The sequence below is a fragment of the Haliotis cracherodii genome, unplaced genomic scaffold (assembly GCF_022045235.1).
Source record: "Haliotis cracherodii isolate W230 unplaced genomic scaffold, xgHalCrac1.p SCAF_15, whole genome shotgun sequence".
NCBI classification, from domain to species: domain Eukaryota; kingdom Metazoa; phylum Mollusca; class Gastropoda; order Lepetellida; family Haliotidae; genus Haliotis; species Haliotis cracherodii.
The window spans coordinates 18,014,131-18,298,806 of record NW_027266270.1 but is presented as its reverse complement, the minus strand read 5'-3'; the positions used below and the strand labels follow the sequence as shown (position 1 = coordinate 18,298,806).

At 41.4% G+C, this 284,676-nt stretch overlaps 10 protein-coding genes, 1 long non-coding RNA gene and 1 pseudogene across 19 annotated transcripts; 4 read left to right on the top strand and 8 right to left on the bottom strand.

Annotated features, from left to right (window-relative positions):
• Positions 1–3,814: 3,814 nt before the first annotated feature.
• LOC139462344 (uncharacterized) lies at positions 3,815–28,818 on the bottom strand. 2 transcript variants are annotated; one of them, XM_071243999.1, is made up of 14 exons: positions 28,706–28,818; positions 25,356–25,446; positions 22,146–22,360; positions 17,590–17,791; positions 16,814–16,963; positions 15,919–16,061; positions 15,150–15,387; positions 13,918–14,064; positions 12,931–13,077; positions 11,787–11,893; positions 11,335–11,533; positions 10,223–10,345; positions 8,089–8,259; positions 3,815–6,439 (listed from the first exon to the last, which is right to left on the bottom strand). In XM_071243999.1, the coding sequence occupies exons 1-14, from the start codon at positions 28,760–28,762 to the stop codon at positions 6,180–6,182; spliced, it is 2,250 nt and encodes a 749-aa protein (XP_071100100.1). In that variant the 5' UTR covers positions 28,763–28,818; the 3' UTR covers positions 3,815–6,179. The 2 variants fall into 2 exon arrangements, with proteins under 2 accessions (XP_071100100.1, XP_071100101.1); XM_071244000.1 differs by lacking the exons at positions 22,146–22,360; positions 25,356–25,446; positions 28,706–28,818 and adding an exon at positions 18,899–18,951.
• Positions 28,819–34,514: 5,696 nt separating this feature from the next.
• LOC139461564 (uncharacterized) lies at positions 34,515–42,738 on the top strand. The gene is made up of 5 exons (XM_071243044.1): positions 34,515–34,554; positions 40,424–40,544; positions 40,903–41,027; positions 41,671–41,895; positions 42,481–42,738. The coding sequence occupies exons 1-5, from the start codon at positions 34,515–34,517 to the stop codon at positions 42,555–42,557; spliced, it is 588 nt and encodes a 195-aa protein (XP_071099145.1). The 3' UTR covers positions 42,558–42,738.
• Positions 42,739–63,991: 21,253 nt separating this feature from the next.
• Positions 63,992–133,803, bottom strand: LOC139462343 (secreted frizzled-related protein 1-like). Of its 4 annotated transcripts, none has more exons than XM_071243997.1 (5): positions 133,532–133,803; positions 84,959–86,161; positions 73,058–73,111; positions 68,859–68,936; positions 63,992–65,921 (listed from the first exon to the last, which is right to left on the bottom strand). In XM_071243997.1, the coding sequence occupies exons 2-5, from the start codon at positions 85,485–85,487 to the stop codon at positions 65,353–65,355; spliced, it is 1,230 nt and encodes a 409-aa protein (XP_071100098.1). In that variant the 5' UTR covers positions 85,488–86,161; positions 133,532–133,803; the 3' UTR covers positions 63,992–65,352. The 4 variants fall into 4 exon arrangements, with proteins under 4 accessions (XP_071100098.1, XP_071100097.1, XP_071100096.1 ...); XM_071243996.1 differs by lacking the exon at positions 133,532–133,803 and adding an exon at positions 99,101–99,186; XM_071243995.1 differs by lacking the exon at positions 133,532–133,803 and adding an exon at positions 86,253–86,377.
• Positions 133,804–154,242: 20,439 nt separating this feature from the next.
• On the bottom strand, positions 154,243–191,857 carry LOC139462342 (peroxisomal membrane protein 4-like). The gene is made up of 4 exons (XM_071243993.1): positions 191,763–191,857; positions 187,584–187,646; positions 186,168–186,366; positions 154,243–156,140 (listed from the first exon to the last, which is right to left on the bottom strand). The coding sequence occupies exons 1-4, from the start codon at positions 191,855–191,857 to the stop codon at positions 155,880–155,882; spliced, it is 618 nt and encodes a 205-aa protein (XP_071100094.1). The 3' UTR covers positions 154,243–155,879.
• Positions 191,858–192,190: 333 nt separating this feature from the next.
• LOC139462341 (trans-1,2-dihydrobenzene-1,2-diol dehydrogenase-like) lies at positions 192,191–204,776 on the top strand. 2 transcript variants are annotated; one of them, XM_071243991.1, is made up of 8 exons: positions 192,191–192,270; positions 194,494–194,604; positions 195,505–195,616; positions 197,851–198,014; positions 199,936–200,185; positions 201,266–201,393; positions 202,678–202,828; positions 203,550–204,776. In XM_071243991.1, the coding sequence occupies exons 2-8, from the start codon at positions 194,515–194,517 to the stop codon at positions 203,669–203,671; spliced, it is 1,017 nt and encodes a 338-aa protein (XP_071100092.1). In that variant the 5' UTR covers positions 192,191–192,270; positions 194,494–194,514; the 3' UTR covers positions 203,672–204,776. The 2 variants fall into 2 exon arrangements, with proteins under 2 accessions (XP_071100092.1, XP_071100093.1); XM_071243992.1 differs by lacking the exon at positions 192,191–192,270 and adding an exon at positions 193,157–193,177.
• Positions 204,777–206,490: 1,714 nt separating this feature from the next.
• On the bottom strand, positions 206,491–207,282 carry LOC139461563 (BTB and MATH domain-containing protein 38-like). The gene has a single exon (XM_071243042.1). It carries the CDS (start codon positions 207,280–207,282, stop codon positions 206,491–206,493), a length of 792 nt encoding a protein of 263 aa, XP_071099143.1.
• A 3,508-nt stretch (positions 207,283–210,790) lies between these two features.
• Positions 210,791–221,852, bottom strand: LOC139461885 (uncharacterized). Of its 4 annotated transcripts, XM_071243366.1 has the most exons (7): positions 221,777–221,826; positions 220,483–220,535; positions 216,838–216,948; positions 215,912–216,214; positions 213,613–213,690; positions 213,195–213,272; positions 210,791–211,687 (listed from the first exon to the last, which is right to left on the bottom strand). In XM_071243366.1, the coding sequence occupies exons 2-7, from the start codon at positions 220,532–220,534 to the stop codon at positions 211,608–211,610; spliced, it is 702 nt and encodes a 233-aa protein (XP_071099467.1). In that variant the 5' UTR covers position 220,535; positions 221,777–221,826; the 3' UTR covers positions 210,791–211,607. The 4 variants fall into 4 exon arrangements, with proteins under 4 accessions (XP_071099467.1, XP_071099469.1, XP_071099468.1 ...); XM_071243368.1 differs by lacking the exon at positions 220,483–220,535 and having other exon boundaries at positions 221,777–221,852; XM_071243367.1 differs by lacking the exon at positions 213,613–213,690.
• A 1,356-nt stretch (positions 221,853–223,208) lies between these two features.
• LOC139461884 (uncharacterized) lies at positions 223,209–229,438 on the bottom strand. Its single transcript, XM_071243365.1, has 4 exons — positions 229,275–229,438; positions 227,789–228,106; positions 225,809–225,868; positions 223,209–223,565 (listed from the first exon to the last, which is right to left on the bottom strand). The coding sequence occupies exons 1-4, from the start codon at positions 229,342–229,344 to the stop codon at positions 223,480–223,482; spliced, it is 534 nt and encodes a 177-aa protein (XP_071099466.1). The 5' UTR covers positions 229,345–229,438; the 3' UTR covers positions 223,209–223,479.
• Positions 229,439–247,936: 18,498 nt separating this feature from the next.
• On the bottom strand, positions 247,937–252,273 carry LOC139461562 (uncharacterized). Its single transcript, XM_071243041.1, has 4 exons — positions 252,258–252,273; positions 251,097–251,417; positions 249,863–250,183; positions 247,937–248,446 (listed from the first exon to the last, which is right to left on the bottom strand). Exons 1-4 carry the CDS (start codon positions 252,271–252,273, stop codon positions 248,358–248,360), a joined length of 747 nt encoding a protein of 248 aa, XP_071099142.1. The 3' UTR covers positions 247,937–248,357.
• A 518-nt stretch (positions 252,274–252,791) lies between these two features.
• On the bottom strand, positions 252,792–255,100 carry LOC139461883 (uncharacterized). The gene is made up of 3 exons (XR_011653004.1): positions 254,925–255,100; positions 253,923–254,048; positions 252,792–252,892 (listed from the first exon to the last, which is right to left on the bottom strand). It is a non-coding gene; the product is annotated as an uncharacterized lncRNA (long non-coding RNA).
• A 2,534-nt stretch (positions 255,101–257,634) lies between these two features.
• On the top strand, positions 257,635–269,794 carry LOC139461882 (trans-1,2-dihydrobenzene-1,2-diol dehydrogenase-like; annotated as a pseudogene).
• A 2,764-nt stretch (positions 269,795–272,558) lies between these two features.
• On the top strand, positions 272,559–283,321 carry LOC139461881 (trans-1,2-dihydrobenzene-1,2-diol dehydrogenase-like). The gene is made up of 8 exons (XM_071243363.1): positions 272,559–272,633; positions 272,938–273,046; positions 274,846–274,957; positions 276,922–277,085; positions 280,441–280,690; positions 281,132–281,259; positions 281,958–282,111; positions 282,999–283,321. Exons 2-8 carry the CDS (start codon positions 272,957–272,959, stop codon positions 283,109–283,111), a joined length of 1,011 nt encoding a protein of 336 aa, XP_071099464.1. The 5' UTR covers positions 272,559–272,633; positions 272,938–272,956; the 3' UTR covers positions 283,112–283,321.
• The last annotated feature ends 1,355 nt before the right edge of the window (positions 283,322–284,676 follow it).

Here is a 284,676-nt window from a genome sequence, read left to right as displayed (position 1 = left end):
CTAGGATAACCAAACTAAATGAGACAGACAGATTGCTACAGGAATAACATCATCATTGCCTCCTTGGACACAAGACTTGTATGTAAAGGCCAATTATGTCTAGGCTTGTGATTATAATTTTGCCGATACAAGTATTAAAATATTTTTTAGTTTAAATTTTGGCCTTGTGTACTGTTTGCATGTGTTTTGGAGATTTTCCTGAAACTGTTTTGCAGCAGGGATCCTGTTTTATATCCTGATTTCTGGAAGCAAGTGTTCCATTCATTAATAATTACAGCCCTCTGGAGATTTCTGGGCCAAATCGGTTCTCAGTACTTAATGCTTGTCATCGCAGCCTAAAGGAATGAAGGTATACATGTGTGGCTGGTTTTGTGAGGATGGTTATGGATGGTTATCAAAAACTGATTGGCCTGACCCACACCCAGAATATCAACCATGATGTGACGGGGAATATTGCTGACTGCTGCATAAATAATATTCACTCACATGACTCATTTTGTGTGAATGGAACTCAGGTAACCAATAACTTCAAGTGGACGGGGAAGGCCTGCCAAGTCTGTGGGAGACAGACAGCTGTTGGGACATCACTGAGTATTACAGCTGTTGGGACATCACTGAGTATTACAGCTGTTAGGACATCACTGAGTATTACAGCTGTTAGGATATCTTTAGATGTCGGTATCATTGCCACTCACTGTAAATATGACCATTGACAAGTCGACCTGTACATAATGTTAGAAATCAAGTATGCCTGTTATAACTTCATTGTATCATCACACGATTGCTGTACAAAAACATGTCTCTGTCCACAGGGCAGAATATTTCAATATGAAATAAATTATTTCAAGATGTATTGATTTGTGTCATAATTGATATATATCTTGAGGAGCCAGGCTTTTTTAAAACTCGGTTTACAAATCTGCCAAAGCCAAAAAATTGAAAATTTTATCAAAATGAAAAGCAGTGCTTTTCTTATTCTGGCGATCAGATGTTAGTACAATGTTAAAAAACCTGTCTCATTTACTGTCGCTCTAACCAAATTATTTAGAATACTGCATTTGAAAGCTTTTGAACATGTATCTTAAAAACTACTTATGAGGCAATTAACAAATGTATTTGAAATTGAATTTCATTACCATTTTTCTTCTTTTTTTTACGCCAAAGATCTGTAAACTCCCCAAAACATGTCTGTCCTATGCTAAAAAAAATAATTGTCTTGGTTCTCGGGCACCGCCCACATCAGTTTCAAGTCTGCTGCACATTTCGTTTTTTATTTCAATTTAAAAAACAACTACCGGTAATATTTAAAAACAATGTGATCCAAAATAGCACACAGTTATTGTGTTATTGTCATGGCAACAATAGGAGTTTATATGCTTGTTTATGTAGGGAGGCCCTTTCCCAGGTTGATGGTACACAACTGTTTATTTGGTTACATACTAGTTTGAAGAAGCAAAAAACAAAACCACTGCCCACACTACATAGTCAAAGGTCATTGCCTGAGAACCTATTTATTTTTTTGAGCCCTAACCATCCTGCATGGTTACCCAAGAAGATGATGATTGAGGCAGCCTGTGCACTCTCCATTCACTTGAAATTATCTGGGGAGGAGCGGTCGGGTAGCCTAGTGGTTAAAGCGTTTGATTGTCACGCCGAAGACCCGGGTTCTATTCCCGACATGGGTACAATGTGTGAAGCCCATTTCTGGTGTCCTGGTGTCCTGTATATATCTTCTGAAACATCTGTTTCTTATGCACAGTGACATTCTTGTTTCGAAATACTGACAGCAAAACTGATCACCTAAAGACATGTTTTAGGTCTGTTCCAAAGCATTTTTTGGATGCATTTTGTTTAAGACATTAGTCTGTATCCTGTACCGATACTAGCGCCAGGCCAAGACTTACCACGAATCAGAGAAACCAGGCTTCAGGACGACTGCATCGGGAAAAATGGGAAACTTTTATGAAGTGATGTTTCATTTGCAGTTCAGTATCTTCGGAGATGCTTTAATAAGTATGTAAATTCTAACAAGTATAGTAAGCAAATAGTCATTTTTTTTATATTTTTCATAATCGAATCCTTACTTCATTGTTATAGGAACTTCTTTTGGACACACTCTGAAAATGTTCAAACAAAATGTTCAATGGCTTCTGAGGAAAGACGAGAAAGGTGTGGAGGAAGTTTTTATTCCACTAAACTGAGCCTCTGCAGCAGCTATTTTGAAGTTTACAAAATGAAAAGTTTACTTTGTAGCTTGGAACATACAGAACAAGTTATGTGAAAATGATATTGATATGTTCCGTGGATTTTTGTGTAGAGATTGTAAGTTTCAGAGATAAGGGATGGATGACGACCTGTAATATAAATAGCTCACATTGACAATGTCAAGCCAGGTGAACAAAAAAACAAATACAGACATTTAGTCTTAGGCAGTCTATCATTAACAGTATGGCTTAAATTACTTTATGTCTTCAATTTTTAAATATAACACTGATGACAGGAAAATAGTTCATAATGTCCATTTTCTGCCTCACAAATTTTATGTTCGTTTTTGTCTTAACCTCTGTATGTATGAAAATATCAGTATTTTTACATGACAATGTGTATTTTTCCATCAGGTACTAATGTGCAAAATATTAGGTCAAAAGTTGTTGTTTAATGAAGCACTGACCGTATGAAATTGCAAACTCTCTTAACAGCGCCTTATGCTAAAAACTAATCCAGCAGGCAGGGCTAAGGAAGCGCGAAAACAGTTCAGCAGGCTAAAGGTTAAATCCAAAGGAAATGGTTATTTCAGAATCAGCTGAAGAAGACAAACACAATTCGCATCCAAATGTTTAATAACTGTACAGAACCTGTGGAGGATACAGCATAAAATTATGAAGTTTGGGACTTTTGGGACAATCGAAAGTCATCTTCACACAACAAAATCACAAGATGGCTGCTGATCATTGATCTCACCAGATCATTGTAGGAACATTGTAAAAGGCAAGTCAAAGGTCGTACAACATAATGGGTGCAATGTGCATGATGTAATATTGTAATATTGTAATATGACGGACCAAACAGAAGAAGACAAGTCTCTAGACTGCCTGATGTACAAATCGGTTGTATTACAGACAACCATCCTGGGTTACATAAAATTAGTAAATATTGTGAAACAAAAAGATAAGCACTTTCCTGGAATGTCACATAAAAATATTTAAAAATACGATCTATTAAAATGTATGTATAGTATACAAAAATATCACAATAAACTTAAGTGAAATTTAAAAAAAAAATCAGTGCATCCCTGTAGCGCCTCATAACCTATCAGTGCTCTCAACATTATCAAGATAGCTGTTTACATAATTCATAATTGCAACTTGCCGCTCTACATACATACACAACGTATATATACATCACTAGTCCTTTAGGCATCAAACCCATAAAATACTGAAATGTGCCTCAAACTGTGAACTGGTGCTGTTTGTACCAGGTGACATTTGTACCAGGTGACATTGTATATCAGTTGACATTTGTCCCAGGTGACATTGTATACCAGGTGACATTGTATACCAGGTGACATTTGTACCAGGTGACATTGTATACAGGTGACATTTGTATACCAGGTGACATTTGTACCAGGTGACATTGTATACCAGGTGACATTGTATACCAGGTGACATTTGTATATCAGGTGACATTTGTCCCAGGTGACGTTGTATACCAGGTGACATTTGTCCCAGGTGACATTGTATACCAGGTGACATTTGTCCCAGGTGACATTGTATACCAGGTGACATTGTATATACCAGGTGACATTGTATACCAGGTGACATTGTATATCAGGTGGTCACACTTGGTGACTTAATTGATTACGTATCATTGTATAGCTAAGGAAGCTGTTCGTATTATCAACCACTGATTTGTCTTGTCAACACTTGATGACTTACAGGCTGCTGTTGAATAGCTGGAATTTGCTTCGTCCGGTGTCAAACAACCACAATTAAATGCCTTCAATGTGTGATTGTCAATTTTTTAAGGAAGGAATGAACTTGGTTGCCTAACAACCAGGAATGTATGCAGCAGTTACTGGTGATGGTTTTTCAGCCTAGATGGCAGAGATGTACATGTCAGTTGAAATTTACCAATAAAAATCTTTAAAACATTCAACAACTGATAGCAATCACATGGTAAATCCATCAAACAGAGCCAATAGCTACATAAAGTAAACATTAACTATTTTCAAGGGATAACACAGAGCAAATACAGATACGAGACAAAAACCCACATATGACCTTGCACTGACCTTTGGATCAGGTGAGCTACAATATATTCTCATCTATCAGTACATACAAAATAACAAATACAAATCACAAACTGCTGTCCAAACAACAGCTACACACTAGTCTCATAAATTTCCAAACATAAACATGTGTTATAAAAATACCCAATATGAATCCGGATATATGTCCCTTTGTCGTATGATGGGTTAAGTGTTAGTCTGGATAACTGGGGTTTCATTGTACATGGTTTCATTTGAGATTCCCTATTTATCATATAAGGGTAGGTTTCTCGGCAGGATTAAGCCAACGGATAAAAACGATATTCGTTGGGGTCATATGCGGATAGAGATGCAAATATTTTGCCACGGCTCGCTGAATACAATGTTTATTCCTAATGCAGGATATTTACCATCCCCAAACACACTCGCGTGATAACCTCTATATATCCATCCACCCGACTTGACCGAAGCTGGGCAACAGTGCTGAATGAAGGACACTCCTAGAACCAAACTGTTACCATGGTTACATTGTCTGAACATAGGATAGAAAACACCTCTCTAAAATGTACATAGTGCATAGTGTCTAATCAGTTCTTTGCCAAATTATTTTGAAATTATCTTGAAAGCAACTACATCTATACTACTCAATTCTGATAGGGATTATTTTAATAATATTATGATACACAAAGCTGATTCTCTTATATAATATGTCAGGTGTTTATTAAATAGAATAACATACCTGAGTTTTGTTTTTATCCCTACAGTCAAGTAGTATATTTGGCAAGATAGATGTCCAGGAATCCTAACTGTCACAAGTGTCAGTGCCCTGTTCCACAAAGCAATCTTACAGTTACGATTGTCGTAAGTCTATGTCAAAGTATGGGCCTTAGCACTAAGATGTTAGAAGAAGTAGATGTATTGTTGCAGGAATATATACCATCAGTAAATAGGATCCAATGTAAGGTGCTTCAACGTACAGTAAACAAGTGTTACAATGTATCTTATATATTTGCCTCAGACAGAAACATTAAACCTTTTACTTGAAATGCAGATGTGAAGCCCATTTCTGGTGTCCCCCGCCGTGATATTGCTGGAATATTGCTAAAAGCGGCGTAAAACCATACTCACTCACTCACTCACTTGAAATGCAGACATGGGAGAAATACAACTTAGTCCTGTTATCTGTGATCTATACTTTGATTTTTTCCAAGATTTTGATTTGTTTATTACTTTTACAGATCCTATGAGTTCACAACAATTTCTCACTTCTGTTTTAAGGAATAAAAGAAAGACTGATTTGGGAAGTGACTTCACCGTTTCACCCCAACTAGCATGTAGCATTCATATCTTTTTGCAGTTAAATCTTTTTCAGCCTACCCCCTTTCAATAATTATTATCCTGCTGGAGAATGTTCTCGTTTCAAGTTTGATCATTGGGGATTTGAAAAATGTTGTAAAGATGTCTGGACAGAATTGCATCGTCATGGTGATGAGGTATCTGAAAAACACTGCCAACTAGTTTCTATCCAGGTGCATTTATGATTGTTCATATCAGAGATGTGGAGGATATTTCTGGTGTCCCACATCATGATATGGATTGTTGCTATCAAGTGGTATAAAACCCCACTTCATCAATCAATCAATCAATCAATCAATCAATTAATCAATAAATCAATGTCATCAACAGGTTATCAGTGGAAACATCTGCTTATGGTTGTGCATTTAGTAAAAAGAGAGAGACATATTTGTCAAAGTTTAACAATCACCAGAATATGCAAAAAACAAAAACAGAAACTATATTTTGAAGACATCCTGGTGTTCTCACAAAACGTTTGCATCATCATGAAAATATAGAAAAAGATTCATGGCCACAAGAAATGACCACATTTTAGTAAACTGAGAAATCCCTTAATCTACAAAAATGTCATAAAGAACCTTGATCTATAGTTCATATCGTCAAGGAGATAAGGATACCAAAATATATAATTCACGTTCCACACATTGTTGAAAATATTGAAAGAAACACCATTTACGTCCTTAAGTGGAGATAACTGGTTGGGGATGGCAGACAGAGGTGTCGTCGATGTCAACATGGTTGCTATAGCAACATCTGGCGAGAGGATCTCTAATCCCTTAGAGGCAGAGTCGACGTAGTATACACCTTTATCAATTCCTGGAAAAAGAAATATGTTGTGTTACGTTAATGATCAATAGTTACATATGATATACGATATATTTCTCCATCACCCATGACTACACACAGCTGATATGTTGTGTAGTGAGTGAGTGAGTGAGTTGGGTTTAATGCCGCTTTTGACAGTATTCCAGTTATATCACGGCGTGTCAGCTTAATGTGGGAGGAAAGCCTGAAGTGATGCAGGTCTCAGACGTTTACCACTTCGGTGAAACCTAGGAACATAATCGGGGCGAACCGGGATTCAAACCCATAATAGACCCATAGATTTCTGGCGTGCCCAAGGGACGCAACTCTGCACAGCGAATCACAGCGCCTAGGCGACTGGGCCACCTGGGCCACCTGTGCCCCCTTGTTGTGTAGTGGTGACATGGGTCTAATCTAAGTCATGTAATGACAGTAGGCTGTTTAACTCTAGGAAGTAAAATGAGCCTGAGAAGTCTATTTGTTAAAATGTAAAGAGAAATTCTAGGGGGCAATGAGCCTGAAATTAACACTGCAATCAATGTAATTTTTTGTTTAATTTGCCTCCTACATGTTGGTATTTTTAGGACAAAAATTCATTACAGGAAAAATACTTGGTCTGGCCAATCTAAAGAAATGTCAATGTTCTATTGTATCTCCAGCTGCACATATTCTTCTGTTTGTTTGTTTGTTGTTAAACTCCACACTCAGCAATATTCCAGCTATATGACGGCGGTCTATAAATAATCAAGTCTGGACAAGTCCAGACAATCCAGTGATTGACATCATGAGCATCGAACTATGCAATTGGGATACGATGATATGCATCAACCAAGTCAGCGAGCGTAACCACCCATTCCCATTAGTCGCCTCTTACGATAAGCATCGTCACCTTTTACGGCAAGCATGGGTTGCTGAAGACCTATTCTACCCCAGATCTACATGGGTAACATATACTTCTACCACTGAAGACTTCTAAAACTTGCAACTTTCACAAATGGGACCACACACTAACCCATTAAGAGGAGCTTTTCAGTTTGAATTGTTTTTCAAATCATGTTAGCAGTATTAAGCAAGTGTTCCATTAAGCACCCCCTGACCAACAACCAATGTAAGTAATCTATAGGAGCGCCACTACAAGGACCGCCAAATTACATGACAGTCATTATTTTCTTGTGTATACTACAGATGTATTAAAAGAAAACATGATTATTATGAAAAATGTTTTAGTTTAATCAAGTAAGTTTGTTCCATACTGCTCACTCCATCTCTGAAAACAAATTTGACTTGTGTATGGTTTCAAAAAGCGACCGTTTTTCAATTTTGTTAGTGCCCGTGGTACATATTAGGGCTAATACGGTATATTATTTATTTGTTTGTTTGTTTGTTTGTTGTTTAACGTCGCACTCAGCAATATTCCAGCTATATGACGGCGGTCTGTAAATAATCGAGTCTGGACCAGGCAATCCAGTGATTGACAGCATGAGCATCGATCCGTGCAATTGGGATCGATGACATGCATCAACCAAGTCAGCGAGCCTGACCACCCGATCCCGTTAGTCGCCTTTTACGACAAGCATAGTCGCCTTTTGCTTGCTTGCGTATGTAATTTGAATTGCTGGTTTGTGTGTAGTTCACAGAGAGTGAGACCCCTTCTCCCTTACCATGTTGTGTCTGACTTCCGTTCTGCACCACGTTGAGGGGGTCGATGAGCTGACCCAGTTTGTGGACCAGCCAGCGATGGCCTTCTTGTTCCACAGGCTTAAACGTCAGGAAGATGGCTTCCGGCATACGTGTTGGCGGCTTGGCGTAGAACTGGAAGTCTACCGCCACCCCTGTTGACAGTAAATTGTTGTCTTCCATGTTAATGATATTAAGTATTAAAGTATTAAATATTTATTGTCATACATTCATTGAGAGAGTCAAGATTAGCCGTACCTATGTATCCCAATACCTGGGATTTGCTACATGATCTTATGAGTTATGCTACTCAAAAGAAGTGAAGGACCACCCGATTCTGTCATATTACTATAATTAATCTGTCATATTACTATAATTAATCTGTCATATTACTGTAATTAATCTGTCATATTACTATAATTAATCTGTCATATTACTGTAATTAATCTGTCATATTACTGTAATTAATCTGTCGTATAACTATAATTAATCTGTCGTATTACTATAATTAATCTGTCATATTACTGTAATTAATCTGTCATATTACTATAATTAATCTGTCATATTACTATAATTAATCTGTCATATTACTGTAATTAATCTGTCATATTACTGTAATTAATCTGTCATGTTACTATAATTAATCTGTCATATTACTGTAATTAATCTGTCATATTACTATAATTAATCTGTCGTATTACTATAATTAATCTGTCGTATTACTATAATTAATCTGTCATGTTCTTATAATTAATCTGTCATGTTACTATAATTAATCTGTCATGTTACTATAATTAATCTGTCATATTACTATAATTAATCTGTCGTATTACTATAATTAATCTGTCGTATTACTATAATTAATCTGTCATGTTATTTTAATTAATCTGTCATATTACTATAATTAATCTGTCATGTTACGATAATTAATCTGTCATATTACTATAATTAATCTGTCATATTACTATAATTAATCTGTCGTATTACTATAATTAATCTGTCATGTTACTATAATTAATCTGTCGTATTACTATAATTAATCTGTCATATTACTATAATTAATCTGTCATGTTACGATAATTAATCTGTCATATTACTATAATTAATCTGTCATGTTACTATAATTAATCTGTCATGGCATGACATATCCAGTGTTCAACATATCTGACTCAACCTTGTAATCAGACGACAGAAAGCAAACATACAACATTGTGCATCTTGTTATGGTTATGTAAATAACATAATAATAAACACAAAAAAAACACAAGCATTTGTCATACATTTATGCATCTTTGTTTGTTTTTCATTTGCTGTTTAACGCCGCACTCAGCAATATTCCAGCTACATGATGGCAGTCTGTAAATAATCGAGTCTCGACCAGACAATCCAGTGATTTGATATCATGAGCATCTATCTACGCAATGGGGATACATCAACCAAATCAGCGAGCCTGACCACCTGATTGCGTTAGTCGCCTCTTACAACAAGCATAGTCACCTTTTATGGCAAGCGTTGGTTGCTGAAGACCTATTCTACCCCAGAATTTTCACAGGTAACATTTATGCATCCATATGCATATTATTCATACTACTGAACTATCATACAGAGATAATTACACTAGATTGTCGTTATGATTTTACGAGCAAGAGTAATACATGAATTCTTACACGAGCTTCGTAAAATCAGTATGACACACATGCTAGTGTAATAATTTTCTTTATTCCCCATTATTTCTTAATCCTTTTGAGCTCCCCTTTAGAAAAATGCACTGATCACGTCTGCTGTCTTAGAAAAGCACACTTGTCGATTGACGTCAACAATCTTTAGTAATGATGTCGTCTCTAGTGTGAAGTCATTCTGACCTTATGTTACATTCAGATTTGAATGAACAATGCCGCAAGGATGCCGCAAGGATGTGACCAACACACTCTTGGGACTACAAACTGAGATCAAAACAACCAGGAATTCATCACATCCAGTTTGATACATCCAGATCAAAATAGGGTTTTAGAAGTCTCTGGCTTCATCAGTGGACTAGTATCAGCCTCATAATTACTACTACTGTCATCATCATCATCATCATCATCATCATCATCATCATCATCACTGTTTCCCCACCTGGTCTGCCCTGTGAGTCGGTCTCAACGCTGTATCGGATGCACACTTTAGGTGGTGCACCATAGTAGAAGGTCGCTTCAGTTTCAACAGGAATCAGATTGACTCCAAACTTGCAGCTGCCATCTGAAGAATTAATACTTCCATCACATCACATCAATGTCAACATATCAACATTATTATCTGTCACAGAGATAAGGCAATTGCTTATACATGTTGCGCAAATAACGTACATGCCATGCATGACCAATCTGTAGTGTGCGTGCGTGCGTGTGTGTTGGCTGCTTGTACTAGTCAGTCTGTTTTAAAGGGGGACTTTCGCCAACACAAACTCCTGTTCCTCACCTCTACCTTGGTGACAAGCAGACTGATACCATAACCCAGTTTAACATGGAATACCCCATTCAGACACATTACATTGACTCCAAGCCGACCAGTTCTGATTTTTATCCCCTTAATGCCGAGAACCAGGCAGGGTAATAACAAGTACCATCTTTCACGGTGTCTTAGTAAGATGTGGCTGGGGAAATGAACCACCGACCGATGCTGTATCCACTAGATCAATCAAGCAAAGAATCAATCAATCAATAAATCAATCAATTGCTACTATAGGTTCAGTTTGAGCCCAATTCAAATGACATGACTAAAAATAGCTGTCCAATGAAATTACTCTCATAAATAAAAGATATTCTGTGCTGCTTTCGAAAAAGGACTGATGGAGGAGGTGGCATCATTTCTGAGACGAAGCTATGGTTTCAAATGGGTCCAGCATATAATTATATCAGAATGGAGACCTTACTCACATGATAATTGAGGATGAGCCCTAACCAGTGTCTACTTTGGCTTCAGAACAACATTATATAGAACAACACTGAAAAACAGCATCTTACCCTCGGGCAGTTTGATATCAAACATATCAACACTCGTCAATGAAGTCCGAGGAGTATTCAATTGTTATCGACAAGTGTTAATATATTTAATATCAAAAGACACAAAGTTAGATTCTATTTGTCATCTGAAATAATCCTTCCAACTTTTTCAGTTTGTAAACTGTGATAACCAGTGTCTTGAATGTCCTATAGAAGCCATTTTTGGATAATAAATACTTTGATTACCATTCGCCTGATAAAGGTCAGTAACTGTGTGTGCCCAGGGTTTGCTCTGTGCCCGGCAGTTCTTGGTCATATTAGGTTTGTAGATTCCCACTTGGAATTTGCCAGTGTCGTAGATGCTGCCGAAGCGGTCAAAGTCTGTCTGGTTGTAGGTCTGGTACACATACTGCCCCAGTGGATTTGTCGGCGACGCCCAGTTCACCTGGAAACATTACAACCATTGGGTTAAAGGGTGAGTGAGTGGGTGGGTGGGCAAGTGTTTGAATGAGAGAGTGGGTGTGTTTATAGATGGGGGAGAGTTAATGCATGAGTGGGATGGCTGGGTGGGATGGCTGGGTGGGATAGCTGGGGAGAGAGTTAGCGTTGGGTACTACAAACACTGGCTATCCCCACAACATTGTTTTAAAGGGGACTTCTCACACACAAGCACCTGTGTAGACGCCACACCAACTTACTCCATTCTTGTCCACCAGTGCAATGATTGAACCATCCGCGGCAAACTGGAACTTGTAACCTTGGTTACATGACATCATAGCAGTGCGATCGGTGACCACATGGTAATCTGCAACAAAGAGAATCATTAATTCATAATGGTGAAACAGCTGCAAACTAAGATTTAATTGTGCATCTATTTCTAAAAACAAATGAAGTACAAAACCGTGTTTGTAACAAATTAATAATATACCGCAATATTTGATTGGAAAATCGTGAAAACAAAAACAAAATAAAAAGAATAAAAATCCCAATTCATCAAAAGGCACCAGTTCCCAACTAGACTTATCGAAATGGAAAGTTTAAACAAGAAATATTGAACGGTTTTGGACTTCTGCTCCGGAGACAGACAGATGGACATGCTGATAGCTACGTGGATGTGGGATGGGTCCCTCCACAATATATGAAAGGAGGTTAGGGGGCTTACAAAAATTCAACAAATACTGATACACCTGGTACAAACAATTTTTGTACCTTTCTTGCATGCAATTATGTACAGTGTTGTCACGAAATCTTCAAATTCAATAAAATACCAAGAATAGTTGGATTATTACAGAGCATCACCCAATAGAACCCAGTGTGATGCAGTACATCTTTTGGGGGGCAATGGGTAAAATAACTACAGGAAATCTGTGTTATACAGAGACCCACACCTGAGTGTCTTTTAATATCAAGTGAGGTGAAATGGGGTGCGTCCAAGATTGCACTTACATAGCAGTGTGTGTGTGCGTGTGTGTGTCTGTGTGCGCACGTACAGTCCGGACTAATGTCCGTAATAGTGCTAACCCACTGAGATAACATGTCGCAGTTTTAACTCCTTCCTAACATCAGCTTTCCCCCCTCCCTGATGCATACCAGTAATACCTGTGAAGATCCGGGGTAGAATAGGTCTTCAGCAACCCATTCTTGCCGTAAAAGGCTACTATGCTTGCCGTAAGAGGCAACTAACGGGATTGGGTGGTCAGGCTCACCGACATGGTTGATGTGTGTCATAATATCCCCACTGCGCGGATCGATGCTCATAATGTCAATCACTGGATTGTCTGGCCAAGACTCAATTATTTATAGACTGCTGTCATATAGCTGAAACGAATAAACAAAACATACCAGTGAAGTCAGGGATGGAAGCTCTCAGCTGCTTCCACTCTGAGCTGACCTGCTCTGCCAGTGGATGATCTCCCAGTGCATCAAGGGCAAGGTCATTGAATTGTCGCTGCTCCATCCAAGACAATGGGCCTTGCATGTACCCAGAAGCTGTGGGATACAAGAAATTGATAAACAATATTTACAGATATCATTGTCGCATATAAACATGAATTATCAAAATAATTCAAATAACATTGCTGGTTCACATAGGCTGAAATTGTTTGTTGCATTTTGTTATTGTATATTCTTACTTTTTTACCTCATCAAAACTAGATGTGGATTGGGAAAATGGCTGGTTCCAGTTGGCAGGGCCATTAACCAACCATTGACGTTGCCTTGGAGCAGGTGAATGTTACATCAATGTCCATCATAGGCAAATAATTCTAACTCACCTGCATGTAACTGCTCAACCATTAATATGATCATGATGATGAAAAATATATAAACGAAATCGTGACATTTTTCTTCATGACTTTCCTTTCTGCACACGTCTCATACAATAGCCAAGTACACTTTAGGCTAAAAAAATTAATAGTCTTGGTTCTCAGGCACCGCCCGCATCATAATGTTTGCTCCACGTTTCGTTTTTATTTCCATTTAAAAAAAACAAAACCCAAATCCTTAAATATTCCAGGTCCAACGGTAGTCAAATACTGTATTCCAGTATTTTACTCATCAAGGAATACATTTATGTAGGGAGCCCTTTCCCAGGTTGATTGTACACAATTGTTTATTTGGTTACAAACTAGTTTGAAAAAAAAAGAGAAGAAAAAAAAGAAAGACACCCCCACCTGCACTATATTTTCAAAACCCATTGCCTGATAGCCAATTCTTTTATTTTTTTAAACCTTGGGCAATGATATATATATATATAACAGGTGACTGTGTTCCTCTACTCCCTCATATCCCCATTTACACAAAATACTATAAACACCTGGTGACACATACTCTGGTTTTCTAGAAACTTGTAGAATATATCATTCTCCCAGTTGATCAAGTCCCCAGCTTGGGCGATGCCCCAGGTGTGTTCCCCCAGCTTGGTCAGGAAGCGGGAGGCGTTGTACATCCGTTCGTCATTGGGACAGGTGCTTGCATCTGTACACAACACAGGAGAGATACACTTCTGACAGCTGATCAACATATTTACTGCATATACACTCTATACAGCTGATCAACATATTTACTGCATATACACTTCCTAAAACTGATCAACATATTTACTGCATATACACTTCCTACAGCTGATCAACATATTTACTGCATATACACTTCCTACAGCTGATCAACATATTTACTGCATTTACACTTCCTACAGCTGATCAACATATTTTCTGCATATTACAGTAGACTCCTCAATTTCCAATGTCATACCTGTTTCACTTAGTCATGCATCACCATTGTGAACTAACGTGATATGTGACACTTGGGGCATCAATGGAGAAATGCAAATTAGCAGTCAGATGAAATAGCATTTTGAAAAAGGTTCATTCTTTGGAATAAAAATACTCAATAGTCAAGTCAAGTAAAAATATATTAAATACCCAAGGAAACCTCTGAATACTCAAAGTGAATGATTCTGGTTTCCCATGCCTTGATATTGTTGGAATACTGCTAATAGCGGCGCAAAACCATACTCACTCTATCTCTCACTCACTCTATCTTTCACTCACTCAATCTCTCACTCCCTCACTCACTCAAAGTGAACAGTAGCATGTGAGTAAGTCCTAGGGCTGGGACGAGTCCAAGTTTACTACCTGGGTAGCCGACCCCCAATTACCCGACCCTACCCGGGTACCTGCTGTAGGTCATAAGTTGGGCATAAAATGTTCAATAGGGAATTGCTTCACTGGAGCCCTGGCAAAAAGTGTTCAGGCATAGTATAAAACGATCTGAATGTGCATACACTGAAGCTGACTGAAGCTTTGTCTTCAGTCAAACAGTTAAAAATCAGAAGGAATGTGTGCATCGTTGGAAAGAAATGCGAACATTAGCGACTTGTACTAGTGTAACCATGGAATTTTAGTGTTATTGTCATTTAGCCATATGGCACATGACAAACTCCAATAATAATCCATGGTGTGTGAACATCCTACCAGCACCGGAACATTATTCAACATGGCCGGTCAACTTCAAAAGTAAGACCTTAACTCAGGGGAGATAACTCTAACACTAATACATACTGCCTGTGGAAGCTTTCAACAAGCAGTTTGTTCTTGTTCTGAAGAAGGCTCGCATCATGGCAACTTTCATAGGATCTGATGCGGAGCCTTGGATCCAGGTATCACCAATCTCCTGCGTCACCAGAGGGAGCTCTGCTTTAACTACTTGGGCTGCGGCAACAAACTCCTCGAAGGTCGAGGCTTGGACATGAGCGTTAGGGAACTGTCCCCTAGCTAGTTCATAGAATATGAGGACTTCCTAAAAAAAATGGAAACAGTACCGGGCATATCATAAGTGTTAATTCAAAACATACAATCAGACAGTGGCACTTAAATCTTGTTTAGATTTGAGTGTTAGCAAACATGGATACTATATGCTCATTCCTTACATCCTTATCATTGATTTATTATGACCATCTGACAGAAGATCAAGAGACCAAAGTAATGGTTGGTTCATGTTGTTAGATCCTCTACAATTTGGTTGGTTTGTTGTTTTACGCCGCACTCAGCAATATTCCAGCTATATGACTGCGGTCTGTAAATAATCAAGTCTGGACCAGACAATTCAGTGATTGATATCATGAGCATCGATCCACGCAATTGACATGCATCAAACAAGTCAGCAGGCCTGACCACCTGATCCCGTTAGTCGCCTCTTACGACAAGCATAGTCGACTTTTACGGCATGCATGGGTTGCTGAAGACCCTTCATTGGTCTGTTATATTAAGCGTGGACTTGTCATCTGTTTGTTATTTTGCTAAAAAATAAAGCCTAATATGTCAATGTTACCGCCATAGATGCTGGAGGTCCCTGGTTGTCACTCTTGAAAGCGTAACACATTGCTTCATCCAGACCTTCGAATGTCACACACTCCTTTGCAGACAGGCCTAGGGCACGGGCAGGGTATTTCCCTGGTGGGTCGGGGTAGCCGCCTGGAAGCAGGGGAGACAACTCAGCCAAAATATGTGCAAGAAGGTTGTTTTTATGCCATATCGTCAATATTCAAGCAATTACATTAACTTCTATGTAATTTAATAAGGGCAGGCAAAGCAATGGCTGAATACATGAGAAAGACTCCATATGACTTGATGAATATTAAAATGCATATCCCTGTGTGTTATTGCACCTATTCAGCATAATATTAACAGACCTAAAATAATGCCATACCGATAAGTGCTTCATTGGCCAAACAATCTACAAGATTAAAATAAACCAAATACTATACTAAATGAGTGACACGCTTATGTTAAGAACATCTTAAATATGATTGTTTCACTTATTAATTCAACATTGAGAGATTAATCTAGGATTTCTTGAAAAGTGCCACTGGCAGGCAAATTGAGAAAAAAAATGGTTCATAATTGCAGTTTGAAAAAAGTTCTTATATTCCTAAGTTCAGAAGTATTTTAACATTGAATTTAAACATTGCATTCCATGCAGTCATGTTAAACAAAGCTTTAAAGCCTCTTCTTGTATATTAGTCCTATTATCAGTGAAATACAAGTCATCTTAATCCATAACTTTTAGTCAAAATATAGCAGCATGAAATGCTTAATTACAATTTGGGAACTTTTAATGACATTTGCTGTCAAATGTCGGCCTCTGAGCAGGTGTAGACAAACCCCTGATATAATTATTTATTTAGCAGATGTAAAAAAATGAACCCCAAAATTGTTTTTCTTACGTGGATGCCACATTCCGATGAGACTGGCATTCTGGTACTCCCAGCGGAAGATCTTGGGGACGGCCGGTGGTGCAGACCCTCCATTAACACCAACACTGATACCCTCGATGCCATGCTTAGCATACAGAGGCAGCAGAGCGATCGACATGCCTGAAATTGTTCATCAACTTGTTCACGGACACATGGCGTGAGCAGTTTAAAAAGTCGTATCAACTCATCGATGAAGCCAAATATGTTTTCGAAAATAATATAGCTAAGGATGGATCGACAGAAAATATGTTCAAGACTACATTATATAATAATGAACATCAGGTTCATTTAAAACATGTTACAAAGGTGAGGTGAAATGGGATTTAACGTCGCGTCCAAGATTATTGCACTTATATAGCGATGTGCATGCACCTGTGTGTGTGGCTGCTTGTACTAGTCCGGACTGATGCTGATTTATAGTGCTAGCTCACTGAGATACCATGCCGCAGTTTAACATGAGTACCCTACTCAGACACAGTATACTGACTCCGAGCCGACCAGTCCTTGTTTTAGCTCCTTAATGCCGAGCGCCAGACAGGGTAACAACAAGTTCCATCTTTTAACGTCTTTTGGTATGACATGGAGGGGGATCGAACCCCGGGCCTTCCGCTCTCCGGGCGGACGATCTACCACTAGACCACGGAGGTGGTGAAACATGTTACAAAACTACCAAGATTTATATACTTGAACTGATATCATTCACAGCAATGACTTCATATCTACTTGTTTCAATGTTCTGTTCCTACCTGGGACGTCCCTCTGACTGACGACACGAGTTGGGCGCTTTATCCCGAATCTCTTATCGAGGTCTTCACTGATCTGCAGGGTGTAGTCAACCATGGAGGTGTCGAACATTTCATTGTTCATATTCATTGGCCCAGCATGCCATGTGATAATCCCCATCTTGATAGCTGCCTCGAAGTTGCTCAATTCCGTCTTGTTAGGGCACTGCATCAAAGCAAGAGTGAGTGAGTATGGTTTTACGTCGCTTTTAGCAATATTCCAGCAATATCACGGCAGGTGACACCAAAAATGGGCTTCACACATTGTACCCATGTCGGGAATCGAACCTGGGTCTTCGGCGTGACGAGCGAAGCATAAAAGCAAGAACATCATAAGGTTGAAGGGCATCCATACCAACTCCAAAACTTGAACATAAGTATGTTTTCTTAAAGATGTTGGCACAATCCATGTATCACCCTGGTTGAAGGATTAGTGTACACTTGATTTTCATTCTCAGCTCCCTAGGGGACATACAACCCAAGCTGCCTTATGAGTCGTTTGAAGGTTAACAGCCACATTATTATTTCATTCTACAGTGTTCTACTGGGTACCCATTCACTGCTGGGTGAACGGAGGAATATTAAAAACAAGTCTCTTGCTTAAGGTGAGGTGAAATTGGGTTTAATATCGCGTCTAAGATTATTGCATTTATATAGCGATGTACATGCACGTGTATGTGTTTGTGTGGCTGCTTGTACTAGTCCGGACTGATGCCGATTTATAGTGCTAGCTCACTGAGATACCATGCTGCAGTTTAACATGAATACCCCACTCAGACACAGTATACTGACTCCGAGCCGACCAGTCCTTGTTTTATCCCCTTAATGCCGAGCGCCAGCCAGGGTAACAACAAGTAAAATCTTTTAACGTCTTTTGGTATGACGCGGCTGGGGATCAAACCCAGGACCTTCCGCTTTCTGTGCGGACGCTCTACCACTAGACCACGGGGCGGTCTCTTGCTTAAGGAGAAACACGTGTTTCAGTGTGGGGTAGGACTGAAGCCCTAGAAACTCTAAAGAGTCAAGCTTGCCAATCACAGCCACCCATCCATCTACCCTTTGTGACCAACGTTGATAAACTTCACCCTATCTGGTTACAATGAATTACAAATAGCACATTGCTGTTATTGTATTCCAGCCAGCACCAGGTTTGGGGAACAGTCCAGGTACATGCTGACCACCTTCTCCCCATACACCTACCTGTAATTGTATTCCAGCCAGGTGAGGGGGACAGTCCAGGTACATGCCGACCACCTTCTCCCCATACACCTACCTGTAATTGTATTCCAGCCAGCACCAGGTTTGGGGGACAGTCCAGGTACATGCTGACCACCTTCTCCCCATACACCTACCTGTAATTGTATTCCAGCCAGGTGCGGAAAACAGTCCAGGTACATGCCGACCACCTTCTCCCCCATACACCTACCTGTAATTGTATTCCAGCCAGGTGAGGGGGACAGTCCAGGTACATGCCGACTACCTTCTCCCCATACACCTACCTGTAATTGTATTCCAGCCAGCACCAGGTTTGGGGGACAGTCCAGGTACATGCCGACTACCTTCTCCCCATACACCTACCGTATATGACCGCGTATAAGCCGAATTTTGAGGACCAGAAAAAAGATGCTGTAGAAAGGGGTCGGCTTATCCACGGGATACACTTTCATGATAGTATTTTTCAGATCGTGAACTGTCAGAAACATCGCCTGAATGACGGTCTGATAGATCACAACTTCCCGAAAGTTTGGAAGTTGCCATGACTAGAGCCATTATTGTTATAAATTATCAATAAAGTTATTATTATACACCAATGTTGTCATTATTAAAAAAATGTTATGCATGTGACTACTTCCGATAATAAGTTTTCAATTGAATGTTCAACGTTTATCGTTCTTCGTAAACTTCACAATCTTTACATGTAACAATATATGTAATTCACAGCTAAAATATATAATCCCCAGATGAAATCGCCAATAGCTATTACGTACGTTTTGCAAAGTTCATAAATTGATAGTGAACAAGTGTCTACCTTTATTGAAAGAGGCAAATAAACAACTGTATCGGCGAGTTATTCCGTTCGCCATTTGCAAAAACATGTGATCAGCTGTTTCCTGTGACGTCACAAACGGTGACCACTGTGATTGCTTCCTGTTGTTTAAAAAGCAACACGGTACACAAGGAAATGAGCATTGATAATAACGGGCCGATTGGTCTTGTCATGTTGTTTACACAAACATTTTCAAGTTGTGGGTGCTTAGCGATCGTGTTGGGAGTAGGGACATAATTCCTTTGTTTTCGAGAGATTAGTTTAATAAACTGGAGAAGCCTGTGAGTAAGTGATGGTCATTCAATGTGTTCATAGTATGATAGTTTATTTAATTCAATTGGATTAACATACAATAGTGGTGTAAAGGGGGTTATAAAAGTTGGTATATTTTTACTGACTGACATTTTCATCATGAGTTGGAAACGAAAACGCCATGATTACGATGCTGCATTCAAACTGCGAGTCTTCGCTCTAGCTGATATATTTTCTCACGGGTTCGTAATTCTATATACACCGATTCACAAAATGGCGCTTGTTGTTGATGGCAACATATAACTATCATTATGAGATTAAAAAAACCCACGAGAAACAGCTTCCCACATTATGAAAGTGGATGACTGGTTTGTTAAATCTTTATTAGAAATAATAATGACTTTTTCAATATAATTAAAACGTTTTTCATCTTATATTTTTGAATATCTGCGAGTACCGGCACATGTCTTGCAGTCCGACTTTGCAGTGTTATTTGCCTTTCAATTCCTGGTTCGGCTTATCTGCGGGTCATATCATTTTCTCTCGTATTTCAATGGTCAAGTTAGCACCTCGGCTTATCTACGGGGTCGGCTTATCTGCGGTCATATACGGTACCTGTAATTGTATTCCAGCCAGCACCAGTTTTGGGGGACAGTCCAGGTACATGCTGACTACCTTCTCCCCATACACCTACCTGTAATTGTATTCCAGCCAGCACTAGTTTTGGGGGACAGTCCAGGTACATGCTGACTACCTTCTCCCCATACACCTACCTGTAATTGTATTCCAGCCAGGTGCGGGGAACAGTCCAGGTACATGCCGACCACCTTCTCCCCATACACCTACCTGTAACTGTATTCCAGCCAGCACCAGGTTTGGGGAACAGTCCAGGTACATGCTGACCACCTTCTGCCCATACACCTACCTGTAATTGTATTCCAGCCAGGTGAGGGGGACAGTCCAGGTACATGCCGACCACCTTCTCCCCATACACCTACCTGTAATTGTATTCCAGCCAGCACCAGTTTTGGGGGACAGTCCAGGTACATGCTGACTACCTTCTCCCCATACACCTACCTGTAATTGTATTCCAGCCAGGTGCGGGGAACAGTCCAGGTACATGCCGACCACCTTCTCCCCATACACCTACCTGTAATTGTATTCCAGCCAGGTGAGGGGGACAGTCCAGGTACATGCCGACCACCTTCTCCCCCATAAACCTACCTGTAATTGTATTCCAGCCAGGTGAGGGGGACAGTCCAGGTACATGCCGACCACCTTCTCCCCATACACCTACCCGTAATTGTATTCCAGCCAGGTGAGGGGAACAGTCCAGGTACATGCCGACCACCTTCTCCCCATAAACCTACCTGTTATTGTATTCCAGCCAGGTGAGGGGAACAGTCCAGGTACATGCCGACCACCTTCTCCCCATACACCTACCTGTAATTGTATTCCAGCCAGGTGAGGGGGACAGTCCAGGTACATGCTGACCACCTTCTCCCCATACACCTACCTGTAATTGTATTCCAGCCAGCACCAGTTTTGGGGGACAGTCCAGGTACATGCTGACTACCTTCTTCCCATACACCTACCTGTAACTGTATTCCAGCCAGCACCAGGTTTGGGGGACAGTCCAGGTACATGCTGACTACCTTCTCCCCATACACCTACCTGTAATTGTATTCTAACCAGCACCAGGTTTGGGGGACAGTCCAGGTACATGCTGACCACCTTCTCCCCATACACCTACCTGTAATTGTATTCCAGCCAGCACCAGGTTTGGGGGACAGTCCAGGTACATGCTGACCACCTTCTCCCCATACACCTACCTGTAATTGTATTCCAGCCAGCACCAGGTTTGGGGGATAGTCCAGGTACATGCCGACCACCTTCTCCCCATACACCTACCTGTAATTGTATTCCAGCCAGCACCAGGTTTGGGGGACAGTCCAGGTACATGCCGACCACCTTCTCCCCATAAACCTACCTGTAATTGTATTCCAGCCAGCACCAGGTTTGGGGGACAGTCCAGGTACATGCTGACCACCTTCTCCCCATACACCTACCTGTAATTGTATTCCAGCCAGGTGCGGGGGACAGTCCAGGTACATGCCGACCACCTTCTCCCCATACACCTACCTGTAATTGTATTCCAGCCAGCACCAGGTTTGGGGGACAGTCCAGGTACATGCTGACCACCTTCTCCCCATACACCTACCTGTAATTGTATTCCAGCCAGCACCAGGTTTGGGGGACAGTCCAGGTACATGCTGACCAGCCAGGGGTGGGACATATACATCAGCTTCTCCTCATACCCCAGCATATACAACTGCAAGCCCACTTTGACAGCTTGGGGGAAGTACACGGTGAAGTACTTGTTGAGAACATTGTTGATGAAGCCAAGCTTAGGGCTGATGCCATTGAAACCAACATCTGTGTATAGAAAATAATCATAAACTAGTTGACATTATCACTTCACAATGATAAGATCCTCCTTTTAATAAGACTACACCATTAGAAAACAGTGTTTACTTATTGTTTTATTTGTTTGTTTGTTGTTTAATGCCACACTCAGCAATATTCCAGCTGTATGGCGGAGGTCTGTAAATAATCGAGTCTGGACCAGACAATCCAATGATTGACATCATGAGCATTGATCAATGAAATTGGGAGTGGGATACGATGACATGAATCAACCAAGTCGCCTCTTACAACAAGCATTGTCGCAATTTATGGCAAGCACGGGTTACTGAAGACCTATTCTACCCCGCAACTTCACGGGCCCAGTGCTTACTAACATCACTTGCGGATGGGACTCATTTTAGCATGCTCCAAATTACTGGGTCTTACCGGACGCATAATATTGTATCTTGCAAATTGAGAGTGAATCCAAATAATTTCCATTGCAAGTCCTTAGGGAAGCAAATATTTATGGTTGTTTGAATCACAAAATTTATATGTGCAAAGATTGTGTATTGCATGTTACTGACATTTCTATTCTGACAAGGAATGGAATCAAAGTAAGTCAACATGGTCAATGCAGAGCTTAAATTAGACATAAATCAGGTGTGCTGAACATGTTTAATTGCTCTTGACCTGTTTTTCAGGAGTGCCATTTTAAGTTTAGGTGTGCCTTGTATTTATTACCCAATAATAATAACAAATAGCGATCGTCTGCTAGGTTTTTCACAACAATCAACACAAATAACCACTCCCATTTGAAACACAAGACCTTGTACATAATATTTGTGATACTCCGTCAAAATATGGAAACATATGATTATGTTCAAACGTATTTGGTGCAGTCTTGAACATCTTGTGAAACATCTGTAAGATACAGTCAACTGAATTGACACAGGAAGTTAATTAGCGATAGAGCAATCTCATTAAAATCAGATCTTAGTTTTCACTACCGCTAAACAAAGATCTGAGGACATCCCATTACGGGTCACGTCAGAACGACCTTTCGCAAATTTTGACTGACCAATGAAATGACTGACAAGAAATCAACATTAGCCAATCAGAAGGCAGCCTTCTCGAGCTTTACGACACTAATTTCAAACTGGCGACTACGCTTCGAAACATGTTTTGACGTACTCTCGATTAAAAAAATTAAAACTGTTAAGAAGAACACTCTGGAATGGCTTACAGATGGCCTAGATTGTATGGGTATAATAATAAAACCTGTAACTGTCGTTCAGAATACCCTCTGTTAAATATTTTGTGGTTGCATGATTAGAAAACACATTCCTACTGTCACTTTCATGATCTGGTAAGCAACACTCTGATTGGTTGGATGAAAGGTCATTCTGGCGTGACCCTTAATGGGATGTCCTCAGATCTTTGTTTAGCGATAGCGAGAACAAAAATCTGATTTTAATGAGATTGGCGATAGTGGAACATGCAACTTATTTGGAAAACTCTTTTCAAGCGTGACAATCCCTATTTTATGTGTATGGTGAGCATGGCGGCACTAGTAATTTTAAGCCCTGCAATGGTTGATTTTCTTCAATCTAACATTGAAACCATCTATGATCATGATAATCGGCTAGGCCATCAGAGGTGAGGTGAGATGAAATGGGGTTTAACGTCGCGTCCAAGATTATTGCACTTATATAGCGACGTACATGTATGTGTGTGTGTTTGTGTGGCTGCTTGTACTAGTCTGGACTGATGCCGATTTATAGTGCTAGCTCACTAAGATACCATGCCGCAGTTTAACATGAATACCCCACTTAGACACAGTATACTGACTCCAAGCCGACCAGTCCTTGTTTTAGCCCCTTTATGCCAAGCACCAGACAGGATAACAACAAGTTCCATCTTTTAACGTCTTTTGGTATGACGCGCCCGGGGATCGAACCCCGGACCTTCAGTTCCACTCTCCGGGCGGACGTTCTACCACAGAGGCGGTCCTAGGCCATCAGAACTGTATAGATATTAACCGAGTCATCTTAAAGTGACACATCTCTTATCACAGAATCTAGTTCAGTCGTTGATATCGATAACCAAGTCATCACATACAGATCAAACTAAGTCAAGGTTGTTTCCAGTGGGAAAAGTATTGATAAAGGAACTTTACCTTTGACCACTGATATGTTACAAGGGATGTTATTGTATATTGTGATATTAATTTATCAATATTTCTTTAATGTAAATCCCATTTTGATACAAATTTACAAACATTGATAAAAATTAATAATTCACTGCCACAGAAACATTTACATTTTATTAGTGAGAGAGTTGGATTTAACAACGCTAACAGTATTCCAGTTATATCACAGCGTGTCAGCTTCATGTGGGAGGAAAGCACGAAGTGATGCAGGTGCCCAAGGGACGCAACTCTGCACAGCGAATCGCGGCGCCTTAGACGACTGGGCCACCCGTGCCTCCTACATTTTATTAGATTACCATGGTTAAGATGGATCATGATAAGGCAGCAAATTCAATTCTATACATTTAACATGTATTTAATGAACCAGCCTTTACACAGACTTATTTAAGCTTTTCCACACAAGGGCGGTCGAAATAAAAAATAGCTTTGCCTATCATTTATTTATCTTTTTATATGAAAGTCATTCTGCCGTTGAGTTAAAACTGCAGCTGGCTTCTTGAATCACTGATAGTCATGTCAACATGGAACTTATATCCACCTTTTCTTTTTATAACAGTGTCTATAAAAAAAAAATTGGTAGTGGGAGACATAAAAAAATAAATATTTTTATGTGAAATTTCTTGGACCAGCTGCTTTTCAGAAGAGGCAGAGAGCCTGTGATATGTAAAATAAAAAATGTGTGGCTAACATATTTGTTATTAACATGGTTAATCAAAATATCAATACATCGATATATCAATACTAAACTTTCCAATCAATGCATAACCCTCACATGTTACTGTTAATGTTCAAGATTTGCAGGCTAGTACTCACCTAAATGGTTCATGAATATCAGATGTACTTTCTTGACATCCTTCGGATCAGCATCTCTGGATTGTACAGGAGCTTCGCCACTCACATATACCTGTGAATAATTAATACTCTTGCTGACATGTCACAAGACAGTGATTGACAATTCAAAGATATTCAAGCATCCTACAGGGGGCATGGGTGGCCCAGTCGTCTAAGGCGCCCAGATTTGCTGTGCAGAGTTGCGTCCCTTGGGCACGCCAGAAACCTATGATTGTGGGTTCGAATCCTGGTTCGCCCCGATTATGTTTCTAGGTTTGTCAGCACCATACCCGTGCTCGTGGGTTTCACCGAAGTGGCAAACGTCTGAGACCTGCATCACATCAGGCTTTCCTCCCACATTAAGCTGACACGCCGCGATATAACTGGAATACTGTTAAAAGCGGCGTTAAACCCAACTTACTCACTCACTCTAGCATCCTGCTGCTGGGTCTAAGGTCCAGCAAACACATGCCCTACCAGCCTTCTTCATAAATTCTACATTGACCTTGGATAATACACATTTCTGTCAGGCCAATCATCATAATCAGGATTCAGCTCACTTGCCTTTGATTAAAGACAGTCGAAAGACCTGCAATATCACTGATAATGAAGGTTTACACATCCACTAGATTTTTATGTCATTTCACCTGAAATTAAAATTGTTTGTTTGTTGTTTAACGCTGCACTCAGCCACATTCATAAACATGAAATACTGAGGTTTTCAAATCATCTGTGAATGTCATCATGTACCGTATTGAAATGATATATTGAGCTCGTTCTGTTTATTTTATTTTTTGCATTTGAAATTAGCTGAATAGCAATACCTAGAACATCACTGACATTGCTTTGAGAACATTTTACAGATTTTCATTGTATGTTCTGTTTAATAACTACAATAGACGGATATGCTTCTGATACAGACTTTTCATTTGACAGGACTTCATTACAGAAAAGACAGTTGTAGGTTGGCCTAACACATGTAAATTTCATGTACGAATGCAGGGCTGTTCCTTTTTCAATGCAGACCCCCTTTTAACAACAGGCATTAAAACACAAGTTTATTGAACAACCTTTTCTACCCTACACGACAATGTCTGAAATTATGGGGATGAGTTAGTGTGGATAAATAAATAACTTTAATGCCATTTAAGGCAAATTGTTGTTCTCAGATTTATATCAATTTTGCATTTCATCAGCTCAATTATGCAGCAAACAGAGCATAGTCCACATCTCATTTAGGTCCAGTGGCTTACATAAGTTCAGACATAGACACTGTGACTATCCCGTTAATCTGAGACGAGTGAAAACCTAAACTTGAAGTTCTCTCCATCTGTGGACTACCGGTACTTAGATTTGACTAATGATGTCTTCCCCGAAACATAACTAGATTGTAGGAGATAGTGTTAAGTCTTGCCAGACCCTTACTGGCGTCAGACTAACAGACAAGTGGTCATGACCAATCCTTAATAAATAAACTGAAAGGGATTCTATGCATTTGATTGGCTAACAAAGCAATGTTTTTATTTATGCTTCCATAAACCTAAAAAAATAATCGACTATGCCCAGAAACGAAGTCCTGTTCTCTGATTGGCTATTCATAGAATGGGTGGGTTTTGTGCGGCATTAGTGCGCTGATTCATGTCACTTACTTCATATAGTTGTCTCAGTCTTTATGTTTACAGTTGAATAAGCAGTCTGTGAAGTTATTATTGTTAACTTTTTTTTATTTAAATATGAATCAATTTCATTTTTTTTTGCGTTTATAATAAAACATAAAAAACCAGTCTGGTGCAGGCATTTACTCAATGTGCACACAGGGTTTTACGTTAATAATTCATGCACACAAAAATAATACTGAAGTCAATAAATCAGATTTGTCATTTTAGATGTGGCCTTTTGAACATGTTGACTACAATCAATGAGAGCGAGTTAATTACATCTTTCAACAGCTTTCAACAGTATTATAGTATTATAGTATTATCACAGTATGTGTGGAAGACCGCAAACTATTGCAGGTTCAAGCTGTTGTCCGCTTTGGTGAAACCCAACAAGCATGGATATGAATTGCCCACTTAATAGTCAAATCCTTTGACAAGTAAGGGATGCAACTCTACACACCAAATATTGGGAAACTTCCTTGTATACAAGAGGAAAAGAGTGTAGTCAGCTGATGACTAAACTCATGACATCACATGTACAGTAATACTCATATGACAGGAAACTGTAGTGGAGAGTGCTTTTCACTAGTTTCACTTTTGTTTTTTCAATGTTTTATGGTTTCAAAAGTATGATTAAGTTGTTTGAGAGTGAAAGGAATTTAATCTTAGTACAGAGCCAAAGACTTGATTGGTGGCATTGCATAACTTAATTGAACCAAAGACGTACATACATGTATGTATGTCTTTGCTTGAACTCAATTAAAGCCTCACTTTAATAAATATAGGTTTATATACTTCAAGACAAAATAGATATAATATGAAGAACAACTTCTTTAACAACATTTCTGTATAGATCCTTTAACAAGAGCATAAGTATCTATATGGAAAATATATCTATAATCGTACATGTATATATCTATGTTAAAGAAAGTTTCCATTAAGCTGTCATCTGTGACTAACTTCTGAGGAATGCCTTTTAAACAATGCAAGTATATACTACAAGCCAGGGCTGGGACGAGTCCAAATTTGCTATCCAGGTACCCACCCCCTATTACCCGACCCTACCCGGTACCCGCTGTTGGCGTCAAGAAATAGGTATAAAATGTCCAATATGGAATAGATTCACAGGAGCCTTGGCAAAATGTATTTAGAGACACGTATACAATGATGTGGTCATGCATACACTGAAGTTGACTGAGGTTCTAGCTTTGTTCAAACATACATAGATAAGAAGAAAGCGTTCATAGTCAGGAAGAAATGTGACCATTAGAGACTTAAAATTGTTGTGTAGTTATATAGTGAATTAAAAAATATATCACATGACTAACCACGGGTCCGGGTAGTCCTGTGGGTACCCGGGTCCTACTCAGTACCGACCCGAGTTACCCGTCCCACTGGGACTCCCAGCCCTACATCAAGCCATAATGAATCATTAACACATATATAATTCAATAGTTATTATGGTTTTCAATTTCAAGCATCATATATATCATGTTCAGCTGAAATGTCAGAGTCCAGTTACAATTTCTAAGTGGTGTCGCTGTTCTATTTATATCTCTCAGTGCAGTGTGCACCTATAACTTGTTTGTTTGATGACATAAGACGCTGAGTGGTCTAATTACTTACGGAGTGACAGTATATAACCCGAACATAAATGTAACAAAAATTCCATACCAAGCACAATCCTAGGCAGAAACATATCTTCAGTAGAAACGACATTTTATATAACATCTCCAACGAACCGCACCATCAACAAGGCAATCAGGTGCTAGGTCATGTGCTCGTTGTTTCTGTAGTTTCACTTCCGGATCGTAGAACAGCCAATCAGTCCACTCGTTACTAGTCGTCTTATTCCGGGACAAGCCGAGATTACGGAAAGGGACGAGAGAAGACGAATAGCTCACGACCAGCACATTGATCGAGACCATAAACGCGATAACCAGCTGATCACACTACATGCCGCCATGAACTGTGGGAATTCATTTCTAGTCAGAAAGACCGTTGAGGAAAGTGTATGAATGACAATTTAATATTTATTAATGATGAACTATATATTTATTGATTGTTGATTTATTGTTTTTCACATACAAAAAATCACAGTGGCAAAAATGAAGTACGTACGTGCTAAACAGAATATCTAAGTTTAAATTTTGGAGATGTTTGAACATTGCAATAAATATAAGATTGAACCTTTGTTTAATGGTTCAGAGGTATTTTCGAAAACACAATTATAGCATCACGATAAATTCGACATTTTTAATATTCACCAAACTTTGTGAAAAAGCGTTCAGATGTTTAAGAAATCTTAAGATTGTGTTTCTTTTTACAATATGCGTGAGTGAGTGAGTTGGGTTTAACGCCGCTTTTAACAGTATTCAAATTATATCGCGGCTTGTCAGCTTAATGTGGGAGGAAAGCCCGAAGTGGTGCAGGTCTCAGACGTTTACCACTTCGGTGAAACCCACGAGCACAGGTATGGTGCTGACAAACCTAGAAACATAATCGGGGCGAACCGGGATCAACGGGATCAATTTACAATAAGCGCGATAGACGCGTATAACCTGAATAATTCTGAAAATTTTAATTGAAACTTGTATGAAAATATTATGAAATCTTTTGTGATATGTGTTTTTATAACAGCCACCCACCCCCCTGATGATAAGGGAGAGGGCGGTGGGATAGCCAAGTGGTTAAAACGTTCGCACGTCACACCGACGGCCCGGGTTCCACTCCCAACATGGGTACAATGTGTGATGCCCATTTCTGGTGTCCCCTGCCGTGATACTGCTTGAATATTGCTAAAAGCGGCGTGAAACCAAACTCACTGACTCTTGATAAGGGACAAATGACAAAATGTAGTTGCAAAAATGTCACCCACAGTGCAAAATATCCCCCTTCAACAGTCCATACACGGTGCGTGTTTTGTTAAGTAGAGTTGTTAGTCGTTGTTGAAACATGCATACTACAACAGCGCGAGCAGGTGCTTTCAGGATTTTTCTGATTTGAAATACAAGACATAATTCAGACATAGTTCAATATCATCTGTCATCTGTATATTTTTCAACCAAAACTTCGACGAAGGATTTATTGGGATTTGTATGAGTTCATATCTAAATATTCCGGTTAATATGCCAAGTCTTGTCTGCTGTATCAGTAAACTCGGGCATGCGTTGTCCATCCACATCAGCAGATCTGTGTTTAGTACATACATCACAATCGACAAGAGTCATCTGAATTTCAAATACCAGCTGTCAGATTATAAATTACATGACTTGGTTACCACTCGTTTCAACATGTTACTGCTTTGTTCACGACAGGCAGGTTCGCTTTTATCTGCTATAGGCTGTTTATCAGTCGCCTGTGAGGCTCTTCCCAAAAGAGTTAAATAATTATGAGGACACATTTTAATGCTTTTATGATTAGGTGTAGTCTTAGATATAAAGGAGGAACGGGTGGTCAAATCTTTGTGTAGAGTTGCGTGCCATAGACGCACCAGGATCCGCTGATCGTTGGTTCGAATCCCAGATTCACACTGGTTCTGATCTTTGGTCTGTCAGTACTATACTTGTGAGGGCACGGATGGCCCAGTTATAAGGCGTCGCAATCTGCTTTGAATTGTTGCCTCCCTTAGATGTGCCAGTAACCTATGATCCGAATCATAGTCCTGAGGCTCCTGATTAAGTTTCTAGATTTGGCAGCACCATACCCCTGTTCGATCGATCGGTTGCTCGCTCCTCACTCACTCACTCACTCATTCACTCACTCACTCACTCACTCACTCACTCACTTACTCACTCACTCGAAAAAATCTGCGAGAAAGCATGCTTTCGGCAGAGACTTTTTTTTATAAATATGGAAATGGGTTTTCGCTTTTATTTACTTATACGCGTGGTTACGGAAAAGTTCCGAGCCCAGTTATGATGGACAGCATTGATGTAGTTAAACATGACCCCTCCGAGGTCCACACACGTCTGTCAAAGATGCCGGGGTGTCCCACTTGTATGGAAAGTGAGCGAGTTAAAATTGGACGTCACAGCGGCAATATTACTGCCATCCTCATTGTGGTGTAAAACGTTCCCCATAGCAGAAAAGACGTCATCATCATTCGCATAATGCTCGCCTAAGGGTTCTTTCTTCAAGTTTGGGAAGTTGTTGAAGTCTGACGGGTCCAAATCTTGTAAATGCGGAGGATGCTCAATGGGTTTATAGCCACAGTCATCATTGCAGCCATGGCGACAACAGACATGTGCACAGGTGCATTTTCCCGTTGGAACAACACGCATTTAGTAGTTTTTCTTGATGTTTAGGACCGCCTCCGTGGCCTAGTGGTAGAGCGTCCGCCCGGAGAGCGGAAGGTCCGGGGTTCGATCCCCGGGCGCGTCATACCAAAAGACGTTAAAAGATGGTACTTGTTGTTACATGGACTGGTCGTCTCGAAGTCAGTATAGTAGTGGCAGTTGAAGGTCTCCCTGATCTAGGCTCATCTTCGGGACTCTCCCTCTTTCCCTCTTAAATCCACTGTTAACAGGGGCAAAGGAAGGAGCATCATCACCTAACACCATGTCCGCATGGATGCTGTAGCTGGTGACCATTTCAGCTGGAGCCATTGTTGACAGCGCGGTAGCCAAGTTTGTCCTTCATCATCAACAGAGAATACCTAGCCACTTTGTTGCCTGCAAAAATATGATGTCTGGTTCAAATGCAGTCTGTAAGAATGGGAAGTATTGTACTCAATACATCAGTACAAACTGTTAAGTTTGTTTGTTGTTTGACGCCGCACACAGCAATATTCCAGCAATATAATAGTCGAGTCTGGACCAGGCAATCCAGGGACTGTCTCCATGAGCATCCATCTACGCAAGTGGGATAAGATGACATACACACGACACCATTTTACACCGTTAATGGAGGCCCGTGAAGGTTCGGGTAGAATAGGTCTTCGGCAAACCATGCTTGCCGTAAAAGGCGACTAGCTTGTCGCAAGAGGCGACTACCTGGTCGGGTGGTCAGGCTTGCTGACTTGGTCGATGCATGTCATCGTATCCCACTTGCGAAGATCGATGCTCATGATGTCAATCACTCGATTGTCTGGACCAGAATCGATTATTTACAGACCGTCGTCATATAGCTGGAATATTGCTGAGTGCGGCGTTAAACAACAAACAAACACTTTGTGACAAGGATGTCGTAATCGCGATGTGTCAGTTTAAAGGGGGACTAGGCTCCGGAAAATTGGCAGCCCCAGCCAGTCATTAATAACTTCTGTGTATTTGTGAACTTATTCAGTGTATATCATGTAGATCAATATTTAGCAGTTATTTCACATTCACATATATATATATTATACACAAACAACAACGCCTAGACCAAGACTGAATTTGGCACATTGTCAAGACTGTAAAGAATTGTTTAATAGGCATTACTTAGAAGTTGACGGATGACAAAGTAGAGATAATTTATGGATAACAACTTCTTTATTTACTGTCCTTTTTACATCGGGGAAAAGCCCTTAGTCACCCACCATTTGTCCTTTCCTGCTTTACCCCCTGCACCTGGCCATGAAGTGGCCATGAAACTTTTTGAATGTAAAAAATTAAAAGGTTGTTCTCCACAATCATACTCCTTGTCGTGTTGACGCCATATCACGGGTCGTATTAAGGGAAATCTGGAATTCGATGTGACGATCAGTAGATCCTGCTACGCAAAGGGGAAACACCTCGGCATCGAGTATTCCGGTCTCACTTGGCCACTTGTGCCTCATAGAATATAGATAAGCAGATATACGATAGATAGGAATGCATTTAGGTTAAAATAAATTCTCATACGAAGCTATGGTAGTGTGGCTTTTAAGTTTCAAATTAGTATGACAGCCATGTATAAATCACCTATGAATATTAATAATCATATTGCAAACCCATCCCTTTACTGCCGGCATGCTGTATGAAACGGACCTGTAGCCGTGTTGATACCTAGGTGGTTTTGACGTCCGATGTCACTTTGAAGGGGATGATACATGCAATGAAGAATCTACTGACCATCGTCATCGCCACAGGTATCGTGCCATATGATAATTTCATTACTGAAATTCGGCATTTGTTTTAGAAATCATTTTATCGGAAAGAGGTTATTATTAAATTCAAAACAACGTTTGTGTTTCCCTGTGTAAATTGCTTTTCACATATGTTCACACATCAATGTTTCTTTTCTAAGTTGTGTTGTTTCCTTTTGTATCAAACTTAATGTTTAAATTGTGTAACACTAAATAAAGTTAAGGACTACCCGATTCTTTCATATTGGTGTATAGTTAACCTGTATCATGGCATGACAGATTAACTATAGTAATGAGAAAGAATCGGGTGGTATTTAACTTTATGTAATAGTGTAATTGATTAATGTCTCCCATTCTTTATGAAATAACACCGACGTGACATGCTTGTCATAACCAGTTCCCTATAATTATGCATAATTTGACATGTTGTATATTTGAATCATGTCGATGTGACTTGTTACATTATATTCACAGCCATATAATCATATACAGGGCAAATTTTAACCTTTGAGTGCACCCGATGTACTCAAAACGTGATATTCTTGAGAGTTTTATTTGATTTTCATATAGTGTTCAAAACAAGAGATGCCCCTCCAAACATACACTAAACAATGTCCTTGCCTACTCCCAAACCAGGAACAGACCCATCCTTATTGAGTTGTGCATGGTTCATATATGCCATGCAAATAAACCGGTTTCTGATACACGGGGAGAGAACTGTTGGCTACCCTCTCCACACACAGAGAGAGAGAGAGAGAGAGAGAGAGAGAGAGAGAGAGAGAGAGAGAGAGAGAGAGAGAGAGAGAGAGAGAGAGAGAGAGAGCGAATAAAATTGAGAAAGAGAGTGAAAGAGAGGAGAGAAAGGGAGAGTGCGAGAAAGAGAGAGAGATAGAGAAAGATAGAGAGAAAGAGGGAGAGGAGAGGGTGCGAGAGGGGAGAGAGAAAATGAGAGAGAAAGAGTGAGGAGAAAGAATGAGATAGAGAGTTGGGTAGGAGAGAAAGAAAGAGAGAGAGTGAGAGAGAGGAGTGAGAGTGAACGATAGTGAGAGAAAGAGAACGAGAGTGAGAGAAAGAGAACGATAGTGAGAGAAAGAGAACGAGAGCGAGAGAAAAAGAACGAGAGTGAGAGAAAGGGAGAGTGAGAGAAAGAGAACGAGAGTGAGAGAACGAGAGTGAGAGAAAGAGAACGGGAGTGAGAGAAAGAGAACGAGAGTGAGAGAAAGAGAACGAGAGAAAGAGAACGAGAGTGAGAGAAAGAGAACGAGAGTGAGAGAAAGAGAACGAGAGTGAGAGAAAGAGAACGAGAGAAAGAGAACGAGAGTGAGAGAAAGAGAACGAGAGTGAGAGAAAGAGAACGGGAGTGAGAGAAAGAGAACGAGAGTGAGAGAAAGAGAACGAGAGTGAGAGAAAGAGAACGAGAGTGAGAGAAAGAGAATGAGAGTGAGAGAAAGAGAACGAGAGAAAGAGAACGAGAGTGAGAGAACGAGAGTGAGAGAAAGAGAACGAGAGTGAGAGAAAGAGAACGAGAGTGAGAGAAAGAGAACGAGAGTGAGAGAAAGAGAACGAGAGAAAGAGAAAGAGAACCAGAGTGAGAGAAAGAGAACGAGAGAAAGAGAACGAGAGTGAGAGAAAGAGAACGAGAGTGAGAGAAAGAGAACGAGAGTGAGAGAAAGAGAACGAGAGAAAGAGAACTAGAGTGAGAGAAAGAGAACGAGAGTGAGAGAAAGAGAACGAGAGTGAGAGAAAGAGAACGAGAGAAAGAGAACGGGAGTGAGAGAAAGAGAACGAGAGTGAGAGAAAGAGAACGAGAGTGAGAGAAAGAGAACTAGAGTGAGAGAAAGAGAATGAGAGTGAGAGAAAGAGAACGAGAGTGAGAGAAAGAGAACGAGAGAAAGAGAACGAGAGTGAGAGAAAGAGAACGAGAGTGAGAGAAAGAGAACGAGAGTGAGAGAAAGAGAACGAGAGAAAGAGAACGGGAGTGAGAGAAAGAGAACGAGAGTGAGAGAAAGAGAACGAGAGTGAGAGAAAGAGAACGAGAGTGAGAGAAAGAGAATGAGAGTGAGAGAAAGAGAACGAGAGTGAGAGAAAGAGAACGAGAGAAAGAGAACGAGAGTGAGAGAAAGAGAACGAGAGTGAGAGAAAGAGAACAAGAATGACAGAAAGAGAACGAGAGTGAGAGAAAGAGAACGAGAGTGAGAGAAAGAGAACGAGAATGAGAGAAAGAGAACAAGAGTGAGAGAAAGAGAACGAGAGTGAGAGAAAGAGAACGGGAGTGAGAGAAAGAGAACGAGAGTGAGAGAAAGAGAACGAGAGTGAGAGAAAGAGAACGGGAGTGAGAGAAAGAGAACGAGAGTGAGAGAAAGAGAACGAGAGTGAGAGAAAGAGAACGAGAGTGAGAGAAAGAGAATGAGAGTGAGAGAAAGAGAACGAGAGTGAGAGAAAGAGAACGAGAGAAAGAGAACGAGAGTGAGAGAAAGAGAACGAGAGTGAGACAGAGGAGTGAGGGAGAAAAAGAGAGTGAGAGTAGCTGCTTAATATTCCCAATGACAATATCCCCATTCACGTCAAAACCTTGCGTATTAAGAAACTCTAAACCCTGTCTGTGCATATTCCCTAAACCAGGAATATTCCCAAGCTATATTGTTTCTACTTGCTATATGCACAGGCGCTTCTGTAATCAATCAAACTCGTGTATTCTGCATAGCTTCCTCGTTACGCCACGTTTTAAATAAAATCAACGACATTCATGAGGTAAATACTGTAATGAAATATGTGTATTCCGGTCAACCACATATACACAAAATGCGTTCTTCAAGGAAACAACGTAGCTGAGCTCTAATTAACCTGACCTAAACTTAACTCTACTAAACTTAAACTGACCTGAACTGTACTTACCTTGACCTGAAGAGAACTCTACTTTACTTAACCTGAACTGAACTCAACTTAGCTTGACCTGAAATGAACTCAACTTAGCTTGACCTGAACTGAACTCTACTTAACCTGAACTGAACTCTTCTGAACTTGACCTGAACTGAACTGTACTTAACCTGACCTGAACTGAACTCTGCTTAACTTAACCTGAACTGAACTCAACTTAGCTTGACCTGAACTGAACTGTACTTAACTTGACCTGAACTGAACTCTACTTAACCTGAACTGAACTCTAGTCCAATTAAAATCGCGTAATGAAATCGACATCGGGTTTGTAAACTATCGTGCACATTTCGGTCGATTGCAGGATTTGCAATGCATGTGTACCGAAACTCGGCGTCAACAGATATTTTTCAAATATTTTCATGTTTTTAATCAAGGTGCTCACGTGATTTGATGCACTTCGCAAAGTAAGACCCGTTTTATTACAATATAGATTATACGATCATCTTGACTTCGCGCCGCCATTTTGTTTGAAGCTAATGCAAGTGACAAGAGAGGTGGAATCTGGTTGGTCAATAGGAGGGACATAGAAGAGACATAACTCGTAATTAGCCATTGGTGGCGATCGAGCCCAGAAAATCCAGCCCAGTTGAGCAAGGGTGGAAACTTGACTTTCACAGTCACTGAACGCCCTTGTCTCGGGAAGATGGCCACCTCATATTGTGCGATAGAGTCACATACCAAAACACTATTTTGGGAACTGATTAACACCGATGGTAACGAACGTGCTGTGATCAGGTAGTAGTGCCACACCCCACAACCACGCCCTGCCTCGCCCCTTTCCATCATATATTCAGATCACATTATGTAGATTCAATCAACAAAATCACACAATGTGAATGTTAAATAGTCATAAATACATATTCATTAAGAACTCCTCTTATCTCTCTTCCGTCAGCAATCAATCAGAATACATATAAAGCTGATCGGCTATTTGAAAGTGATGCAAATCTAATCCTGTATTATTAAGATACATTTCTTACCTTTTATGACGGCGGTCTGTAAATAATCGGACAATCCAGTGATTGACATCATGAACATCGATCAATGCAATTGGGATCGATGACATGCATCAACCAAGTCAGCGAGTCTGACCACCCGATCACGTAAGTCGCCTCTTACGACAAGCATAGTCGCCTTTTACAGCAAGAATGGGTCGCTGAAGGCCTATTCTACCCCGGATCTTCACGGGTCTCATACTCATGAACAGAAGCTATTTGAGAATACTCATAATGATCATCATTATCTTTTATCGGAAGACTTTAATGTTAAAATGCGCAATTTTCTTGACTATCCTGAGGGGGGCACGGGTGGCCCAGTCGTCTAAGGCGCCGCGATTCACTGTGCAGAGTTGCGTCCCTTGGGCACACCAGAAACCTTTGATTGTGGGTTCGATTCACGGTTCGCCCCGACTATGTTTCTATGTTTGTCAGCACCATACCCGTGCTCGTGGGTTTCAACGAAATGGTAAACGTCTGAGACCTGCATCACTTTGGGCTTTCCTCCCACATGAAGCTGACATGCCGCGATATAACTGGAATACTGTTAAAAGCGGCGTTAAACCCAACTCTCTCACTCACTTCACTATTCGGAACAAAGCGTTAGGGATCTTGAATATTTTGGGAAATATTTTTTTTAATGAAGACGGAGAACACACTTTAATAAATATATCCACAAAATATTCATAATATCTGACTTGTTTTTTGTTCAGTATATATCCCGTCTGGACATCGGTGCATGCAATAAAGAGTCAAAAGACTATCCTACAGACAACCTGCACATGCCTAGGTATACTGAGGACAATGTTATGAGAATTATGAAATAAAAACTGGTTACTTAACATGCATAGCACACAACAGAACAAGTGTTGACTTCACCTTGAATGACGGAAACAATGTCATAAATTATTTCCAGACACTTGGGATTATGTTATGACAGTTATTGATGGTAATATTCAGAAAGACTCCAGTGAAATCGTCAATCTATCTCTAACAGCAGGGGAGGAGAGTGTTAAAGTCAACAAGACATATGAGTGTAGCACGAAAACCCAACAAACACCATGGTAGGGCATCTTCCCGAGGCAAGAGAGTTAACTGACTTTAAAAGTCCAGTTTCCACCCTTGCCGAACTAGGCTGGAATTACTGGGCTCGATCGTAGCGCCACCAATGGCTATTACCAGTTATTTCCCTTCTACGCCTCTCCTGTGGACCAATCAGATTCCACCTCTCGTATCACTTGTGTTTGCTTCACACAAAATGGTGGCGCCCACTCAGGACGATCTGATCGATAATCAAGATCTATATTGTGATAAAACGGGTCTTACATCGCGAAATACATCAAATCACGTGAGCATTTTGATTAGAAACATGAACAGATTTGGAAAATATCTGCTGACAACGGGTTGGCTGTGCATAAGCTTGCAATCGACCGAAATCTGCATGACAGTTTACGAAGCGGTTTTCGATTTCGGTGCGTGATTTTGATTGGACTATGCATAGACTCGTTAGCCCAGCCAAAATGTAACTCCATAATACCAGCCTAGTTCGGCAAGGGTGGAAACTGGACTTAAAGTCAGTTAACTCACTTGCCTCGGGAAGATGTGGTGGGGTGGAGAGGTTGACTACTGGACACTAAGTAAATACAGAGCATAAGACATCGAATCACGGATGGGATTCCAACCAAAACTGTTCTAGAATTTGTAAACCTTGAGTGACCGTGAATAACATCTGTCTGTCTGAACTGAAAGGTCGATATTGCAGACCAGAAACTCCAGACATGTGACGGATCTGCCTTTCATTTGACCATACGTGAATTTTCTATCATAGTCTGTCATATCGGCCGTCACAAATGCACCCTTATTCGAAAACTATTGTAGAATTTAGAACTAATTTCACCGCAAACGTGATTTCTATTCCTAAAGGAACTTTTTTAGTTCAGTGTTATGAAAACCGATTTCATGAAGATATAAATTGTTTTACTCATCTTGCAAACGTCCGACTGCGGATTCTTAAATCAATAAACTGACGAAATGAAATAATAAATTAAACCAAATAACTTTTTGATAATTACGACAAAATAGATTGTTATTTCAACACTATTCACCACGTCACACGTTAGTATAAGATATATAGGTGTATTTCCGGGGAAAAGTAGCGCATTTCTGGTGTTTGTGAACCAAACGTTCCGAGCAGTTTCGTTCGATACGTGATAGTCTTACAAAACAGGTATATCCATATTCAACTGAATATTATGTCAAACTGTTGAGGCCAGTTCAACTGAAATAGAAATGTCCGTATATTCTACACAGTCGGTATGTTGTATATGTAGGCTGCCTTCCCTGTATGGTAGTGTTGTATCTGTAGGCTATGTGGTAGTGTTGTATATGTAGGCTGCCTCCCCTATATGGTAGTATTGTATCTTTAGGCTATGTGGTAGTGTTGTATCTGTAGGCTATGTGGTGTTGTTATATATATAGGCTGCCTCCCCTGTATGGTAGTGTTGTGTCTGTAGGCTATGTGGTAGTGTTGTAAATGTAGGCTGCCTCCCCTATATGGTAGTGTTGTATATGTAGGCTGCCTCCCCTATATGGTAGTGTTGTATATGTAGGCTATGTGGTAGTGTTGTATATGTAGGCTGCATCCCCTTTATGGTAGTGTTGTATGTGTAGGCTATGTGGTAGTGTTGTATGTGTAGGCTATGTGGTAGTGTTGTATCTGTAGGCTATGCGGTAGTGTTGTATATGTAGGCAGCATCCCCTATATGGTAGCGTTGTATCTGTAGGCTATGTGATAGCGTTGTATCTGTAGGCTATGTGGTAGTGTTGTATCTGTAGGCTATGCGGTAGTGTTGTATATGTAGGCAGCATCCCCTATATGGTAGCGTTGTATCTGTAGGCTGTGTGATAACGTTGTATGTGTAGGCTATGTGGTAGTGTTGTATCTGTAGGCTATGCGGTAGTGTTGTATCTGTAGGCTATGTGGTGGTGTTGTATCTGTAGGCTATGCGGTAGTGTTGTATCTGTAGGCTATGTGGTAGTGTTGTATCTGTAGGCTATGCGGTAGTGTTGTATCTGTAGGCTATGTGGTAGTGTTGTATCTGTAGGCTATGCGGTAGTGTTGTATCTGTAGGCTATGTGGTAGTGTTGTATCTGTAGGCTATGTGGTAGTGTTGTATCTGTAGGCTATGCGGTAGTGTTGTATCTGTAGGCTATGTGGTAGTGTTGTATCTGTAGGCTATGCGGTAGTGTTGTATCTGTAGGCTATGTGGTAGTGTTGTATCTGTAGGCTATGCGGTAGTGTTGTATCTGTAGGCTATGCGGTAGTGTTGTATCTGTAGGCTATTTGGTGTTGTTGTATGTGTAGGCTGCCTCCCCTGTACATGTATGTTAATTGTTAAGTTGCATCCACAGGGCTGGCCGCTGTAGTGAGAGGCAACCCCGCCGCTGACCTGTGCCCCGGACATGTGGAGTGTGGTACCATCACTCAGGAGAGATACACGGCCGCGGCGGGAGACGTCACGAAGCAGTGCAAGTGAGTGTGCCTTTAACATTGCCATATATACTCACCCTAAGAAGAAACCCATCGGGTGGTTTTCTTTCACTCATTTTGTTGATTAACGTCGCACTCAGCACTATTCCAGCTATATGACGGCGGTCTGTAAATAATTTTGTCTTGACCAGACATTCCAATGATTGATATCATGAGCATCGATCTACGCAATTGGGATACGATGACATGTTTCAACCAAGTCAGCGAAACAACTTTTTTGTGATGCGCTGCAAACCATCTCCGTGGTCTGGTGGTAGAGTGCCCGCACAGAGAGCGGAATGTCCGGGGTTTGATCCTGGTCTTAATTTGAATCCGACACTGTCCTTGACCTTTGTTGCAGGGCGCTGTATTTCGGGTTGGACTGTTTGGATCGCGTGAGGATGAACTGCTCCGCTTCCAAGACGTTCGGGTTGTCCGAGGCCATCAAATTTGCCAGAGAGCAGCTCAACAAGCTCAACTGCACATGTGAGTCTGTGTTGTCTTTAATTGACCTTCTTTTCTTTATAGTGAGCGAGTTGGGTTAAACGCCGCTTTGATCAATATGTCAGTTTTATCATGGAGCGTCAAATCAAGGTAATGAAGTTGGTGGTTGGTTTGTTGTTTTACGCCGCACTCAGCAATATTCCATCTATGTGACGGCGGTCTGTAAATATTCTGAACCAGACAATCACGTGATTGACATCATGAGCATCGATCCACGCAATTGGGATCGATGAAATGCATTAACCAAGTCAGCAAGCCTGACCACCTGATCCCGTTAGTCTTAATGTGGGAGGATAGCCCGAAGTTTGAAGGGATGCAGGTCTCAGACGTTTACCACTTCTGTAAAAACCACGAGCACGGTTATGGTGCTGGCAAACCTATGAACATAATCGGGGTGAAACCCACGAGCACGGGTATGGGGCTGACAAACCTAGGAACATAATCGGGGTGAACCGGGATTTGGAACCCACAATCATAGCTTTCTGGCGTGCCCAAGGGACGCAACTCTGCACAGCGAATCGCGGCGCCTTAGACGACTGGGCCACCCGTGCCCCCAAGTTCATCAGATAACATTAACCATTATATGTATTTCATTGGCCATCACTGACATGTTGTATTTTTGAAGATGCTATTCAGGAGGCAGCTATGACAAACGGGAGTATGGGGACAACAGGGGTCGGGTCTGTCGCCCCTGGCTATACAGGAGGGGTTCCGGGTACTGGGGGCACCCTGCCGGGTACTGGAGCTGGGGGGACGTGGTGGCAGCCTGCAGGCTCGGTGTCTACCCCACCGACAATTCCAACCGTGACAGCGGGAACACAAATGACAATATCGACCCCTCCGAGTGGAGGTATGTATACTCCCTACCAGAATATAAGCACTAGAACACTATGAACAATAGAATTAGGACCTAAAAAATCGAGTCTAATATTTTATATTCACGCTTCACAATAACTTAATTATAAATTTCATCTGGTGTTTTTTGTTCAGTCTTATTATTCAAGAATATTGCTAACATCGAGTTTTACTAAGAAACATTAACGTTGTCTTACTTGAAGCGTTTTTTATAGTTAATTGTTTTATCCCTCTTTGGTTTGTGCGAGCTTAATGTATAATGATTTCTCGTGTTTGATGCGACCCTATATTAACAGTTTGCCCCCCCCCCTAATATTTTATATTCACGCTTTACAATAACTTAATTATAAATTTCATCTGTTTTTTTTGTTCAGTCTTATTATTCCAGAATATTGCTAACATCGTGTTTTACTAAGAAACATTAACGTTGTCTTATTTGAAGCGTTTTTTAAAGTTAATTGCTTTATCCCTCTTTGGTTTGTCCGATCTGAATGTATATTAATCATTTCTCCCGATTCATATCTTAGCAAAACGTCACGTGTAACAATCTAAACTGCTATATACATGTTTCGGGTTTCAGATGCCGGTCGCTCTTGTCAGTCGCTGTCACTCGTCTTCACGATCGTGCTCATTTCAGGACTGTTATCATTTTTCTGAACTAAGGCAACGAATCAATGGGGTCATTTATCGGCAAAATATAACTGAAAATAGATTGATTTAGGGAAACCTTTTATTAATGTACCACAGCTGTTTAAATAAACAAAATTTGCCTTGAAATATACGTTATAGTTTCGAGATGGTTCTGAGGATGATGAAGACACTGTGACCCAATATGTGCCCTTCATGACTTCTCCGTATTTGCCTCCTAACTAGAACCGCTTGTGTAAATGTCTTATGTTGGAAGACACTGAAAGAGAGAAATGGAACGTGTAAGCTGTCCAGCCAAAGAACGCTTTCAATGAGTTTGAGGACGTACTTGTCAACTTTTCTTTTTCAAATTCTAGTGAGCCAAATGGACCCTTATCATACCTTGTTCTTTGAAATAAGAAGGAATCTTCAACTTTGGAAATATCAACTGAAAATATCAGCTTCAAGAAACATCAAGACCATTTATCCCAAAGCGGTGCCCAAAAGTATCATTACATATGAAATCAATGAATTGTATCATGTTAAATATTAGCACAAACTAGTTTTAGAAGTTATAAAAATTCAACTGAAAGTAAAAAAAAGTAAATAAGTGTCATTTACACAATTTTCCAATTCAATTGCGTTAAATAAAGCATTTATTGACATTGTTTTTGTATTTTGTTCATATATATTCAAAGAACAATTTAACCCATACGAATGTCACCTGGTTCTCCGAATATTCCTGGCTCCCAGTAACCCGTTGCCTAGAATATACCCACATACAGACATATGAAACTAATTCCTGAAAATATGTTCCCTTTATGTCACGCTTTTGGATACAACAGGACTATCGATGCTAACCCCTTGACCAGTTGAACTACATCGTCTTAAGCGACATATCGAGTTCGTTATAACGAGGTTTCCCTGTATGTCAAACCATCTCTCTATTGCTCAACATAAATTTTTTGTCAATTAATTTTTCGTATCTTCATTGAATCATTATCACGTGGAGTTGTAAGACTGTCCACAACAACATATGTTTTTCGTAAGAGGCGACTGATTCGAGATCTGCTTGACCTTTCCCTGGCTGTACGTTGCACATAATATCAATCAGTGGTTTTACTGGTCTACACTCGCTCATTTACAGCGCGCTGTGATATAGCTGGACTATTGCCGACAGACGTTAAACAACAAACAAACAAATAATTTAAACATCAATTAACACTCCGCCAAGTCATTTCCACCGTGTTTGTTTGTTTGTCTGTTTGTTGTTTAACGCCTCACTCAGCAATATTCCATCTATATGACGGCGGTCTGTAAATAATCGAGTCAACCAGACAATCCAGTGACTGACATCACGAGCATCGGTCCACACAATTGGGATACGATGCATTTCCACCGTGTAGACGTACAAGAAAGCATCTTGTTTAGTCAGCGAGCCAGACCCCCGATCCCGTTAGTCGTCTCTTACGACAAGCATGGGTTGCTGAAGACCTATTCTACTCCAGATTCTCACGGGTTATACATGTAGTAGTGGATTTTGCCTCTTGTTAAGTAACGAGTACCTGGGAACTTATCTTCAGGTATTACAACGCGAATGACAACATTATTGCAATGTTGTATGCCTTTAGGTCTCACTGCCACACACCAATTTCTTTGTTTCCTTAGTATATATTTATTACGGCGGTCGTCATCAATTGCATAAATAACGAAGCGCTCGTAATAGGACTTTAAGTGGTTCGGCCGGGTGAGGGCATTAGATTGTTCTTTTGTTTGCTTGTTGTTTAACGCCGCACTCAGCAATATTCCAGCTATATGATGGCGGTCTGTAAATAATCAAGTCTGGAACAGAACATCCAGTGATTGACATCATGAGCATCGATCCACGCAATTAGGATATGATGACATGCATCAACCAAGTCAGCAAGCCTGATCACCCGATCCCGTTAGTCGCCTCTAAAGACAAGCATAGTCGCCTGTTATGGCAAGCGTGGGTTGCTGAAGACCTATTCTACCCCGGATCTTCAAGGGTCGTGGGGGCATTAAGTAGGTTTTACTCTATGCGCTTGGTTTTCTCCTGATGAAGGGCAAGAAGTTGCTCTTCAATGTCGTTACAGACAATAAAAGAAATTGTTATCCATAAAACAGTGTCATGTACATAGGTTTTACTACCCTTTAAACAGTAATTCAGTTATATCACGGAAAGTCAGCTTAATGTAGGACAGTCTCAATGTGACCGGTACACGTTTACCATTTGGTGAAATCCACAAGGACGGTCGGTCCCGATTATGTTTCTAGGTTTGCCAGCACCAGCTTGTGGTTTTCGCCAAAGTGGTGAACGTCTGAGACCTGCATCACTTCAGACTTTCCTCCCACATTAAGCTTACGCGCCGTGATAAAACTGGAATACTGTTCAAAAGCGGTCACCCACACGCTCTTCCCCTGATGGTGTCCCCAATGTGTGAAGCCCATTTTTGGTGTACCCCGCTGTGACATTGCTGGAATATGGCTAAAAGCGGCGTAAACCCATACTCGTTCACTTACAGTGCCTGATTGATTGACTGTCTGTCATCGTACCCTGGCGCAGAACCTACGCACTCCCAGATTGACGGCGATATACTTTCACTGCTATGCTCAAGGGCGGCTTATATAAACGCTGCCTTCCTCAATACTTGTTGACAACCCACGTGGTTGAGATTACGTTTCCGAATCTGAATGCTTTACTGATGTGCTTTCAGGAACAAATAAGTTCATTATCCCTGACGCTGGCTGTGGTGATGAACAGAATACAGTAATGTGTGACTGGAACTGTGGGGCTGTGACATTATACAGTAATGTGTGACTGGAACTGTGGGGCTGTGACATAATACAGTAATGTGTGACTGGAACTGTAACATAATACAGTAATGTGTGACTGGAACTGTGGGGCTGTGACATTATACAGTAATGTGTGACTGGAACTGTGGGGCTGTGACATTATACAGTAATGTGTGACTGGAACTGTAACATAATACAGTAATGTGTGACTGGTGCTGTAACGTTATGCAGTAATGTGTGACTGGGACTGTAACATAATACAGTAATGTGTGACTGGGGCTGTGGGGCTGTGACATAATACAGTAATGTGTGACTGGAACTCTTTGGCTGTGACATTATACAGTAATGTGTGACTGGGACTGTAACATAATACAGTAATGTGTGACTGGTGCTGTAACGTTATGCAGTAATGTGTGACTGGGACTGTAACATAATACAGTAATGTGTGACTGGTGCTGTAACGTTATGCAGTAATGTGTGACTGGGGCTGTAACATAATACAGTAATGTGTGACTGGGGCTGTGGGGCTGTGACATAATACAGTAATGTGTGACTGGAACTCTTTGGCTGTGACATTATACAGTAATGTGTGACTGGGACTGTAACATAATACAGTAATGTGTGACTGGTGCTGTAACGTTATGCAGTAATGTGTGACTGGGACTGTAACATAATACAGTAATGTGTGACTGGGGCTGTGGGGCTGTGACATAATACAGTAATGTGTGACTGGAACTGTTGGGCTGTGACATAATTCAGTAATGTGTGACTGGGACTGTAACATAATACAGTAATGTGTGACTGGTGCTGCAACGTTATGCAGTAATGTGTGACGGGAGCTGTGGGGCTGTGATATAATACAGTAATGTGTGACTGGATCGGTTGGGCTGTAACATAATGCAGTAATGTGTGACAGGCGGATGGGCTGTAACATAGTGTAGTAATGTGTGACTGGAACGGTTGGGCTATAACATAATACAGCAATGTGTGACTGGGGCTGTAACATAATACAGTAATGTGTGACTGGTGCTGTAACATAATACAGTTATTTGTGACTGGAGATGTACCATTATGTAGTAGTGTGTGACTGGACCTATGGGGCTGTAACAAAATACAGTAATGTGTGACTGGAGCTGTGGGGCTGTAACATAATACAGTAATGTGTGACTTGCGCTGTAACATAATACAGTAATGTGTGACTGGGGGTGTAACATTATGCAGTAATGTGTGACTTGCGCTGTAACATAATACAGTAATGTGTGACTGGGGCTGTAACATTATGCAGTAATGTGTGACTTGCGCTGTAACATAATACAGTAATGTGTGACTGGTGCTGTAACATTATGCAGTAATGTGTGACTGGGGCTATTGGGCTGTGACATGATGCAGTAATGTGTGACTGGGGCTGTGGGGTTGTAACATAATACAGTTATGTGTGACTGGAACTATTGGGCTGTGACATGATACAGTAATGTGTGACTGGAATTGTGGGGCTGTGACATAATACAGTAATGTGTGGCTGGATCTGTAAGATAATACAGTATTGTGTGACTGGAATTGTGGGGCTGTAACATAATACAGTAATGTGTGACTGGATCTGTGGCGCTGTAACATAATACAGTAATGTGTGACTGGGGCTGTAAGAAAATACAGTAATGTGTGACTGGATTTGTAACATAATACAGTAATGTGTGAATGGATCTGTGGGGCCGTGACATAATACAGTAATGTGTGACTGGATTTGTAACATAATACAGTTATGCGTGACTAGAGATGTAACATTATGCAGTAAAGTGTGACTGGAACTGTGGGGCTGTAACATTATACAGTAATGTGTGACTGGAATTGTAACATAATACAGTTATGTGTGACTGGAGATGTAACATTATGCATTAATGTGTGACTGGAATTGTGGGGCTGTGACATAATACAGTAATGTGTGACTGGAGATGTAACATTATGCATTAAAGTGTGACTGGAATTGTGGAGCTGTGATATAATACAGTAATGTGTGACTGGAGATGTAACATTAAACAGTAATGTGTGACTGGAATTGTGGGGCTGTAACATAATACAGTAATGTGTGACTGGATCTGTGGCGCTGTAACATAATACAGTAATGTGTGACTGGGGCTGTAAGAAAATACAGTAATGTGTGACTGGATTTGTAACATAATACAGTAATGTGTGAATGGATCTGTGGGGCCGTGACATAATACAGTAATGTGTGACTGGAATTGTAACATAATACAGTTATGTGTGACTGGAGATGTAACATTATGCATTAATGTGTGACTGGAGCTGTGGGGCTGTGACATATTACAGTAATATGTGACTGGATCTGTAAGATAATACAGTATTGTGTGACTGGAATTGTGGGGCTGTAACATAATACAGTAATGTGTGACTGGATCTGTAACATAATACAGTAATGTGTGACTGGATCTGTAACATAATACAGTATTGTGTGACTGGAATTGTGGTGCTGTAACATAATACAGTAATGTGTGACTGGATCTGTGGGGCTGTGACATAATACAGTAATGTGTGACTGGGGCTGTAAGAAAATACAGTAATTTTTAACTGGATTTGTAACATAATACAGCAATGTGTGAATGGATCTGTAAGGATGTAACATAATACAGTAATGTGTGAATGGATTTGTAACATAAAACAGTTATGTGTGACTAGAGATGTAACATTATGCAGTAAAGCGTGACTGGAACTGTGGGGCTGTAACATTATACAGTAATGTGTGACTGGAATTGTAACATAATACAGTTATGTGTGACTGGAGATGTAACATTGTGCATTAATGTGTGACTGGAATTGTGGGGCTGTGACATAATACAGTAATGTGTGACTGGAGATGTTACATTATGCAGCAATGTGTGACTGGAGATGTAACATTATGCAGTAATGTGTGACTGGAGATGTAACATAATACAGTAATGTGTGACTGGAACTGTGGGGCTGTAACATAATACAGTTATGTGTTACTGGAGATGTAACATTGTGCAGTAATGTGTGACTGGAATTGTGGGGCTGTAACATAATACAGTTATGTGTGACTGGAGATGTAACATTATGCAGTAATGTGTGACTGGAGATGTAACATAATACAGCAATGTGTGACTGGAACTGTGGGGCTGTGACATTATACAGTAATGTGTGGATGGAACTGTTGGGCTGTTCCTTAATACAGTAATGTGTGACTGGAACTGTTTGACTGTAGAAGCACGAATTACGCCTTGCTGGTCGGGTAACAGAACCGTGTTGTACTACCGTATTTGGGATTGTGTCGGCTTGTAATGTCGCTGCGTGACGACGGTGTCAACTCGGTGAAGGGTTTGCTCTGACACTCGACGTCTGGTAAGGAAACCCCCCTTGACCAAACACCTGCCCCGACACCTCGCTTCATATTACACCTGTCAGAGGCGACATTGGGTAATCGTGGTGGGGAAAAGGGGGGTGGGGAGGATAGGAGGAGAAGGAGGAGTGGGGGGTGGTGGTGGTGGTGGGGGGGTGGGGGGGGGGGTGGTGTGTGTGTGTGTGTGGGGGGGGGGGGGGGGGGGGGGTAAAGAGTGAGAGCAATTGTGGTGGTAGGTGAGTACGTAGGTCGGTGGTTCGTGCACAACGATGTAATGGGAAGTAAAGGCTTACGTGCAGTTGTTGGGGTATGAAGGCGAACGAGGATGGGTGGTGAGGGATAGCACGGAGACGTGAAGGAACAGGGGTAAATGAAGTGTATGAGGGGTGGGGAGAGAAGGGTAACAGGGGTGGGGAGGGAAGAGTAACAGGGGTGGGGAGGGAAGAGTAACAGAGGTGGGGAGAGAAGGGTAACAGGGGTGGGGAGGGAAGTTTAACAGGGGTGGGGAGGGAAGGGTAACGGGGGGGGGGAGGGTAACAGGGGTGGGGAGAGAAGGGTAACAGGGGTGGAGAGGGAAGGGTAACAGGGGTGGGGAGAGAAGGGTAACAGGGGTGGGGAGAGAAGGGTAACGGGGGTGGGGAGGGAAGGGTAACAGGGGTGGGGAGGGAAGGGTAACAGGGGTGGGGAGAGAAGGGTAACAGGGGTGGGGAGAGAAGAGTAACAGGGGTGGGGAGAGAAGGGTAACGGGGGGGGGGTAACAGGGGTGGGGAGAGAAGGGTAACAGGGGTGGGGAGGGAAGGGTAACAGGGGTGGGGAGGGAAGAGTAACAGAGGTGGGGAGAGAAGGGTAACAGGGGTGGGGAGGGAAGAGTAACAGGGGTGGGGAGAGAAGGGTAACGGGGGGGGGAGGGTAACAGGGGTGGGGAGAGAAGGGTAACAGGGGTGGAGAGGGAAGGGTAACAGGGGTGGGGAGAGAAGGGTAACAGGGGTGGGGAGAGAAGGGTAACGGGGGTGGGGAGGGAAGGGTAACAGGGGTGGGGAGGGAAGGGTAAGAGGGGTTTGGGAGAGAAGGGTAACAGGGGTGGGGAGGGAAGGGTAACAGGGGTGGGGAGGGAAGAGTAACAGGGGTGGGGAGGAAAGGTTGTCAAGGTGGGGAGAGAAGTGTAACGTTGTCAATTTTGGGAGAGAAGTGTGACGTTGTCAAGGTGGGGAGAGAGGTGTGACGTTGTCAAGGTGGGGAGAGAAGTGTAACGTTGTCAATGTGGGGAGGAGAAGTGTGACGTTGTCAAGGTGGGGAGAGACGTGTGACGTTGTGAAGGTGGGGAGAGAAGTGTAACGTTGTCAATGTGGGGAGAGAGGTGTGACGTTGTGAAGGTGGGGAGAGAAGTGTAACGTTGTCAATGTGGGGAGAGAAGTATAACGTTGTCAAGGTGGGGAGAGACGTTTGACGTTGTCAATGTGGGGAGAGAAGTGTAACGTTGTCAATGTGGGGAGAGAGGTGTGACGTTGTCAAGGTGGGGAGAGAAGTGTAACGTTGTCAAGGTAGGGAGAGACGTGTGACGTTGTGAAGGTGGCGAGAGAAGTGTAACGTTGTCAATGTGGGGAGAGAGGTGTGACGTTGTGAAGGTGGGGAGAGAAGTGTAACGTTGTCAATGTGGGGAGAGAGGTGTGACGTTGTGAAGGTGGGGAAAGAAGTGTAACGTTGTCAATGTGGGGAGAGAGGTGTGACGTTGTCAAGGTGGGGAGAGAGGTGTGACGTTGTGAAGGTGGGGAGAGAAGTGTAACGTTGTCAATGTGGGGAGAGAGGTGTGACGTTGTCAAGGTGGCGAGAGAAGTGTAACGTTGTCAATGTGGGGAGAGAGGTGTGACGTTGTGAAGGTGGGGAGAGAAGTGTAACGTTGTCAATGTGGGGAGAGAGGTGTGACGTTGTCAAGGTGGCGAGAGAAGTGTAACGTTGTCAATGTGGGGAGAGAAGTATAACGTTGTCAAGGTGGGGAGAGACGTGTGACGTTGTGAAGGTAGGGAGAGAAGAGTAACGTTGTCAAGGTGGGGAGAGAGGTGTGACGTTGTGAAGGTGGGGAGAGAAGTGTAACGTTGTCAATGTGGGGAGAGACGTGTGACGTTGTGAAGGTAGGGAGAGAAGAGTAACGTTGTCAAGGTGGGGAGAGACGTGTGACGTTGTGAAGGTAGGGAGAGAAGAGTAACGTTGTCAAGGTGGGGAGAGACGTGTGACGTTGTGAAGGTGGGGAGAGAAGTGTAACGTTGTCAATGTGGGGAGAGAAGTATAACGTTGTCAAGGTGGGGAGAGAAGTGTGACGTCGTCAAGGTGGAGTATAAATTACGAGAAGGGCTGAATTTCCTGGACAATTGCAATTAAAGCTTTCTTTGCGCGTGTCAGCGTCAACCGGAGTGATCACTATTGTCTGATAAACCAACAGTGTAGCGGAGCTCAGACAACACAGCTGATCGCCTGACAGGTGCCCCCTGTGACAGGCAGCAAACAGTGGTAAGTCTGTGTGTATTGTGGGGAGGTATCAACACTCCACAACGCGTGGCATCAAGGCTTGGCGTTCACGTCGCGTTATAGCAGTTATACCCACTCATTACTCGGCCCTGTATCTATAACAACTGTTTTTTAGACGTCCACGACATATGATAGTTACTTATATCATTATGAATATGGACACGATTATGAATATGAATATTAGTCGCTGTTGTAGTAGTAGTAGTAGTCGTAGTAGTAGTAGTAGTAGTAGTGGTAGTAGTAGTAGTAGTAGTAGTAGTAGTAGTAGTAGTAGTAGTAGTAGTAGTAGTAGTAGTAGTGGTAGTAGTAGTAGTGGTGGTGGTAGTAGTAGTAGCTGTAGTGGTAGTGGTTGTAGTAGTAGTAGTAGTAGTAGTAGTAGTGGTAGTAGTAGTAGTAGTAGTAGTAGTAGTAGTGGTAGTAGTAGTAGTGGGGGTAATAGTAGTAGTTGCTGTAGTGGTAGTGGTTGTAGTAGTAGTAGTAGTAGTAGTAGTAGTAGAAGTAGTAGTAGTAGTGGTAGTAGTGGTAGTAGTAGTAGTGGTGGTGGTAGTGGGGGTAATAGTAGTAGTTGCTGTAGTGGTAGTGGTTGTAGTAGTAGTAGTAGTAGTAGTAGTAGTAGTAGTAGTAGTAGTAGTGGTAGTAGTAGTAGTGGTGGTGGTAGTGGTGGTAATAGTAGTAGTTGCTGTAGTGGTAGTGGTTGTAGTAGTAGTAGTAGTAGTAGTAGTAATAGTAGGAGTAATAGTAGTAATGACGGTTGTGGTATGGCGGCGACGGTGGAAAAAGTAGTAGTAGTAGTAATGGTGGTGGTGGTAGTTCTCGTGGTAGTAGTAGTTGTAGTAGTACTAGTAGTTGTAGAAGTGGTGGTGGCGGCGGCGGCGGTAGTAGTAGTAGTAGTAGTAGTAGTAGTTGTAGAAGTGGTGGTGTTGGCAGCGGTAGTAGTAGTAGTAGTAGTGGTAGTAGTAGTAGTAGTAGTAGTAGTAGTAGTAGTAGTAGTAGTAGTAGTGGTGGTAGTAGCAGTGGTAGTAGTAGCAAATCCAATTCGCACATTTACATTAAAGCTGTCAGTCGTTTAAATTGGCTTTGATCCAAATTTCGAAATACCTGAAAGTATGTTAAAAACGTATTCAGAGTCTTATAACGCGTGTTTCCGTTATCACAAAGTACACGCAGTATTTTAATTTAAGAGTTCATATCGCGCGTTACTATTTCAGTAGAACGTAGCCCCGCCAGGTGAATCTGATGACGCCACCTGTGCTTGCGAAAGTTTAGTTTGTGTGTATCTTTAGAAACTAGTCTGTAAAACGGTAAATTTTGTTAAAAGCAGAATGTGTCCAATTAACGTTTGAATATCTCAACCTATCGTATCGTATAGAACCGCGCGGCAGTGAGTAGCAGTGAGTTCCACAAAATCTCTCCCGATAAGAAAAGTGGCAAAAATCGAAGATCCATTGCCGGTGCTTTATCTGCAATGATTAAGGCGCTGAAAATAAGCCTCGAGTAATGCTAGGAATTGTGCAGGCCACGCCGAAAGCACGACAGCCAGGGGGTGGGGCGAGCGTAGGGGGGCGAACCTCACACCCTTTTTGTCATAAATACAGACTATCAGAAGATGGTGTTTAACTTTGACAGTACGAATTGCTTTTCTTATCTCGCGGCCAGACATTTGCAATTAATTGTAGCTGATAGACTGGCATACAGGCTGTATTAGCCTAGATCCAGTGCTGAAACGGGTAGAGTGTTTGAGAAATAAACCTCCGTGATATATGTGGGTAAAGATTTAATGGCAACAAATTATTAACCGATGTTGGTGTATTGGGTCCCACCACATTTACAGTCCCTGAAAGTCCGCCTTGTCTGCCACCTCCAGTTCCATAATTTGTATCAACCTGACACAGAATTTCGAACACGAACAACAACAGACCAGGTACACAAGCATTATACCTGACACCTGTCCGCCATGTTTGTTTAAAGCGACAACCTCATCAGTGACATCCGTCGGAGCCACATTTCAGCGAACACGTTGTATTTTGTATCTACTATTGCAACGTAACAATACATTTACTTACGACAGCCTCTAATTCAAGTCGTTGTGTGGGGGGCAAGGCCCCCAAACCCCCTGGTGTTTTAGCGAGGTTAGAAAAATGGCGTCTGAAAAACTTAGAAACCCTTACAAAGAAATGAGCTCGTGCACATGCCTTACCAAAATGGCGGAATGTGTCTGGTATACTGTAATCTTGCAACAGACCAAGTCTGGCAATTGACATCAGAACATAGAGCACAACGCTTCTTTAAAGAGGATCTTAGATTGGGTCGATTAGCAGTCCTAGCAAGTTAAAGTCAAGTCTTTCAAACACAGTTCAGCTGATTTAACACATTTTATGATGTTTATCAATCTAGGAGTCAAGGATTATGCTCATTCTCCAGTGGCAATATCTCAGCTTCACATATAGCGCTAGCCACGTCTAGAGTGTCTGAACGGTCAGTGGTTCCATCATCCACTGGCCCTGTCACATCAAAAGACGTTCAAAGTTAGTTCTTGTTGAGGTGACTAACGGGACCGAGTGATGAAGCTCGCTGACTTGGTTGATGCATGTCATCGTATCCAGGTTGCGTAGATCAAAGCTCATTATGCTAACCACTGGATTGTCTGGTCCGGACTCGATTAATTACAGACCGCCGTCATATAGCTGGAATATAGCTGAGTGTGGCGTTAAACAACAAACAGGTGAGCCGTGACCTTGACCATGACCTTGCAACACAGACCACAGACACATTTGGTAAAGAACCACTAGGTATACATGTACGTTCTCTGTTAATTAAAACTTTAAATGTTGGATAAAAATTGTAATAAAAGTGAAGAAATATGATAATCATCCATATCCTTAACAGTAACAGTTCAAGGTTCCAAATACGAGAGAGTGTCCCTTTAAGAGCACGACATATTGCGGACAAAATCACGTGAAGTCGAGATGGCTTAAGGATGTCTGAGAGGCAAGACAGTTGATTATTGGTATCAAAGGATAGACGTACATCTATATCTCCCGCATCGTCCATTCATCAGATTGTGTAGCAGGAGACGAACCAGCAGCTCGGTGGTCTGACCGACTTTGAAGGAGCCTCATACCTCTTTGTGGAAATATCGAACCGTCGTAGACATGTCTGAGAGATGGTTCTCGGGCTTTGCGTCTGACGCTTGGGATCTTAGCTCCTGAAAATGATTGGAAACATGACAGCTCCATCACAGAATCTGAATTGATTTTCATCAGTCTGGTAGCGAGAGCTATCTTGAAAGGCGGAAAGTCTATTTTGAAGATAATGAAGTCTTTTAACTGATAGAGATAATGCAGTTGGGTGTTAGGTCTTGTCATGGTATGTGAACTATATATTATGTATTTTTGTTCTCTTTTTTGTTGTTGAAATAATGAGATTTCAGCAGACAGTTCATCGTCGATGTTGGTTACTGATGATGTTTGGGAAGGGTTTTTTCTACACCTGTAATCAACTCAGATATTATTATAGTCAGGTGAAGGGTTTATTCAGTACTGCTTTACACAGATTGTTTCAATTTTAGCGATGTAAGTGATGTTGCTCCAAATGTTTCGTTGTTGTTGTTTAACGCTACACTCAGCAATATTCCAGCTATATGACGGCGGTCTGTAAATAAACGAGTATAGACAGTCCAGTGATTAACATCATGAGCATCGATCTACGAAATTGGGATACAATGGCATGCATGAACCAAGTCAGCGAGCCTGACCACCTGATCCCGTTAGTCGCCTCTTACAGCAAGTATGGGTTGTGGAATATCAATCCACACCCGGATTTTCGCCGGTGTGTTAATTATGTAAGCCGCATGAGCTATTAGAACAAGGGTAATGTAGTTGTTCTACAGTCACCTCTCAAAACAAGACAAATACTTGTGAGTGAATGTTGTTACGCCAGTATGCAGCTTTCGTTATTGCACGATCTGTAAATAACCGAGCCTTAACAGAAGAATCAGTGGTTAATAGCATGAACAACTATTCTAACACTCGGTGGGTGAGAAGCCCATTTGCGATAACTGGTATCAAACATATGTGTGTGATCGAATTCCAGGTCTGTGATTGGCTACTCCATGGTGATGACCTGAGGTCAGATTACGACGGACTAATTTCCTGATTGTAATTCATTAATAAGATACTCGCGCCTCGCGAATTCACCTACGTCTGTGACGACAGTTTAAGATTTTGGTATTCATAAAAGTTTTTTTTGTAATCTTATCTGGTTCTCGTTACCATCATCGCCTTAATAATCCTTTTGGTGGAGGATCACACACGGTATGAGTAGTGAGCAGTAAGCGGGATGATGTCACTCATGAACATTGCGCTATGTATTAATGCGCCATTGCGATCATGAGAATAAACAAAAAATGCATCGGTTCGATGCTAAAATAGTGCGATTTTAGAATGTGTAAGAAACAGATTACTGCACTCGTGCCGGTCACATACCGCCTATCCTACGTTCTTTAGATACGTTTTTGAACAGCTCGTTGTAAGATAAATGGTATATGACAGTAACTCGTGAAGTTATCTCTATTTAATCAGCCAGGACAAGCAATATTGGGCACTATAATCTAAGTCTGACAGGTATTCCCCATGTGGGAAATAAGTACTGTATTTCCCCTCACCATAATATGAAAAATAATCTCACCCTGTGTCTAAAACTTTGCAACGAACATTTTTGCCGTTAAAGTCAGTATCAGGTTCTGACGCACGGCAGTGTTAAAATCATCACAATATCAAAGTGTATATGCAAGGACAATTGGTAAATTGAGAGATGTAATTATCGCAGCTGGGGTTAGCTTAACCGTCGCTGAAGATGTAACTAATATTGCAACATGTACTTGAATACTACTCCTGTGTGTGGTTATTGGTGTGTCAGAGTGTATTACCCAGAACTGTTAGCCCACTATATTCTCTTAGACTGTATAAGCGGTGGTGTCACACCAACAATCACACGGAGCCGTGTTGTGACACGTGCGTTTGACGAACATGTTATGAGACGTTTCAAGGGGTATTTCTGTCATGATGTTAGTCCAACGGTCTCTATCAAGGGTCAAGTGGGGTTTTAGTGGACAGATTTGGTCGGCGGTCTGGCAGCGTCTGGGTAGCAATTTCTGTCGTCCATCGACCATGTTTTGATTTAGTTCGTATATTGATATCTTGTGCTAAGATATTATGGTCCAAACTTAAGGGTCACTATGCCCATGCGTTCAGGATGGTCTTGTCTTTCGTTTGAGTGTTTCGCGAACACCTGGTATCATCACTATTTGGTCGTGATTCATAAACACATGCTCGTGATGCTGTCGGAATCATACAATCGACTCTGCTTAAGGCAGATATTTTATTTTTATGGGTTTTGTCGCTTTTGGATGTTGGTTACATTTCCCTGACTGGTTTTTCGTGTTGAGCAGTGCGCATCCGATTGTTACATACCAATTTCAGCATGACCTCCAAGATGACGGTTGGTTGGTTGGTTTGTTGTTTAACGCCGCACTCAGCGATATTCCAGCTATATGGCGGCGTTCTGTAAATAATAACTGGACCAGACAATCCAGTGGTTGATATCATGAGCATCGATCCATGCAATTGGGACCGATGCGTGCATCAACCAAGTCAGGGATCTTGACCACCTGATCCCGTTAGTAGCCTTTTTACGACAAGCATAGTCACCTTTTACAGAAAGCATGGGTTGCTGAAGATCTGTTCTACCCCGGAATCTTCACGGGTTCCGAGATGACGGAGTTGGCGAAGTAATTTGAGTACATTGATGGACAGAAATGTTATAAAGTTTGTCTTGGTATTTAGTACGAAATGTAGGTAAGTTTGCGGGGTGGCATCGGTGATGTTGATGATGTTTTCAATATTTTCACTTGCACTACAAATAATGACTCCACTTCGGCATCGTCTATGATATAGTCTATAAACGGAACAAGACAGAATTGTTTGTCTCCCATGGAAGAAATTCACCGCTTAAAGGAACTGGAACGATTCTGTTCAATGCTACGACAAATGAAAGTTAACAAAAAGAGAATATCGTAATTACAGGTTATATGTACCCTATGAGGCATTTACCATGGTCCAGACCCGTGAAGATCCGGGGTAGAATAGGTCTTCAGCAACCCATGCTTGCCGTAAGAGGAGACTAACGGGATCGAGTGGTCAGGTTCGATGGCTTGGTTGATGCATGTCATTGTATCCCAAATATCATGGATTGATGCTCATGATGTCAATCACATGATTGTCTTGTCAATACTAGACTAATTTACAGACCGCCGTCATATAGCTGGAATATTGCTGAGTGCAGCGTTAAACAACAAACAAACTTAGTTTGTCCCAGGAATGTATCCTTGTATAGTTACAGAAATGAACAGTATCCTACAAGGCTGCAGCTATAAAAGGAAACATGTTCGATGCCACATTTCTTTGTAGCATTCTTATTTAAAAAAAAGGCTTTTAAAGCGTTTAATTCGGAATATAAAAACTTGTGTTCGTTAAACCTGTGTTAACGATCCCTAATGTTTCCAATGCAAAAACTTATACTCGTTGTATGTTCTTATAAGCTTTAATTTTATATGTACCTTTTTATGATATGTATCTATATCTACACAGCTAGCTTGTAAAGTTTTCGATGACAATTTCAGCAATATGTAATTATGCATAATATTTTTTTTTTATATTAAGTCAAATATAATATGCGTACTGCAACAATAACGTAACATTTGATGCTTTCCTGTTCCTGAAAATATAGGAAACAAAATCGTGCTCTTTTCTCAAATGATCAGGGGCGGTCGGGTAGCCTAGTGGTTAAAGCGTTCGCTCGTCACGCCGAAGACCCAGGTTCGATTCCCGACATAGGTACATTGTGTGAAGCCCATTTCTGGTGTTCCCCGCCGTGATATTGCTGGAATATTGCTAAAAGCGGCGTAAAACCATACTCACTCACTCACTCTAATGATCGCGTTAGTAGTCTGATTCCGCTGTTTCAGATAGGTGTCTGACTTAACACTCACAGCACACGTGACAACTATTTCCATGATGTCCGAGTTTGTTAAACAAATCCATTGAGTTAGATAACAATAATCAATCAATCACCGTATTATCGGCTAATCCTTGGAACACTATTTACACAACACGCAAAGGCACTTCACGCTCCGATATGGCTGTATCCCGTCTGCACTAGAAAAACTGCATTTACACATGCGTTTGATAAATACACTCAGTAAGATAACAGTGATTAATCAATCAACGTATTATCGGTTAATCCTTTGATCACTGTTTTTTGCAGCTCCGCTAATCATTCCTCTGTTGCTGCGCTGCCACGTGCACATTCAAAGAGATAAACCTCCCGCATTTCGAAATTTGAGGTCGTCTCACTGCAGATTCGGTAACACTTATTTTCATTTGAAACTGAGAACTGAACCTCCCAGGTCCTAGTTAAATGAGGTGTCGAATCTACAGTAAGACGGCCTCAAATTTCAAAACAAAGTAGGTTTATCACCATCTTATCATGACGACAAGAACAGTTTGAAAAGTCTGCTCTCATGCATGGGTACATTGGTCAGTGCTCTTAGAACGTTCCGAAAAGGATGCCGAAGTTGTTTTCCTTGACAGCCCTATGTACAAATTTCACGAACCCAGGGTGAGTGAGTGAGTACGGTTTCACGCCGCTTTTAGCAATATCCCAGCAGTACCTCGGCGGGGGAACCGGAAATGGGTTTCACACATTGTGCGCATGTGGGGAATTGAACCCGGGCCTTCGGCGTGACGAGCGAACGCTTTAACCACTAGGCTACCCCACCACCCCTTAATGGACACAGAGGATCTGTAATTATGTTCACTAATGTGATGATATATTGGTGCGAATGAGCCAGCTGGCGTAACGTCAGCGACAACGGAACCCTCCCAAGCATGGCTTAATACCGCCATTTTTAGCTGCTGACGCCACCAGAGAGACTGCTCATATTTGTGACCAATGACTGAGTGACTCGGTGGATAGTGTGAGTCGGTTGCGCCCGATGGAAGAGGACATACACTGGAAACATGTGGTTTCATTGTTCGGCTTCACAGCTCTCAAATGTTTATAATTCATCTCATCTGTAAGTGAGTACGATTTTAAGCCGCTTTTATTAATATTCCAACAATATCAAGGCCGGACACCACAAACAGGCATGACACGACCTACCCATGTGGGAAATAGAACCCGTATCTTAGGCGTGACGAGCGAACGCTTTAACCACTATACTACCCTATCGCCCCTCATTGGATCATTAACATGACAGAATCATACCAAGCTGAAATACATAAATAGGATCCCAAATCAATCTCAGTCACCTCATCATCTATACAATAAGAAATCAGAAACCACGATTTCATTGCGGGGATACGTTTGTTGAAAGTTGAAACAATACCCTCCAGGGGTATTAACAAATATAAGCATCCGATAGGCTTCCACCGTTCTCTATATCCGTTCGTCTATGCTGAAGATTCTGATTAACATGCGTCATTGCCTCAAAGTCTATTTCTGCTGTGAGGGGCGGTCGGGTAGCCTAGCCCCGGGTTCGATTCCCGAAGCCCATTTGTGGTGTCCACCCGCCGTGATATTGCTGGAATATTGCTAAAAGCGGCGTAAAACCATACTCACTCACTCACTATTTCTGCTGTCCTTACAGACCAGTAGCCCAGTCTTTCGTCACGCTCAGTTGGCGCAGCCAGCAAATCGACTCCGGCAGCTGATGAGCCCAAACGGGCAGCGTCAGACAGTAGGGAAGGCGTCAGAGCATAATGCTCCTTTAAAGGCCAATACCCGAATGAGTGTAAGAGTGAGTGAGTGAAATTGGTTTAACGCCGCTTTGAATATTATCTCAGTCCACGGCGTGTCAGCTAAATGTTGGAGGAAAGCCCGAAGTGAAGCAGGTCTCCGATGTTTACCACTTGGTGAAACCCACGGGGTATGGCGTTGGCAAGTCTAGAATAATTATCAGGACGAAAGATTCGAATCTTCTTAACTTTCTTGTACGTCTAAGGGACGCAACTCTGAAGAGCGATTTGCGGTGCTTTAGACGACTGAAATAGGCATTTCCTTTTGGGGTAGACGGTGATCTATTTTAACCTCAAGTACGTACACTATATTTAATGAAATGAGAACAGTGCTGGCGGAAGCCCCTTTAATTGGTCTACAGTACGTAGTATTTAACGCCGAGTTGACAGTTGCATATTCCGCCCATATCCTTTCTTAACAAAGATGGATTCACATGTGCGAGCGTAGTGACAGCGTAACTGCCGTTAACACCAACGCGTACGATCTAATTAGCAATGCCATATGACTTGTCCATGGATGGGTACGTGGCTCAACAAGCACACGGTGGCGCCCAGGAGAATCCCCCTAACTGATATAAGGGGCACAATGCAGTGGCAGGCAGCCCATAATACCTAGACAGATGGGCGGGGTCACGATGCCACGCTTCGAGAGCCTCCACTGAGACAGCGTACCTTCAACACCATGGTCGGCCCTATTCTCTGCATGTGTGAACATACATTCAGGGCCATGTCTGGGTTCATTCATCGTTAATTTCAATTACCTAGGGCCAGGAATGTCCAAGGGATCCTGAGTTACCTTCCTTGCTGATGAATAATTTTGTTGGACGAGGGTTGGGTTTTCGATTTGGCCCGATTCCCGCACTTTTGGATTTCACCAATGGTCAATGCTAATGTCGTGGGTAGGGTTTGGCTTCATTCGTATATTGAAGATAAGAATTGATGGGGATGTTTGTGCATCAATTTGGGGATTAGTTTAGCAATATAACGACCTATCACCATTGTGCCTGTTTTGGGAATTCGACCCGGGTGACAAACGAACGCCTCTACCGCTGGTCTACCCTACCGTTTAACTGTACAATGTTGAAGGCGGCGTTACATACCACTCACTCAGTCATCACCCAAACTTTGACGTCTTTAGAAGTTATTTCGTTGATTGTGGTTAAATACTTTTAGAATATAAGCACGTCTTCGGGAGAATTGTCGTTTGTCAACTGCCGATGAAAATAGACATGTTTTACTTTATCAACGGGACAATTTTACTTATTGAATGAGTATGGATTTCGGCGTTCTTAGCAATATTCCAGGACTATCACGTCAGGAGATACCATAAATGGGCTTCATCCCCATTATTGACTAATTGATCAACAATATACGTTGGACAGATGAGTGATATCACGGCGGGGGACACCAGAAATGGGCTTCAAACATTGTACCCATGTCGGGAATCTAACCCGGGTCTTCGGCGTGACGATCGAACGCTTTAACCACTAGGCTAGCCGACCGCCCCTCTGTGTGTACGATGAACGTGGACACTGTGATGATACCCCTATTTATATGACTGCCTACCCCACTTACCCCTGTTGCTGCTGCCAGTACCTTCATCTGTCCAAGGGGCGGTCGGGTAGCCTGGTGAGTAAAGTGTTCGCTCGTCACGCCGTGATATTGCTGGAATATTGCTAAAAGCGGCGTAAAACCATACTCACTCACTCGTACACACAGCAGTCTTCTGGTTTTGCTTGTCAAAATGAAACGTGCGTGTGCGTTTCTTGTGCGTACGGGAGGTGTATGTGTATAGTACTCCGGTGGGATGCTGAGCGTGGGATTGCGCTGTGTGATTTCCAAAAACGAGACCTGGCATTGTGAGAGAGTGAGTGAGTGAGTTGGGTTTAACGCCGCTTTTCACAGTATTCCAGTCGTATCGCGGCGTGTCAGCTTAATGTGGGAGGAAAGCCCGAAGTGATGCAGGTCTCAGACGTTTACCACTTTGGTGAAACCCATGAGCACAGTTATACTGCTGACAAACCTAGAAACATAATCGGGGCGAACCGGGATTCAAACCCACATTGGCTTCAGGCGTGCCCAACTCGCGGCGCCTTCGACGACTGGGCCACCCGTGCCTCCTGGTATTGTGAGTGATGGCCGCATCCCGAACCATCTCATTCGAGTAGGATGGACTACACGCTTCTTGCTTCATATTTAGATCCGGGGCACGGGTGGCCCAGTCGTCTAAGGCGCTGCGATTCGCTGTGCAGAGTTGCGTCCCTTTCACACGCCAGGAACCTGATTGTGGATTCGAATCGCGATTCGCCCCGATTATGTTTCTAGGTTTGTCAGCACCACACCCGTGTTCGTGGGTTTCACCAAAGTGGTAAACGTCTGAGACCTGCATCACTTCGAGCTTTCCTCCCGCATTAAGCTGACACGCCGCGATAAAACTGGAATACTGTTAAAAGCGGCGTAAAATCCAACTCACTCACTCACTCATATTTAGATCCATGCATGGAGATTTAGAGTTATGAAAACTATCCACAAGACTGTATGACAAGAGGAATGATTCAATGTCAACAGTCAACATTTCCTCTTTGTTGAGCAACGTCCCAGTAGGTCCAGACTTTGGTGTCTACATTTCAAAACATTGGAGATACAATCGAGCATGCTCTTTCAACGAAGAGCAATACACGACTATTGATCAAGAGTTGTTTGAACCGGCTCACAACATTCAAGACCTTAGTAGTGAGTGAGTATGGTTTTACGCCGCTTTTAGCAATATTCCAGCAATATCACGGCGGGGGACACCAGAAGTGGGCTTCACACATTGTACCCATGTCGGGAATCTAACCCGGGTCTTCGGCGTGACGAGCGAACGCTTTAACCACTAGGCTACCCGACCACCCCTCTGTCAGTACGATGAACGTGGACACTGTGATGATACCCCTATTTATATGACTGCCTACCCCACTTACCCCTGTTGCTGCTGCCAATACCCTCATCTGTCCAAGGGGCGGTCGGGTAGCCTGGCGAACGCTTTAACCACTAGGCTACCCGACCGCCCCCAAGACCTTAGTAAAGCTTTTTAAGTGGAAAACATTTCCAAATTTGCCGCATCAGTGACCAAAATGATGTCCGATGAAATTCCTTATTTTGACTTATACCGTATGTTCCCTGTGTTTTTTTTCACGTGAACACTTAACATGCCTTTGCATGTGTTTGTGACGGGTGTCACCGATGGGGCAGGATACGCGCACCTTTTCGCAAAAAGCTGGTATCACACTATATGAGAGTGATCCATAAACACATGTTAATGATATAGCTGGAAAGGTACAATGGCTTCTGCTAATAACAGATATTTCTTATGATAGATATTAAGATATTGTAACTTTCACATCTTTCAATAGCGCATCGGTATATTGAACCACTCGGATCGATTCAGTCCTAGAACCTCAGCCAGCAGGAATCCTTCTTTATTTGAACTACGTGTACGTGTCTACCCCCTGCACAGCCTGGTGGTCGGAGCGAGCCTTGTACAACGTTTCGTTCGTCTTCATCTTCAACTCAACATATTTCTGTTATGCACAGAATAACGTATGTTCATTATGGCTATCATGTAATACGAATTATACTGAACAGAAAAAGTTAGGAATCTTGAATATATTGGGGGATTTTGTTTAAATGAAGACTAAGCACATAACTTCACAAGAATATCAAAAAAATATATTCATGTTCCTAACTTCTTTTGTTCAGTATTTATGCTTTGTTTACAGAGAGATTTTATGCAATATCATTACTCCATTGCTGTCAGAGATATCATAGGTAGCAAAAAGCCGAGAGAACCCGAGTGAATCCGAGTGAATCCGAGTGATAAAAACCCGCCAGTGTGAAAAAAAGTACAAGAATCAATATTAGGGTTGAGAGTTTTATATGTTAATCTTTGACCAGTTATTTCACATGGGTTAATGGATTCCAAAATAACATTTGATGTGACAATTGAATAGCTAGGGACAGACAGTCAAAGAGTCCATGTTTTTTTTTTACAAAAGCGCTATCAACAAATTTAGAGTAGCATAACACGTAACAGGTACATACCGAAACTCAATCTCCGGGTCACATGTAAACATGTCCAAACATGGCTCACTATCAGAATCCAATTTTACCTTGTCATTACAATATCATGAGCACACACGAACCGTCCATCAGGAAAACTTCCGATGAATTTCCAAGAATTGTGCATCTTTGGACTACACCTGGTTTACAGTTTGCCAGAGTATTCTCTGGGCTAGCACTGTCATCGATATTTGTTATGTACATCTGGTTTTACAACATGGCCACCATGGGTGGAAGAACGCCATATGAAATGTCCGTTCAGGGTCCACACTACACGTCCCCTGTACTACACACCAAGAGGACTACCATAGCTTTGTACAATAAATGCATGCAAACGACGTTTACTGCAACATATTTACAACTTGGTATACGTTCTCAGCAACGAAGGACACTAGATAGAGCCAATACCAGAATCAGGGCATTCAAGAGCTCCCTATACTACAAGCACAACAAAGCATCTTTGGTTTAATTGATCGATGTCGTGAACGTAAATATTTATAACATAGAGATACGAGTAAATACAGGGGAAATACGGTAAATACACGCTTGATAATGGCACCCGTCTTATAACGCGGTATGTTGGACACGAACATAATATTCTACAGATATACACAAAACCGTGGGAGTCTCTGATTGGTGGGTTAGAATACGTATATGTAGATATACATGCACCTTATATATATCATCCATTAGTCTTCCTGACCTTTTGATAATAGGAGTTATAAATAGTTACTGAAGCTGTCAGTTTGACAGCTGCGTTTAACAGGCGAAGATGGACAGTGTTGACAAATCCGAAATTTGCTGAAAAATTGAGAGAAACCGAGACCCACACTTCATGACTATTGCGCTTGGCGCTTGCGTACAAATGTGTCTAGATCTATTGAAAGTAATACAAGGATTGTATCCAATGAGTTTAGCACGAGACGAAGTCCAAGTTGAAACAGGCGCCTGATTGTATCTACCAGTACATATGTCTAACCTATGGAGGCCAGCAGATGATGACGAACCTTTTATCAGTAAGATTTGTCCTGGCAACACCGTCCGCTGGTCACAGCATGCATTGTCAGATGCCCTTCGCAGGATGCGAGAATGTAAATATGGTACACCTCATGGAGTATTTGAAATGAAAGTCCCTGCCAAGATGTCCTCAATCAGGCTTCTACGGGGCTGGTGTGGTTACTGAACCCGATTTCCTCTTGCGATCCTTCTTTGGCCGTCGCTTCTTACCTTTTGATTTTTTCCCTTTTTTCTTATCCTTCTTTCCTCTTCCCTTTCCCTTTCCCTTCCTTCCCTTCTTTCCTCTTCCCTTCTTGCCTCGCTTACCTCCCTTCTTTCTGCCTTTCGTTTTTGGTTTACCCCCCTGGGCGGGATCAGTCGGGAGCATAGTTGTCACACCTATGACCTCGCTGTTGAATAGGTCCTTACACTCGTGTCCCTTCTTAATCTTCTTCAGAGCCTTCTTGAAATCCTTATTTTTCTTCTCCCATGGGACAACGAAGGACATGACGAACGTATCATCCCTCTTGTTTCCCATTATCAGAAATTTGCTTCTGGTGTCATTGAGAAGGTCACACTGGCAGTTGGCTCCCCCTTCTATGATGAAGGCCATATTCTTCTTATCCTTCTTCGATATGGCTTCCTCTTTCTTGTAAAACTTTTTCTTCTTCTTCAAGACAACGAGAGCGTCGTTATCCCTCTTCTGGAGTTCGGCGACACCTGTCCGTATAACTGAAACAGGAAAATTAGACTGTGAACCCAGGAGTTAATATAGATAATTTCTTCTCTAATAAAGGATACGGTTGGTCCAGTCGTCTAAGGCGCCCCAACTTGCTGTATAGAGTTGCTTCCTTTGGGCACGCCAGAAAACTGTGACCATGGGTTCGAATCCCGGTTCGCCCTGATTATGTTTCTAGGCTTGTCAGCACCATACCCCTGCTCGTGGGTTTCACCAAAGTGGTGAACGTATAAGACCAGCTTCACATCGGCTTTCTTCCAACATCGAGCTGACACGCCGTGAAATAACTGAAATACTGTTCAAAGCGGCATTAAACTCAACTCACCCACTCTAATAGGACGGGTTTCAGGAAGTTAACAATGTGCTACGAGTTTCATACATTTTAACGGGGCTGACGATCGTCGTGAAACCTATCCCTGGAGAGTACTTGTATTTTAAGTATAACACTTAATCTGGTGTTGTTTATGTCGTTTGAAAGGATTACATGATAGTACATTAAATGCATTTAATGATGACGAAAGGGGCATCATATAGATCCATGTTAAATATAACAAACAGTCTTCAGGATGATCGAGATACCGTCACAAACCGTAACCTACTCTCCAAATACAAATCTACAAAATACATAATTTGGCAAATACGCAACACGTACTTGCATTAAGTAATTCGATATAAAAGTCTCGAAACACAAAACCGTTATATTCGCAAATCGTGATGGAAACAAACTTGAGACGTTCTTAAATGACGGTGCAAAAAAACTAACCCTTTCGAAACCATTCTCTCTTTATTATCGACACATCATTGTTGGTTGTCAAGAGTTTTATAAAATGAGGTCTGATACGGAATTATCTCGATCTAAATAATAGCCTCGCGCGGTAGTAACAGTAATTCATGCTCCAGGAGAATAAAAGCGTTCCGAGGCTGGGAATTCTAGCTAAGCCAGGTCGCCATTACTTGACACACAGCCTGAAATAAACATTCACGTTGGTTTACATTCGTCACCAATATTATGGCTCAGGTTTCACAAAATATTGTCGGGAGATCGGGGAATGTAGTAGACTACCCTGCCATTGTTAAGCCCCATCATTGGAAACTTAAGCTACCCTTTGAAATGAGTTATGCAACGCGTTGCGAACAAAGACGTTTGAATGAAATCTACGGCAAACAGGTGTGTGTCAACATTGTTGTCAACACCCCAACGGAAGCTCTTGCTGTACCCTCGCCAGATATCTGCATAACATTAATCTTCAGATAGTAATACTCTTTCATTATGCAACCTTATGCGGGTTTGGTCCATGTAGTTTTCGATATAGATTTCCGATCCATTGTTAGAAGACGATAGCTAACAATTGTATGATGTCAAAGATTTGTGTTCAAATAATTCTAAGTGAACCAACATATTTACAATTATCCGTGTTTCCACGTGACCAAATGTGTAGATAAAAACTATTACAGATAAGTACACCCGTTGTGAGAGCTGGCTAGAACGACAATTTAAAGAGTGAGTTTTAATTATCGCTGATGACGATATCCCATCAATAATACGGCGGTGGACAGGAGAAATAGGCTTCACACATTGTTCCAATCGCCGGGACTTCGGCGTGATGAGGGAACACTTTAACCACTAACACACACATCCCCCCCTCCCCTCCACACACACACACTCACACACTCCACCCCTACCAACCCCCCACGATCCACCACAGATACACAGTACAATCTGAAATGATGGTGTGAAAGGAATATATGTCAGCAGCGTCTTAACAAGTTATTTCTGTAACGGTATTTATGTCGGTATGTCGGAACACAAGACAATAATACATCCTTGACAATACTAATGTGCAGGTTGTGCACTAATCAGCGGTTGAACATTAGTATCGATTTCTGATCGCAGAGGCTAACGACATCGTAAAGAAATAGCCGAATGGGGATATCATTTGCTATAACTATTATTCAACCGACGGCATCGCAGCGTAAAAAGTACCGACGTTGAACTTTTTCGGCGTAATTCCATCATCGTTCTTGCTTTGTAATCAGACAAGATTGTTGTGAGATCCGTGACTAGACCCCAAAAAATGGAGGATGTCAACCCTTACTTTAGCCAAATAAATGCTCTTATTTCCTCTTACAGAAAATGAACGAGAGTTTAAGATAAATTTATAGGCTGAGGCGTTGACTGGTGGAATGGAAACGCTATCAAGGTAGTCTCCGTTGGTCTTTCTTCTGTTACTCTCGCATAAATCATGGCCAGAATTCTAACACCGCGTCTACAACGCCATGACAGAAACACGAAGGGAAAAGGATTACTCTCCCTTCACGATGCAACAGTGGCATATACAGTGAGTGACGCCATGCTCTCCTCTCCTAAATAAACACCCAGTTCACTGACGTCTCTCCCTTTTTCAGTTTTTTCACCCTTGTTAAATTCCGTTTGGACTTCATACTGCAATATCCATTCTTACAACTATTTATATAACTAACGTAACATGAGGTGAAACGATGCTGTAATCACATTACTGTTTTCCCCAAATATATCGATAATCAATGATGATGCCAAGACATAAGAAAGGTATTATCGTTTAAGGTGGCTGTCAGCGCGCTTTCTATTTCTGCCTCTTTACAAAACCAGCGTTAAAGCAGAGAGGTACATAACCGATCGGTTAACAAAGTCAGACCAGTGCAAATATTTTTTTTATGTTTGCAAGGGTACAATAGACGTCGTTACATTGTTAAATCCTTCACATTTACTGGGCAAGAGTGTAAGTTCTCGGAGTCCGAAACCGAAGTCGTTAGTGGCTACAGTAAACCAGGAGATTAAAATCCTATAGCTTTGGGTGCTTACACACTATTCTACCTTTTCATTGCTCGGGGAAAATCTGATACCACGCACATCCTATTCTATTGACAAAAAAGGTGAAAAACGACCTTACCAAATTGGGACCGACAGTTGTTGTCGACGATGGCTTCGAATGTCATAGGATGTTTGCAGGCCGTACAGTTATTATCAGCTGAAAGACCAACAACAAAAGGTTTAATCAGCATATATGACAGATAGCATTGCTGTCAACACCACGGTGAAAGAGTCTCGCTTCATGGCGCATGTGTCAAAGACGATAGAGTCTGTAAACCAGTCAGAAAGTCAACTCGCGGCTATGTCGGGTATTGTGGCGTTGATCAAAGCCTGTAAAGCAATGGTACTTGTGAAAGTCTTCCATATTCGTTTTTTAATTATTTTATTCCCTCAGCCAGAGTTCAAAGTCATTTCTCAAACTAGGTCTCAGTCAAAACGTCACGTAAGGTTGAGCAATAATGCAACTTTCATAATAGGCTAATAACATTATAACAGTAACGTTCACTTCAGAAAGGTCGCTGGAACCTGGACAATAACAATCGAAGTATGTATTTATAACTGTTGTTTTACGCCGCAATCAGCAATATTCCAGCCACTTGGGAGCGGCCTGTAAACATAAAGTCTGGATAGAGCCACACAACCCGTATTAATATTCGTATGTATTAATATGAATTGATTTCATTACGTTTTTGCGTTTCTGGAGGTATATAGGTAAACACATTAACGGATTAATGCTAAGTATGCATACCATTGTTTACATTTCTACCTCCAGAAACGCTAAAATGTATTGAGGTCAATTCTCATAAATAAATACGTTGATAATAATAATTACACAGACTCATTTATTCATAAACACACAAAAAAAACACCGAAATCAGTTACATCGTTTAGCGCATTAACACAACAGAAGCCTGGCCCAATCAAGAAACAGTAGTCCATTAGTGGGCGTGGCCAAATTTGTTTTGGGTGGCAAGAAATATTTGCTTGTTCAGCCAATCAAATAATACTGAATTACCCTCAATTTATTTATCAAACAAATATACTACTCGAAATAAGGTAAAGAACACCTGTTTTTTCATATGACTATAGTTAATATGTCATGGCAGATTAACTATACTCATATGAAAAAATCGGGTGTTCTTTAACTTATTTTGGGTAGTATACTCCTCGCACGCATTACAAGCAAATGAATCACCAATAAGCCGGCGTTTCCTGTTGCTGAAATTAAGTCAGTCCGGTGGTCTAAGGGCTTCGGGAGTTGTCAAGGGTTATAGGCGTTGTCAAGGGTCACAGTCATTTTGAAGGGTCACAGTCGTTTTGAAGGGTCACAGTCGTTTTGAAGGGTCACAGTCGTTTTGAAGGGGCACAGTCGTTTTGAAGGGTCACAGTCGTTGTGAACGGTTATAGGCGTTGTCAAGGGTCACAGTCGTTTAGAAGGATCACAGTCGTTTTGAAGGGTCACAGTCGTTTTGAAGGGTCACAGTCGTTGTGAACGGTTATAGGCGTTGTCAAGGTCACAGTCGTTTTGAAGGGTCACAGTCGTTGTCAAGTCGAGTATCGTTGAGGGTAGTAACACAATCTACGTGATTCCCTGTGGCCATGTGATTCCACGCTGAAGATGTGGTATGGTGTTTAAAGTGTACTTACCATAATGGCCACGACCAAGACCAACAGTTTCTTGTTTTATGAATGTTCTGGACCAGAATTGCTAATGACATGTTCAAGGTTGACAAGGAGCAATTACAATGAAATATGTCAAGGAAAGAAATAATTATGTCCACACAGGAATATAATTTTGATGACCAATTTAGTTCTTTCTCGACACTGAATTAAAAGTGGTTTCAAATCATATTTTAAATCAGCACTATGGGCGGAGACATCGTTAAAACAAGAACTGTTCCTGACCATGTAATGAAACCAGAACTTACGCTGTGCGAGAACATCATGTGATCGTGAACTACACACAACAAGATAATCCTATCTGTAAGATGACAATGGTTACCTTGGTGATTTCATTTAAAGACAAATGGCTACCTGTACCATCTGTTAATCTGAAACGGTCACATGCAATGTCAAATGTTTTTTTTGCAAACACAATGGTGGACACGTGTTGGTTCTAGTACAAACGTTACACATCGTCTCCACTGTGTAACTACATTTTAGTCATCTTATATATGTATACTGAACAAAATAAGTTAAGGATCATCAATATTTGGGGGGGGGGGGGGGGGGGATATATTTGGGAGTGAATATGAGAAAACAATTTTATAGAATTATCTCCAAAAATATTAATGATCCGTGACGTATTTTGTTAGGTATATAATTTACCATGACACTTGACAGGACCTGTGGTCTTCCTTGCTCAAGTTGAACCTACCCCAGTCATGTTTTGTTTTAGTTGAGTACAACAGATCTAATCTATCATGCAGAATGTGCCCTGGTATAAAGACTTCTACAGTTACGAAGAGAGAGAAATGAGGAGTAGAGCATGCCATATTCAAGTTAAATAGAAAATAACTATTTGTTAAAACGAGGTATTTCGCTAGTGTACACCCCGGTTGTTATAGAGAGGGTAGGGGATTTATTTCTCATTAGGAATAGGTCGCTGTAAAAGATATCAAATTTTGACACAAAAGATAGAATTCCTTCCACTGGCACGCACCGTTGACCCTTGAAACATTTAAGTGATTCTACAGGGACAAAGCAGGGCTGTTCTCATTAATTATTCAATCCTTCATATATTTTTTCTCAGATTTCTAAAACAAATAACTTACACACCAATTAACATAAACTTACTCCTGAGAAAACCAACATAAATGTCCGTGGTTAACTATGGTTAACCTCACCAGTACAAAATGAGATATTGTCAGAATAAACATTGTTCTGTGTTAGTTCGTATGCCTTACAAACACCCTTACTGATGGGATGTCAACTATCCGTCATCCTCCAGAGTATTGTCTCTTCATACTATTATGGTAAATACCCTGGGTGCATTCGCCACTAACGTTTCGCCTGGGTAGTGACATCAATACCCGAAATCCAACTTTTCACAGAATATTATTCTTGTATGTAATTTGACGGCTATTTTGGCGCCATATAATTTGAAGCTCAAAATAAGATCATAATCATAGCAAACGGTCAGGGTATGTATCACAATAGGATGGAGGTATTATTCCCCGGATAATCGAGGATGTCTACCCGTTGAATCCGACTGAATATTTGAAACAGTATTACCCCACAGGTGACGAAACTTATACACTGAAGGCGGAATCTATTTACATGCTCAAAACAAACTGATAGAGCATAATGCAGGAAGTGAGGTCGGGCGTCAAGTTGGGTGCGACATTTGTTGAGACTAAATGTGTTAGAATAGGGTTGCTAAAACAAAGAAAGTTGGAAGAATTATCAAATTATGATGTAGGTGAAAGAACAACACAAATCAAACAGGGTTACGAATCAAACTTAGGTCAAACAAGGTTATTCTCCTATCAGTTCAATACACCTTCTTGAAGAACAAAGCCATGGAATAAACCGCCTCAATGATAATAGAGATGTAGTGGGTGATGCTTGGATACAGAGTGAATGGTTTTATCTTCATTAATTACAAATGCCGCTTAACTCTAATAATGTATGAATGCGCTCCTTATACCAAAATTCAACCATATGTAATCAAATCTTGTTTAAGGCAATATTCCAGCCAAATCACGACAGCCTGTAAGTATTCATCGTCCGGGCCACACAAACCAAGTTGTGGTGACAACGACCCAAACCGACGGCGTGCGATGGCACACATCGGGTCAGGTCATGTTTGCCCTGAAACGAGGCGGACGAGCAATTTATGAATATTGATACATATTTCATATTGAAGATGAGCATGTGCACAATAACGATGCAAATGTGTGAAATTAATCTTAACACCGAAAGGGCCTGTCACTGGACAAAAAAGATCTCATTCACAGACAGACCACATGCATGTTATCACTGTGTAGCCATGACAGTGGTGTCTGTCTGTCAGGATGTTGTAACGAAGGGATATCAATGTCATCTATGATTCATCATTACACATAACATCAAATGGTAACCGTACAATACGATACATAAGATGCGCACAGGGTACGATAATAATGCATGTTATGTTTATCAAACTCCAATCCTCTTGCTTACATAATGTCATATCCTAATATGGCTAAGGCATTGTATTCTCTAAGAAGATGCAGTGAACCGAGCTACTACGACCGACGATGCTTGTTAGAGAGTCCACAATCACAAGAAATTTACCTATGAAACCACCTGAAGAACTCCCATCGTTTTTACATTGAGAACCAATGCACGCTGAAATGATAAACATTGAAAGCCATGGAGCCACACCGATTCATTCCGTCATAATAGGAGGCACAAATATTGTCAGAGCTCGGCATTGCTAAGACACTGTTCTCCAGCTATAATCTACAATAATTGGTTTCGGCGTCTGAAAAAAGGCCATTAACGTTCAACAGACCAGGAGACACATAACACGATCAAATATCATCAAAAGTTCATTTAATTTCCCATTTCAAAACAACGGCGAAATTTATTTGGATATTTGTGGTTTTGTGTTCAGAACGTTGTCACCTCAACAACTTCTTCATCGTGACCTCTTCGTCATCAGATGAAGTGGACTCGAGTTTTAAAGAGGATGATGTCGTTCTATGTAACTGGCTGAAGGAAACAGCTAGAATGAAAGCACTACTACTCAAAGAAGGTCTCCTGGTCTCTTGGTGGCATACTATAATTGACGCCATGCTGATGTTGATGGCCACCCAGTCAACACATGTGCAAAGATATACAACCTTCTTGGTCCATATCAGTTGTATAGAAACGAAACTGATAAACCAAAATAAAAATATGTACGCGACAGGTTACAATCAAAGGTGCGTGTTTTCCCCTCTGTTTTGGACTGCAGAACAGAAGGTATGTCTTCTGGACTTGACGGACCCGTTCTACAAAGCGATGCTCGCACTAAGACATCGCAACTCCCTTTCTTTCACATAGACTTACGACAGTCCTAGCGCTAAGGTCGCTTTGTGGAAATCGGCCGAGGGTGCCGTTGTACATAGCGATCTCAGCGCTAAGGTAACAGACTTAGGGCCGTCGTAGCGCTAGGGTCGCTTTGTGGAATGGGGATCTGGAGCAGTGTTGATATACAGTAGAACTAAAACTACTTTGCACATGTGATGCCAGAGCTTCGTGTACACATACATGATATTCACGTTCTGATTAGAGAACACACTAAGTGAAGTATGAAATGATCATGAATCCTGAAAAGAAGATAAAGTCATATTATCGAAATCTCTCCAGAAATAAGTTTGATAAACAGAGTTAACACATAAACATCTAAAGACATGTACAAGTTTGCATCCAGTTCGTCTTCCATTTTATAACTATTAGAGTTTATCAAATTTATTCATTTAGCTGTTTAAGTATACCAGTTATCAGGCTACGTTTACACAGAATTAATTTATTCATTAAGCTGTTTAAGTATACAAGTTATCAGGTCACGTTTACTCAGCATTAATTTATTTATTTAGCTGTTTAAGTATACCAGTTATCAGGCTACGTTTACTCAGAATTAATTTCTTCATTTAGCTGTTTAAGTATACCAGTATTCAGGCTACGTTTACTTAGAAATAATTTATTCATTTAGCTGTTTAAGTATACCAGTTATCAGGCTACGTTTACTCAGAATTAATTTATTCATTTAGCTGTTTAAGTATACCAGTTATCAGGTTACGTTTACTCAGAATTAAGAAATAAATAGAAATACTCTAGGTTTATTTGTTAACAGGAAAACATATGGGATCATGGCATTTTGAATCAAAATTGAATTTTAGAAAATTAATTTGTACTTTCCTTCAATTCAGGATGAAGGTATTTGAGTACAAAGACATATTTTTGTATTTCGACAAGTAATCACCAATCCAATGACGGCCAACAAAGGTGTCAAAGTAATGTTAGCAGAGGGTCCATCGGAAGCCCGAAGACGATTTCTCACAGTTCTGAAGTGCGGCGCTATTGGCCTCCAACAGTGCCGTGACAAAGGTGACGTTACGGTTGCCCGTGTCACAAGCGTAGCGCACAATGGACTTTTACCCGGCAATTACCAGCAGTATATCGTTAAGTGTGTGCGAAGACCCCCCGCCTGGGGTTGACATGTGGGAATATACACTTGGGTGTATGGTCAATATCCCCCCCTACGTCTCAACGCCTGCCATGACATCTCAGTGACACGTTCTCATGTATGGACATGAGTTTACAGGGACGGTATCAACACTAGGATCACGGATTTAACCAGAGACAGGCAGCATTTGGTCATTTATCAACTTTGAAACTAAATTTATCTAAAAAGGTCTTTTTGGACATTTTGGATGACAATTGGTCAATGTCCAAGATAGATAACCGATCCCATAACTAGGCTGGCTCAGTCAATATGTTAAGTCATATAAAGTTAAGTACTCTAAATTTACTCTTAATTGACTACCAACACATCATCTAGTTTTTTAACATATAAAAGCGCAAACAGTTCAAAATTATAAAATTGCCATTTAGTAAATGTGTTTTTATCCGATCCCCTTTTAAACGGGTCTTACTTGGGATCTAGATCTTCCACTGTTATATTTACTGGTGCAGAAAATATTCACCATAGTGCAGAAATCAGTTCCACCGGAAGTGCACACTTCACCTGTCAGTCCATAAGCTCTTAGCAATATAGTAGTACAAGGATAATCCAAACGTTAATCATGTAGATAAAACACTTTCGGAGAGAGTACCACAGATAGTAGACACCGCATGAAAATCTTTAATCAGAACATTACGGAGGAGACAAATATATTGCACTCGTACCAATACGAGTATAAATGTTACAGGGACATGGGCGTGTTTATATGTACCCCTATTGTATCGTGTAGTAATATTTCTAATTAATCAAATCCTTGTTGTAAGAAAAACCTAAGGTTTCTTGAAATGCTTCTTACGGATCCCTAGACTCGATTCCTGATCATAAAACGTTTGTGAGCTGTCCCCTACTTTGAACATCGTAGCCAGTGTAGTTAACTGGGTGTGATACATGTGAGAGCTACATCAAGTTCACTTGTGTCGTTATTAATGTGACAATCGAGAAGCTGTTACGGGGCTAACTAAACGTGTCAGACCGGTTGTAAGAGGGGCAGTAGATAACAGGACAGAGTCCATTAGACGCCGCCTACAATTCCCCATTGTTTCTTCACAAACTGTGACTACCCCCTCCACCCCTGGCATTTTCCAAATCTCCAAATTTCCAAAAACAATATATAAGCAGCCAATAAAGCCCCATCTTGGCTGCATACTCGTTTCTTCCCCCCTTTTGGCAATACACTAAATGGCCTGGCCGGCCTGTGTGCGAAATACGCTGAAGTCGGAAAGTGCACTTAAAAATCTCCAATGTAAGTAAGTAAGTAAGTAAGTAAGTAAGTCACAAACTGTGCCTGAGTACAGCTCTCAACCCAAATGGTCAAACAACATTGAAACATACTGAATGATCAGCATTCTAGAAGTTGGTTGGTGAATAAGAAAACATACAACCTTATAAATAACAACTTCTGATTTATTGCATTAAGCGACGTTTCGATGTAGATTTTTACGCACTCCAGCTTGATAACGGTGTAAGAATCTACATCGAAACGTCGCTATATGCAATAAAACAGAAGTGCTTATCCATATGGTTGTATATTTTCTTTGAAACATGATTTTGGTGTGTAGGAATATTGCTGAGACCAGCGTTAAACAACAAACAAATAAACACGTTTGGATGAGAGACAACCTCTACGCAGCATTTTAAAAAAGAATATGTACAGAGTTCTTTGTTGGAGAAGAGTTCCTCATCTCAAAAGAACTATTAGGTGATATAGTTCTACAGAATTTGAAAAATATTTGGCCACAAGTAGTATTTTATGGAATATACAGAATTCTTTGTTGGAGAAGAGCCTCGCACCTGAAAACTCATCCCCTACTAAAAGTTGACAAAGACTTTTTTCTCTTGGTATACTCTGCATCGGTCAGGCTACCCTAAACTGATCTGAATGCATATGGGTTATGTGACCAGCTGTCTGCCAAAGGGGTGGGCCTTGAATAAGATATATTGGGTCCACAACACTCAAAATGCGGATTGTAAATTATTTAAGGGATTTATGGCCAGTAACTTCGAGCCTTCTCAAGCACAGAGTTATTCTACAATACGTCATAACAGGGAAGTACCAAGATGATGTATGTATGTTGTCTGCATTGCAAAGTGTGCTTTAAGGATTGTTTAATAGTTTGAAGATGCAACGCATTGGTACAAAACACGTAAAGTAGAGAATATTTAGTGTTACCATCAGAACTAAGTAAATAGATTTGACACAACTGATAATGGAGAGTGTGTTAACAACTGTATAAACTGTGTGCAAAATACTGTAAAAAACAGTGTGTAAAATACTGTAGATACAGAGTGAGTAACATATCGTGAATTCAGAGTGTGTAAAGTACTGTAAATACAGAGTGAGTAACATATTCTGAATAAAGAGCATCTAAAATACTGTAAATACGGAGTGTGTAAAATACGGTATATGCCGTGCGTGTAAAATACTGTAAATACGGAGTGTGTAAGATACGGTATATGCCGTGCGTGTAAAATACTGTAAATACGGTGTGTGTAAAATACTGTATATACAGAGTGTGTAAAATAGTGTAAATACAGTGAGTGCAAAATAGTGTAAATACAAAGTGTGTAAAATACTGTAAATACGATGTGTGTAAAATAATGTAAATACGGTGTGTGAAATACTGTAAATACGGTGTGTAAAATACTGTAAATACGGTGTGTCTAAAATACTGTAAATCCGAGTGTGTAAAATACGGTATATACCTTGCATGTAAAATAGTGTAAATACGGTGTGTGTAAAATACTGTAAATACGGTGTGTAAACTACTGTAAATACGGCGTGTGTAAAGACCTATAAATACGGTGTATGAAATACTGTAAATACGGTGTGTTGAATATACTATAAATATGGTGTGTAAAATACTGTTAATACAGGGTGCGTAAGCTACCGTAAATACAGAACGTGTAAAATACTGTAAATACAGGGTGCGTAAGCTACCGTAAATACAGAACGTGTAAAAGTACTGTAAATACAGTGTGTGCAAACTATTGTAAATACAGAATTGACAGAACTGTAAATACAGAATTGACACAACTGTCAATACAGCGGCAACACAATTGTAAATACAGAATTGACAGAACTGTAAATACAGAATTGACACAACTGTAAGTACAAAATTGACACAATTATAAATACAGAAGAGACACAACTGTAAATACAGAATTGACACAACAGTACTGTAAATACACAAATGACACAACTGTAAATACAGGACCGACACAACTGTAAGACAGAATTGACACAACTGTAAATACAGAATTGACACAACTGTAAATACAGAATTGACACAACTGTAAATGCAGAGATGACACGCACTGAGAATACAGAATGTACACTTTGAAAAAAATATATATATTGTATGTACACGTTTTTAGAGGTACAAGGTTATGATTAGGACTTATTCGAAATTATTATTTCAACAAGGCCGGGTCGCTTTCAGGGTCGATATCTTTTATCAAAACGGATGTTGATAAGTTGGTAATATGTTTCATTTAAATAATGTTCTGCTATGTTCTTATCATGTTCAATATGTCTGAACGTCCTACACGCAAAGGGTGGTTCCACGCCTTTCCTGGGGCTATGTTCCAAATTAATTAATAGCCCGATAAGCAGGAATAATAACTCGCTATAAATTCCTCAAAGATATGTCGGTTTTCATTAAGTCAACTCCATTAAGTCAAGTTTTGATTGTATAAATCACATACGCATTAACATTGTGACGCATCTAACACATAGTGTAAAACGATATTTCGAATTTATTACTTTCCATGTGAATGTTGTTTAAGTAGCAAGGACCAAGAACACATAGAGATTATTCATACAAAGTGAATTATACGTTTAATTTAGAGTTTTCTTAGCGAACACCTGGTGTCATCACTGATTTTCAGTGATCCATTCCTATGATTTTCATCGCTATTTTACGCCCAGTGGATTCGGTTTAGTCGGATAATCGAGACTGGTTATGCTTTGGCGTTGACGTGTTATATTTACACAGGTTATTGTTGACGAAACAAGAGTGAGTGAGTGAGTATGGTTTTACGCCGCTTTTAGCAATATTCCAGCAATATCACGGCGGGGGACACCAGAAATGGGCTTCACACATTGTACCCATGTCGGGAATCGAACCCGGGTCTTCGGCGTGACTAGTGAACGCTTTAACCACTAGGCTACCCGACCGCCCCTGACGAAACAAGAACAATACAAAGAACAGCTATGGATTATTTCTACGAAGTAACTAGTAAACCCAGTGTTCAAGGATAATGTATGTATCATTGTGTATTTTTAGAAAAGAAATTTGACGAGAAGTGTTAGTGTTGATAACAAATGTAGCTTAATATCAATAATGAGACAATGATGTATAATCTATTTTTCCAGCAATTAAATAGTATATCAAATTCTGATCTATTGTGAAGATGTGCGTATATATTATATATGGAATAGAATGAGGACAAGCATTCCAGCAACGTGGCAAACAACGTCAGACAGGGATGTCTTCGTTGCCACAGATGCCGGGGCTCATTCGTCGGTGTAGATTGTTCTTATTACAGGATAATGCAGTGATCTCATTGGTGTGATAATTGACCAATCACAGATATGTTCATTACATTACACGTCTATAAAGATGAAACACATTATAGTCTTGAGGCTAATTATATAAAACAATTGAGGCTAGTTTCAAACGTTTTAGTGGAACTAGTCTAGTTGTGATGCTCATTTATCGAACTAGTCTAGTTGTGATGTTCATTTATCGAACTAGTCTAGATGTGATGCTCATTTATCGGACTAGTCTAGTTGTGATGCTCATTTATCAAACTAGTCTAGTATGCTCATTTATCGAACTAGTCTAGATGTGATGTTCATTTATTGAACTAGTCTAGTTGTGATGCTCATTTATCGAACTGGTGCAGTTGTGATGCTCATTTATCGAACTAGTCTAGTTGTGATGCTCATTTATCGAACTAGTCTGGTTGTGATGCTCATTTATCGAACTAGTCTAGATGTGATGCTCATTTATCGAACTAGTCTAGTTGTGATGCTCATTTATCGAACTGGTGCAGTTGTGATGCTCATTTATCGAAATAGGCCAGATGTGATCATTTTATCGAACTGGTCTACTTTTGATGCTCATGTTATCGAACTAGTATAGTTTTTATGCTCATTTTATTGAACTAGTATAACCGAGGCTTGCGTCATCAAACATGACAGCGAGGCTCATTCCTCCAAAAAGGGTTTTGAGGCTCATGTTTTTCAAATTGTTATATTTGTGAGGGTCAAATATCAAATTGTTACAGTCGAGATATAATCTAATAAAATATTTAAACTATGGTGCACACTCAGTGACTTACCGATCTTTGGAACATACAGTAAACTACGGTTATAACGAACTCAAAGGGAATACCAATTTTAGTTCGTTATAACCGTAGTTCGTTATAAGAACATATACAGCATGACTACAGCAAGTAGTCGGGACCAAAAAGTAAGGTCGTTATATCCGTCAGTTCGTTATAAGCGTGTTCGTTATAATCGTAGTTTACTGTAGTTGAAATGCGCAATTAACCAACCCGGACAACAAAATCTATGCTGTATGTTAACATCATGAACTGGTCCTTCAGTGCACATGATCTCGATGATGGTATAGGATAACTATGCATGGTATGCACTATAACTGCTTTCTAATTGGTTACTTCTCTCACAAAAGTTACAGAAACATACATTGTGTGTTGATATGACCGTCGTATCAAATGCAATGACATTATGTAGTGTCCTCTAATCCTAGGTCACTTCGAGACTATACACAGCCCCATGTCACATCTGTCATTGACATATTTGTTTCTAGTGGCCCATTGGGCGCCTTTGACGACAGAGCGGACAAGATTGCAAGCGTACTTGCCACTCCCCGGGAAATTCTAGATGGACTTGACAAACAGAAAGAATAAATCTTCCCCTGTTGAAAAAAGTGTTCTGTTGTCACTGCAGTAGGATTACCTACAACTTGCGCTGTGCATGTCGAGTTTTTTTCTTTGAGAAATTTATGAGTTTGGTAACCGTGTCTTCCCATTCATTTGACGCGTCAGGGCTAGTCAACAGAATGCGGGCATATATCATCGCAAACATTTCTGACTTTTACGCCATCTAAATAGGTTTTTGCTCTGATTGTGCGAAAGAAAATTCCTAAAGATTTCGCAGCATATCAATTACTTCGGTAAAGTTCAGCTAAAAAGTCGCGATGATGAGAGGTCGCGATTTTCTAGTCGCTGATTGCCATCACCCTGGCAAACACGTATACAGATTTCAATGAAAGCATTCATTATTTCATTATTTGGATTTCTATCTAATAATACATGTAATTTGGTGAAGGTAGCAGCAGTTTTTGTCATATTTTTATATTGTCCTATGTTCAAAGATTACATCTTCTCTTTACTGCAACATTCAAAGGATAACAACCCCTCATTATCTTCCCGAAATGGCGGTACAATGGTATTTGCATGGAAACTCATGATTGGTTTCTTTACACCCGGTAACCCAGTCCATGATATAAACAACAGGTAGAAACCAGAAATTATTCGTGTATGAAAAACACCGAACGAAACACGGACACTAAATATTACGAAACACGGACTGATAAACACTAAATATTACCAAACACGGACTGATAAACACTAAATATTACCAAACACGGACCGATAAACACTAAATATTACCAAACACGGACTGATAAACACTAAATATTAGCTGGCGCTTACCAGTGAGAGGTTTCAAGTTGAACTGCAGCCATGAAATAATGTTATCTTGTATTGTGCTCGTACAACCAGTTCTTAAATTCAGGTGTGTGTGTAATATTATAATCATTGATAACGTCGCTACTGTTGTTCATATTTTTAACCAATAATAATGAGAAGCATATTTAATGTTATCAATATTACAATTTGTAAATTATGATAATTGTATTTGTGGTAATTATAACTATATTACAATTATCCATAACGATAATTGATAATGATGCTATCTCGTTATTACATTAATTCAAAGTTCAAGGTCCTGTTCCGGATCCCCTCGGTTTATAACTATATACGCATTGGCTAATAAATTAAATTTTGACATTGAGGTGTTTCGGCTATTTTTCAGCTAATTCTAAAACCGAAAAGTTCATTATCATGATAATAGTAATTCCACAGGCAGATGCCGATATCTCTCCGAAAATTCACCTCTTCATGATAATGATAATATACACCTTTAACGAAGACATAATGAACTGGTTCAAAAACACACATATCACCCGACATATATATATATTACTTGTCCGCTGCGTTTGCAATGTCTGCAATGTAGAGATCCCGATTTATTTAATTAATTTCGATTAGTCGACAAAATCAGGTTAGTGAAAAGGTTTTTTGTGTAAATGCAAAACAGCGTTTTTAGGTTAATGCAATTATGAGATTTGATACACGTGAAATATCAATGAAGTATATGTATATCTCATGGCTTTGGTATTCACAACAATAACGAAAACCTAAATGTTGCTTAAATCAGTTTTCTTACTTCGAAATCATTTCCAGATAAATAGGAAATGGTCAAATCATGGTACTGTAAGAGCGTCTAAAAGCGTTCAATAAATTATCAAGTCTAAGTCTTGTGGTATAAATTAATATCACGGGCTGTGTGTTGGGTTGGGGAGCGCTGTGTGCTGATTACAGAACATGTTTAGCAATGCATGATGGTATATGCATGATTTCGTACCTATGTTCCTTTGTACTCTGACCCTGGATTGTATTGTCTAGTGCCGACTCGTTAATAAATGTAAACAGGCTGGCAGTCCATACCGATTGCAATATAAACACATGTACAATGTACACACGTTGATGAAAGACGCAACTGACATGTGATTATCAAACAAGTCCCATTTTAATTCTGGAAACCCATTTGTCGAGAAAATCTCCGCGCTGTGGCCGATCTCGGATAAAGGTATTTACAAATCTCAACATGCTATTTTCATGGGTATATACCAAGGAAGAAAAAAATGAAAATATTTCGAAAACTCAAAATATACACAATGTCGCCCAGAGTGAATATTCTACTCTTATTTTTTAAATTTCGGTTCAGGTACTATCCCATTTATCAAGGGAAGCTACCCCTTACCACGTTTAATGAAAGAGTTGATTGACATATAATTATCAACTTTCATGTTTTCAATTTCGGTTCAGAAACTCGGGCCTTTATCAAGAAGTTTTTGTTCCAAATGGATGCTACCCCTAACTACGTTAAATGAACGCCTTGATTGACATGTAATGATCAACTTTCATGTTTATTTTAATTTCGCATCGGATACTGAGACCTTTATCAAGAAGTTATTGTTCCAAATGGAAGTAAGCTACCCTTAACACGTTTAATGAAAGACTTGACTGACATATGATTATCAACTTTCATGTTTTCAGTTTCCGTTCAGATGATAGTTCCTTTATCAAGCATTTTCTGTTCCAAATGGAAGCTACCCTTACCCGAAATACCGCCACTTTAAGATATTTCATTATTCGTTTGTATTTATGAAAATGCACGCCGGATCCCGATTTTCCAGATAACAATGGCCGCTTTATCTTTAGCACGACGCTGCAAAGCGTACAGACAGAGCACCTTACATGCGCTCTCTCTGTTGAATCAATAGACCATCTCGTGTGCTGTTTGTTTAGCAAATCCACCCTTGAAATATCCCTTTGTGCAATATTGACATTTATCATTATGAACGTAATTATTCATCTGATAGAAAAATGAAAACGGCTCATTTTTAGACCCACAACACTCCGTTATGATATTCTGACATAAGGTTATCACTGCGTTATCTCTATGTTTAAAGTGTATGATGTAAGACGTTCGCACGCTACAGATTTATCTTGTGTGTTGATAATGTTCGGTTACACAAACTGCGCACTTACTGCTTACTGTAATCTTATCTACTCATGGCCTCTTCCATTATTTCGTTATTACTGAACCGAGGTCACGCACACTTTAATTTAGGCCTATCTTATTGCATCATATGTCCTCTTTGTTAATATTATCATTTTATATTCTCAATATTTTTCCATAAACATTTTTAATATACACAAGGTAACCGAAACTATTTCTGTTCATTAATCCTGGTATGAAAGTCTTTGATAGTCTAAGAATTTATCGATTTTACCAACAATAACATACGAATAGACATAAAACATGAAAAAAACATTTTTTTCAAATATTTCTGGATTTCCTGTGAAGAAATTTTTGAGTTACAAATATATGAAATACAATATACAATTTGTCCTACAATCTTTCTCAAACGCAATTTAGTAACAGAGAATGATCATGATGAAATACGATATGATAGTGCCCTGGAGATGATCGGCTTCTTAAGTGCTGAATAAGGTCATATAATGTAGCACAAAACAGTATGAGTTTCATCATCAAAGCGAGAAAGTGTATAGGCATTGTAGAATTTCAGAATCTCGTAAGCGTAAAAATTGATTCGTTATATTTCTAATATTTTCAATTAAACACAGACAACGTAACTATATAGAGTACATTTGAAAAGAGAATTTTTGTGAGAAAATTCAGCACTTTGGTTAATGTGGAAAAAATGAGATGAGAGTCATGAAATGAAACAGAAATGAAGGAACAGGCAAACTGAACACAAGAAGCTGCCGAGTAGCAAGGGCGGCCATGCAATAGCGAGGGACTTCTTCAGATGAAAAAACACAGACTGACAGAAACCCAAAAAAAATAGAACAGAGAGAAAAAGTCAGAACTCAAAACTTTTTTGAGAAATAGCAAAGTACCAGAAGATGACAAAACTAAGGGTATTTCAGTTTTAAAAAAGAGAGACAGGAAAAGAAGGAAGGGTATATTTTCATACACCAAGTTTGAGAGTACGGCGAGAGAGTGTCCACGCCTTGAGGTTAGGGGGTAGAGACAAATATACACAAATACAACTACTTACGTTTGTTGTAATTTTGTTGTTTGATGCAGAGGTCGTTATCAACTGGGAACTTGTCACATCGTAGCATCTCCGGCCAGTCGAACTTATAGAACTTCATTCTATACAGGCATGCGTTTTTGACACTTTCACACAATGACCTACAGGGCCAAATTGTTCTCTCCAGACACACGGGGGAAAACAGCGAACATAGAAACAGCTTAACATCCGGATGACAGTGAATACCAAGAAGAGGAACCCAGGACCTAGACTGTTGGGTGACCTCGTTGAGGGTATCATGGTCCAAGAGGTTTGGCAGTCTCATGCGTTTGTAGCCTATATCTTGGCATAGGGTTAGATTCGTGGGAATATCAATGCACTTGGGGGTAACCCCGACCCACTTTGGTGTCCAGTCTCGCGGGTAGTCCCCGTGTATGATGTAGCCGTCGTTGTTGTATTCATCTCTGTAGTAGTTGTAGTCGTACTCCGACGCCGAGACTAAAGAAGCCAGACAAATAAACACACTCAACCAAGCTTGAGTTTCCATCTCCATATTACGGTACACTTTCACAATTATTCTTCCAATGCCGTAGGCTAGAGGTTAGCGTCTAGTTGGGTATAACAACGGCTTCTGAATGTGTTAACGGCCATAAGAGGCCCCCACACCTCGTGTAGATGTCAGGGTGCCTGGCACGATGCACGATACCTCCTACACTCCACTTGTAGCCCCCCTCGACTGGAGACACAGGCACAATCCGAGCCCACCCCAATTGCTTAACAAATTATGACACGATAAGAGCGGCCTCCGTCCAATTACCGGAGTGGTCTACACAGCCAGTTCTTGGTACATGTGTTGTCACTTGGTCGTCACTACGGGCTAGCAGGTTGGGTCAAACTAAGCACTCTGGTGCAGTCCCTCACACGTGTCGACTGAAACACGTATTGCACAACATGTATGTCTACACCATCTCGTCCTTCTGATGCGACGGTCAATGGTTCACGTTTGCTGTAACTTTTGTCGAGTCTAGCAGGTCACAAACACGGGAATGATGAGACTTCCACAATTCATTATTTGTCAGGATCCACAGCAACGGAGCTTTGCCATGGCTAGGTAGCGAGTCCTACTCCATGCGAGTTCGACTTTCCGCCGTCTTCTCAATCTGCAAACTACTCGTGTAGCTGTCTGCTTCCACGGAGCCCCTTCCACTCAAAGCCACTCCGTAGACACTGCAATTGAAACCAATTCAATTAATTCAAGTTTTAAATTGAAGACTCACACAAAATATGCGGCTTTTTAAAGGACGACATGTACAATTACCATCTACAAAGCGTGAAAGATGAGAGAATAGTACGGCTATTGAATGTATCCTATCTCTAGTGACAAGGCTGTCGCCGGCCGAGACAGTACTTCTGACACACTGACAAGATAGTGTTCGATGCTATATACACTACACTCTTACCCATACCCAAAACACACCACGTCTATTTCAAGCGAACACACCCACAAAGGTCCACAGGCCCGTCACTCAAGCTGTGTCTCGATTGGTTTAGCAGGTCCACTGAAGTGCCAATCATCCAGAGCCCCGCCTCTCATCGAGGACTGAGCTTTTACAAAGGTAGGGATCACTATCCGAGGTATTTGAATGCGGATTTCAAACTGACAGTCTCCAAATCCCTTCACTCGAGTGGGCGTTGAAAGATTAGAAAAATAACGAGCATCATTTAACGCCATATAGTCCAAGGATGGCTGTCAGGGTTTGCCGTCGGAAGGTGACATACCAGCTGGTTCCCGGGAGGCAGACAATACACTACCGGGGTTACCCTTGTCTGTGGATTTGCAATATACCACTGTCAGGGATTAGAGGCATACGGAGAGGAGAGGACGAATTTGTCTGCTTTGCGAGAAGGCTGCGGCGAATGACGCTCTGACGGCTCCTATCAATAACCTCGAGTAATGCACGACACAAGGAAACGAGTTCATGGGGAGAGGTAAAGACTCCCGGCATCACGTTATAGAATAATCATACACATCTGCACCAGTCGGCTTACCTTAGTGAAAAGAAACCAAATGTTTAGTTTCAAACCGCTACAAATATGTACTCTCGTAAAAAAATAACATCAAACGATAAAATGCTACGTCGGGAAATCTCTCCTCAATGTTCCAGTGGAATTTATTTTATCAGATGTACTGATTATGTTTGAGTACATAAACACATATACAGACAGTGAGTTCTCGATTTACAAATACTTGATGATATCTTCGGTAGTGGATTACCTAAGGAGATTAATGTGAATATCTAGAGTACCAAAGCCATTCATAAGCAGCTCAAAGCGCTAACATTGGCGCCCAGGTTAATCGATTAGTGGACTTAATTTTCATTCTCAGCTCCATGGCAATTATGCAGCCCAAGTTGCTATGTCACATTACCATCTCGTTCTACCGGGTGCCCATTTATTGCTAGATGACCAGAGGCATATTTCGTACGAAGACACTTGCCTTAGGAGCCACCACTTGTATTACATGTGCCTACTGATCTTCTTTTGGCTGCAGGGGCACGGGTGGCCCAGTCGTCTAAGGCGCCGCGATTCGCTGTGCAGAGTTGCGTCCCCTGGACACACCAGAAACCTATGATTGTGGTTTCGAATCCCGGTTCACCCTGATTATGTTTCTAGGTTTGTCAGCACCATACCCGTGCTCGTGGGTTTCACCGAAGTGGTAAACGTCTCAGACCTGCATCACTTCGAGCTTTCCTCCCACATTAAGCTGACATGCCGTGATATAACTGGAATACTGTTAAAAGCGGCGTTAAACCCAACTCACTCACTCACTCTTTTGTCTGCCATGACGGAACATTTTGATAACGTGTAGATCATGTGTATTGTACAGCGAGTATGCTTTATTATTTCAAGTATAGCATGGCGAGTAGCTTAGTTTGGGGGAGTGAATATAGTGTAAGGCCGAAATCAGCAATGTTCGATCCACATCACAGCTGCTTGTAAATGATCGAATCTGGACCAGGGCCTCGTTCTACAAAGTGATCGCAGCAGAAAGACTTACGGTAGACACCAATACGCTTAGGCAGTCGTAGCAGAGAGACGACCGTAACGCTCATAATTTAACACAGACTTACGGCAGTCGTAGCAGAGGGACGACCGTAACACCCATACGTTTACAAAGACTTACGGCAGTCGTAGCAGAAAGACGACCGTAACGCTCATAATTAACACAGACTTACGGCAGTCGTAGCAGAAAGACGACCGTAACGCTCGTAATTTAACACAGACTTACGACAGTCGTAGCAGAAAGACGACCGTAACGCTCGTAATTTAACACAGACTTACGGCAGTCGTAGCAGAAAGACGACCGTAACGCTCATAATTTAACACAGACTTACGGCAGTCGTAGCAGAAAGACGACCGTAACGCTCATAATTTAACACAGACTTACGGCAGTCGTAGCAGAAAGACGACCGTAACGCTCATAATTTAACACAGGCTTACGGCAGTCGTAGCAGAAAGACGACCGTAACGCTCATTCTTTAACATTAACGTTTGAATTTTCCCTCATAAATGCTCAGTTGCTGCTTCTGGGTATGGTATGGGCGTTTGGATGTTCTTTACACACAGGGGGCACGGCTGGACCAGTCGTCTAAGGCGCCTTGACTCGCTGTGAAGAGTTGTGGGCCTTGGGCACGCCAGAAACCTATGATTGTGGGTTCGAATCCCGGTTCGCCACGATTATGTTTCTAGGTTTGACAGTACCATACCCGTGCTCGTGGGTTTCAGCGAAGTGGTAAACGTCTCAGACCTGCATCACTTCGGTCTTTCCTCCCACATTAAGCTGACACGCCGCGATATAACTAGAATACTGTTAAAAGCGGCGTTAAACCCAACTCACTCACTCACACACTAGAAACACAGACTGACATAACAAAATTCCATCAGAAATCACACTCTGCATCTAGATGATCTTACTCGATCATCTTCTTTGGTTTTGGGATCGCCTGGAATTCCAAGATATGAAGCCTATCAATCGAGACAAAGGGAAACCTCTTAAGCCTGTCAAAGGGGAAACTGCGATGTTGTGTACAATTACAGGTGAGATTCAAAGCTTCATAGAGACGTTTGTGCCTCAGGCTTCTGAACCGACGTGAACTGCACCTCGTGACCTTTAGCACGTAACAAGTACCTGCCAACCATATTATGAACAGTTAGTTTAGCAGGGTAAGAACGCGGCGTGTATGGGAAGGGTTTATGTGTGGTATATAGACCCTCGTCTTAGAAGCGGCGCGGGTATGCCACGTACGGGAACAGAAAACTCGTAGACGTGGCGTGTACGGGTGTAGGTGACGCATGCATGTCTCGTGGGAGCATTGGTAACATATATCTAGGCCGTGTGCAGGCGCAAGCGTAGATAGGACTTGTACAATATTCTTGAACATACGGAGACAGGTAACAGGTAGATGTGACTTGTACCGACACAGGTAACACCTAGATATGACTTGTACCGACACAGGTAACACGTACATATCACGTGTACGTACACATATAACATATGACTTTACGGACACATATGACTTTGCGGACTCATATGACAGGTACAAATAACTTGTACGTACACATATAACACGTACATATGATTTTACGGACACATATAACACGTACATGTGACTTTACGGTTTCATATAACACGTACATATGACATTACGGACTCATATAACAAGTACATATGACTTTACGGACACAAGTAACACGTACATGACTTTACGGACTCACATAACACGTACATATGACTTTACATACTCATCACACGTACATGACTTTACGGACATATATTACACGTACATGACTTTACGGACTCACATAACACGTACATATGACTTTACGTACTCATAACACGTACATGACTTTACGGACTCACATAACACGTACAAATGACTTTACGGACTCGCATAACACGCACATATGACTTTACAGACTCAAATAACACGTACATGTGACTTTACGGACACACACATATATATATATTGTTACCTATATGTGAAGTTTACGGACACAAGTAAGACGTAAATAGGAAGTTTACGGGCACACCAACCAATATTCTGAAAATGCAGTTAATGGGGTGATGTTTAAATGCAGCAATCATCTAAATCAGATTTGGATTCCGGAGCACTTGAACACACCGGGAAGATGTGATGCCGAGTTAGGACAGACAAAATGGAGATGGATTTTACTATTAAAATAATCTTAGAAGAAATATTTATTGCAGGGGGTGTTCACAGTACACGTCAGTACTAGAACCATTAGTCATAACGACGATCCAAGCACTGGCAAGGGCTCATGTTTTGTGTGAGAAAGCACAGTATGTTGTAGAACTATTCAAGAAACAAGCCTATCTATTATAATGCAACAAGACATACTTTGGTGTGTAAAAACTGACCGCAAATCTAGTAATGTCAAAATAGGTATTTTATAAAAGCATATGTCTTAGGAGAATTTCGTTTCATAATGTAGTTTATAGTGAGGTGGTGTGACGAACAGTCGGCATGGGCCGGCATAATCCTTTCCTTCATGAAAATCATCACCGTAACGTCGTTGTCAATTACATGCCTGAGTTAGCAAATTGCCGTGTCATACCGATATATTATTAATCACTTAAGCATAAAATTTAAATGGTTGGGTATAAAGACACCTTGTGACACTGTAACATTCTTCCTGTTTATCTGAGACGGAGAAGGCTTCGCTGTGTCCCTATTCTCTTCACCAGAACTAGAAATAAGAACAGAAAGCTTTGTATAGATGTTTTTGACACAGTAATTGCGTTGATATACCATATAATCAGTTTTACTTTACACTATAAAATCCTTCTCCGGGTCCTTTATAGTTTGTTTCTATTCAAATTCACATTGCCATGACTCATGTTTTACATAGGGTCTGCAACACGTACAGTTCAATGAATGGTTCGGGCAACGTTTTCATATTCTATTGAACGTGGTCCATTAGGGTGGAATTCAGTGTGTTTAATTTCCATTCTCTTATAGTGAGTGAGTGAGTTGGGATTAACGCCTCTTTTAAGTATTATAGTTAGATCGCGGCGTGTCAGCTTAATGTGGGAGGAAAGCCCGAAGTGATGCAGGACTCAGACGTTTACCACTTCGGTGAAACCCATGAGCACAGGTATGGTGCTGACAAACCTAGAAACATAACATCGGGGCGAACCGGGATTCGAACCCTCGCCCAGAATTGTCCCCGCCTCAGCCATAATATTTCTTGCGTCACCCAGTAATGTTCGTGCCTCACCCAGAATGTTCCTGTCTCACCCAGTAATGCTTCTTGCCTCACCCAGAATGTTCCTGTCTCACCCAGTAATGCTTCTTGCCTCACCCAGAATGTTCCTGTCTCACCAAGTAATGTTCCTGCGGTGTTGTTTTAACAACAAAGTCGGTCTGATTTGAAAACAGCAACAAATACAACCAGTAGTAGCTCCAACAATCTACGTCGAGGAATTATGAGGTATTTGAAGAAATGCCGATCATTTCATGGGTACTGTGTATATAACTTTCACTCCCGCAGCTCAAAATCCCTTAAGGGGTGACGAGGTAGCCTTGTGATTAAAACTAGTGATCTTCACGCCGAAGGTCCGGGTTCGATTCTCCACATGTATGAAGCCCATGTCTGGTGTCCCCTGTTGTCATATTGCTGGAATATTGCTAAAAGCGGCGGAAAACCATTCTCGCATAACCCCTTAGTCCCTATGTTATTCTACTCATCCTAATGTTGGTAAGACGGGATTGAACCGTTCCAGATCATGAATATGACGACGGCCTGAAATTAATCGACGCTGGACCCAATCAATCATAACACATCATACCGTTTTACGAAATCGTTAAAATGATCACTTGCTTTTGTAGCCATCACAGACACCACGCTGTTCTCCAAGAGCGCCCATGTTTACAACAGAAGCGCTCGTCAGTCAACCCTATCATGTAGTCCAACTGTATACGTCTGTCTTAAAGCAGTATACTGTCAGTGTTACGCCGGTCATAGCGCCAAGGTCGTCGTCGTTCTGGACCCCTGATTAAGTCTAGATGCCCTGCTCGGCTAATATTTATGTGTCTGCGAAGTGGAAATGGAGAGGGTAATTCGACAGGATTAGACTACTTGACAGGGAGTTTTACAGGCGTGGCGCAGACATTAGGTGAGAGCTGTCGGTGACTGTGCAGTAAACATGGCTAGAGTAATATAGGATGAGAGCGTTCACACACAATGTAATCCGAGAACGCCGTCTTAATGGGTAGTTGTACAGATGTGGTTACGACGTCGCAGCCTTGCGACGGTGTGTTTATTATAGGAGAAGGGTGTGGAGTAATCGTATGGGTTGATTCTGAAATCGGAAGCTACTTCCGTGATGCACGATGCTGAGAAAACAATGTGGTATCCTCAATGTGGGTGAGTGAGTGAGTGAGTGAGTGGGCTTTTAGTGGGTGAGTGAGTGAGTGGGCTTTGGGTGGGTTGGTGAGTGAGTGGGCTGTGGGTGGGTTGCTGAGTGAGTGAGTGAGTGAGAGATTGGGCTTTGGGTGGGCTTTGGTAGGGTGAGTGAGTGAGTGAGTGAGTGAGTGAGTGGGCTTTGGGTGGGTTGGTGAGTGAGTGGGTGAGTGAGTGGTTTGGGTGAGTGAGTGAATAGCTGGATGCGGGGGGGGGGGGGGGGGGGGGGGGGGGGGCTTAAATTAATTTCCCTTGCGGTACTGCGTGACACTGGTTATAACAAATGTACCGTTACGTCATTCATCTTTATATTATACAGACCAAAGCTGTCTAATGTATGGTCCACGCCGAAGGCCCTGCTTCGATTCCCTCATTGGTACAGTGTGTGAAGCCCAGCCTAATTGGTGTCCTCCGCCGTCATATTGCTCAAATATTGCTAAAATCGGCGCAAAAACAATACCCACACGATCACTCACTCTCATGCATGGTCAGTAGTATATGTGACGTTATCTATGCATACGAATAAATGTACAAAAGGGATCAGATAACACAAGACTTAATAAATGTTTCGCGAAATATAAGCTAGTCGAGAATATGTCTTGAATAATGTGAAAAAAAGAGGTTCTAACCACACAAAAAAAAAACAGTTCCAGAGTCATCTGTATGTATGTTGCTAGGCTATGTCTGATAACAGGGTGATGTAGTTTGACCTTAACAAGAACTACGGCACTACTGTCTTGTACTCCCAGACTTGAGGCTCGCGCTGCTGGAGGAGCCTGCAAAAGTATTCGGGTTTCACATCCATCATCCTGGCGAGTTGTGAATGATGGGTCTGAGAAGCGAAGCGCGTTGTGCTCTGCAATGGCTCACCTGCGCAAACCTACCCACTATACCGATAACTATCTATACGATGTAGAAGCGAGGCGTTGGGTGCTTGAGTCGCGATTCACACGTTTCGTAACACATATCACAGTTTTGTGTGACAATATGACATTTACGTTATGTGATCTGTGGTTAAAAGACAGGGTAATTAGTTTGGAAATATATGTGTCTCGCTACTTTAAAACACACGCTACTAGCACTGGGCCTGAAACGGTACAACGAAATGTTGCTAAATATCCTTTATTTTTATATACTAAGGAATAATAGCTTAAGTGTCCAAAGTTTTGCAGTCTAATTATATTTAAAGACCAACGTTATCGAATAGACAAATAACACGAATAGTATATATACTAGTCTCACTCACAGACCCTAGGGAATAAAGGGGACGATTTGGCAAATCTATATTGCCTCAGCTCTGGAATTAAAGAATGTGGGCTCTATTTGGATTTGCTGACATATAGTTTTAAATATTTATTTCTGGGACTCTTCAATCTAGAAATAAACCATTACTTTGACTATTAAAACGAAAGCGGTTAAACAAACACCTTGTTGAGACTTAAGTTAAAATGTTTGGCGCAAACTAGGTATATTTGGACTCACAAAACTACAACAGAACCGCTGTTACAATTTATTAAACCAGCCTATCAATACAGAGCCATCGTTAAGTTGATATCGATGTTCTCACCCATACCCGTGGTCAAGCATTATAACCCGAATATAAAAAAAATAATAACATAGGGTCGACAAGCGACGTGGTAAAATTGATGAAATATTTAAAGAATTCTTGTACATTCCGGTATGGGCGCCAAGAAATACTTTTCCGGTGAATATCTTCAAATAATTTTACGATGTATGCTCGCTACCGTGGCCAGGCGATGGCGCTTAAGTAAAATTAATGAACAAAATACTTCGCGTGGTCTTTCCTTTGTTCCCCAAAGCGGGCCAAACCCAGTTAAAAATATTAAAACATGTTGCAACCATGTCAATATAGAAAGGGCCACAAGTAAGGATACCCTTGCACGTGGTGCAAAACGATCTTGTAACGCACGCACTGCGTAACGACTTAGAAAGAGTCTGATGACGTCTTGTCGTTTACTGAACGTTGCAACCATCCATCTTTCTGTCCCTTAACATTCATGGAACACTCATTTACGACTGGGAGCGTTGGACTGATACAAAATCTCGTACGCAACGAGACTCGAGGTATTGACGGCATTCACGTGTGCCCATATTCAATCTGTACATTGTGAAAGCCTGGGAAGCTGGAAGGTTCGTGTATTGTAAGCGCGGAGGGTTCAGACAGTGCCGTCCGACTTTCGTAGCGGCTCATTCCCTGGCTTGTACTCAAATTCAGGTCTGATATGCTTATCCAGACACTCGCGACTTTTTGCTTTAAAACTACCATCCACTGCCAAGATTTGCCTTTGAAAAGAAACTCTTTATAGCATACAGACAAACACGGCCGCAGAAAATCGGGACGGCTTATTCCTATTTCGTCTCAAACGTTTTTAGTCTTAACTCCCTCCTGATGTTTGACTGTAATCAAATGGAGTCGTTTTTAAGACGCTGCTTGAACCCTCATCTGCGAATATGTCGTGATATTAACCTCTTTTCGGTGGCGTAATAAGGTTAGATTCAATATGCATCTACACAATACAGTATTTACTTTATGATTTAGATCCTGTCTAAACAGTAATGAATTCGAATAACGAAAGTCGTTTATCACATCATGATAAGACGCACACACATCCGGGTTAGAAAACGTCTTCAGCAACCCATGCTTGTCATAAGAGGCGACTTACGGGATCGGGTTATCAGGCTCGCTGACTTGGCATATGCATGTCATCGTAGCCGAATTGTGTAGGTCAATGCTCGGGATATATCAATCATTGGATTGTCTGGCCCAGGCTCGTTTTTTTTAAAAACGTATAGCTAACATGTTGCTGAGTGTGGCGTTAAACGACAAACAAACATCCTGATAGTGTCCTTATTGTTACAGGATTAGATACATCAGATAATTATACATATACACTCTTGAATTCAGGTTTAAATCTGGCATAACAATCATGAATTACTAACTTTTCTCTTTTATTTATGATAGGAACAGATATCAGTATATTTAATTATACACGCCATATATACATTATATACGCCAATACAAGGACTGGATACTTGCCTTTATCACTGGTTCATTGTTCATACCCTCATAAACATGATTAACCACTGGTGTGTCATCATTCGAGAACTGGAGATAGCTTTAAGATTTTGACGGCGGCTGCAACGACATTGGCATTAAGCTATGTGCGCATAACTGATTAGCTGTTTGATTTATTCTTCTTCAAAGATTCTTAATGGCGTTATAACCAGAGTACATAACGCTTCATTCTCATAACTTTGGAAGTTAAATCTTTACATCCCGTTTATCACTCATGTCGCTTATTTTACGTGGAGCATGGGGGCGGTGGGGTAGCCTAGTGGTTAAAGCGTTCGCTCGTCACGCCGAAGACCCGGGTTCGATTCCCGACATAGGTAGAGTGTGTGCAGCCCATTTCTGGTGTTCCCCGCCGTGATATTGCTGGAATATTGGTAGAAGCGGCGTAAACCCATACTTTCTTAGATGGAGCATGAATTCAGTGATTACCATCACGAACAACTAATATACTGTAAGTTGAAGGTCAATGCATCACCACCGCATTACCTCCAAACAAGTACACGGGGATGGAAATGTAGAACCGGCCACATGCAGTGACAGAACACAGACTACGAATCTGGTCCCGTTCCACAACGCGATCTTAGCGCTAAGACTGTCGTAAGTCTATGTTAAAGTATGGGAGTTACGATCGTCTTACCGCTACGATCGCTTTGTGGAACTGTCCCGTTGTCAGTCTCTGTTATAGTCCTGTGGTCCGTGCTATATACTATATACTGTATACCGGTTGGCCCTGTAAATGTGTCTAGGTTTGTCAGCACCATACCCATGCTCCGGGGTTTCACTAGCCTTGCTCCAAGGCTATATTGAAATATTAATACATGTGTAGTAATTATATTCTCCTAATAGGCAAGTCTAGATATGTGGACGATCTAAGGACTTCAGTCTCAGGGACAACTTGTTCTTATTATTTACATAATCTAGATTATCATAATAACGATTTAAACTAATAATTATTGCCTGAGAGACTTGAGCAAGCTTATGGTTTCACCAAAGAGGTAAACGTTTGAGACCTGCATCACTTCGGGCTTTCCTCACACATTAAGCAGACACGTCGTGATATAACCGAAATAATGTTAAAAGCGGCGGTAAACCCAACTCACTCATTCACTATACCTGTTTGCAGCAATCTGCAGACCACACGGACGTCAGTCTCCGGTTGAATCAAGACATTTCATGAAGAAATCCGGTCACATGTGACAATAAGAGTTAAGGAAAACTTGATGTTCACTTTTTTGTCAGCACACGCGATCCTGTATTTCCGATGACATCATCAAGGAGCTTTTTTTCTACCGTGGGGTGTTGACCGATGGTATTTATTTGTGTTGCCTGTACATGTAAAATATACTATGATTTAGCGCAAGTCATTCTGCAGCAGCAGTGTAATCTTATCGCTGTGAGTTCCCCGAGTGCGAGCTTGCACAGGGCGTAAATGGGAGGCATGATAAAATTGTCCCGACGTTACGCAGACTTTATGTCAAAAACAATCGCCCTCCACACCCCTTTTCATCAACGGTGGAGTTTTTGCGTCATTTATAACATTTCGGCGCGCATGCGATTGCTGTAAAAGTCGCACTTATCTGAATGCACAGTTCGTCAACTGATTACGCGACCCCTAACTGGGACCAAATCGTGCACATTGTATGTAGGCAAACATTAGGACCACTGCAAACACAGAATACCTCGAGAAGATGCATACAGAAACTTTCCTGTGCGTGGGTGAAGTAAGTGTAGGACACGGTGCGTGTGGGGAGATGTGTGTGGTTAAACAGCTACTATGCGCTACGGTCTGGCGCCCAGGTCTGAATCTAGACGCTGAAGTCAGTGCCAAGTACGAACCTGAGACATTGAGTGAGTGAGTGAGTGCGGTTTTTACGCCGGTTTTACCAATATTCCAGTAATACCACGACGGGGGACACCAGAAATGGGCTTCACATATTGTACCCGTGTGGGAAATCCCGGGCCTTCGGCTTGACGAGCGAACGCTTTGTACTATATACACTCTATACACACAGAGACTGTATTGACTCCCTGCTTTAACTACTAGGCCACACTACCACCAGGTTTATACAGAAGGCTAAGGGTAGTGCCCACTTTGAAAATAATATATCACATATCTATTTCGTGTAAGACAACTGGATTGAAGTTTACTTCATGAATTAAATTTTACTTTATTTATTATACAGTAATTCATTAATATTTATGCAATAAACTCCGCTTTTACTTCTGGACTGATGATTCGATGTACAACAAGTTTGGGCAAATAGGGTTTTTTCTATCAATAACATGATGTTTGTTAACGCCGCACTCAGCAATATTGATTCCAGCTATATGACGGCGGTCTGTAAATAATAAAGTCTGGACCTGACAATCTTGTGACTGATAAAATGAGCATCGATCCACGCAATTGGGATACGATGACATGCACAAACCAAGTCAGCGAGTCTGACCACCCAATCCTTTTAGTCGTCTCTGCCAATATATTGCCAATGCAATATATTCATAAGACTCTATGCTATAATCACAGAACTGTTTGCTTTTATCTACATTTGTTACTCCAACAAGACGCCAGCTAATAACTCTTCCTAATGCTAATTGACTGACTGTTACACATATCAGACATAGAGGGTATCTACAGGTATTATATCACATTCCTGGGGCATCACGAACGGAGCTATACCGGATAGGAATGACCTCAAGATGGGAGAATGAGAAACAATATGTCGTATCTGGCCGATAACAAACCAGGAACGTTAAGACTCTATGGGCGAAGTACAACCAGCAGCGTGGTCTAAAGCGAGAACAAACCAGCCAGATAATGAATAGAAAAACAAACAAAACCAGCTACAGGATTAGAATGGGGGTGACTGAACGCTATATTCATAGGACGGTATGGTACATTCACATGACTGTACAAGAAATAGTATGGGACATTCAATTGATTATAGTTTTGACATTATCAGTGTACAGACTTTGCCCTATCGCCATGACGTCATAATCGCTAAACAATAGTTGTAAATGGTTACTAGATTTGTTCTCATGTGCATGTTTTTTGCGAACAAAAAACCCAAGACATAACCACCACTAGCGCTATGACAAAAAACACGTTTCTGTCTTTTTTAGGGCTAAGATTGGCATTGGTTTTCAATCGCGAATACGGCATTTTGTGAACTGACAAATCGCGTTCAGTAATCGTGTAATTGTTAAAAACATACCACCATTCGGAGCAGTCATAGCATCGTTTTACGTATATATTTTAAACATACCCGTTACCTATAAATTTTCCATTGTTTTGATGTTTAGTAACTCACACCAATCGACCGGATCTTCGTGTGGGTTTTACCATTTTCACCGACTTCTAAGAAGATAGCAGGGGTCTCAACACAGAAACGACGGTCCCTTCTATCACATTTTAGCCATAAAGAAGCCCGACAACGTGTATCTTTATATATTAACGCACGTTACCGTACTTCACATAAGGTCAAACGCTTCCCTCGTGTTCCAACGCATATATGGCACAAGATAAACTCCGAGCGCGACCACATTTAAAAAAAGCCAAAGGTATGTGAAAAAAAACAAAGTTCACTCACCTTTTTAACAAGTCACTTGCAACTTGGAACTCTGTTGCAAGTCCGTGGAATAATTCAAGCAATGTTTCGGGAGCGCGTATTACCACAAAGGATGCACGAGCCCGTTATCGCTCCCGTCTAGACTGAGCTTTAAAATCTCGGAATGCTCGTCTGTATCCCTTCACGTGACAAGTCGGAGTCAATGTTCCCCAGTATCCTGCATGTGTTCATCCTCCAGCTACTTAAGCAATTATTGCTGCACAGACAGAGCCCCTGGATTTATCGGTTTATGTTCTTTGTATCAAGAGATTATCCCTCATCAAATTTCGGCTTTCACAAAAGCGTGCAATTTTGCTTATTCAGCAAAAGGCGGCATTTTTTTCAAGTGTTTTATTAGGGCTTTAGCCTTACGGGTGAAGTTGGATCCGAGCTCGGCGGTATATTTGAAGGTAAATACTCCAATTAAGATTCTTAAGTATGTATGTACAGCTGCTTTAGCCTGTTCTGTTAGTTAATGAACTAGTAGATATAACGGTTAATAACCGACCGGGCAGATCGCTGTAACAACAGTGTTCGCGCGTGCGTTGGTGACTTATCTAAACAAGCAATAACCGTTATAATAACATGTAACCCATGCGCGATAATTGCCACCACCTAAAGTCAGAATGTTCACGCTTGCTTATAACCAGCAGTAATATACCATAGAGAACATGGTTGTGTTATATTAACGACGTTTTTATTCCCCCTACACATTATTAGCTTTAGGTCACAGCAAACTGATTATATGTTCGTTGGATTTCGGGAGGTCTAAACATTGAACCTGGCTGTAATATCTGCGATAAAAAGATGATGTTTCAAGAGGTTTTCTGAAAAGTCTATCTTTTTCTATTTTTCCGTTCACCGAGATGGTATTTTCTTTTATCTATTTGGGATAAAAAATGCGAAATATCCATCACAAAAAATAGCGATGACCACGAAGGGGATTCAGTTTAGAGTAACCTAATTAACATTACGAATTAATTTAGTTTAATTTAAACTTAGATATGTTTTTGATTATATACAGGGTTATATAATAAATAATATCAAAATATATTCCTATAAGACTGATCGAGATACATTGATGCATGTCAAACCTGACAGGCTACAGGACGCGGGATAAATAAAAGATGTTGATAAGATATGATTCAATTACCTCTACACATGATCGAATTAACACCTCTACACATGAAAACCACACAAGAGAAACGTGCAAAAGAAAATGTCATAATCTAAAACCTTTCACATATAAACTTGCTACAGACAAAAACATCACACTGTATGGGCCAACGCACAACTAATGCCCTGTCTGTTAAATCTTGTACTTTTAATGATTTTACAGATGTACAGAAAGTTAGTTTCATCTTAGCTCACCCGGATGTTGTTTTTTATTCCGCCAAAACCTGCAAACTTTTAATACAGAAGCGGAAACAAGTTTTATACAGTAATCGGTAAAGGTTTTATTTTGTCTATATTTTATGACATTTCAATGGTATATTCTCCATGTTCTTAGCTCTGTAGTGATAACCTTTCATGTGTATATAGTTTTATGTTTTGTGCAGTTTTAGCTCATATATAGTCTCTCGTAACCCTTAAAGGGTGGCTCACTTTTTATTGTATTTTGTATAGCATATTTTTACCCAGTACTTGTGAGGTGAGACTTAAATAAATTATCTGTCTGTCTGTCTGTCTGTCTGTCTGTCTGTCTGTTAACTTCGCTTACAAGAACAGAACAAAACAGGTTCATGCAAGGAAAAGACGTGGGCTCATTGAACCCTTGTGTACATTATTATATACATATTCATCAGAGCAAAGAGGCTGGACCGTAACAGGTAACTGGTACGTTTATGCGTTGAACATTTTATGAATCTCGACAAATAAAGTAAACTTCTTTGAGAGGTATTTAGATTCGGAGTACAAGGTAAGGATAAGATACACGGATGAATAAAGTAAAGTATAATAAAGTAAAGTTCTTTTTATCTAGACTGTAACAGCTGGACAAGTTGTATTCAGACGGATATTCCCAATACAACCAATAAACATATTTTACTGTTATGATAATGCTGTGCACAAATTGATGCTCATCGTCATTCACAGATACGCCGTTTGCTTTACAAACATCACAAAAGCTAGGATTTCTATCAATATTTAAATACCTACCAGTTTCAATTTTGTGTTTGTGGCAGGATACTATAAGAAATTGTGTAGTCTAATATGTTACAGCAGACATAACACGACAGTTGTACGCATAGCTCTGTTGGCACGAACACCAGGTGTCATAAGGGAATTTTAGTGATTCAATCATACACGTTGCACCGCTAGTTGCCATCTACGTCCAGTGACATCTTTTTCGATTGGTTCTTATCTGGCGTTATCATTTAATATTTGAAGTAGTTATATTTGATCTCACGGTTACCCCAGATTCAGATTAAGACATTCTCTACATAAAACACACAGTAGAAACAGAGCATTCAATCAAGATGACATGAATCATTACGTCACTGATAATTGTACAATGTACAATTTAATAATATGGAAACAACTTCATTCACCGATTTGAAAGCTCTGTGACAAGTGAATTCCTCTCAAGTGTACACATAACACGTGACCCGTGAAGATCCGGGGTAGAATAGGTCTTCAGCAAACCATGCTTGTCGTAAAAGGCGACTATGCTTGTCGTAAGAGGCGACAAACGGGATCGGGTGGTCAGGCTCGCTGACTTGGTTAATGGATGTCATCGATCCCAATTGTCTGGATCGATGCTCATGATAACAATAACTGGATTGTCTGGTCCAGACTCGATTATTTACAGTCTTCGGTCATATAGCTGGAATATTGCTGAGTGCAGCGTTAAACAATAAACCAACCAACATACATAACACGTAGTTCGGCGTTGACAGCGTGAGTCAAGCCGCTTAGTTAAGGTATGCTAATTATCATTTTCCAAATACATGACTATGTTCATAACGGATCCCCCAATTAAGTGTTAATTTGTTACGTATCTTAAAACAACATGGAACATGTATGAATGCACCCCTAATTCTTCGACACTTACCTGGGTGGAGTCTACTAACGCCTACAGTGACAAGTACAGTGCTTAATAAACAAATGCATGCATGAGTGGTTTTGTCAATTACAACTCTCAACCTTGAATGTAGCATTGTCCTGATCGGTATGGTGGACAGGTGTCTGCATAATATTATTACAGTAAAACGGTTCAGGATGTTGTTTGATATTTTTTATTCATCGGATGGTTGTGGAGACCGGACAGGTACACGAGACAACCACACTGTACCCTTGTCCATGAGACACGAGTCTGTACCTGTAGCCATCTAACAGTACTTGTCTAACAGTACTTGCTGACCACCTTTCTGCGACGTAAAGTATTCGACTTACTCAGGATTCGTCATGGTTTTTTTAACCTAGAAATCCATAGTGTCTCCACTTTAAGTAAACTAAATAAAACAAGAAAAAAGTGAGCAGGGTTCACTAATACCCCGTACCTCGACTCCAACATATATCTAACTTACAAACATGAAAAATATCAGATATTTTCAGAAAATACAAAATCTAACTTTGCACTGCACCTCTACTATTAGTCTGGAAACTGTTCCCCAAATTTGAAAAGAATCAATGAAGTCGTTTTCAAGTTATAGGTCGCACATATGTTAAAGTAAAAAAATTCCAAATAAAAAAATGAATAAAGCTGTATTTTTTTCAGAAAATCCAAATATTGAAATCAAACTTCGCATTGCACCTCTGCTGTTGGTATAGAAAGTGTTTGCCAAGTTTGAAAATAATCTATGCAATAGTTTTCAAGTTATAGGTCACACATATAGTTTCCCCGGATGGACGTACGGAAATCCTTGGTATAACTATATAAAATGCTTACATTTCCTTCTCAAATCAGGCCCGGAAGTATCATGGAAACACTGGCGATACAACACTTGACACTAAAACATCTGGTCCAGACTCAGACTACTAGGGGCGGTCGGGTAGCCTAGTGGTTACAGCGTTCGCTCGTCACGCCAAACACCCGGGTTCGATTCCCCACATGGGTACAATGTTTGCAGCCCATTTCTGGTGTCCCCCGCCGTGATATGTACTGGAATATTGCTAAAAGCGGCGTAAGACAACACTCACCCACTCACTACAAAAGGCGGGTGTAAATGACCATGTCTATAGAATAATGGAGTACTCCAGTCGTCATCTGTACCCTGTCTATATATACATGAACAAGGTATCATGAGAGATACTATTATTTTCGATGTTTTATTGTCCTTATATTTTCATGACAATAACTGATAATAAAGACCAAGAAACGTGTTCGGGTATTCACAATAGCAACAACAAAAAATAGTGGAAAATGCAACAAAAGCTGTGTTTGCATTATCAAAGAAAGCACGAACTATTAACTTGCCTCTTGATTGAATGTTTTCAGCATTTGACAAAAAGATTGCCGCGATTTTATTGTATGTTTCGGAAATTTGGGGATTTGAAAATACAAACCTTATTGAAGGAGTACATTTAAAATTTGGTAACATGGCAACTGATCGTCCACACTCTACTCCAAGTTTCATGGTCTGCGGTGAATTTGGAGGAGAACAACTGAATACTAAAATAAAAAAACGCCTTATAATGAAATATATCTTGAAATTCTCTGCTTGTTTCATTAACTAATGGACGATAACCTGGAACCAATCCAATGATAAATATGAAATGTCAAGAATACACTTGTGATAAATGTGAAATGTCTTTTATCTATTGATTCCTTTCGAGCTAAAGGTTCTCTGTCATAAACTGTATCTAATGCAACTCCTCATTGCAGCTATAACGGTTTTATTTGTTACCATTTTCTAATGTTTTTGATATGCATATTTAACCTTATAACAATATCATATTTTGGCATAAAACTGCAACAAATTAAAAAATCACAAAATTAACAAATATATAGTATATATCAGTTTAGCACTCTTAACAGACCCCATTTTGTTGATACACTTCAATTAGTGAAAGACAAACACTTAATGATTGTTGACTTACTGAATGGTTTGATAACCCTTCTATATGTACTTCACAATATCTGGCTTCAAAGGTGAAATAAATATTAAAAGATCAATATCTGCAATACTGACGCAGCTCAAATGAAAATTTTAAATGGTTTCTAGTATAAAGGAACTTTATCTTTTGAAAAAAAGTCTCCTTTAACCCCAAAATGTGCATAACCCTTTTAATAAATTTAGAACTAATAACTATAACTTGCCCAATATCTCCTTTACTTGCTGAATGACACTGAATGACATTGAATGACATTGAATGACACACGTCATGGGATTGTAGCAATTGCTCGGAAAATACAGTCGGGCATCATTTACGTAGGAATTTATCCCACTAGGCCCCTGGTGGGATGAGGTGAGGTTAGGTGAGGTGAAATGGGGTTTAAAGTCGCGTTCAAGATTATTGCACTTATATAGCGGCGTGCATGCACGTGTTTGTGGGTGCTTGTACTAGTCCGGACTAGCCCACTGAGATACAATGCCGCAATTTAACATGAATACCCCACTCAGACACAGTATACTGACTCCGAGCCGACCAGTCCTTGTTTTAGCCCCTTAATTCCGAGCGCCAGACAGGGTAACAGCAAGTACCATCTTTTAACGTCTTTTGGTATGACGCGGAAGGGGCTCCGCTCTCCGGTCGGAAGGGCTACCCCCAGACCACGGATTCGGTCTAATGATATAAGACGGTAATTAATGCCGGTAGGCCTCTGACTGGCTGTGCCTTTCCCAAGGTTCGCCACATTGTAACTGTTTCTCGTTAAGTAATGATTTGGTTGCTTGGTTGGTTGTTTTATGCCACACTCAGTAATATTCCAGCTATATGACAGAGGTCTGTAAATAATCGAGTCTGGACCTGACAGTCCAGTGATTGACATCATGAGCATCGATCCACGCAATTGGGACCGATGACATTCTTCAACCAAGTCAGTGAACCTGACCACCCGATCCCGTATAGTATAGCATACCGTATTTCCTCTAATAGACGCCGGACTCCAATAGAAGCCAGGTCAATGGTTCAGTGCAAAAAATAGAAGCCGGGCCTCTAATAGACGCCGGGTCGATCAATTGATACAATTAATGATCCCTTTTTGGGACCTAAATTACATATTGAAGACTTCCTTTCTCTTCCGGTAACTCCACGTGTGTCGGAAAATATGTTCATTTCGTGACGACTCGGGACATTCATGGTCATAGTGAAATGGGGGTATTAATTGAAGCAGGGCCTCTAATTGACGCCGGGTCAAAGGCTTGTCCGAAATAAATAGAAGCCCGGGCGTCTAATAGAGGAAATACGGTAGTCACCTTTTACGGCAAGCATGGATTGCTGAAGACCTATTCTACCCCGGATCTTCACGTGCACGTTAAAGTAGTGAAAACAAGGAAGACGTTCAAACCAATCAATGATTAGTTGACGGGATGTAGCTGCATAGCATGTAGGCGGGAAATGGCGTGTTTGGATTTGGAGCTGTGTTTAGAATACACCACTTGCCACTTCCCTTTCTAAAACATGGCAAACACATTTTTCCTAAACCCAGCCATTTTCGTATTCATTAAAGGGAGTGTTGTCAGTTATATTCTAAAATTTTAATTTCATATCAGATGAGCTTGTTTCAATTGCCCTTTGATATGACTGTAAAACATCTTGTTTGATTTTATTGTTTATTGTTTATTGAAGCTTGTTTGTTTGTATAAGCTGTTCTTTTGAAGCTTGGTCGTAACTCAAACTCAAACTCATTTATTCTCAGAAAGAACACCCAACAGGCCCGCGTTATAGTCTCTCCTACAGATCTTGACACAATAACATACGAAAGCCGCCGAACAAATCTACCATAATTTGGCATGACGAGATCTTTTCAGTTTCAGGATTACAGTTTCTCTATTATCTTTTAAAAGAAAATTTGACACAAACAAATCTTAAATATTTTAATTCCAGAAACTAAAGGTTAACGTACCCAGCTAAATTCACCTCACGGGTTGTTCCAATACATCAATGGATAACATATTCTCCTGCAAATAAGTGTAGACGTTTTGGAAACACGTTGAGAATGAGCGCCACGTACAGGTATTTCGACGGATATATTTGCAGCCTTAATTTCAAGACGTAACATTAAAACTACTATTGACAAGTCATTATCACCAAGATGATCACAGGGGCGGTCGGGTAGCCAAGTGGTTAAAGCGTTCGCTCGTCACGCCGAACACCAGGGTTCGATTCCCGACATAGCATACCGTGAAGCCCATTTCTGGTGTCCCCCGCCGTGATATTACTGGAACATTGCTAAAAGCGGCATTAAACCATACTCACTCACTCAAGATGATCACACAAAATTAAAAAGATCACATGTGTGTATGTCCTATATATTTTCACAGCCCGGCGTCTGTCGCGTACTACATCAGCCAACGGAAATACCTACCAGTCATGACATACGATCGTTGTAGTATTCATTTGTTTAAACATCCACATTTGTGTAAAGAGCGACGCGTTACATCCCATGTGAAAGGTGACCGGGCCTCCATTGGTGACCTTGTCAAAACTGAAGCAAATAAAAACACTCGCATCTGTGGCGGGCGGAAGGGCGGACGCGGAAGTCACTCTGCGGTGATCAGCTCCCAGAGATGTCACTCACTTGATATTTGGATTTATACAAAGAAATACACTGTTTGTGTATTTGAACAATACACCATTTATGATAGCTTTTGTACCGTGAATGTGCTGTGGCTAGAATAAACACATTCTGTCACGATAATATTTTTGTTGTACTTATTTCGACATTGAAACCTCTCATGTGTACACGTTACACCTTCCAAATTGAAAATACGCCACGAAATGTGCAAAGAATGTATGTATATCACTAAACAATATCAACGATGCCTGGAATTTATATCTGAAATTAACGCTAAACATTGAATATAAAACGTCAAGGCCAGAGAATAACCAGTGTCGATTATATCCCCCGAAACACATTCCATTGGGCTCAAAAGGTTAAATAGCGGTGTAAAATATATGAATGGATCACTGAAAATCAGGGATGATACGAGATGGGTAAGCATGCCCCGCCCTACCGGTAGCACTCGCCACTCACACAATTTGCATGAAAACTAGACTAACACTTAGTCAATGAACATGTCTTCGGAAAGAACCTTTCCTCTTCTGCTGTTGTATGTAGAATCAAGCAAACTAGACTTGGTTAGTTTGATCTAGACTTGCCTAGGCTTTTAGTAAAACAAAATACCTATAAAATATACATTCCACAGTCATGGTGCAGGACTACATGAAAACTTAAGTGTTTGTTTGTTGCCTGACGTCTGATGTAATTCTGTTGAATAATATTCAGACATGTGAGTGCAGAAATTGATGAATAAAAGTGAGGGATTATTAATTTACCGATGCGTGATATCTACAGAATAGATAGATAGTGAGTGAGTGAGTATGGTTTTACGCCGCTTTTAGCAATATTCCAGCAATATCACGGCGGGGACACCAGAAATGGGCTTCACACATTGTACCCATGTCGGGAATCGAACCCAGGTCTTCGGCGAGACGAGCGAACGCTTTAACCACTAGGCTACCCGACCGCCCTTACAGAATAGATAAACGCGATAGGTAAAATATGATCAAGTGAATTAGTGAATGAACGCGTGTGTATGGTGTACGCCACTTTTAGCAATATTCCAGCACTATTACGACAGGGAACAACAGAAATGCGTTTCAGACATTGTACACACGTAGGAAATGGAACCCGTAACGAGTAGACCCTTAACACCGCCAGGTTACGCCGCTGACCCAAAAATATGATCTCGTGTTACATGTAACAACACTGGAGACTAAGTTGTTACCGAGTCGTATGTCATAATAATAATAATAGTGACAAAATCATTTCCATAATCATAATCTGCTAAAAGTGTTAGCATGTGTTTTTGAATCACTATCAGTTATTAATGATGCAAGGTGCTCACGAAAAGGTGAGCGTATCCTGCCTGCCCAACCAATATCACTGTATATGCAACTCTAGCTATATACTAATAACCATATCAAACCCACTCGTTGTTCACTTCCTTGATAAACCTACTGGTGCAAGGGGTGACTGAAGTATTCTGAGCTAACGATGCTGGAGAGTCTGGATCCCACAAGACTTCCTCATGGTGGTGTAAAACGTTCTCCACAGCAGAAAGGACCGCCTCCCCGGCCGCGTCATACCAACAGACGTTAAAAGATGGTACTTGTTGTTACCCTGTCTGGCGCTCGGGGCCAAAACAAGGACTGGTCGGCTCGGAATCAGTATACTGTGTCTGAGTGGGGTATTCATGTTAAACTGCGGCATGGTATATCGGTGAGCTAGCACTATAAATCGGCATCAGTCCGGACTAGTACAAGCAGCCACACACACACACACACACACGCACGCACGCACGCACGCACGCACGCGCACACGCACACGTCGCTATATACTAGTAAGTGCAATAATCTTGTGCGCGACGTTTAACCCAACTTCACCTCACCTCACAGCAGAAAGACGTCATCATCATTTTAATAATCATATCTGCCGTGGAGGACTTTCGTCAAGTTTGGGAAGCGGCGGAAATCTTACGGTGCCATTTGTTCAAGGACTTCAAAGCCACAGTCATGCATCGCTCAGAACGTTTCCGCCACCCCTTGTATCCGCACCTGTGTTACTGGAGTGAGTGAGTGAGTAAGTATGTTTTACGACGCTTTTAGCAATATTCCAGCAATATCACGGCTGGAAACACCAGAAATGGGCTTCACACATTGTACCCATGTCGGGAATCGAACCCGGATCTTCGGCGTGACGAGCGAACGCTTTAACCACTAGGCTACCCGACCGCCCCGTGTTACTGGAAGAACTAAGAAGCAACAATCCACTAGATAGTCCTGTCCTTATTGACACCACCGATTATATGCCACATACATTGATAAGTTGGGACTTGCTCATAAGAAGTCCCGATACGTTCTTGTCAAACAGTGGCACGGGTGGCCCAGTAGTCTGAGACACCGCGCAGAGTTGCGTCCCTTGGGCACGCCAGGAACACATGCGTGTGGGTTCGAATACCGGTTCGCCCCGATTGTGTTTCTAGGTTTGTCAGGACAATACCAAACTCGTGGGTTTCACCAAAGTGGTAAACGTCTGAGACCTGCATCACTTCGGGCTTTCCTCCCACATTAAATTGACACGCCGTGATATAACTGGAATACTGTTCAAAGCGGCGTTAAACTCAACTCACTCAGTCACGTCAAGCCACGTGATCAAGACTCAATGATGATGTTTATCGCTGAGAAAATGGACATTTTTTTAATAAGCGCACTTTGCAATTTTTGTCATTACTGTAAGTAATATTCCTTATCGACGGAATGGCGTGTTTTCGGCAGTATTAGCACACATGCAGCTATCTTCGTTAATTAATCATCGCGATGATTCATGATTCTATTTCATGTGGTGAGGACTATACGAGCGTGTAACGATACAAAATACCTCATCTCCTTGTGCTGTTTATTCTAGAAGAGCAATAGCTAAGAAAAACACTGTCAGTATGATAACAATTATGTCATTTGTCATATAAATGTATATCTAAATGACTTTTACGTTCGCGGGGCATAACCTCATGATACACATGCAGTCGTACAATCGACCCTCCTTTCGGCAGAGACTTCTTCTGAATGTGAAAAGGTTTTGCCGCTATATTTACTAAAATCAACTTGTTCTTTGCTTATCTCTCATTAACCTGTAACATGTTTTGAAATATATTAAATGGTCGTTGGTCTTCAGATAAGTTAACAGTCTATGTGTCCAGGGTACAAAGTTTTATGAAAAATCTCCTTTAATGTGAAAAGGATCTTCTGGAAATAACGAATGCAAAAGTCATTATACCACAATACACGGGATCGGGTGGTCAGACTTGGTTGATACATGTCATTGTATCCCAGTTAAAAAGATTTGTGGTCTTTCTGTCAATCACTAGATTGTCTGGTTCATACTCATATTTACAGACCGCCGTCTTATTGATTGCACATTGCTACGCGCGGCGTTAAAACAAACAACAAACAAACAAGCAAATAAAAGTTATACCGAGTTATACATGAGAATAACAATCATGATGAAAAACAACCCTTCATATGATCAGCTGAGGGACAAAGCCGTTCTGAGTACAGCCAAACCCTCACCTTGACATACGGGACCCTAACAACTGAGACAAAGCGTCCCGATACTACACTAACACAGTGAAAACCGCCGTCTTCTGTACAACATGTACCGCATCCATTGCACGAGACCCGGCGTTCTAAACCCTTGCTTATACATGTGCATTAGAGGACACTGAGTAAATAAACGTTCACACGAACAACTGGTCTAGTGCAGTCACGTCTTCATTGTGTGCTAAGAAAGGAAATTGAGTAACCGATACACGTTTACGACAAATATAGACAGACATTCCAGTACAGGGTCACGGTTATACTGTGCAGTTCCTTCAACCAGTTGTGGTCTTTGTTCCAACACATGGGCTCATACTTTAAGTGAGTGAGTGAGTGAGTTTGGTTTTACGCCGCTTTTAGCAATATTCCAGCAATATCACGGCGGGGACACCAGATATAGGCTTCACACATTGTACCCATGTCGGAATTCGAACCCGGGTCTTCGGCGTGACGAGCGAACGCTTTAACCACTAGGCTACCCGACCGCCCCCTCAGGCTTTAAGAGAAGTGAGCGAGTGGGTATGGTTTTACGGCGCTTTCAGCAGTATTCCAGCAATATCGCGGTGGGGGAGACAAGAAAGGTTTCACGTGGGGAATCGAGCCGGGCCTTCGACGTAACGCCAGGAGTAAGACTCCCCATCATTTTGTTTGTTTGTTGTTTAACGCCGCACTCAGCAATATTCCAGCTACATGACGGCGGTCTGTATATAATCGAGTTTGGACCAGACAGTCCAGGGATTGACATCATGAACATCGATCTACGCATCTGGGATTGAGATTGTTTGTTGTTTAACGCCGCACCTCAACTTTAGTCGCGCGTTGCGGGCTTTATCATTTTTCAAATTATTCTGTTTGTTTGTTCTCTAACGCCGCACTCAGCAATATTCCAGCTACATGACGGCGGTCTGTATATAATCGAGTATGGACAAGACAATCCAGTGATTGACATCATGAACATCGATCTACGCAATTGGGATTGAGATTGTTTGTTGTGTAACGCCGCACTCAGTAATATTCTAGCTATATGACAGCCGTCTGTAAATAATCGAGTCTGGACCAGACAGTCCAGTGATTGATATAACGAGCAATTGGGATACGATGACATCCATCAACCAAGTCAGGGCGCTGACTACCCGATCCCGTCAGTCGCATCTTACGACAAGCATGTGTTGCTGAAGACCTATTCTAACCGGGATCTTCACGGGTGCTCCACATGTAATTGTCGGGGAATATGGGATAAAATCTCTACAAATGTGTACTACTGTTTTGCAGAGAAGCGTGAGATTTTGTTTGTTGTTTAACGCCGCACTCAGCAATATTCCAGCTATATGGCGGCGGTCTGTAAATAATCGAGTCTGGACCAGACAATCCAGTGATGTCATGAGCATCGATCCGCGCAATAGGGATCGATGACATGCATCAACCAAGTCAGCGAGCCTGACCACCCGATCCCGTTAGTCGCCTTTTACAAGACTTAGTATAGTCGCCTTTACTTGCAAGCATGGGTTGCTGAAGACCTATTCTATCCCGGAATCTTCACGGCTAAGTGCAAGGCCTCTTCAAATGGTATTTTAGTTGTATGTAGGAAGCAGAAATATAACGCGGATCGTAGACGCCGACCCCTTGTTAACCCACTAGAACGGATAAAGAGGCAACAAAGAAGAATCATAATTTGATAAATCTGGGATTCGAACCACGGTTAGTGGATGGTGGCAAGGGTCCCAATACGGTGAGCTGTGGCGTGTTCGACACCCTTCTTCCTTAAAAGTAATTACGCGGTAGATATACATGCAGGTATCAGAAACGGTCCCAATACGGTGAGCTGTGGCGTGTTCGACACCCTTCTTCCTTAAAAGTAATTACGCGGTAGATATACATGCAGGTATCAGAAACTGAAAACGTAAACACAAACACACCATCTTCATTGGGTTGAATATAACTGAAGATGTGCGTTGAATAGTACATCTTACAGAGGGGGTTCACACCCAAGATACTTAGAATTCAGGTTACGAAATCTAACACGACGCCTTTGGCGGCGACATGGGAAACTGCACATTGCACCGCCCATACAGTACATGATCCATCACCAGCTTCATTTTTGTAATCGGAAGGAAGTTACGACTTAGCACATCTCAGAGCCTTGATGTGGCAAATACTCTCTTCATACAGCTTGCGATAAATCAGAAATAACTGTTGGAAAAGTAAACGAACATCAGCCCGGGAATTATTCTCATTCACAAGGCAACATAATATATGTTTTGTGTCTTGTTACAACCAACAAACTCTTTAGATGTTCTAGTAGCTTGTAGCAATCCTTATCCCTCACTCTTTTACCCAATCTTTATCCATCGATCCTTTACTCCATCCTTATCCATCCAACCAATTATCCAATCCTTATCCGTCACTCATCTACCTAATCCTTATCTCACACCTTTACCCAATCCTTATCCTTCAAACCTTTACCCAATCCTTATACCCCACACCTTTACCCAATCCATACCCCTCACACCTTTACCAAATCCGTATACTTCACACCTTTATCCAATCCCTATCCCTCACATCGTTACCGCATTCTTATCTCTTACACATTTAGGGGGCACGGGTGGCCCAGTCGTCTAAGGAGCCACGATTCGTTGTGCAGAGTTGTGTCCCTTTTATTGTGGGTTCGAATCCCGGTTCGCCCTGATTATGTTTCTAGGTTTGTCAGCACCGTACCCGTGCTCGTGGGTTTCACCGAAGTGGTAAACATCTGAGACTTGCATCACATCGGGCTTTCCCCCCACATTAAGCTGACACGCCGTAATATAACTGGAATACTGTTAAAAGCAGCGTTAAACCCAACTAACTCGCTCATTCTTACACATTTACCAAATCATAATCTCACCCGTCTTTACCCAATCCCAATCTCTCCGACTTTTACCCAACAGTTAATGCCTCTACCCAATCCATTTTCAACCAACATATTTCACAATTACTGATTGAGAATTGCCTTACGACATTAACATTGACTCGTGGAATTCGGGTTAGAACAGGTCTCAAATCGCAGCAAGCTATGCTTGCAACTGGCGACTTCATGGATCGGATGGGCGGACTCGATGAGGTGAGGGAAAATGGGGTTTAACGTCGCGTCCAAGATTATTGCACTTATATAGCGACGTGCGTGTGTGTGTGTGGCTGCTTGTGCTAGTCCGGGCTGATGCCGATTTATAGCGCTAGCCCACTGAGATACCATGCTGCAGTTTAACATGAATACCCCACTCAGACACAGTATACTCCGACTCCGAGCCGACCAGTCCTTGTTTTAGCCCCTTACTCCCGATCGTCAGACAGGGTAACAACAAGTACCATCTTTTAACGTCTTCGATGACAGTTGATAGCGTGTCTTAGTACCTCGACGGCGTGAATCGTCGTTCAAATTTTTAATTCCTTGTTTGTCTATTTCAGAATCCATTATATAGAGTCCGCCGTCACAAAGCTGGAATATTGCCGAGAGCGGCGTTAAACAAAGAAAACAAACAACCATACAAACAAATAAACTGACAACGTCTGGTAGTAATGAGTATTTGTCAGCAATTTCTTTCTTACAACTAACAAATATATATATAAAATTGGATATGTTGACTCTCCTTTGTGTACTTTCTGTACAAATCAACCTGAAACTAGTATCCATGTGTTATATGATTGTGAACATGTAAGAAAGATTTGGGGGAAACTATACATTTGGATAAAAACCGTTGTGGAAGGAACCATTGATTTGAACAGGGAAAATGATTTCAGGGCAAACGTAACAACCCATTGAATATTGAACTTTTAATAACAAAACAAGTAATATGCAGACAATGTGGGAATAGATTAATGCCACATTTTGAACACATACACCAAGACATTATTAGTTATTACAATGTTACAAAGGTAATGTCATTTAACAAATTGTAACTATGCAAACTTCTTTAGTTTCTGGTCTTCTTTCTTCACTGTAATACACACTGATGCAGTCACATTGACTGTATAGGCAAGAATTTATATGTAGGAATATTTGTACACTTCTTGAATACCATGTACAACAATTGTATTGTTACAGACCTCCGTCATATAACTAGAATATTGCTGAGTGCGGTGTTAAACAACACACAAACAAACAACAAACAAACAGAACAATTTGTAAAGTGGTAAATGACAGCCCGTAACGCACGACCAATAAATTGAAGTGTGTGGAATGATACAGAAGTCATTGCGCACAGTTTTTTCTTTCTTGGTTCAAAGAAAGAAGCCAGCACTGAAATGGGTCATGTTTCTGTGGAAATATAAACCAAAAAAATAATTAAAAACTGCCAAAAGAGACTGTATATGTACATTTGTACGCGCCACCCCGGTGCAGCAGCATAGTTCACCTTCTCGCGAGCACCTGGTATCGTCACTACTTGATAGTGAATAATAAATACATGCATCTGATATAGTTGGAATTTTACATTGGATTGGGATTTTTGCAGAGATTTCTTATCCATTCATATAAGTTTCACCCATATGTTTCCCAATGGAATCTGTTTCGACGAATAATCGAGGCCGGATATTCTCTGGCGTTGACGTTATATTTCATGGAAATGGTGTCTCTTTTATTTACTTGTAATAGTCCTTTAGTGCAATTGTGTTTGTTTGTTTGTTTTTTAACGCCACACTCAGCAATTTTCCAGCTATATGAAGGCGGTCTGTAAATATTCGAGTCTGGACCTGACAATCCAGTGATAGACATCATGGGCACGCAATTGAGACACGATGACATGTTTCAACCAAGTCAGCAAGCCTGACCATCCGATCCCGTTAGTCGTTTTTTACAACAAGCCTAGTCGCCTTTTACGCCAATAGTGTAATTGTGCCTTAATTTGTACCCCCCAGTCTATGCAGGGGACAAGACTCTAAAAATAACATAATCAAAATGTCTTCGAAAATGTCCATGTGCAGATGTCAATGGTATATATCTCGTTAAATTGTTAATTACATAAGGCATCAGAGTCATGGGTGTATCTTGAATGAATATTGGGCTCAGGTCCAGAAACAAAAAAACACAAAACACTTCATCTTATTAACGTCAACTATGCTGAAAGATGACGATCATGAATGATAAAAGAGCACTACTACATCATTTCATACATATGTGTGCACCGTTTCTTAAATAGATCTTGAATGGTTTCTCCATTATTGTTTTGAAACGAAACGCGAGAGGGCATCCACTCGTTTGAATATACGCACTAATTTCGAACTGACGGTGTTGAGAACTAACTTGGTACAGCCTGAACATTCATTGTTGAACCGACCGCCTCCGTGGTCTAGTGGTAGAGCGTCCGCCCGGAGAGCGGAAGGTCCGGGTTTCGATCCCCGGCCGGGTCATACCAAAAGACGTTAAAAGATGGTACTTGTTGTTACCCTGTCTGGCGCTTGGCATTAAGGGGCTAAAACAAGGACCGGTCGGCTCGGAGTCAGTAAACTGTCTGAGTGGTGTATTCATGTTAAACTGCGGCATGGTATCTCAGTGAGCTAGCACTATAAATCATCATCAGTCCGGACTAGTACAAGCAGCCACACACACACACACACACACACACACGTATATGCACGTCGCTATATAAGTGCAATAATCTTGGACGCGACGTTAAACCCCATTTCGCCTCACATTGTTGAACCGTGTACAATGGTCCTGACGACTTCATAAACAGAAACATGAATTGTAATTGTTCAGTATATAAGACGTAATGTGAAAAGTATGCTGCCCAAGTTCAGCGGAAGTACCTTCTTGACAATGAACAAACATTCAAGATCGAAATGTGTTTTAGTCTTTGCTTCCCTGATAAAGCCTATCAATACGTTGTACTTCCCTAGAACATCTGTAGTCTTGATTGAAAGTTACAGTGACGTCAGCAGACGAAGCAGCCAGAAAGCTGGAAATGAGACGTCTGAAAAACCGTCTTAAATAGACGGCAGAAATCAGAGTACCAGACCGTAAGGAAGAAGAGAAAAGCAAAGAGGCTAAACTTGGCATGTCCCAAGCGTGGCTCATATATCTTCCCTCTGCCTTTGTAACTGAAATACATATACCATAGCTCTCTTCTCAGTGCTAACGCCGGAAAACCAAAGTGATTTGCTAAAAGATGACGAGTTACTTAAAAAAATGAAGACTTCGAAGAGGTGTGCGGCTGTAGTTTGTTTGTTTGTTGTTTAACGCCGCACTCAGCAGTATTACAGCTTTAAGACGGCGGTCTGTGAATAATCAAGTCTGGACCAGACAATCCAGTGATTGACATTGTGAACGACTCACACCGTCGGGGTACGAACAATCTCATTAAAATCAGATCTTAGTTCTCGCTACCGCAAAACAAAGATCTGAGGACATCCCATTACGGGTCACGTCAGACCGACCTTGTGCGAACTTTGAGCGACCAATGGAATGACCAATCAGAAGGCAGCTTTCTCGTGCATTACGGCACAAATTTCAAATTGGCGACTACGCTTCGAAGCATATTTTGTCAAATTCTCGATTACAAATTTGAAACCTGAACAAAAAAACATTCTGGAATGGCTGATAGATGGTCTAGATGGTAAAGATTCAGGTGTTAAACCCGTAACTATCGTTCGGAATACCCCATGTTAAAGTTTTCGAGATTGCATGATTAGATATCAAATCCGACTGTCACTTTCATAATCTGGTAAGCGACGCACTGATTAGTCTGATGAAAGGTCGTTCTGACGTGATCCCTAATGGGATGTCTTCAGATCTTCGTTTAGCGGTAGCGAGAACTAAGATCTGATTTGAATGAGATTGGGGTACGAAGACACACTAGCACCCAAGTCACCGAGTCTGACCACCGATCCCTTAAGTCGCCCCTCACGACCAGCATAGGTTGCTGGGGACCAATTCTAACACAAAATCCTCTGGGTGAAACTACCTGCAGTTCAATTCAACATTCACTCACTCATTCATTTCACGATACAATGAATCCTAATTTGTCCGAAAACACCGCCTTCCTGTTGATGACAGCCCGCACACGTGGTCTAGTGGTGGAGCGTCCGCCCGGAGAGCGGAAAATCCGGGGTTTAATCCCGGCTGCGTCGTACCAAAAGTGGATAAAAGACGGTACTTCTTGTTACAGTTCTAGGGACTTGGCATTAAGTGGCTAAAACAAGGACTGATCGGCTCGGAGTCAGTATACTGTGTCTGAGTGGGGTATTCATGTTAAAACTGCGGCATGGTATCTCAGTGGGCTAGCACTATAAATCGGCATTAATCCGGACTAATACAAGCAGCCACACACACCTTCATACACGTCGCAATATAAGTTTAACAATCTTGGACGCGGCGTCTAACCCCATTTCTCCTTTAGAGGAGCGACCATACATGGGTCTTGATGCATTACGTGTATCTCACATAATGTCTTAAGGCACCTCTTTTGTCATTCGTCACAACTCGCCCCTTTCCGTAACCTGCAAGAAGACTCGTCCCCCTATCGATGAATGTTATGTGCGAAAATACGACAAACCAATCAGAATGCGCGTACGATTTAAGTTCTTCGTCAATTTTTTTACATATATCTTGCATCTAAAAGTATACCCAAGACACAGTTAAATGTGTTCAATCATACTGTATAATTTCGCATGTCCTGATGTGCTTTAAATTGCATCTGAAATATAAATAATATATGGGGAAATATATGTGAACCATTGCGCAACGAGTTGACAACTGTTTTAGGTATGCCCGTTTGCGCTAAGACGGAACCCGGTTGCAAAAATGGCCACGAGAGGGGCACGAGTCGCTATTCGGCTTGTCCCGGAATAAGACGAGTTGGTCACGAATGCTCTTTCGGGCACCAGGTGTTTGAGAAACGGTTGATCACGCCCTTCCCAAAGGCAGCACGTGTCTAGTGTAAAGTCCGTGCGCAATACAGTTTCCATGAGTAAAAAGTGAGTTTTAACGCTGTTTTGAACAGTATTTCAGTAATGTTCAGTAAGCCCTTCAGCTTAATTGATATAGGAGTTCTCTAAATGTAGGTCTAAGACGGCCAGCCGGCATAATCAAGGCGAATCTAGGATTCGATCCAACACACGAAACATCACTCACGACATTGAGATATTTTAAGTTCTCCAGTGCGGCTTATGCAGAGAAAGTGCTGTCAACATCCCCACTCCGATTGTTCAATATGACGCGACCAATCACGTGATGCTCCGTGTAAACGTAGCGTCTATACCATCTTCCCGAGGCAAGGGAGTTAACTGACTTTAAAAATCCAGTTTCCACCCTTGCCGAATAAGGCTGGAATTCCTGGGCTCGATCGTAGCGCCAACAGTGGTTATTACGAGTTACGTCTCTTCTATGCCTCTCTCTCCTATGGACCAATCAGATTCCACCTCTCGTCTCTCTTGCATTTGCATCAAACAAAATGGCGGCGCCCGGTCAAGACGATCTGATCGATAATCAAGACCTATATTGTGATACAACGGGTCTGACATCGCGAAGTGCATCAATTCACGTGAGCACCTTGATTAAAAACACGAAAAGACTTGGAAAATATCTGTTGACAACGAGTTGGCGGTGCACATGTTTTGCACATCCTACAATCGACCGAAATCTGCCCGACAGTTTACTGACCGCATTTCGATTTTGTTGCGCGATTTTGATTGGACCATGCATAGACTCGTTAGTCCAGCCAAAATGTACTCCATAATACCAGCCTAGTTCGGAAAAGGTGGAAACTGGACTTTTATAGTGAGTTACCTCTCTTGCCTCGGAATGATGTGTCCACACATTCAGAATAAAGAAAATAGTAAATGAATAACTGGCGAAATGGACATTGCTCTAAGCCCCAAAAGCAGCCTGGATACTCACTATTATCGGTTACAAAGATAAAAATTTAAAAGTTTTGATTTGTCGAATTGCCAGAGGCAGTCACTACAGCGAGCGGGTTGGGATTAACAGCGCTTTGAACAATATTTCAGTTATTATATCACGGTGTGTCAGCTCAAAGTGGTGAGGTATTAGACGTTAATCATTTGGTGAAACTAATATCACTCATGATAGAGTGTTTACGTTATTTGCGGCAGTTGACAGTTCGACCGGGATCCTTGTACACTTCTATCCACCTTTATTCTTATTGAAATAGACCGTGAGGATTCCGGGGAAGAATATGTCTTCAGCAACCAATGCTTGCCGTAAAAGGCGACTATGCTTGTCGTAAGAGGCGACAAACGGGATCGGGTGGTCAGGCTCGCAGACTTGGTTGATGCACGTCAACGTATCCCTATTGCGCGGATCGATGCTGATGATGTCAATCACTGGATTGTCTGGTCCGATTAATTACAGACCGCCGTATTATAGCTGGATTATTGCTGAGTGCAGCGTTAAACAAGAAAGGAAGTCAACAGTTTAATTATTGCCCGTGAGTAGACGAATCTGAATGATTATATCTGACAAACGTTGTCAGCAAGGACACACATTGAAAGAAGCAGTTACCCATTAAAATCTTACCACCCCCAGTGCACAAGCATTGAGTGATGATCATCCAGCGACACATACTAATTAAAGTTTATCCTTATCACCGGATACCTACAGGTCTGTTCTGACGGGCAAGGGGTACCAAGGGCATATTTCGTCCTGGAAACCTCAAGGACGTATAATTAGAATCACAGTTCCATATCAGTTGTTTCGTAACTGTTTGTGCGCAAATTGGCACGGATTCTAGCAAATCATCTTACAGTGATATCATTTTTTACATTCATTGTACCTGCATTCAGACCTGGAGCGTTCTGGTATTTCAATTGCTTACGCCAAGACCACTATGAAGTAAGGAATCCATGTTTAAGTTCACATTCCGCATCTATTTGCCATTCTACATATGGGTAAATAATGATAAAAGACATGACTAGCTTCATGTTGTATGGGTAGATAACTATCCTGACTTTCACTCTGAATTTGTAGGAGTGCCCTATGCAATGAATCTTAGACAAACAACAGAATGCGCCACGTCAAATATTCCTACGATTTAACACGTCTGTTCCTCTCTTCCTGTGAACTTACCTTTGATCATTTTCTTTCCTGGACCCGTGTTCAAGGTTTGCCAAAACTTTGATCATAGACATAAGCGTTATTTGTGGCAGATACTAACCGAGCTCGGAGTCCCTATCTTTTTGATCTGACGCTTTCTAAACACGTGGCTAGTTCTTCTATCGTCTGGTTTTTTTTAACGAACTTACCTTGCTCAATTTAATCAAATATTAAAGAAACGCAGGAATTCGAAAGAAACTGTCCGTGAAAAAGTTCTCTGAAATGCAGAGATTGGCAAGATAGCTGCATTCTTCAGAGCTTCTGTACTTTGAATGTAAAGTGATTTATTTTACTGCTTTTCGAGTCATGTTCTTCCCTTTGAGATAACGCCATACCTCCCAAGGCTAAATGAATACATGTCAGAACACATGGTCAGATGGGAATGGGAGTCAGTGTAATTAAAATACGAGTCGGTTTACAGCATCTGTACTTAGGTTTACAGCGGATCAGGAATCACATGAAGATATGAACATTACGGATATCTGGAAAATAATAAGCTTATCCCGTTCCTTGGAAGTTAAAAGAGCTCTGCACTCTTTAACCACGAAAGGGTATATTTCTTTTGAGTAATTATCTTAAGGAGAGGGAACACTGCTTTTCGCTTGAACTGCAGCCAATCAAGTGGTGCCAGCTTATTCATCAAAACTCAATTTACTTAACTATGTCTATTTATCTATTTACACAGAAACATGGTAAAGTTGAACTTCACTATGTCGATAAGATGATTTGACATCATGTTTCCAACAGAACCCTTAACGGTCATTCCGCTTGTTTCAAGCAACTGAAAACTCGACACAAATTTGATTGTCTTCAGAACCTCTGGTAAATGAAGCGGCTGTTTTTTAACAGTTTCTTTTCGGTTTTCGTTTGTTTGTTTTTAATAATGTAATCTGGGGAAGAGTGTGAGGTACTTTGTGAAGTCAAAAGGCTTATACTTAATTTCAGAAACTTATAAGATAAACCTTTCATTAAACAAAAAACTAAATGTGTGTCTGAGGCTATGAACTTGTGTTTTGGATATCTGTGGTAACGTGTTTACTAGTTTCAACAATGAAACCATGTATGTCCGGACGGACCTTGTTTATCCGGTTCCCGTTGAATTTGACCGGATAAAGAAATTGGTATGTAATAATATCCACAGACGAAACCAAATGTAATTCGTTAGGAAAGACGCGTTCGGACAAATGGAGATCCATGGTATGATAAAATGGAGTGAGTGAACGGTGATTTAAACAGTACCCGGCAATATTCTAGTTACAACAGCCTGTAAATAATATGGATTAAACTAAGGTAATCTGGGTTAGAATTCGTTCACTGCAATCTATGCTTGTCTTAAGAGGCAACACAATGGATCCATTGGCCGTGTTCGGTGACTTGGCTGATAGGATGTCATTGTACCCCGACGGTGGATCGTTGTTCTTAAAATCAATCACTGGATTGTCTGGTCCAGATTCGATTATCCACAGGCAGACGTCATGCAGCTTGAATAGAATATTGCTGAATGTGGCGTCTAACAACAAACGCCTACACCCCTGGTCACACCAGTGGCCGACAGGGGAAGCAACCAGCGCCATCTTGCCACAAGGGAGGCAACCCAAGCCACTTGGTCAAACCAATGGCCGACAAGGGAAGCAACTCAAGGCATCTGGTCACCCAATGTGACCACCAGATTCCCATTTCAGTTACCCTAGTAAATAATTTAGTCTGGATGAAACAATTCAGTGTCTGACAACACGAGCATCGATCTGCGCAATTGGGATACGATGACACGCATCAACCTTGTCAGCGGGCCTGACTCTCAGATCTCGTTATTCGCTCTTCAAGACAATCACGTGGTTCTGTTGTTTGACCCGGAAGCCCCATGGTGGTTTCAAAACAGGAAACAAACAACAGATATTTAGAAATGATGAAAACATATTTGACTGTTATATGTTTCTTGAATGAATATTTCATCGGCTTGAAATATTATTTGTTCAAAATAATTATTGTCATCATTACATAAATTGACCGTGGTTCTGAATAGGTGCATTGGTAAGCAGCCATCTTTGTTACATTTGAGACACACACATTGAAGATATGTGGACTATGCCTGAATCTTATTAACCCACGGCTTCTTGAAAGGCTTTGCTATTAAAACTACACGTGGGTCCCATCACGGCGAGCATTCAAGAAAGAATATAAAGACGGAGTAATGTTTACTCTTGTAAGATGGGTCACGGTGACACCGCAGTGATAGCCAGATAAGCGAAAACAGGTGAAGCTGTATGAATAGGTCACTCAATTCTGTAACGATATCATGTACCGGTGATTATTATCATAATTCCTCGAGTCTAAACCTTAGGACATCTGAGGATTCTGGCATTTTGTTCTTCACCTCTTAAATAATGAATAAACAAATGAAATGTTAAACCCCCCTGAGTATTTATAGCACTACATGAACACAGATGTTTAAACATATCAATGGTGTCGGACAAAGTGAAGCAATCTCTCCGCTGTGAGGGCTTTGCTATAGATTGAATCATCTATGGTGGCTGACGACGCCCGCTCCTCCTCATGTGTATCGCCCCGTAAATATCTGGGTTGGAATTGGTCTTCACCAAACCTTGCTTGTCGTAAGAGGGGAGAAACGCGAACTGGTGGTCATGCTAGCTGAATTGGTTGATGCATGTCAGCGTATTGTGTAGATCGATGCCCATGATGTCAGACCTGTGAAGATCCAGGGTAGAATATGTCTTCAGCAACCCATGTTTGTCGTAAAAGGCGACTATACTTGTCGTAAGAGGCGACTAACGACTCTCTGACTTGATTAATGCATGTCATCGTATCCAAAATTGCATGGACCGATGCTCATGATGTTAATCACTGGATTGTCTGGTCCAGACTCGGTTATAGCTGGAATATTGCTGAGTGTGGCGTTAAACAAACAAATAAACAAACCATGATGTCAATCACTGGATTGTCTGCTCCAGACACAATTATTTACCAACCGCCGCAATACAGCTGGGGATGGTGGGGTACCCTTGTGGGTTTTGATGTCCCACATGGGTCGAATAAAGTGAAGTCCCTTTCTGGTGGGCCCTGTCTTGATATCGCCTGAATATTGCTAAAAGCCGCCGAAAAACATTCTCACCTACTCATATAGCTGGAAAACTGCTGAGTGTGGCGTTAAATAAAACACAATTCATGCATATCATGCATTACTTACGTGGATTCAGTAATTCGAACTGCCAACGTGGACTACTCACGTTACTATGCATGAATAATATGGTTTTCAATCAAAGTTTCACCATCAAAGGCCTGGTTAAGTCATCCTAGACGTTTTAATGGAGACATTCGGAGGAATTTACTAAATATGACACGTCGCTTGTCAACATGATGAGCGATGCAATGCTAGCTATGACCTTTACATGGAGCTCACACGCCTCCTTACTCACTGGCACGTTTTAATTAATATTGTGTGTGACGTGTGCCACCGGTAGAGCCGGAAATTCTTACCCTTTACGCGAACACCTGGTGTCACTGATTTACAGTGATCCATTCACATTTCCATCACTATTCTACCGTTGGCGCTCACGTGAGACGGATTATTGTCGGGCGTTGACTTTTTGAATTCTCATGAACTATCATCTCACTATTACAGCTGCTATCTACTGCTTCTGCTACCAGCATCATGCTGTCACTATTGATGCTGGTAGCAGAAGCAGCAACAATAGTGACGAGTGTTGCTGTTTCTGCTGCCAATATCATGCTATGCTGTCACTATTGTTGCTGCTTCTGCTGCCAGCATCATGCTGTCACTATTGTTGCTGCTTCTGCTACCAGCATCATGCTGTGACAAGTGTTGCTGTTTCTGCTACCAATATCATGCTATGCTGCCACTATTGTTGCTGCTTCTGATACCAGTATCATACTGTCACTATTGTTGCTGCTTCTGCTACCAGTATCATGCTGTCACTATTGATGCTGGTAGCAGAAGCAGCAACAATAGTGACGAGTGTTGCTGTTTCTGCTGCCAATATCATGCTATGCTGTCACTATTGTTGCTGCTTCTGCTGCCAGCATCATGCTGTCACTATTGTTGCTGCTTCTGCTACCAGCATCATGCTGTGACAAGTGTTGCTGTTTCTGCTACCAATATCATGCTATGCTGCCACTATTGTTGCTGCTTCTGATACCAGTATCATACTGTCACTATTGTTGCTGCTTCTGCTACCAGTATCATGCTGTCACTATTGTTGCTGCTTCTGCTACCAATATCATGCTATGCTGTCACTATTGTTCCTGCTTCTGCTGCCAGCATCATGCTGTCACTATTGTTGCTGCTTCTGCTACCAGCATCATGCTGTGACAAGTGTTCCTGTTTCTGCTACCAATATCATGCTGTCACTATTGTTGCTGCTTCTGCTACCAGTATCATGCTGTCACTATTGTTGCTGCTTCTGCTACCAGCATCACCCTATGCTGTCACTATTGTTGCTGCTTCTGCTACCAAAATCACGCTATGCTGTCACTATTGTTGCTGTTTCTGCTACCAGTATCATGCTGTCACTATTGTTGCTGCTTCTGCTACCAGCATCACGCTATGCTGTCACTATTGTTGCTGCTTCTGCTACCAGTATCATGCTATGCTGTCACTATTATTGCTGCTTCTGCTACCAGCATCATGCTGCCACTATTGTTGCTGCTTCTGCTACCAGCATTATGCTGTCACTATTGTTGCTGCTTCTGCTACCAGCATCATGCTGTGACAAGTGTTCCTGTTTCTGCTACCAATATCATGCTGTCACTATTGTTGCTGCTTCTGCTACCAGTATCATGCTGTCACTATTGTTGCTGCTTCTGCTACCAGCATCATACTGTCACTATTGTTGCTGCTTCTGCTACCAGTATCATACTGTCACTATTGTTGCTGCTTCTGCTACCAGTATCATGCTGTCACTATTGTTGCTGCTTCTGCTACCAGCATCACGCTATGCTGTCACTATTGTTGCTGCTTCTGCTACCAGCATCATGCTGTCACTATTGTTGCTGCTTCTGCTACCAGCATCATGCTGTCACTATTGTTGCTGCTTCTGCTACCAGTATCATACTGTCACTATTGTTGCTGCTTCTGCTACCAGCATCACGCTATGCTGTCACTATTGTTGCTGCTTCTGCTACCAGTATCATACTGTCACTATTGTTGCTGCTTCTGCTACCAGCATCACGCTATGCTGTCACTATTGTTGCTGCTTCTGCTACCAATATCATGCTATGCTGTCACTATTATTGCTGCTTCTGCTACCAGCATCATGCTGTCACTATTGTTGCTGCTTCTGCTACCAGCATCATGCTGTCACTATTGTTGCTGCTTCTGCTACCAGCATTATGCTGTCACTATTGTTGCTGCTTCTGCTACCAGTATCATGCTGCCACTATTGTTGCTGCTTCTGCTACCAATATCATGCTATGCTGTCACTATTGTTGCTGCTTCTGCTACCAGTATCATGCTGCCACTATTGTTGCTGCTTCTGCTACCAGTATCATGCTATGCTGTCACTATTGTTGCTGTTTCTACTACCAGTATCATGCTGTCACTATTGTTGCTGCTTCTGCTACCAGTATTATGCTATGCTGTCACTATTGTTCCTGCTTCTGCTACCAGCATTATGCTGTCACTATTGTTGCTGCTTCTGCTACCAGTATCATGCTGCCACTATTGTTGCTGCTTCTGCTACCAGCATCATGCTGTCATTATTGTTGCTGCTTCTGCTACCAGCATCATGCTGTGACAAGTGTTGCTGCTTCTGCTACCAATATCATGCTATGCTGTCACTATTGTTGCTGCTTCTGCTACCAGTATCATGCTGTCACTATTGTTGCTGCTTCTGCTACCAGTATTATGCTATGCTGTCACTATTGTTGCTGCTTCTGCTACCAGCATTATGCTGTGACAAGTGTTGCTGCTTCTGCTACCAATATCATGCTATGCTGTCACTATTGTTGCTGCTTCTGCTACCAGTATCATGCTGCCACTATTGTTGCTGCTTCTGCTACCAGCATCATGCTGTGACAAGTGTTGCTGTTTCTGCTACTAATATCATGCTATGCTGTCACTATTGTTGCTGCTTCTGCTACCAGTATCATGCTGCCACTATTGTTGCTGCTTCTGCTACCAGCATCATACTGTGACAAGTGTTGCTGTTTCTGCTACCAATATCATGCTATGCTGTCACTATTGTTGCTGCTTCTGCTACCAGTATCATGCTGCCACTATTGTTGCTGCTTCTGCTACCAGTATCATGCTATGCTGTCACTATTGTTGCTGCTTCTGCTACCAGCATCATGCTGTCACTATTGTTGCTGCTTCTGCTACCAGTATCATGCTATGCTGCCACTATTGTTGCTGCTTCTGCTACCAGTATCATGCTGCCACTATTGTTGCTGCTTCTGCTACCAGTATCATGCTATGCTGTCACTATTGTTGCTGCTTCTGCTACCAGCATCATGCTGTCACTATTGTTGCTGCTTCTGCTACCAGTATCATGCTATGCTGTCACTATTGTTGCTGCTTCTGCTACCAGTATCATGCTGTCACTATTGTTGCTGCTTCTGCTACCAGTATTATGCTATGCTGTCACTATTGTTGCTGCTTCTGCTACCAGCATCACGCTATGCTGTCACTATGGTTGCTGTTTCTGCTACCAGCATTACGCTGTCACTATTGTTGCTGCTTCTGCTACCAGCATTATGCTGTCACTATTGTTGCTGCTTCTGCTACCAGTATCATGCTGCCACTATTGTTGCTGCTTCTGCTACCAGTATCATGCTGTCACTATTGTTGCTGCTTCTGCTACCAGCATCATGCTGTCACTATTGTTGCTGCTTCTGCTACCAATATCATGCTGTCACTATTGTTGCTGCTTCTGCTACCAGCATTATGCTGTCACTATTGTTGCTGCTTCTGCTACCAATATCATGCTATGCTGTCACTATTGTTGCTGCTTCTGCTACCAGTATCATGCTGTCACTATTGTTGCTGCTTCTGCTACCAATATTATGCTATGCAGTCACTATTGTTGCTGTTTCTACTACCAATATCATGCTATGCTGTCACTATTGTTGCTGCTTCTGCTACCAGTATCATGCTGTCACTATTGTTGCTGCTTCTGCTACCAGCATTATGCTGTCACTATTGTTGCTGCTTCTGCTACCAATATCATGCTATGCTGTCACTATTGTTGCTGCTTCTGCTACCAGTATCATGCTGTCACTATTGTTGCTGCTTCTGCTACCAATATCATGCTATGCAGTCACTATTGTTGCTGTTTCTACTACCAATATTATGCTATGCTGTCACTATTGTTGCTGTTTCTACTACCAGTATCATGCTGCCACTATTGTTGCTGCTTCTGCTACCAGTATCATGCTGTCACTATTGTTGCTGTTTCTACTACCAATATTATGCTATGCTGTCACTATTGTTGCTGTTTCTACTACCAGTATCATGCTGTCACTATTGTTGCTGCTTCTGCTACCAGTATTATGCTACGCTGTCACTATTGTTGCTGCTTCTGCTACCAGTATCATGCTGTCACTATTGTTGCTGTCCTGCTACCAATATCATGGTATGCTGTCACTATTGTTGCTGTTTCTACTACCAATATTATGCTATGCTGTCACTATTGTTGCTGTTTCTACTACCAGTATCATGCTGTCACTATTGTTGCTGCTTCTGCTACCAGTATTATGCTATGCTGTCACTATTGTTGCTGCTTCTGCTACCAGCATTATGCTGTCACTATTGTTGCTGTTTCTACTACCAGTATCATGCTGTCACTATTGTTGCTGCTTCTGCTACCAGTATTATGCTATGCTGTCACTATTGTTGCTGCTTCTGCTACCAGCATTATGCTGTCACTATTGTTGCTGCTTCTGCTACCAGCATTATGCTGTCACTATTGTTGCTGCTTCTGCTACCAGCATCATGCTGTCACTATTGTTGCTGCTTCTGCTACCAGCATTATGCTGTCACTATTGTTGCTGCTTCTGCTACCAGCATTATGCTGTCGCTATTGTTGCTGCTTCTGCTGCCAATATCATACTGTCACTATTGTTGCTGCTTCTGCTACCAGCATTATGCTTCCACTATTGTTGCTGCTTCTGCTACCAGTGTTATGCTGTCACTATTGCTGCTGCTTCTGCTACCAGCATCATGCTTCACTATTGTTGCTGCCAATATTACTGCTGATAGTCATAATACTGCTGCTGCTTCTGCTACCGTTATTATCATGCTGTCAATATTACAGATGCTATTGATAACGCCGTTACTGCTACTTCCGCTATCGTTATTATCATGCTGCCAATATTGCAACTGCTTTTGATAGCACCATAACTGTTGCTTCCGATACCGTTATTAAGATGCTGCCGCTATTACTTCTGCTACTGGTGCCATCATTATTATTGCTGATTCTTCTTCCATGCTGTCTACATTACTGTTGGTACTGATACCACCATTCCTGCTGCTTCTTACACAGTTGTCGTTGTTACTACAATTGCCCTGCTACGACAGACGTCTCTTGTATCACTGCTTTCACTGATGATGGTTGTTGTCCTTATTGTTGTCATTATATTGCTGCTACCACTGATGCCACTAAACTATTACTGGTGCTGTTTCTACTAATGTAACCTGAATTGCTGTTGCAACTGATATCACTATATTACTAGTACTAATGGTGCCATTATGTCGCTATTGTTGGTTGTACTCATGAAATCATTATATTGCTGGTGGTTCTCAGGATATCACTTATATTACTGGTGGTTCCCTGGATATCACTTACATTGCTGGTGGCTCCCAGGATATCACTTATATTACTGGTGGTTCACGTACCACTTGAATTACTTGTGGTTCTCGGGATATCACTTACATTACTGGTGGTTCACATATCACTTATATTACTGGTGGTTCACATATCACTTATATTACTGGTGGTTCACGTACCACTTGAATTACTTGTGGTTCTCGGGATATCACTTATATTACTGGTGGTTCACGTACCACTTAAATTACTTGTGGTTCTCGGGATATCACTTATATTACTGGTGGTTCACGTACCACTTGAATTACTTGTGGTTCTCGCGATATCACTTATATTGCTGGTGGTTCCCAGGATATCACTTATATTGCTGGTAGTTCCCAGGATATCACTTATATTGCTGGTGGTTCCCTGGATATCACTTATATTGCTGGTGGTTCCCTGGATATCACTTATATTGCTGGTGGTTCACGTATCACTTATATTGCTGGTGGTTCCCAAGATATCACTTATATTACTGGTGGTTCACGTACCACTTAAATTACTTGTGGTTCTCGGGATATCACTTATATTACTGGTGGTTCACATATCACTTATTTTACTGGTGGTTCACGTTCCACTTATATTGCTGGTGGTTCTCGCGATATCACTTATATTGCTGGTGGTTCACATATCACTTATATTACTGGTGGTTCACGTATCACTTATATTACTGGTGGTTCACATATGACTTATATTACTGGTGGTTCACGTATCACTTATATTACTGGTTGTTCATATATGACTTATATTACTGGTGGTTCACGTATCACTTATATTACTGGTGGTTCACGTATCACTTATATTACTGGTGGTTCACATATGACTTATATTACTTGTGGTTCACATATGACTTATATTACTGGTGGTTCACGTATCACTTATATTACTGGTGGTTCACATATGACTTATATTACTGGTGGTTCACGTATCACTTATATTACTGGTGGTTCACGTATCACTTATATTACTGGTTGTTCATATATCACTTATATTACTGGTGGTTCACGTATCACTTATATTACTGGTGGTTCACGTATCACTTGTATTACTGGTGGTTCACGTTCCACTTATATTACTGGTGGTTCACGTATCACTTGTATTACTGGTGGTTCACGTATCACTTATATTGCTGGTGGTTCTCAGGATATCACTTATATTACTGGTTGTTCATATATCACTTATATTACTGGTGGTTCACATATCACTTATATTACTGGTGGTTCACGTATCACATATATTACTGGTGGTTCACATATGACTTATATTACTAGTGGTTCACGTATCACTTATATTACTGGTTGTTCATATATCACTTATATTACTGGTGGTTCACGTATCACTTATATTACTAGTGGTTCACGTATCACTTGTATTACTGGTGGTTCACGTTCCACTTATATTACTGGTGGTTCACGTATCACTTATATTACTGGTGGTTTACATATCACTTATATTGCTGGTGGTTCTCAGGATATCACTTATATTACTTGTGGTTCACGGGATATCACTTACATTACTTATGGTTCACGTATCACTTATATTACTGGTGGTTCACGTATCACTTATATTACTGGTGGTTCACGTATCACTTATATTACTGGTGGTTCTCAGGATATCACTTATATTGCTGGTGGTTCTCAGGATATCACTTATATTACTTGTGGTTCACGTATCACTTATATTACTTATGGTTCACGTATCACTTATATTACTGGTGGTTCTCGGATATCACTTATATTGCTGGTGGTTCTCAGGATATCACTTATATTACTGGTGGTTCACGTATCACTTATATTACTTGTGGTTCACGTATCACTTATATTGCTGGTGGTTCTCATGATATCACTTATATTGCTGGTGGTTCTCAGGATATCACTTATATTACTGGTGGTTCACATATCACTTATATTACTGGTGGTTCACGTATCACTTATATTACTGGTGGTTCACATATCACTTATATTACTGGTGGTTCACGTATCACTTATATTACTGGTGGTTCACATATCACTTATATTGCTTGTGGTTCACATATCACTTATATTGCTGGTGGTTCACATATCACTTATATTACTGGTGGTTCAAATATCACTTATATTACTTGTGGTTCTCGGGATATCACTAATATTGTTGTGGGTTCTCACATCTTTTATATTGCTGGCGGTTCTCATATCACTTATATTGTTGCTTGTTCTCATGATATCACTTATATTTCTACTGATAACAAGAAATGCTGCGGCTGTTGATATAAATAAAAGTGTGTTACTGTGTCACTACTACTACTACTACTACTACTACTTTTGATACTGCTACTACTTTTGATACGAAAAATACTGCTTCTACTACTACTACTACTACTACTACTACTACTGCGGCTGCTGTTGCTGCCCCTACAACTACTACTACTACTACTACTACAACTACTACTACTATCACCACTGCAACTACTACAAACACTACTACTACTACTACTACTACTACTACTATTACTGCTACAACTACTACTACGTCTACTACTACTACTACTAGTACTACTACTACTGTGGCTGCTGTTGCTGCCCCTACAACTACTACTACTATCACCACTGCAACTACTACAAACACTACTACTACTACTTATACTACTACTATTACTACCTCTACTACTACTACTACTTCGGCTGCTGTTGTTGCCCCTACAACTACTACTACATTCACTGCAACTACCACAAACACTGTTACTACTACTACTACTGCTACTACTACTACTACTACTACTGTGGCTGCTGTTGCTGCCCCTACAACTACTACTATTACTGCAACTACTGCAAACACTGTTACTACTACTACTACTACTACTACTCTCACTGCTGACAACACAGCACTCATTCCCACCGACATTTTACTGCTACCACGTGCCCTACATTACACCATGCTTACGTAAACAAACCGCTGCCAGGACATCAACACTGGGCTTGTTGTTGTCACCACTCCCACCAACCCTGATCAGACTAATGCAATGATGCTGTTATTGTTGGTTTTTTTGCTGTTTTTGTACGTCGCAGTCAGCAATATTCCTGCTCTAACAGGTAAACCTGAATATAAGTCAGTCTGGTTCCAGACAAACTGTGACCGCCTCCGTGGTCTAGTGGTAGAGCGTCCGCCAGGAGAGCGGAAGGTCCGAGGTTCGATCCCCGACGTTAAAAGATGGCACTTGTTGTTACCCTGTCTGGCGCTCGGCATTAAGTGGCTAAAAATAGGACTGGTCGGTTCGGAGTCAGTATACTGTGTCTGAGTGGGGTATTCATGTTAAACTGCGGCATGGTATCTCAGTGAGCTAGCACTATAAATCGGACTAGTACAAGCACACACACGTACATGCACGTCGCTATATAAGTGCAATAATCTTGGACGCGACGTTAAACCCCATTTCACCTCACCTCCAGACAAACTAGTGTTTTTTTTAATGTTTGTTTGCTTGTTGTTTAACGTCACACTCAGCAATATTCCAGCTATGACAGATCAACCTGAATAGAAGTCAGTCTGGTTCCAGACAAATTAGTGGGATTTTTATGTTTGTTTGTTTGTTGATTGACGCCACACTCAACAATATTCCAGCTATATGACGGCGGTCTGTAAATAATCGCGTCTGGAACAGACAATCCAGTGATTGATGTCATGAGCATTGATCCACGCAATTGGGATACGATGACATGCATCAACAAAGTCAGCGAGTCTGACCTCCCGATCCCGTTAGTCGCCTCATACAAGCATGAGTTGCTGAAGACCAACTCTAACCAGGTTCTGGTTTATTTTATGATCAACGCCGCGCGTTGCCGGGGTACGATGACACGCAATTAACCAAGCCACCAAGCAGGACAACCTGATCCACTGAAGTAAGTCCTTCCAACTAATACACGTATTACCACATCATCCCCACTATTATAAATGCAAGCATCCACAGACATCACAATACATGTACCTCAAAATTTATGACCTCACGCGACATTATAACAAGTTTCGTTGAAAATTCATAACAACGATAAACATACAAATTCAACGCCTTGGTACTCTATGTTCAGGTTGCAACCCACGATTGAATAACCACATGGTACATATCGACAATCGTCGTGACAATGGCTACCCTCGCATATACCGAGTGACACTGGGGCTACAGCGCTAAACGATATAACATTCACACACACACAAGTTCCTTGAGGAGCAGTGATTAACGAAGAATTCACTTACCATCAATGGAAGGTTGGCATCGCCGCAAGAGGCGTACAAGTAGTGTGACCCAGAGTAAGGGTGTTCGCTCAGCAAAATTCTACACTACAGTTTATGACATAGAAAACATTTCTTCCGCTTGTCGTAAATTCAACGACAATACTCCCATATTTCCCAGCTCTCCGTTGCACTATTGTTTGGCTTATCTCAAGTTAAACACTGACTGCTGAGAGTACACACAGAATGCACAACTTGTGCACGTGTGGGGGCAGCTAGCGACCTCATCCAAATTAGTCTCGTGGAGAGGTGGTGACGAGACCCAAAGTTTGTAATGCATATTCTAGACATGTACCTTTCTCTACGATAGCACTAGCACTCAAGTGCGCATTTTAAAGGCACAATGCGAATCTGTCGAAAAGCGTTTAAACGTCTTGAAATTTTTAAACGTTCAGTGTCCTTTAGTACGGTCGAACTACTTGAAACGAGGTATTCCGTCCTCTATGATCCAATTATCCCCGTCTCCAGCTGCGTGTTCAATGACGTCTAAGGGACGGGAGCGGGCGCTAGGTATATCTCTGTCACCCAAGGGTTGTATCAAGGAGCTCATTGACAGATCACTTTATTTACCATATCTAAGCCCTAATACTGTGTCATGCTTCGACTACAAAAACATAATGCTTCTATTTACAAACGAGAAATTTCAATTTTACATTTTCAAAAGCAAAAGTGAAGAGGTCACTGGTATTCTCAATTGGGTGTGTTTCTCACAATGGTCAAGTAAAAACAGATAAAGCTTCTTAAATTGTAGTCCCCAGCCGTATGTGGAATGAGTGAGTGTTTGTTTGCTTGTTGTTTAACGCCGCACTCAGCAATACTCCAGCTATATGAGGGAGGTCTGTAAATAATCGAGTCTGGACCAGACAATCAAGTGATTGACAAAATGAGCATCGGTCCACGGAAATGGGATATGATGACATGCATAAGCCAAGTCCACCCAATCCAGTTAGTCGCCGCTTATGACTAGCATGGGTTGCTGAAGACCTATTCTAACCTGATTTTTCGCGGGTGGCGTGAGTGAGTGGTTTAACGCCGCGTGCACAGTACACAAAAATACATCATGACGGGTAAGCTTGACTGGGGAGCCGGGGTCATGCAGGTCATACACCGGATCCTGGCACAGCAAAGGAACACAACTATGCGCAAAGTGTTTCTGCCTTATCTCACTGGATCAGCATGTAGTTGTTTTCGTTTGTTGTTTAAGGACGCGCTCAGCAGTATTCCACCTATATGAAGGTGGTCTGTAAATTATTCACATTGGACCAGACAAACCAGTGATTGATATTATCAACAACGTCAACTGGGTATGATAGGTAACAGTCTGTTAATAGATACGATGCTCCTCGCATCAATTCCGAACCAGCCTTGCATTAAATGCCCTCGTCCACAAAGCTGACCTACTGATGCTGAACTACCTAGCATCTATCTATCCTCCACGGAGTCGACATTTCCAGCTTTATCTTAGAGACGTGGATACAACCAACAGCTGCAACGACGTCGGCGTTAAGGTCATAACAAAAATATCGGATATTAAGGACTGATTTAAACGATCTGCTGAAATTCGTAATATCCAAAGTCTAATTTACTTTAGAGGGGACGGTGAGGTAGCCGAGTGGTTAAAGCTTTCGCTCGTCGCGCCTAAGGCCCGGGTTCGATTCCCGATTACATGGCTAACATGCGTTAAGTCCATTTCTGGTGATATTGCTAAAGGCGGCGTATATCCTCACTCACTTTAATGCGGCTTTAATCTATGTACATATACCTGCAGTGTGTAACGGGTTAATAAATCTTCATATATGTCAAAACGCCACTTGTAATGAAACGAATCTTTCTGTCACTATGAAACGCAACAATGTTTCGTGTTGCCAAATTCACAGGTTAAGTTAGAAGGACACACCGACACTTGACGTTCTCCTCTGATTCAGCGGTCATACAGTCGAATTAGCAAGTTTTTTTTGTGACAGGCACAAATAGCTATATTTAACTATCAATTAACTTTGGTAAAATATCTCCCTACTCACTAGACTAATAACAAATAGCCTAATATTTGTCGAAACATTCGATTTATACATAAAAAGGCATTTCCTGCAGATAAACGAAATAACACACATGGTAAATATTTTTGCGCAAGACTATTTAGAGCAGATATAAAAGCAGGAATGTCTTTACTCTACTACACTGAGTTAATTATGCCCTCATGCTTCCGATCTATTACCTGATCGATACTATTTGAGACATACAGAACACGCACGCCCTCACATACACCCCCCTCTTGGTTCAAAAGAAAGGGATTGACACTTAATTGTCTATCAATGAGTTGCAGGGCGTGGAGTCACCCCCCAGATGACCTTCCTACCCGGTCAGTTCCTTGTAACCTCTTTGTTCGCGTAGAATAGGTCTTCAGCAACGCCTGCTTGCTGCAGCGAGTGAATATGGTTTTACGCCGCTTTTAGCAATATTCCAGCAATATCACGGCGGGGGACACCAGAAATGGGCTTCACAAATTGTACCCATGTCGGGAATCGAACCCAGGGTCTTCGGCGTGATGAGCGAACGCTTTAACCACTAAGCTACCCGACCGCTCGCTGACTTGGTTGATGCACGTCATCGTATCCCAATTACGTGGATCGATGATTATGATATCAATCACTGGTTTGTCTGGTCCAGACTCGATGATTTACAGACCGCTGTCATGTACCTGGAATATTGTGGGTTCGTCGTTAAACAACAACAAACAAACAGGTCAGACTGCCCCAAAACCTTTTGCGACAACTCGACATTGTGTTAGATCTGGTGTGGCAGTTTTTTTTAAGTTTCTGTCCATTCTGTGTCTGATGTAAGTGCATATCTCTTGCTCTGAAGTGTTTCTTAATATATGCAATGTCGTGTGCGGTTGTCTGATAAGCGATGTACACAAACAAACGTCTTGATCATCGCTTATGCAAAATATTAGGCAATCGGTTGTAGTTTTTAAAGCAGGACATTTTGAAACATCACATGTTCTGAATTAAATATTTCATCGGGATACGGGTATTTTATTTGGATAGAGTATAATGTTAAGAGGTTAAGCTTTAAGGAAAGAGATTCGAACTTTTTAAAAGGTACGACAAAGGGACGCAACTCTGCACACTTATGGCATTCATGTTCCCCGTGATTAAAAAAGACCCGCAAAATAGGGTTTCATAGCTAAACCAAAACGATTACGAGATACATACCTTTCATATAGCCAATTAATCGATGCTACCTTTGAAATATGTCCGAATTACCAAATACATAAGGCTTTCACATTTTTGGACCAAACGGAATACCATCGCATAAGATCAAAATTTTCTTGTGGGTCATTGAAGCAGACGACACGAACCACCCTGCACTTCCGTTCGACATGTCGCCATTCCATTGGTTAAAATTCTCATTAGGTAAAATAATATTTGATATTGATTCATAATTCCGATTTCATTTTAAATGAATTTTATCATGTTTAAGAAACTGTTTTCAATTTTTTCACATTGTACGCTGCAAAAAGAAAACAGCCAAATGCTTGCTGTAATGTGATGATTATTTTCATAACAGCCAGACAATGATTTGAAACAGCCCCCGAACAACCAGTAGACAAAACAAATTAGCTGCAACACGTGCATACGATCAAGTTCGTAAACATGCCATTCTATAACTATCAACACCAAAACTAGTGGCATATTATTGAAATATAGTCTTATGTCACGGTTATCGCATGGGAAAAATCATCCACTGAGATTCATAGTGTGATAAAAAACCGGGAAGTATGTTAAACTTACATGTGTTTTAAATTTTGAATTATGTTTGGGTCGTTCAACTGATATTGAAAAACATGTATTACATTTCCGCTAACTGTTCGACACGTCCGCTACCTGTTACTCACCATGGCAGTGAACATTCTGTCCAAATAAATTGAAAACTTGCTGAATGTTTATTCGGCATTTTATATATTTGACATCACAATAAGTTGTTTTTAAACTTAACCAGTGAAAGCTGCGACTTGTTAACTCCGGCTACAGGAACCAGTGGTTGTATTTACATTGGTAAGTGAAGAGAATGAGAGAGAGAGAGAGAGAGAGAGAGAGAGAGAGAGAGAGAGAGAGAGAGAGAGAGAGAGAGAGAGAGAGAGAGAGAGAGAGATGGTGTGTGCGAGAGAGAGACACGCACATACAGACACAGAGAGAGAAAAGAGATAAAAGACTTCATTATCCATAGGGATATTCATATTTCACAGTTGATTAGCACTAAAATATGAAAAGAGAAAGTATTTCATATTAAAATATGTACATAAGAAAATAAGACACTAACTAATATAACCACGAGTAAAAACATGTAGAGAGTTGAATGTGTGTATGTCTGACAGGAAGACACAGAGGGACAGAGAGAGAGAGAGAGAGAGAGTGTGTGTGTGTTTGTCTGTGTGTGAGAAAGAGAGGGAGACACACACAGATAGTGTGTGTCAGATAGTGAGAGAAAGACAGAGATAATTCGTATGTGTGAGTGAGTGAGTTGGGTTTAACGCCGCTTTTAACAGTATTCCAGTTATATCGCGGCGTGTCAGCTTAATGTGTGTGTGTGGGGTGGGGGTGGGGGGGGGGGGGGGGTGGGGGGGGGGGGATAGGGGGGGGGGGAGCCCGAAGTGATGCAAGTCTCAGACGTTTACCACTTTGATGAAACCCACGAGCACGGGTATGGTGCTGACAAACCTAGAAACATAATCGGGGCGAACTGGGATTCGAACCCACAATCATAGGTTTCTGGCGTGCCCAAGGGACGCAACTCTGCACAGTGAATCGCGGCGCCTGATACGACTGGGCCTCCCCTGCCCCCTCGTATGTGTGAGTGTGAGTGTGTTTGAGTAAGAGAGTGAGACAGAGAGAATGAGTGTGTAAGTGAGAGAGAGATAGAAAGAGAGCGGGAGCCGAGGAGAAAGATGCAAACAAAATCACGTAAAACATTGGCAACTCAATTCATTTTGTTATGCATTTTTGAGTGAACAAAGGCAGTGATTCCCCAATTGTATCAGTTCTTAATTCAATAAAGCCCAGCCTTGGCGCACAGAGCACTCGATAGTGGGCGAATTAGGACTGTACAGTAAACTACGGTTATAACAAACACGCTTATAACGAACTGACGGATATAACGAACTTACTTTTTGGTCCCGACTACTAGCTGTAGTCATGCTGTATATGTACTTATAACGAACTACGGTTATAACGAACTAACATTAGTAGTCCCTTTGAGTTCGTTATAACCTTAGTTTACTGTATTTGCGAAAGAATGGATAGCACATTCATCTTTTCAAGTAAAACGACGGATTTCTGTTTCCGCGGAAGGTTGTGACCTTGAGTGGGGAAACTTGCTGATGGTAAATTTCAGAGTGAGTGAGTGAGTGAGTTTGGTTTTACGCCGCTTTTAGCAATATTCCAGCAATATCACGGCGGGGAACACCAGAAATGGGCTTCACACATTGTACCCATGTCGGGAATCGAACCCGGGTCTTCGGCGTGACGAGCGAACGCTTTAACCACTAGGCTACCCGACCGCCCCGGTAAATTTCAGAAGCGGAGATGGAATTATTTATCGTAACACACGTTTGACACGTAAATAGGAAAGCATCAGAAAAACTTATGATAATCTGTTTGTTGAGAGGTATATTTTCTTTGTTTGTTGTTTAAAGCCACACTCAGCAATAATTCTGCTTTATGGGGCGGTCTGTAAATCATTAAGTCTGAGCTAGACAATCCAGTGATTGACAACATGAGCATCGATCTACACAGTTGGGATACCACATGCATCAACCACGTTAGCGATCCCGCTAGCCACCTCTTACGGCATGCATGGGTTGCTAAAGGCCAATTCTAGCCCGGCCTTCTCGAAAAGTGAGTGATTGAGTATTGTTTTACGCCGCTTTTAGCAACATTGCAGCAATATCACGGCGGGGGGCACCAGAAATGGGCTTCACACATTGTACCCATGTCGGGATTCGAACCCGGGTCTTCGACGTGACGAGCGAACGCTTTAACCACTTGGCTACCCGACAGCTCCTTCACGAAAATTGAGTGAGTGAGTATGGTTTTACACCGCTTTTAGCAACATTGCAGCAATATCACGGCGGGGAACACCAGAAATGGGCTTCACACATTGTACCCATGTCGGGATTCGAACCCGGGTCTTCGACGTGACGAGCGAACGCTTTAACCACTAGGCTACCCGCAGCTCCTTCACGAAAAGTCCGTATCAGCGAAACTTGACATCAAACAGGCGCCATGCTCAGTCGCCCTCGATTACAAGTCCCTATCAAACGACCACAAATGTGTTCACAGAAAGACGAAAAGACAAATCCAGGAGTGGACAAATTGAATTAAACACAGAACTACTTAAATGTAGTGCAGCAATTATAATCAACTTCAGTATGTACTCGGTCTATCCCCCTAATCTCAGCACGTATCCTCTTTAATGACCAAAAATATCAAACATAATGCTAGCATTTCCCGTATTTCAAATCATCGACTTAAAGTTTCTAACCTTCCAGAAAGCGAATGTCATTACGTTTGTGGAGATGTATCACTTTTATCTGTGAATCGTTAGCTATATCCAGTAAAATCCCACCAGGATTCGCCTACTATTACTCATTCAGAGATCAAAAAGCAAAACTTCCGCAGTCTCAATGAGATTAAGATATGATCATATTTACTAACGCTAATATCTATACATATCCATAGCGCATTGATGACTCCTCCTAATATAGATCTATATAAATTAGTAATCTCTTCTTAAATGTGAATCATAGTTAACTCAGTGAAGTAACTGCCCGCTGTATAGAAAAATTTAAAAAAATCATAAAGTTTCTCAATGGTGACATCAATGAGTATCTGAGTGGGTTGGGTCTAACGCCGCTTTGAAGAGCATTTCAGTTACATCACGGCGTGCCAGCTTGAGGTGAGGTGAAGGTGAAATGGGGTTTAACGTCGCGTCCAAGATTATTGCACTTATTTAGCGACGTGCATGCACTAGTCCGGACTGATGCCGATTTATAGTGCTAGCTCACTGAGATACCATGCCGCAGTTTAACATGAATACCCCACTCAGACACAGTATACTGACTCCGAGCTGACCAGTCCTTATTTTAGCCCCTTAATGCCAAACGCCAGACAGGGAAACAACAACTACCATCTATTAACGTCTTTTTGGTATGACGCGGTCGGGGATCGAACCCCGGACCTTCCGCTCCCCGGGCGGACGCTCTACCACTAGACCACGGAGGCGGTCCATGCCAGCTTGATGTCGGAGGAAAGCCTGAAGTGATGCAGGTCTTAGACCTGTACCACTTTGGCGAGGCCACGAGCACATGTGTGGTGTTGACAAACCTGGAAACATAATTGGGGCGAGGTGACATCAGTGACAAAAATGTTGTCCGATGCAATACCTTATTTTGTACCATATGTTCCCTTGTTTTTCAGTCCAACAATTGACTTGCCTTTGCATGTGTTTGTGACGGGTGCGACTGGTGTGGCAGGCAGGATACGCTCACCCTTTCGCGAACATCTGATATCGTAGCTATTATTGATTGGTTCCGGTGTTATCACTATTTGGTAGTGATGCATAAACACATGCTTATGATGTACAGTAAACTACGGTTATAACGAACTCAAAGGGATCACTAATTTAAGTTCGTAATAGCCGTAGTTCGTTATATGCATATATACAGCATATATGCTACAAATGGCCGGGACTAAAACATACCGTCAGTTCGTTATAAGCGTGTTCGTTATAAACGTAGTTTACTGTAGTCGAATCCGTCCCATGGACTCTGCATGTAGCAGAGATTTCTTGTGATTATGGAAATGTTTTAACGCTGTTATAACAATATATTTGATACACAAACGGTTCGTGGAGGCACGTGTACTTTGGATGTAATGAGAAGAACGTTGTATTCAAATGTGGGGGCACGGGTGGCCCAGTCGTCTAAGGCGCCGCGATGCGCTGTGTAGAGTTGCGTCCCTTGGGCACGCCAGAAACCTATGATTGTGAGTTCGAATCTCGGTTCGCCCCGATTATGTTTCTAGGTTTGTCAGCACCATACCCGTGCTCGTGGGTTTCACCGAAGTGGTAAACGTCTGAGACTTGCATTACTTCGGGCTTTCCTCCCACATGAAGCTGACACGCCGCGATATAACTGGAATGCTGTTAAAAGCGGCGTTAAACCCAACTCACTCACTCACTCTATTCACATGTACATTGTAAGGGCATATAGAGATAAAGTGTACACATGCGTTAAATGACAGTAAAAACATTTAAATATTAGACAGTTTAGAACATTTGGAGAAAAAGAGAATAATATATCATATTAATATATATCATGTATTGTTCAACAAAGGGGTGATATGATATTCTCACTTTAGTCTGATCAATGCTAATTTGCTTATTTGATAGACAGTCTGGCCATGTTTTACGAAAAGACGTTAAAAGATTATATTTGTTGTTACCCTTCCCGGCGCACGACATTAAGGGAATTAAACAAGGACAAGTCGGTTCGGAGTGAGTTTACTGTTTCTGAGTGGGGTATTCATATTAAACTGTCTCAGAGGGCTAACACCATAAAAATGGACTAGTACCCTCAGCCACACACAGACACGTGCATGCACGTCACAGCATAGGTGCAATAATCTTGTACACGACGGAAAACACCCTTTCATCTCACCTTCACCTCACCTTGAAAGCAAAAGAAAAAATACATCTTGAATTTTCAACTCGTTAGCCATCGTTACATACGTTTAGCTCAATAACCGCTGTCACGGTTATTTAACGCAAACAAGTCTCGTACAACAAACCACAAAAAGTCTCTCTCTCTCGATAGTGACAGAGTACTGTTAGAAAATGTTCAGCTTAGTTTGCATCCCATTCATCACAATACTGGATTACCATTGCAAATAGAAGGGGAAACCACAATCTGGCTATCACTTACAAGAAACGAAGAGGAGTCCATTAACCCTCAACAAATCTGTTATTTCTTGAAACAGAGATGTGACAAGTGCGCCTCCTTGGCGGAGACCCTCTTCAGATGATCTCCTTTAGCTCCGGTCTCGTTTGTCATTTTATTTTTTTAATCCGTACTAAATAAGAGATGAAGGAAATGGGGAAAATGTGTAAATACCTCCGCGTTGGAATTTTTGTAAGCGTGTGATTACATCAGATACTGTCGAAGTTGGACAGCATTGCGTTATATTTCAATAAGATTGGTTGGTTTGTTGTTTTACGCCGCACTCAGCAATATTCCAGCTATATGACGGCGGTCTGTAAATAATCGAGTCTGGACCAGACAAGCCAGTGATTAGTATCATGAGCATCGATCCACGCAATTGGGATCGATGACATGCATCAACCAAGTCAGCGAGCCTGACCACCCGAGCCCGTTAGTCGCCTTTTACGACAAGTATAGTCGCCTTTTACGGCAAGCATGGGTTGCTGAAGACCTATTCTACCCCGGAATCTTTACTGTCTATTTCAATAAGAATAAAGGTGGATAGAAGTGTACAAGGATCCTGTTTAAGAGCATTAAAGGACTCTAAATGTATGTATGTCTCTATGTATACTACTTAAAAGAAATAAGGACCACTCGATTCTTTCATATTACTATAATTAATGTGTCATGTATAAATATAAAGAAATACCACAATTCATTGGCAAGATTTCGATGTTCATCCCATGATTTATGCATCGAGAGTGGGAGATACACAAAAACTCAAATGTCAGAACGCTAATGTAAAATGGGTAATTGCCAAGATATAGAGGATGAATATCACTTTTTACTTGTGTGTCCATTGTACTCCACTATGAGAAAAAATATATTCCTGTATACTACTTTAGTGATCCAAATATTGTGAAATTCCGACAAATGTTAGACAGTCTAGATAAATTAATAATACAAAACCTATCCATGTTTATATTCCAAGCACTGTTATATAGAACCAAATTTGTAAATAATAGTTAAAATTATGTGCAACATCTCTGTCACATGCACTATAGGCCTGTGGCCTCTTAAGTGCTTAATTAAGGAATGATTGATTGATTAATGGATTGATTTATTTAGCAATATGAAAGAATCGGGTGGCTTAACTTCTTCAGAGTAGAACACAGTCGTGTTTAAAAAAAGAAGAAGAAAAAAGTACTTTATTCGCGTATTTTTACCATGGCTATATACGCTGTCGAATACTCAGGTACGTCCGCCTCCAAATAAAATGTTGCAACTACGAAGGGTTGATATATATTCATATAGCATGCCTACGAATTACGTAGATATTTAGGGAAAGTATCTTTTCAATATTGGTGAGCTCGTTTTTTCATGCATTCGAGAAAAGTTTAACTTCAGCTATAAGTTTGTCTGGTCTAGACTTGAATATTTACAGACCGCCGTCATATAGCTGGGATATTGCTAGGTGCGGCGTTCAACGACAAACAAACAACAAACCAACATGAGCCAGAGAGAAAAGAGACTTGTGAAACCGCCGCACCTGTTTCATGTTTAAAGTCATGCATGAAGATTTCAAAACACTTTATCATCCAAAACATTGTAGATATCGCTGCAATGAAATTGCATCACAAAGCTTTGCAGACCATTGTGACGTCATTGTTACCAAGACGTCACAATCAAATGGGACCGCCTCCGTGATCTTGTGGTAGAGCGTCCGCCCGGAGAGCGGAAGGTCCGGGGTTCGATCCCCGACCGCGTCATAAAAAAAGACGTTAAAAGATGGTACTTGTTGTTACCCTGTCTGGCGCTCGGCATTAAGGGGCTAAAACAAGGACTGGTCGGCTCGGAGTCAGTATACTGTGTCTGAGTGGGGTATTCATGTTAAACTGCGGCATGGTATCTCAGTGAGCTAGCACTATAAATCGGCATCAGTCCGGACTAGTACAAGCAGCCACACAAACACACACACGTACATGCACGTCGCTATATAAGTGCAATAATCTTGGACGCGACGTTAAACCCCATTTCACCTAACCTCACCTTTGGTGTCTACATTTAAAATATATCTCTTGAGATACAACCGACAATGTTTTTTCTTCTAAGATTTCAAAGAGCGCCATACGTTACTGGATCCAAAGTTGTTTGATTAGGTTTACAACATTCAAGGCCTTAGTAAAGCTTGATAATGTTTCATGGTAGACATGTGGAGGACATTACCAAATGTGATGCATCGGTGACAACAATGTCTGATGCATTCCCTGACACAATTGGATAATCATTCACAAACAAATGCTTCTGATATAGTCGGAATCGCACAATCGACTCCGTTATTAGTAGAGATTTCTTATGATTATGGTTTTGTGCCAATAATGGCTGTCACCGCATACCTGTGTGAATGTAAAATGGCACATTTTAAACACGTGTTTTTCAGTTACTCTGAGGCAGCCACTAAAGGTGGTATTTTGAATGTTGTTTACGCTGCAGTCAGTTATAGTCTGAGAACAATCGAGTCTAAACCAGGCAAACAGGTGGTTGGCTGTATGACACACCATCACACATCTTCACCTTTTCAGTCCCACTTTGTCATCGCCTGTTCAGTCCCCCATTGTCCTCACCTGTTCGGTCCCTCTTTGTCCTCACCTGTTCAGTCCCCCATTGTCCTCGCCTGTTCAGTCCTCCATTGTCCTCATCTGTTCAGTCCCTCTTTGTCCTCGCCTGTTCAGTCCCCCATTGTCCTCACCTGTTCAGTCCCCCATTGTCCTCACCTGTTCAGTCCCCCATTGTCCTCATCTGTTCAGCCCCCCATTGTCCGCACCTGTTCAGTCCCCCATTATCCTCATCTGTTCAGTCCCCCATTGTCCTCACTTGTTCACTCCAAATATCCTCACATGTTCAGTCCCCTATTGTCCTCACCTGTTCAGTCCCCCATTGTCCTCACCTGTTCACTCCCATTGTCCTCACCTGTTCACTCCGATTATCCTCACCTGTTCAATCCCCCATTGTCCTCACCTATTCAGTCCCCCTTTGTCCTCGCCTGTTCAGTTCCCCATTGTCCTCATGTGTTCAATCCCCCATTGTCCTCACCTATTCAGTCCCCCATTGTCCTCATGTGTTCAGTCCCCCATTGTCCTCATCTTGTTCAGTCCCCCATTGTCCTCACATGTTCAGTCCCCCATTGTCCTCACCTGTTCACTCCCATTGTCCTCACCTGTTCACTCCGATTATCCTCACCTGTTCAATCCCCCATTTTCCTCACCTGTTCACTCCGATTATCCTCACCTGTTCAGTTCCCCATTGTCCTCACATGTTCAGTCCCCCATTGTTATTACCTTTTCAGTCCCCCATTGTCCTCACATGTTCAGTCCCTCATTGTCCTCACATGTTCAGTCCCTCATTGTCCCCACTTGTTCACTTCGATTATCCTCACCTGCTCAGTTCCCCATTGTCCTCACCTGTTCAGGTCCCCATTGTTCTTACCTTTTCAGTTCCCCATTGTCCTCACATGTTCAGTCCCCCATTGTTATTACCTTTTCAGTCCCCCATTGTCCTCACATGTTCAGTCCCTCATTGTCCTCACATGTTCAGTCCCTCATTGTCCCCACTTGTTCACTTCGATTATCCTCACCTGCTCAGTTCCCCATTGTCCTCACCTGTTCAGGTCCCCATTGTTCTTACCTTTTCAGTCCCCCATTGTCCTCGACTTTTCAGTCCCCCATTGTCCTCACCTGTTCAGTCCCCCATTGTCCTCACCTGTTCAGTCCCCCATTGTTCTCACATGTTCAGTCCCTCTTTGTCCTCGCCTGTTCAGTCCCCTATTGTCCTCACATGTTCAGTCCCCCATTGTTCTTACCTTTTCAGTCCCCCATTGTCCTCACCTGTTCAGTCCCTTATTGTCCTCACATGTTCAGTACTTCATTGTCCCCACCTGTTCATTTCGATTATCCTCACCTGTTCAGTTCCCCATTGTCATCACGTGTTCAGTTCCCGATTTTCATCACATGTTCAGTTCCCCATTGTTCTCACCTGTTCAGTTCCCGATTGTCATCACATGTTCAGTTCCCCATTGTTCTCACCTGTTCAGTTCCCCATTGTCCTCACGTGTTCAGTTCCCCATTGTCATCACCTGTTCAGTCACCCATTGTCCTAACATGTTCAGTTCTCCATTGTCCTCACCTGTTCAGTTCCCGATTGTCATCACGTGTTCATTTCCCCATTGTCCTCACCTGTTCAGTTCCCGATAGTCATCACATGTTCAGTTCCCCATTGTTCTCACCTGTTCAGTTCCCCATTGTCCTCACGTGTTCAGTTCCCGATTGTCCTCACGTGTTCAGTTCCCCATTGTCATCACATGTTCGGTTCCCCATTGTCCTCACATGTTCAGTTCCCCATTGTCCTGACATGTTCAATCCCACATTGTCCTCACATGTTCAGTTACCCATTGCTCTCACCTGTTCAGTTCCCCATTGTTCTCACATGTTCAGTTCCCCATTGTCCTCACCTGTTCAGATCCTCATGTCCTCACGTGTTCAGTTCCCCACTTTCCCCGTCCATCTGAACAATGTAAAAGGTCCCACGCACCAAGAAAGCAATTTAGTACACATAGTCTACATTCAGTTTCACAAGAACCAAACCCTTCCAGTAATGAAAATAAATGGGAACAACAAACATTGGAGGTGTTCCGTCTTCACAAATAGGATTTTAATGTTGACTCAAATGTGCAGTATTTCAGAAACACAGGTAGTTACAAGTTCCACCCTTTGCCGTAATCAGAAATGTAAATTAACCTACCCAGTAAAAGGTTTTCGTCAGACTATTTTGGTTGGAATACATGACCAATTGATTAATCCACTTGTAACATTCGGATATGAAAGAGATCCACATGCTTCAACTAATGAAGTTGTAATGGAGACGCGTAGGTGGACGTCAGCGCCGTTGAAAACGAGAAAAAGTGTCAGTCTAGATGGCTCACAACATGGAAAGCTAATTTCTTTAAGATCGGGGAAGAGGACTATAGAAAAATGGAACAGATTCAAGGGAGGAGCCAAAATCAGAAAACAATTTGGACGAGGGCACTAACTAACAGCCACTAACACACCATCACCTTGAACAAATGACCAGTCCAATGTCAGCATAAAATAATGAAACCGACTTCAAATATGTGTACGTTAAAACAGAACGATTAAAGAGTCATGCTATTTAACATCCTGAACTTTTTCATTTAGTATCAATCTCCCGGACGTTATTTAGTAGGACCGCGATCTAATTAATGAAACATTTTTGAAAGAATTGACGCGAACAGTTTCCTGAAACAACCATCATGGGTGCACAAACGCACACAATACCAGAACATGGTAAATCCTATTTTAGATTATTGATCTGGCAGCTGCCAAAATGCCACACGTAACCTATAAATCTATTTGAGAAATATGTAACAACCCATTACTTCTCTCTCAAATCCACATTCAGCTCGTTATCCAGCCGTTGAAAACAGCCCAGTCGTTAGCATATATTGACAAAGGTACCTGTCAGTCACAATTCTACGTGCGACCAAAATGTGACGACCACATACAGGCCGGTGCCCCTGCAAATCAGTCACCAGCCCCGATCGAGTATTCCTGCCCTGAAACAAGGATGGTGCTGTAGCAGCGCGTAGGTCGACCTATTCACCTTCACGTTGACACGTTGCCGACGTGTCAAGCCCTGCGTAAATACTTCTAATAGGAGCAACACAATCTACGGCTTTTTTCCACCATGTCCATTATTATCTAACGACACTACAGTAACAACCCCACCAATTGAATACATACTGGGCGACTGTAACAATATTGCTATACATATTTAACTCATTATGTGGTGACAATTTGAATAATAATTGCTCTGCAGGATTACGTTTCTTTCAATGGGTTAAACTGAATGGACACAGTAGACTGCAAAGATCGTTTTTCTTTATTTACTAGCCTCGTTAAACTTTATTTATATACATATCATGCTTCCGTTTTAGAAAATGTTCTATAACATCACAAGACAAACATATCAAAGTGTTTAACAACTTCAGTGTAGGTCGCTCTTGAGACATTTCTTTCAGTGAGTGTGTGCAAAGAAGCCCCTTGCCTATCTAGTGTAAAGTATAGCTAAACCACTTATATGCCCCTTTCAAACTAAATTCTCTCACAAACTGGATCGTTTCTGAACACCATTCTATTCAATGTGTACTTTTTAAGTATTCAAGTATGTAGTATTCAAGTATTCATGGAGACCCAGACATAACTGTTTCATTCTTGTCTCCGCCGACTCCCACGATGCACAAGCATTATTTGTTGCAACTGTAAAACACATGTTTTTACTCTTTAGAAATGTGTGTTGACTGAAGTTTAGTGGGTTTCAGATGTGATATAACGACTGTTTATTGAAGGCAATGGACGTATATAATCAACATATTTAGCTGCAACAAGTGTTGTATTGCGTATACGTTGTTACAGTGGGTTAGTTATAGGATCATAAGTTCCTGTGTTGCAGGTGTATTTTGATATGTATTTCAGTACACGTCTAGTGGGACTTTCATTTTTCCACAAATTTCAACCGTTCCAAAGTTGAGTAATTGATTTGCCGAATCATCCAAAGTTATAAATTTCCCATCCTTCAGTTACGCATTGTCCCACCATCCACAGTTACCTATTGTCCCACCATCCACAATTACCTGTTGTCCCACCATCCACAGTTACCTATTGTCCCACCATCCACAATTACCTATTGTCCCACCATCCACAATTACCTATTGTCCCACCATCCACAATTACCCATTGTCCAACCATCCAAAATTACCAATTGTCCCACCATCCACAATTACCTATTGTCCCACCATCCACAATTACCCATTGTCCCACCATCCACATTTACCCTTTGTCCCACCATCCACAATTACCCATTGCCCACCATCCACAATTACCCATTGTCCCACCATCCACAATTACCCATTGTCCCACCTTCCACAATTACCCATTGTCCCACCATCCACAATTACCCATTGTCCCACCATCCACAATAACCTATTGTCTCATCATCCACAATTAACTATTGTCCCACCATCTAGTTACCTACTGTCCCATCATCCACAGTTACCCATTGTCCAGTCATCCACAGTTACACATTGTCCACAGTTACTCATTGTTCCACCATCCACAATTACCTATTGCCCCAATCATAAGGTTACTCATTGTCCAATCATCCAGTTACCCATTGTCCCACCATACACAATAACCCATTTTCCCACCATCCACAGTTACCCATTGTCCAATCATCCAGTTACCCTTTGTCCCACCATCCGCAATTACACATTGTCAAACCACCCACAGTTACCCATCGCCCCACCATCCACAGTTATCCATTGTTCCACCATCCACAGTTATCCATTGTCCCACCATCCACAGTTATCCATTGTTCCACCATTCAGTTAACGACTGTCCAACATCCACAGTTACCCATTGTCCCAACATCCACAGTCACCCATTGTCCCACCATCCACAGTTATCCATTGTCCCACCATCCACAGTTATCCATTGTTCCACCATTCAGTTAACGACTGTCCAACATCCACAGTTATCCATTGTCCCACCATCCACAGTTATCCATTGTCCCACCATCCACAGTTATCCATTGTTCCACCATTCAGTTAACGACTGTCCAACCATCCACAGTTACCCATTGTCCCACCATCCGCACTTACCCATTATCGCACTATCCAGTTACCCATTGTCCCACCATCAATAGTTACCCTTTGTCCCACCCTCCATAGTTGCCCATTGTCCCATCATCTACAGTTACTGGTTGTCCAGTTACCCATTGTCCCACCATCAATAGTTACCCTTTGTCCCACCCTCCATAGTTGCCCATTGTCCCATCATCTACAGTTACTGGTTGTCCAACTATCCATAGTTACTCATTGTAACAACATCCAATGTTTGAGACAAGACTTTGACAGTCAATAATAAGTATGTCAATTTGAGTAAGTTGATGCTTCCTGTACATCTAGCAGGACTACCAGTCAGTTATCTCCCTTGGATTGAATTGATTGACCAATCAGTGCCAAGAGATGAGAGTGAGTGTGTGATATGGGTTTATCACTGATTAAACTGTATTGCAGTTACTCAAGGGAGTGCCAGTGTTAATGCTGGAGGACAACCCTGTCACAGATTTGTTGAAACCAAGGCTAATAACCAGGGCCCACAATGAACAGGTCCTGCATTGATCAGGTCACACAGCACTGCATCGGTATCTCCATTCAATGGGACATCTGTCCTTAAATTTTTACCATGATATGAGATGGCTAATGTATATTATTAAAAAAAAGTTAAGGATCACAACATTTGTTCATATTACTTTTTTTAATCTGCCATGCCTTGCCATGCCAGATTAACGATGGTTACATGAAAGAATCAGGGGATCCATGATTGTTGTTGTTGTTTATTTCATGTTTCCACGAACCTAACTGTTTTGTGTACTATTTATTGTTTTGCATGTTTTGCTATTACATTCAGAAACATATAACAGTATTCCAGTAATCATGTTGTGCAAAAATAGTTTAATCAAACATTCATGTACAGTGAATATATACATTGACATGTAAACCTGGTGAGATTGTAGATACTGTTCTTGTTAGAAACAGGAGATATTCCTTGATGAATTGGGGGGATAAAGATTTAGCTCTTTTGGAAATAGATCTTTGAAGTGTTACACATTTCCATTCACAATACAAATGAGAAAGTGACAAGTATGTCTCTGAATCAAATTATTTTCCCTTCCGCCCAGCCCTAACTGTAAGGCAAAAGGTCCTAATGAAGCAAGTCTAGATTTTCCTCAAGTTCTGAATCTCCTCTCTTACTGGGGCTCCTTTTCAATTTGAAGAGTTACAGAGTTAATTCCAAACAAGACACAATCCCCATAAAGTGCCGTCATAACGATTGGAACCTGCCACATTTTCAATGGATGCACACTGGATTTGTTGTGGCCTGCTTGATTCACTGTGTTTGGTTCCAGTGGAAATGTGGCAGGTTTTAATCAGTACGATGCACACTTTATGAGGATTGTGTCTTGTTTGTAATTTGTATGGCTGTTTCTATTTAAGTGTGTACATATTCCATAGTTTGATTGCTCTCTGGTGGTTTTCATTGGTAGGCCTGATTGTTCCCTGAGCAATCACGGGTGCTCTGGCTGCATCCACATTACTTACTGGCTGTAGAGTGAGTGAGTTGGATTTAACATCGCTTTTAACATTATTACAGTTATGTCATGGCGTGTCAGCTTAATGTGGGAGGAAAGCCCGAAGGGATGCAGCTCTTATACGTTTACCACTTCGGTGAAACCCATGAACAAGTGTATGGTGCTGACAAACCTAGAAACCACAATCACAGCGAATCGCGACGCCTTAGACGAATGGGCCACCTGTGGCCCTATATAAATGGAATATAGATGGAACATTCACTCAACCACCCTGGATCTGTCAATGGAACTGTGCACATCTAACCAAGAAATGCTTCCAACATGAATTAAAGCTACAACATAACTGAGCTGTATGAGTGAGTGAGTGAGTATGGTTTTACATTGCTTTTAGCAATATTCCAGCAATATCACAGCTGAGGACACCAAAAATGGGCTTCACACATAGTACCAATGTGGGGAACCGAACCCAGGTCTTTGGCGTGACGAGTGAACGCTTGAACCACTGGGCTACCCCACAGCACCGAGTTGTATTATGGAAGACAAAACATATTTGAGATTAGTTTTTCAATAATAAAGCATCCAAAGCCTCACATTTCAAAATCAACTTCACTTTACAAGTCCACATTGCAGTGGAAACATATTATGTAAATGTTACATTTAAAATTTTAAAAAAATTGTCATGTACAGGAACATTAATTATCACCAGTCACATTTTCACCATTTGACCTGATAATGATGGATAGTTCTGTGCAATGGATTCCTTAAAGTGTTGATAGCGTGATGTAGGACATTTTCAACAGATGATATATTTGTAATGTCAAACCATATGAGCAGTAACCAAATTCTGTGGCAACACAATTGTGAAAATGAATAGTTAACTCCCAATGTTGACTTGCTTTTTCACAGTGGAAGCAACATGGACATCTCTCAACACCTGAGAGTGAGTGAGTGAGATGGGTTTTAACGCCGCTTTTAACAGTATTCCAGTTATATCACGGCATGTCAGCTTACTGTGGGAGGAAAGTCCGAAGTGATGCAGGTCTCAGACGTTTTCCACTTGGTGAAATCCACGAGCACAGGTATGGTGCTGACAAACCTAGAAACATAACTTCAGGGCGAACCGGTATTTGAACCCACAATCATAGGTTTCTGGCGTGTCCAAAGGACGCAACTCTGCGCAGCGAATCGGGGCGCCTTAGACGACTGGGCCAACCGTGCCCCCTCAACACCTGTGCAGGTTATTCCAATGCCAAACATGGGTTCAGGCTGAAACTGCACGTTAACTGAATCCTTTGATTCAGACTTTGGACCACACAAAGGTAGCCAGACTGTGACATTGTTGCCAAAGGCAATGTTTTATATGTATAGATTTGACCAATCACAGACAAAAGCCTCGATCTGAAAATCAAAGAATTTGTTTTGATTTATTTTTATTTGCCTTACTGATCCTTCTTTGATTGATCATAAAAATAAAATTAAAACTTGAGAAATTATACATAATTAAAGGAAGGATAAATTTTAAAAATAATGATTGGTTAATGCATCACATGAAGTCTTTGGCCACCTTAATAATGCAATAACTAGAATAAAGCCTCATCATCAGTAAATACACATATAATTACAGCTACTGTAGAAAAACTTATTAAAACATCCTGCATTTTAGACAGTATTAGTATTAATAATTATCACTACACAGACTGCTCCAAATAACTTCATGCTTAATAAATATTGAGCTAACAAATTTATGTTTATTTTATATTGACCGACCCAAATTAATATGGTTAGCAAAAATCTGAAACCATATACCGTATTCGACGTAATGAGCGCCCCGCTCTAATAAGTGCCCACGGCGGTATTTGCTAATATATTGGCTTGTGAACAATCCCAATTAGCACCCCTTCCGATTGATCAATTTTCACAAGACTTATTTATTCGCGTACAATACGCAATCGTGTGTTATATGCACCCTTAATTATGGGCAATTAAATTCTAGAAAAATATATCTGTCATGCATAAACATTTCAGGCTGTCAGCATAAACCACAAAATTTATCTTTCAACTCTGTTTTTTTCACCAAAATAATATTCTAATAAGAGCCCCCTATTTCTAATTTTGAGAGTGTCCTGGGCGCTTATTACGTCGAATATGGTAATAAAAACATGTAGCCTAACCACCGTTCAAGGACCATTTTGGCACACACCCCTTCCACACAACAGTTCTAGTAGCAAGTTTGGCTGGAGAAGTTTACACATAACATATGGCAAAAAGCAAATAAACATTTCAGATAAGATGAGTTGGTGGGTAGGGCAATTTTTATCAATTAAACTTAACAGAGTTCCTTGACTACTTGCTACGGATGTGAAACTAAGAACAATGAATTCAGTGAAATCTTATGTTTGTTAACCACAAACAGTCTTTATTTTGCTTGCCTAAACACGATGAAAATGTAGTAGCGTCATGCAGCCCTACCTTAATCTCTAATCCATGGTTGATGAGGTAAAAAATGCCGGGTTATCCTGAGGGACAAGTCTCAATGTGAGACATGCTATAAATGACAGAACCTGGACACCCACAAGGGTGTCTGGTAAACTGGAGTATCTTCATGCAGAAAGCCGAGTACTGTAGATCTTGAAATTAACGCGAGCGTGAATTAAATGCGAAAAATGCGAGTTATTTCTTCGCATTAATGTACCTTCGCATTTATGTCACCAAAATGGCTATCAACAATCAGGCGGCCTCAATGCACACTTTGGATAGCGGAAATACCAAAAAAGGTTTATTGAGCAGCAGTTGTAACAAGTATATAACAATGTTATTAAAAAAATAGGATATACACAATAGGCATTTGGCGAGTTATCACTGCTACTCATTTGTATGAAACTAGACATCATTGACCACTCCAATCAGTGAACTGCTGTTGGTTCATTTAGTTTATTGCCTTTGAACTTCCTTAATGCCAGTCAACAGAATAAACATATAAACTGTGTGTTGTTTTTAGAAAAACTCTGTTTGTAATTTCGGAAGTGCTTTACTCGGTGCTAATAAGTAGTGCTATTTGCTGTTTGATTGGATTAAGGTAAAGATATGTATCATTCCACTGAGGATGGGGTGGGGGGAGTTGCATTGATCTTGAGTCGCATTCTTGGATAGGGGTCGGCAATCGTATTAATTTGGAGACGCAAGAATTTCAAGATATACAGTATATCACACTCGCTGTGTGGTACCTACAGAAGTAACTTATTATAACGGTTGTGTGGTACCTGTAGGAACAATTTATCACAAGAACTGTAAATAATGCAAAACTTGATAATAATCAAGCTTCAAAACATTTGACGTGACGTAAAAAAAAAATATATGTAAGAAATTGTGAAAATTGGAAATAATCTAGAAAATATCTACAAATCTCTGAAACCATTTTTTTTTTCATTTGTATGTAGTATATACACCTTCTATCTCCTAAAATGTAGATGTAGCATGTATTTACAAAACATCGATTGCCAGGGATACCAGCTAAATAGAAATTTGTTCTTCACAAAAGTCCTGAGTTAGTTCCTGTATAATGGCACTTTTTATGGTATCTCAGTTATATGATGGCAGCTTAATATGGAGGAAAGCCCTTGGGTCATAGATATGCAACTTTTACCACTCTGGCAAAACCTACAACAACAGGTATAGTTGTTTTTGTTGGAAATATGCTGGTTGTAAAGAATCCACTCTGGGCCAGACAATCCAGTGATTGATATTGTGAACAAACAATCTACGCCACTGGGATACGATGACACAGCATCAACCAAGTCACCGAGTCTGACCATCAGATCCATCTAATTGCCTCTCACAACCAACACAGGTTGCTGTGGACCTATTTTAAGCTGTAGGTTAAGCCATAAATATTGATAATTGAGATGGTCAGGCTAAAAGCATCGTCCATAGTCTATAGACATTTTGGCCAATCAATCCACATTTTAGTTGCCTCACTTCTACAAACATGAGATATTGAAACCCTTTCCAACATAAAAATTCAACACTGATCTCAAAATAACACACACAATATTTTTTCAGCTGATATCCCTAGCAAATAATGTGTAGCATATTTCTGGCACCAAAACACTACCATGCTTTGTCATTATTATAAAGGAGAAAGTCCCTGAAGTCTCGCCACTTATTGCTGTCATCATAGAGGTATGTCATGGACGATTTCAAAGATGGCTGGAGAGTGTCTCTCTCATGCTCAAACAACCACAGTACTATTCCCCACACAACTGCAGCAAAAATGGGGAAGGGATCCTTCTTAGGCTGGGGGATGTAGCCTCGCTTCACTCCTAGCTTCATCAGGCCGTACAGAATTCTGGACAGCAGGTAGAGGTTGATCTGCAAGGAGAAGAAACACTGTGTAGGTTACATGGGGTTATGAGTGAGTGACTGAGTATGGTTTTACGCCGCTTTTAGCAATATTCCAGCAATATCATGGCGGGGGACACCAGAAATGGGCGTCACACATTGTACCCATGTCGGGAATCGAACCCGGGTCTTCGGCGTGACGAGCGAACGCTTTAACCACTAGGCTACACGACCGCCCCCACATAGGGTTATGAATAACCGTTGAACACAATTTTAGCTACAGTGAATGGGTATGGTTTGACACACCTTATATTGTTTGTTTGTTTGTTTGTTTGTTGTTTAATCCCCCTACTTTTATATTCCTACTATATGACAAAGGTCTGTAAATAATCGAGACATCATGAGCATTGAATTGTACGCAACTGGTCAGCGAGCCTGACCACCTGATCCTGTTAGTCGCCTCTTACGACAAGCATAGGTTGCTACAGACCAATTCTAATGACCAGATCTGCACTGGGTACAGCTTAAAGTAATATTCCAGCAAAGATATGTGAAACTCGGAATTGGATTCACTGCACCCTGTAGGGAATGGAACGAGAACATTTCTGTGTCTAGGAAACACTTAAATCACTAGGCTTACCTAATGCCCCTATTTCAGTTATTTCACAGCATGTCACCTTATTTTGGGAGAAAAGACCTCAGTGACAGATGTCATAGATGAAACCCAAATTGAGACCAATGGATCTTGTCAACAAAGGACCATCTGTACCCAATGCCCCTGTTTCAGTTATTTCACAGCATGTCACCTAATTGTGGGAGGAAAGACCTGAATGACACAGGCTATAGATGAAACCCAAATTGAGACCAATGGATCTTGGCATCAAAGGACCATCTGTACCCAATGCCCCTGTTTCAGTTATTTCACAGCATGTCACCTAATTGTGGGAGGAAAGACCTGAATGACACAGGCTATAGATGAAACCCAAATTGAGACCAATGGATCTTGGCATCAAAGGACCATCTGTACCCAATGCCCCTGTTTCAGTTATTTCACAGCATGTCACCTAATTGTGAGAGGAAAGACCTGAATGACACAGGTTATAGATGAAACCCAAATTGAGACCAATGGATCTTGGCATCAAAGGACCATCTGTACCCAATGCCCCTGTTTCAGTTATTTCACAGCATGTCACCTAATTGTGAGAGGAAAGACCTGAATGACACAGGCTATAGATGAAATCCAAATTGAGACCACTGGATCTTGGCTTGCATGGGCTGTATTAGATATATTTGAATATTTGTTTCAGGGTCTGTAGGGGGCACGGGTGGCCCTGTCAAGCTGACATGCCGCGATATAACTGGAATACTGTTAAAAGCGGCGTTAAACCCAACTCACTCACTCACTCAGGGTCTGTATGACAGACTAAACTGCAAGGTGAATGAACCCTTACATGGAATAGTGCAATACCCTACAGACTCACTGACATACCACCTGTGACAACCTACAAGAGTAGGAACCCCTCTAGTCTAGATTTGTGCATATCGCCCAACTCCTGAGTTGATAATACGTCACTGACGGGAAGCAAAGAAATCCATTACATCAACAGTTTAGACACTGGAACAAACATCAACTGCCAAGACGGAAGTTCCAATAGAAATCAAGAAAGCATTTTGGCAAAGCTTAGCACGAGTGTAAATTTCAAGTGAAGCATTATCCCAAAGCAAGGTCTTCAAGTCTCAACAACCCTGCCCGTTATGACGCAAACATGGTCCATTCAATTTTTCAATCTTTCATCCGCTGTAAACAATTTATGTTTGAGCTGCAGGTTGGCTGTCTGTGTGCCCTGTAGTTCCTTGTGTATTGGGTAGTTTCATCTTTGTACTATTGAGATAAATAGGCTGGATACTGATTGAAAATTTTAATTATTCAACATCTAATTCAACAGCTTATAATTAACTTGAGAGAGACCCAAAAGAAGGGAAATGTTTCCTGACTTCACTAAAGTACGATATCAGGGTAGAAGGTGCAAGTCAAGGCTGGGTATGGCATTTTAACCGGCTTTTACAATAATGTCTAAATCAGTCTCTACCATGGCAGCCATATTGAAAATTGGATTTAAACCCCTTGAACAAATCAAGTGTCATACTTGGTGGGAACATCATTTTGTGGGAGCATGGTCCAATCTAATATTCTGCTGCTGACATAAAATATGATAACTTTTCCTCCCCACCTCATATTGACCTATTTCAAAAGATTACTAAAAAAATAAAAACCCTTCTTACAAATATATTGACTTTGTCCATTCCAGGTGAGAATATAGGTCCCCAGCAACCTATGCTTGTCATGCTGAGTTTATTGCATGTCGTTGTATCTCAATTGCACCAGATTGTCTAGTCCAGATTGGATTATTTACACACTGATGTCATATTGCTGGAATATTGGAGAGTGGAGCATTAAAAAACAATAAACAAAACAATAAAAAACAATAAACAAAACAAAACAAACAAAACTGCATATTTCCAAAAGGGCATCGCTCCTCCTACACATCAAGTCTTGTACATGCTGGAGGATTTAAAGTTTGTTCCTGAGCGTACAAAACTCTCTGTCCCATAAACCATTGCAAAAGCAACAAAAGGTAAAATTAATCTACGTTCTCTAGCTGAAGGACTTATAAACTATCCCATCTTGCATCCATACTAAAACATTTAGACAGCTTGCACAGGACAAACAAATCACAAGGAAAGATAACAATTTTAATTACCATTTGAACAACTTCTTCTAACCAGATTGAAAATCACCTTACCACCAACTCGGCACATAACAGCTTCTCTTGCCTTTGTTCTATAATTTCAGTTTAGTCTACAGCACAAATGAAATTTAGACTTCGTCTCAATTGGCCCCTGTTTGCATTTAGGGGCTAATGGTGGGAATTTCTAAGCTATACAAGTACCCTGAGGCATATCCCAACTGCCGGCTTGAAGACACTTCTGTTGTCTTTGAACTCAACAAAGTTTACATAAGGAGAAAGGGGATAGCTGTAAAAAGTTGCCACTCAGGGAAGTAGTGGGCTTCCTCGAGTACATGTATAATGGCTTTCCAGTGGTTCCACCAGCTTGCTAACAATCATTTCACACTTGTGGCCGACACACTGCTGCCAAAACGCATGCTTGTACTCGGTAAACCTCGATCTTGTGAAGTCGGTAAGATATAACAAGCAGCCACATTGAGGATTCCTCCTAAAGGTCAATGGTTATTAATCATTCTGACAGAGTCTTCATGAGAATGAAATGATAATATCTGAATGTTTTTGCAACATTGCAGTCTTCGATGAACAGGAAAAACTCCCAACTATCCAGGGTAACTACTGCATGGTCGAAACATGACAACCTCTCTTTGCTCAGATATATTTTTGAATTCAGTAACCCAAAAATGATTACCGGTATTTAATTAAGATGATAAACAACTTTTGACCTGCTGACTGTGGTTTCAATGCCCCTCGATCTTAATCATTGGTCTGTCATCACCAGACCTGTGTTGCTTGGCTTCTTGAAGGTGGAAAAGATCTCTCACATCAAGCTGACATGCAAGATAATACTGGAATACTGTTCCAGTCTGCGACATTAGCCACATGTCCTAAGCCTGACTCTTGTAAAATTCTATACAGACTAGTAAGATCAGCTAATCAAATACCATATGATAACACTAAAATGTACAAGAAGTAGTGCCAAGAGCCAAGTTGGACCCAAAAGCCTTTGGCACAGACTGCTGTTAAATTCTGGTAAAACTCACTCTAAGAGTGAAAGAGTGGATACGGGTACGTTTTTATGCCACTTTTAGCAATGTGCCACCAATATCAGAGAAAGTTGGGCGTTGCAGGGGTGATCAACCCCCTTTAAGAATCATACAACTCAAATTGATGTATAAAAAAACATATACCGATAACATCATTTTGTGACAGGTTTTCAATCAAAATACCAATTTATTCACTTACGTGTTCAACATATGCAAATTGTTTCCAGAATAATGTGCTGGCATTTTTAGGCCACACTTTTTTAATTTTATGTTTTGCAGATTTATTCCAGCTTTTCCAAACAAGGTCAGTTGAAATAAAAATAAATAGCGATATCAATCATTTATTTATTCATATGAAAGTCATTCTGCAGTGGAGTTAAAACAGCAGCTGGCTTCTTGAATCACCGACAGTGATGTAGACATGGAATATATATATCATTTTATATATTTTAGTCTATACAACTTGTGGGAGACGTAATAAAAATAAATATTTAAACGTTTAATTTATTTCTTTTCCAGCTGCTTGTCCGTAGGAGAGGTGGGCCCGAAAAATAAAAAATGTGTAGTCTTATTGCACTTATTGTATCTGTATTGGATTTCTTCATGACTCTTCAAGGCAGAGTTAAAATCCCAAGTCCAGGGCCCTCTTGCACAAAGCAATCTTAGCGCTAAGATGATCGTAACTCCCATACTTTAACATAGGCTTACAATAGTCTTAGCGCTAAGATCGCTTTGTGTAAGTGGGCCCAGAACTTATTCTTGTAAATATTGTTCCTCAGTAATACTTTGTCCAAATGATACAAAAATCTGCAATACAAAAATGTTGGCATACCTTAGCACCGGTTGCCAAGTTTCTAAAAACATCCCTGCTCACTCCAAGTTATCTAAGACAAGGCTCCGTCCACCAGAGGATCTCGGCTCTTGATAATGTCAGCACCACACAGCCACATCTTGGTGTATGGTGATTAAATATGGATGGTAAAGACAAGGATATATTATTTTTTCTTTTCCTAAGAGGGGGTACCTTTCATCATGAAAAAATATCTTCTCACAATCAGGAATTCTAATCAGCCAGTAACTCCTAATCAATCATTCCACAGCTCTGCTTTGGGAAAGCATTTTAAGGAGCATAACGAACTCAAGGCATAGAGAAAACGGACTTTTTAAAATTAACAATCCATGGAGTGAGTAAATAGGGATTCATTTTGTATTATATAAGAGCTTTTATCATGGTGGCCTGTAAACTAATTGAATCAGGGCCAAACAAACAATCTCTGATCTTGAACTTTATCTTGACAGAGCAGCCATTGTGATAATCCTATGATTGTTGTTATGACAGTCAACACAAGGAGTACAGAAGCACAGTGTTGTGAGGTGAGGTGAAATTAGGTTTAATGTCACGTCAAAGATTATTGCACTTATATAGCGATGTGCATGCACATGTGTGTGTGTGTGTGGCTGCTTGTACTAGTCCAGACAGATGCCGATTTATAGTGCTAGCTCACTGAGATACCATGCCACAGTTAAACATTAATACCCCACTCAGACACAGTATACTGACTCCGAGCTGACCAGCCTTGTTTTAGCAGTCCTTAATGCCAAGCGCCAGACAGGGTAACAACAAGTACCATCTTTTAACGTCTTTTGGTATGAAGCGGCCAGGGATCGAACCGCGGACCTTCCGCTCTCCGGGCGGACGCTCTACCTCTAGACCACGGAAGCGGTCAACAGTGTTGTAATAAGACAGAAGAAACCCTTTGGATTTTTTAAAGCGATTGAGTATGGTTTTATGCCCCTATTAGAAATGTTCAAGCCATATATTTTTAGTCTACAATATATTGTGTCACTGATTAAATCTAACAAATTTCTGACTTTCACAAAAAGTTTAACTCCCCAAATATCTCCCGTATCATACACAGGGATGAAAATGGTTATCATAAAAAAAAAACACACTGAAAGTTAGCCAGGGGGACTGGGGGACTATATCATTTATGCACATATTGTTATGGCATGTATCTTAGAAGTGACCCTTGACGAAATGAAATCCACAGAACTCCTCAGATCCATGAAAAATTCTCATACCTGTGTATAAATAGTTTTGTAAAATAGTGCATTAATATGTACAGTCAAGTCTCGTTAATCCGACATCGTTGGTTGCACATGTCGGATTAATGAGTATGTCGGATTAACGAAATTAAGTGATTTGTGATCGAAAATCGGACGTCTTCACGATAGATAATAACCGTGTGTACCTTATAATAAAATCATTAAAAACGAAATATTTATATTTTTATGTAGTTTATTCACTCATTCCTTAATTTATAATTAATGACATTGTAATTCAAAACTAATACTGCTAGAGATGTCACTATTATCCTTCATTGGGAAAATTGAGAAAATATAATCCCCAGTTTCCTAATAATTACAAAGCTTAGAAAATAAAAACAATAATCCTCTGAATAAACAGTAACAAAATAGTACCACTTTAAAAGTTCTGAAGGTAATTTGCATTTAATATGAATTGACAAGGCCTCTAAATCTGTTGGCAGAGGTGCTATCTTGGCACCTGATATGCTGCAGTCTTTCCAGATGATACACAGATATGCTTGAATCCTCGAACAGACAACACACGGCAATAGACATCACACACCTCTCACGACAGCTTCCTCATTGAGAACTGAGCTTTATCTAACAGTTTTGGCAAAGTTTTCAGGATAAGTGGCCCAGTATATTCCCCTGTGAGATAGTATGCCATCTTGTCAGGACCAGATTGAATGCTCCACGGTGAAGTAAAGCATTTATATCTGTATGCTTGTAACTACTATCTCTTAAAATTGAGTTGTGTATTCTTGGCGGAGGCTTATTTCCTGAGATAAAGCTGTCACAATTATTGCCAAGTTAAGCATAGGGATAAAAGGAAGATAAACGATGATATATCTTGTAAATGAGTGTACCATCAATAAACTATGATGAACAAGCCAGAATTATAACATTTTATTATCTGAGTTAGAAAATGAACTGCCACCCACACAATGTTGCAGGTTTAGCTATTAACATGCTGTTTATCTTCAATCCATGAACGTGATATCTATGGAAAGATTCAGCACAGAACATGTCAAATTTACTGTAATTTTGGATACTGTAGTGTTATGTGGGGGTAAGGTCAGCCATCTTTGAGTAGAAGCCAATTTGCCACTTTGGAGATAAGTACAAAATGAGGTAACACCAAGGTTAGGGTGCAAGATGATAATTGTAAGTTGTTTTATATCATCTATCTGAAGATAAGGGCAAACAAATCTTCAAAAATGACATTTATTCACAATACTAGAAGAAAGATCATCAGGTGTAAAATAAAAGGGCCATGGCAACAGGGCCACAAACAGACGGGTCCGTCTTCTTCAGGACTTAAGGGGATCATTCTACTTCAGGATTTAAGGGGTTCGTCTACTTCAAGATATAAGGGGACCGTCTACTTCTGGATTTAAGGGGATCATTCTACTTCAAGATTGAAGGGGTTCATCTACATCAGGATAAAAGGGGACCGTCTACTTCTGGATTTAAGGGGTCTGTCTACTTCAGGATTTAAAGGATCCTTCTACTTCAGGATTTAAGAGGTCAGTCTACTTCGGTATTTTAGTGGTTTGTCTACTTCAGGATTTAAGGGGATCATTCTACTTCAGGATTTAAGTGGTCCGTCTACTTCAGGATTTAAGGGGTCCTTCTACTTCAGGATTTAAAGTATCCGTCTACATCGCGATTTAAGAGGTCCGTCTACTTCAGGGTTTAAGGGGTCCTCTACATCGGGATTTAAGGGGTCCGTCTACTTCAGGGTTAAAGGGGTCTGTCTACTTCAGGGTTTAAGGAAATCGTTCTACTTCATGATGTAAGGGGTCTGTCTACTTCAGGATTTAAAAGGTCTGTCTATTTCATGATTTAAGGGGTCTGTTTACTTCAGGGTTTAAGGGGTCCATCTACTTCAGGATTTAAGGAAATCATTCTACTTTAGGATTTAAGGGGGTCCTTCTACTTTAAGATTTAAGGGTTCTGTCAACTTCAGGATATAAGGAGATCATTCTACTTCAGGATTAAAGGGGATCGTTCTACTTTGGGATTTAAGGGGACCTTCTTCAGGATTTAAGGGGTCTGTCTACGTCAGGAGTTAAGGGGTCTGTCTACTTCAGGATTTAAGCGGTCCTTCTACTTCAGGATTAAAGAGGTCTGTCTACTTCAGGTGATGGTGAAATTGGGTTTAACGTCGCGTCCAAGATTATTGCACTTATATAGCGACGTGTCTACTTCAGGATTAAGGGGGTCTGTCTACTTCAGGATATAAGGCCTCCTTCTACTTCAGGATTTAAGGGTACCTTCTACTTTAGGATTTAAGGGGTCTGTCTACTTCAGGATTTAATGTACATATTTTCTGCATCTCTGCTTGTGCATACACAAATGAGGAAAACCTACATTGACTTTATATTATTTGAACAAGTCTAAATTTGCCAGTCATGAGAGTTTATTAACAGGAACCTCATTTCAGCCAACCCACATGCAGCATGGAGAAATATATTCAAAAACAGCAAAAATTATGTATCCTGATTCGTATCGTATCATGACTCAAATATTGTGGTATGTTATAAACAGTGAGTGAGTGAGTGAGTGAGTGAGTGAGTGAGTGAGTGAGTCAAACACAAGATCATAGGTTTCAGGCATGCCCAAGGTACCCAACTCTACACAGCGAATTGTGGCGCCTTGACAACTTGGCGAACCCCCTTATTAACAAGAATCATGAGTGTCTATTTGGGGGCAGTCATGATCAGCATATAAATACATATATCAGAATAGTTGAAGTATTAATGAAAGTTTCAAGTATTTTCGAAATTGAATGAAGGTTTGGAATATGTGGGTATCATGTGATAACGTTTTAACATGACATAAATATAATATAATGATTTCATTACATACTAAACCACTTATGATATCTAGAAACATGTATTTAGAATTTGAAAGCCATAACATGGTAGAGGTTGATGTCATTATCAAACTGGCATCCTTCATACAGATTGAATGTAATTCAAGTCTCGGCAGGTTTCTGTGATTTAGCAGGTCACCTGATTACCTAGTGCATATTTCACTTGCAAAATTACTGGAATTAGCACGAACTCCTGCAGTTTTATATTTCATATATTGACAGTTTAATATTATTTATTTTCCTTCGAGTCGAGTATCTCCTTCATAAAAATATTCAGGAGCTGTTTGTGATATCTGTGAGGCAATAAAGTGCACTGGGCCCCGTTTCCGAAAGCGATCATAGCGCTACGACAGCCGTAAGTCTATGCTAAAGTATGGGAGTTACGATCACATCAGCCCTACGATTGCTTTGTGGAAGGGGTCCCTGGACTGACCTCTCAGACACTTCAGTAGGGTATATTCGTAGTGTTTTATTGCATCATCTTGATGTTTCCATGTAAAGATTCAGGCTCATCCCTTCAGCCAGGTCAGAAAAGAAGTCAAAAGACAGTGTCAGAAATTGGCACTAGTCCTTAAAATAATGAATCATCCTTGCCAAACTGCCCCATAGTTAAGGAATCATAGGGACTAGTAGTGTGTGTGTGTGTGTGTGTGTGTGTGTGAGAGATTGTGACTCTATGTGTATATGTGAGAGAGAGACTCTCTGTGTGTTATTGTGTGAGATAGAGAGAGACTGTCTCTGTGTGTTATTGTGTGAGATAGAGAGACTGTCTCTGTGTGTTATTGTGAGTGTGTGTGTGAGTGAGATAGAGAGAGACTGTCTGTGTGTTATTGTGTGTGTGTGTGTGTGAGATAGAGAGACTGTCTTTGTGTGTTATTGTGTGTGTGTGTGTGTGTGTGTGTCACATAGAGAGAGACTGCCTCTGTGTGTTATTGTGTGTGTGTGTGTGACATAGAGAGAGACTGCCTCTGTGTGTTATTGTGTGTGTGTGTGTGTGTGTGAGATAGAGAGAGACTGTCTGTGTGTTATTCTGTGTGTGTGTGTGAGATAGAGAGACTGTCTTTGTGTGTTATTGTGTGTGTGTGTGTGTCACATAGAGAGAGACTGCCTCTGTGTGTTATTGTGTGTGTGTGTGTGACATAGAGAGAGACTGCCTGTGTGTTATTGTGTGTGTGAGATAGAGAGAGACTGTCTCAGTGTGTTATTGTGAGTGTGTGAGATAGAGAAACTGTCTCAGTGTGTTATTGTGTGTGTGTGTGAGATAGAGAGACTGTCTGTGTGTTATTGTGTGTGTGTGAGATAGAGGGACTGTCTTTGTGTGTTATTGTGTGTGTGTGTGAGATAGAGAGACTGTCTTTGTGTGTGATTGTGTGTGTGTGAGAGATAGAGAGACTGTCTCAGTGTGTTATTGTGAGTGTGTGAGATAGAGAAACTGTCTCAGTGTGTTATTGTGTGTGTGTGTGAGATAGAGAGACTGTCTGTGTGTTATTGTGTGTGTGTGAGATAGAGGGACTGTCTTTGTGTGTTATTGTGTGTGTGTGTGAGATAGAGAGACTGTCTTTGTGTGTGATTGTGTGTGTGTGAGAGATAGAGACTGTCTTTGTGTGTGATTGTGTGTGTGAGATAGAGAGACTGTCTGTGTGTTATTGTGTGTGTGAGATAGAGAGAGACTGTCTTTGTGTGTGATTGTATGTGTGTGTGAGATAGAGAGGGACTGTCTGTGTGTTATTGTGTGTGTGTGTGAGATAGAGAGACTGTCTTTGTGTGTTATTGTGTGTGTGTGAGATAGAGAGAGACTGTCTGTGTGTGATTTTCTGTGTGTGTGAGATAGAGAGAGACGGTCTGTGTGTTATTTTGTGTGTGTGTGTGTGTGTGTGTGTGTGTGTGTGTGTGTGTGTGTGTGTGTGTGTGTGTGTGTGTGTGTGAAATAGAGAGAGACAGTCATTGTGTGTGATTGTGTGTGTGTGTGTGTATGTGAATGATAGAAGAGCTCCTAAAAATTCTTCTTCAGAAGTTGACTTTAACAACTGTCATATGAGACTCACAAAGGTAAGTTTAAACAGTTTTCTTGCTTAAGATTCCTTCAGACTCTAATGTACAGAGGAGAAATAGTTTTGTGTTTATGATGATGTTTGGTTCATTCATCAAGTGGTGCATCTGATTTAATAATGAGGCCGTACATTCTTATGGATTGGAATTTACACAAGATCACCTACTCTACTGTCACTGGAATTTCTAACGACCAACCACCCTTATCCTAACCTTAGAAGAACATGTACAAAACAACCACTCTTAATGCACTTTGTGTCTCCAGTGAGTGAGTGAGTTTGGTTTTGCGCCGCTTTTAGCAATATTCCAGCAATATCACGGCAGGGGACACCAGAAATGGGCTTCACACATTGTACCCATGTCGGGAATCAAACCCGGGTCTTCGGCGTGACGAGCGAAAGCTTTAACCACTAGGCTACCCGACCGCCCCGTGTCTCCAGTATTCCACTGTTACTTGTAAGAGACCTGGTTAACTGTGTGTCTGCGTACACCCAGCGGCATGGGACATTGCACACAGTATCAACAAATGGTTGGTCTGGCCCAGACTCATTATTTACAGCCGGCTAGAATATTGCTGACTGCATCTTCAGAATTTCCGCTGTCTGGGAATTTAATTAAAGCCAATAAAACAAACAGTTCATAAATATTAAATGAGTAAAATATCTGAAGCGGGATTTCAACCCAAATACCTTATAATCTTTTACACACAACAAAATGCCTACAGGAAACAACATTGTACTAAAACTCAGACACCAAAAACCTTTAACACAGAACAAAATACCTCAAGCATTTCACTACACCACAATACCCATATACCTTTAACACAGAACAAAATACCTCAAGCATTTCACTACACCACAATACCCATATACCTTTAACACAGAACAAAACACCTCAAGCATTTCACTACACCACAATGCCCATATACCTTTAACACAGAACAAAACACCTCAAGCATTTCACTACACCACAATACACATATACCTTTAACACAGGACAAAACACCTCAAGCATTTCACTACACCACAATGCCCATATACCTTTAACACAGAACAAAACACCTCAAGCATTTCACTACACCACAATACCCATATACCTTTAACACAGAACAAAACACCTCAAGCATTTCACTACACCACAAAACCCATATACCTTTAACACAGAACAAAACACCTCAAGCATTTCACTACACCACAATGCCCATATACCTTTAACACAGAACAAAACACCTCAAGCATTTCACTACACCACAATACCCATATACCTTTAACACAGAATAAAACACCTCAAGCATTTCACTACACCACAAAACCCATATACCTTTAACACAGGACCAAATACCTCCAGCTCTTCCCCTGCATTTAGGAGGAAATAATACCAACTTACAACTAAGCCCACAAGCCATGTGATGACAGTAAATAGTCTTAAAAGTGGCATCATTAACTGTGACAGAGTATGACAAAATCCCGGTAATCCCAGGAAGCTGGAGCTAGTTCCTGCCCAGATGGCCCCTCGGAGTCCCCTGGCTCCCCGTGGAGCAATTAGGGGCAACTCTGTAGCTCCATCTCACTTGGATGCTGATGAGCATGGGTAAGTCCATTTGCTCGGCTATTTGTGATGTCAATGAGTTCAGATTTTGTAATCAACCTTACCATTTTCCAAACAAATGTAGTTGAGCATCTGTAATAATAGGGTGTACAATTTATTTTCCACTAACTACTCGTCAAATTGTCACTTGGGAGTGGAAGTGTAAGAGCGAGTGAGCGTTAGCTAAAGTGAGTGCTAAAATGAGTGAGTAATAGTTGACATGAGTGAGTGGGTGAATGCTAGAGTGAGTGAGTGAGGGAGAGCTAGAGTGAGTGAGTGCTAGAGTGAGTGAGTGAGGGAGGGAGTGCTAGAGTTAGTGAGTTATAGAGTGAGTTTGTGTGTTAAAGTGAGTGCTAGAGTGAGTGAGTGCAAGAACGAATGAGTGCTAGAGTGCAAGAACGAATGAGTGCTAGAGTGAGTGAGTGCTAGAGTGAGTGCTAGAGTGAGTGTGTTAGAGTGAGTGATAGAGTGAGTTAGTGTGTTAGAGTGAGTGATAGAGTGAATGAGTGCTAGAGCGAGTGAGCGCTAGAGTGAGTGAGTGAGGGAGTGCTATAGTGAGTGAGTGATAGAGTGAGTTAGTGTGTGTTAGAGTGAGTGCTAGAGTGAGTGAGTGCTAGAGCGAGTGAGTGCTAGAGTGAGTGAGTGCTAGAGTGAATGAGTGCTAGAGTGAGTGAGTGCTAGAGCGAGTGAGTGCTAGAGTGAGTGAGTGCTAGAGCGAGTGAGTGCTAGAGTGAGTGAGTGCTAGAGCGAGTGAGTGCTAGAGTGAGTGAGTGCTAGAGTGAATGAGTGCTAGAGTGAGTGAGTGAGTAGAAGAATGCTTTGTCTTATATGAAGAGTGGGTGAATGCTGGTGTGAGTTCTGGAGTGGTAAAGTGGGGGGAGTGCAGAATGAGTTAGTGCTAGAGTGAGAGAGTGCGAGAGTGTGTGAGTACAAGAGTGAGTGCTAGAGCATGTAAGTGAGTGTGTGATTTTATGTGATACAAGTAATTATTAACCTTTAGGTTGATATAGATTACACAAACTGGTCGAGCAGACAAAACAGTGTTTCAAGGACTGTAATGTTCCCTGCTAAATAGGACTGTCAATCAGTCTATGTCTCATGGATGACATACACCCTCCATTTGCCTGGTCCCCTTGTTCCATTGAGTTCTATCAGTGTCCCCATAGTGAGTGAGTGAGTGAGTGAGTGAGTGAGTGAGTGAGCGCTAGAGTGAGTGAGTGAGTGAGTGAGTGAGTGAGAGTGAGTGCTAGGGTATTAATCTCCCCATATGTATACAGAACATCTTAGAGTGGAAGTCAAAATGTTTATTCAATACAGGTCTACACTGCCTTCTCTGTCAAGCATTTTATCTAAAAGACTAAAATATCCCCAGAATATAAATTGTACACATTACAAACTGATTGCTGCTTCAAAGTTTCCGCAAAGAAATAAATCTATAAATATAATGCCCCTGAAAATAACACTGTTGAGCTGGCGACGTCAGATACGAATCAGCAACTTGTATCACAAGATGATAAAAGGAAAACAATGACAGATACTGTCACGAACATGTCCGCAAACATAACAAAACTATTCAGAAATGACATCATCAAATTACACCCCATGTTTTTTCACAGCTACAATGGTATAGAAATAGTCCGAAAGTTACGTAAAAAAGCCGATAGTGTAGAATCTCTCAGCAGAGAAGACAACGTGAGGTTGAAGCTGCAGCTGTTCGGAGATTTCTCTGCCAGTATTTCCAACTTAGAGAATGTGAGGAGCTGATTTACCCACAAGCCGGGGAGCTAATTATACTTTTCAGTTGTAATAGATAGTTTGGGAGACTTTCACAGTGGAATCACTAACTCTACAGTCGGAATCCTGCGATTCAATTTGAGAAGCGGTTCATGCTAGAGGGTTGTTCTCACAGCATTCCGGGGACCACATTGTTCATCTAATTAGTATGAATTCCTCCGAGTTGAATGTCATAATTGTAATTCCAGCCTCTATTGCACAAGTTGGAGGTTAATGAGGTATTTCTCCGTGAGTGATGAGGCAAATCTCACATACACGCTACCATTACTCAGGAAACTTGCAATTAAGATGGATGTGACAAGGCACATCATTTTAGGGCCATGCTTCAAACCTTTCAGATTCATAAACTTGTAACATCAGAAAGGTTATTTTGCCAGAACCAGATTTGACAGGATTTAGCCAGAATGTGTTACTGGTTATTAGACAGCAATGAATTCCATAAAATAGGAGTTGTATATATGTTTGATGAATTTTCAAAGATAGGTACTTACTTCAAATGGTATGACAGCCAATAACCATGCGGAAAAGAGGCATTGTATCATAAGAGACGATCAGGTTTCCCTCACTTGTAAAAATCACATAAAATTGAATTCAACACGGATAAATTGGATCATCTTAGCTTCAAACATGTTATAATATTCCAAATACAGAGATCAATGGGTATTCATAACACATACAGTAAACTACATTTATAGCGAACATGTTTATAATGAACTGATGGATATAACAAACATTTTTTGGTCCCGCCATTGCTGCAATGTGCTCATAACGAACTATGCTTGTAATGAACTAAAAAATGAGTGGTCCCTTTGAGTTCATTATAACCATAGTGGGAATGAGGCACGTTATTCCCCGTTAAATAAACAAGTCAAAAATATCATGTCGGGCATTTTAATTAAACAGAAGACAGAAACACAAACCTTCATTGCCACACTAACTAAATCGCCCCAAAATGTAATGTTTCTATATATTCATCAAAAGTGAATAATTGACCACTTTCTGTTATAAAGTGGATAATGGAAGTTAATTCTAGTATTAGCAATGACAATCTCCTGACTGGAGCTCTGAGGACGTCTTCGTCCCACAACGAAATAAATGTCAACTTCCACATGTTACCCCGTTCAACGTAGTGGTCCGTCTCATCAGCATGACATGCACGAGATTTACCACAAAAAAGAACATGCGCAACAGGTGCGTTTGGGCGAGCACTTCCATATTAATCGAGTGTATTTGGACAAGCTATACCAACCCAACCAAGAACAACTGTTTCCTTCTGTTCACATAGTTTACCTTCTACTAAAACATTGGTGAGGATAAAAGTAATGCCTTTTAAAAACAACACATGTAGCTTATCCAAATGTTCTAAAAGTTATTAAAGAAGCTGACATTTATGACATCTTTTTCTTTACTCTCATTCTAGGGACCTAAGTCCATTTATACTGCATCAGACTCCATGCATCAAGTGAATGTTCATGGCGTTACATTATTATTACCCAGGGCAATGGATCAGCGTGCAATCAAATTTCTTTAACAGCTTCAGGGGGAGTATACAACCTGAGCTACCTGTGAGGGGCTAGAAGATTCACATTCACGTTACTGAGTGGCTGAGTGGTTAAAGCATTTGTCATCATGAGACCCAAAGACCAAGGTTCTATTCCCCAACTGAGTAAGTGAGTGAGTTGGGTTTAATGACGCTTTTAACAGTATTCCAGTTATATCACGGCATGTCAGGTTAACGTGGGAGAAAAGCCCAAAGTGATGCAGGTCTCCGACATTTACCACTTCGGTGAAACCCAGCTCACATCTTCGTAGAAGATACTTTCATCTAGGTAACAATATGTCTTTATTGAGGTACTATCTAAACATTGCATAAAGTAAATAAAGTAGTATACACCCCCTTATACAACTAAAAATATTATATATAAATTCCAAGTCTACATTAGTATTAGTGATTCAAGAAGCCAGTTGCAGTTTTAACTCCACCGCAGAAGGACTTAAATATAAATGAATAAATGACTGACATAGCCATTTATTTTTATTTCCCTTGTGTGGAAAAACTGGAATAAAGCAGTGAAACATAAAATTAAAAAAGTGTGGCCTCATGCAATTAAATATTTACTGCTAAAATAATTTTCTTGTACTTCATGTAACAGGTGATTACGCGTTTTCATTCTGTGTCAGTATACATGCAGGAATGCCTGAGACATGGGATAATTCCAATATAAGACCACCAAGAGATCCAATTCAATCAGTTCTAAAACTAAAAGTCTGATTCGCTAGACTGATCTGCTAGACTGACCCACTAGGCTGTCAAACACCATATGAAAATAAAAACATTCAATGTCTGATTATAATTCTGTAACCATTTAACTGTTACTATGATCTTGTACATAACATCTAGGCAAGGGTTCTGAGGAGATTTAAAGGATGGCATCATGGGTATAGGTGAGCTATAAAGAGAACCAAGGCTCTGTAGCTCACCTTCAGTGAGTGAGTCAGCAGCAAATAGTCAGCAAAATCCCAAATGCCAGTGAACCAATGAACCATGAACCAGTGAAACCAGTGAAACCAGTGGATGATGTCATGAGCATGAAGCCAATGACCTTTCTTGAAGAAAGTCGTCAATAACTGAGTGAGTGAGTTTTTTTTTTACGCCGCTTTTAGCAATATTCCAGCAATATCCTGGCGGGGGACACCAGAAATCGGCTTCACACATTGTACCCATGTCGGAATCGAACCCGGGTCTTCGGCGTGATGAGCGAACGCTTTAACCACTAGGCTACCCGACCGCCCCCATCAATAACTAGTGGTGACAGTAGCAATTGACTTTCAGAAAAAGGCAAATAGTTTTTTCACAAGTGTTTCTTATTTAAGAAATGTTCTACATGTGCATGTATCAAAGGACAACAATCACATGTTGTATTATATCACATAGTTTTAGATATTGTTTCAAATGTTGCAGGTATGTTCATTGATGCAGATCAGGGGGAACACCTTTAGGTCCAGGTTTTTTACTGCCAGGAGGTGGTTAGAGCAATCGCTCATGATGACATGCCAAAGTTCAAGTTCCAAAGTTCTTCATTAACATCGCACTCATCAATATTCCAGCTATACGATTGGGGTCTGTAAATAATCGAGTCTGGACCAGTCTTTCTTTGTTTCTTTGTTTGTTGTTTAACACCACACTCACCAATATTCCAGCTATATGACAGTGGTCTGTAAATAATAGAGTCTGGACCAGACAATCCAGTGATATATCATGGACATCAATCCACGCAACTGGATCGATGACATGTAACAAACAAGTCAGCGAGCCTGACCACCCGATCCCATTGGTCGCCTCTTATGACAAGCAAGCATGGGTTGCTGAACACCTATTCTACCCCTGGACCAGTCAATCCAGCGACTAATATTGTGAACAACCACCCAGCCATCGGGGTACAATGATGCACACCTGGTTCCATACCCCACACTCCTCTGTAACTATCTATTCTTATTCTTTACCCAGACAGTGACCTTGGCATTTCACAAAAAACTTAATGAATAAGTTAGTGAGTGAGTGAGGATTGTTTTACTTCACTTTTAACAATATTTCAGCAATATCATGGCAGGGGACACCAGAAATGGGCTTCACACATTGTACCCATGCGGGGAATTGAACCCGGGGCTTCTGCGTGACGAGATTTCGCGATTACCACCAGGCTACCCCACTGCCCCAATTTAATGAATACATGTAAATGAGGTTATTAAGGGCACATAAAAGATCACGAAAAACTGCTTTGTTTTTATGTAACCTTAAGGTCTAGCTCACGTCAAATTACCTTGACCTTTGACAAAAGTAAACCAATCTATCCAAGGGGTAGATAATTTATGGATGTCAACTTCTTTATTATCAGGATCACTATCTGTCCAAATTGAAACATAAACTTGGATATGGTTAAAGCACCATTTATAGCATTCTGTCAATATAGGGGGAATAATTATGTTAATAATGATGAAAGGACCTTGACATATGAAAGGAATTTCATAAAAAAAAAATTGATAATTTTCATCTCAGATGGCAAATTGTTCAGTTTCCTCATTAATAAAGTTTTCCGAAGTTTAGCGCCATTATTATAACTTGATCTCTGGTGATCTTGACCAGAAGATTTAGCCACTGTTTTCATCACATCCTTTAGCGATTTTCTATGTGAAACTTGGTTGTATTCCAGATACTCAGGTTTGTTTGTTTATGTGTTTCTTGATTAACACCGCACCCATCAATATTCCAGCTATATGACTGCAGTCTGTAAATAATCGAGTCTGGACCAGTCAATCCAGTGATTGATATTGTGAACAACCATCCAGCCATCAGGGTACAATGACGCACAGCGATATAGAAATTGGCACCAGTCCTATAGTCCTTGCCAAACTGCCCAATGGTAAAGGTATCATAAGGACTAGAAGAAATTTGCCATTTTTAAGGGTTTTGCTCTATGTCATCTTTATAAGGACTAGTGGGTGAAAAATTGTAAGTTTCTAACCCTGTCATCACACCATCAACCAACACGGCATGACAAGTGTTGATAAAATAATTCTTAGCTTATCCTCACTGCTTGTTTAATTCTTAAACCAAAGATTCCAGAAGTTGTCCTTCTGATGTGATCGACGGATGATGACCTTATAACATGGTAAAACATTAAGTTGTTTTTTAACCCTCATCACATTAAGATTTATCATCCAAAACTGGCTTCCACGGGAGATATTGATTGGGTGAGATATCCTAAGAGACCACTGTCATGTCATGGGTCACCATATTGTCACAATCAAATTACATCACTTATCTCTCTTTAACTAAAGCTGGTTAGCTGTAATTGTTTAGTCTCAAGACACTGGTTATTAAACTGAAAAAGTTTGAAGTATTATTTTGGATGATTAACCGAATCTCAACCTCATGTTTTATATATCAAATATATCAAGCCTCTTTATCAACTGGGGCGGTCGGGTAGCCTAGTGGTTTAAGCGTTTGCTCGTCACGCCGAAGACCCGGGTTCAATTCCCGACATGGGTACAATTTGTGAAGCCGATTTCTAGATCCCCCGCCATGATATTGCTGGAATATTGCTATAAGCGGCGTAAAACCATACTCACTCACTCACTCTTTATCGACTCGTTTTAGACATTTGATATCAAAAGACTCAAGGGTGGGATTCTCTACATGTTCAGATTTTAGTTTTAGAAATCTAAAACTCCAGACTGGATCACTTCATTTATAAAATGAAAATGTATTACCTTAACCTGACTGAAACTTTTGACTGCTTTAACTTTGTTGATTAAAACCTGTATGATAGACATTTCATGGTAACCTTAGATTGAACAAGAATATGTGATGAAAAAGACCTGGGACATTGTTCTATTAAGAAAGATGTCCTATCAATCATGCAGTTGTTTTCAACACCGAAACAAAATATTAAATTAAAAAAAAAAGACCAATCATTTCCAGAACTCATTTTCAAGTTTTACCTTTTTTGCAAAAACCCATTGATAAAAAGCTTTAAACTGCAGAACCAGGATTTCTCTTAATTAACTACTTTTGAATAATGTTAAAAAACATGAAAAAATATCATTTCATCTATCAATCCTACTGATTTCAACAATGTGAAAATGAATCGATTTTAATAATCTAGTTTCACGCACATCAAATCCATTTTGGCTATTTCCTCCCCTGAGTATTTGGTGAGATAATCAACCAGGATAGCTCCCAGTGAAATATGTATTTTCAACATGATTCATTCACTGTTAGCATTGTAGTGAAAAGCATGTACACAATGGCAGCAGAAAAGGGGGCAAAGAACTCATCAATGCACTGTCCATGGGTTGGTGGGAAAAGAATGATGGCATGTCGATATATGAAAAGTTGCAATCAATTACATCTTATGCAAAATTAATAGAATCACAAAATTAATAAAATAACAAATGAATCAATAATCGTTTACTTTACCATTCTTATGAAGAAAAACAAAACAATTTGCTTAAAGAGACAGGCAGCTATATGGCTAAAACAATGCATTTTGATGTCAAATTTTAATTCACTCACTTAAAGACTGGCTTCCACAGGCCATATCACTTCGATGACATTGTATAACAATGCTTTGCAGACCACTGTGATGTCATCAGCAACCATGATGTCACATCAAACTGACCAATGACAGTCCAGGTAGAAGAATAAGTCTTCAGCAACCCATGCTTGCTGTAAGAGGTGACTATACTATATATCAATGATATATCAGGCAGTTATCTGAACTGACTCCATTAATTCCAAACAAATTTAATACCTCGACTGAATATAAGAAAAATGTGGGCAAGTGAAACGTAGACAACATTTTCAAATAAGCAGGGAAAGTAGCATTAAAGAAAGGTGAGCCAGACATTTTATATCATTTGGTTTACGAATCTGCAGACTCCCTATATAACTCCCAAACATAAGTAAAATGTTTGATAGAAACCTCATTTACTGTTGTTATCAACGTAAATGAATTATTCAAAATACTATAATTAAGATTTGCTGAAAATCATAAAAATATCTGAGATTGGAATTCAAAAATAAATAAATTCCAACTTACCAACCTGAATTTTGGGACCAAAATTGTGTCCCCCCCCAAAAAAAATGCCTGTCAGGCCTTAAAGCTATATACAGAGATTAGTTCAGTAATTGCACAGCATGACAGCTGATGCAGAAGTAGAAGCCTGAGATGAGGAAGGTCAAGTTTTGACTGGTGAAACCCACGAGCATAGGCATGGTGCTGAGAAATTGGCAAACATGATCATCGATTAGAACCCACGAACATAGTTATCAAGCACACAACTCCGCACAACGGACGTAGATGTGACTCAATATTCACTCGTAGTCACCCAACCTAATACTAACTTCCATGAGGTTCACCCGAATCACAATTTAAATGGTTATTCATCATGTCTAGTAATGATGTATCACAAATTTCACATTTTTATTGACCAAGTCTGTTATCACTGGTTTGTTTACCTGAAGGGATACAAGGGAAGACTGAGTCATTATTGAGACATAAATGCGTACTTTAATTAATACAAGCAAAGACCACTCGCATATTTTTATTATTTTCACTCAGCGTTCTGTATATTTCAATATTTACAGAACTAACTGAAGTCCAACTTGATACACTTTGTTTACAATTGTGGAGGAATCCCAATCTTCTTATAATCAGTTCCTAGTGCTCGCTGCCACTACAGACCTCAGGACATCCCATTGCAGGTCATGTCAGAACAACCTTTCATCCGACCAATCAGAGTGTTGCTTACAAAATTCCAAATGTTTTTAAGTTCATTTCTTTTTCTGAATCAGATTCGTCAACATCTAATTACACAGATACTTTGAACAGTTTGTTGAAAAATGTAAAATTTAGAAGAAAATCTAATAATTGTTTATTGTAGCCTCCACTGCCTGTCCTCCCACCATCTGGTGAATTGCTTTGAGAAGCTTAATGTAATGGTCAAAGCAAATATTATGATTATCATGAACTTATATCGGTAAGACTTCCACCCATACCCATCCTCAAAAATAAATATTACTAAAAGGAATGAGCGGCAGTGCATACATATATAACTTTTGGAGGGGGGATACGGGAGGAAGTCTTCCCCTTATATTATTTCCTATTTTGGTGATATTTCACAGGGTTAATTACAAGTGGTTTGACAGAAGTAACACTTCAATATGTCATTAGGCTAACATTCACATATACAGGGATAGAAACGTTTTCTCTTCAAGTGTGCCATAAGGCAAACACAAAGATGTTCAGATGTGCCCTATGGAATTTAAGTGTGCCAACGAGAAAACTACTTTTGATCCATGTTAGTTGTATAGCACAGTACCCTGGTAATAAAGCCAGCAGGAGTTATCTCCCCTTACCGGAAGTGGCAGGAGTTATCTCGCCCTACTGGAAGAGGGCGTCACTTCTGGTTCCGGGAGGTGTGCGCATCCAAGATGGGGGCACGTCTGGTTCTGGGAGGTGTGCACATCCAAGATGGCGGCACATCTGGTTCCGGGAGCCATGCGCCTCCAAGAGGTTGCGGAGGAGAAGTGCACATAAAATCCTCAACTTCAATAAAAGAAGCGCATGTAAAATCCTCCACTGAAGCAAGTAAGGCCATCATGGGCATCAGGGTTGGCCAACAGAGTGAGGAGGAGGAGGGAGGAGGGTTCTTTGCTTTTTTGTTGTTGTTGGCAAAGCAATGATGAAGTGTTCTTTTGGGAGAGTTGGGTGGCCCTGAAAAGGGCTGTTTGGAGAAGAAAAAACCCACCAACACTGGAACGGGAACGGGAACTGGAACGGAAACAGAAACGGAAACTTCATCCTAGGAAGGCAGGTTAAGCTTCCTCATTTGCGTTGCTCTGTTTCGCATTCTCGTCGCACAGATAGTGCCAGCTCTTCGTCTCTGCCATTCTCGATGCGATGATTTATTTTTCACGAGTGAAACTAAACACACTGGAGTTTTGCCCTCTTTTTATAGGAGAGGGAGCGGATGGAAATGTTTCCCTGTTTTGATGAGTCCAACATGCTGTGCGCTGATTGTTCCAACACGCAGTGTGCCGATTTCCAAACCGGACCAACCCTTGTGTTTGTTTTCCATAGGAAAATGCATTTTCCATGTGAGAAAAAGCACAACCCGCTGTTCGACCAATCAGAGACCCGCACAGGGCCCGATTGGATGAAAACCCAAGCCTCTGATTGGTGCATTTTCGATCCTGTCTTTTGGGTAGACATGTCCACCACCACCACCACCATGGCGACAAACGCCTCCTCCACGGCCACCACCGCCTCCTCCACCACCACCATCACGATCATGTTGTGGAACGGACGTCTGAATTCTGAAGGTGGACCTACATGGCGATCCATGGATGTGATGTATGAATGCCTACGTGGTGTACTTTGTGTCTCTATGCAAACGAGGTGTCACTCATGAATACAAACATACGTTTATATATTTATATATATATGGACATACGTGGTGTCACTCACTCATCCATGCCTCGGGTTGGCACACGTGTATGCATACATGTGTGCTGTCACTCGTGTCTCTATGCAAACGAGGTGTCACTTGTGAATACAAACATGCGTTTATATATTTATATATATATGGACATACATGGTGTCACTCATTCATCCATGCTTGGTTTGGCACACGTGTATGCATACATGTGTGCTGTCACTCGTGTCTCTATGCAAACGAGGTGTCACTTGTGCATACAAACATGCGTTTATATATTTATATATAGATAGACATACATGCAAACGTGGGAGGGTGTGGGGTTCTTTTGGTGGTTGGGTTGGGTTGGGTTGTGCCTACGTGGTGTACTTCGTGTCACTATGCAAACGTGGTGTCACTCGTGAATACAAACATGCGTTTATATATTTATATATAGATAGACATAAGTGGTCTTTTACTCGTGTCTCCATGCAAACGTGGTGTCACTTGTGTATACAAACATACGTTTATATATTTATATATAGATAGACATACATGCAAACGTGGGAGGGTGTGGGGTTCTTTTGGGGCGAGCCGATGTTCAAGGAAAACTGGCACAGACATTGTTTCGGCGCCTTGGCATCCCTGTAGGCTGCAGTCAGGGCCTGGACACCCTAGAACGTGTGGGACTTCGCCAAAAGGAACTATCAACTGAAAGTCTACAGTCAAGATATTTTCAACAGACCGTTGTACAAGAGTGATGAGGATCCACCCGGCGCCACCATTGTGCATTTATACCATCATCATGACCATTTTGATGTGATCACTGCCATGCAGGCCTTTTGGGGGTCTAACCATTACTTTGAGCACTGCGACCGTGGTTATGATCATCCTGAAAGACCGCTGTCATGCACGGCACCACCACACACCTTGTGGACCCAAGGAAGATCATGGATATCTTGATTGTCATGCAAAGGATGGTTCCGAAACCAGCGCTGTTACACCCGCCATGTCCAGTCATCCTCAGAGGGGGGACCCAGTGCCTGTCAAGCTATTCACAGGTGTCTGACCTGTTTTCAGGGTGTCTTGGCTACTCTCATGGCCCAACATGAGTGCTCAGAAGACCGCCCTCCATGTAAAGTGTGTCAAGAACCAGTGACCCCAGAGCATCGATGCTATGTCACACCCATCCGTGAAGCCTGTGATGATGATGATGATGGATGGAACAAAACAAGCCCAGCAAGACAACACCAAATTCATCTTCTATGATTTTAAATATATGCAAGACACGGGTGTGCACATGCCGAATTTGTGCGTGGTGCATTCAGGAAGTGGGTGGTGCATGGGTCAAGCTACAAGTGAGTTGTGCCAAGACTGTCCATGGAGACAAGAAGGTCAAGGTCCCAGCCGAGTGAAAGTGTTTCAAGGTCCCACCACGCTAGACGATGTGCGTGCATGGTTGATGACCCTGTCTAAAAATCCAAGAAGGTACACCTGAGGAGGATGAAGCACACAAGGGGGCAGCAGCACACCCTCCCATGGAGGTGGACACGTCCACCCTGCTTGAGGAGGAGGATTCCATGGAGGTGGACACACCCGCCCTACCGCCTGATGAGGATGACGTCATTTAAAGGAAAAACAAGCAAACCATCAGCAGCAACAACAACAGCAGCAATGGAGACGTGAACGAAAATACAGACATCTGTTGTCCGAAGAAGCATGGAATAGAAGAGAAGAGTGTCTTGTTCACCCCTAGTGACAAAGTTTCCTATTCACCAAAATCACAGGGAGCCCCTCATCCTGTGGCTTTTGCTTTGTGTGTTGGTTCATGTGAGCGGGGGAATTAAAAAAGTTTAAAAAAAAATGTGTTGGGTTGTCTTTAGGATGTGGATCGAAATGCACACCTAAGAAAAAACAGGATCGAAAATGCACCAATCAGAAGCTTGGGTTTTCGTCCAGTCAGAGGCCACACACGCCATGTGCGGGTCTCTGACTGGTCAAACAGGGGATTGTGCTTTCTCTCCCATGGAAAATGCATTTTCCTGTGGAAAACAAACACATGGGTCGGTCCGGTTTGGAAAACCTAGGCACAGGCCAGGCCCCGGAACGGACCAATCGGCGCGCTGCGTGTTGGACCAATCAATGCGCTGCGTGTTGGACCAATCAATGAGCAGCGGGTTGGACCCATGGAAACAGGGGAATATTTCGATCCGCTCCCTCTCCTATAAAAACAGAGCGAAAACTTGAGTGGGCTTAGAATGGCAGGGACGATGAGCTGTACAGATGCTTGTGAGGGGACCTGGATTCTTCTGGTGACTGAGGGTGTGGATTCTTGTGGTCCCAGGAGTGATTGTACGGATGCTTGTAGGCCCAGATCTGAGAGTACAGATTCTTGTGATGATAGGCCGCCACCGCCCAGTAAGCCACCGCCATCCCATCTACACTTTGAAAGACATGGTCCCCTCACTGCGCCTACCTCAAGCTGACGGGGCTGGTGAGACACATGAATAAGAACTACTTTCTGGCACTATATGTGTGAGGAGAATGCAAATCAGAGCAATGCGAATAGGGAAGCTTCCCCTGCCTTCCTAAGATGAAGTTTCCATTCCTGCTCCAGTTCCCGTTCCAGTGTTAGTCATTTTTTTTTTTCTCCAAACGGCCATTTTCAGGGCCACCCAACTCTCCCGAAAGAACACTTTGTTGCTTTGCCAACAAAAAAACAAAACAAAGAACCCTCCTCCTCCACCCAACTTTGCTTGCCAACCCCAATGCCCATGATAGCTTTACTGGCTTCAGTGGAGGATTTTATGTGAGCTTCTTTTATTGAAGTTGAGGATTTTACATGCGCTTCTCCTCCTCCTCGCCCTCTTGGAGGCGCATGGCTCCCGGGAACCAGACATGCCGCCATCTAGGAGGCTCACGCCTCCCCGAACTGGAAGTGGCACCCTCTTCCAATAGAGGGAGAAAACTCCTGCAACTTCCGGTAAGGGGAAATAACTCCTACTGGCTTTGTTACCAGGGTACTGTACTATACTACTCATGTTTGAACAAGGTGTAAAATCACTTCACCATCATCATCTTCCTTGTCATGGAGACTGATAATATCCTTTTCAGTTTCTGAGTCCCCCAGGATGATATCGTGAATCTTTAAGTACTTGTGAAAGTATATTCATGGCCTAAAATTAAATGATTCACAAGAATTTTGAATTTTGTAGACCCCCAACGGGAGTCCGTGTCATGTAAGTCTTATTGTATCTGGTGGTCAGACAGTATAATTGCTCATAATAACAATCACTGGATTGTCTAGTCCTGTCTCAATTATTTACATGCTGATCTCATATAGCTGGAACATTACCTGAGTGGGGCTTTCAAGAACAAAATGTGTAGACAGATTCCTGTGTTAGGCATATCCAGTCAGTGAACTCTCCATCCATTATAATACATACAATATGATATACAATAATTACTATGCAATAAAATTATTACTACAATGTAACAGTAACATTCCCTGTTTCACAACAGATGGTGACTGTATATAAACCTCATAGGCCATACCCGGAAGATATATCAAACAATTAGATGTAACTGAATATATACACACATATATTTTGTTGGTGCGTACGTGGGTGCATGCATTGGTTGCTGTGTGAGTGAGTGAATATTGTTTTATGATGCTTTTAGCAATATTCAAGGAATACCCCAGCAGGGGGGACACCAGAAATGGACTTCAAACATAGTACACATGCAGTATATCAAACTCGCCTTATTCGCCTTATGACAGAGAGAGATACATGATCCATTCTACATGTCCCCTTATATCGGTCACATAGCTCAAGGCTAAAATGTCCAGAGTCAAACACACACGTCTTCAACATACATGGCCAGAGACCCGTGAAGATCAGGGGTAGAATAGGTCTTCAGCAATCCATGCTTGCCGTAAAAGGCGACAGTGTTTGTCATAAGAAGCGACTAACGGGATTGGGTGGTCAGGCTCGCTGACTTGGTTGATGTATGTCATCAATTCTAATTGCGTGGATTGATGCTCAAGATATCAATCACTGGATTGTCTGGTCCAGACTCAAGTATTTTACAGACCGCCGTCATATAGCTGGAATATTGCTGAGTGCGGCGTTAAACAACAAACCAACCAAAACCAAATCCATGGCCAGAGTGCAGATTATTTGTTTGTTTATTTGTTTGTGTCTTGTTTAATGCTGAATTATTCCAGGAATATGACGGTGGTCTGTAAATAATTGAGTCTGGACCAGATAATCAAGTGATTGACACTGAGTGCAATGATCCACATTGTTGGAGTACAATGATACGCAATCAAACAAGTCCCAGAGTCTCCGTGTCTCCAAGTCTAACCATCCGATCTGTTTGGTTGCCGCTTATGACCAGCATAGGTTGCTGGGCACCAAATCTAACCCACAATTATTACAAGGGAAATCGCCAGTACTCACTGATTACATGACAAGCTAGGCTATAGATATCTGTAATTATTCAGAGGTGGATCTGGGATTTATTAAAAGAAGGGTTGCAGTTTTGAATTCTTACCTTTTACTATGAGATTTTCAAAAAACGTCTATGTCTCAATAAACTGAGAAAATATTAAGCAAAATAATACTGGAATTTATTATCATAAATAAAGAAACAGCCTCAACGCTGCAATTTCGCATATGCAACACAAGTGTCTTGTTGCAACAATGTGACTGCAAAATGATACAAGAAGACAACAAACTCTCCTCATACGGGTTGCAAAAACTCAGCAAGTTGTTGGTGATCACCATGGATGTAATGCTTCATCGATCGTTTGGTGCATTGCAAAACTTTTCAGTGCCACAAAACGAGTTTGGTATTGGTAGCTATGTCTATATGCAAAATGATACAAGTAGATATGGGTGACATTCAAATGTCTGCTTGCACACATGCAGGAGTCCAGTCAAGTCAGTATTTCATTCACCTGACGAAGGGCAAGAAGTAGCCATGAAACGTCCGTACCAAAGTAGAAGAAGTTATCCATAAGAGTCATTCATTCACCTGAGAAAGCAAGCTCCTCCTCAGTGCGTGACACCTTCGTTACACTCTCAGTAACATCGCTGCCACCAGTGTGGGCGCGGCCATTACAAGAATCTTGAAATTTGGCCTCTAACCCCAAATGTAGTAACGTTCATACTTTTGTTTACGTCTTTGGGAATGCCATCATAGTGAATTTCGAAAAGGTTTACGACTGACCATGTTTTCCAGATGAATTTACTTTGTCGTTTGTATCATCAGATTGGTTCCAGATTGCAGACTAACGGAAAATCAACCAACTTCTCCCTTACATTCTTACTATGTCAATAACATAATAATTTTAATAAAATAGAAATTCAAATTGACAAACAAAGAAAGTAATTTAGCAGGGGTAATTGTATTCGGCGTACCGACAGTCGTCACTTGTTTGTAAACATAACGGTCATTCAGTTGCGAGTTCAACTCAAAGCATGGTTGGGGTTACCTATCACAGTGAGGAGTTTTGACTGGTGGCAGCGATAGTATAGAGAGCTCCACGAACGGACTATCGCTGTGAGGAGCTTGCTGAGGAAGTAGCCATGAAACGTTGTTGCAAACAATAAAGAAGCTCTTATCCATAAATGGTTTCTCCAGGGAGTCTCCATGTGGAAATAGATATTACCAGGACATAAGACTTCTATGTACATGTCATGGGATCCATGGTGAGGGGATCATATACTCACCACCAAAAGAAATCATACATGTAGGGTAATATATGAAGAAGTACTCATATTCAAGAAGTATTAGGCTGGTTCGATGCACAAACAAACATCCTGTTCATGAATGCATCACATGTGACGTCATAGTTCCATCTGTCTCTTGCAGGATTCATGAGTAAAGTCTGGAAATCATGCGCAGCATATTGTGATAAAAACAAAGACACTCTGTGGAAACACTTGACTGATTGTCAGTTTTGTCATTAAGTGGTACACATTGGAAACATCTCTTCTTAGCGTATATACTTCTCTATATGTGATCAACCATGAGATAGGACCTTATGGGAGAAAAATCACATTTTGACTTCTTACTATATTTTAAAACTACAGTATCTTAGGACCACAAAAATACATTTGATGAGTTTCAATTCATATTTGGGGCGGTCGGGTAGCCTAGTGGTTAAAGCGTTCGCTCGTCACGCCGAAGACCCGGGTTCGATTCCCGACATGGGTACAATGTGTGAAGCCCATTTCTGGTGTCCCCCGCCGTGATATTGCTGGAATATTGCTAAAAGCGGCGTAAAACCAAACTCACTCACTCACTCACTCAATTCATATTTATTACAAAGTAACACGACATCCAACATTTGGACTCATTTTCTGCAAATTCCCATTTTCAGGCATATTAATGTTTATGTAATAATTGCAATTTTTAGATATAATGTCTGATTAATTGAACGTAGACATGCATGCTGAAATGCTTTGAAATAATGTTTTAATTACATTACAAACTAACGTGATAAAAGTGTGTTACTAGTTTTACAGTTTTACGGAATCAAGTTGACGTCAAACGTCTTTCTTTTTATGAGTGAGTGAGTGAGTGAGTGAGTGAGCGAATATGGTTTCACGCCGCTTTTAGCAATATTCCAGCAATATCACGGCAGGGGGACACCAGAAATGTGCTTCACACATTGTACCCATGTCTGGAATCGAACCAGGGTCTTCAGCGAGACGAGCGAACGCTTTAACCACTAGGCTACCCGACCGCCCCTTCTTTTTATCACGTAACAACACAATGGTATCCTAGCATCCATGACGTCCCTTTTCTCCAGGCAGGTCACATACGTTTCTATAGTTCGTGTATTGGATTTGAATATATAACTGTGTCACCATCTTACTTGTTCGTTGACTTTGTTGTATTTGCCGAACACCAGGTATCCGATGATGAAGGCGGAGATGAAGGAGTGGTGCTGGGACTTCTGTGTCTCCACCCACTTCATGCCAGAGGTCAGGGTCTTGTAACCCAGCACGAACAGGCCCAGGTTCCTCGAATGTGTGTATGTTGCCTCCAGTATGGAACGGAACTGATCATGCAGTCTGTCAACATGAGGAAGGGCTGGACATTAATTACAAAATAACAGCATGATATCAATGGTCCAAGTCTATCCAATCGTCATTCTTCGGGGGCCAATACATTCATGGACAATGAGTGAGTGAATGTTGTTTAAGGCCACAGTGAGTGAGTGAGTGAGTTGGGTTTAACGCCGCTTTTAACAGTATTCCAGCTATATCACGGCGTGTCAGCTTAATGTGGGAGGAAAGCCCGAAGTGATGCAGGTCTCAGACGTTTAAGGCCACAGTCAGCAATGTTCCTTCTATATACACCGGGCTGGACCAGACAAACCAGTGACTAAAAGCATGACTTACAATCCACACCATTGGTTAGGTGGACATCCAGTGATCCAAGTCTGACTTTTTTTGTCCAACCAACACTCATTAGTGGCCGGATGCTGGGGACATAATGTTCTCTATTGACTTAGGTCAAATAAGAACCAGAACAGAAAATTGCTTACACAGCGTTAGAAATTGGCACTAGTCCTATAGTCTGTGCAAAACTGCCCAATAGTTAAGGTATCATAAGAACTAGTAGAAATTTGCCATTATTGAGGTTTGGCTATGTGTTTTCTTTATAAGTGCTAGTGGACTAAAACAGTTAGTTTCTATAGCAGTTTCTATCTATTGTGTTCATCTTATCTGACAAATTGGTAACGAGGCTAGAGTTAGGAAATATTTCAGGCCTAAACAGTTTACAGTTTGGTCATTGAAATGTCACTTCACCTGCTAACCCTGCTTACATACAGTGAGTGAGTGAGTGAGTGAGTGAGTGAGTGAGTGAGTGAGTGAGTGAGTTGGGTTTTACGGCGCTTTTAACAGTATTCCAGTTATATCATGGCGTGTCAGCTTAATGTGGGAGGAAAGCCCGAAGTGATGCAGGTCTCAGACGTTTACCACTTCGGTGAAACCCACGAGCACGGGTATGGTGTTGACACACCTAGAAACATAATTAGGGTGAACAGGAACTTTTTGATCCACATTTAGGAACTTTACTGACAATTGCTTCTGACATGGGCCTGATATCAGCATTTCAGCAGATCTGGATCAATCCCTGAAACATGTGCTAAAGTCTACTGAATTGGTAGCAGATTCAACGATTAATTAACAATTAACCACAAGCCACAGCTCCAGCCAAATCACATGGTCAAATATTGTAATGGACTGAGCAAAGAATTTTTCAATTATAATCCAAAACTTACCTTCCTCCCTTGAAAAGAAATGTCATGACCAGGGCATGTGGAAATCGGACCTTCGCGCCATATCTGAAAATATTGAGTAGTGTGAAATACATGGGTTCTTGTATTTCGCATATGAGACATCAGCTTGATATTACATGTGTTAGTTTTTCACTTTTTGCTATTGTTTAAGGCCACACTCAGCAATATTTCAGTATATAATGGCAGCCTGGAAATAATCATGTCTGGAACAGATAATCCAGTGATTGGTATTGCGAAGAACGATCCATGCCATCAATGATCCATGCCATCAATGATCCACGCCGACACACGATGACACGCTAAACAAATGGAAACAAGAAATAGGGTCAGGAGCGTGTCCTATCAAAATTTGCTACATTCATGAAAATATCCTCATGAGTGACATTTGGCTCCAGCAAAATTGCTGTATATCTTGGCACCGAGTGCTATAGCAGATGGTTAGACATCAGGACCAAATATTCTCCCGCATATATATATAATTATCCTTCTTTATCCAGTTACATCTTCATTCTATTACATCTTCCTGAGGCAGGAGAGTTAACTGACTGTAAAAGTCCAGTTTCCACCCTTGCCGAACAAGGCCGTAATTTCTGGGTTCAATCATAGCACCACCAGTGGCTCTTACAAGTTATGTCCCTTCTATGTCCCCGCTATTGACAAATCAGATTCCACCTCTGATATCACTTGCATTTGCTTCAAACAAAATGGCGCCACAAGTGAAGATAATCTGATTGATAATTAAGATCCATATTGTAATAAAACAGGTCTCACTTTGTAAGTGCATCAAATGATGTGAGCCCCTTTATTAAAAACATGAAAAGATTTGGACACATGCTTTGCAAATCCTGCAATTGACTGAAATCTGCACTGCAGTTTACGAAATGGATGTTGATTTCGTTACGCGATTTTGATTGGACTCTGTATAGACTTATTAATCAAGCCAAAATATAACTTCATAATTCCAGCCTAGTTTGGCAAGGGTGGAAACTGGACTTTTATAGTCAGTAAACTCCCTTGCCTCGGGAAAATGTTCTATTGTGATATACATGTATACTCTGGACCCATTCTCCACCTTAGCTTCAGGATCTCTGTGAAGACCTGTCTTAGAACTGTTCATCAGTGTGAGTGAGTATTGTTGTCACACTTTTAGCAATATTCCAGCAATATCACTGCCAGGGACACCACAAATGGGCTTCACACATTGTACCCATGTGGGGATGCGAACCCGGGTCTTCGGCATGACAATCGAACATTTTAACCACGAGGCCACCAACTGTCCCTTGATCATCAGCAACCCATGCTTGTTGTACGAGGCAACTAACATGATAGAGTGGTCAGAATCAGTGACTTGGTTGATGCATGTCATTGTATCCCAATTACACAGATCAATGCTCATGATGTCAATCACTGGACTGTCTGGACTAGACTTGATTATTTACAGATCACTGTCATATATCTGGATTATTGCCGAGGACAGTGTTAACAACAAATAAACAAACAAACTACTCTGTAAAACATTTATTTTCAGCTAAAACTTCATATATAACAGTCTTGTGATTTGTTTATATACGATTTTGAATGTATATTGATGCTGAATCGCATCAGGAGAGTAATTTTGATTGGTTATTCATCTTAAAGGGGCACTGATCTAACGCAATTCCCCGGGACTGGTTGTTGCCTTTGTTATTGTTTTTTCCCAGTGAGTACCCGGATGTATAGCAGAAATCTAGACTAGTTCGCGACCTCTGCTGCGCCATTCGTAAGCGCATTAGTCACTTTTATTGTTAGTAATAAGGGCGTATGGTCACATTGATCAACAAAATGAAATAGCATTGGTAATGGTGACGAAGTTACTTGCTTGGCAATTTTGCGATTTTCGTTTACACTATTTTGACTTGCAACACAAAGTAAATATTTCACCTGAGCATTGTTTTTTTTATAGTGTGTATATTTTTTTACTGTCAAATGTGTAACACATTTATTAAACGTCTAAATATTCAGTTATTTTACAAAGTGACTGAAAAACATTTCCATCTGTATTATTATGATAACAAATTCCACCAAGTCATCACCAAGAGACTGAAAATGTTACGTTGAAAAGTACATTTCTATGTTGTTTGGCTTCTAATCCTACATAATAATCTGTTGTGATGTTTGTAGGCCCTTTTGATCGTCTTAATCAATCTGGACAGATTTTTTAGTCGAAATGACTGAAATATTTACACATTTTTAAATTGCCTGAGAGAATCACATTTTACAAATTGACGGTAATATATACACGCTTACAAAGGAAAAGACCTGTGAAAACAACGTCTATCGCGCATTGAAGAATTTCCCAACCAAGACATAGAGAAACAAGAACGAATCGGTTTAAAAGAAGGAAAACAAAATGCAAATATCATAATTACAACCTACCAAATTTATGTGTATAAATTTTAGGCAGCTTCCTTGTTCGAGGAATGTATCCGTGAATATCCACACAAAGGAACAATATCCCACTCGTCTGCAGCTGTACAAAGAAACTTATTCGATGTCACGTGTCTCACTAACAATCAAATATTTTAAAAGATATATATCGTTTCGGGATATTAGAACCCGTGTTCGTTTCTCAACTGATCACTTGGATTGTTTCAGGTGTTTCACATAGGTGTCACGTCTCAATGGTCGGCTGAGAAAGCCCACGTGACAACTATTTTCATAACGTCCACGGTTCCTAAAAAATCCATTGCGTGATAGATAACAATGATCAATCAATCAACGTATTATCAGTTAACCCTTTGAACAAAGTATGTTGTTTTTACATCGGCACTTCACGCCAATATATGAGTGTATTCCCTTTTTATTAGAAAACCTAGACATGTAAACACTCACTCTTGACATATCCACTGTGCAAAATAACAGTGATTAATCAATCAACGTATTTTCTGTTAATCCTTTGATGACATGGAACGATCCGTTGATTCACAAAACAAAGTAAATCAAATGATCATTCATCTCTTGCTGGGCTGACACGTGCATATTACATAACACACATTTCACCTCACTTCAAACCTGGATTTAGATTGAATAATTACCCCAGACACAATAAATGCCAAATGGGAACCTTTGTCAGGTAATCTAAGTGGTGATACCACTAACTGTACCTGTAATAAATTCATTAACTGAGCATCAAGTGAATGACGACAAATACACAAGTGTAGGGTTATACCAGAAAACGTGGATGACAACAAGGGAGTAGTAATCGTATTATCGACGCAAGCCGAAATCCGAAAATCCTTTCACTGCATGGATACTTTTTTTAGTATTAAACTATAACCATCTGGGGTATTTCCAAATGACATCTGATGAGCTCCGCTGTTCTTTTTGTCTGTTTGTTTAGGCTGAAGAAATTAATTAACATGCGCCCTTTGTCGAAATCTTTATAGATCACAGTTAACCAATCAGTGTTTATGCAAAAATGCGTAAAACAAATATTGCCTCCAGCCTCCAAGTTTATTTAGCTGTCCTTGCAGACGGTAGCCCAGTCTCTGGTCACGCTCAGTTGCGTTGCGTATCATCCGGGTACTCACGGGGGGAAAAACAATAACAAAGGCAACAACCAGTCAGGGGAATGGCGTTAGATTAGTGCCCCTTTAAGCTATATTTTGTGCTACCTTTGTGATAAGAGAGATGTCGCTTGGGAAGCCACTTCCAAAATGTATCTATGTTAATCATAACAGAATGATATATGATAAATCATATGTCAGATTTTAGGTGACAACACTGTTTTACTTTTTATCCTTATAACAAAACATTTAATAGTTTCTAGCACGTCAATGACAACAATGTTAACTTTATTAAATATAATGTAACAAACCAAATCTGATACCCATGTTACAATACATGTGATAATGATTTATATCACTTCTTTATGAGAGGAATATTTTCAATTAGATATATTGTAACCAGCGGGTAACTTAGCATATGTACTTTCAGGCGGTTTGAACTTTGGACTGAATCGATAATACAGTTACTACAACTAACATAGACTAGATGATAGATCATTATCAGTATCACCCGGTTATTATTGCAAATATTCGCAAAAAAAACCATAATCCAAAGACGTTTGGGAATAAGCCTTCCCTTAAATGTGCTTTGAACGTGATAAGATAAATTACTCACACAACTCCATTTCTGAATCCTTTTAGTAAAGCCAACAAAGGCCGGTACTGCCCTGACGCTAGCAGACGATTAATGCTTTCCATGGAGGCAGCCATTTTAAAATATCATTCGATGAAAACTCCTTACACCGAAGCTGGCAAGCTCCTTCCCAGCGCGTGACACCTTCGTTACACTCTCGGTAATAGAGAGCTCCTCGAGCGGACCATCGCTGTGAGGAGCTTGCGAAGCTGGCGAACGCCTAAGCTGGGCCCCGTCTCCAATATAACAATATTGGCGCAAGTTGACGACGCGCATAGGGAGCCGGGAACCAGCTTAGCGAACGCCAAGCTCCTCACAGTGATACCTCTGATGATAGGTTGAGACTCGCAACCGAACGACCGTTATGTGTGATCAGTGAACATCATGAATGTGCAGAGATAAAGGGACGCAACTCTTACTTGACAAGCATATTTCGTTACGGGTTGGAATTGACCGGGTTATAGGCAGACCACGAACGTTGTTCTCTAAGGTAGACCTAACTGCAGACAGACTCCGTGATCAACACAGTACATTTGGTTTTATGCATGATTAAAGGTGTGTTCCAAATTTTAATTCGTAACTCCCGTTTCAAATGAGACAGATTATCACAAGGATGAAGTGGGATGAATTCAATTTTTTCAAAGACACAAATGTGTTGTCTATTGGTTCTTGTTATGCGGGTTGATCCATTTGAGATGATGAAAAGTTGGGGTTGGCGATTTCGATTTTACTTACTGGAATGGAGATCAGATTGGGCGACAGTGGGGGAAGTTGTTGCTAGTGACAACTACGTTTTCATGTGTCCAGACTTGAGTATAAGTTGCAATAATCATGTTTGTAGCAATATTCACATGGGGGATTTGGTTTTAGGATTGGTTGTCAGACACTTACAGTCAATTCTCGTTTATCCGACACTCGTTAATCCGACAATCAGCTTTATCCGACACAAATGATGGCAACCGATAAAATCAGTGCTATTTAGGCCAGTTAATCCGACAGTCCCGCACTCTGACACACGTAATTTGCAACTCATTAATCAGTCTCCTTAATCCGACACGAGTAGACAGCCCCGTGTTTTGATGCGAGACGAGCCGACGAGTAGCTGCATATTTCAACGGCTGCAGAGATAAACTTGCTTAACAATAAACAATTACTGCTTTAAATAAACAAAACAGGATTAATCACATGCCTAGATTACCTCAATCGCATTAAAATTGGATACAAGTTCTCGCTACCGCTGAGGACATCCCATTACTCGTTAATCCTACATAATTATATGCAACCAACAATGTCTGATTAACAGGACTTGACTGTATATTGCTTGTATGAGAACACTTAGAAGATCAAGTGGTCAGTGGTCTGGATGATTGGTTTCAGTTCAGCAGTTTTAAGGTCCAGTGAGTAAAGTGATCCCTTGTCATGCTGGGTTCAAATCCTCACATGGGTGTGCAGAGTTGCGTCCCTTGGGCACGCCAGAAACCTATGATTGTGGGTTCAAATCCTGGTTCGCCCTGATTATGTTTCTAGGTTTGTCAGCACCATACCATGCTCGTGGGTTTCACCAAAGTGGTAAACGTCTGAGACCTGTGTAGCCGGGTGGTGGTGCTAACTCTGAATGAGTTATAGCCACATTAGTACCACCCACTTATAACCCATAGTATTCATTCTATACATATATACATACATACATACATACATACATGTTCATCTATTATCACCATCACTTCATTCTGTTCATTATATGTTGTCCTTGTCTGCAGTTGAATGTCAGCCAACTAACACCAACCCCGATACCCTTTTGCAGCCTCTGTAATTTCTCCAGCTTCACCGGGACTTCCCCCTATCTATTTTTAGATATGTCCACCACTTCATGTGACTGAAGCATCTTGACTTCCTTTAATACCTGTCAGATGCTACCTTTCTTCTGATTGGCCCTTTGGTCCACTTCTTTAAACTTCCTTTCTCACCTGCCCTCCTCATGCATTCTGCATGACCTCGTTATGGAGGGAGGACTCTTCTTTCCAGGTGAGAAACATTTCAATATTCTTATCTCTTTCCATCCTGCTTTGGAAACAAATATACTCATAGAAAGGGTATCACAGCTTTTCATTAAAGTAAAATATATTTAATTCCATTATTATTTAATTTGTTATATCTAAATATTTGCCAGTTCACACATTTTGTGTTACATTAATTGAGCACATGGTCTTCAACCATGTGCTTCAACCATGTGCTTCAACCATGTTCTACCCAACGTATCCTTATAAATTAATCTGTTTCCTTTTTGGCTTAAATTAAATTATAAGAATTCTGCATGAACTCTTTATGGAGGGAGGATTCTTCTTTACACCTTCCCTCCCACCATCTACTACAAATAAATAAATATCATCATCCAAGAACTGCCTCATGTTTTGACAAGCAGCCCAGTGGCTGGACACATCACACCACACCTGGCTACACCTGCATCACTTCGGGCTTTCCTCCCACATTAAGCTGACACGCCGCGATATAACTGGAATACTGTTTAAAGTGGCGTTAAACCCAACTCACTCACTCACTCACATGGGCGCAATGTGTGAAGCCTTAAATTCTCAGGGTTTATGTAAATTGAATGTTGCTTGAACATTGCTTGAACATTGCTTGAACATTGCTTGAATGTTGCAAAAAGTGTCATAAGAATAATTTACTTACTGACACTGTTTTAAACATGAAGTTTGCAGGAAGACACATCGCCATGGCAACCAGGTGGGGAATCTTGAGTGCTGGGAAGATATCCCATGACTTCACCTCAGCCCTTGTCAGTCAAAACCCGGAGGAGCATCAGGTAAATAGACAAATATTTGAATACTAAACTTGAATATTAAATTGGCAAAATCATGTATATGATAGCCATGCTGGCAAATAGGAGGAGCATTTGCTGTGATGAAAATGAACTAGGTCTAACATTTTTTTTCTGTTTTTTTTTTCAATGTGACATTTCAAGCACAAAAACTGCAACTAAGAAAGAGCTTGCCTAATGCTGAGTGCAGTGCTCAACAAACATATAAACAACTATATATGTGCTCACCTGTGGCAACGTTAAACAACAAACATACAAACAACTATTTTAGTGCTCACCTGTGTGCAACGTTAAACAACAAAGATACAAAACAATTGTATGTGCTCACCTGTGGCAACGTTAAACGAGAAACATATAAACAACAATATATGTGCTCAGCTGTGTGCAACGTTAAACAACAAACATACAAACAACTATATATGTGCTCACCTGTGTGCAGCATTAAACGAGAAACATACAAAACAAATGTATGTGCTCACCTGTGTGCAACGTTAAACAAGAAACATACAAAACAAATGCATGTGCTCACCTGTGTGCAGCATTAAACAACAAACATACAAAACAAATGTATGTGCTCACTTGTGTGCAACGTTAAACAACAAACATACAAAACAAATGTATGTGCTCACCTGTGTGCAGCATTAAACAACAAACATACAAAACAAATGTATGTGCTCACCTGTGTGCAGCATTAAACAACAAACATACAAAACAAATGTATGTGCTCACCTGTGTGCAACATTAAATGAGAAACATACAAAACAAAGGTATGTGCTCACCTGCGTGCAACATTAAATGAGAAACATACAAAACAAATGTATGTGCTCACCTGTGTGCAACATTAAACAAGAAACATACAAAACAAATGTATGTGCTCACCTGCAGGTAGTAGCTGTTGCTGCCCGATCAGCTGACAGAGCCAAGGAATTTGCTGACAAGTTTGGGATAAAGTCTGCTTATGGAAGCTATGAAGAGCTAGTGAAGAACCCTGATGTTGGTAAGTGAGTGAGTGAGTGATTGAGTTGGGTTTAATGCATCTTCCCGAGGCAAGAGAGTCAACTGACTTTAAAAGTCCAGTTTTCACCCTTGCCGAACTAGGCTGGAATTCCTGGGCTCGATCGTAGCGCCACCAGTGGCTACTACGAGTTATGTCCTTTCTGTGCCTCTCCTATTGACCAATCAGATTCCACCTCTCGTATCACTTGCATTTGTTTTAACAAAACGGTGGCGCCCAGTCAAGACGATCTGATCGATAATCAAGATCTATATTGTGATAAAAAGAGTCTTGTATCGCGAAGTGCATCAAATCACGTGAGCACCTTGATTAAAAACATGAAAAGATTTAGAAAATATCTGTTGACAACGAGTTGGCGGTGCACATGCTTTGCAAATCCTGCAGTCTACAGAAATCTGCATGACACTCTACGAACCGGATTTCGATTTCGGTGCGCGATTTTGATTGGACTATGCATAGACTCGTTAGCCCAGCCAAAATCTAACTCCGTAATACCAGCCTAGTTCGGCAAGGGTGGAAACTATACTTTTATAGTCAGTTAACTCACTTGCCTCAGGAAGATGGGTTTAATGGTGGTCTGAACAGTGTTTTAGTTATATCATAGCACGTCTGTTTGATGTGGGAGGAAAGAATGCAGTGATGCAGGATTTGGTGTTTTTCTCCTGAAGTGAAACCCAAAAATATGAGTATGGTGCTGACAAACCAAGAACCAATCTGGACAAACCAGGATTCTGACCAATGATAGGCTTCAAAGGGACGCAACTGTGCACAACGAATTGTGGCACCTCAGACAGCTGGGCCACCCGTGGGGGTCCTTGGTGACCATGGAATCACATTGTTCTTAGACAGTCAGAGCTCCAGATAAGCTGCGTATCTGCGTGAAATACGCATCAGAAATGCAGAAATACACAGTAAAATATAATCCAAGCGTATCAAATACGCAACGAACATTACAGATACGCTACAAAAATAAAACTTGTGCGTATCATCAAAATATTGTGAAGTAACCCTGCGTATTCGATTAGCAAATCAGCAACTTAATTTGAAATTATAAAGGGGCATTCCGTCAACCTTGCCAAACTCGATGACAGTTACATCATGATCATTTGCCATCACACTTTCTTGTGGAAGTATCGTGGTATTTTTGAGTCCTATAAAGCTCTCGAACCCACACGACACCAGTTTGCAGGGACTAGATGAATAGTGTTTTTAAATATTTAACTTAAATACCCACATGTGTAAAAACTAGTGGGTAACAGAAATTTGAATACGCAGGTAGAATTACTGATACCCAATGATTTTAAAATGCATGGGTAAAATACCCACAACACCAAAAGCTTATCTGGAGCTCTGGACAGTGGTCGGATTAGTTGCAATTTTACTGCAAAGTACAATAACAAACATTGAGGTTGTAGTTAGTGTATTAACATCATCAAATACTAAAATTTTAATTTACTGATCAAAAAGCCAATGTACATATTTTTGCATATTTCAAGTTTGACATTCCAGCTTTATAAATGTTCAAATCTAACCCTTGATAATCTGTTTTAGACTGCATTCTACTTACAAACAAGGTTGTTTGTAGCTTAATCAATCTCCTAGTTTTCGCTACCGCTAAACAGAGATCTGATGACATCCCATTACAGGTCATGTCAGACCAACCTTTCGCAAACTTTGACCGACCAATGAAATGACTGACAAGAAATTGACATTATGCAATCAGAAGGCAGCTTTCTTGAGCTTTACAACACTAGTTTCCAACTGGCGACTACGCTTCCAAACATATTTTGACGTATTCTTGATTAATAATGTGAAAACTGATAAAAAGAACATTCTGGAATGGCTTATAGATGGCCAAGATTGTATGGATGTAATCATAAAACCTGTAACTGTCATTCAGAATACCCTCTGTTAAATATTTCGAGGTTGCATGAGTAGAAAACACATTCCGAGTGTCACTTTCATGATCTGGTTGGCGATTGGGTGGATGAAAGGTTTTTCTGATGTGACCCGTAATGTGATGTCCTCAGATCTTTGTTTATCAATAGCAAGAACTAAGATCTGATTTTAATGAGATTGTAGCTTAATCCAATGTCATTAACTAACTGTCAACATATCAAACTCTTCAAACATTTCAGTTGTCGCACGGCTATATACTTTGTGTAAGTTGAAGAAGTACAAATAATGTTAATTTCATGAAGTTTTGCTTCTTACAGAAATTATTTACATCGGTTCCATCCATCCGGAACACTATAAGATGTGTCTCCTGTGTCTTGATGCTGGCAAACATGTCCTGTGTGAGAAGCCAATGACCTTGACCTCAGCACAGACCAAACTTGTGCTGAAGACAGCTAAAGAGAAGAAACTGTTTTTCATGGAAGTTAGTACCGCATTGTCTCAACTATGAGCACAGATGCGAATTTCTTCATAGAATCAGTGTATAGGCAGCTGAAGCTGTAATAGGTCCACAGTACCTGTGGTTGGCTCCCTTTGTTGTTTGATGCTGAGTAGGTCCACGTCCTCAAAGTGTTTGTTTGTTGTTTAATGCCGCACTCAGCACTCAGATCTTCATGGGTCTCCTGACCCGTGAAGATTCCGGGGTAGAATAAGTCTTCAGCAACCCATGCTTGCCGTAAAAGGCAACTATGCTTGTCATAAAAGGCGACTAACGGGATCTGGTGGTCAGGCTCGCTGACTTGGTTGATGCCTGTCATCGATCCCAATTGCGAGGATCTATGCTCATGATTTTAATCACTGGATTGTCTGTTCCAGACTCAATTATTTACAGACCGCCGTCTTATTGCTGAGTGCGGCGTAAAACAACAAACCAACCAACCAAATCATGGGTCTCCTCAAAGTGAATGAAAAGATCTAAACCAAGACGAGCAATATTTAGTAGCCTAATAAATACTATTACAAATGCAAGGGACAGAAAATAGAATTTACAAATAAATTTCACACCATTTCATGTCACCCTCAAATACTTGGTGTGTTTCACATCATTTCACCTCACCCTCAAATACTTGGTCTAAGTTTCACATCATTTCACCTCACCCTCAAATACTTGATCTAAGTTTCACACCATTTCACGTCACCCTCAAATACTTGGTCTAAGTTTCACACCATTTCACGTCACCCTCAAATACTTGATCTAAGTTTCACATCGCTTCACATCACTTTTGTATACTTGATCTAAGTTTCACATCGTTTCACATCATTTCACATCATTTCACATCACCCTCAGGTATATGATCTAACTTTCACACCATTTCACGTCACCCTCATATATTTGATCTAAGTTTCACATCGTTCCGGGGGCATGGGTGGCCCAGTCGTATAAGGCGCAGCAATTCGCTGTGCAGAGTTGTGTCCCTTGGGCACGCCAGAAACCTATGATTGTGGGTTCAAATCCCGGTTCGCCCCAATTATGTTTCTAGGTTTGTCAGCACCATCCCGTGCTCGTGGGTTTCACCAAAGTGGTAAACATCTGAGACCTGCATCACTTCGGGCTTTCCTCCTACATTAAGCTGACACGACATGATATAACTGGAATAAATGTTAAAAGCGGTGTTAAACCAACTCACTCACTCACATCGTTCCACATCACCTTCATATACTTGATCTAAGTTTCACATCATTTCACATCAGCCTCAGGTACATGATCTAAGTTTCACATCATTTCACATCACGTTCTAATACTTTATCTAAGTTTCACATCTTTTCACATCATCCTAAGGTATATGATCTAAGTTTCACATCTTTTCACATCACGTTCTTATACTTTATCTAAGTTTCACATCTTTTCACATCATCCTAAGGTATATGATCTAAGTTTCACATCTTTTCACATCACCCTAAGGTATATGATCTAAGTTCACATCATTTCACATGACTGTCATATACTTGGTCTGTTTCACATAATTTTGCATCTTCCTCATATATGTGATCTAAGTTTCACATCATTTCACATCACCCTCGGGTACTTGATCTAAGTTTCACATCATTTCACATCACCCTCGGGTACTTGATCTAAGTTTCACATCTTTTCACATCATCCTAAGGTATATGATCTAAGTTTCACATCTTTTCACATCATCCTAAGGTATATGATCTAAGTTTCACATCATTTCACGTCACACTCATATACATGATTGTTTCGTACATATACATAAGCTGTTGATACTCTCCGGGTTTCGCTATTGAATAAATGCTTATTGTCACACCTCTAGTCAGCATACCTCAGGGACACGGATCTAGTCTTACAATGATGCTCACTCTGGTGCCACTTTTGTTTGTAACAGGGCTTTTGGAGTCGATTCTTTCCCGTTTATGAGAAAGTACGTGAAGAGCTGTCTTCCAACTCCATCGGCGATATCATCCTGATACAGAATTCATTCTGCGTCAACATCTACGACATTGCCCGCATCAATGACAAGCGGCTGGGTGGTGGTGGCCTCATGGATATTGGCTGTTACTGTGTCATGATGGCCGACATGATCTTCAAGGAGAGGCCGGAGAAGATAGTGGCAGAAGGAGAGGTCACTAAGGATGGTGAGTGATCATGCTGGCCAGACGTTCTGTCATATTTTGGATTTATGGAATTGGTTTCAGCAAAATTCTGGTCATTAGGTTGGAAAAACAATAAACTAAAAAACTAATAAAGATTTTGTTTTTGTTGTCTGAATATGTTGTGATGTATGTATTCTTAGACATGGTGGTACGGTGCGAAATTAACTATTAAATATTTTCAAATATTTTCATAATCCTTGAAAGCTAAAAAAAATATGTGTATAGTGTTGTGTTACAGCAGGTTACCTATAACAATGGTGCTTAAAAAGATAACTTGGACTGGTCCAGTAGTTGTTCAGGGGCGCTCAATAAGGGGAATTCGGTGGCTGGAAGATTGCTGGCGTAGCAGGGCGTGGAGTCATTCCACAGATGACATCCTTACCATGTCAGCCTGCTGACGGGGTTAACCTCTTTGGTCGTGTGGACAAGGCATCCTACCTCGGATCAGTAGGTCTTTGGTTCGAATCCAATCACGTGACTCAGAAATTTTATGGTCGCTACTTTGGCGACCAACGTGGGGTTGAGCACGTTCATATTAAATTTGAGCAAAATAAGCTTCAGTACCCTACTATGCGGCCCGGGACGTTCCTTCTGTTGACGGGGAAGTATGTAGCAGGGGGTGGAGTCATCCCACAGCTGACATCCTTACCTTGTCAGCTTGCTGATGGGGTTATCTCTCTTTGGTCATGTGGACAAGGCGTCCAACCTCTGATCAGAAGGTCCGTGGTTCGAATCCAATCACAGGACTCGGAAATATTATGGCCGCTAAATTGGCGCCCAACGTGGGACTGAGCACGTTCATAATAAATTTGAGCAAAATAAGCTTCAGTACCCTACTATGCGGCCCAGGACGTGCCTTCTCTTGACGGGGGAGTATGTAGCAGGGCGTGGAGTCGTCCCACAGATGACATTCTTACCTTGTCAGCTTGCTGATGGGGTTAACCTCTTTGGTCATGTGGACAAGGCGTCCGAAGGTCTGTGGTTCGAATCCCATCAGGGTACTCGGAAATATTATGGCCGCTACACTTGCATAAAATAACAGTCACTCACTTGTTGTTTCAGGAGTTGATGCAGGAGGAGCCATAACTCTGAGGTTCAGCGGGGACCGTATCGCCAGTATTGTGTACCACACAAAGACCCAGAGCAGCTCCAACTCGATGCTTATATGCGGAACCAAAGGCTGTATCAAAGTGAGACTTGTCCGCATCTTTATACTTAAGAAAATGTTTCGTTCCACTCAGCAGTTTCAGGGAGGGGTTCGGGACTCTAATTTGCTATCAAATCCATTGAATTTGCAACTCAGAATAAACTTTAATGACCTAAACTTCACTTGAAGGTTCCATCAGACTGCTGCTGTCCTCTGAAATGGTTGAAGTCCTGTTATCACCAGATGAATAAATGTTTTCTTGCATTTTACACTCAAGTGAAGTGGGTTAATTTAAACAGTTGAATGGTGATTTAATTACAGGAAGTAGACTCTCTTTTTCTCACTAAAGATCAGACCCATGAAGATCCGGGGTAGAATAGGTCTTCAGCAACCCATGCTTGCCGTAAAAGGCGACTGTTTGTCGTAAGAGGCGACTAACAGGATCGGGTGGATTGTCTGGTCCAGACCTGATTATTTACAGACCGCAGTCATATAGCTGTAATATTGCTGAGTGCGGCGTAAAACAACATACAAGCAAGCACTAAAGATCAAATCCATTGCCTAATTTCACTTTATTTTACGGGCACTTAATATATCTAGGTTAGCAAAAAATGGCCCCATCTGCTGAACGAAGCAGCAAAGCAAAATACAAAGAGAAACTTTCTAATATACACAGGAAAACATGGACTCTGGTGTAAATGTTTCAGTTTTTGTAGCTGGTGCTTGTATAGATACTTAGATTGACCGGAAGTGTTATCGAAGCTGGCCTTGCTGATGTGCTTGAACTTGGAGTGTATGGATGAAATGGATAAATTATTGATTTTGAAGGTTTCGGCAGGGGCGTATGATAGGTGGCAATATAATGTAGTGCTTAATGTGTGTGTTTGTGTGGCTGCTTGTACTAGTCCGGACTGATGTCAAATTATAGTGCTAGCTCACTGAGATACCATGCCACAGTTTAACATGAATACCCTCCTTAGACACAGTATACTGACACCGAGCTGACCAGTCCTTGTTTTAGCCCCTTAATGCTGAGCGCCAGACAGGGTAACAACAAGTACCATCTTTTAACGTTTTTTGGTATGACACGGCCGGGGATCGAACTCCGGACCTTCCACTCTCCGGGCAGACACTCTACCATTAGACCACGGAGGTGGTCTTGTACTTAATGAGACACCCATGTGCAGTGAACTTGACATGACAACAAACCCCATATGCCGAGTTAACAATGCGAGCAACGGACGGTAGAATTATTTGCATTAATTTCATGATTTACAGTATCATCTGATACCTGGTTTATCCTTTGCCTGACTGTTGTTACATGCAGGTTGAGGACCCGTTCTGGTGTCCTACGAAGATGACGTCGCCATCAGGGGTGTTCGAGTTCCCTCTCCCTACATGCAAACTGAAGATGCACTTCTCCAACAGCGAGGGCTTCCAGTATGAACAGAGATGTGTCAGAGACTGTCTCAAGAAAGGTTTGTTATTTCACAAGACACTAAGCAATATTTCAATTATAAATGTATTTTGTGCTGGTTTTCTTGTTTACTTTGTTTATTTGTTGTTGAACACCATAATATTCCAGCTATATGACGGCGGGCTGTAATTAATCGAGTCTGGACCAGACTGATTGACATCATACCCGGGTAAGCATTAATTCACACAATTAGGATAAGATGACATGCATCGACTAAGTCAGCGAGCCTGACAACCCGATCCCATTGGTCCCTTCTTATGACAAATATGGGTTGCTGAAGACGGTCCGTAAATAATTGAGTCTGAACCACACAATCCTGTGATTGATATCATGAGCATCAATCCACACAATTGGGGTACAATAACATGCATCAATCAAGTCAGTGAGCCTGACCACCCGATCCCATTAGTTACCTCTTACGACTTGCATGTGTAGCTGAAGATCAATTCTAACCCCGATCTACTCAGTGAAAGATATGTACTGACCTGCATGACATGCACAGTGTGGAGGTCGGCAGTCGATGCAGACTGAACTAATAATCGGGGCATTGCAGTGTTGGCAGAATGTGTGTAATTCTGCCCTGAGGATAGTGTCAATGTCCCAGTGCTTCCTACACTATTATGTAGGTAACTGTGAAATCTTGTAGCCAATTAAGCTGAATATGAACAGTGCTGTTAAAAGAATAACACAAGGAATGGAGATAACCCATGTTTGTGTTTCAGGTGAGCTGGAGTGTCCCCTGATGAGCCATGCAAGTAGCGAAAACATCATCTTCATCATAGAGACTGCACTACAGCAGATGGGGGTGCAGTATAACACTACAGCAGATGCGGGTGCAGTATAGCACTACAGCAGATGGGGGTGCAGTATAACACTACAGCAGATGGGGGTACAGTATAGCACTACAGCAGATGGGGGTGCAGTATAACACTACAGCAGATGGGGGTACAGTATAGCACTACAGCAGATGGGGGTGCAGTATAACACTACAGCAGATGGGGGTGCAGTATAGCACTACAGCAGATGGGGGTGCAGTATAGCACTACAGCAGATGGGGGTAGAGTATAGCACTACAGCAGATAGGGGTGCAGTATAGCATTACAGCGGATGGGGGTACAGTATAGCACTACAGCAGATGGGGGTGCAGTATAACACTACAGCAGATGGGGTATAGTATAGCACTACAGCAGATGGGGGTGCAGTATAGCACTACAGCAGATGGGGGTGCAGTATAGCACTACAGCAGATGGGGGTGCAGAATAGCACTACAGCAGATGGGGTATAGTATAGCACTACAGCAGATGGGGGTACAGTATAGCACTACAGCAGATGGGGTATAGTATAGCACTACAGCAGATGGGGGTGCAGTATAGCACTACAGCAGATGGGGGTGCAGTATAGCACTACAGCAGATGGGGGTGCAGAATAGCACTACAGCAGATGGGGTATAGTATAGCACTACAGCAGATGGGGGTGCAGTATAGCACTACAGCAGATGGGGGTGCAGTATAGCACTACAGCAGACAGGGGTATAGTATAGCACTACAGCAGACGGAGGGTATAGTATAGCACTACAGCAGATGGGGGTGCAGTATAGCACTACAGCAGATGGGGGTGCAGTATAGCACTACAGCAGATGGGGGTGCAGTATAGCACTACAGCAGATGGGGGTGCAGTATAGCACTACAGCGGATGGGGGTGCAGTATAGCACTACAGCAGATGGGGTAGAGTATAGCGCTATAGCAGATGGGGGAACAGTATAAAACTCTGAAGATTCTAAGACTATGTGCCTTCATAAAAAAATCCATGTGAGTTGTTTGTAAGAATGGGATGAATGCAACTGTGTCCTGTGATAAATAGAATAGAAAGTACAATTGTTGGTTGTTTTTCCTTTTTCCAGTGTATTCATCATGCTTGAAAAAAAGGCAATAAATATTTTACAAACAATTTTAAGTTTTGTTCATATTGAGTGTCCCATTCATGGCAAAGCATAATAATCAAGTGAACAGTGATGTAAATACAGTCAGTTTATATGTTGTAACGTTACACCATACCCAAGTTCCATGTGGAAGTGAGTGAAGGTCGTTAAAATGATGGCTAGCAATATCCAAGAAATTTCACCATGATCTGTAACAGGTCTCAGAGAACCAAACCAACCAGTGGTTGACAGCATGAGCAACAGCCCATGCCATCTGAACCAGGACACATACGGAGCGGGGACACTGGTGGCCCAGTCGTCTAAGGCGCCTCGATCCGCTGTGCATAGTTGCGTCCGTTGGGCACGCCAGAAACCTATGATTGTGGGTTCGAATCCCGGTTTATCCCGATTCATCCCGATTATGTTTCTAGGTTTGTCAGCACCATACCCGTGCTCGTGGATTTCATCAAAGTTGTAAATGTCAGAGACCTGCATCACTTCGGGCTTTCCTCCCACATTAAGCTGACACGCTGCGATATACATGGAATACTGTTAAAAGGGACGTTAAACCCTACTCACTCACTCACCTTAACATTCAGCCTGCATTGTTCTGTGATGAGTGAGAATGACCCTTTTTGCTGCATGGGAGAGGAGAGACAAGAACAACATTGACCAATACATGAAGCACTTTATTGGAACATTAAGGTCCAATTATGAACTTGGAGAACTGATTTACATTTGAGTGGCAAGTATTAAAAATCCTGCAAAAGTCCTTGTCAGGACCAGATTTGAGATGAAATGGGGTTTGTCGCGAATATTGCATTTATATAACATACAATTTAAAGTCTTTTATGTAAGGTGTGGCCAGGGGATTGAACCACCGACCTTCAACTCTCCAGGCAAACACTCTATCCACTCCACGCAGAAGTGGTCCGGCGGAGAAGAGCAGAAATTTTTAAACCTTCAAATAGTGTTTGCATACTCAGTAACAATGTACAAGTCAAGAAACTATATTAATATTGTATGAGTGAGTGAGTGAGTTTGTTTAACGCTGCTTTTAACAATATTCCAGTTATACCGAGGCGTGTCAGCTTAATGGGGGAGGAAAGCCCGAAGTGATGCAGGTCTCAGACGTTTACCACCCGAGCACAGGTATGGTGCTGACAAACCTAGAAACATAATCGTGGCGAACCGGGATTCGAACCAACAATCATAGGTTTCTGGCGTGCCCAAGGGACGTCACTCTGCACTGCGAATCGTGGCGCCTTAGACGACTGGGCCACCCGTGCCCCCAATATTGTATGAAATAATTGGACATTCACAAGGACTTCCATGAGAGTATCAAGTCTAACATCGAGGAAAACTCACTAAAGCTGTCTCATGTTCCAACATGCCAATGCACCTCTCCACAATTCTGTTCTCATCATGGCTGCAATACATTACTGAACTTTGAACTCCACGAATAACCTCTGTATTAACCACTTTTTAGCACCATCAAATTTCCGCCTCCTCCCAAACGTGAAGAAAGAACTGTGAGACAAGCACTGTGCAAATGATGATGACTTCATTTCTGTGTGGAGGACTTTATAGCTGTCTACAACAATGGGATCCAGACACTCCAGCATCGGTGGCAGAAGTGTGTAGACCTCGGGCGTGATAAGGGTTGAAATATACTTAGCAATCAACTCCATCAACGTATTAGATCAAAGTTAGCTCAGAACATCTCAGCCACTCCTTGTAACCTTTAATAGCCAAATCTACCATGCATGTATTGATGTTGTGTCCGGCTAGGGAAACATTTGGCAAGGCTGTCTACTGAACTTGAAAGTGATTCGAAAGTGTGTCGCACGCGTTGTGGACAACTTGAACATGGTGGTCCGCGTTCCTTGCCGTACATCTCTTGACTCCAGCAGTCACATTTTGTCGCCTTGTCGTAGGCTTTCATGATCATTTCCTTAGAGAATTGAGATGCAATCGGTTTGGCCTTTTGCTCGATGAATATTAATCTTTTCAAAACGAGATCAAATCTGGTTTCTAATGAAATCTCTTCAAAACCCTCCGTCTTATTTAGACCAGCGTAATCCCCATACTCCTTGCCTAATGCAACATCCGTACATGACTTGGTGGCAGTTTTCAAATCATAGGCATCAGCTAGAAACAGGTAATGGATAAGATCTTTGTTACTCATATTTCCTGTTACCTTTAGACTATTGGTGATAAACCTCTCGCACCTTTGTTCGAGGAATTCAATTCCATATTCATCCGCCAGATGGAGCACTACATCCAGGTTTTCCCTTGTAATCGGATGATCCTTGGTAGAAGGGAATGCACATTGCAACAGCTCCACCACGTCACCGTATTTCTTGTCAGGTAGAGGGATCTCGGACTGGGAGCTCTCCTTGAAATCTCCCGTGAACATCACCGCGAAAACGGGCGAGACGTGAATCAGCATGTCCTTGTTCACATAGAGTTGTTTTCCCTCCACAGTCAGAGCAAGGTCAGTTTTGGTCTTTGGTGAGGAAAAGCATTCTCTCATTTATCTTTGGAATTCGTAGCACTAAGGTCAGTCTCACCCTCAAATTCACTGTCTTCAGAGTCAGACATTGTTGCTAAGCGTGCAGGTTGGTGTGTTGTATCGATGACACTATACACGTGTACTCTATCAGGAAGTCCCATGGTATCTGAGATATTGTTCGTCATATATCTTGACCTCAGTTTATCAAGTGAGATAAAGGTTTAATCTGGCTGTCAGTTTACTTGTATCAGAAGGTAGTCGATTGTATAGAGAACATTATTTTTGCAACACGGAAGGTATATAATTGTACATAAAAAGAACACCAGCCTGGAATAAGGCCATCCTCATCAATACAGAGTATTTCGTGGGCAAACCCATAATCTTTCTTTCTTTCTTTCTTTGTTGTTTAACCCTGCCAAATGACGGCGGTCTGTAATTAATCAAGTCTGGACCAGACAATCCAGTGACTGATATCATGAGCATCAATTCACGCAAATGGGATACAATGACATACAACAACCAAGTCAGCGAGCCCGATCACCCGATCCCGTAACTTGCTTCTTACGAGAAGCATATTTGCCTTTTTAGGCAAGCATGGGTTGCTGACGACCTATTCGACCCCGGATCTTCAGGGGGCTTTAACCATACTGAGACTCCACCACATGCAGCCTGCCTTGTGTTGTGATGGGCGAGAATGACACCTTCTGCAGCATGGGAGAGGTGAGGAAAGACAGAAAGCACATCGAAGAATGAATCAAGCACTGTATTCCAGTATTTAGGCCCAAATATGAACATTTAGTCTGTCTTACAGACCCTGATACATTTATATCAACTACAGCCCATGCAAGTCTATAATGTTTGGCAAGTCTAGATTAAATGAAGAGAATCACTGGGCTCCCTTTTTATTAGATTTTTATTTTCTGTATGATATGTTCATTTCAGAGACTATATGTTAGTCTAATGAACATTGTGAACTGGTTATCTTTTATATGGACGTATCAAAACTCCCGCAAGATGTCTTAAGAAGAGCAGGGGCGGTCGGGTAGCCTAGTGGTTACGCCGAAGACCCGGGTTCGATTCCCGACATGGGTACAATGTGTGAAGCCCATTTCTGGTGTCCCCCCTCCGTGATATTGATGGAATATTGCCAAAATCGGCGTAAAACCATACTCACTCACTCACATAAGAAGAACAGAGGTGATGTGAAATGTGTTTGAACAGGTTCAAGACAATTGCATAGAGATTTGCATATATTTGTGTGTGTGTTTCTGCTTGTAGTAGTCAGGACCTCTTGTGCTATCCCACCTGCCCCTGCCGCAGGTTAACACATAAGCCCCACTCAGACATGTAAGTACACTAAAACCGAACCGTCTGGTCCTTGTTTATTCCTCTTAATGCTGAACGTAGGCGGGGTAAGAAAGAGAACCATCGTTTAACGTCTTTTGGTATGACGTGGCCAGAGAATCGAACCAGCGATCTTTCACTCTCTGGTCAGATGCTGTATCAAAAACACCACAGGTGGTCGGAGAAGAGCAGAAAGGACAACCTCCCAAATATTGTTTACATACTCAGTAACATTTTTTTCTTGAACGACGACTATCAATTACGGATATACATAAGCAATATGCTACATGTAGTCAAGTGGAAGACGGGTGTGGAAAGCGGTTTAATGTCACATACAACTGTTCATGTTATACTCCTGAATATATAGTCTTTATTCATTATGTATTGTAGGCCACATGCCCATTATACATGACAGAGTATACAGTGGGAGAGAAACATTATAATATCAAATTTTAAGTGATTTACACAAGACGTAATTTCATTGCTTTGTAAATGAATACGGATAGATTTTGAAAGATCATTACATTATTTGATGCCATTAAGATATTAAACGTATGTATGGAGGAGTACAGGTAAAACCTTTTGGGTATATATTCTCGTCTTAAACGTACATATCGATCACAAATTATTATAGAATGAAATTCATATTCAATTTGATTTTGATTGCAAGCCAGACACAACCTTTAACATTTTAAGTCTTTTTTTATACCTCCCTGTCTCAATTCGGAGTTGGTGGCAACAGCATCTAAATTGCGCAAGGGCACGCCTATATTTAAAAATTGATAATTCTTTTAAATATGTTTCTAAGCCGAAATTTGTTTTGAATAAACTGTAAAGAGTTGATTTTGAGCTTGATGAAAGAGCTGCGTGCCAATTTTGTTCATAAGATACTTTTAGACGGAGCATAACTTCCGACAGAAAGCAGGAGATATTACTTATAAATTGTTAGTCCCATATGTAACCCAAACTGGTAGAGAATAGGATGTGTTTTACTTTTGATGCCCAGTTATACCATTACTACAGTCTAACAATAATAAGTTGTAACATCTCTTTACCAAACGTGATATAGGCATATTAATTATTTTCCACCAATACTTAACAACACGTTTAAATGCAAATATGTACATTGGGTATCTTCCGAATTCTCCTCTAACATCGTGATTTGCGGATGACTGCTTAACACATAAAAATCTCTTACAGGCAAACATTTGTACAACCTCTACTTCTTCGTAATTATGAACACCCCCAACTTCAGAGCCATACAGTAGAAATGGGCTGTTTTTGGAATCAAAGATTTTTAAAAAATTAATAGATCATGAGGTAATTGATTTGTCAGGTAGCACGAACTTATGACAACAAATATCAGCCGTCAAGAAGTGATCCGAATATAGGACAAGCATCTGAATCATGTATTAAAGTAAATAATAATGCAGTGTTGCAGGAACTTTGCAGGGATTTGGTAACTGAGAAAACGTTGGTGGTGGGGGAAAATGAGGTTAAACGTCCCCGAGGGCACTAAACCAAGAAGACTGTCCGAGAAAACGTTAGAGCAACATTAAAACCCCCATACAATTCAATGTTGTGGCAAGGTTATTTCCGTACTTTACTATGCTATCACTCATGCAGTGTTACTACACTGCCATCGTCGTCGTATGTTTTTGTTTGTTTGTTTGTTGTTTAACGCCGCACTCAGCAGTGCTCCAACTATATGACGGCGGTCTGCAAATTAATCGAGTCTGGACCAGACAATCCAGTGACTGACATCATGAGCATCTATCCACGCGATTGGGGTACGATGAAATGCATCAACCAAGTCAGCGAGCCTGACCTCCCGATCCCGTTAGTCGCCTCTTACGACAAGCATAGTCGCCTGTTACGGCAAGCATGGGTTGCTGAAGACCTATTCTACCCCGGATCTTCACGGGTCTGTCGTCGTATGTGATGTTAGCATTATATCCTCGGTAAATCATCCAAACACAGTACAGGAAACAAATACAGAATGGAAGACCACGGCCCACTTTTAGCGCTAAGATGATCGTAACTCCCATACTTTAATATAGGCTTACCATCGTTTTACTGCTAAGATCGCTTTGTGCAAGTGGGCCCAATCTCATAAAAATCAGATCTTAGTTCTCGCTACCGCTAAACTAAGATCTGAGGACATCCCATTACGGGTCACGTCAGACCGATTTTTCGTGAATTTTGGCCGACCAATGGAATGACTAACAAGAAGTCGACAATACCCAATCAGAAGGCAGCTTAAACGAGCCTTACGGCACGAGTTTCAAACTGGCGACTACGCTTCGAAACATATTTTGACATACACTCGATTAAAAAATTAAAAACTGAACAAAAGAACATTCTGGGAGGGCTAATCGATGGTCTATATTTTGTGAACACAGACATAGAGCCCATAACTGTCGTTCGGAATACCCTGTGGGTTTTTTTCGAGGTTGCACGATCAAACATCACATTCAAACTGTCACTTTCATGACTTGATAAGCAATGCTCTGATTGGTCAGATGAAAGGTCGTTCTGACATGACCCGTAATGGGATGTCCTCAGATCTTTGTTTCGCGGTACCGAGAACTAAGATCTGATTTCAATGAAATTGAAGTGGGCCCAGGTGATTATATGGCTGTGTCTCTTAGTGTGCCGGAAATATGTATCGAATCTCCTCGATTCTCGTGTACAAAGTCCCATGGCAAAGATTTAAGAGAGCAGACATTTACGTCACCATATCACTGGTGATTTTAGTGAGCTTGTCTCGATAGTGGCAGACTATTTTGATCCGTCACCTGAAAGATAACAATTTAGCTGACTAGTGTAATTAAATATCAATAAATTCTCACAAATGCATTTGGGTTTGTGGGCACTTCAAATCCAACATGCTGTACATTTGGGAATTCAGAGTAACTCTAACGTTCGTATGTGGACAGTGATTTGGTTCAACATTCAATCAACATCTACAAACTGTTGATACTTGGGCTGTTAGTCTGCGGTCATGCACAGAGTAGACGGTGAGATAAAGACAACGTGACCCAAATGCCAAATGCGTTGATGAAGCCGCTTCCGGATGTCACTGAAACAGAACGCGAGAGGAATGTTGTTTAGAGCCACAGCAATATTAAACCTATCGGTCATGGCGACATGGTGATACACGTAGAAAGTGTGTCACTGATTCATTTTGAGCAACTATGATTTTTATTAGGGATGAGATTATGGAGACTCGACGACATTATACCCAAGCGTGTACTGAAGTGGATGTCCCTCCACCGTTATTTGCATCAGGTCACACAATAACTTGGCCCTCTCACCTCACTTACGGCCCTTCTCTAGTTACAGGGACGGTCGGGTAGCCTCATGGTTAAAAGCGTTCATTCGTTACGTCGAGGACCCGGGTTCGATTCCCGATATGGGTACGATGTGTAAAGCCCATTTTTGTTGTCCCCCGCCGTGATATTGCTGGAATATTGCTAAACCCCGCGTAAAACCATACTCATGCACTCACTCACTCTTTAGTTACAACAACAAATAGTTGAAATGAAACAATTCATTTGATTCTTTAACAAAATCGCGTTTTACAATTCTAAGCAAAACATGAAAAGTGTTAACCTTTGCAAAAAAAACACAGGCTTCTGTGCGACCATCAATATATTGGAGTGAGTGAGTATGGTTTTACGCCGCTTTTAGCAATATTCCAGCAATACCACGGGGGACACCAGAAATGGGCTTCACACATGTACCCATGTCGGGAATCGAACCCGGGTCTTCGGCATGACGAGCATGACGAACAATCCAAACGCTCAGTCATGAGTGAGTGAGTTTGGTATACATTCGCTTAGAACAGCATTTAGGTCCTTTCACGTTTGACATTAATATTGGATTAAACCACAGGAAACTTTGGTGAAACCTAAGAGCACGGGTATTGTGCTGACAGACAATCAATCGAAGATCCAAGCAGCGGATCCTGTTACCGATCATCTTCCCGAAGCAAGGGAGTTAACTGACTATAAAAGTCCAGTTTCCACCCTTGCCGAACTAGGCTGGTATTATGGACTTACTTTTTGACTGGACTAACGAGTCTAGGCATAGTCCAATCAAAATCGCTCACCGAAATCAAAATCCGGTTCGTAAACTGTGGTGCAGATGTCAGTCAATTGCAGGATTTGCAAAGCATGGGCACCGCCAACTCGTTGTCAGCAGATATTTTCCAAATCTTTTCATGTTTTTAATGAAGGTGCTCACGTGATTTAATGCATTTCGCCATGTAAGACCCGTTTTATCACAATATAGATCTTGATTATCGATCAGATCGTCCTGACCGGGCGCCACCATTTTGTGTGAAGCAAACGCAAGTGATACGAGAGGTTGAATCTGATTGGTCAACAGGAGAGGCGTAGGAGGGACATAACTCGTAATAGCCACTGGCACTACTATCGAGCCCAGTCATTCCAGCCTAGTTCGGCAAGGGTGGAAACTGGACTTTTAAAGTCAGTTAACTCTCTTGCCTCATGAAGATGGTTATCGACGAGGGACGCAACTGCTTAGAATTTCGTGACCTATCTATAGACTCAGTATGTGAGTACCATCATCTTTCCTGGTTGATGTATCAGCTTCAAGGTCAGTACTGGTGGCTTCATGGAGGTTGGTGGTCGTCTCTGTAACTACAAACAACGACGTATAGGTAGAGGCAACATCCACCGTGACTGAAGTCAGCCAATAGTCCGTACTCGTGTTTGTCCTTACCATCGTCTATTGCTGGTGGCGTTTCTGTTGTATTGTAGTGTTCAACTGTTATACTGGATTCTGTGTACGCGGACGTCGACGGTTTAAATACTACAAAGTTCTTTAGGTACAGTTGCGTGTACTGATTTGTTTATTTTCATAGTGTGAAGTTATAGAGGATATTTCATGGTTATCAACGAGGGACGCAACTGCTTAGAATTTCGTGACGTGAACAAGATAAACAAATGTGACCTATCTATAGACTCAGTATGTGAGTACCATCATCTTTCCTGGTTGATGTATCAGCTTCAAGGTCAGCACTGGTGGCTTCATGGAGGTTGGTGGTGGTCTCTGTAACTACAAACAACGACGTATAGGTAGAGGCAACATCCACCGTGACTGAAGTCAGCCAATAGTCCGTACTCGTGTTTGTCCTTACCATCGTCTATTGCTGGTGGCGTTTCTGTTGTATTGTAGTGTTCAACTGTTATACTGGATTCTGTGTACGCGGACGTCGACGGTTTAAAATACTACAAAGTTCTGTAGGTACAGTTGTGTGTACTGATTTGTTTATTTTCATAGTGTGAAGTTATAGAGGATATTTCATGTTTCTCTCTTCGAGTGACGAGGGAAAGGAGATATGAGTGGAAACGCAAAAATATCTTCTTTCTCCTGTCACTCGATATTTCACGAGGCACATGGAACATCCTATTTTTTATATACTTTTTTTTGTGTAGTTTTCTACCGGATTTTTTAAATTTCAAATGTAAAATCTTGCAACGTAAATACTCCCTACCTTACGCACACGGACGTTTTTCCACCCGACTTTAGAAATAGTTACATGTTTGCAAAATATATAGAAATACAAACAAGTCTCCTAAAATATTTAGGGTCACGAAAATTCTTTATCACACATTTGGATATAATTATATAAAAAATCATCTTCGAAATATATTTTTGAAAGCTACGAGACCGCTGTTGGAAGCGAAGTAATACGCGCTGGTCAACCAAATTGGCGCTTTGGGAAACAAGAGTCTCGATTGAGTTAAATGAGAAATTTACAGTTTATAACAAACGTCAAGAAGTGATTTTAACTCCGTAAATTACCATCTGTCATTATGTTGCCTACTCAATAATGTGGAACTCATGTAAAAAGGAGGTCAACGGTTTGTGTACAGGCTACGATAAGGGAGACGCTTTGAGGTAGGTAACTCTTGAATGACAATAGTTCCGTCAAAGTGTTATGTTCAACTGCAGTGAAATATCAAGTGTTATGTTCACTGCAATGAAATATCAAGTGTTATGTTCACTGCAATGAAATATCAAGTGTTATGTTCACTGCAGTGAAATATCAAGTGTTATGTTCACTGCAGTGAAATATCAAGTGTTATGTTCACTGCAGTGAAATATCAAGTGTTATGTTCACTGCAGTGAAATATCAAGTGTGATGTTCACTGCAGTGGAAATATCACTTTTCTCAACTTCAGAAAACTCAGTCTTTCACACAGAAGTATATAATTAAAAAATCTCCTCAAACTTAAACCATCCTTGTTTGTAAATACGAACAATATACATGATTTGCGTGTTCTGTACGTACATAATATAACATTGTTTGTTGTTTAACGTAAAGAAATATTCCAGCTATATGACCATGGCCTGACTAGTTGGTTGGTTTGTTGTTTAACGCCGCACTCAGCAATATTCCAGCTATATCACGGCGGTCTGTAAATAATTGAGTCTGGACCAGACAATTCAGTGATTAATATCATGAGCATCGTTCCACGCAGTTGGGATCGATGACAGGCATCAACCATGTCAGCGAGCCTGACCACCCGATCCCGTCAGTAGCCTTTTACGACAAGCATAGTCTCCTTTTACGGCAAGCATGGGTTGCTGAAGACCTATTCTAACCCGGATCTTCAAGGGTCGCCTGACTGTAAATAAGCGAGTCTTGACCAGACATCCAGTGAGCGACACGGTAAACACCAAACCAGACATTTTATATGTGTATGAAGGTTTTGTATTGAACATATTTGCATGAATGACCGCTCCATAATATGAAGAAAGTTCATACTTTTAATATGGTAATACTATGGGCAGTAATAGAGTATGACAGTTTATTATTTAATTCATTTACAACAATGAATGTTCCGAAAGATGTAGGAAGTATATAATTTTAATATGGTAACGGCATGGCAGTTATAGCATATACATGATATTTTCTATTTAATTTTATTTAAATTCATGAATGTTTCACTAGATGCAAAAAGTACATGTCATCAGCCACACATTACATTATTCTTGAAAGCATAAATATTTGAAAGCTGCTTGAAAACTTCGTAACAGTATGGGCCCAAGAAAAGTGTAAAATCGATGGGGCACTCACTTCATATTAAATAATGCTCCATTCTTATTGTGTAGTGCGGCGTTAAAAAAAACAACCAACCAAGCAACCATCTTATCTCGTGGACTGACATGTTACCTTGAGAGTAATGACAATTTTTCGCTTGTCGGTTATTAGATAATTAAAGAAAGCAATGCTGCATGTTCTACCAGTCTATGTAGATTGCTTACGTACCTGCTGGGTCAACAAGAATCTCGCCCGTAGCGATATCTCCATGCTCCTCATTGTAAACGCATACGTACAGACCACTGCTCTTTGGTGTGAAGACCATGTAGAAAGTTTTATTCTGTGTCCCCCACGAGCCGTTTCCAAAACCATCTGGGCATTGTGAGGGAAACTTACAGAAGATCATCGATATATTCGAAGGTGGCCCTAGGATATTCATCGTGTCGCCAGGAGAAAACACCCTATCCAGTGTGCAGTTAATCTGCCATGTAGAATCCGGTAGTTGTCGCGTATGTAGTTGTAAACCTGCACCTGTAGAGGGAAACAATAGCTATTTAAAGCATAGGAGTTTTGTTTGTTGTTTAACGCCGCACTCAGCAATATTCCAGCTATATGACGGCGGTCTGGAAATAAACGAGTCTGGACCAGATAATCCAGTGATGGATATCATGAGCATCGATCCACGCATTTGGGACCAATCACATGCATCAACCAAGTCAGCGAGCCTGACCGCCCAATCCCGTTAGTCGCCTCTTACGACAAGCATAGTCGCCTTTTACGGCCAGCATGGGTTGCTAAAGACCTATTCTACCCCAGATCTTCACGGGTCATTTTTATTTACAGCATAGGATTTCTGTAATAGTTGTAGTAGTTCTTGCCGTAGAACCCCTGAGATGAAATATATTACCAGTATACAAGGACATTGCCCCATAAGCAATGGGTGAATGAATGAATGAATGAATGAATGAATGAATGAATGGATAGATGAATGGATGAATGAATGAATATGCACTACTCTGAACATTCCGCACTCTTGAATGTCCCGAAATTCACAAATCTTGAAATTAACCCCTATCCAGTAGATTTCAATGGAGCGATACGAAGCACTAATCTGCTATGACCTAGTTTGAATATTGCCCCCCTCAATCACCTACCTTCGGCCACGTCAACCACCACAGTTATAAAGAGCAGGCGCATGCCCATACATGCCAGCATTGCATGTCCTGGAGTGGGACGGGCGGGGCCTCCATGCTTTAACACTGTGTCTGTGCGAGAAGACACCATGTATTACACATCCATCAAAAGGGGACTAACACAGATGATATAAAATACCACAGTGTATGGGCTTCAATACAGGTGCCCAAAATACCCTTCTCCGGCTTTCCTAGAAAACAGAGCCTCTCGAGAAAGACGCATCACGTAACGGGTAATACTGTGTTGACTGAAAGGTGTGCTGGCGCTATCTTTAGCAAGTGAAAAACAGGTTTATTTGCCGAGTGATCACATGCTTAACTGTGACATTTGTTCTATAACATTTGTACATCCTGCATACCCGTGTGTGTTTGTTTGTTTGTTGTTAACGTCACTCTCAATGGTGCCCCAGCTATACGACGACGGCCTGTAAATATTCGGCCTGTAAATATGTGTCTGTTTATGTCAATCATAATTGCGAGTGGTTTGTTGGTTCTGCGCCTCAAACGAACTCCATACCAATTCCACTTCCAATGCATTGGCTAATACATTTGATAGTGTCGCCATAAGGTTGGCTGGTTTGTTGGTTGTTTAACGCTGCACTCAGCAATATTCAAGCTATATCAGGGCGGTCTGTAAATAATCGAGTCTGGACCAGACAATCAAATGATTGATATCATGAACATCGATCCACGCAATTGGGATCAATGACATGTATCAATCAAGTCAGCGAGCCTGACCACCCGATCCCGTTAGTCGCCTTTTACGGCAAGCATTGGTTGCTGAAGACCTATTCTACCCCGGAATCTTCACGGGTCCATTTTAATAGGTGTGCATCAATGTCTACTCACGCCTATTGAAAAGCACCCGGTGATGATCATGTTGATAAGAATTTCTACTCAGGTGATAGAGCGTAAATACAAATATGCACAGTCGTTTTGACTGCGAGAGTCGCTTTGAACTGAATCAATAGCATTGTACGTTTTGACGTGACCGATAGCCACATGTACTATGGTGATCACACACGTATGCCATGCTAGGTATGTCATAACAACAGGCTACCTTGAGTTAATCGGCAAATCAGAGAAAACTTGACATAATACAATCGCATTGCATGCTTACTTCAAGTCTCTGTTTATCAATCATTACAAACACATCGATGACGTCAATCTATTGTTTAAAAACAATATCTATTATTTGTTTAAATGAAAAAGAAATATCCATTATTTTTTTAATGAAAACATTGTTCATCAGGGGCGGTATTCATAAAAATTCTTCGAATGCTAAAGAGGTCTTAAGTCTGAGAAAATTCTATGAAATACGAATAGTTACTCTTAAATCTAAGAATGTTTTAAAGTCATATTCATAAAAACTTTCAACACTAAGAATACTCAAGAGGACGCTTAGTTACTTACAAATTTTCTTTAGTATCCAATATGGCGGCAGCTGGGGCACCCCAGCCGCATCAGCTGAGAACTTTCAGGCCAAGAAAAAACATTTTCAGTGTGTATTCAGACACAGAACTTATCCAGCGGTTTCGTCTTGACAGTGTAGGTACATGTATATATTTTGTGACGAATTTAATCAGGGATAGGCTTACCTCCTTTACACAAAGAAACAATGCTGTCACCCCGGAGATGGAAATAGCTGTCATGCTGCATTATCTTGCAATTGGGAAAATGCAACTATGTAATGCCGACGATCTTGCGAATCATTAGTGTTGAGACAGTTGGGGAAAAAAAGAAAGTCTTGTCGTTAAGACAAATTTCTTTACTTTGAGTCATGTTCTAAAGTAAATCGTGAATGTAGAGTGTGAAACTGAGTGAAATCTACCAACTAACTAACTGAATAAATAAATATGCACATATTTAAACATGTTTAATGTATAGCATACACTTTCACCGATTTTGAAACTCAAAGCCAGGTTTATGCGAGGTAGGAAAACACATTTATACAGGAATCGTAAAAGGTATTGAGCCAAAAGTGTTGTGGAGAGAACTCTTGGTGCTTGTGGTCTTCTCAGTTATCGGTACATAGGATAGGTCCAAGGTGAAGGTCAGCTACCATCAATAACGCGGATTTCTCCCGTTGGAATCGATTGCGGCCTGACATCTCCTGCACATGGAAGAGACGAGTATGCGACGTCTGGGGTTGTGGTTGACGTCGGCGTAGCCGTCTATCCAATTCATCCCACATGTGCTCTATCGGGTTCAAATCCGTGGATCTGGAGGGCCAGGGGAGAACATCAACGTTGTTGTAGACAGGCTCGACCAGGGGTCGAGCGTTGTCCTGCTGGAATACACCGTTGCTGTTGGCTGCAAATAGGAGGACGTGTGGTAGGAGAATATGGTTGAGCCGTAAGATTGCCATGGGTATGGACCAAACCTGTCCTGTCATGATGAGAGATATCCGCCCACAACATAACGCTACCCCCACCAAACCTGTCCACTTCCCGTATGCAGTTTCCGGCGTAACGTTCTCCCCGACGACTGTAGACCCTTGCTCTTCCATCCCCCCGACGGAGGAGAAATCTTGATTCGTCGCTGAAGCAGACATCTCTCCATCGCAGTTGAGGCCATACCCTGTGTTGACGACACCAATGCAGTCGTAGCGATATTGGGCGGTGTTGGTTACTCTTGGTCGTCCCGACCTTGGCCGATCACGTGTTGGCCCATAGCCCTGTGATGGTGCTAGGCGCTACATTAAAAACCCTGGCTGATCGGGATTCCACTGCATGCAAGCGGCCTATGACGTTGTTTCTTTGCACTTCTCTTATTCTTGGCATGTTGTTGAACTGTCACTGTTCGATTGACGCAGATGCCAGACAATCAAAAACCCTGCACTTTAAAATACCGTTCACATATAACATATGATACCGGCATGTATATTGCTGCTGCACGTGCAGTGAGTGTAGCTCCATGGCTCCTTTGATAATGCACTGGATGCGTTTTTCCGAATCGTACGTGTTTCCCGACTAATGGTTTGTCCTTGTTGTGATCATTTTGATCCGGGATATTTGTCACTCACTCACCCACTCACTCATTTTGCGTCCCCTGGTCTGCTAATTTTGCTTTTATGGTCGAAAATATCCGTACTTAGTTTCTTTTTTTGAAGAGTATATATATATATATATTCCATATATAAAAAAGAACCCATATCTATAACTATGTTTTTTTAAATATGTATGGTTGTATGATTATTAATCATGTTATGAAGAACAGCCTCAGTGGTCTAATGGTAAAGCGTCCGCCCGGAGTGCGGAAGGTCCGGAGTTCGATCCCCAGCCGCGTCATACCAAAAGACGTTAAAAGATGGTACTTGTTGTTACCCTGTCTGGCGCTCGGCATTAAGAGGCTACAACAAGGACTGGTCGGATCGGAGTCTGAGAGGGGTATTTCATGTAAAACTGCGGCATTGTATCTCAGTGAGCTAGCACTATAAATCGACATCAGCCCGGACTAGTACAAGCAGCCACACACACACATACTGACATATAAGTGCAATAATCTTGGACGCGACGTTAAACCCCATTTCAACTTACCTCACCTTGACCTCTGTTGCTTTTCACATATTAAGCCTTGACTAAGTTATTAGCAATGTCTCCTCACCTGCACCGGCTGCTGTGGTGGATGTCAGATCAGTGCTGAAGCTTGACGTCATTCTGTAATAGCCAAATCGCTCTTCAGGTCGCTCAGATTATTCTAAGATTAGGTGACCTACTTAAGCACTGATCGACGCAGTAGTGTATTCTTTGTATTGGTTATATAAGATAGTAACAATAAGTTTAACTAATGAATTACACTGTAGCGGTGATATTATCGTCATCACATTCCGACGGTTCTAAAGTCCCAAACACACTACTTAATTATTAATTATTAATTTTCCGGACAAACAAAATGAGAGTTCTGTAACGTTCGTCTGATTCGAATTTTAGGACAGATTCCTTTTAGTCACGTGACGCATCATGATTAAAATAAGCCGCCTCCAAAGTTAAAGAGCTATAATATTAAAAATACAAAAGCACACGATTTACTCTAGCTGCAGATGGAAATTCGATTCAAAGTTCTAAACACAACTAGACAATTATGTAAAAATTGCCAGTTCCTATACTTTTCTAGGGATCTTGATCAATATCTGATTTGTTTGCGTGTCATCGAACCCCACGGTGTGGATCGTTGCTCATGATATCGATCACAGGTTGTCGCCATATAGCACAATATTGTTGAGTACGGCACCAAAACTAAAAAGAGACATATTCTATCCGTTTGGGGTGATTTTTTGTGGCATTAATTCAGCCCAAACAGCCGCAAGGGACACGTTCTAAAATATACCGAACATGTTTGTTCTACAAAAATTTGTAAACGTAAGATCCCGGCTATTATGCCAGAAATATCAGCCTGTAAATAATCCAGATTCCCAGTGATCGATATCATGACCATCGTCCGATACAGTTCCGAATACTCACACTTCTCACGAGCCAAAATAATGGTGAAAAACATCTCAAAATACAAATCCAGTCTTTTAAGGCGCCGCACTTCATTGTACAGAGATGCATCCCTCACGCAATGATTTTTTCACCCTGTTTCTAGGTTTGTCAGTACTATACCTCTGCTCGTGGGTTTCACCAAAGTGGGACAGGCACACAATCTGCATCACTCTGGGCTTTCCTCACAGATCAAGCTGACACACCATGATATAATTGAAGCATTGTTCAAAACCCAACTCTAACACGCACTGGAACGACGGACGACACATATTATCTGCATTCACTCACCCGCCAGAAGATTTCAGTAAGTTCACTGAGGCCTGGGGTCAGGTACTCGCCATTAACAGTGTAAAGGTACTTTGGAATATGATCAACCTATTCATTGAGAGATTTTACAGAATGACAGAAGTACCTACTTGTAAAGGGATAATCCTTTTTGATCCAATTGGATCAGTTGCTTGACACAAAAATGAGCTGCGCATTAAAATAGATGTACTTGACCTGTATAAACACAGACAAGATAAGTGTTGTCGTTTCTGGAATACCATGCTGTCATAAACGTTTCAAAGGCTTTCAGCGTAGAGTGGGAACTTTGTACACGAACAACTACTTTACAATCTGTGACAAGAAGGTGTAAATTGAAACTGTTTTCAAGAAAATTTACAACAACGAAAATATATTAATCATTGTACTGGCAATCTATTGACACTTCGAGTGCAGTGAACGTAATCAATAAATGTGACTCAACTGACCCTATTGTGTTGCAAAACAAATATATTTCTGAAACGTTGTCCTTTACTTCTGGCCCGTGAATATCCGGGGTAGAATAGGTCTTCAGCAACCAATGCTTGCCGTAAAAGGCGACTATACTTGTCGTGAAAGGCGACAAACGGGATCGGGTGGTCAGACCCGCTGACTTGGTTTAAGCATGTCATCGATCCCAATTGCGTGGATCGATGCACATGATGTCAATCACTGGATACTTGGTGTCATCACTGATTTTCGCAGCTATTTTGCCCTTCACACCAAATGGAATCTGTTTTGGTAGATAGTATAGACTGGTTATTCGCTTGCATTGACAATTTATGTATACTACAAACGTTCGTCGGATCCTCTGGAAATCATATAATATCCACACCACAGAATAATCCGCCGAAACAGACTTTCAATGTTAAGGATTTATATAGGAAACAACTTCAAATAATAAGTACAATATGATCAATGCAAGTTTCAATGTAAAGGATATATACAAGACACACCTTCAAATAATTAATACAATATGATCAATGCGACTTTCAATTAAAATGATATATACAAGAAACACCTTCAAATAATTAGTACAATATGATCAATGCAACTTTCAATTAAAAGGATATATACAAGAAACACCTTCAAATAATATAGTACAATATGATCAATGCAACTTTCAATGTAAAGGACATATACAAGAAACACCTTCAAATAATTAGTACAATATGATCAATGCAACTTTCATATAAAGGATATATACAAGACACACCTTCAAATAATTAGTACAAAGTGCTAAGGATGGTTTATATTTGTCACACTACATATTTGGGGACGTCTTCAACATGGTGAGTAATATGACATTCATTTGTAACGTTGTTTAGTTCCAATACACCAAGTCTTCCCCAATCTCATCCTTGTACAGTAAACTACGGTTAAAACGAACACGAACACGCATGTTATCAGGGAAAGAGATATCCCAAATATAACATTTGTTACATTTGACCACTTTCTAAATGGCATTATGTATTCATAGCTTTCGGCCATGGGAGCCGTGCCAATTTACACTTGTCAGAGGGGTACTCAAAGTACTCAAAGACTACCAGTTGTCGGACTTTCATTTTTGTGGAAGCCTCGGTGGCTGAGTGGGTTAGATCGCTGAGTTTGTGTGCTGGTGATAGGTGCCTCGCTCTGGCAAGTGTAGGTTCGAATCCCGGTCGGGACTCAACCCCCCAAAAGTACGAGAATCTGTACTTTACTAAGAAAGTGTTATCCAAAATATAACGTGTTACATTTGACCACTTTCTAAATGGCATTGTGTATTCCGGGCACCTTGTAGTAAAGATGTTTCATTCTATATCCTGTGCCCACCTCAGCGGTTGTGTGAGGTATTAACGTGAATGATATACACAAGGAACACCTTCACATATACAGATCCGGCTTGAATACCACAGCTTCCTGCAAGTGAAAAAATGCAATTAGAATTGTTCTTGTCAGATACTTAGATAAGCTTAACATTTTTATGATTATGGAAAATGTTTTGTCGCTTTAAATTGATAATTCTAAGAAAACATATAAAAGTTGCATTTTTCATGCTGTTCGTTCACACACTTGTGCATAATGTGACGATGTTCATGATCGAATAGGGGGCACGGGTGGCCCAGTCGTCTAAGGCGCCGCGATTCGCTGTGCAGAGTTGCGTCCCTTGGGCACGCCAGAAACCTATGATTTTGGGTTTGAATCCCGGTTCACCCCGATTATGTTTCTAGGTTTGTCAGCACCATACCCGTGCTCGTGGGTTTCACCGAAGTGGTAAACGTCTGAGCTTCGGGCTTTCCTCCCACATGAAGCTGAAACGCCATGATATAACTGGAATACTGTTAAAAGCGGCGTTAAACCCAACTCACTCACTCATGATCGAATAAAACACCGCAGATCATTCAAGGCAGAATTGCTCACAGAAAGCTCCTGTGTGTTCTGCCCTGTTTGGGCGTTTGCATGCATCATGCTTACGTGAGTTAATACTTACCGCTAGGAATGTACTTCTTATGTTGGGAATAGAGTGAGTGAGTATTGTTTACGCCGCTTTTTGCAATTCCAGCAATATCACGGCGGGGGACAACAGAAATGGGCTTCACACATTGTACCCATGTGAGGAATCGAACACGGGTCATCGGTGTGATCATGATGATCGAACGCTTTAACCACTTGGCTACCCGACCACCCCGTTGGGAATAGAAGCAAGGCCTTCAACGTGATGAGACAATGCTAAAGAATTAGGTCTTTGTATGGAAATCCTCTGACTGTCTTCTATCGCCACTACGCATACAAGTAAGATGCCTTCTTAGTCTCTAAGGACAAATTCTGGTAGCTATTTGTGGGTTCGAATGTCATCGGCTTATTCCGATTACGATCCTTGCCTGCCAGCACCATAATATGATCGTAGGTGTCACCATAGTGATAGAAGATTCACTTTGGGGTTTCAACTTATTTTTATTCTCCAGTTTTGCGTGTATGTTGGTTCTTTTCACAGGCGTGGTGTCTGTGGGTCTCAACTTGACCCGATATCCCCTCCTGAATGCCACGCAAACTAAACCATGCAACGATTTGTTTGTTTTTTAACGCCGCACTCAGCAATATTCCAGCTATATGACGGAGGTGTGTAAATAATCATGTTTGGACCAGACAATCCAGTGACTGACATCATGAGCATCGATCCACGCAATTAGGATACGATGACGTGCATCAACCAAGACAGCGAGCCTGAGCACCCGATCACGTTAGTCGCCACTTACGACAAGCATAGTCGCATTTTCGGACAGGAAGGGCCGACACTTTGTCCCCCAGTAGGAGGGGTCGACACTTTATCCCCCGGCCGGATGGGCCGACACTTTATCACCCGGCAGGCTGGGCCGACACTTTATCCCCCGGCAGGAAGGGCCGACAATTTATCCCCCAGTAGGAAGGGATGATACTTTATCCCCCGACAGGAAGGGCTGATACTTTATCCCCCGGTAGGAAGGGCCGACACTTTGTCCCCCGGCAGGAAGGGCTGATACTTCATCCCCCGAAAGGAAGGGATGACACTTTATCCCCCGACAGAAAGGGCCGACACTTTATCCCCCGACAGGAAGGGCTGATACTTTATCCCCCGACAGGAAGGGCTGATACTTTATCCCCCGACAGGAAGGGCCGACACTTTATCCCCCGACAGGAAGGGCTGACACTTTATCCCCCGGCAGGAAGGGCTGACACTTTATCCCCCGACAGGAAGGGCCGACACTTTATCCCCCGTCAGGAAGGGCTGATACTTTATCTCCCGGTAGGAAGAGCCGACACTTTATCCCCCGACAGGAAGGGCCGACACTTTATCCCCCGTTAGGAAGGGCCGACACTTTATCCCCTGACAGGAAGGGCTGACACTTTATCCCCCGGCAGGAAGGGCTGACACTTTATCCCCCGACAGGAAGGGCCGACACTTTATCCCCCGGTAGGAAGGGCTGACACTTTATCCCCCGACAGGAAGGGCCGATACTTTATCCTCCGGCAGGAAGGGCCGACACTTTATCCCCTGGCAGGAAGGGCCGACATTTTATCCCAATATCTGTCATACACCCCTCAGCCACCCATAGGCAGACAGCTGCTAATAATTGTATTTCATGATAGGAAAACAAGTACTAGTTTCTGTACTAGTTGCTAACCAGTTGCTGTAGTGGATGTCAAACCAGCGCTAGAATCCGTGGTGAGGCTTGACGTCCCTTCTGTAATAGCCAAAAACGCTAATAAGGCGGAGACAAATGCTCAGATTAATCTAAAGATTAAGTGACCCAATTAAGCACTGTTCAACAATTACTGTATTTTTTGTATTGGTACTATAAGGAAGTAACAGTAAATATATATATTTACTTACGAATTACACTGTGGCGGTGATATTATCAAATTCCGACGTTTCTAAAGTTCTAAAAACATCCACTGCTGTAAATTATTGATTTCAACAAAGCAAATAATAAATGATGATGAGTGTTCTGCTTGTCTGATTCGAATTGTAGAACAGATTCATTTTAGTCACGTGACACACCGTGATAAAATATGCTGCCTTCAAAATTAAAGAGCTCAAATATTAACATTACGAAAGCCCAGTATTTACTTTTGCTGCAGATGGAAATTCGATTCAAAGTTTTTATCTCAACTAAACAAATATGTAAAAAATGGGCAGTTCCTATACTGTTCTTGGGATCCTTACCAATACGACGCAACATAAATATAAATAATTATCTTCCCTGGGTCCCGTTCCACAAAGCGATCGTAACTACAATCAATCTTAGAGACTTACGTCGATTATAAAATCGTCTTAGCTAAAGTTTACGCCCGTTCCACAAAGCTATCTTAGGGCGATTGTAACTTTACAAGTTCTTAAGTAGCCGATCTTAACAAAGATCGGAATCTTCAGCCATGAAGATACGAAAGTTTCCCTAAGAGTGGCCTCCCTTGGTCATGTTTAGCAGACGACGCATTGTCGAAATATGGCTGAATCGCAGACCTCTGTCGGCGGCAAACACGTTCGTCGCAGCAATTTTTCAGCAAGCGAGATCGCTGTCCTTGTTGATGAGGTGGCTGTTCACCACACGACACTGATTCCTCATTCAGCTCTACCGTCACCAATAAGCTGAAAGGCAGCATATGGGAGGACATCGCTAACAAGTAAGTGAGCTGTGGACTGTCAGAATGTTATCTGATATAATAATAAGTCAACATACGCCATCTTTGTTGTTATGGTACAATATTTAAGATCGATTTTAGCGATCCTAAGTTGGTCCAGAGCAACTTAGCATTTTGATCTTAACTTACAACTCTATTAGTTAAGATTGCTTTGTGGAACGGGCGGCCGATCGTAACAAAAATTTAAGATCGCGTACTTAGTGAGTTACAATCAACTTAGCCCTAAGATCGCTTTGTGGAACGGGACCCAGGACTCTCATCCGTTTTACCCCACGGGGACTCCATTAACGTATATGCTTTTCGTACAACACGATGTGATGGATCGGGAGTCAAGGGTGACTTGATTGCGTGTCATCGTACCCCGACGGTGTGGATAATTGCTCATAATATCAATCATGGGTTGTCGTCATTTGGCGAAATATTGTTGAGTACGGCGATAAACAACAAACATACAAACTCCATCCTTCAAATAATGCATCTGTTTTGTTTTAGCATCATTTCAGCCATGACAACAGCAAGGTTGGTTGGTTGGTTGGTTTGATGGTTACCGCCGCACTCAGCAATATTCCAGCTATATCACGGCGGTCTGTAAATAATCGAGACTGGGCCAGACAATCCAGTGATCATGAGCATCAATCCACGCAACTGGGACCAATGACATGCATCAACCAAGTCAGCGAGCCTGACCACCCGATCCCGTTAGTCGCCGTTTACGACAAGCATAGTCGCCTTTTACGGCAAGCATGGGTTGCTGAAGACCTATTCTACCCCGGATCTTCACGGGTCGACAACAGCAAGGGACACGTACAAGAGGTTTCATACATTCATACATTATATCAACGAGGGGAGCCATGACTTCGGCTGGAAGGGCCGACACTTTATCCCCATGTCTGCCACGCCCACACCAACCACCGGAGTTTCTTCTTAATGTATTTCATGATAGGAATATATGTATCACGTACCGGTGGCGTTAGACACTATAAGCAAGCCTGTGGCACTGATCTCATTGAGCTGACACGTCCAAGTTCCGTTGTGTTCCATTGTCGTTCTGTTAACACCCAAAACGAATGTTGATTTGAGTTTGTAGTAAAGGTAGTAATAGTCATCAGAGACAAGACATGGTTTGGATGGATCACAGTGAAACACGCTATATCCCGACGGTGCCCTTATCGTTATCAAATCCTTCTCGCTGAAAGGTCTGTCTGACGTACAGTTGATCCTGGACGGTTGTCCTAGCTCAACCTGCTTGTCCGTGTGGAGGTGTAAAGCGACTGTTGTTCCTGTGATATAAAGATGAATTACTCGAGAGTGAGTGAGTTGGGTTTAACGCCGCTTTTAACAGTATTCCAATTATATCACGGCGTGTCAGCTTAATGTGGGAGTAAAGCCGAAAGTGATGCAAGTCTCAGACGTTTACCACTTCGGTTAAACCCACGAGCACAGGTATGGTGCAGACAAGTCTAGAAACATAATCGGGGCAAACCGGGATTCGAACCCATAATCATAGGTTTCTGACGTGTCCAAGGGACGCAACTCTGCACAGCGAATCGCGGCCGCTTAGACGACTGGGCCACCCGTGCTCCAAGATAAATTACTAACGCTACAGATATAATTGCACTGATATTGCACAGTGTGGGTGAGTGTTGATGCATAGTATCAGGGTTACAATAACAGCATATACACCTTGGTCGTGCACCGAGCATTGTCTTATATACACATAAAACGAGTGTACCATATAAAGTAAGGAAACATTCCGGGGACATCGACACCAGACAGCACTGTCAGTAACATCACACACACCTTGGCCGTGCACCGAGCATTGTCTTATATACACATCAAACGAGTGTACCATATAAAGTAAGGAAACATTCCGGGGGCATCGACACCAGACAACACTGTCAGTAACATCACACACACCTTGGCCTTGCACCGAGCATTGACTTATATACACATAAAACGAGTGTACCATATAAAGTAAGGAAACATTCCGGGGACATCGACACCAGACAGCACTGTCAGTAACCACATACACACCTTGGCCGTGCACCGAGCATTGGTTACATAAACTATCCGGCAAACGAAAGTATACACTCGGAAATTGGGTTTGACCGAGCAGTTACAAATGGTATCAAAACGTTACAAGGCTGAAAATAGTCGCCGAAACACAACACACTTGTCAAACATACAACTGAGATACCCGTATCACAATAGAATATCAATTTCTGATTTTTCTTTCATTTTAACTACCATCAAACATGGGTCACAGTGCATACTTTCTTGTGCGCTGGAGTTTACATATACATAATGAGAACATCTACAGTGTTTATACATACCCTAGATATCGACCCACGGCTCCATCGTCAGTGACAACAGACGCCTCTTCAGCCAACATCCAAACAGCGTGTGACATTCATTCAACTAATGATAATATCTAATGTGTTTACGTACCTGGGCTATCGACACACGGCAGTAACATCGTCAGTAACAACAGACGCACCATCACCCAACATCCAAACATTCTGTGACATGGATCAACCTAAAGTTAAAGATAAGACGCCTCGAATGGACCCACAATATTTAAGAGCTCCAGATCAGACACACATGTCTTGAGATATTGCCCGACAATGGTTGCTGTGGTCTGCAATTTTGCAACATACACCTGAACCAGAAAATGCTTGAAGTCATACAGTATATCATTCAAGTCATACAAACATACATAAAGAAGAGACCTTTGTGTTCAACAATCTGTTTTCAGTTCTACACGAACAAGTGCTTTGAGAAGGTGTCCATTGAAAGTTTGTTTTGTAATCTCACAAAGAAAATGCATTCGGGTACATCGGGTACAAAAGTATATCGGGTACATACACAGACGTGAGTGAACAGGGGGTGGGGGGGGGGGGGGGTGGCGGGGGGGGGGGGGGGGGGGGGGTGGGATACACATACTAGGATGCACTCATTAGGGGCGGTCGGGTAGCCTACTGGTTAAAGCGTTCGCTCCTCACGCTGAAGACCCGGGTTCGATTCCCGACATGGGTACAATGTGTAAAGCCCATTTCTGGTGTCCCCCACCGTGATATTGCTAGAATATTGCTAAAAGGGGCGTAAAACCATACTCACTCACTCACTCGTGAACAGGGACAACCATGCAATACTTAAGCTCAATGGTTTAACGTTCGTTTGTATAACAGGAGAACGCTTGATTTCAAAAGTGTTGGCGCCATATTCTCCATGTCACTTTTGATAAGAATAACGGTATTGACGTTTCGATGAGTTTTATAATTCTGTTTCGTTACAACCTGGGTTCAAAGAAAACTACGTTACATATGAAATCTTTTGTCGGGGTTTGCCTCACGTTTGTGACGAAATTCCAAATTTTTGTGTGAGGTTGATCTTGCTGTTGACCCTTGTGGAATAACACTTAGGAAACTAGCGTCGTAAACCCATATGTTCGACAAGGGAGTGTCGATGTGTCGATATTAAACATATATATGATGAATCTAGCTTTCGTCTAAAAATTAACCTTTATTGGTGATACTAAGATCAATATATACCAAATGTATTTATCTCTGAAAAAGTGTAAAACTAAAACGTTAGACTCGGGCTATTCTCCAAAACTACACAAAGAAAAAGGTTAAGCACACCGCTATTTCTGAATCATGACAAATGGCAAAAATCATGGCATGGGATGACTGACCACAGGAGCTGGGCGATACCAATGTCATCGGATAGAACAAACATTTGACAACAAATAAAGAACAAATATATTGGTGAGTTTTGATTAATATTTACTGACAAAAACATCATGGTAACACAGGTACCGTTTTTGACCTTAGACAATACCTAAATAAAGTATGGAGCTGCAGGACTAAGTAAACGAGTTACGTTTGATGTGTTTGATGTGAAAATGTTCCTTAAAGTCTCTTCTTTCTGACACGTGAAACAGATCAGTAGCGGGTATAGCCGCCACGTGCCCGGATGATGCATCCCACCCTACGTCTCATGCCTCCAGTCAGACGTTGGATCTGTTGATGGGTCAACAACAACCACTCCTGATGCAATGCTGCTTCCAATTGGCGTAAATCTTGTACAGGATGATCTCGTGCCTGTATGCGCACCCCCTGAATATCCCATGTTCAAGGGGGTTCAAATCTGGGCTCATTAGAGCAAGGTTATAGTTATTGCATTGGCCCTCATGTTATCCACGACTGCATGCGAACGATTAGGCCTGGCATTGCCATACATGTTCTGATGTCGAGTAGCAAGAGGGTGGTTGTCAAAATGAGGAAAGACGACTGGTCTCAAAACGTCCCAGGTGTACTGAGCCCCTGTAAAGTTGCCCCTTATGGTGACCAAATCCAACCTGCAATCATGAGAGATACATCCTCAAACCATTACCGAGCCCCCGCCGTATGCAAGAGTCGGTTTGATGTTCCTGGGGGTGTAGGCCGTGTTCCGGTGCCTCCAAACTCTCGTTCTTCCATCAGTGACGTGGAGCAGAAAGCGACTTTCGTCTGACCAATGGATCCGTCTCAAAATTCTCAGATTTCACTTCTGTCGAGCAATATACCATGGTAAACGAGCAGCTTTGTGGTGATCTCCCAACAAGGAACCCTTTATTACTAGTCTAGCCCTTAGTCCTGACGGATCTGGTGCTGATACGACGATAGGACAACCACAGCTGTTTTAGACGAGTACTTGTTAAAAAGGGTTCCCGGCGTATGAGAGGAAAAAGGTCCCTGTCTTCGCTATGTGTCGTCACAGGAGGTCTTCCGGTTCTGGGACGGTCCTGTACATCACAGGTCTGAGCATGTTTCTCCACTAAAAGGCTTACGATAGTGTGATGATACACCAAATTCCGACCAATGGTATTACAAGACATTCCTGCGTTATGCATGCCGATTATAAGCCATCTTGTGGCGTTTGATAATCGCCTTCGTGCCATGGTCACACAATGTCATGGAATAACTGTTTAAAATCTAGCTTAAGAAAGCAATTTTAACGTTTGGATATACTGTTTTTAGAGATACTCAAGGGTAGCATGCTGCACGGGCATATTATGCATGGCACGTGAGCTTTCCTCACGCATGACTTATTACATCATCTCGAGAAAACATAATTCTTCCCGTAATTATATCTTTCATGACTGTTAAAAGTATTGGGACCAAACAATAATGAAATATATATTAGGATGTGCTTAATCTTTGTGTATATATCGATCTGTAAATCGAATACGGTATACCCTTTTGATGCTGGTTTAAAAGGAAACAAACAAGAAATTGTTATTAAATGGCGATGTATTTTATACGGGGATCATCGTTGTTTTTTATACCTTATAAGTTTTGTATAAGTTTCCAGTATTTCGGCGAGTAGAACTTTATATTAAACAAATAGTCCATTTTAGGTCAGATCGCTTCTCATTCGTCACCACTCGCCCCTGTGTATGCGACCGCCTCCGTGGTATAGTGGTAGAGCGTCCGACCGGAGAGGGGAAGGTCCGGGGTTCGATCCCCAGCCGCGTCATACCAAAAGACGTTAAAAGATGTTACTTGTTGTAACCCTGTCTGGCGCTCGGCATTAAGGGGCTAAAACAAGGACTGGTCGGCTCAGAGTCAGTATACTGTGTCTGAGTAGGGTATTCATGTTAAACTGCGGCATGGTATCTCTGTGTGCTAGCACTATAAATCGGCATCAGTCCGGACTAGTACAAGCACACACACACACACACACACGTACATGCACATCGCTATATAAGTGCAGTAATCTTGGACGCGACGTTAAACCCCATTTCACCTCACCTGTGTATGCATCCATTGTGGCTTCGAATCCCAGATTTATTCTAGTTATCAGCACCATAATCACCCTGGGCTTGCCCCCCACATCGAGCTGACACGCCATGACCCAGAAATAATGTTCAAAGTTGACAGGCAACTATTAACTCACTGGAACGACGTACGAGATAATATCATGTTAATTTGAGCCCCGTAATTATCAGCTAGATATAAGATACTCGCCATTCACAGTCATATTTGGAACATGACCAACCTATCCGCAATTTAGTTGACCGTTTCATGTAAGAGGGACTTTACAGATTGATAAAAGTACCTACTTACAAAAGGTGGTGATGGTGAAATGGGGTTTAACGTCGCGTCCAAGATTATTGCACTTATATAGCGACGTGCATGTACGTGTGTGTGTGTTTGTGTGGCTGCTTTTAACGTCTTTTGGTATGACGCGGCTGGGGATCGAACCACTTACAAAAGGAAAATCTTTACAATTTCCTATGACACAACTTGGTGGTCATGAAGTTTTGGTTTAGTTGCTTGGTTACACAACACATGAGCTGGATATTAAAATAGCTGACCTGAATAAATCCTGACAAGCATTACGTGTTCTCTTTCCTTGAATACAGTGCAGTTATAAACTGTTTCAAAAAAATATTGCACGAGTGAGTGAGTGAGTTTGTTTGTTTTATGCATCTTTTATAACGGCAGGTGACAACAAATTGGCTTCAGGTGAGTGAGTGAGTGAGTGAGTTGGGTTTAACGCTGCTTTTAACAGTATCCCAGTTGTATTGCGGCAATTGGCTTTAAATGTGTTTCCTGCAGCCATACTGCAATAGTTTAATTGTTGTTGTGTTCGTTGTAATTGCTGCATTCTGATTAGCTGAACTGCTCACGTGTTATTGCATTTATTTCCCATTGAATGTAAAAAATAAGCCACGCCCACCGAGGCGGACTACATTTATTACTTCGGAATGTTGGTGAATCCCAATATTACAGTCGCGGGAATCCCCTTTCTGCTCAAGTGTATCGTTATGCACAGGACATTTAGCGAAGTTCATGTATATTCACTGTCCAAAACGACCCCTTGAAACCTAAGGCCGACAAGGAATGTAGGCTCGCTCGCCTGTTTTTTAATCCGTTCGCCTGAGTTCTTCAAGTTTCATGTCTTCGGGTTTCATTCATAACCCACATTTGTCCGCCTAAGTCCTCCCATTCTGTGACAACAAATCTTTGAATCTGGCGGTAACTGAATTTGTCACTTGAAAAAGACCCCTTCTCCCTGAATATACTACTAAAAAAAAGAAACGCAAAACGGATATTTTGGGCCGTAAAAGCAAAATTAGCGTACCAAAAGGTGCCAAATGAAGAGTAAACCTCTTGTGTACCTGTGTTATATTTTTGTATTTGACGTTTACACGACATACAGCTTTTCCAGGGGACGAAAGGTCGGTCTCATGACCGCGAAATTGACGTTCATAAGTGAATGAACGACACAATTTGACGTTCATACTTTTTTCACGAGACCGTGTTCTTGAAAAGACGTAAACACTAACGGACTACTTCCACATTCCTGGGGAAACCCCTGGGAATTCCCTTGCACGAAAACATAAACTACTCAACATATGATAGGTATATTATACACTACTCACCATATGATAGGTATAGTATACACTACTTAACATATGATAGGTATATTATACACTACTCACCATATGATAGGTATATTATACACTACTCAACATATGATAGGTATATTATACACTACTCAACATATGATAGGTATATTATACACTGCTCAACATTTGGTAGGTATATTATACACTACTCAACATATGATAGGTATATTATACACTGCTCAACATTTGGTAGGTATATTATACACTACTCAACATATGATAGGTATATTATACACTACTCAACATATGATAGGTATATTATACACTACTCAACATTTGGTAGGTATATTATACACTACTCAACATATGATAGGTATATTATACACTACTCAACATATGATAGGTATATTATACACTACTCAACATTTGGTAGGTATATTATACACTACTCAACATATGATAGGTATATTATACACTGCTCAACATTTGGTAGGTATATTATACACTATTCAACATTTGGTAGGTATATTATACACTACTCAACATATGATAGGTATATTATACACTACTCAACATTTGGTAGGTATATTATACACTGCTCAACATTTGGTAGGTATATTATACACTATTCAACATTTGGTAGGTATATTATACACTACTCAACATATGATAGGTATATTATACACTACTCAACATATGATAGGTATATTATACACTGCTCAACATTTGGTAGGTATATTATACACTATTCAACATATGATAGGTATATTATACACTTCTCAACATATGATAGGTATATTATACACTGCTCAACGTATGATAGGTATATTATACACTACTCAACATATGATATGTATATTATACACTTCTCAACATATGATAGGTATATTATACACTACTCAAAATATGATAGGTATGTTATACACTTTTCAACATATGATAGGTATATTATACACTACTCAACATATTATAGGTATATTATTCACTGCTCAACGTATGATAGGTATATTATACACAGCTCAACATATGATAGGTATATTATACACTAATCAACATAATTATGCTTTATTACTAGTCTAGCCCTTAGTCCTGACGGTTCTGGTGCTGATACAACGATTGGACAACCACAGCTGTTTTAGACGAGTACTTGTTAAAAAGGGTTCCCGGCGTATGAGAGGAAAAAGGTCCCTGTCTTCGCTATGTGTCGTCACAGGAGGTCTTCCGGTTCTGGGACGGTCCTGTACATCACAGGTCTGAGCATGTTTCTCCACTTAAAGGCTTACGATAGTTTGATGATACACCAAATTCCGACCAATGGCATTACAAGACATTCCTGCGTTATGCATGCCGATTATCAGCCATCTTGTGGCGTTTGATAATCGCCTTCGTGCCATGGTCACACAATGTCATGGAATAACTGTTTAAAATCTAGCTTAAGAAAGCAATTTTAACGTTTGGATATACTGTTTTTAGAGATACTCAAGGGTAGCATGCTGCACGGGCATATTATGCATGGCACGTGAGCTTTCCTCCTTATTACATCATCTCGAGAAAACATAATTCTTCCCGTAATTATATCTTTCATGACGGTTAAAAGTATTGGGACCAAACAATAATGAAATATATATTAGGATGTGCTTAATCTTTGTGTATATATCGATCTGTAAATAATATAACCTGAACCAGACTACCATGTGGTCAATATCATGAGCATCATTCTATGCAGTTTAATGTTAGATGAAAAAAATCCTAACTTTTCTTCAGAGTCAAAATGGTATGAGGAATCGATTTCAAAAATGATATTTAGCTAGATTTATAGTTTATGCAAGAAATCAACAAACAAAACCTCTCGTCCACTCGCCTACGGTGCCGCACTTCGTTGTGCCGGGCGGTGGGGCAGCCTAGTGGTTAAAGCGTTCGCTCCTCACGCCAAAGATCCGGGTTCGATTCCCGACATGGGTACAATGTGTGAAGCCCAAATCTGGTGTCCCCCGCCTTTATATTGCTGGAATATTGCCATACTCAATAAATCACTTACTCACTTACGCACGTCAGAAACCTATGATTGTGGGTTCGAATCCCGGTTCACCCCGATTATGTTTCTAGGTTTGTCAGCACCATACCCGTGCTCGTAGGTTTCACCGAAGTGGTAAACGTCTGGGACCTGCATCACTTCGGGCCTTCCTCCCACATGAAGCTGACACAATAAGCTGATTTACAATCTTCGAAGCCAATCTTTACAATCTTTCAACTCTTATCTCACCAAAATTATATTCTAATAACAGACTCCCATTTCTATTTTTGAGACTGCCCAGGGCGCTTATTACGTCGAACATAGTCGCGTATTACGTCGAATACGGTATACCCTTTTGATGCTGGTTTAAAAGGAAACAAACAAGAAATTGTTATTAAATGGCGATGTATTTTATACGGGGATCATTTGTTGTTTTTTATACCTTATAAGTTTTGTATAAGTTTCCAGTATTTCGTCGAGTAGAACTTTATATTAAACAAATAGTCCATTTTAGGTCAGATCGCTTCTCATTCGTCACCACTCGCCCCTGTGTATACGACCGCCTCCGTGGTATAGTGGTAGAGCGTCCGACCGGAGAGGGGAAGGTCCGGGGTTCGATCCCCAGCCGCGTCATACCAAAAGACGTTAAAAGATGTTACTTGTTGTAACCCTGTCTGGCGCTCGGCATTAAGGGGCTAAAACAAGGACTGGTCGGCTCAGAGTCAGTATACTGTGTCTGAGTAGGGTATTCATGTTAAACTGCGGCATGGTATCTCTGTGTGCTAGCACTATAAATCGGCATCAGTCCGGACTAGTACAAGCACACACACACACACACACACACACACACACACACACACACACACACACACACACACACACGTACATGCACATCGCTATATAAGTGCAGTAATCTTGGACGCGACGTTAAACCCCATTTCACCTCACCTGTGTATGCATCCATTGTGGCTTCGAATCCCAGATTTATTCTAGTTATCAGCACCATAATCACCCTGGGCTTGCCCCCCACATCGAGCTGACACGCCATGACCCAGAAATAATGTTCAAAGTTGACAGGCAACTATTAACTCACTGGAACGACGTACGAGATAATATCATGTTAATTTGAGCCCCGTAATTATCAGCTAGATATAAGATACTCGCCATTCACAGTCATATTTGGAACATGACCAACCTATCCGCAATTTAGTTGACCGTTTCATGTAAGAGGGACTTTACAGATTGCTAAAAGTACCTACTTACAAAAGGTGGTGATGGTGAAATGGGGTTTAACGTCGCGTCCAAGATTATTGCACTTATATAGCGACGTGCATGTACGTGTGTGTGTGTTTGTGTGGCTGCTTGTACTAGTCCTGACTCATGCCGATTTATAGTGCTAGCTCACTGAGAAACCATGCCGCAGTTTAACATGAATACCCTACTCAGACACAGTATACTGACTCCGAGCCGACCAGTCCTTGTTTAAGCCCCTTTATGCCGAGTGCCAGACTGGGTAACAACAAGTACCATCTTTTAACGTCTTTTGGTATAACGCGGCTGGGGATCGAACCACTTACAAAAGGAATTTTTTTACAATTTCCTATGACACAACTGGGTGGTCATGAAGTTTTGGTTTAGTTGCTTGGTTACACAACACATGAGCTGGATATTAAAATAGCTGACCTGAATAAATCCAGACAAGCATTACGTGTTCTCTTTCCTTGAATACAGTGCAGTTATAAACTGTTTCAAAAAAATATTGCACGAGTGAGTGAGTGAGTTTGTTTGTTTTATGCATCTTTTATAACGGCAGGTGACAACAAATTGGCTTCAGGTGAGTGAGTAAGTGAGTTGGGTTTAACGCTGCTTTTAACAGTATCACAGTTGTATTGCGGCAATTGGCTTTAAATGTGTTTCCTGCAGCCATACTGCAATAGTTTAATTGTCTTTGTGTTCGTTGTAATTGCTGCATTCTGATTAGCTGAACTGCTCACGTGTTTTTGCATTTATTTCCCATTGAATGTAAAAAATAAGCCACGCCCACCGAAGCGGACTACATTTATTACTTCGGAATGTCGGTGAATCCCAATATTACAGTCGCGGGATTCCCCTTTCTGCTCAAGTGTATCGTTATGCACAGGACATTTAGCGAAGTTCATGTATATTCACTGTCCAAAACGACCCCTTGAAACCTAAGGCCGACAAGGAATGTAGGCTCGCTCGCCTCTTTTTTAATCCGTTCGCCTGAGTTCTTCAAGTTTCATGTCTTCGGGTTTCATTCACAACCCACATTGGTCCGCCTAAGTCCTCCCATTCTGTGACAACAAATCTTTGAATCTGGCGGTAACTGACTTTGTCACTTGAAAAAGACCCCTTCTCCCTGAATATACTATTAAAAAAAAGAAACGCAAAACGGATTTTTTGGGCCATAAAAGCAAAATTAGCGTACCAAAAGGTGCCAAATGAAGAGTAAACCTCTCGTGTACCTGTGTTATATTTTTTTATTTGACGTTTACACGACATTCAGCTTTTCCAGGGGACGAAAGGTCGGTCTCATGACCGCGAAATTGACGTTCATAAGTGAATGAACGACACAATTTGACGTTCATACTTTTTTCACGAGACCGTGTTCTTGAAATGACGTAAACACTAACGGACTACTTCCACATTCCTGGGGAAACCCCTGGGAATTCCCTTGCACGAAAACATAAACTACTCAACATATGATAGGTATATTATACACTACTCACCATATGATAGGTATAGTATACACTACTTAACATATGATAGGTATATTATACACTACTCACCATATGATAGGTATATTATACACTACTCAACATATGATAGGTATATTATACACTACTCAACATATGATAGGTATATTATACACTGCTCAACATTTGGTAGGTATATTATACACTACTCAACATATGATAGGTATATTATACACTGCTCAACATTTGGTAGGTATATTATACACTACTCAACATATGATAGGTATATTATACACTACTCAACATATGATAGGTATATTATACACTACTCAACATTTGGTAGGTATATTATACACTACTCAACATATGATAGGTATATTATACACTACTCAACATATGATAGGTATATTATACACTACTCAACATTTGGTAGGTATATTATACACTACTCAACATATGATAGGTATATTATACACTGCTCAACATTTGGTAGGTATATTATACACTATTCAACATTTGGTAGGTATATTATACACTACTCAACATATGATAGGTATATTATACACTACTCAACATTTGGTAGGTATATTATACACTGCTCAACATTTGGTAGGTATATCATACACTATTCAACATTTGGTAGGTATATTATACACTACTCAACATATGATAGGTATATTATACACTACTCAACATATGATAGGTATATTATACACTGCTCAACATTTGGTAGGTATATTATACACTATTCAACATATGATAGGTATATTATACACTTCTCAACATATGATAGGTATATTATACACTGCTCAACGTATGATAGGTATATTATACACTACTCAACATATGATATGTATATTATACACTTCTCAACATATGATAGGTATATTATACACTACTCAAAATATGATAGGTATGTTATACACTTTTCAACATATGATAGGTATATTATACACTACTCAACATATTATAGGTATATTATTCACTGCTCAACGTATGATAGGTATATTATACACAGCTCAACATATGATAGGTATATTATACACTAATCAACATAATTATGCTTTATTACTAGTCTAGCCCTTAGTCCTGACGGTTCTGGTGCTGATACAACGATTGGACAACCACAGCTGTTTTAGACGAGTACTTGTTAAAAAGGGTTCCCGGCGTATGAGAGGAAAAAGGTCCCTGTCTTCGCTATGTGTCGTCACAGGAGGTCTTCCGGTTCTGGGACGGTCCTGTACATCACAGGTCTGAGCATGTTTCTCCACTTAAAGGCTTACGATAGTTTGATGATACACCAAATTCCGACCAATGGCATTACAAGACATTCCTGCGTTATGCATGCCGATTATCAGCCATCTTGTGGCGTTTGATAATCGCCTTCGTGCCATGGTCACACAATGTCATGGAATAACTGTTTAAAATCTAGCTTAAGAAAGCAATTTTAACGTTTGGATATACTGTTTTTAGAGATACTCAAGGGTAGCATGCTGCACGGGCATATTATGCATGGCACGTGAGCTTTCCTCCTTATTACATCATCTCGAGAAAACATAATTCTTCCCGTAATTATATCTTTCATGACGGTTAAAAGTATTGGGACCAAACAATAATGAAATATATATTAGGATGTGCTTAATCTTTGTGTATATATCGATCTGTAAATAATATAACCTGAACCAGACTACCATGTGGTCAATATCATGAGCATCATTCTATGCAGTTTAATGTTAGATGAAAAAAATCCTAACTTTTCTTCAGAGTCAAAATGGTATGAGGAATCGATTTCAAAAATGATATTTAGCTAGATTTATAGTTTATGCAAGAAATCAACAAACAAAACCTCTCGTCCACTCGCCTACGGTGCCGCACTTCGTTGTGCCGGGCGGTGGGGCAGCCTAGTGGTTAAAGCGTTCGCTCCTCACGCCAAAGATCCGGGTTCGATTCCCGACATGGGTACAATGTGTGAAGCCCAAATCTGGTGTCCCCCGCCTTTATATTGCTGGAATATTGCCATACTCAATAAATCACTTACTCACTTACGCACGTCAGAAACCTATGATTGTGGGTTCGAATCCCGGTTCACCCCGATTATGTTTCTAGGTTTGTCAGCACCATACCCGTGCTCGTAGGTTTCACCGAAGTGGTAAACGTCTGGGACCTGCATCACTTCGGGCCTTCCTCCCACATGAAGCTGACACAATAAGCTGATTTACAATCTTCGAAGCCAATCTTTACAATCTTTCAACTCTTATCTCACCAAAATTATATTCTAATAACAGACTCCCATTTCTATTTTTGAGACTGCCCAGGGCGCTTATTACGTCGAACATAGTCGCGTATTACGTCGAATACGGTATACCCTTTTGATGCTGGTTTAAAAGGAAACAAACAAGAAATTGTTATTAAATGGCGATGTATTTTATACGGGGATCATTTGTTGTTTTTTATACCTTATAAGTTTTGTATAAGTTTCCAGTATTTCGTCGAGTAGAACTTTATATTAAACAAATAGTCCATTTTAGGTCAGATCGCTTCTCATTCGTCACCACTCGCCCCTGTGTATACGACCGCCTCCGTGGTATAGTGGTAGAGCGTCCGACCGGAGAGGGGAAGGTCCGGGGTTCGATCCCCAGCCGCGTCATACCAAAAGACGTTAAAAGATGTTACTTGTTGTAACCCTGTCTGGCGCTCGGCATTAAGGGGCTAAAACAAGGACTGGTCGGCTCAGAGTCAGTATACTGTGTCTGAGTAGGGTATTCATGTTAAACTGCGGCATGGTATCTCTGTGTGCTAGCACTATAAATCGGCATCAGTCCGGACTAGTACAAGCACACACACACACACACACACACACACACACACACACACACACACGTACATGCACATCGCTATATAAGTGCAGTAATCTTGGACGCGACGTTAAACCCCATTTCACCTCACCTGTGTATGCATCCATTGTGGCTTCGAATCCCAGATTTATTCTAGTTATCAGCACCATAATCACCCTGGGCTTGCCCCCCACATCGAGCTGACACGCCATGACCCAGAAATAATGTTCAAAGTTGACAGGCAACTATTAACTCACTGGAACGACGTACGAGATAATATCATGTTAATTTGAGCCCCGTAATTATCAGCTAGATATAAGATACTCGCCATTCACAGTCATATTTGGAACATGACCAACCTATCCGCAATTTAGTTGACCGTTTCATGTAAGAGGGACTTTACAGATTGCTAAAAGTACCTACTTACAAAAGGTGGTGATGGTGAAATGGGGTTTAACGTCGCGTCCAAGATTATTGCACTTATATAGCGACGTGCATGTACGTGTGTGTGTGTTTGTGTGGCTGCTTGTACTAGTCCTGACTCATGCCGATTTATAGTGCTAGCTCACTGAGAAACCATGCCGCAGTTTAACATGAATACCCTACTCAGACACAGTATACTGACTCCGAGCCGACCAGTCCTTGTTTAAGCCCCTTTATGCCGAGTGCCAGACTGGGTAACAACAAGTACCATCTTTTAACGTCTTTTGGTATAACGCGGCTGGGGATCGAACCACTTACAAAAGGAATTTTTTTACAATTTCCTATGACACAACTGGGTGGTCATGAAGTTTTGGTTTAGTTGCTTGGTTACACAACACATGAGCTGGATATTAAAATAGCTGACCTGAATAAATCCAGACAAGCATTACGTGTTCTCTTTCCTTGAATACAGTGCAGTTATAAACTGTTTCAAAAAAATATTGCACGAGTGAGTGAGTGAGTTTGTTTGTTTTATGCATCTTTTATAACGGCAGGTGACAACAAATTGGCTTCAGGTGAGTGAGTGAGTGAGTTGGGTTTAACGCTGCTTTTAACAGTATCACAGTTGTATTGCGGCAATTGGCTTTAAATGTGTTTCCTGCAGCCATACTGCAATAGTTTAATTGTCTTTGTGTTCGTTGTAATTGCTGCATTCTGATTAGCTGAACTGCTCACGTGTTTTTGCATTTATTTCCCATTGAATGTAAAAAATAAGCCACGCCCACCGAAGCGGACTACATTTATTACTTCGGAATGTCGGTGAATCCCAATATTACAGTCGCGGGATTCCCCTTTCTGCTCAAGTGTATCGTTATGCACAGGACATTTAGCGAAGTTCATGTATATTCACTGTCCAAAACGACCCCTTGAAACCTAAGGCCGACAAGGAATGTAGGCTCGCTCGCCTCTTTTTTAATCCGTTCGCCTGAGTTCTTCAAGTTTCATGTCTTCGGGTTTCATTCACAACCCACATTGGTCCGCCTAAGTCCTCCCATTCTGTGACAACAAATCTTTGAATCTGGCGGTAACTGACTTTGTCACTTGAAAAAGACCCCTTCTCCCTGAATATACTATTAAAAAAAAGAAACGCAAAACGGATTTTTTGGGCCATAAAAGCAAAATTAGCGTACCAAAAGGTGCCAAATGAAGAGTAAACCTCTCGTGTACCTGTGTTATATTTTTTTATTTGACGTTTACACGACATTCAGCTTTTCCAGGGGACGAAAGGTCGGTCTCATGACCGCGAAATTGACGTTCATAAGTGAATGAACGACACAATTTGACGTTCATACTTTTTTCACGAGACCGTGTTCTTGAAATGACGTAAACACTAACGGACTACTTCCACATTCCTGGGGAAACCCCTGGGAATTCCCTTGCACGAAAACATAAACTACTCAACATATGATAGGTATATTATACACTACTCACCATATGATAGGTATAGTATACACTACTTAACATATGATAGGTATATTATACACTACTCACCATATGATAGGTATATTATACACTACTCAACATATGATAGGTATATTATACACTACTCAACATATGATAGGTATATTATACACTGCTCAACATTTGATAGGTATATTATACACTACTCAACATACGATAGGTATATTATACACTGCTCAACATTTGGTAGGTATATTATACACCATTCAACATTTGGTAGGTATATTATACACTACTCAACATATGATAGGTATATTATACACTACTCAACATATGATAGGTATATTATACACTACTCAACATACGATAGGTATATTATACACTGCTCAACATACGATAGGTATATTATACACTGCTCAACGTATGATAGGTATATTATACACTGCTCAACGTATGATAGGTATATTATACACTACTCAACATATGATATGTATATTGTACACTTCTCAACATATTATAGGTATATTATACACTACTCAACATATGATAGGTATATTATACACTGCTCAACGTATGATAGGTATATTATACACTGCTCAACGTATGATAGGTATATTATACACTGCTCAACGTATGATAGGTATATTATACACTACTCAACATATGATATGTATATTATACACTGCTGAACGTATGATAGGTATATTGTACACTTCTCAACGTATGATATGTATATTATACACTACTCAACATATGATATGTATATTATACACTTCTCAACATATGATAGGTATATTATACACTACTCAACATATGATAAGTATATTATACACTGCTCAACGTATGATAGGTATATTATACACTGCTCAACGTATGATAGGTATATTATACACTACTCAACATATTATATTTATATTATACACTTCTCAACATATGATAGGTATATTATACACTGCTCAACGTATGATATTTATAATATTCACTACTCAACATATGATATGTATATTGTACACTTCTCAACGTATGATATGTATATTATACACTACTCAACATATGATATGTATATTATACACTTCTCAACATATGATAGGTATATTATACACTACTTAAAATATGATAGGTATATTATACACTTCTCAACATATGATAGGTATATTATACACTACTCAACATATTATAGGTATATTATTCACTGCTCAACGTATGATAGGTATATTATACACAGCTCAACATATGATAGGTATATTATACACTAATCAACATATGATAGGTATATTAGAGTGTATGATTTTTTATTATGATGCCCTGAAAGATTTGGCCAAACCAGACACTCCACTAAATCAGGAAATGACCACATATTTCTGAATTTGAAATAAGCTAACCAGGGACTGTAAACTTACGTAACATTCTAAGACAAAAATCCGTTTGCCTGAACGTCTCACAATATTTCAAATTTCAGGAACCCATAACAGTTTTATTTTGCTATACGAACATACTTTCTCCCCAGTTGTTCAATTATATGAACGTGTTTCAGGACGTGGACTGGGCAGTTCATGGTGTACAGTGTACTACTGGTAGCTGTCAAGATTCATCATTCTGCTACCACCCTGTCATATACACACAGTCATATCATCACAGGTGACGTCTCTATTGTTGACAGTAATAACCTTCGTCAGTAATTCAACTTTAGACCGTCATGTCTTGATTAAATTAGGTTAACAACTTTAGAATAAAAAGCCTGAACCTATTGAATGTCTTTCAGACTGGGTTAAGTCGCTGCGTGATGTTGTCATTGGAAGAATGCTCAAACTGAAAAGGGGACAACAGAATAGGAATAAACCCATTCTGTCCCAGCCAGCTACCATGTAAGTATGGTTGGCCTACATGAAACGTTTGAAGTTGTTACAAAATGCCATAAAGAAAGCATGTCAAATGAGGAATATATAATTTTATCCAAAACCAGGACTTCTAAAAGCTGAAGACATGTCCCTTCGTTTTGTACTGGATCCAAAAGCTCCACAATAATCGTACAAAGAGAGACATATTGCTTGGTCCAACAAATGTACTACCAACTACCTGTCTTAAAGACTAACCATAATCATTAATGCAATCAAGGTAGGACTTTCTTTATACTCACAGAAAGTATATGTGACAAGTAGAAATTATAAGTAGATGCTTGGTTATTTTCAATCTCAGAAGTTCAATTATGATTTCAATTTTATCATCAACTACATCGTTATTCCTCACTACAAACCTGAAGAAAAGCCCCATTCCTTGATCCATGGGACATATATTTAGTTTCATCACTATCTGCAAAGGTTCAGGACAATTTGCCAAAAATGAAACCAAATGTCATGTGAAGTTTACTGAGAAGTCAACATGCAAAATACTGAGCTTCCACAAAAATATCATCCATGTGTAATTTGAGGACAAGACATTTAGTTAAGATGTCGGCATCCTTTAGTATATAATCGGAATTTCTACGCGGATTGGTAAACAACAAAGTAAAAACAAGGGAATTGGGTCAAAACGTTTATACTGGTTCACAAACCCTTGAAAGAAATAGAAGAGACCAGTGAAACCACCTCATGTGTTTCATCTTTAGATCCATGGATAAAGATTCAAACCGGGTGACTTCAAGTTTCCCACAATCAACTTTCCCTTTATGTCGTGCAGTTCCAGCCTTTGGTGTCTACATTCGCATCTTTTTGGGTACAAGCGAGCATGCTCTTTCTCATCTTCTCGAGGCAAGAGAGTTTCCTGACTTTAAAAGTCCAGTTTCCACCCGTGCCGAACTTGGCTGGAAGTACTAGGCGCCACCATCGTAGCGCCACCAGTGGCTATTACCAGTTATGTCCCTTCTACGCCTCTCCTGTGGACCAATCAGATTCAACCTCTCGTATCACTTGCGTTTGCTTCACACAAAATGGTGGCGCCCGGTCAGGACGATCTGATCGATAATCAAGATCTATATTGTGATAAAACGGGTCTTACATCGCGAAATGCATCAAATCACGTGAGCACCTTCATTAAAAACATGAAAAGATTTGGAAAATATCTGCTAACAACGAGTTGGCGGTGCCCATGCTTTGCAAATCCTGCAATTGACTGACATCTGCACGACAGATTACGAAGCGGATTTCGATTTCGGTACGCGATTTTGATTGGACTATGCATAGACCAGTCAAAAAGTAACTCCATAATACCAGCCTAGTTTGGCAAGGGTGGAAACTTGACTTTTTTAGTCAGTTAACTCTCTTGCCTCGGGAAGATGGCTCTTTCTATGAAGATTTCAAAGAGCGCCAATCGACTTTGCTCAAAGGTTGTTAATGCAATTCCCTATTTTGACTTGTACCAAAGTTCATATGCCTTTGACCGGTGAAGATCCGGGGTAGAATAGGTCTTCAGCAACCCATGCTTTCCGTAAAAGGCGACTATGCATGTCATAATAGGCGACTGGCGGGATCAGATGGTCAGGCTCGTTGATTTGGTTGATGCATGTCATCGATCCCAATTACTTGGATCGATGCTCATGATACAATGACTGGATTGTCTGGTCCAGACTCGATTATTTACAGACCGCTGTCATATAGCTGGAAATTTGCTGAGTTAAACAACAGACCAACCAAACAATCATATGCATTTTTGGATGATGGAAGAACGTAGTGTATGCATAACTGTGACGGATTGACGATGGGATGTCACATAAGAGCTAAAGAAATTAGGTGAGTGAGTAAGTACGCAGCTTTTAGCAATATTCCAGTAATATCTTGTAGGGGACACTAGAAATGGGCTTCACATTTTGTAACCATGTGGGGAATCGAACCCAGGTCTTCGGCGTGACGACCGCCTCCGTGGTCTAATAGTAGAGCGTCCGACCGGAGAGCCGAAGGTCCGGGGTTCGATCCCCAGCCGCGTCATACCAAAAGACGTTAAAAATGGTACTTGTTGTTACCCTGTCTGGCGCTCTGCATTAAGGGGCTAAAACAAGGACTGGTCGGCTCGGAGTCAGTATACTGTGTCTGAGTAGGGTATTCATGTTAAACTGGGGCATGGTATCTCAGTGAGCTAGCACTATAAATTGGCATCAGTCCGGCCTAGTACAAGCAGCCACACACATACATACACGTGCATGCACGTCGCTATATAAGTGCAATAATCTTGGACGCGACGTTAAAACCCATTTCACCTCACCTCTTCGGCGTGACGAGCGAACGATTTAACCACACCGCCAAAAGAATTTATAAAAAAACTACGTCTTGACAAATGACACAGAGCGTCAGTATAATCCGTGCAGTCGATAACAATAGTACGACTGAAAAGGCTTTCTTAATATGAATACAATACAATAATATTTGGGTACAAGCTGCATGACTGTATACTTACTTTGTGTTGAACAAAATTATAAATATATTATACACGATATTTAATTCTGAGTAATATTTGGCAAACTTTTGAAAACCTTTTGTACAAGTGCCTTGTCCGATCATATGTGTTTTGAATACGACCATTGACAGAGTGACACTCCATCGTGTTTGTATCTATGGGTAACGTCCTCTCGTCAAATCCAAAGATAGAATGACACTTCATCGTTGTTGTATCAAGGGGTACCGTCTTCTCATCACAACCACTGAATAGAATGACATTCCATCGTTTCTAAATTCCTAGATCCGCCCTTGAACGTCATGGGGAAGTAGCAAGAATGAAGAAGTAACCGAGCCATAACATCAAGTGCAGTGGTCCAGCTTGAATACAATAACCACCAGATGTTCCTGAAAGTATGAGCAATTAAATGACACGGACGCCATCAATTGCTTACATACATGATCTAAATCAATTAATACACCAGTGTTATACACCAGTGATATACACAAATGTTTAAAAGTATTATACACCAATATCATTCACCAATAGTTTACACCAATGTTATACACAGTGTCATGCACAAATAGTATACACCGGTGTTATACACAATGTTATACACGGTATTATACACCAATGTTATACACTGGTGTTATACACAGACAGTTTACACCTATGTTATACACCAGTGTTTTACACCAATGTTAAAAAGTGTTATAAACCAATGTTATACACCAATGTCACTCTCCAATAGCTTACACCAATGATGTACACCAGTGTAAAACGCCAATATTATACACAGTGTTATACACCAATGTTATACACCAGTGTTATACACAGATAGTTTACACCTATGTTATACACCAGTGTTTTGCATCAATGTTAAAAAGTGTTTTAAACCAATGTTATACACCAATGTCACTCACCAATAGCTTACACCAATGCTGTACACCAGTGTAAAACACCAATATTATACACAGTGTTATACACCAATGTCATGCCCCAAAGTATACACCAATATCATACACCAGTGTTATGCAACAAAACATTACACCAAAGTTACAGACCGATAGTATATACCTTTCTTATGTATACACCAATTGTATATGTTAAGACCAATGATATACACCGGTGATATACATGGAGTGGTCATGATGGTCAAATTTATTCATCTGCTGGACAAGTCACGGTTTCATCCCGTCATATATTCACGGGGTCATAAACAGTTAATAATCGAGATTACAATACATAGCAGACATGACCTAGACTTTTTTATGGGTTGATTTTAAACATCGATTGTCCACTGTCCAGACTGCCACCGTTTGCTGTACAGAGTTGCTTCCATTAGGCGTGGCAAAAACCTACAATCGTGGGTTCGAATACCAGATTCAGTTTGATTGTATCTTTCTAGGCTTCAGCATCATACCAACGCTCGTGAATTGCACCAAAAATGTACGAGGCAAAAACCTTCATAACGTTCTTCCACATTATTGCTCACACGCTGTGATATAACTGAACTATTGCCCAGACCAATGTGTTAGGTTGTTGTTTAACGCCGCACTTAGCAATATTCCAGCTATATGACGGCGGTCTGTGAATAATCGAGTCTGGATCAGATAATCCAGTAATTGATACCATGAGCATAGATCCAAGCAATTAGGATACGATTACATGCATTAAACCAAGTCAGAGAGCCTGACCACCCGATTCCATGAATCGTCTTGTACGACAAGCATTGGTTGCTGAGGACCTATTCTAACCCAGATCTTCACGGGTATAGAGCAGTTTTAACTAACTTCCTCACTCACTAACTATTGTTTCAGTACCCGAATCAGAAATGGGGAGATTCTTCTGTGCTTTTGGGGCATTCTCAAGCTCGTATTGACACGTCCAAGCTATGTCATCCATTGTGACAGCGGTAATGCCAACAACAATTTTGTTGGGAGTCGACAGACTTTCCTTGTAAAAATATCCAGGAAAATTTGTCACACATGTGTTATATGTTGGACAGGTAAACACGGTAAGATTCGGGTCCTTTTTTATAGTTATTGTCACTTTTTGAAATGATTCTCCATCTGTTGTACAATTGATGAGTGTCGCCGTCCCAAGAAGAACACGTTCATCGGTCTCCAGTCGTAACACTGTTTCTGGAATGTGAATATAAGACGTTAGCTCCAGTCTCGATTATCCGCCGAAACAGATCAGATTCATTTGGGTGTAAAAAGGCCAATATCATATCAAGTATACACCAGTATCATACACCAGTGTTATGCAACAAAACATTACACCAAAGTTACAGACCGACAGTATATACCTTTCTTATGTATACACCAATTGTATATGTTAAGACCAATGATATACACCGGTGATATACATGGAGTGGTCATGATGGTCAAATTTATTCATCTGCTGGACAAGTCACGGTTTCATCCCGTCATATATTCACGGGGTCATAAACAGTTAATAATCGAGATTACAATACATAGCAGACATGACCTAGACTTTTTTATGGGTTGATTTTAAACATCGATTGTCCACTGTCCAGACTGCCACCGTTTGCTGTACAGAATTGCTTCCATTAGGCGTGGCAAAAACCTACAATCGTGGGTTCGAATACCAGATTCAGTTTGATTGTATCTTTCTAGGCTTCAGCATCATACCAACGCTCGTGAATTGCACCAAAAATGTACGAGGCAAAAACCTTCATAACGTTCTTCCACATTATTGCTCACACGCTGTGATATAACTGAAATATTGCCCAGACCAATGTGTTAGGTTGTTGTTTAACGCCGCACTTAGCAATATTCCAGCTATATGACGGCGGTCTGTGAATAATCGAGTCTGGATCAGATAATCCAGTAATTGATACCATGAGCATCGATCCAAGCAATTAGGATACGATTACATGCATTAAACCAAGTCAGAGAGCCTTACCACCCGATTCCATGAGTCGTCTTGTACGACAAGCATTGGTTGCTGAAGACCTATTCTAACCCAGAGCTTCACGGGTATAGAGCAGTTTTAACTAACTTCCTCACTCACTAACTATTGTTTCAGTACCTGAATCAGAAATGGGGAGATTCTTCTGTGCTTTTGGGGCATTCTCAAGCTCGTATTGACACGTCCAAGCTATGTCATCCATTGTGACAGCGGTAATGCCAACAACAATTTTGTTGGGAGTCGACAGACTTTCCTTGTAAAAATATCCAGGAAAATTTGTCACACATGTGTTATATGTTGGACAGGTAAACACGGTAAGATTCGGGTCCTTTTTTATAGTTATTGTCACTTTTTGAAATGATTCTCCATCTGTTGTACAATTGATGAGTGTCGCCGTCCCAAGAAGAACACGTTCATCGGTCTCCAGTCGTAACACTGTTTCTGGAATGTGAATATAAGACGTTAGCTCCAGTCTCGATTATCCTCCGAAACAGATCAGATTCATTTGGGTGTAAAAAGGCTAAATAGCGGTGACAATATAGATGACTGAAAATAGATCACGGAAAATCAGTGATGACTCAAGGTGTTCGCGAAAATGGAAAGTATGTCCTCGCCTACCGTTAGCACCCGCCACTAACACAACTTAGATATAGTTATGTTTTTGTTGCCTACGCCGGACAGCAAGGCAAGTAGTTAATTACAGCTATTTACAACATCACTAACTCTCTGTAATGATATTTGTCCATGCTGTGTGTGACTAGAAAGTTCATTTCATCTGATTCGTGCAATAGTAAACACAATTATTTGAGGTCAATCAAACAGATGAACTTAGGGAGAAAGGTGGCCCTTTAATCATTTCTGGAACTGTCAACAACTCGGACAAGGCTATATTGAGATTTCAGTAACATCGAAACATTAGGCATCCGATTTACAGAATTCACTTACACTAATCGTCCTCCCTCTGTCATTTTTCTGGATTGTTGGTTGGCCTAATCAGGTTATACGGTGTAGTTATAAGTAATGTTTTTATGTTACTTGTTCAGGTCATTTTGCTGTGCTCAATGACAACAGGACAACAATAGTCCAAAGTTGTCTTTGGAATTGCTCACCTATCTCACCTATAGGATGATGCTAACGTTTGTTTTTCCATTTAAATATTATATATTAAACTTGTTGTATTCCAAATGTGTTCATCAATGTGGACCATTGCTGCTAATATGTTTCAAATTAATAATATCACTCCAAAAGGTTTTTAACTAAATTGTAGTAACCTTGAACTACTGTGGTGTCTCTTCATTCATATTGTTTTATTTATTTAAATCATATTTGAGAATTTGATTCATACGATCACCATGTAATGAATTTGCATCATGATATGTGATGTAAAGCGTGGGATAACCTGAAATGCATTTATTGCTTTGTTGTTAAGGGACTTTCATTACAACTACACGTTGTACTGTATGGTGTGTAACCATGTCTGTTTGCAAATGTACGTTTTATACCATAGTCAGGTCTTTTATCATAATTAAGGGTGAAATGAATCGTCTCTATAAATAAGTGAAAAGCACACATTCTGCTCCATACCCTATATTCCAGTGTCGCATAGTCTGATACCCTCAAACCATCGCAACAGTGTTTAATGCTTTTGGAGTGAGTGAGTGGGTAAGTATGATTTTACGCCGCACAATATTCAAGCAATACAACGGCGTCGGACACCAGAACTGGACTTTAAACATTGTACCATGTGGGGAATTGAACCCGGGTCTTCGGAGTGATGAGCGAACGGTTTAACCACTAGGCTACCCTACCCTGACATGCAGAACCACGACATGAGTATAAAGTATGACTTCATTGTATGCCGGTATTGGTGTGTTTTATCTTACTGCTCGTACACTATCTGTGCAACCCTTCTCTATCTGAAATACAAATCATTGTTTATAGTTACAGCTATGAACCCTCTTCTGTTTGTTTGTTGTTTGTTTGTTTGTTGTTTAACGCCACACTCGGGGATATTCCAGCTATATGACGGCGGTCTGTAAACAGTCGAGTCAGGACCAGACAATCCAGTGATTGATATCATGAGCATCGATCCACGCAACTGGATCGATGACATGCATCAACCAAGTCAGCGAGCCTGACCACCCGATCCCGTTAGTCGCCTTTTACGACAAGCAGGGTCACCTTTTACGGCAAGCATAGGTTGCTGAAGACCTATTCTACCCCGGAATCTTCACGGGGCGTGTGTTGTTTGTCAGGACCCTGAAAATCCAGTGATTGACATCATGAGCATCGATTCACGCAATTGGGATACAATGACATGCATCACCATAGTCAGCGAGCCTGACCACCCCATCCCATTAGTCACTTTATACAAAGCTACAGTCTGTGAAAATAGTTTTATGTAAACATGAAACATATTTAAACATTAATGAAGTTATGCCCTGCTCTATGGAAGGGGCCATGGGAAATAACTAAGATCTCCCTTGAGCTCTGCATGACGGCTGATGCACGAGTGAACATCCGCGTTCTCCAAAATGGTCACGGTGGTCACAAGCGCTGTTGCACGGGGAACAGTGGTTCACTCCCAATTGTCAAACATCCCATTTGTCAGACGACCCAAATCATATCAAAATACGAAAATAGAAATCATATCAATACAAAAACCAGAAATTCTGTGAATACCGAACTTGCAATAGATATGTGTACCCTACTCACACACATGAGTCCGAAATCGCCAAGGCCTAAGGCAGAACAATAATCAGTAGGGTATCACCACCATGGCTCGTATATGCAAAGTTGAGTACATCGAGTGTCAATGAGGAACCCCACAAGTAATCCCTGATGGGTTCATTTACTCTAAGAATCGAACCAGAGGCCAGACCAAACACTGAAAATGTTCCACTGTTGGGGACTTCCTTAAAGATGTCTCGAACCACTGTCACCCACCTAGAGATCAGACTCCTGTCAAGTTTGTCACTACTTTGAGGAATCGGGCCAGGGAAGAGGTAAGGCCAGTGGGCAGAAGACACCTCTTGAAGTCTTGGATGCTGTTGGACATTTGCTGGAGCTGACCTGAAAACAGACATTGTGCTGAACTGTGATCAGTGTGTATTGTGTATATAGTGTCTTTTGCAATAATAACTTCTGTTCCACTTTAATAACTTTAAGGTAACTATTGCGTGACTAACCACTAATCTAACTAATACTAACTCTGAGTCCGCCAGTCCCCGTTTTGTCTCCCTAAATACAAAGCCACGTGAAGGTAGCAACAAGTACATAGAGGTTATAACGAAAGTGTGTTTGGGGATGGTACGTATCCTGTATTAGGAATACATAGTGTTTATTCCTAATGCAGGATATTTACCCTCCCAAATTGAGATTGACCAATCAGAGAGTAGAACTACTGACCCCATATGGGCCCGTTGTTACTGACCTAATATGAGACCGTATATCGTCGGTAACTCCCACTTCACATATTTCACTTGAGGGACGTTTTTGGATCAGGTTCGTGACTTAAATAAGATTACATAAAGTTAAAATCATCAACAAGGTTTGCCCTATGAGGTTTGAAGAGCAGTATCCCTTTGACCCTTAACGTCTTAGGTTGTACGTTTTAAGTTTTGACATTATATGTGCGACTGAGATACCAAATAGTGTAAACTTTTTGGCATAATAAATTCGTTATGGTGTCTTTAGGTGTCAGACGTCTCTCCCAATATTTTTCTGCTAACCTAACATGACACCGCATACGGCAACAAAATACACCATAACTAATAGTATTTGGCACACACTGAGCGTTGACATATATTTACCCAACACGAGATTCAGTTAATAAGGCGCTTACAAGGAGCCGCCTCAGAATTGTTCACAAACATGCTTTGCGTTCTACACCACGCTTACATAAAGCCACAATGACATGAATAAATTCGATATGGGCACACACCTCACCTCATCAATGGATGCCTCGGTGGTGAATTATGCCGACCTGCTTGTCTGTGTTCACCATTTCTCCACACCTTCACGGAGTACCCTGCCAGTGTGGTGGAGTCCGCACAACAACTAATAAGAAAGACGAATTCTACATGTATAGGACGATATGGTTAGTTAGCTCGGTACAAAGGATGTCACAGGCCTTGTCAAGTCCCATGAATTCATATCAAATTTCTGGAAGCTTGCCAAACGGTTATGCCCCTTCAAAGACTCAGGGGGTGGCTACATATCAGCGCTCCAGTGTTTCCCGGGTAAAGGCAGCAGTTGAACTGAGATCGCTTTGTGGTGTCGTGATTGAGTTGGGTTAAATTGTTTAATGCCACTTTGAATATTTCAGAAATATCACGACGTGTCAGCTTACAGCTTGGTGTGAGAGGAAAGCCCGGCGCACACGGGTTCGGTGCTGACAAACAGAGGCCTATTCATACAAACGGCCTTAGGATCCTGGCACGAATAAGGGACGCAACTGTGTACGCCTACTTTGTACAGCATGGCTGGCTCGTCCCGTCAAGACCCGGGTTCAATCGCCCTCTATGGTACATCGTTGGCAGTTGCATGAAGGATTTTGTTTTATAATAGCGTCGTAAAAACAATTACTCATTATTGCCGATGTTTAACTCACTCACTCACTCAAGGCCGAGTGAGTCTGTTTCAAGACTCGTTCTCACTGTTACGTGTCATTTGCGTGAAGTCAGTCATTTTTGGATCCGTACCCACAATCACAGGTATTCCCAAGGGACGCAACTCTGCACATCGAATTGCGGCGCCTTACACGACTGGGCCACCTGTGCCTCCGATGAAAGTTCGAGTGGATATCATAGTCCTCGTTATCATATGCTTTGTTTGTTTGTTTCTTTCTTTCTTTGTTGTTTAACGCCGCACTCAGGAATATTCCAGCTATATGGCAGCGGTCTGTAAATAATCGAGTCTGGACCAGACAATCCAGTGATTAATATCATGATCATCGATCTGCGCAATTGGGATCGATGACATGCATCAACCAAGTCAGCGAGCCTGACCACCCGATCCCGTTAGCCTTTTACGGCAATCATGGGTTGCTGAAGACCTATTCTACCCCGGAACCTTCACGGGTCTTATCATGTGCAAATACTATCACATGTAAAGAACGCCCCACTGGAGATCACCCCTGCCTGTAATCATGGATCCAAGTCGTCTAAGGTGACACATTATGATGTGCGGAGTTGGGCCCCATTGGCATGCCATAATCGTATGACCGGGTTCGAATTCCAGATTTGGTATGATTATGGTTAATGGTTTGTCAGCTCTATACATGTACCTCACTATTCGGGTTTTAAAAATGGGTGTTTTAACACATATCAATAATAATCACTTGCTAAAGAAATGACCCTTTCATCATATGTCTACTACACCAGAGCAGATACTGATGACAGATGGATTATATTTGCCTCTGGCACCATCAGTACCCCACATTTCCTAGATTGCAAATGGAAAATTTAAAAACAATATTCAAAACATGGATGTTTCTCCGGTACATTGCTGTCAGCAGTGAGGACTGGTGTAGGACTTTTTTCTATTTTGAATTTTGAAATTTTTTGTATGGGAAACACTTTTTATTTTAATTTCTACGAGTGAGTGAGTGAGTGAGTGAGTGAGTGAGTGAGTGAGTGAGTGAGTGAGTTGGGTTTAGCGCCGCTTTTAACATTATTCCAGTTATATCACGGCGTGTCAGCTTAATGTGGGAGTAAAGCCGAAAGTGATGCAGGTCTCAGACGTTTACCACTTCGGTGAAACCCACGAGCACGGGTATGGTGCAGACAAGTCTAGAAACATAATCGGGGCAAACCGGGATTCGAACCCATAATCATAGTTTTCTGACGTGTCCAAGGGACGCAACTCTGCACAGCGATGGAAGCGAATACTTAAATGTCTCTCGTTCCGTCTGTTGTGCTACTTGTGATGCTGGTTGTAGTGATGGCAGCAGATAGGTGTTGCTAATGTTGCTGTTGCTGACTAAGGTAGATATCTGTTTACTTTACATTTGGATAACACGTTAGTCTGTGAGAAAACATCTCTTGATGACACTGTGCTGATCCATAACGTTCCGCAACACGACGACGCCTCAGACTAATAGGCTTCCCGTTAATAACGTACACATATATACAAAAGACATTTCTGTCCGGAAATATGTTTATTTTGACTATTCCCTTGGACCAAAAGATACAAGGGGGCACGGGATTTTGATGTTTTGGTATTTCGAACCTTACATTAAAAAAAATACCACTTACTTCAACCCACAATATTGTATATAATTAGTTGTAGCAGGATCACGAGGGGTCCGGCTCGTCGTATAAAACCTAACGCGGGGGCCATAAAACCCCATGTCCCCCGACTGATCCTGCTCCAACGGATTTATCTAACCGGCATGTTTTAGTGTGACATTGCAAAACAATCAAACAAATTCAAAATTGATAGAAAACAGCTGTTCGATTGAGCTGAGGTCAACTTGCTCTATGTCACGTGGTCTAAAGGCAGTTTTGTTTTTCTAGCCGCGAATAGCTGGAATATTGCTGATGCGGCTTAAAGCACCACTTTCTTACTCACTCACTCTATGTCACGTGACTTCCATTTACTGGAGGAAAAAGCGTGCGGCATTTAGCTTTGAAGAGATTTAATCTACCGCTGAGAAATGTATTACCCTCCAAGGCGGGTTTCACAGTATTTTATCAACATCACGTGGACCAATCATATTTCATCATTCTGGTATGAGGAATGATAAATATTTTTTTATTAACCTCAATTTGTTTCCTCAAATTCGGTTGCAATGTTGAAAGTACTAGATCAGTAAAGATGGTCAGTACGCGGTTAGCTCTAAACTCATGTTATATCGATCCTTCGTTCATTGCTGCCAGAGTTAGTACATAGCTCACGGAAGAAACCGAGTTGACACGAATGAAGTCGCGTGATTGCGTTTAGATGGTATTTTGTTTGACCTTTGTCTCACTGACCTTTGTCTCACTGACCTTTGTCTCACTGACCTTGTGCCGCTTCCCATTGAACTGAATATCACGTGACAGTGATCACATTTCCTTCGCCGACGGGAGTGAAGGTGAGCCATTTTGACATCCTCTGACACCCGGCATGCACATCAACAAGTATAACAAGGAAATGACTTTATTCAGTTACAACCATAAAGTCAACATTTGCTTCATGTTACATAACCTTTGAATCTAAAGGTTTTGATAAAGTGGAGTCTGTGTAAACCGGCAGGTTTTGATACTTTTGCTTGCTTGTTTGTCGCCACACTCAGTGATATAGCTATATGGCGGCGGTCTGTAAATAGTCGAGTCTGGACCAGATAATCCAATGATTAATATCATGAGCATCGATCCACGCAATTGGGATACAATGACATGCATCAACCAAGTCAGCGAGCCTGACCACCCGATCCCGTTAGTCACCTCTTCTGACAGGCATAGTCGCCTTCTACGGCAAGCAAGGGTTGCTGAAGACCCATTTTTATCTATTCTAGGGCCGATACTGTAAAGCATGGAGGGGAATCGTTGAATGAGGCTGCCAACCCTCTTTTAGTACGCGGGATTCAGGGGTCTTTAAGAGGGTATTAGGATCTCAGCAGTATGGCATGTAAATACAATCGTTTTTGGTTCTCTGATTCACCATTTAAAAAAAATAATGATAAAAATATTCTCTATGCAACTTTTTAATGATTTTCTCAATCATGCTTTTGCGATTTGTGTAAAGTAGTTTTAGGGATTCAGGGGTGAGCAGTGACTATCAGAAAATTAGATGGTGTTTGGTATTCCGGACAAGATCTTTAACGGCATCTTTGAGTTGAGTGCCTTTTCAGGATGAGGTGAGGTGATATATTCACAATATAACGATTTGCATGCATGTGTATGTGTGTTCGTGCGTGCGCGCGCGTCTTCTTGTACGAGTCCGGAGTAATGCCGATTTTACAGTGCTAGCCCAGTGAGATACCATGTCGCACTCTACCACTAGACCACGGAGGCGGTCTTTTTCAGGATGAGAGAGTAAATGATGTTTAACGTCGTAATCAGCAATATTCCACCTGTATCGCGACTTCCTGAACATACTGGGGGCGGTCGGGTAGCCTAGTGGTTAAAGCGTTCGCTCGTCACGCCGAAGACCCGGGTTCGATTGCCGACATGGGTACAATGTGTGAAGCCCATTTCTGGTGTCCCCCGCCGTAATATTGCTGGAATATTGCTAAAAGCGTCGTAAAACCATACTCACACACTCACACACTCACACACTCCTGAACATACTCGAGTCTTGACATGGCCATCCAGTGGCTGACATTAGGTATAATGTGATATATTTCAATTGAATTCGAAGTCGAAGGCTTCGGAAGCACATCATTCCACTCAGTGGTGTTTAGCAAAAACAAATAATATATGTCAACTATCAACTGGTGTCTGCTCTAAACTTTGTATGAACGTGATTAAAGGCTGTACAATAATGTCATTGTATCCCAATTGCGTAGATCGATGCTAATGATGTCAATCACTAGATTGTCTGGTGCAGACTCGATCATTTACAGACCGCCGTCATATAGCCGGAATTTTGCTGAGTGCGGCGTTAAACAACAAACAAACAAGCAAAATGTATTTAGTGAGTGAATCCTGTATTCGTCTAAAACAATGAAGAAAAATAGTTGACTCAATTGAGTAAATTAACATGGGATTATCTCGAGCAAAATAACAGTTTTTACCGAACAAAAATGAAATAACACTTCCGTTACGATAAGCCACCAAGAAGTGACCAAATGGATCGGGTGGTCATGATCCGTGACTTGGTTCATAGCGTGTGATCGTACCTTCGACAGCGTGGATCATTATACTCAGCATCGATCACTGGATTGTCAAGTCCAGCCTGGATTATTTACAGGTCGTCGTCAAATATGGAAGATTGTTGAGTGAGGCGCTAAACAAAACAAACAAACAACAATATTAAGTGAGGATTAACGCCAGTGAATCCTTGCATCGTACTCAACTCTGCACAGCGAGCACTGAACCATCTGAGGTGAATCACAGTCCTTTCACATCAAAATGAATTATTAGTGATTATTTAATACCATGTTTTAGATAACCATGGCAACCAGGTGGGGTATCATCAGCGCCGGGGGAATAAGCAGCAAGTTCGTTTCGGCTTTGGTCAAACAGAACCCGAATGAACACAAGGTGACATTAATTATCGACATCGAATATCTTATATACACAATCAGCTATTTATTTTTAGTGGTAGTCAGACAATTGATAGGAATACGTATGATATCTGCGGAACAAAAAATCTCGCACTGACACTGCTGGTCATACTAGGTCTCCAGTGTCCCATGATGGTCATACGAGCCCTCCATTGTCTCATGCTAGTCATACGAGGCCTCCAGTGTCTCATGCTAGTCATACTGGGCCTCCAGTGTCCAATGCTGGCCATACGAGGCCTCCAGTGTCTCATGCTGGCCATACGATGCCCACAGTGTCTCATGCTGGTCACACGAGGCCTCCAGTGTCTCATGCTGGTCATACGATGCCTCCAGTGTCTCATGATGGTCATACGAGGCCTCCAGTGTCTCATGCTGGTCACACGAGGCCTCCAGTGTCTCATGCTGGTCATACGATGCCTCCAGTGTCCCATGTTGGTCATACGAGGCCTCCAGTGTCCCATGCTGATCATACGAGGCCTCCAGTGTCCCATGCTGGTCATACGAGGCCTCCAGTGTCCCATGCTGGTCATACGAGGCCTCCAGTGTCCCATGCTGGTCATACGAGGCCTCCAGTGTCCTATACTGGTCATACGATGCCTCCATTGTCCTGTGCTGGTCAAACGAGGCTCTTCAGTGTCTCATGCTGGTCATACGAGGCCTCCAGTGTCTCATGCTGGTCATACGAGGCCTCCAGTGACCCATGATGGTCATACGAGGCCTCCAGTGTCTCATGCTGGTCATACGAGGCCTCCAGTGTCCCATGATGGTCACACGAGGCCTCCAGTGTCCCATGCTAGTCACACGAGGCCTCCAGTGTCCCATGCTTGTCATACGAGGCCTCCAGTGTCCCATGCTGGTCATACGAGGCCTCCAGTGTCCTATGCTTGTCATACGAGACCTCCAGTGACCCATGCTGGTCATACGAGGCCTCCAGTGTCTCATGCTGGTCATACCAGGCCTCCAGTGACCCATGATGGTCATACGAGGCCTCCAGTGTCCCATGATGGTCATATGAGGCCTCCAGTGTCCCATGCTGGTCATACGAGGCCTCCAGTGACCCATGCTGGTCATACGAGGCCTCCAGTGTCTCATGCTGGTCATACGAGGCCTTCAGTGTCCAATGCTTGTCATACGAGGCCTCCAGTGTCCCATGCTAGTCATACGAGGCCTCGGGTGTCCCATGCTGGTCATACGAGGCCTCAAGTGTCCCATGCTGGTCATACGAGGCCTCCAGTGTCCCATGATGGCCATACGAGGCCTCCAGTGATCCATGATGGTCATACGAGGCCTCCATTGTCCAGTGCTGGTCAAACGAGGCCTCCAGTGGCCCATGACGGTCATACGAGGCCTACAGTGTCCCATGCTGGTCACACGAGGCCTCCAGTGTCCCATGCTAGTCATACGAGGCCTCCAGTGTCCCATGCTGATCATACGAGGCCTCCAGTGTCCCATGCTTGTCATACGAGGCCTCCAGTGTCCCATGCTGGTCATACGAGGCCTCCAGTGTCCCATGCTTGTCATACGAGGCCTCCAGTGACCCATGCTAGTCATACGAGGCCTCCAGTGTCCCATGCTGATCATACGAGGCCTCCAGTGTCCCATGCTGGTCACACGAGGCCTCCAGTGTCCCATGCTGGTCATACGAGGCCTCCAGTGTCCCATGCTGGTCATACGAGGCCTCCAGTGTCCCATGCTTGTCATACGAGGCCTCCAGTGTCCCATGCTGATCATACGAGGCCTCCAGTGTCCCATGATGGTCATACGAGGCCTCCAGTGTCCCATGCTGGTCATACGAGGCCTCCAGTGTCCCATGCTGGTCATACGAGGCCTCCAGTGTCCAATGAAGGTCATACGATGCCTCCACTGCCCAGGGCTGGTCATACGAAGCCCCCAATGTCCCATGATGGTCATACGAGGCCTCCAGTGTCCCAAGTGGTCATACGAGGCCTCCAGTGTCCCATGATGGTCACACGGGGCTTCCAGTGTCCAGTGCTGGTCATACGAGGCCCCCAGTGTCCCATGATGGTCACACGAGGCCTCCAGTGTCCCATGCTGGTCATACGTGGCCTCCAGTGTCTCATGCTTGTCATACGAGGCCTCCAGTGTCTCCTGTTGGTCATACGAGGCCTTCAGTGTCCCATGTTGGTCATACGATGCCTCCAGTGTCGCATGCTGGTCACACGGGGCTTCCAGTGTCCAGTGCTGGTCATACGAGGCCTCCAGTGTCGCATGCTGGTCACACGGGGCTTCCAGTGTCCAGTGCTGGTCATACGAGGCCTCCAGTGTCGCATGCTGGTCACACGGGGCTTCCAGTGTCCAGTGCTGGTCATACGAGGTTACAATGGTCGACGAGAAAGATATTCAGTCACCGACGAATTTTGCGAGTTGCAGAAAATGTGACTCACTGTAAATTCTGCACTCTAATGATACCCAAACATCTAACATGCGATTCAAACATACACAATATGAATCCTACAGTGAAACGATATTCTAAATAAATAACTTTGAAACATTCTTGTGGTATTATGACTAAATCAAGTTGACATACGAAGCCAAACCTGGAATGTTTGCCTTAATTTTTTATGGGAAAACGGTTATGGTTTTACCGCAGAATTTCTACGTTTAGCCGCAGAATCTGTCTTGGACTTGATATAACACGTTTAGCTTCATAGGGAACTGTTACAGACTTACTTAGTTAATTGCGTAAAATTGGGGGAGCCGGATCGTGTGTTCGAATCAGGCTCACCATGATTATGTTTCAAGGTTTTCTGTACCATATCGGATCTTGTGGATTTCACGAAAGTGGTAAAAGTCTAAGACATGAATCCCTCCTACATCCAGCTGACGCGCCCTACCCACACTCCATGTTAACGTCAAACCAATACAAATTAAATTAAATTAATTAATTAAAAGTACAAGGAGCAAGGTACAAGTAACTTTCATCAACTGATCTCCTATCCGCACCTCTCCCCCACACCCCAACCCCACCCCCAGGGAGGACGTCAAGCGTGTATCTTTTGAGAGGAGAGGATGCTTATCTGTTGGACAATTTTCCTTGCAGGTCGTAGCCATTGCAGCGAGATCCAAGGAAAGGGCCCAAGCGTTTGCAGACAAATTCAGCATCCAAACAGCATATGGGAGCTACGAAGAATTTGTTCAAAACCCAGATGTTGGTAAGGTATTTTGATCAGCTGTGGTGGTAGTGGTTAGTAGGATTATGTTTGGTCTTTGGTGAGGGGCAGTCATGTGCAGTCTCTATTCTTGTGAACAACTTAAACCTTTCTGAGAAAGAGAGTTTTATGGTGGGGTGGGAAAGAAGTGGGGTCAGGCAAAGTGCCACCTGGTGGCAGACTGACGTTAGATAAAGTGCCCCCTGGTGGCAGATTGATGCCAGACAAAGTGCCCCCTGGTGACAAATGCCCTGACATAGGAAAATAGAACATAATTAGTTGACAGAATATTGAGCAAAAATAATATTTTTGAATTGAAATATTCTTCATCGTTATATTTTTCCAGAGGTCGTGTACATCGGTTCGATTCACCCAGAACATCACAAACTGAGTGTTCTGTGTCTGAATGCTGGGAAACATGTTCTGTGTGAGAAACCTGTTACCATGACTGTGGCGGCAGCTAAAGAATTGTTCGCCCTCGCCAAAGAGAAGAAGCTCTTCTTCATGGAGGTAACCAAACGAAGGCCTCATCGTGTCATTAGTTCCCGTCTAGCTGAGGAAGTAGCCTCGTTGGGAACGCGTTCGTTCGTCGCCTTCGGTTGGGGAACCCTGACTGGATTGAATATGAGACCATTTATTGTGTACCTTTCTTTGGAATGTCTGGTATAAGGCTAACTACTTTCTCACTCCCTGATGTGAGGAAGTATGGTTTTACGCCGCTTTTGGCAATATCCCAGAAACATCACAGCAGGGGACACCAGAAATAGGTTTTACACATTATATCCATGTGGGGAATCGAACCCGGGCCTTCGGCATGACGAGCGAACGCTTAACCACTTGGCTACCCACCGCCCACTGTGAGTGAGTGAGTTGGGGTTAATGCCGCTTTTAACAGTATTCCAGTTATATCACGGCGTGTCAGCTTAATGTGGGAAGAAAGCCCGAAGTGATGCAGGTCTCTCAGGTCTTTACCACTTCGGTGAAACCCACAAGCACGGGTATGGTGCTGACAAACCTAGAAACGTAATCGGGGCGAACGGGGATTCGAACCCACAATCATAGTTTTCTGGCGTGTCCAAGGGACGCAACTCTGGACAGCGAATAGCGGCGCCTAAGACGACTGGGCCACCCGTTCCCCCGGTTTCATTATAAGCGTACCTTTGGACTCAGGTTTGACTTGGTCCCCGGCCCATAAATGCCGTGACGAGTCAGCAAGATTTCAGCCATGTCACCAGGAATGGTGTTCACACGCTGGTCGATTATTTAGATCAGGTTTGTCACTTGGCTGAATGCATGCTTGTCATCGTTGCTAATAATTTCACACTCGGATATTTCCGCTGACAATAGACCCCTGGGGTGACCCGGTGACATTGAACCGGGACTACAAAAAGAAAAAAAATTGAACCGTCGACATCGCTGGCACATGAACGTGATGCAAACATCCGGGCTTGCAGTTGACAGTCATAAACGTCTTGACAGACGACTGACTGACTGAGTATGGTTTTACGCCGCTTTTAGCAATATTCCAGCAATATCACGGCGGGGGACACCAGAAATTGGCCTCACACATTGTACCCATGTCGGGAATCGAACCCGGGTCTTCGGTGTGACGAGCAAACGCTTTAACCACTAGGCTACCCGACCGCCCCTCTTGACAGACGAAGAAGCCAAGGAAATGTGTAATCTGGTTGTGACATCATTCGTGAGCAACTCGTGTTATTCCGGGACAAGCCGAATAGCGACTGGTGCCCCTCTCGTGGCCACTTTTGCGACAGGGTTCCGTTTCAGCGCAAACGGGCATACCTAAAACAATTGTCAACTCGTTGCGTAATGGTTCACACATTTTCCCCATATATTATATATATTTCAGATGCAATTTAAATCACATTGGGACATGCGGATTTATATAGTATGATCGAACACATTTAACTGTGTCTTGGGTATATTTTTAGACGCAAGACATATGTAAAATCATAAATTGTTTCTGAGGATTTCTTTGACGAAGAACTTGAAATCATACGCGCATTCTCATTGCTTTGTCGTATTTTCGCACATTACACATAGGGGGACGAGTCTTCTTGCAGGTTACGGAAAGGGGCGAGTGGTGACGAATGGTAGTGACATGTTAATATGGACGGCGATAGATCCCTATATAGCATCTCATGTGACAAAACGGCAGTTTACATAAATTATGCCATAATCACTCTAGTGCAGGTACTCTCGTGCTTATGTTTACAGTCACCATGTTGGAACTAGGTTTTGTGAAGGTTGATTGTATATAAGCATAAGAATATATATAGGAAAAAAACCTTCTAAATAGGTAAGTACGTGTACATAAGACTAACGAAAATTAAACACAGGAGATCAGTTATCGAGGGTGTTTAGGCGGAGACATGTTTACCACTGCATGGGGACAAATCACAGCTTGAGTCTTCGTTGCGTTGACGAAATGGGGTGAGGTTGGCCAATTACCATTTCAGTCACTGGTTTTGCCTTGGCGGCGTAAAATACATTCACTCACTCAGTCGTACTATACACAGTACATAGTCTTTGTGGAATGCACATTGGAAATGCAGTACTTCCATGGCATTTTTACTGCAAACCTTCTGCTCACAGACATGAAGCATCTAGGAGGACTGGGCATCTAGGGCATCCTGTGTGTCGGTCGTGGTGAAATGGCATTTGTCACCACTCGCCCTTTTCCGTCACCTGCAAGAAGACTCGTCCCCCTATCGATGAATGTTATGTGCGAAAATACGACAAACCAATCAGAATGCGCGTATGATTTAAAGTCGTGCATCTAAAAATATACCCAAGACACAGTTAAATGTGTTCAAGCATACTGTATAATTCCGCATGTCCCGGTGTGCTTTAAATTGCATCTGAAATATATATAATATATGGGGGAAATGTGTGAACCATTACGCAACGAGTTGACAATTGTTTTAGGTATGCCCGTTTGCGCTAAGACGGAACCCTGTCGCAAAAATGGCCACGAGAGGGTAAGGAGTCGCTATTCGGCTTGTCCCGGAATAACACGAGTTGCTCACGAATTGGTGAAATGGCTCAGTTGGAATGTAGCTAACTCACCCGAAGCAGGGCCCACTGGAACAAGGCAATAGTAGTGCTAACATTAACGTAAATCTACATTGAGGTTTGGGACGTATGTTAGCGCTAAGGTCGCGTTGTGAAAGAAGGCCCAGGGAATGCATCACGTTACATCTCTGTTTTCACAGGGGTTCTGGACCAGAACCTTCCCTGTCTTCGACCAAGTTCGCCGGGAACTGGAATCTGGAACGCTGGGGGATATCAAGATGGTGACGGCCAAGTTCTGCGTCAACAATTATAGCAACGAAAGAATTCACAAAAAGGAGCTTGGAGGAGGTGGGCTGCTCGATCTTGGATGCTATACCGTCATGTTTGCTGATTTTGTGTTCAATGAAAAACCAGAGAAGATTAGCGTCGAAGGCTAGCTTTCCGAGAGTGGTATGACTATTATTATCTTTGTTAATGAATAATTACTATTATAATAAAATCGAAAATAAAATAGGACATTGCTGATCTAAAGAACAAAGCAATAAAAACTGAATGACAATGAATGTATCACTAAAATAGATCGTTTAAAACTTTTGATGTCATGTACAATTTGGATGAAATAGGGGTATGGATGGCCCATTGGTCTAAGGCGTCACAGTTCTTATAGAAGGTTCGAATCCTAGTTTCGACTTGAATATGATCAGCACCATATCCCTCCTCATGTGTTACACTAAAGTGGGAAACATCGATCTGCGTTAATGTTTTTCTCTAACATTCAGCTGACAGACGACGATACAGGTGAAGGAGTCAATGGTTTTAAACTCAACTAACTCACTCACGCACAATTTGAATAAGATAACTCATCATGATTCAGGAGTCGACATCGGGGCTGCAATCACTCTCAGGTTCAGTGGGGGGCGTATCGCAAGCCTAGTGTACAACACCACCACGAAGCATGGCGACAACGCAGCAACCATACTTGGAAGTGAAGGAAGCATCAGGGTAAGTGACGTCCTGGAATCTCTGAAAGTCTCTGAGACTCTGAGACTCTGAGAAACAGTCAAAGCTAACCAGCGCCTAAACGAACATGACAATCTCGTTCAAACAACTGATGTTTGCCAAAACGGACCCGGAAATTTGGTTCAAAAGAACCTTGTCTGACAAAACGGACCAGACAATCTGGTTCAAAAGAACCTTGTCTGACAAAACGGACCAGACAATCTGGTTCAAAAGAACCTTGTCTGACAAAACGGACCAGACAATCTGGTTCAAAAGAACCTTGTCTGACAAAACGGACCAGACAATCTGGTTCAAAAGAACCATGTCTGGCAAAACGGACCATACAATTTGGCTCAAACGACCAATGTCTGCCAAAACGGACCAGACAATCTGGTTCAAAAGAACCATGTCTACCAAAACGGACCAGACAATCTGGTTCAAAAGAACCTTGTCTGACAAAACGGACCAGACAATCTGGTTCAAAAGAACCTTGTCTGACAAAAAGGAACCTTAAAATCTGGTTCAAACGACCAATGACTGCCAAAATAGACCAGGAAATTCGGTTCAGACGACCGGTGTCTGCCAAACTGGACGACAATGTGGTTAAAATGGATTAAAAATTGGCCGTTTTGGACACGTTGCCTGGTCCATCTTGACACTGCCTAACCGTTTTGTATTCATAAATTCTAATTTACATGAGAAGCCATTGATGTTTGTTTTCAGATCGAGCCACCATTTTGGGCACCGACAAAGCTGTCCTCTCCAATGGGAACATTTGATTTCAAGGAAAATCTTGGCTTTCAATACGAACAACGCTGTGTGAGAGAGTGTTTACAGAAAGGTAAACACTAAAGATACAATATTTTGGAAAATGTTTTTGTATGCATATTTTGATATAAAAACAGGCTTTTGAAATATTGGATACATTGTATATACAACCTCTTTCAAACCGAGGCATATCATTAGTGAAAATCATTGTATAAAAGTTTTCAGCGAATCTCTTCATTGAATAGCTAGGAAGAATTCTGTTCCGCTGTCGTGATAAGATTACTGGTGGTCGCTGAATACGAGTGGAAGCTCTAGTGAGTTAGTGAGTGAATATTGTTTAACGTCACAGTCAGACGCATTCGCATTCACAATGACACTCAACCATCGAGCCACCGAACCTGACTACATGATCTAATTAGTCATCCTTATGATCAGGAAGTGGGGCCTTGGGATCTATTTTCACCTGGGTCTCCACGGGAATAGGGCCTTTAGAAACGATTGCTCATAAGGATGGAGGTATTATACAGCTGTCAAACATATGAAACACGAACTAAAACAAAATAATACTAATAAATAAAACAATAATTAGGGTTGGCATATATTTTGTGACATCCGACTGACTGAATAGAATAGTTACACTAAAATATACGAATAATGTATAACCAGAGGAACATATTTCCTTACCTCAAGCTGAACTTTTATGTTCCACTTTCATGTTCCACTTTTCTCTTCCCAGAACAGTCCGCTGATGACCAATGAGAACATACTTACAGTATACGGGTTTATGTATAGATAGAGGAACATGTTTCCTTACTTCAAGCTCAATCTCATTAAAATCAGATCTTAGTTCTCGCTACCGCTAAACAAAGATCTGATGACATCCCATTAGGGGTTACGTCAGAACGACCTTTCATCCGACCAATCAGAGCATCGCTTACCAGATCATGAAAGTGACAGTCGGAATGTGATTTCTAATTATGCAACCTCGAAAACTTTAAAACGGGGTATTCCGAACGATAGTTACGGGCTTAACGACCGAATCTGTACAATCTAGACCATATATTAGCCATACTGTTCCTTTGCTCAGGTTTCACATTTTTAAGCGAGAATTTGTCAAAATATGTTTCGAAGCGTAGTCGCCAATTTGAAATTAGTTCCGCAAAGCACGAGAAAGCTGCCTTCTGATTGGCTAATGTCGACTTCTTGTCAGTAATTCCATTGGTCGGTCAGAGTTCGCGAAAGGTCGGTCTGATGTGACACGTAATGGGATGTCCTCAGATCTTTGTTTAGCGGCAGCGAGAACTAAGATCTGATTTTAATGAGATTGCTTCATGCTGAACTTTTATGTTTTCTATCCAGAACTGTCCGCTGATCACCCATGAGAACGTCCTTACAGTATACGGGTTTATGTTTAACCAGAGGAAAATATTTCCTTACTTCTAGCTGCATGTTAACCTTCTGTTCAATGTTTCTTTTCCCAGGCCTGTTGGAGTGTCCCCTGATTACCCACGAGAACAGCCTCAACATCATGGGAGTGATCGAGACAGTGCTCAACGAACTTGGCGTCAAATACGATTTCCCGTACACAGTGTAAACCTCATAATATGTTCGGATTTTCCAGAGGATAAGACTGTATTGAATCCATATTTTGTATAATTATACCAATAAAGGTTTAGTAACGGTGGAAGTAATTGTTATATATTTGTAAAAGTGGTGTGAAAGTGAGCGATATTACAGCGGTATATAATGCGGGGGATATAGTCACCAGCTGGGACAGTCTGTCTGATATAGTCTGGCCGTCCGTTTTCGTTCCCGAATCATAATTGGAAAACTGTGAAAGAATTTTTTTAAGAATTTAATATTTTCCTGTTTCCAAGGAAACAAGTTAGACTCTGAAACGGGTGAAGTGTTGTTGCTGGAGTGGAACCCCAAGTAGGGCGTCGTCTTCTGATGACTTTTGTCTTTCTTGATTGCATCTTAACTAGGACACATAACAGGCGCAGCTGGGGTGTTATCGGGTAACAATGGCCAAGGCAACCTCTTTTAACCATGGGCGGTGGGGTAGCCAGATGACTAAAGCGTTCACGCCGAAGTCCCGGGTTCGACTCCCCACAAGGGTACAATGTGTAAAGCCCATTTCTGGTGTCCCCCACCGTGATATTGCTGGAATAGTGTTATAAAAGCGGCATTAAACCATACTTACTCACTCACACTTTTAACCAGGAATCCTAACAAGCCTGTTGGCTCCAATGCTATCCAAGGCCCCGTTTCTCAAAGCGATCGCAACTCTGCGACTGTCGTGGGTCATTGCTGAGTGAGTTTCGAAAGTCGATCACTTCGTAACCTGACTCTTGGATGTCTTCACATTCCACCCTTGGTACCAGTGGTACCATGTCATCCTACCAGATTACAGTATGGCATAGCTGTGGACATTGTGCCCTGCTATTAGAGAATAATGTCTGGCAAGGAATGCGGGTGGGCACACTGTTCCAGGGGAGGTAAGCAGGGGTTGTACAGGGGCTGGAATAGACCAGCGGGTAAAGCGTTTACTCTAAACGCCGAAGGTCTGGGTATCGTGAAGCCCCTTATTGGTGTTCCCCCGTCGTGATAATGCTGGAATGTTGCTAAAAGAGTCCCTTACTAGATGACATATACAAGGAAATTACATTCTTTGAGGTGACGGACCCCTGAAAATCCGGATACAGAATTGCGTCTGTGCTTGTCGTGAGAAGCAACTAAGGGGATCGGGTGGTCAGGCTTGCTGACTTGGTTGATGCATGTCATCGTATCCCAACTGCGTACTTTGATGCTCATGACGTTAATCACTTGATTGTTTGGTCTAGACTTGATTATTTATAGACCGCCGTCATATAGCTGGAATATTGCTAAGTGCGGCGTTAAAAAACATACAAACACATTGCTCTGAGCAATATTTCACTTATATCACAGCGTGTGAGCAATAATGTGGAAGAAAGTGATGAAGGTGTTTTGCCTCGTACTTTTTTGGTGCAATTCACGAGCGTTGGTATGAGGCTGAAGCCTAGAGTGCGGGGTTAAGTAACAAACAAACAAATCTTTGAGGAGACGACAACCTACATCTTCCCGAGGCAAGGGAGTTAACTGACTATAAAAGTCCAGTTTCCACCCGTGCCGAACTAGGCTGGAATTCCTGGGCTCGACCGTAGCGCCACCAGTGGTTATTACGAGTTATGTCCCTTCTAAGCCTTAAAAGACTTGGAAATTATCTGTTGACAACGAGTTGGCGGTACACATGCTTTGCAAATCCTGCAATCGACAGAAATCTGCACGACATTTTACAAACCGGATTTCGATTTCGGTGTCGCGATTTTGATTGGACTATGCTTAGACTCGTTAACCCAGCCAAAATGTAAGTCCATAATACCAGCCTAGTTCGGCAAGGGTGGAAACTGGACTTTTATAGTCAGTTAACTCCCTTGCCTCAGGAAGATGACAACCTGCAGCATAGCTTAACTCTTGGGACAAACTCACTTCATATGGGGCTTACAAACCAACGATCATAATCAGAGATTCAAGCCCACGATCAGTGAATACTGGTACGACTAAGGGACACAACTCTGCATGGCGAATTAAGTCGTCGCAGCCATTCGGGCACCAATAACATAAAAGCGAGTGAGTTGTGGTTAACGTCCATGTCTCGGCTGTCAGCTCAGTTTCGGAGGTAAGCCTTAAGCGACGCAGGTCTCAGACGTTTATCACTTTGGTGAAATGGTGAAACCCCGAGCATGAAACTTTGAAACATAATCGGACCGAAGCGGGATTCGAAACCACTATCATAGGTTTCTGGCTTGTCCAAAAGGACGCAGCTCTGCACAACGAATTGTGGTGTCAGTAAATACTGGGCCACCCGTACCCCTGTTGACCCCTAAGGCATCTGTTCTGTATGGTATGACTTACATTGAACTGCAACCTAACTTGAAGACGAAATGTCAATCATACACACACACATACATATATATATATATATATATATATATATATATATATATACATCTCACGTGTGAGACATATCGTTTTGGTAACAACCCGTGTCTCTCTACGGTAAACACTATCAAATGAACTTACTTACGACTGTGACATTGATCTGAGATAAATGATATGCGAATAAATAAGAACGTCCTTGACCCATTGATGCTCCCATCCTGTTGCATTAACGGTACACGTATAATCAGCCAACATGCCGTTGTCTTCGTGTCCTAAGCGTGTGTGACTTACATCGGACACTGATGTTGACTGCGTTTTGGCGCTGCTGTAGGGCTCTGTTTATTGTGTTTTCAGTAGATCCTCTCGTTGACATATTTAAAACAGTGAATAGGTTCATCTCGCATGAACGCACTAAGATAACGTCAACCAGTTGAAAAGGACGGGAAGTGACCTCTTGCGCACTTTCAAAGTTTTGTGATGTAGTCGGCCCTGTGCATAAAGAGTGAGGTAGGCAATCGTTTCTTATAGAATTACACTTGATATAATATTAATGTTTACATTAATTACACATAATTCGATAGAGGTTGCCACAGCAGTGTCACACGGGAGCTAGGCTAATTCTTGCATAATTATAATTCAAAGGGTGCGTATTTGGTTTCATGTATAGTATTGCATTGAATATGCATTCACTCAGTTAAAAACCAGGATCGAAAGTGAAGAATGATCAAACCACTCATTCACTCGCACCCTACCACCTACGTTGCTATTTTTTTCCCGTTGCGACAAGTCATTGCTTGGTTTGTCTCTTCAGATTCATCATAAAGTTTGCCATGGCAACCAGGTGGGGAATATTCAGCGCTGGGAAAATATCCGGGGATTTCACTGCAGGCCTACTTAGTCAGAGCTCGGATGAGCATCAGGTGAGTATGTGGGTGAGTGAGTGAGTGTGTGTGTGTGTGTGTGTGTGTGTGTGAGAGAGAGAGAGAGAGAGTATGTGTGTGTGTGTGAGAGTTAGTGGGTGATTGTGTGTGTGTGTGTGGGGGGGGGGGGGGTGAGAGTTAGTGGGTGATTGTGTGTGTGTGAGTATGTGTGTGTGTGTGTGTGTGTGTGTGTGTGTGTGTGTGTGTGTGTGTGTGTGTGAGAGAGTTAGTGGGTGATTATGTGTGTGTGTGTGTGTGAGAGTTAGTGGGTGATTGTGTGTGTGTGTGTGTGTGTGTGTGAGAGAGAGTTAGTGGGTGATTGTGTGTGTGTGTGTGAGTATGTGTGTGTGTGTGTGTGAGAGAGAGAGAGTTAGTGGATGATTGTGTGTGTGTGTGTGAGTGTGTGTGTGTGAGAGTTAGTGGGTGATTGTGTGTCTGTGGGTGGGTGGGGGGGGTGATTGTGTGTGTGTGTGTGTGTGTGTGTGTGTGTGTGAGTGAGTTAGTGGGTGTGTGTGTGTGTGGGGGGGGTGATTGTGTGTGTGTGTGTGTGTGTGAGTGGGTGGGTGATTGTGTGTGTGTGTGTGTGAGTTAGTGGGTGATTGTGTGTGTGTGTGTGGGTGGGTGGGTGTGTGTGTGTGTGTGTGTGTGTGTGTGTGTGTGTGTGTGTGTGTGTGTGTGTGTGTGTGTGAGTTAGTGGGTGATTGTGTGTGTGTGGGTGTGTGTGTGGGTGGGTGGGTAGGTGATTGTGTGTGGGTGTGAGTGGGTGGGTGATTGTGTGTGTGTGGGTGTGTGTGTGTGTGTGGGTGGGTGGGTGGGTGATTGTGTGTGGGTGTGAGTGGGTGGGTGATTGTGTGGGTGTGTGTGTGTGTGTGTGTGTGGGTGGGTGATTGTATGTGGGTGTGAGTGGGTGGGTGATTGTGTGTGTGTGTGTGGGTGGGTGGGTGATTGTATGTGTGTGGGTGGGTGATTGTGTGTGTGTGTGTGTGTGTGTGTGTGTGTGTGGGTGATTGTGTGTGTGTGTGTGTGTGTGTGAGTGAGTGTGTGTGTGTGAGTTAGTGGGTGATTGTGTGTGTGAGTGTGTGTGTGTGTGTGAGTTAGTGGGTGATTGTGTGTGTGTGTGGGGGGGGGGGGGTGATTGTGTGTGTGTGTGTGAGTGGGTGGGTGATTGTGTGTGTGTGTGTGTGTGTGTGTGTGTGTGTGTGTGTGTGTGTGTGTGTGTGTGTGTGAGTTAGTGGGTGATTGTGTGTGGGTGGGTGGGTGGGTGATTGTGTGTGTGTGTGTGAGTGTGTGTGTGTGTGTGAGTTAGTGGGTGATTGTGTGTGTGTGTGGGTGGGTGATTGGGGGTGTTTCACAAACACACCCAATGAGTGAGTGATTAGGTGGGATATGTGAGTGAGTGAATAGAAGAGAAACAAACCAGGAAGTGAATGAATCGGATGAATGAGTGATGTAGGGGTGTTTTGTGGACAGGTGAGAATGTGATTGGGTCAGTTATGGAAGTGAAGGGAGACTCGCCCAGATTAATATTCCAGATTTGCCTTGATTCGCATTCGCTTTGTTTGTTTCACTAACTAGTAATAGGTTACGCCTAAATATCAACTCGCCCGAACAAAACAAAATACAAATCAAATTTCTTTCGTTTTACAAACTGTGAAAATTACCGTTTCATCAATACTTCTACTAGAACGACTCAAATCTATGAAAATTTAAATGGAAGTAAAAACAATAATATAACACTAAGAACATGGCCACAGTTTTAGTAGCCGTTGACTATACATGAATGTATTGCTTTATTCCAGGTATTAGCTATAGCAGCAAGATCACAAGAGAAGGCCCAGGCATTTGCAGACAGGTTTGGCATCAAAACAGCATACGGCAGTTACAACGAGTTGGTTCAAAATCCAGATATTGGTACATAAATTCCGTATTATGATATATAAATGCTTTGTATTTCATACACAACACCCGTGTGCGAGATACGCTTAAGTGATATTATTACACGCGGAAAGCGCACGTAAAATCTCCGATTTCAACAACTACCCAACACTGAAAGTTAATCTGGAAAAAACCTTTTCGATGACAGGTGAAGACACATTACATACATTTGTCGTGTCATTATCCGCACTATTTAAGAAATCAAGACCTATGTTTTCAGGACATGGGTAAAATAACCCTGATAAACAGGCTCCGTGTTACATTTGGATTGTTCTCGTTCACGCCTGTCATGTACTTTGATGACTTGCTAGTACGACACTCTGTCACTGTTCTTACCGTGATGACGAAGATTCATAAAAGTTAATGTTAGTGAACGCGTAAAAGAAGGTGACCATGGTTAGACAGGACATATGAATTGACATACATGTCGATCGTCCTTCAATTCTGCATCTGGTTTGAGAAGAGATTTACCGTTAGTTGTGATATCTTGACCCCCGCGCTTATCGGTATATTATCTTCCCGAGGCAAGTGACTTAATAAACCTATTCATTGGGATCGCTTTAAAGTAAGAGACTTCTTTCTATAGGCATTAAAACCTATAGGGTTTAATCGGGTTAAATCTTATAAACTGGGACGTTGTAACGTCCCTGGGATTTTATATAATATCCCAGGGATTTTATTAATATAACTTCCGTTCAGATTGTAACATGTAATGAAAATGTAAAATCAAATGACAAACGTTTTCTTCATATTCCCGAGGATAGAACTCGCAACACTCATATCTGTAGCCCAGTGAGTGTACCACGAGGCTAAAGAGGTGTTGATAAGCCTCTCTGGTTTTTAGAATGTCCTTTTAAAAATCAGTACGCCAGCAACAGATATTTTACGCGCGTTTCCTAAGGTTCATGGAAAGTATGTTCGAAAGTATGTTCGAATGTTGATAAATGTTGTTTTAAGTTTCTTTTTCGGTTTATAAGCATGGAAAAACACTTTCCCTCGGTTTTGGTAGACAGAGCATGCCCTGGGAAGAGTGAAAAAGCAAGGGGCCGAAGCCCCCCGCGGTTTTTCCCTCTCCCCAGGGCATGCTCTGTCTACCAAAACCGAGGGAAAGTGTTTTCTCCAATACGTAAAAGTCGAGTTTTATGATTTGGCTGGACTAACGAGTCCATGCACATGCCATTCAAAATCGCGGAACGAACTAAACATGGATTTCAACATGCAGATTTCGATCGACTGCAAGATTTAAAAAACATGTGTATCGTTAACCGGGGGTCGACAGATATTTTCCAAATGTTTTCATGTTTTTAATCAAGGTGCTCAAATGATTTGATGCACTTCGTTAGATAAGGCCCGTTATATTACAATACAGATCTTGATTATCGATCAAATCGTCTTGACTGGGCGAGGCCATTTTGTTGCAAATGCAAGTGATGTGACAGGTGGAATCTGATATTGTCAGTCGAAGGGATACAGAAGCAAGGGGAGGGGTCCAACGTATCTCAATCCTGTCGTCCGGGTGGGAGTGACGGTTGGGCCACGAAATTCCAGTCGAGTTCGACAAGGGTGGAGACTTGACTTTGGTTGTCAGTCAACTCCCTTGCCTAGGGAAGATGGTATTTTGAGGTTGAAATCACGACGTAATTTGAACACTAATGATCAGACTACTGTTAAAATCTTTGAGAAAATACCTTGTCTTAAAGGGTGTTATTGGTGTAATATTATTCATATCTACCGCAAAATGTCACCCATAATCACCACTGACAGCAAACATCAGTCAGAATGTCGATGTAGACATAGAGTTATGTTGCCTGTATTCCAGACGACGTCAAACTTAACATCTGAAACATAAAACTGAATTTAGCGCCATCAAATCTACAGGCTTGTGATCTCTAAGAAAGGAAGTGAAAAAGTAATTACAAAGTTATATTGTGTTATTCCAGATATCGTGTACATCGGTTCGATTCACCCAGAACATCACAAACTGAGTGTTCTGTGTCTGAATGCTGGGAAACATGTTGTGTGTGAGAAACCCGTTACCATGACAGTGGCGGCCGCCAAGGAAGTGTTCGCCCTCGCCAAAGAGAAGAAGCTCTTCTTCATGGAGGTAAAATAAAACATGGCGTCTCTGTATCTGCAACGATATGTCGTTTCCAAGCTCGTTTACAATACGACACAACCTGATGTAATAGATTACAACCTGATCCGATTCAACAGAGCCTTATCCAAAACAACACATCTTTATCTAATACCAATCAAATTGATCAAATATATCCCAACGCAGTCAAATACAACCCAAAGTTATCAAATACAGTGTAAGCCAAAACAACACGAGGCAATCTAATACACCGCAACGCAACGCAACGCAATACAATACCACACAACACAACATAACGCAATCCATTACAACACAAATCAATCTAACACAACACAACGCAATCTAATACAACATAACGCAATCCAATACAACACAACACAATCTAATACAACACAACATAATCTAATACAACACAACGCAGTCTTACACAACACACCGCAATCGAAAACAAGACAACGCAATCAAATCCTTCCGGTGTAATCCAACACAAGACAACGCAATCCAATACAACACAACGCAATCTAATACAACACAACTTAATCTAATGCCATCCATCGTTATCCATTACAACACAGTGCAATCCAATACAGCACAACGCAATCCAATACAGCACAACGCAATACAATACAACACAACGCAACCCAATACAACACAACGCAATCTAATACCATCCAGCGCAATCCAACACAATTCAACGCAATCCAATACAAAACAACGCAATCCAATAAAACACAAGGCAATCTAATACAAAACAACGCAATCCATTATAACACAAGGCAATCTTATACCATCCAGTGTAATCCAGTACACCACAATGCAATACAACACAACGCAATCCAATACAACACAGCGCAATTCAATATAACACAAGGCAATCTAATACAACACAACGCAATCCAATACAACACAACGCAATCTTATACCATCCAGTGTAATCCAGTACACCACAATGCAATACAACACAACGCAATCCAATACAACACAGCGCAATTCAATATAACACAAGGCAATCTAATACAACACAACGCAATCCAATACAGCTCAACGCAATCTAATACTATCCAGTGTAATCCAGTACAACACAACGCAATCTAAAACAACACAACGCAATCCAATACAACACAGCGCAATTCAATATAACACCAGGCAATCCAATACAACACAACGCAATCTAATACAACACAAATTAATCCAGTGCTATCCAGCGTAATCCAATACAACACAATGCAATCCAATACAGCACAACGCAGTCTAATACCATCCAGTTTAATCCAGTACAACACAATGCAATACAAGACAACGCAATCCAATACAACACAGCGCAATTCAATATAACACCAGGCAATCCAATACAACACAACGCAATCAAATACAACACAAATTAATCCAATGCTATTCAGCGTAATCCAATGCAACACAACGCAATCCAATACAGCACAACGCAATCTAATACTATCCAGTGTAATCCTGTACAACACAACGCAATCTAATACAACACAACGCAATCCAATACAACACAGAGCAATTCAATATAACACAAGGCAATCCAATACAACACAACGCAATCCAATACAGCTCAAGGCAATCTAATACTATCCAGTGTAATCCAGTACAACACAACGCAATCTAAAACAACACAACGCAATCCAATACAACACAGCGCAATTCAATATAACACAAGGCAATCCAATACAACACAACGCAATCCAATACAACACAACGCAATCTAATACAACACAACGCAATCAAAAACAACCCAGTGTAATCCAGTAGAACACGACTTAATCTAGTACCATTCAGCGTAATCCAATACAATCTACACAATCGAACGCAGTCTACATTTGGCAGTTATTCCTGGGAAGGATGTCATTTGAAAATTTGGGAATAAACACCCATCAGACACGTGAACGTTTTGAAATGAGCATTCATTCCATGTTCTCCGTCTTGTGCCCATTGTTGTCACTTTTGCGTCTATGTTGTTCAGTTTAAGGTGTTCATGGATGTTCATCTATCAGACGGGCATATGCATCTCGGCAACGATGTCATGAAATAGTGGATGTTAGCCTGATCAATATGAACTAAAACAATTTTCATACGAAACCGAGACATTTAGGAAGGAATGTTTTCTTGCAACTACAAGATATGGTTATAGGGTGATAGGGTAACGAACGTATGTAGATTTTTCAAGAAATATTATTTTTTTTAAGAAAAATGTTTTATCAAAGCGTTTTGAAAATTGTTCTTCATATGTTATAGATTTCAACTTCATATATTAAAGATTTCAGTTTGTATCTAAATTTGTTGAGATGGGCTTAGGTCCAGGGTTATTGGCCTATATTATACAACTTAAAAGTTATATATTTCCTGATACTGACTGTTTGGTCTTGAACCAGGTATTTGGGTCCATGGTTATTGGCCTCTATTACACCATCTTAAGGTTACACACTGACTGCTTGTTCTTGAACCAGAGATTTAGGTCCATGGTTATTGGACTCTATAACACCATCTTAAGGTTACACACTGACTGCTTGTTCTTGAACCAGGTATTTGGGTCCATGGTTATTGGCCTCTATTACACCATCTTAAGGTTAAACACTGACTGCTTGTTCTTGAACCAGAGATTTAGGTCCATGGTTATTGGACTCTATAACACCATCTTAAGGTTACACACTGACTGCTTGTTCTTGAACCAGGGATTTGGGTCCATGGTTATTGGCCTCTATAACACCATCTTAAGGTTACACACTGACTGCTTGTTCTTGAACCAGAGATTTAGGTCCATGGTTATTGGACTCTATAACACCATCTTAAGGTTACACACTGACTGCTTGTTCTTGAACCAGGGATTAGGGTCCATGGTTATTGGCCTCTATTACACCATCTTAAGGTTAAACACTGACTGCTTGTTCTTGAACCAGGGATTTGGGTCCATGGTTATTGGCCTATATTACACCATCTTAAGGTTACACACTGACTGTTTGGTCTTGAACCAGGTATTTGGGTCCATGGTTATTGGCCTCTATTACACCATCTTGAGGTTACACGCGGGCACGGGGGGCCCAGTCGTCTAAGGCGCCGCGATTCGCTGTGCAGAGTCGCGTCCCTTGGGCACGCCAGAAACTTATGATTGTGGGTTCGAATCACGGTTCGCCCCGATTATGTTTCTAGGTTTGTCAGCACCATACCCGTGTTCGTGGGTTTCACTGAAGTGGTAAACGTCTGAGACCTGCATCGCTTGGGGCTTTCCTCCCACATTAAGCTGACACGCCGCGATATAACTGGAATACTGTTAAAAGTGGGGTTAAACCCAACTCACTCACTCACTCACTTTAGGTTACACACTGACTGCTTGTTCTTGAACCAGGGTTTCTGGTCCAGGATGTTCCCAGTGTACCATCAGATCCGCCGAGAACTGGACTCCGGCAGCCTCGGTGATATCAAGGTGGTGACGGCAAAGTTCTGTGTCGACAACTTCAGCGTCGACAGGATGAACCAGAAGGCACAGGGGGGTGGGGGCATCCTCGACCTCGGTTGTTACACCGTCCAGTTTGCCGACTTTGTCTTCGGCGAAAAGCCAGAGAAAGTTAGCGTTGAGGGCACACTATCGGAAAATGGTATGACAGAAGTAACATCTTGTAAATGGTTGCTGATGTAATAATCAGTGTGATACTCGTCGTGCTGTAAATGAAACGTTAAATGTAACTCGCTCTATATAACACCAACAGCAACAATAATAATAATAATAATAATAATAATATATGTAGCAGATTATTATGGTGAACTTGATGACGACGATGAGTATGATGTTGATGACGACGATGCTTCCGATGGTTGTTAAACTGCTTTTAGTGTTGTTGTTGTCATCATCATCATCACCATCATCATCATTATCATCACCATCATCATCATCATGCATGAGACACATTCTCCATGTGTGAGCATAGCTGATGTTATGATTACCATCATTATCATCTTGAGACACACGGGTGGGCAATGGATCCGAGATCATCATGATCATCATTATCATTATGGTTAGTATGATATAAATTCCCCAGGGGTGGACACCGGAGCTGCCATCACACTCCGCTTTAGTGGAGGCCGGATCGCCAGCCTGGTGTACAACATCACAACCTCTCACGAAGACAATGCAGCCACCATCCTGGGCACAAAGGGAAGTATCAGGGTGAGTGAGGCGTCAGGTCGGAGACTAACGTGCTGTGCCACGATTAACAGGTTAACCGGAGTCTCTTGGAGTGTTGCTGATCATGACCGTGTTTTCAGTTTTGAAACCCTATGTCATACCATTTAATTCAATTGTAAACGGTGCCCTTTAATTGAAAGCTGTACATACAAACGAAATGAGCTGGAAGACATTATAAAAAAACAACCTCATTACCAGAAGACAAATTGATTCAGCGTATCTAGATGTATCGGGTGCGTATATCAGCGAACTATTTCTTGTTCAGTCCCCGCTGTATTCCGCGGCAAAACAATCTAAACTCATTTTTTGTGAATTCTGCACCCATATTTTGATAATTCTGCATACAATTCTGCACACAATTCTGCATACAATTCTGCATACAATTCTGCATACAATTCTGCAAACGTTAAAGCTGCTCTTTTCTGACCACTGGCAGACATTTTTATGATAGATAAATTGCAGATACTGCAGATAAATTCAAAATTCTGTTCGAGTTTCGCACAAAATGTGATTTTCAGCAAGATTCCTACATTTTCTCACCAAGTGGGCATTTCTGCAAACGTTTGGGGTCTGCTTGTTGCAAGCTATGACATGATACATATGTACAATGAATACCAACGCCTAGCCTAATACGTTACTCTACAACATCTCAAATGCTTTCATTTATCTTTTCTTCAAAGGTCCAACCAAACTTTTGGGCCCCAACAGAAATGACTTCACCGATGGGTACATTCAATTTCTCCCTCCCGAAAGGCAAATTCCCCACATTTTACGGTGCGCAGAGTCACGGATTTCAATATGAACAGCGGTGTGTCAGAGAATGTCTGCAGAAAGGTACGCCTAAAATGTATAAACATTACATCCGACTTGTCAGCTTCTTATAGATAGGACATGAACAGGTATTGTTGGCGCCAGACAGAATCGCAAGATGTCAAAGCATAATGTGCTGATATTGGTTTCAGAGCTGCACGGCGCTGATGTTTATTTAGTTAATGATGCATTCGTAAAATGTGTTCTGTGAATGAGTAAGTAAGTTAGTTTTAACGCTTCTTTCAACAGCATGTCAGTTATATAACAGCGAATCGACTTAATTTGGGAGTAAATCCCGAAGCGAACGTGAGTTCGAATTCCATATTAGTCATGATTATGATCCTTGTTTTTTTAGCACTATGCCCAAGGGTTCCACTAAGGTGCCAGATTGTCCTTTAACCGTGACAGAATCTTACGATCGTGGGGTCGAATTCAAATTTCACCTTATTAAAAGTATCAGTTTGTCGGTAGCATATTCGTGGTAACGTTTTTCACCATAGTTTTAATCATCGAAGACCTCAATCACTTCGGGATATCCCCCACCACACACACACCAAGCTGAAATGCCTCATGACTGAAAACTACCCGTGAAGATTCCGGGTGAGAATAGGTCTTCAGCAACCCATACTTGCCGTAAAAGGTGACTATGCTTGTCCTAAAAGGCGACTAACGGGATCGGGTGGTCAGGCTCGCTGACTTGGTTGATGCATGTCATCGTATCCCAATTGCGTGGATCGATGCTCATGATGTCAGTCACTGGATTGTCTGGTCCACACTAGATAATTTCACAAACCGCCGTCATATAGCTGTAATATTGCGGCGTTAAACAACAAACAAACAAACAAACATGACTAAAAACAACTTTTCAATGAAGCCACCACTTAACTAACGTTCAGTGTTTCTATTCCCAGGCCTGTTGGAGTGTCCCCTGATGACTCATGAAAGCAGCCTTAACATCATGGGAGTGATCGAGACTGTGCTCAACGAACTTGGCGTCAAATACGATTTCCCGCACACTGTTTAAGTTGTCCCTTTTTGGCAACCCGTTCATATCCGAAACAGAAGTAAAGAGAACACGAGCATGGAGTAGAAATGTGGGAAGCGTGCCTACAATCTACTAGATAACGCATGATCGGCTTCAAACAGAAACGACGACGATCATGAAACTTTGACTTCCACTGGAAGACGCAGTTAAAGATATCACGGCGGGATTGTCTGATATTGTTACTTCATATAATAAACATATAGTGTGTATTTTTGTGTGTGATTGTTTTACTTTTACTATTTTTCTTTGGTATATTCTGATTGGCAGGGGGCGGTCGGGTAGTCTAGTGGTTAAAGCGTTCGCTCGTCACGCCGAAGACCTGGGTTCGATTCCCGACGTGGGTACAATGTGTGAAGCCCATTTCTGGTGTCCCCCGCCGTGATATTGATGGAATATTGCTAAAAGCGGCGTAAAACCATACTCACTCACTCACTCACTCACTCTGATTGGCAGATGGCAGTGGATATTATGTCACATTGCAATGTTACCTATATTACGTTACTCAGTTCTGCAAATTCGGATTTTACTATTTATTTACTATTTCTAAGTCCGTGTCTTATGTTTTGGTTTGGTTTGGTTTGTTGTTTAACGCCGCACACAGCAATATTCCAGCTAAATAATCGAGTCTTGACCAGACAATCCAGTGATTAATATCACGAGCATCGATCCACGCAATTGGGATCGATGACATGCATCAACCAAGTCAGCGAGCCTAACCACCCGATCCCGTTAGTCGCCTCTTACGACAAGCATGCGTTGCTGAAGACCTATTCTACCCCGGATCTTCACGGATCCTTAAGTTAATAAGGCTAACATAAGTGTGGTGTAATTGTCAGGTTTCCTCATTCGTGCTACCTCACCCCTTTATGCGATAAAATAAAGTTATCAATGATGTTTTCGAAAAATGTCATATATAAGGCCTCCCTAATAATCTCAATCTCAAGAAAGCGAGAATGCGACAGTGTCCCCTACAGTATTCCATACATAAGTGAAACTCTATACTCTCCAAAGTAACTTGAGACTATTAGAAAATAACAGATGATCTCAGAAATGCAAAGAGGTATCGAGTGATGGTAATAGATGGATTAGGAAAAAAGAAGGACTAGTTGTAACTTGACATACAACATGCTGTCGGAGTATTGTAAGGGTGCAAAGTGAGTGAGTGAGTTGGGTTTTACGCCGCTTTTAACAGTATTCCAGTTATATCACGGCGTGTCAGCTTAATGTGGGAGGAAAGCCCGAAGTGATGCAGGTCTCAGACGTTTACCACTTCGGTGAAACCCACGAGCACGGGTATGGTGCTGACAAACCTAGAAACATAATCGGGTCGAACCGGGATTCGAACCCACAATCATAGGTTTCTGGCGTGCCCAAGGGACGCAACTCTGCACAGCGAATCGCGGCGCCTTAGACAACTTGGCCACCCGTGTCCCCGTAAGGGTGCAAAGAAAGACGACAGGGGTTGTGAAGTAAAACAAGTAAAGTAGATCAACAATGGGCCATGCCCCCACCATTGGACAAATATTCATGTATAAGGCATGGAA

What these genes read in the sequence shown, in the direction of transcription:
- LOC139462343 (XM_071243997.1), bottom strand. Translation starts at nt 85,487, where the DNA reads ATGGAGATGGAAACTCAAGCTTGGTTGAGTGTGTTTATTTGTCTGGCT. An exon ending in ACAACAAAATTACAACAAAC is followed by an intron (nt 73,112 to 84,958) that starts GTAAGTAGTTGT and finishes TTATCATTTCAG; the next exon opens with CGTGCATTGGTTCTCAATGT. An exon ending in TTCTTCAGGTGGTTTCATAG is followed by an intron (nt 68,937 to 73,057) that starts GTAAATTTCTTG and finishes TTGGTCTTTCAG; the next exon opens with CTGATAATAACTGTACGGCC.
- LOC139462341 (XM_071243991.1), top strand. Translation starts at nt 194,515, where the DNA reads ATGGCAACCAGGTGGGGAATCTTGAGTGCTGGGAAGATATCCCATGAC. An exon ending in AAAACCCGGAGGAGCATCAG is followed by an intron (nt 194,605 to 195,504) that starts GTAAATAGACAA and finishes GCTCACCTGCAG; the next exon opens with GTAGTAGCTGTTGCTGCCCG. An exon ending in AGAAACTGTTTTTCATGGAA is followed by an intron (nt 198,015 to 199,935) that starts GTTAGTACCGCA and finishes TGTTTGTAACAG; the next exon opens with GGCTTTTGGAGTCGATTCTT.
- LOC139461562 (XM_071243041.1), bottom strand. An exon ending in TCTCCCCATTTCTGATTCAG is followed by an intron (nt 250,184 to 251,096) that starts GTACTGAAACAA and finishes TTCACATTCCAG; the next exon opens with AAACAGTGTTACGACTGGAG. An exon ending in TCTCCCCATTTCTGATTCGG is followed by an intron (nt 248,447 to 249,862) that starts GTACTGAAACAA and finishes TCATACTTTCAG; the next exon opens with GAACATCTGGTGGTTATTGT.
- LOC139462342 (XM_071243993.1), bottom strand. Translation starts at nt 191,857, where the DNA reads ATGGCTGCCTCCATGGAAAGCATTAATCGTCTGCTAGCGTCAGGGCAG. An exon ending in TTTCTTTTCAAGGGAGGAAG is followed by an intron (nt 186,367 to 187,583) that starts GTAAGTTTTGGA and finishes TCATGTTGACAG; the next exon opens with ACTGCATGATCAGTTCCGTT. An exon ending in ACAACAAAGTCAACGAACAA is followed by an intron (nt 156,141 to 186,167) that starts GTAAGATGGTGA and finishes TTCTCCTTGCAG; the next exon opens with ATCAACCTCTACCTGCTGTC.
- LOC139461563 (XM_071243042.1), bottom strand. Translation starts at nt 207,282, where the DNA reads ATGAGAGAATGCTTTTCCTCACCAAAGACCAAAACTGACCTTGCTCTG.
- LOC139462344 (XM_071243999.1), bottom strand. Translation starts at nt 28,762, where the DNA reads ATGTTATATAAAATGTCGTTTCTACTGAAGATATGTTTCTGCCTAGGA. An exon ending in GATATTCATGAACCATTTAG is followed by an intron (nt 22,361 to 25,355) that starts GTGAGTACTAGC and finishes TTCTATACACAG; the next exon opens with ATGTTGGTTTCAATGGCATC. An exon ending in CAGTCAGAGGGACGTCCCAG is followed by an intron (nt 16,964 to 17,589) that starts GTAGGAACAGAA and finishes GAACAATTTCAG; the next exon opens with GCATGTCGATCGCTCTGCTG.
- LOC139461564 (XM_071243044.1), top strand. Translation starts at nt 34,515, where the DNA reads ATGAGAGTGAGAGAAAGAGAACGAGAGAAAGAGAACGAGA. An exon ending in ACGAGAGAAAGAGAACGAGA is followed by an intron (nt 34,555 to 40,423) that starts GTGAGAGAACGA and finishes TTGCATCCACAG; the next exon opens with GGCTGGCCGCTGTAGTGAGA. An exon ending in ATCGACCCCTCCGAGTGGAG is followed by an intron (nt 41,896 to 42,480) that starts GTATGTATACTC and finishes TTCGGGTTTCAG; the next exon opens with ATGCCGGTCGCTCTTGTCAG.
- LOC139461884 (XM_071243365.1), bottom strand. Translation starts at nt 229,344, where the DNA reads ATGTTTGGATGTTGGGTGATGGTGCGTCTGTTGTTACTGACGATGTTA. An exon ending in TATAGTGTCTAACGCCACCG is followed by an intron (nt 225,869 to 227,788) that starts GTACGTGATACA and finishes TGGCTATTACAG; the next exon opens with AAGGGACGTCAAGCCTCACC. An exon ending in GACATCCACTACAGCAACTG is followed by an intron (nt 223,566 to 225,808) that starts GTTAGCAACTAG and finishes TTTCACTTGCAG; the next exon opens with GAAGCTGTGGTATTCAAGCC.
- LOC139461881 (XM_071243363.1), top strand. Translation starts at nt 272,957, where the DNA reads ATGGCAACCAGGTGGGGAATATTCAGCGCTGGGAAAATATCCGGGGAT. An exon ending in GGTTCAAAATCCAGATATTG is followed by an intron (nt 274,958 to 276,921) that starts GTACATAAATTC and finishes GTGTTATTCCAG; the next exon opens with ATATCGTGTACATCGGTTCG. An exon ending in GCACAAAGGGAAGTATCAGG is followed by an intron (nt 281,260 to 281,957) that starts GTGAGTGAGGCG and finishes TTTTCTTCAAAG; the next exon opens with GTCCAACCAAACTTTTGGGC.
- LOC139461885 (XM_071243366.1), bottom strand. Translation starts at nt 220,534, where the DNA reads ATGACGTCAAGCTTCAGCACTGATCTGACATCCACCACAGCAGCCGGT. An exon ending in CACCACAGCAGCCGGTGCAG is followed by an intron (nt 216,949 to 220,482) that starts GTGAGGAGACAT and finishes CTTCTCGCACAG; the next exon opens with ACACAGTGTTAAAGCATGGA. An exon ending in GGTGGTTGACGTGGCCGAAG is followed by an intron (nt 216,215 to 216,837) that starts GTAGGTGATTGA and finishes TTCCCTCTACAG; the next exon opens with GTGCAGGTTTACAACTACAT.